Source organism: Sebastes fasciatus, chromosome 16 (assembly GCF_043250625.1).
Source record: "Sebastes fasciatus isolate fSebFas1 chromosome 16, fSebFas1.pri, whole genome shotgun sequence".
NCBI lineage: Eukaryota > Metazoa > Chordata > Actinopteri > Perciformes > Sebastidae > Sebastes > Sebastes fasciatus.
The window spans coordinates 22,676,942-22,899,138 of NC_133810.1; the positions used below are offsets into that span (position 1 = coordinate 22,676,942).

At 39.6% G+C, this 222,197-nt stretch overlaps 2 protein-coding genes across 4 annotated transcripts; both read left to right on the top strand.

The window, feature by feature from the left end:
- The first annotated feature begins 39,582 nt into the window (after positions 1-39,582).
- Positions 39,583-164,879, top strand: LOC141752883 (seizure protein 6 homolog). 2 transcript variants are annotated; one of them, XM_074611125.1, is made up of 17 exons: positions 39,587-40,000; positions 109,340-110,029; positions 110,497-110,618; positions 128,604-128,796; positions 140,849-141,034; positions 141,916-142,084; positions 142,603-142,769; positions 143,490-143,684; positions 145,353-145,491; positions 155,587-155,783; positions 156,561-156,755; positions 159,971-160,162; positions 161,795-161,989; positions 162,873-162,911; positions 163,014-163,122; positions 163,203-163,299; positions 164,806-164,879. In XM_074611125.1, exons 1-17 carry the CDS (start codon positions 39,916-39,918, stop codon positions 164,830-164,832), a joined length of 2,997 nt encoding a protein of 998 aa, XP_074467226.1. In that variant the 5' UTR covers positions 39,587-39,915; the 3' UTR covers positions 164,833-164,879. The 2 variants fall into 2 exon arrangements, with proteins under 2 accessions (XP_074467225.1, XP_074467226.1); XM_074611124.1 differs by lacking the exon at positions 164,806-164,879 and having other exon boundaries at positions 39,583-40,000; positions 163,203-163,967.
- A 44,718-nt stretch (positions 164,880-209,597) lies between these two features.
- LOC141752615 (LIM/homeobox protein Lhx1-like) lies at positions 209,598-214,228 on the top strand. Of its 2 annotated transcripts, none has more exons than XM_074610661.1 (5): positions 209,598-210,247; positions 210,965-211,185; positions 211,574-211,845; positions 212,672-212,828; positions 213,825-214,228. In XM_074610661.1, the coding sequence occupies exons 1-5, from the start codon at positions 210,078-210,080 to the stop codon at positions 214,199-214,201; spliced, it is 1,197 nt and encodes a 398-aa protein (XP_074466762.1). In that variant the 5' UTR covers positions 209,598-210,077; the 3' UTR covers positions 214,202-214,228. The 2 variants fall into 2 exon arrangements, with proteins under 2 accessions (XP_074466762.1, XP_074466763.1); XM_074610662.1 differs by having other exon boundaries at positions 211,607-211,845.
- The last annotated feature ends 7,969 nt before the right edge of the window (positions 214,229-222,197 follow it).

The following is a 222,197-nucleotide window of genomic DNA, read 5'->3' on the forward strand; positions in this document are numbered from 1 at the left end:
TTTACATGAACATGGAAGTAAATTAAGTTTTTTTTTTTTTAAAAGCTAGCGAGAGAAGTACTTTATTAAGATAAGGTTTATGTCATAGCCCTGATTTATTCTTATCTTCTAGTGCCGTAATACTTTCGGTCTGGCTCCTTTGAGGCTCAGTCAGGCTATTATCCACTTGTGTCATATTTCTTAAGGTTCAAAGGGAATGTATTTGTTTGCTATTATAAAAGGAGCTTTCTTTAGAGCTTTGGAGACCTTGCAGATGCAGAGATGTACGGTGTTTTTTAAAGATGCACTTACGTATAAGATGCATTTATACTGTGTTTCATTAATGAAAGCTCCTTTTAATGTTGAATCCTACAAAATGATATTCCGGTATAAGGAGGTTAATTTTGATGTTTAAAATTGTATATTTAGGTATACGGTGCAGATTGGTTTAAAGCAGTAAAATAATGACGTCCTGTTCAGCACAACACGGTCCTATCATTTGAAGGTGCCAAAGATTATGTTCATTAAACTGGTGATATTTTGCATGTAAGACAATTTGGGATTCTGACTTTTAAAGTTTATTCGTCCATGAGCAGCACTAATGTTATGGTATTGAGTTATTCCTGTGTTTTGGGAGGGTTTTCCATGTCTTCCAGACCTTTTGTGCTTCATTAGCCTTTTGTCTACTCAAGCCATTAAATGTGCGTTATCGCTTGCTATAAGCGTTATAGATTTGGGTCAGTAGGGGCCTACTACGCAGGGTTATTATAGTAAACTGAAACTGAAACTGAAACTAAAATGAAAATAAGCAGTAAAATATTTTTCGTAAAAGAAACTAAATAAAAACTATATCCTTTAAGAAAAACTAAAACTGAACTGAAACTATATTGCCTGGGTAAAAACTGAAAAAAAAAAAAAATTATGTGAATTCATTTCAGTTTTAGTTTTTTAGCTATCATAAAAAAAGGAGACCGCATGAATTTTCCGTCAACTCACCAATGAAATTGAACATGTCAATTCAACAATTGGCATTCTAGGAAATGGCGCTTTGTCGCAATTGCTTCACTAAAGTAGCATTGTGGCCATTCCTACACAGTTCTCCAACCATGTATTTTGTACATTTATGTAGCTGCATACATGTGACACATTATACCTGGCCCTAACAAAAACAAAATATAACAAAAGATATAAAAACCAAAACTTTGTGGAAAAACTGAAACTAAACTAAAACTAGCAAACTCACTCTGAAACCTAACTAAAACTAAACTAAAAAGAAATCGAAAAGTCAAAACTAAAATAAAAACTAACTGAATATTCTAAATTATTAAAAACTTGCTACTACATTGAGAAAGTGAAACTAAACTGTTCTAACATGTAAAACTGCATGAAGCGTTAAAAAAGTTTTGAATACACAAAACAGCATCTTTGGGTTTATGCAACAAAACTTAGTTCAGTTTTTTTTGGTGCTCGACCTTGTGAATAGATGACAAAACCTACTATTGGGTGTAGCAGGGCCCTACTGACTCACATCTATGAGGCCCAACGCCCCATTTAATGACCTGATAACAGTCTAATTGGCTAGTATTATCTCATGGAATACTGCTGAAAATACCCTTAAATGAAAGCCAGTCTGCTCTTATATTTCAATACCTTTATGTAATTTGTTGCTATCCAGAGTCACACATGAAACTCGCTGATTATTTTCTATATTTGGCCAGAATTTCAATGATATCCTTAGATGATTGTGACCTTGTGAATTTTATTTAAATTACATGCAGGTAGATTTGAATATAAAAAAGCATATACAGAATATGTGCATGTGGACTGTCTGCTCGTGTGCAGAAGAAACGCTTGCTATTTGCATATCTTCTCAGAAGAGGCTAATCTGCATTTCATGTCTTATTTTCTCTTTTTTTTTTCTTTGCTTCACATGAATATTAATGTGGAACACAGAAAACTTTGATGTCAGTGATTCAGAATAGACTTGTTAAATGAAAATAATATATTTTAAGTTTCATTGCCTCTGAGTTGGAGTTGCTGGCATTACACATAATGTTTCGAAAAGTTCATCATATCTTTTGAAAAGGCTCGTCTATTTTCATTATTGAACAGATCATTTGTGAGTGATTTTTAGTAAATAAATTGAGCTGTTTGTTTACAGAATCAATGTTGGCTTGCTGTAATTGCATAGGAGTATAATTTGGATGGTTTCAAATTCACCGCCGCCAGAAAACAGTGGGGAGAAAAGGAGGTTAGAAAGGAGGCAGGGTGTTTTTTTTTTAGCTAAACAAGCCATTGATGTGTTTGATTAATTTTAGCTCATCAACCCCAGAGTCACTTCTCATCATACCCTTCCACTTCTCCCAGGAGACTACAGAGGAAACAAACAATTCATTGAAATTACTAATTCTGGATTGCTCGCACTACATGGGTTGTTAAAAATGAGCGCCGCACAGCTACAAAGTTCAAAACCGAGCTTGGGGGAGAATTCAGGAAGATCAAAAACCCGAGAGCAAGAGCACTCTTCCTCCCCACATCAATCTCTATTCTACGTAGGTGAAGCTTACCTAGACTCAAAAGGGACTGATGGTTTTAGATTACCACCTTGGTTGACATTCACACTCAGCGTGTTCCGCTTTAAAGAATCCCCTTATTTATCCAACCAATCTGCAGCCCTCATTCCTACACACAACCTGCTTCACTCTGTGCCAGGGAGCTTTCGCTGTAATTTCCCATCGCTTGCGTGCACCCTCTGGGTGGCTGCATGTTTCTGCTTAAAGGCTTTCCATTGAGTGACAGATTAAATTCTGCTCCCGATTTTACTTATTTTGGCTCTAACACTGTTTCACAAGCCACTGGAGCAGGAAGTCATTAGCTCGACAAAGCCAAGCAAGTCTGTGTTTACCGTGCCACCCTCCCTGTTATTTAGACAGAACGGTTTGGCCACAGACGTTCGCTGCACTGGGAGTCTAAATGCTGCGCCTCCACGGACAGGGCTGCCCTATACAGTAATGTAGAATGCCAGTAGTCTTAAATGTGCTCTATATCCAGAGAATTAACGTAGCAGAAAACAACTATTCGGTATGTAAAGATATAGAGGAGTAATGTCTACCTGAGCAGAGAATGAAGTTGCTCTCCCTCTGCGAGTGTGCTGTAATCCGAGCTTTTCTGTGCTTTGGTGACATTGCCAGGCCGGCCGCGCGTGCTTTTAGTGCATGTTCGTGCATGTGAGCGTGCGCCGACAGGCTATCTCAAGGTCGCTGCTCTGCACTACTTTCATATGGCGGCAAAGTAATAGATCTGCCTTTCCACCAGAAGAAAGCGTGTCAGTGTCACGTTTTGCATCGCCGTGAATCTTGCTCGCCTGCATAAAGGTGCAATGTTTTGTAATGATGGTTGTCACGTTACATTTGTCACACATTGTGTAGTGATGTATGTCTAATTCAGAGCTAGTTACGTCGAATATAAATTGAGAAAGACCACTTATGGTGGATGGGTGGGTGCGGAGGTGGATGGGTCAAATAAACAAGACTTTCAAGTGGGAGACCCATGTTCGAGACCAGTGTTTTGTTTTGCAAGTTACATTTGTCACATGATTTTCTGTACTGATGTTACGTTGTTTCCTTATGTATTTTCTTTAGTTTACGTACTTATTGAAAGCCCAACCATGATGTTTTCCCCTAACCTAACTAAGTGTTTTTTTGCACAATCTTAAATCAGTGGAATTGTTGCCCCCTGCTTGTGCTACACTTTAATGAAGGTGTGTAATATTCACGTATCTGCGAGGTAAAACGTGACACTCAGTAGCTATCCTCTGGTGGACAGGCGGGTCTATTATCGGGTTGGGCGGTTATAGCTGATAAGGCTGGAAGCGTAGCACCCACCCCCATCCCCACCCCCACCCCCAGCCATGGTTAACACTAGTAGCTGAGTCAGTACTTTTTGCCATTGTTTTCACTGTTAGCGCTGTTCAGCACCATTATCTACGAGCCGCCGGCTCAGCCGTTGCCATGTTGAAACCCGTGCGGAGGCAATAATGCTCTTAATCTTGCATTTAGCACCTTTAACATAACTGCATACGCTTCATTTGCGTATTGAGTAGAACATCTGTCTATGTTATTTCCTCATATCTTTTACATTTCATCTGGTCTGAAATTGTGTACTTTTCTTGATTTATTCATAGAAACCACTTGTCTCCCCCAACAACATCCTGTGCCAGTATGTGGACAAAAATATGCACCTTTTAAAATTACAAAGCAGATGGAGAACAGCCAAACTGAGTCAGAACTGACTCTTACATAAAACTGTGCCATTTTTTTATTTTTTTGCTGCTGCTCTGCTCGCCAAGCATCTCCACATTTTGACCTTGCTTGGAGGCCACCCTGCCAGGCAGTAAAATATGTGGGGGGAAAAGCAGTTATAGGGGGAGAACATGTTTATCAGGCATCATCTTCTACTATTAGCACTCCCAGTTTTCTGCTGGATGCCTGCTGTCAATAAAGCACTGATTGGAAGCACTGGGACGCTGCCTGCAGGGACCAGGTGAAGGAGGCTGCATTCATTTGCAATTCGGAGATGTAAAGACACAGCAGCGCGCTGCTCGGGAGCCTCTCTTTGTTTGCACATATCATTTCCACACTAATGAACACCGCACAGTAGTTGGCCCTTGTAACGAGGATCAAAAGGTAGGCTCAGACATTGTTTACATTTTACATAGGTCTTCACCAGGACCTGGGGAGCAATACTTTCCTCTTCCCGCACCATAAAAGCGAATCAGTTTTAGCACCCACAGCGATGGGAACTCTTTGATTTATTTCATTTTATGCCACTCCTCATACATAAGCGCAGTTTAAACCTAGAAAACAAATTGCTGAAATCCTTGGAGTGGAAAAAAAAAAGGAAATGTTGGAGTGTCTATCACCAATTTCAGTGTTGGATTTGTCTCTCTATCTCCACTCCACAGTATGCAGGTGGCCAAAGTCTCCTGCTGTGCTGAGAGCTGTTCAGTGCTTAGTGTCCCTGCCAAAGGAGAGTTGCTGCCCCTGTCGCTGGGATGTGTGTGTGTGTGTGTGTGTGTGTGGCCGACGGGGAAATGAAGACTTAGGATGTACTCTACAGCAGTCCACTACATCTGAGGGATTTGAAAGGAGCGCAAATGGGCCTTCCTTCCAGCCTCTCTCAGTGAGAAAGTGTTGGGAAGATCATTTACCTGTTTCCCAAATGCCTCGAGCACTCGCTTCCGCGCTGTGGTGCAATTTCATTTCTGTTGTCTTTCACCTTCCATTGCTATTATGTTTTTGTTTTTTTTGCCCTGCAAACTCAGAAACCTGTTAAGATGTAGACGCGAGATGCAGGGGCATCCTGGAAGCCCAGTGTTTTAAAACCGTACCATATAACCACAATGTCCTTTTGTCTTATCTGACCAGGGTCCTTCTTTGCATGTGGTTTCCCTCTTTCTATCCTGGCAGTCTCTACTGTACACTATCCAGTAAATGGGAATTGGAAGATTTAATGGTGTAAGTGGTGACAAAAATTAAAACATTAATTCTAGGGCTGTCAATCGATTAAAATATTTTATGTCAATTAATCGCATGAATGACCGTAGTTAATCACAGATTAATCACACATTTTGTATCTGTTCAAAATGTACCTTAAAGGGACTATTTGTAACTTTGTACGCGCATAAATGTGTGGTCGTCACACATGCGCGCTCACATATGCGCGTTCGCGTGTGGCCGCTGCCTCTCCAACTCTGCCTGCCTGCCTTCGCTCAGAGAGCGCGCGCGTTCTCAGCTCGCTCCACCTCTAGACGTGAACGCGCGCTCACTCCTCACTGCAGAAGAGTTAGTTTAGCTTTGAGAATATCTAGTGAATGCACAGTGGATGTTTGTGGAGAAAAAAAATGCTGCAGCTCCTCCAGACCAACAGAGGTTTCCCGTGTCTTGTGAAGTGACGGAGCTCCTTAGCTAGTAACGTTACCCTCTCGTTACCGACCGGGTGCCGGTGTCTCCTCTGCTCTCTCCGGCTGCGGGAGGAGAGATCAGGGAGACACGCTGCAGAGCGCCGCTGCTTCAGCCTGTACTTAGGCAGGAAAAGCCAACACTAGGATCAGATCTAAATCATGTTCATGGAGAGACCTTCGTCTGGTCAGCTAACATTACTGCCAAGCAGCTGAAATATAGAGTGATATTGTGGTTTTAGCTGACTTGTGTCGCCTCACTGTTTTGAGTGATGCTCGTTCAGGTATATTGAGAGCGAGCAAGCGCGAGCCCGACGCTGACTTTCGTTGATTTCACGGCCACAGGTGTCGCTGTTAAGAAGCATTTCTGAAAGTTACAAATAGTCCCTTTAAAGGGTGAATTGTCAACTATTTATGCAAATGTCTGTATGTATTTATTATTGGAAATCAATTAACAACACAAAATAATGACACATATTGCCCAGAAACCCTCACAAGTACTGTCTTTAGCATTAAATCATAACATGGCAAACTCAAGCCCAACAGGCAACAACAGCTGTCAGTGTGTCAGTGTGCTGACTTGACTATGACTTGCCCAAAACTGCATGTGATTATCATAAAGTGGGCATGCCTGTAAAGGGGAGACTCGTGGGTACCCATATAACACATTTCCATTAACATATCTTGAGGTCAGAGGTCATGGGACCCCTTTGAAAATAGCCATGCCAGTTTTTCCTCGTCAAAATGTAGCATAAGTTTGGAGTGTTATGTAGCGTCCTTTGCGGCAAGCTAGTATGACATGGTTGGTAACAATGGATTCCTTAGGTTAACTAGTTTTATATGATACCATCATCTTTGCTCTAGCTTTAAAACTGAGCTCACTACAACCTATCGCAAGTTGCGTTAAAGAAATTAGTGGCGTTAAAATTAGTTTGCGTTGACGCGTTATTATCCCATTAACTTTGACAGCCCTAATTAATTCCCTATATTCACAAGGGACCTAGTGTGTGCTGTGTACAGTATATACTCTTTTTTCACTATTTCACATATTTTTCATTGCAAAAAATTTAAAAATGTATGCGCTTTGTGCATATGATTGGAAATGACGAGCAGCGATTACTTCACCATGTGCTGAGATTCATGGCTTTTAATCAAACTAATTACTCTCAGATTTGGAACGACACCTACCCCACCTGTTAGAATTTCAAAATCCTCCTACCGTTTGGCCTACTTTTGTCTTCAGCTGCCAAGCGATGGAAAATAGTGCTGAGAGAGAAGGAGAGAGAGAGAGAGAATTGTGTCACATTTCCGTTGCAAAACCTATAAAAAGCTTGATTTATTGCAACAGTATTTTGCATCTCTTGGATCTCTTTTCTCGTTAACTCATCTAGTTTATTGTCCATATTAATTCATGGCCAAACAGATGGGAGGATTGACATGGGTGGGGGTGCTGATACAGACTTGTGTAGGAGGCCGCTGCTGTAGTTGCACTTCCCTCTTGCGCTGATCAATGGAGTGATACATTGCTGAAGAGGTAGTCAATGGGAGGGAGCGAGAAAGTATTATGCCAGGAACCAAATTCCTATTTGCAGCAGATTTTTTTTAATAGACAGAGGTGCTAAATTATGGCACTGCTCCTTATTTTCTCTGCAGCCACATTCATGTATTAAGGTCTATTTCTAATGATCCTTGAATCTCCAGATCCCATTTCCAACCAGGAGGTCATGTCGCTTCCTGGGGGCTGCTGCCAAGCTGTCCAGTTCCACTTCACGGTCATCACATTCTGCACAGAAGCTCGTCTCTGTCCCAAACATACGTCAGGTGGCTGTTACTAATTATTTTAGATATTCTTTTGGCAATCTCATGCACTGCAAGAATATATTTTCTTGATGAAACTTCATCCTTAAGAATGCCGAGGTCTCTAATCACAAGGAAAAAAAGAGCGAAGTTTGAAAAATAAGTGTGGAAACATGCAGCATGGCAACTTCACCATGCACTTAATAAATTCTTCAGCTCTGTCACTGCACGAGTCATTGCGCCGGGAGATGAAATGTTCTCGACTTGGTGCCAGCACTTGACAGCTTGGTGGTCTTTGCCACCGAACTCACTAGCTATAAACGGATAGATAGCAAGAATTAACTATGCATCTAATTGCAGATTTTACAAGCATAACTCACAGAGCAGATGGAAGTCATTGGTGTGTTTTGGAGTCTCTTTATTCAAACCCCGGGATATTGCACTGCATCAAAGTCCAGAGGAACATATTCATTTCCAACAGTGGGATTTATTTAAATTAACACAAAAGCCCAGTGGCCATTTTGGCTCTTGACTGGTTTAGTGTCACTAGAGTCTTGGCATGTGCAGAGTGAAAATGACACGGCTCTGCTGTACTCTATACCAGATCTGGATGGCTGTTATGGACCATATGCATATCACAGACTGTATATAAAAAGTGGACTGCCATTTTGAAGCCCCGAGTTTGGCATTTTGGCCAACGCCATGTTGGTTTTTGGCCGTCGCCACTTGTTTTTTTGCAACCAGAAGTGACATGCGAGGACGGAGCTAAGTACAACGCTGAATAATTTTAGGCAACCAAAAAGGTTATAATTAACTTTATTGTACACTGTGAAAGGGTTCATTTATTCATTCATTCAACCTTTATTTTAATCTCGATGAATCATTGAGGGCATATCTTCATTTTCAATGAAGTCGAGAGTACAATAAAACCGAGTAAATACACACAAGAACATAATTAAAGAGTTAACAAGAAGCAAACAGCCAGACAACAATAGAACACTGTTAAAAACAATTACATTCAGTAGTTTGTAATCATGGATTTAAAATCCCCTATAGGTACAATGGTGTTAAGTTTTAATGTGTTTTGTAGACTGTTCCAAGTTTTTGCAGCACAAACACCAAATTTAGAACTTCTGGTCAAACAAATTTAGTGTCAGTGGTTAAAGTGTCAGTGGTTGTCAGACGAAAATGCAGACAACTCCCAGACCGGACAACGCCGCGATAGCGACATGTCAATCACAAGGTAGCCACGCCCTTAAGCATACCCTGCTTTATGGTCTATTTGATTCTAAATGGGACCATAATTTACTAAATGAACATCATGCTGTATTGAAGAAGACTTGAAACTAGAGATTGAGACCATAAACTCATGCTTACAATGTTTACTGAGGTAATAAATCAAGTGAGAAGTAGGATCATTTTCTCAAAGACTTCTAAACAATCAAACTTCTTTTTGCAACCACATGAGTCGCCCCCTGCTGGCTATTAGAAATAATGTAAGTTTAAGGCACTTCCGCATTGGCTTCACTTTTCAGACCCCATTGATACACATCAGTGTTGTCAGGTGGTGGAAACAACCCTTAGCAGACTGCACAGTATGATCCCGCATAATCGAAATTTAACATCTAAAACAACCTTCCGTGGTTAAAATGTTTAGATTGGGGAGAAAGCATCCGATAATTATCACCTTCTGCACACCAAATTTAAATGTGTGAGATATTTTTAATTCAGTGACTTCACCGGATCATCAAATTACTAATGTCAATGAAATGATTCATTCTGATAAATATTCACGGAAATGAAATGAAAGTCGCAGAAATTAAAGTGTGAAAGAGTAAAAAGGCTAGAGCCGCTTCTAGATCAGCCATATTGTGTTTCTAAGAACTTCTACTGCATATCTCAGGATGTTGGTTATTTGTAAGGATGTTTTTCAAAGGTTTCACTTTTCATTTCTGTAGTGATTGGAAGAAAGATTTTCTTTTCCATTTCAACTTAACCCCACTGAAATTGGGGGGAAAGCAATTTGAAGCCACAGCCAATTGTAAGACCTGAAACAGTTATTCAGTGGGGAGAACCAATCAACATCCAGCAGTGAGGTATTGAATGGGGGATAATCAGGCACTGCATAGAAATTTGGAAATGCATAAAGCGGTAAAGTAGTGCCTCAAACATATTCAGAGATTGACAGTCGGACACGGAGTGAGTCAGACAGGATACTAATGTGTGTCCCGTCATTCGGTCTCTCCTTTTAGCGGGCTCCATCTCACTGCCCATGTGGGACTGAGTCTGATTGACAGGCCACTGACATTTACAATCCCTCAGCCTCAAAGTGTGGGCATGCATGGCTGTATCAAATTTTTCGATGGCAGTGGATGGTCTGAGTCATCATTAGTGAATTTATTATGGACATACATCATTATATTACTGCTTCTTCAGTGTTGGTAGCGTGTGCGCTATATTTGGCCTGGTGTCTCATCTGCTTTCAGTATAGAGCGGAATATTCCTCCACGTGGCTGAAGGTCATCATTCCTGTCACATATTTTGAGTTATCTTGAGTGTTTGACCCATAGACTGTATATAGATAGATGGACGACGTGTCTCCACTTCCTCCCACTGCTAGCGTGAGCCACCTAGCTGCTACGTTAGCACCACGGTAGCTGTTCGGCTAGAGAGACACAACTATGATATCTCTATAACTACATTTATGATCAACTTGACGCATGTTCTATAACACAGACTCGTGATGGTCATGGAAAGTTAAAGTTACATCTCCTTTCTCGTAAAATTCCCGAGCCACCGGCTCTCTGACTACTTCACTAAAACCAACCGTAAATCACAGCTGTAAATCATGACGTCTCACCCCCTTTTTATAGCATCAAATAACTAATTAAAACCAAACTTATCAGATAAATGAACACTTGAACATACATCAGCGTGATAAGAACTACCGAAAATGACAGAAACCATCTTTAGGAAAAAATTATTTGACATGTACTTTCACTTTTTAGTTTGGCCCATCCGCTAACATGGAGGGGGCGGGATTTATGAGCTATTCTGCAGCCAGCCACCAGGGGGCGATCAAGGTGTTTTGGCTTCACTTTTGGGGAGCTGTCTTGTCGTCCATCTTTATATACAGTCTATGGATTAGCCATAGACTTATTACACTGATGTATGTTCAAGTATTGATTTTTCTGAAAGGTTTTGTTTTTTAGGGTTATTTGATGCTATAAAAAGTGGGTGAGACGTCATGATTGACAGCAGTGGCAGCTCCCGTATCCGGAATACTATGGCTTCACTTTTGTATAGTGGGAGGAAGTGGAGACACGTTGTCTCTTATAAACAGGCTATGCTGTTGACAAACCTTAAGGAGCTGGAATAAAATCAATCTATATGGGAGAAATAATGTTGTTATGGTGGAGATGAATGAATGAAATCCATCACCACTAAAGTTATTCTTAGAATATCCATCCATTAGGCCTACAGCATATAATGTGCTTAAATTATAGGCTTCAGTCTGGGAGTATACAGTAAATGGTAATGTTTATTGTGCGGCGCTACCTGCAGTCAGAAGTGCTTCTGTGACAAAACACCTACCTGAAGTCGAGCAATGTTGCTAGGAGACTTTATGTCCAGGCAAATGGCAGACTAATAGGCACTGAATTATTCAGTATCAGTACTTGCTGTTAAGAAAGGTTATATCAGCATGGAAGGCCTTTTTCTTCCCGAGACCTTTGCGAGCGTAAAAATGGGCTGCATCACTGGAAGTTCAGGTGAATCCATTTGTGTATAATATTTCCTCACATTAATCCTGTTGCGGTGCTCATTGAAGGGCACGCAGTCAGGAGGGCTCTTTCTCTTTTCCAGACCGCTGCTCGAGCTACGCGCCGTATGCACGCGGAGCCTTGCCATGCCAGTGGCACAAATTAATCTACACCGTCTGTCCACCTGCAGCAGACCCCATACAGTACAAGGGCACATGCATTTATTCCACTTCTTCCTACGGGGCCAAATACACAGAGACATATAATTTAGAGCTGTCATCTCTCGCTACAGTATCTGCTGTTTTTCTGGCTAAACGATACAGAATTTCAATGAGAGGTATAAGCTCTCGCCTGTACCATTTACGCCTTACCGGGAAGAAAAAGACATGAGAAATGTGGCTATAAATCTCCAGCGTTCCAAATAAATAATTGCAAACCTCCTATTGATGTCTGCAGCAGGTACCGTATATATGAGGTGGTTTAGTCTGTAATTCTTTGAACTAGTTGTTGTACAGTATTGGTTGTGAGGCAGCACTCGCTGCTGTTTCTATAGCGAGGAACTAAAAGAAAATTGCTTGTTACATTTTTCAGGAAAATAACAGATTGCAGACATGTGTAGAAATACAGCTTTAAGGGGCTACTTTGAGGTTCAAGCTCTCTTATGTCAGCTACAGTATGCACATACTGTATAAATAAGTGGTGAAGATGAAAGTAAGTGTATTTGTTGGAGAGGTGGAGCCATAGCCTGGCATCACTGCTAGCAATACAATAGTAACACTTGATTGCCCCTCTCCACTTTGCCTTTATTCTCCCACACCATTATCATTAAATCAGTGACAATCATGCGTTTCATCAACTGTATCCACAACACAACCAAAACAACAGCATCGTGTATTCACTCCAAAATTATCAGACACATCTCATAAAAAAAGAAAAGAATAAATGAAAAATTCTGAATATATTTTATTTGTGTTTTTTTATGTCATCCAAACCGAGTTTAAAGGTGCTTAATGGGAGCATTTCTATTGCGTCCGCATGGCTCTCAACATGGCGACGGCTGAGCTGGCGGCTCGTAGCTAACGGTGCTAACTGAGCTAACAGTGAAAACAATGACAAACACTGCTGACAGAGAAAACAGTGTTAACTCTTGGGGGGGTCCCGACGTTATCATTTTAACTGCATACATGCACAAACATGCATGCACTAAAAGCATGCGCAACTGGCCCGGCTACGTCAAAGCACGGAGAAGCTCGGATTACAACACACACAGAGGGAGAGCGACTTCATTCTCTGCTCAGGTAGACATCACTCCTCTATATCTTTATACATAGCAAATAGTTGTTTGCTGATATATTAATGCTCTGGATATTGTATAGAGAACCTTTAAATCAGTGACAAACATGTATTTCACCTATCCACAAAACATCCAAAACAACAGCATCATATATTTACCCCCAAATTATCAGACACATTTCTTAAAAAAAAAAAAATAAATGAGAAATTCCAAACATTTTTTATTTGTGTATTTTATGTCATCCAAAGCCAGTTTAAAAATTAGACCTTATAACAACATAGAAGTAGAAACTCATTAGAAATGTATACTGGGTAGTGGGGTGGGCGGCCATAATAGGCCTTTTAATAATTATTTTTTTTATTGCAGATTAGGGGCCCTGGATAATATGTCCTCCCTTTCCAATAACATTAGCGTTGGGTAACCATTACATTGATATTATCACCTGATTTTAACTGAGTTTGCAAATAGTAGCACTGTCAGCGAACATCTAAAACTGATTTAGTTCTGTCTGCACTGTAGCCAATATTACATCCTTTCCTGGAAAAGGGTGTGAAAATATTGTGTGCCGAGTAAATTGAATATGCATTTTGAGTTGCTCAAAATGGCTTCATACAGTGGGCTGCATGTTGAATAAATCATTACCAGGAACATTTTTGAGACATTTTACAAAATTACACTAAACAAATGACATTATCGCTCAGGCAGAGTATGACATTGTGTGGCATCTAGTGGATTTCGCAGGAAATCTGCTGCCTTGTTTTACAATAAAGCCAGAAAAATGTCTGCTGTTGAACCAACACATACATAAAGCATTCAGAGTGTCTGGCTTTGGCAAAGTTTTCTTTTTTTTGGCAGAGAAAGAAACAGTTGCACGTACTGACAATTTGATTGCAACAAAATAGAAGCTATAAATCAGTACAAAAGTAGCCTATCATTATGAATTAAACACTGATTTATTGATGTTTAGAATACACCAGCACCTCCGATGTTGGCATGTTGGAGAATTTCTTCTAGCTTTCAGCATAATGCATTTTTAGGAAACCACTTTCACTCATGGATTCATTTCCATTCATCCAAAAATCCCCCAGTTATTGCAGAACTAGACTACACGTCTGTAACCACTGCCAGATCCTCCCTGATTGCACCATAAAAGGATGATTTGCTATGCTGGACTCAGTCTGCAAACAGCACGAGTGTATCATTGCTGCAGACTCTATTTAGACATCAAACCACAAAATACCAACATCTTCCCATCTGCTAAAACACAATACATAACCTTTGTGTGTAAGTTAAAAGTTTAACGGAAAAGTTTCGACGAGAACCAAAATCATTTCAATTGAATGTGCGTGAAGACAGTTTACCTCCTGACACCTCCGACCTGCGTATATATTGTCCAGCTTACAGCATGAGACGTACTGTATAGAGTGTATTTGTAGCAGACTCTGTCACCGGCTCGTCCCTCAGGGCCGGTGGCTGCGGCAAATCTCAAAGTGGCTGCCTCAAATCGAGCGGTCTGGGTGACGGATTGCCTCTGGCATGATGTATGGCTGCTGCCTTCCTCCCACAGGCCTGCATGGGTTGTGTTTGGTCAAGTGACCTCCGTTTCCTGTGCAGCCCGTCTAGTCCCCGCAGATCCCGATCTGCTGTCTGGGTGTAAATATGATCCATGGTACTACATGGCAGATGCTCTGAGTGATGGGCCTCATTGTCCGTGGGACGGAAATCAGATTCTCCTAGGTTTGTTCCAGCAGACTTTGTACCGAGCCGAGGCACACTCACTCCTCGGTAGAGTTGGGATTCACTCTCTTTTTACGTTTGTGAAGTGGAAAACAGAATTCAGTGTCCAGGTGATGCAGAATGAGTCTTGTGCAGGGCTAGATGGGATGCAGAATTCATGCACTCTAATCTAATTTACATTGTTCCATTTGCATTGGCGTTGTGGCTTTTGCAATCATGTTGTGTCTTTTGCAATAGTGTTGTGGCTTTTGTAGTCATATTTTGGCTTTTGCATTGGCATTGTGGCTTTTGCATTCATGTTGTGGCTTTTGCAATAATTTTTTTTTATATTGTTACGTTTTCTAGATGCATGGCTGATCCAACTTGCAAGTTATTCAAGCGTTTATACAAATGCTGATAATCAAAGTTAGTAATAAGTGAAACCATAACATAACTCTATTTTGCACTATGAATTCACATATTTAAGTCTGGGTTTTAATATTTCTAGCTGAACAATTATATGCGCTTCTGCACAAGGAGTAATAAGAATGTTCAGGTCTGACATTTGCATTTACAGTCCACCTACAATCCTTGTGCAGCATGACCTTTTATTGTGTCCAAGCCTTTAATCAGCCAGCAGCCTTCGCAACGCCGCAGTCAAATATGTAATTTCTCAGTATACCATCAAGTCATTTTATGATTCTTACCTTCGCTGCCATGCACTGCAGTGCACACCGCACCACTAAATGATGGGTCACTGAACTTCCATAACAGAGAGAAGTGCCAGGCGCTGACACAATACATTTTCCCCTGCAATAGCTACTCTGGTAAATACACACACTGAGAAATTAGATTTGGCAGGTCATTCAACTCTCCCCCTGGGGATCTGCAACTTTGCGACTGCGATGTTTTTTCATTTATTTATTTATTTATTTCAGCTCAGAATAAACAGTTCACCTCAAATGCTCCAAGTGTTTTGCAGATATGACCGTTTCCTTTAACCTCTAGATGTTTCAAGGCAGGGAAGTGAATAAAAAAAACAAAAACTATCTCACCCACTAATCAAAGAGCATGTAAGGGTAGAATTACAATTTCATCCTTGACTTTTGACTGTTCTGAAACTCTACACTGTTACTGCGAGTAAACAGAGAGAATTAATTGGCGTGCCAAAAAAAACTCCTGAAGGATGAATTTTGAATCGTGATGATCATTTTTATTATTTTTTATTTTTTTTTATCACATCGCTCTCTGAGCTGAATGATGAAAAAAAAGAAAAAAGGAAAGAAAAGAATGAAGAAAATGGCAACTGGAAGTTTTTAAAGCTGAAGTTTGCTTCCACGGAGAAGCTGCTGCTTCTTTTGCTCCGCTTGCTCGAGTACAATTCAGCGGCATTAGCCTCACCTCTAACTTTGCCCAGAGCTGGTGGCACTGCTGGGGGATAAAGTCCTGCTCATAGATCTTCCAGAGTATTCATGTATGTCCGCTGCAGCTCCCTTGGCAACAGTGGAGGGAAGGACCCAGTCTGTAATGGCGAAGCTTTGCTCTCCGAACAACATGTACAATGAGAGCTATAGAGTGAGAAATCATTCTTATTTAAAAATCCAAAGATGTTACCGTTAACAATTTCAGTTGAGTCCATTCACCATTAATCAGTGCTCTGATTCATTAATGCTACTACTGTGAGCGTCAGACTGCTGTTGTCAAGACAAAGCTCAAAGGGAAGCTTTGCCTTCTGACATTTCCACAATTCCACCACCATGGTTTGCTTATCCTGTGTAGCAACAGGCATCAACACGGCTAACATGACAGCAGCTGGATGTCTGCCTGATTAATTGCGCTATTTTCATTTTTTTTGGTCTTTAATAGATATAAATTATACAAATGAGTTTCTCTATTAATTAACAGATTCAATTCCTCTATTATTAAGCTGACTTTATTTGTAGTTGACGTGAGCTGCATGACATTTTTGTTGCCGTTCTTTTAAACCCAGGGCAACTAAAACCTGAGAAAATCCCCTGAACCTGAAAGTGTGATTCTTGGATATACACATTGACATCATTACCTACAAATCACTGTACAACAGTTGTCATGATTAATAATGTCATGATTGAAAATCCTCATCAACCCAAAGAGTTGTTTGAAGGAGCACTCCACCGAATTTACCCATGATAGGTCAACTGCTGGACAAACATGAGATGTCAAAGAGATGAAATGTTATACAGACATGGTCCCCAGAGGATGGATCTTACTTTTCCTCTAGTGCCATCTGCAGGTTAACATGTTTAGCTTCTGTTGAAACATCTAATGTAAATGTAAATCACCTAGGGCTGTCAATCTATTAAACTATTTAATCACGATTAATCACATAATTGCCCATGATTAATCTCAAATTAATCACACATTTTTTTTAATCTTTTTAAAATGTAGCTTAAAGGGAGATTTTGTCAAGTATTTAATACTCTTATCAACATGGGAGTGGGCAAATATGCTTGCTTTATGCAAATACATGTATGTATTTATTATTGGAAATCAATTAACAACAAAAAACAATGACAAATATTGTCCAGAAACCCTCACAGGTACTGCATTTAGCATAAAATATACGCTCAATCATAACATGGCAAACTCAAGCACAACAACAGCTGTCAGTGTGCTGACTTGACTATGAATTGCCCCAAAACTGTATCTGATTATCATATGAAATATCTCAATATCTATTAGGGTGCTTTCAAAAGCCAATATTTAGTTTGCTTTTTGTTTGGGCAGTTGTGAATACAGCAATCCTACTCTGGTGCGGACCAAAACAATCGGTCCAAGACCGCTTGCGGGAGGTGGTCTCGGACTGTTTACAAGCGAACCAAAACGCAGGCTGCCTGTGCGGGCATTTGTTGAGATGGACACAGGTAAATGACAGGTTAACATGGGTTGGAGAGGACTGTCCTGGACTTCTGCAGATGTCCGATGTTTGCTTGACATCTGGGCCGAAGAGAACATACAGAATATGCTAAATAAAGTCTACAAAAACAGTGACGTTTATAAAGCCATTCGAGACAAACTGATAGAGAAGGATTTTGTGCGCACAGGTGATCAAAAGTGAAAACACCTAGACGTCAATATTTCAAAGTCCGCGATTCCTTGCTCCTTCGTACACGCCCCTCAGCTAATTATTATTTTTTTGGTCCGCTTTAATTTGTGCACTGTGAAACCGAACCAGACCAGATAGAAAATGGGCCAAAAGTATCAAGTTCACTCTGATTCGGACTACACAAATGGACTACGATTGTGAAAGCACCCTTAGATGTACTGCCACAGAATTGTGTACAGACATTCATGGCTCCCAGACGATGCATCCATAATGACTTAAGTGATCCCCTGTCATGTTCTGGCTGTGCCAGCTTATTATTATGAACTGTTGTGATTTTGGATTTGGTTTCTTATATATTATTCCGGTGTTTCCTGTTTTATTTTGGTGATTCACTCCTCCTGTGTCTTGTCTGGTTTGTACTTCCCTCCTTTGTGTGTTTTCCCGCCTTTTGTTGATTGTCTGCCCCGCCCTGATTTGTTTCACCTGTGTGTATCATGTCCTGTATTTAAGCCTGTGTGTTCCCCTCTGTCCTTGTCGGTTCGTCTTGTCTCTCCAGCCCCGTCTACCTTGTCCTCCGTGTTCCTTGTTTCCTCCTGCTCTAATCCTGGTGTTCCTCGTGTTTTCCCTGGTATGTGATTGTTGGTTTTGGTCCTCTGTCATGGTTTTTGTTGTTTGTTTCTATTTGTTGTTTAGTACTCGGTTCCCCTCCCTGCCTTTTGTGTTTTTGGATTTGTTCAGCTCTATTAAAGCTCGCTTTATGTTCAAAACTACCTGTCCTGCCTGTCACTCTGCGATTGGGTCAACCCTCTGAAAACTCACCATACGACATCCCCTGACTTTCCTCTAGCATGGAATATTGGTTGACGTGGATCATTTATATGTGATTGATAGCAGTCCTGGCAATCACTGTTAAAGTCTGCCAGCAGTAAAACCAAATATTATATAACATTTTTGCAATCCTGTTTTATCTGTGGTGATCCTGTCTGCCTCCACTCTCTCTGTCTCTAACGGTCTCCGTTTATGCAAATGAACCTGACTGAGAGATGACCTTCTGCTTCTTTTCTGGGTAATAAGAAAACGCAGATGTAAATAATATAAAGTAGTTGGTAATAATCTTTGTTTTATTAACTCTGCCAAGTGAAACCCTCGGTCTAAGTTCAGTGTCAGTGTTATACGCATGAGAATAGTGGAGAATAAGAAGTTGAGAATGGAGGGAAGTTATGAGCCTCACGGCCTTCCAACCTCTTCCTCTAATCTCCAAAATAGTGCAGATGTTGAAATAGTTTTTCTAGTTTTCGGAATAGTGTCTCTGGGGCAATTTTTACTTATTTGATCACTCTGATGATCAAACTTTCAAATAAATTAAAGGGATCATCTAAAATAACATATATCAAACTTTTATTGGATGATACACTACTCTTTTATATGTAAAAACTACTAAACTGGAATTTGTAGGATGTTTACTTTGTTGCTGGGAAAAAAGGTGAAAGGTCTCACACACACACCAGGAACATTACACTGACTTACATTAATTTCTTGGAGACTTACCCTAACCATAACTGCTACCTAGCCTAATCCCAACCCAGTGGGCAACCTCTGGGTCTGAAAAGTGAAGCCTATGCGAAAGTGCCTTTAACTGGCATTCTTTCTAATAGCCAGCAGGGGGCGACTCCTCTGGTTGCAAAAAGAAGACTGATTGTATAGAAGTCTATGAGAAAATGAGCCTACTTCTCACTTGATTTATTACCTCAGTAAACATTGTAAACATGAGTTTATGGTCTCAATCTCTAGTTTCAAGTCTTCTTCAATACAGCATGATGTTCATATAGTAAATTATGGTTCCATTTAGAGTCAAATAGACCATAAAGCAGGATATGCTTTAGGGCGTGTCTACCTTGTGATTGACAGGTCGCTACCACGGCATTGTCCGGTCTGGGAGTTGTCCGTTTTTTCGTCTTAGCACTTTAACACTTTTACTTTGTGTTTTCAGCTCATGGAAGTTAATTGTAACACTCTGGTCACCTAAAAATGTCTTATTCAGCGTTCGGTTGTACTTAGCTCCCCCCTCTCGTGTCACTTCTGGTTGCAAAAAACCAAGATGGCGACAACCAAAATGCCGAACTTGAGGCTTCACAACAGCAGTCCACAAACCAATGGCTGAAGTCACGGTGACTATGTCCACTTCTTATATACTGTCTATGATCCTAACCCCAACCCTCCTAACCCTAAATCAAGTCTTCACCCTAAAATGTAACAATTTACTTTCAGGGACGTGCATTTTGTCCCCAAAAAGAAGGCGAGTCCCCACAATGTGACTGTGTAAACACCTTCATGTCCCCACAACATGAGTAATACACACCAACACACACATACACCCCCCCCCCCCCCCCCCCCCCTACACACACACACAAAGCCAGTGTGATTTGTGTATAAAGTGGAAGGCATCCTGCTGCTCCTCCAAAATTACATTCTGGCAGGTGTAAAAATGTGCTCTGCGAGAGCACTCCACACAGGTTGATTGTACACCTGCTTGGCTATTTTACAGGTGCTATTCATGCTAGCAAAGACGGCGGCATCCTCTGAGGATCCCTCCCCAGTCTCAAACCAACCAGTTCTGTGCCTGCCAGCACGATTCAAAAGCTCACTGAATCAACCGTAGAATTGTATTTCTACCAGAAAGGTGAGCTTCATTAACTTTTTTTTTCCAGTTCTGTAGCTCTGGCATGGATTCTCACTATCATTTTGCTCTCCCTGAAATGCAGTGAATAATTAAACTGGCTTGGGTGTAATATTGGGTTTGGACTTTCCAGAGGCATATAAATATTTCTGTAACATCTATAAGAACACAAATGGCTGCTGCAGCAATATCGGCTCAAATTTATCTGCTGATTTATCATCTCACTAGTTTGGCTTCATGTGCATGTGTGACGGAGCCGACCACAGAAACGTATTATTACATGCTAAAAGGGGGCATTGGCCCAGACGTTTTAGACGGGAGATAATTAATTACAATCCCCGGATTGACTGGGAACACTCTCCCCATCTTTAATCCCTCAACAAATACCATCCAGGTGCCATCAAACAGCATTTAACCTCCTACTGCATCAACAGAAGATGACGGTAATCCAATTTAGGCTACAAAGCCTGGATTATTTTTTTTCTAATGCAATGAGCTTTCCTTTGTTATAAAGCCATATTTACTTTGCTCCTCCTTCCCTCTACTTCTTGCCTCTTTTGGTACATTTTTGCCAGCTTTCCATACATGATTTTTTGCACCTTTTAAACTGTACTTTACCCCACATGCATATCCTTTTTTTAGCAGAGTTTGCATTTAGCCTGTCTTGCTATTATTTGCTGCCCACGTTCTTTTTGGTTACCATCACTTCTGGTTATTGGCATTCCGGCAATTAGGTGTGGTTTCACTTTATTTTACGTGTTTACTTGGAACGCGGGATTTGAGACAAAGAGGGTGAGTTAGGCCCCCACATTTTCTGTTGACCGTAAGTTATTGCTTTTAATTCTTTTCATTTGATAAACAGCATAGATGCATCTGGACTTTATGGTTTTCTTGGAATGAGTCACAGTAAAGAGCCTACTTAGCCTTTTAGCGGCCTTCGATTGATAGTAGTCGCTACACTCAGCTCTAACTTATCATTTTGTCAATTTAACAAAGTATAAAGCTGCCAGGAACCCAAAATACAAGACAAATGACACAGGCGCCTGTAAAAATGTACAACTCTTTTAGTGATAATCACTCAACATATTATCATAGAAGTGTTCTAAAAAAAGTATTGTTTCACTATTTAGTAGAAAAATGTAAGAAATAAAACTAATACAGTATTTACATTTAAAGTGTAACATTTTCAAAAAGTCTTTTTTTTTAAAAAACTCTTGATCTACAGACATAAATGAGACTTTGAATTGACTTTTGAATTGAACTGATTTTCCAGCCTGATAGCACTAAATGACGCATGAATGACACGGTAATCGCAAGTCATTTCGGCACGCCGTTCACACTTTCAGCGTGTCAATTGTACACCATGTAGTATATTGACTGCAATATAAATGCATCCGCGTAAATATGCTACGCTCAGAGCTAGTGACGTAGGATAAAAAGTGAGAAAAACATGCTTATGACGAGAGAATGGATCCAACAAACAGGACTTTTTACCAGGAGACCTGTGTTCGTGTCCCACAGTTGTTGAGTTATATTGAAGTTACATCAGTCACATTTGTGATGTGTTTATTAGTGATGTTTATGATGCGTTTTCTGTTCTGTTCTGTTCTTTCTGTACTTATTTTACTTAGATTATGTACTTATTTGAAGCCCAACCATGATGTTTTTCCGAAACCTAAAAGAAAAACTGGGGCTGTTATTGTAGTTTTATTGTGGGGCGTAAAAATGACACATGAAAAGGCTAAAGTGCGTTCTCATGACAGAATGTCCTTGTAATATCGTGCTTCCCATGAGATTGGGTTGGACTTTCTCAGCTTGTCTCTACACAACATGTACAATATAATGTTATGTTACTATAACTGAAACATGCTCACATGTTCACCGATGAATACATGGACTCCAGAGGTAAAAATCTAGAACTGATTCCAATTAAAAGTGATATCGGTGACAAGTTTCAAACACAAATTCAGTGCAAGATTGTAGCACGCTGAATGACTCACTTGTGTGTGATCATATGTGTGGCTGCAGGGACCGCACGTCTTAATTACCGGTCACGCGCATGCAAAGTCACGGCGTTTATTTTTGGACCTGTTCAATCGCCTATCTGCTGAATATTAATGGTGCTCTCTGGGTTGCGCACAGGTTAATACGCGTCCTTTCTGATGAATAACTGAGGGATAATGTATAATGCATAAGACTGGCTGTTCCCTGCTCGGGGCTTTGCCGTTGTTTCAGTTCATGTTGGAAGTCACCATCAGGAGGAATTGTTTCTGAATGTCTAATATACTGTAACTAGAATAAGGAAATATTATGTTGAATAAGTCATAATAATCATGTTTTCACAGTATTTATAGAATTTTAATTTACATTTTTTTGTTTGCTGCTTTGAATTAAAGCAAAGCTTCTGGTCATGATACAGATTTCAGCTAGGGCCAGAATTCTGTGCTGCATATATATAGTTGTTACTGTCATTCCCATAAGCTCCATCCATGTCTATGTGCCGTATAATGCTGTAGGCATTTGATGTGAAGCCTACATATACAATAATACTCCCACTATTCTGAATATATTCAAAGTGCATTTCTCAACAGTTTTTGAGGCACTCTAAACCAGCGCATGCCTCCCAATCATATGACAGTGTCTTCTCCAGACGCTGTTTTGTAAAAGAGATGGTGGCTTGAGAGGCAGACGCTGGTGAAATAATGGAGGGGAATATATGAGAATGGCTGCAGGCGCTGGATTGTTAGCCGGCTGAGTGAAGCTGCTTTGCTGTACTAGTTTGCAGACCCCTGGGTGCCCGGTCCATGTAAACAGAATATTTATTTAATCGTCTTCTTGGCATGTGGGACTGTTCCAACTCAAGTAAAATGCTGCACATAGATTTATTTTACTCTCTCCGCTCGCTGGAGCTAGTCCTCCGATAGCGTGTAAACCTTCCCTCTGCTTATTGATTAGTTGGTGCATCGATTCGAGGGAGCATGTCAGTGGAAGATGCTGTTGTTAGTCTCTTGATGAAAACATTTTGCTATTCAGGTATTCAACATGAATGAGCAATTTGAAATGTGTTCTTTCTGAATGCTGCATTGTTTGTGTGTGCGTGTTTGTGCTCGGTCCTATCTTGTGATGGCACATGTCTTGCCCCATGTTGTGAGTGCTCCCACTGAGCTGTAATAACACACCTCAGTGCTGTCTGAAATATTCATGGCCAGGTAAGCCCATCACTCGGAGTCAGTCAAATGGATTCCTTATTATCACCCCCCACCCCCTCCCTCCTCGAGCCTCCAGGTCACTTTATTCCGCCTGCCTTCTGCTGCATCCCACTCACCTCTCAGCTTCCAGCTGCCACCCGGTGTTGAGCATTGAGCTCAAAATGCCACTGTCCCACTCGGCATTGATTTCTTTGTGTTGTTTTTCATATAGGGTTCAGTTTACACGTTTTTTATTTATTTCATTTATTATCAGAGCTTCAACTTTAAGTGGAAATCCGTGAGAACCTCATTGTATTAAATGCATGGTAACACTTCATTTTACAGGTCCGCAAATTTCATGGTGATAATTAGCAAGTAACCTATATGAAATTTCTTTGGAATTACTGCCAAATTACCCCAATATTTACCTCAAAATGTATCAAAAATTACTTTAATATAAACATTATTTATAAATATATTCCACTATTCTAGCATAAGGGCACTATTTTAATGATTATATGCTATTTTAGCATATAATTATTAAATAATGTTTATAATAAAGTATTTTTTTAATACATTTTGAGATAAATATTAGGGTAATTTGGCAGTAATTCCAAATACATTTCAAATAGGTTACTTGCTAATTATCACCTACTTGCCATGAAATTTGCTGACCTGTAAAATGAAGTGTTACCAAATGCATCTTTATTGCTGCACACTTTCAGTTTCTGAAAAGAATATACAGTTTATTAGAGACACAAGGTTTTCATCCAGCAATGACTACTGAATCAGTCAGAGTCTTGTTTAGATGAGTGAATGTTAAAGATCTCACTCACAAATCAAACACCATTTTTGATATTATATATGGTCAATGTATTCTCATACAACGGTATGATATCTTATGAAAAGTTGTTCCTCATTTTTCGTTTTTATTTTTTATTTTTGTCCTCAATGTCCAGCATCAATATCTGCTCCAGTCTTTTCAAAATAAACTTCAGTCTTCACAGGAAACAACTTGGTTAGGTTTAGACAACAAGGGTTAGGAAAAGTTTGTGGTTAAGTTACGCCAAACCAGAAGTGGTTACGCCGCAATGGAAGTGGCGTAACTTAAGTATGGAAGTTCCGTGACAAAAACTACCTTGTTAGATTTAGGGAAAAACTGTGCTTTGGATTAGAATAACACTGGAAGTGCCGGAAATTAATTATGGAAGTTGTGTGACAAATAAAAATATTGACTTCTAGTTTCACAAAACACTGGTCTCCTGGGTGAAAGTCAGTTTTTTTTTTCTGACCCAGCCATCCACCCCGACCTTCTCTCTACATGCCGTTTGCCACTTTCCATACTTCCTTGTTCACAGTTAAGTGGATTACATACTATTTGATTTCATGGGATATATATGAATGACAGTGCATTTACTTTTCGAAGTTATAGCTACAAACAGTTTATGAGAACAGTCTGATATGGTTGACATGGTTTCTGCAATAGCCATTCAATGTATATGCATTTTGTGAATACCATATATAGTGGTTTTCATTGTTAGTGGCGGAGTCCGCTGTTCCCGACCTTGATTCAAATTGCCTCCCTAGTTTGTTTAGTTGCACTTTAAACAGATAAACAAGTTGCTCTTTTGTTGTATTTCTGAAAATGTTGAATGGCCTCAGGCTAGTCTATGTATTTATTTTAGATATGTACTATAGTAAATGTGTGTATATGTGTACAAATGTGTGTGAATTAGGTTATTTAGAGGTCGTAACATGGCTACATGATGGTGGAATAGATACAGCGTTGTTAAGCACAAGCAGAGCTGTGCAGAATGTTCATCAGTGACAGCCGAGAGCTCAGCTGCAACTTACAACATAAAGTATTTCACTTAAAGGGGACATATTATGCTCATTTCCAGGTTCATGCTTGTATTTTGGGTTTCTGCTAGAACATGTTCACATGCTTTAATGTTAAAAAACACATTATTTTTCTTATACTGTCTGTCGGAATATGCCTGTATTCACCCGCTGTCTGAAATGCTCCGTTTGAGCGCCTGTCTCTTTAAGACTTCTTCTCGAAAAAGCCCAGTGTGCTCTGATTGGTATGCAAGAAAAATATGGCGCACCTTTGCAAGGGTAGTTCTCAAACCGTGGGTGGACTGGGTTGTCTTATTTCACAGTTTGTGTGTTTGTAGGCACTCCATGTACCCAAATGAAAAAGTGAGATTTTCATGATATGTCTTCTTTAATAATAGGAAATAATCCAGTTAGCATAAACTGCACATACAGAGTTGGGCTATACTCTAATGATTGAATACTCTCAGATAGCATACACAATGCCACTACAAAATCTAGTTTATTTGATCCCTTGTTTGAGAGCAGGTAAAGGCAAATACTGATCAATTCTTCATGAACAAATCTTGCCAAAGTCCAGTAAGGTCAGGGCTCCATCAGCACCAACCCTTCCAGCAGAAGTGAGGCCAGGCGAGAGCAGAGCAGTTGCTCGTGAGCGCCTTTTTCCTGGCCAAACCGCGCTGATCATCGCTCCACAGCTGAGGCCATTCAGCGAGGTCAAAGTTGACCTGCACCAGGTCACGGCCTCAGCCAAGCACCGCCAGTTAGATACAGGCACAACTCAGAATAGAATAGCAGCCTTTTTCTTTTCTTTGACAGTGTTTGTTTAAAAGTGTTATTTTTCCTAGATTTACAGAGTTTCAAGAATTCATAAACAATCACACCTGGGAGCTCTTTCTTACAACAATCACGCTTTTCCACTGCTTTTGCTGGAGGGGCTGGGTGTGAAGTGGTTTGCTCAAGGGCACAAAGCTATTGGCTGTTGAGGGACGAATGTGGGTTCAAACCTAGAACCAGTGTGCCTCCCATGAATATAGACAATAATCACTTACAAGAGATATGTGTAATGTCATATATCCAGCAACGAGACGCAGACCTCTGAGGAAATCAACAAGGCAGAACTAAAAATAAATCAATCACTGGAAATGTCATGCCTCCGGGTCAAAGTGGTGGGCTCATGTGCTGTATTTTATCGTCGAGGTTATTGTTTTTACAGTCGGTAGTTTATACAGGATGATAGCAGACACTAAAACATGTTTATTTTCTGTCTTTTAGGGTGAAGGGGAAGCAAAAAGTGTGTATGAGATACATCAAATAAAATGTGATGTTTTCATCCTTGTATGGTGCATATCAAATCTAATCTCCTGTGTTGACATGTGACACTCATTGTAGCTGGCTTTATAGGCTTTATACCAGTTAGTGAAAACTCTTTGTCTCCATATTTCATCAGCCAAAAACTTTTTTTTTGTCTCCGCTTTTAAAATCTGGTTGCTGCAATTGGAAGAAACGCGTTCTCTAATGATGTTTACTCCGTCGTGTTGTGAATCTTATCATTATGTCACTGTCATGTACAAGGAAGGAGCTCAATAGTGTCATAGACGCCAACTCAGCGGTACTTTGTGTTTTGAATAAGAAGAGGAGAAAAAAAGACAACACAACTACAGAAAAACAGGTCCAGATCTTGCTCCTGTTGACTGGTACATGGAGCCAAACATAAGGAGGCCATTAAGTATCCAAGTCCTCACACAGTGAAGGATCATTAAAGGAAATAGTGAAGCATGAAACAAATAAATGCAGCTGGCAATGCCAAGTGCACAGCAACACCATAGAAAATGAGATATTTTCTGCTGAGATGTCACGGAGTGAGCTTATCAGAGAGTTCATATTGGAGTATACAGTGTTAGCGGTGATAAAACTGGAAATATATACTGATGTTAAAGCTGGAAATAGGAAGAAAACACTGCAATGGTCAGCAACCTTACAGAGATACTGCTGTGGAGCTGTTGAGAGGTTTTGTAGACTTTGATTCAGCAGACAGTTCACATGCAGCACGACTGACAAAGGTGAGAGTTAAGCATCTACAGAGAGATATGATCTGGAATACTGATCAACCTTGTGAGAAAAGCTGTGGCAGGGCAGGACTGGAAAGCAGAGTGTGTGTGTATAAAGGAAATGCGATGTGGCAAATATTAACTCAACATACTGAAAGCTCAGCTTAGAGTTTGTGGACAGCAAAATGTACAGTTGCAGTTAGTAGCGGTGAAGATTTCTGCTTATGTGATTTATTTGTTTAATGTTTATGGGGCATTTATTATTATTTCTTATCCAAAGTGACCTAGAGCTCTTGCATCTTTTTATGGTACTGATGATCCAGTAGATGCAGTGGCGGACTCAGGTTTTCTGAAGGGCAGGAGCGACAAAAAATAAAAAGGGCATCAGCTGCATGTGGTGGGGCACCAGTGTGCAAGATTTCTAGCAAGTAGGGAAGCTTATTTGGCACTACATCATGTTTTCTCCCTTTTAAGGCCACCCCAGAGGGAACTTTATTACATTTTATCTATTTAAGGGCACCTATTAGTGCACTGCATCTCATTTTCTCCACCGGAAGGGCACCCTAAAGGGCATTTTATCTAGTTTTTTCCACTGGAAGAGCACCCTAGAAGGCACTTTATCTTGTTTTCTTTGCTAGAAGGGCCCATCAGAGGGCACTTTATCTTGTTTTCTCCACTGGAAGGGCACACTAGCAGGCACTTTATCATGTTTTCTCCACTGGAAGGGCACACTGGAGGGTACTTTATCTTGTTTTCTCCACTGGAAGGGCACACTAGCAAGCACTTTATCATGTTTTCTCCACTCGAAGGGCACACTAGAGGGCACTTTATCATGTTTTCTCCACTCGAAGGGCACACTAGAGGGCACTTTATCCTGTTTTCTCCACTGGAAGGGCACAGTGGAGGGTACTTTATCTTGTTTTCTCCACTGGAAGGGCACCGTAGAGGGCACTTTATCTAATTTTCTCCACTAGAAGGGAACCTTAGAAGGCACTTTATCTTGTTTTTTATTTTGTTTTTTCAGGGCTAGAGTGAAGAGATCGATGAGATTGAAAATCAATTCAATGTAGGTATGCAACTATCACACAAAAGACAATTATCTTTGATTATTTGAAGAGTCCTTTGTCCTTACTAAAGTCATTAAGACAAAAAAGGCTTCAGAAGTGTAAAGTGCCAATCGACAGTACAGGTGGATTCTCTGTTTTAAAATCGACAGTTGAGAAAAATAGCTGCAAATAATGTAGAAGATACAACCGTCACTCAAACAGCAGCTCTTTTTTAAAAATGGTTTGTTAACCTGGCCGCTCCAGGAGAGGATGAAAAATGTAATAGGATGACCATCCATCCTCCTTCTTGACATTTGGTATTTCAGAAACACTTCAAAGAGGTCCTCTATTACGTCTCTGAAGCCATCATCACACCCTTCAGCAGTGAGCACTACTGGACTTGTACAACCAGAAACTCCTATCTCAAGCAATTCATTTTTACAGCACCTACTGTGGATAGCTCTAATTATAGCATTTCATGATGGTTCTTCAGAGCAACACGTGTGCTCTTTCTTGCCAAACTTTCTTTAATTGTACTTGATATTAATTTGAAAAAAGAAACTACGGGGCGTCTGTTTATAATTCAAGAGAAAGGATTTCCTGCACTTACGACAGATTTTTTTTGCACATTATTTTACAAAAATGAATCTTAAATTGTATTTCAGTCTGTGACTTTCACCCTAAAACTATTCCATTGCAGCATGGCAGATGTAAAAAGTAAGATAATGCAAAAGCAAAAGACGCAACTCATGTCAATGTACAGTACAACAAAGTCACTCTGTCAGTTAAATGATGTGTGTGAGTGAGTGTGAGAGAGAGAGAGAGAGTGCACAAGAGAAAGGAAGGCAGAGCAAGAAGCACACTTTAGCTGGAAGGAACAAAAGAAATCCAACTCTGCGGCAATAAAGTAAAATTGCCTTTTGAGCCTTTTCATTAAAAATGACTCCCCATGAACAATATGCTTTTTAATTCTAATTGAACACGTGTTTTAATAGAAAAATGACATCCAAATGTAATTTAACGGTGACGAGAAAAAGAGTAGCGAGAAAAAAAAAGAACAAAAACTGTCAAATTCGCCCACTGCCTCCCATTAGAGCAACCGCTAATACCTTTTGAAGAGAATAACATAACTTCCCTGTCATCTCGGTTGTCAGTTTGAGCCCCCCTGCTCTCCCCAAAGGCAGGCAGCACCTTTGTGGCGAGAGAGAGTGGAAAACAGCCGTTGCATTGAGGAAAAGTGAGCTGAGCGGCGGGCGAAGATGAAAGCTGACGTTAAAAGTGGCAAGACTTGCATCGGTGTGACTCAGGGCCTGCGTGGTTTAACGGGATGTCCCTGAACTCCAGACACACGGCGGATGCAATGGACGTCTGTGTGTGCTGTGAGCTAAGGGAAAGTGTGTGTGTGTGTATACGTAGGCGGGTGGGGGGGGCAGATCTGTTGTCTTGTGCAGTCACCCGCCTTCATCCCGCACTTAACTCCTCATTAGGGGCTCGTGTGACATAAGGCAACAACCTGTGACCAACTAGGCATGGTATACGGCCATGAGGAGAGCGGGGAGGGAGGTGGAGCTGTTTTGTGTGACTTGTCACTTGTCAGGTACCGCGCGGCCGCTAGCCTTGAGATACTTGGCTGTTGTCTGAGAGTGCTTTATCATCGTGATAAATGCAGCCTTGGAGCAGTGCACTATCAGCATGCTCAGGGGCATGAGACACACTCTGACTAATGAAAAGAGAAGGTCAAGGAGAGGGAGGGGTGCACAGCGTGCAGGAAGAGGAGGAATTCGTGAACAGAGATGTGGGTGTAAAAGTGTGGGACAGCATGTCACACACTCCATGAAAGGTTTGTGAGAGAAAATGCAAATTTTTTTTTTGCGTGTTCCTGCCATAACATCTTGCAATGTTGACAGTGTGTGCGTGCTCGTTCATGCCTTTGCGTGTTGTAAATGAAGTGTTTGGTAGTGTACAAACCCCTTCTAGCCGAGCACTCTATTATACTTACGGACAGAAAACTCCATCTTAACATACGCCTCTGCAAAGGCACACAGAATACTGTTATCAGGGCAAAATAGAGCTTCCCACTGCAGCAATCATTTCATTCTTTCAAAACATCCATTGCGTCATATCTGTTGCCACTGCGGTTCTAATTACATTTGACAAGAGGGTTTACGTTAATTTTCTCCTACCTGTATTACACAAGACATATTCCTTCTATCTTGAATGTTATTACAGCAGGTGTTAGAGAATTCCTAGCGCACTGCTAATTTCGGAGTCATCAAAGTGACAGCGCCGAGCTTGGGAATCCTTTTCGGGCTCATTACCATAGTCTGCTGAATCTATTGGCGGGGGCCCCGCATGACTGGGCAGACGCCGCTCCAGCCTAGCCGTCAGATAGAAGCAATGATCAGGGGGTTAACAGATGCTGCTCGGTCTTCGGGGTCGCATCCACCCTATTCCCACTGTTGGGACTCGGAGCTTGCACAACAAACCGTCCGCACATGCTCTCACATACAGTTTGCAAGAGAAATGTTTCTCGCTATACAGACTGTCTCCGAACGCTCTTGTACACAACAGTTACAAAGCCGCGAAGCAGTTTGTGAAATTCATAATTTGAGGTCAAAGGTCAGGCGCAGCTTGTAATCCTCGCCTCCCCTCCCCATCCCCCCGCTCCCTTTTCTCCTGCGGAAAAAGGATGTGTACAGAAAGCTTTGAAAAACTGTCTACGGCGCAGTTGACTTGCTCAGAGGGAGCTCTTTTCCAATACATGGTAATGAGGAGTGTGCAATTAACTGGGCTCTACCAGGAGGAAGAAGTGCACAACAAAGGGAGGGAGGAGGGGGAAGACGAAGGAAGACAGTACAATGCTACAAACTGCACCCAACTATGTATGCCACACAGACGCGGGCAAGTTGAGAAGAAATGTGGTATTTATAGGGAAATTGGGTCATTGTTGTAGCAAGGAGCAGGACATAGATTATATAAGACGGCAAGAAAAACAATAAATTAAAGATAACGCATAAAAACAATATATGGCTGGCTCTTCACAGTGGCTGTTAGATTCACACTAGTACACATGGAATTGTCTATAGATCTATTACAGATAGTGTCCTGTAATAGATTATTTTTTCCAATTGAGGAGCTTTAAGGGTGTTGCCGACTCGCCAGCAGGGGTAACAATAAAAAGGTATAGGTAACACATATAATAATATAATAATAACAATAATATGCTATAATATGAAGCGTATCAGTTATGGCAAGAGCATAACCTGATCAAGGAAATATGTTTAAATTACTGATTTGGTCGATTATGGATAGCTCCCTTCAATATGGCATTGTTTTTCACATGCGATAATGCTGTGATTCTGTTTATTTGTATTGAAATCTTTACATATTTAAAGGTACTAAATGCGAGATTGGGAGCATTTCTATTGCCTCCGCACGGCTCTCAACATGGCAACAGCTGAGCTGGCAGCTCGTAGCTAACGGTGCTAACAGTGAAAACAAAGGCAATGATGCTGACAGAGCTAACAATGTTAACCTGGGGGGGACCCAGAGGGTGGGTGCTACGCTTCCGCAACGGCACCGTGGGTTGGGATGGCGTTATCGGCTGTAACCGTCATATGAGAGCGGTCATGAGTTAGCCAGTGGGGCATGCTCACATGCACTTTGAGGCACGGTCCGGCTATGTCAACAAAGCACGGGAGAAGCTCTGATTACAACACAGACGGAGAGTGACTTCATTCTCTGCTCAGGTAGACATTACTCCTCTATATCTTTACATAGCAAATAGTTGTTTGCTGCTATATTAATGCTCTGTATATCATATAGAGCACCTTTAAAAAATGCATTTCATTGAACCATTGATTCTATTGGTCATGCTAACTGTGTGACAAAACTGGACACGTATCATTTTTTGCAAGAGCAAATAATAATTCCTGTACCAGCAATACTCAATATGTAAGAAACAGTCTCTTCAGGCTCTGAGCAGAAGCCATTTGGTTAATTTCCACATTGGGCATCATCATCATTTTGCCAATGTTGCCTATTAAATATGTAAAAGCTGCGAATAAAAAATGTTTCAACCTTGAAATGTCAGTTCCAGTGGAGGTGAGAAGCACAAGAGTGAACAGAATGAGTCAACTCTGTTTTGGTCCTGTATTAGCTGCCTCTCATCTTCAGGGATATGGATTAAACACTCCAGCCGGTTTGTCCTGTTCTGAGGTGAAGTTTTACAGATCGTCATAAAAGAGCGTGTCATTAAAATCAAATAATTTTTTTCCCCCAAAGATAACACGTAAATCTTGTCAACAACTAAATTTAGTCAAACTACTAAAATCAGTCCAGCAAATGATTACATTAAATACAGGATATGCACATTAAATGTGAAAAAAGTGAAAGGAACAGAAGAGAGGTTTTCAGCTATTTCTTATCTATTTCACAGGTAATACAATTTACCAGCTGTCCCTGCATTATTCTGTAGAAAAAAGCCTTGTGCTTAAATGAAGACACACGTCTGGTGACAACGCTGAAATGAAACACTCAATAATATCAATCAATTTAAAAAAGAAAGAAAACACATTGTAACCTTGTATGTATGTCAATATATATGAAAACAATCATTTTACTACTGTGAAGAATGGGTAATCGGTTTCTTTGAATGGTGTTTTGGTGTAGACAATTGCTGGAAAGAAAAATAAAAAAATACACGTTCCAGCAATCATAAAAAGAAACTCTTGGAGGAAATCAATACTGTGTGAGGCAGCCTTTGCTGTTCAGTTTTCTATGATCAGACTTCTCTGACTGTTTGCTATAGTTATATAATTAAGACTGTTGGAAGCGCTTCACTGGTAATGATACATGTTTTTCTAAAACTCCTGAAAATGAAAGAAAAAAGAAAGAAAAAGCCAAGGACTTTGGCTGTATTGAGCTGCATCAGATGTAGGAAACAAGCTATCACTGACTGTACTGATTCAGGTATAAATTATTTGCTATAGTATATACTATCCCTCGGTTTCAAAACCCTAAATCTTTCACATCCCCTCCCTTCTAGCAGCGGAAGTCTGATTGGCACAGCCTAATGCAAGACAAATAGCAGTAAATCACAGCGAACAGATTTTTGGGCCAGTAGTCTAATTGCGACTGTTGGCTGAAAGGGGTCACGGTTCTGCACTGTGAAATGTAATGCACGATGATTAGCCCCGCATGCATTTGTGAGTCCTGTGACTGTGATATTGTTGCCGTCGCTGACTGTAATTTGTAGGTTGTAATGCTACGTGGGCAGAGACTCATTGATAGCATTTGGCACACAGCCTCGCTTTGATGAAGCACTTAGCCAAAGCCAGTCAATCTGAATATCACAGACAGTGCTCTGAGTCGGTGTGTTTGTTGCCGAACACGCCGTGCGATAATCAGTCAGTCCTTAGTCGTCTAATGAACAGTCATCATAAGATGTTTTCTACGTAATCCTGCCATCTAAGATTACCTTAATGCGTGTAAAGGCTCGCTGCCGATGTGTGCCTCATTACCTTGGTACATTGGTCATTTCATTTCAAGGGTCTGATTTTCATTAACTGCTCTGCCCCCCTTCCCCATTAGCAGAATGAAAGCTCGGCTGAAACCATCTGGCTGCCAACTAGACCTCTGGGCTGCTTTATGGCTCCACCGAGCTTCACTAAAGGGAAAGTTGCACTATTAGAGCCTTTTCTCAGTCGGGCCGGAGGGACATACGGGAGTGATGCAAGGAGTGTCCCATGCTTGGGGATGTAGGGGTGGGGCAGGTGGAACAGAGAGATACATTTAGAAGAAAAAGAGAGACGTTGGCGCAGTGACAGAGGGAGGCAAAGTCAAATAGTGCCTGAAAGAACATGAAAAACAATGAAAGGAGACAGAGAATAAAGGAGAGTACAAAATGAGTCAATGACGATATTTCTGAATAAAATGTCCAAAAAAGCAGCTGAGTCTTAAGTGGCGGAGGTGTGACAGAAAGGTGGTAGATTCACCCATCGACTGACGATAACACATCACACTTATAATGTCGACCTCAGAGAACAGGTGTGTAAGCACCCACCTCTCCACTGTACACCTTTTATTTTTTAGAAGGAGTGGTTTTGAAATAGCATCTGCTTACACATACTATTTTAGTTGCGTCAATGACGTCTGACTCAGTGCTTTTATTCCCTCATCCACCTCCCGTCCCCGTCTCTATTCTTGCATTCTAATTGCTTTTATTTTGATAGCGTTTTTGCCCTTGTCTCGCACAACGGGGCTGCCTGTGAGCGCACGTCAACCTGCTGTATCTTCTTCTGTTCGGGCGACAGGGTGCAATACAACAGCACAGAAAAACACCCTGAAAATTGATCTGTTTTGTTACTTTTTTTTTTCCTGGAGACTCTAAACCGTTGCCGTGTTTTACCCATTACTGTTCAAGCATCACTTATGTGGAAGTTGGTGACTGGATGAACAGAATGCGGGCACATAGTAATTATTTTACTGGCTATATTATAACTGCAGTGGGTAGAAATGGAACAAATATGTTATTTTTTTTATAAAACGGTCACTATATCCTGACAGTAGGAACGCTCTCTCTGAAATGACCTGTTATTGGCTAAAGTCTCCTGTCACGGGCTAGATTTTTTAAAGCCTAAAAATAGAGCCATGAGGAGTTGCAGAAGTCTACTTTTCTCTCAGAACGCTTGAATTATAATATGCTGAAAGGTTATCATGGAATTTATGCCCAATGATGCCAACATTTTTTTGCATACTGCAGGTTTAATATGACCTAGATACCAAAAGGGGGTGTAATGATGAGCTAGTAGATACTATCTACTTGTACTTTTTGATTACTTTAGTGTCATAAGGGCAGAGCATATTTCAATTCCGAATAATCACTTTTGTCATACTCAGACTGGATAATGAGATTATTAATGAATGAAAGCAGCAACTACTTTGCTGGCTAAAATAATCTATAATAGCTTACCTTACTCTGATTACCTAGAACAATGATGTAATACTGTATTGATCTGTTCACTTGACTCCACAAAGAGGTCAGAGGTCAACCACACAACAACCCCTTAGAGCTTGTAGGTGTTTGACGTCTTGCTCATGCCCTGCCTACACACATGAGACTAAACCTCCTGGAGGATTTATTTCACTGTACGTTACATCTTTGTCACAGTTTTGGTTTCTCTTGCTGCTACTGACCAAAATACTGTATTTACCGGTAATGCTTTACCCGCAGTAACCAATTTAGGCACCCCACTTTATTCATTAAAGTAGAATTCTCCTGCAAGCGCCGGGCAGACATACATCACTGGCAAATAGATACAGCCCTGAGACATAAACTGAACCTAGGAAAGGGACGAAAAAAGAAAAAGTGACCTAAGAGACTCAGAGCATGGCATGATTATTTCCAGCACCTGAGGACCGTCTCACCTCAGGGTTCGTCATGCACAGCAGGGTCTGAGCTGTACTGGGAATGGGTCTAAAAAAACTCCATTCAGCTGCTGTCCTGACTCATGTGGGCTAAAAACTAGGCAGAATGCTGTATGCTAAATGTAGGATCAGAAAAGCAATGCAATATAATGGTGGTATGGACAATGGCATACAGATATTACACATATTAAGGTATCTGACTCCATGTGGAACATCAAAATTCTGTTTAGCAACAAATCATGTTTTTCTTCTGCTAGTGGGAATCTATCATTCAGTCTTTTATGGTAATACTGTACACATGTATTTCTCTCCCGCCATCTTAACCCTCTAAAGCTTACATCGATAAAGAAACGCCAGGACATATAAAGTTTTATATTTTTGCCAAATCTGAGCTGAGTCAGTATCATGTGTTATACCTAGTATGATTCAGGGGAAACTACCCTTTCCTTTCTTCATGGATTATATTTGTGTGAGCATACCATATTTGACATTTTGTTGAATAACTCCATTTCTATTTAGGTGTTTTGGAGCTCCTTGTGAAGTTTGGTTAAATATACCTTTTCCTCAGTGAGTTACAGCCATTTGTTGGATATTTCTCTGTGCCAGCCACAAAGCCAAATCAGGCTAGGAGCATAAAGTAAGGGGGTCAATGGCCCCTTCCACACTTCTTCTAATAAAGTGTATAAAGTGTGAGTGTGTGTGCGGGTGGGGGATCCACAGAGAGACAGAAATATAAACACCTTGCAAAGTACTCAAAACCGCCTCTTTGGTAGTTCCCACTACAGTAGGTGTCTCCAGGGACACATTTTGCCATGATGACCCACAGGCTGGAATCTGACGGTTCAAACACAATTCAAAGCTTTTTTTCAATCACAAATGGTTCCAAAGTTATTTATTATTTAACGGAAACATGTCTAGCGTAGCATTGATGTTATGCCAGGCTTTTAAGGACTATCACAGTGTACTGAGCTTTATCATAAATGATAAATTACTCATTCACCATTGTGTTTTAAATGAAAAGGTTGGTTGGTCCTGCTGACAGAGGGGAGTTTCTCTGTAAACCATTTATCATGAAAGCTCTACTACAAAAAATGACAAATTATCTCTGATCAAACACATTTATTATAATGTTAGGTCATAGGTTATTTCAACTTTATTTTTATACCGCATGTTCAAACAGAAATTGAAAAAAAAAATGGTTTTATTATTTATAATATATAAAGACTTTTCTTTCAAGGATTTTAAAATATTGTTGTCAGGCACTTTGAGTGATGCTTGTAATTGATTTTCTTAATGTGTCACCACTGTTCTCTGTGTGTAAACTGTATTTGTTGTTGTGTTTCTGTCCATGTTCATACTGCATTAAGTTTGTAGCGCCGCCACCCCATATAAAGGGCAGATGAGGTGGTTAAAACATTAAACATTAAAAAGGGATTTTGAAGAACCAAGTTGTAAAGGAGGAGTAGTGAAAAAAAACAAAAACAGTAATTTATTAACAAAAGTTCATTGAAACAAAGGGCAAAAATTAAACCCGGGAAATTCAATGAAACTGCATTTAAACTGAATCAAAAGAACACCAAACAAAAGAAAGCTGCAACCTCACAGCAAGCTGTCACCTCCAGTGAATGGGATTTTATCTCCTCAGCCTCACCTAACTGGAACCTACCACCTGACCAGGTAAGTATAGGGGGAGCTAAACCGAGCAAGCATCCAAATTCACACAGAATAATGAACAGACTATTAATACAATATCTTTAAGTTACTGCTGAAATCTCAATCCATCTAGGGGCACTCACACATACCAATGAGCACACGAATCATTATAGAATGTAATTTACTGCAGCACTATCTTACCTATATCCTCCTACATCTTAACAGAGCCCAGCCCCTCCTCTCTAAGAGGACATAATGAGGCAAACCTGTTTGCACTTTCCTTGATTGAGCTGCTGAGCAGCTGATCTACCCTAACATCCCAGGCAGGACATAAAATCCTATTAACACATAAAAAACAAACTAAACAAGCTTGTTCCATTTATACACACTTGACATTGTATCAAATAAACTGAAACATTGGACTGAAAACAGTTAAGTAGACACAATTTACTTAATTTTGTGGAACAGGGCCCTGTGAAAAGGGAGAAAGGCCACCTTTTCACAATGTTCTCTTGTGCACGTCTGTCTTGAAAAGGAGATGATTCTCTTTGTATTATTATTAATTTTTTTTAAATTTAATTTTATTCTATTCTTTTTTAAAATTTTATTTCAATTTGAAATGCTGATATTTTCTCTAGTGTACTTATTGTGTTTGTTTCTAAGCTCAACTACTTAAAAATTGGTTTATAAACTATTGTAATTATGAACTGTAAATTGCATAAAGGGGAAAAAAAGGGGAAACAAAGAAAGTATAAAAAAAAGAAAAGGAGATGCTGATCTCAATGAGACTCTATGAATATAATATGAGCATACACAAACTGTGTGTGTTCATATTGGTGCTGGTGCTTATCATAAGTGAGCCACAACAGCAGGTAGGTAAACCTACAAAATGTATAATTTTCTGTGGATTTGAACCTGACTGTTATGTCTATTTCGCATGGAGAGGAGAGGAGGTCGTGTTGCTCTGGTTCTATCTATTTGGCATGGAGAGGACGTCGTGTTGCTCTGGCTCTATCTGTTTGGCGTGGAGAGGAGGTCATGTTGCTCAGGCTCTATCTGTTTGCCGTGGAGAGGAGGTCATGTTGCTCAGGCTCGCTCTATTTGACGCAGAGAGGAGGTTGTGTTGCTCTGGCTCGATCTATTTGGTGTGAAGAGGAGGTTGTGTTGCTCTGGCTCTATCTATTTGGCGTGGAGAGGAGGTCGTGTTGCTCTGACTCAATCTATTTGGCATGGAGAGGAGGTTGTGTTGCTCTGGCTCTATCCGTTTGGCGACGCTAGGAAGCTGCTTGACATGACGTCCTCCTGGATCCACCTTTTTGCATATATTTACATTATATGTATTCATTTTTGTCATATGGATTGTCTATGCTGTATTTTCATTATGTTGTTACTCTGTACACATGAGATCTATTGCACATCTGTCCATCCTGGAAGGGGGATCCCTCCTCTGTTGCTCTTCCTGAGGTTTCTTCCATTTATTTTTTTTTGGGGGGGGGGGGGTTTCCTTATCCGATGAGAGGGTCGCACTGTAAAGGACAGAGGGTGTTGTATCCTGTACAGATTTTAAAGCCCCCCTGAGGCAAATTTGTGATTTTGGGCTATTCAAATAAAAATAAATTGACTTGACTTAAAATAGGTGATAATATATTTATATATTACGTATATATATATATTTATATATATATATATTTATATATATAGACCTGTGTTGATTGTTTTTTTTTTGCATTCTTTTTTTCTATTGGTTTGTATTTTTTACACTTTTCTGAGGAAAAAATGTAAGGCAGATTAGATTTGTTTGATTGACTTTTAAAACTTCTGTCAAGATATAGTTATTTATTTTTTTACCCACTACCATGTTAAGAAAGGAATACTTAGTTGTGTATGGGTTTTCACGTATAATTCATATGCATTTCAAAAAATGTATATCTCAAAGATGATTGTGCTCTTAAAATAACTCAAAGAATGTAAAGGAAATTCAATTCGCAAAGAGCACTTTGAACTCCCTCAACTAACTAAGTCAGGAGCTGTTCCATGAGCTGTTCCAGGAGCTGACGCTAGGAGCTGTCCGTGGTGCTGAAGCCTCGGCTCTTGGCTCTCGGCTCGGCTGCCTCCTCTCTCCTCTCTCCTCTCCTCTCTCCTCTCCTCTCCTCTCTCCTCTCCATGTGCTGCCGACCGCTCACACAGACAGGAATCCGCTCACTGAGCGTCCAAATTGGAAAGGGACCTCCGCGTTTCACTTGATAATTCTCGACTGTCTTCACTCTGCAAGAGTGTAGAGGAAGTGCCACAGCTAAACCGCGCTCCTCTGTTGTGTGTTTTGCGACACGTTTGAGTCCTCGCTTTGCTTTGTTTTTGCTCTTTAAGCCCTGGAAGTATTCTTTCTTAACACAAGGACTGTGTTTCTGTAGCTGTGCGCGGAGATCCACCTCGACTTTAGGAGACATGTGGATGAGACGAGACTGTCAATTGAAGACCCTCTTCGCGGTTCTGGTCCTCGCTGCTGCCGTGGACAGAATACATGGACAAGGTAACAACTTGGGGTCTTTTTTTGGTCTTTGGTACTTTGTGGGGATGTTTCCCTTCTGTCTAAACTATAGGACGCTGAAGGATGGAGATGAGTAATGGGCTGTGTTTACTATACTGTCAGATCTACAAGTGCGTTATTTGGCAGTGGTTGCAGAATGATTCTATTTGATATTAAGTTTACAATTTGTTTGTTTAAAGCTTCACACTCGAGCTAAAGAAAGCACAATATTGCTGGTTTAAAAGTTGCAGAGCACAATTCATTATCTGCACACATTCTAAACTGCTGCTTTGTTTTCTTTAAAGTGGTAATCTGGAATATTTTTCCAATATTTATGTCTGTAAAGTCATAAAGCTGAAAGAGGTAACACAGTGGTGATTGATCCTATATTGCCCACAAAATTTGCACTATTATCAAAAATTAAAATTACAGTTTCTCTCCATTGTATATAGAAAAAAAATGATGCACACAATTCTGAAAAGTTGAAGCTATATACATTGAAATATAATTTTTTCTATTTTATTTTTATGCTTGTGTATGAACAGAAAGACTCCAGACTGCTAAACTCTGAACACAATATTACTCAAATAGAAATTCTAAATCAACCAGGACTGAAATCTTAAGGATTGCCACTTTAACTACTGAAATAACTTGAATATTAATAAAAAAAACATGCAACATATAAACAGAAAATCAGCTCGCAAGTGCCTCCATACTGCACAAAGAGTATATAGATAATTATAAATTATAGGTTCTCACATTTTGCTACTGGATGAAATGTGTTTAACAGTTACATAACGGTTTACCGTCAATCACAACTTACAGAGCCTCTTTAGATTGCTCCTACACACACACACACACACACACACACACACACACATGCACGCACACACACATAAACACACATTTGGCCACAAATATGGTGTGAAAACAACCCATGGGGAATAAAAAAAACTTTCACAACACTATTCTGAACCATATTCAACCAAATGTGGTCAGTTTTTCCAAGTGAGATGCCTATTTATTTGATGAAACCCGGAGTAAACAGCCAGGAAGTGACTTGTTTTGGGCACCGAGGTCTGTGTGACAGACGGTGCTCGGTAATAAGACTCTAATCCTCAGGAATTGCTGAAGATTATTGACCAAGCTGTTTGACACAGTTGAGTGCTTGTGGGAAAGCGGCGACGGATTCGTGCACACCAGTGGCCTTGTCCTAATTATTTCTCTATTGTGCGTCTGGTCCTCTCTTTATCATTCTAACTATACATGCTGTTGGTCTACCTGTTATTTCAGCTTGTCTGCACAGTTTTACTATCACCCACCCAACCCCCCTACTCTCCTTTCTGTGGTGATCTATATCTCCTCTTTGTCAAGCAGTTGGACATAGACATGAGCCACCTCCAAGGTAGTGCATGCACATGCAGTTTGGATGGATATCAGTAATGTAATGAATGAGGTGAACACAAAAAAAATCAAGCAGCCACTGTAGAGTCTTAGCAAAAGACTGGAATAAAAAAAGTATTTATTTATCTGAGCAGAATTACATGTTGAATATATAGCAAAAATTGGAATTTGCACCTTCTGACACTTTTTCTACATGCACATCACATCGTCAGTTAATACAAGTATCACATAATATTTGCAACAGCATTAGGTAGAATAAATGACAAATGCTTTTCTACATAATTTTTTGATGAGGGCTGTCTGTTTCACGTCGAAAATGAACACATTTATGGAGGGACAAGTGATAACTAAACAATGCAATAATTGTGAAAATGAATTCACATTGCCTGGGCTGGTTCACTCATTACATCTCAGCTCGTGCAAAACCAATTTTGGACCTGTGCCTGAAACAACATTTTACACAATCAATAAAACATCTGCTGATGGGTATCTAGCGGAGGAAAGATGCAGCGTCGCTTCAATACAGAATTACCTTGCATGAGAAAATTGCCAGTTATTTTGTGGTCAGGGATTGCACGATAAGAGATTTCATCGCGGATTGCGATAAAAAACAATGATCGTGGTGAATTCCATTATCGGGATAATCGTGAATATTGTCACATGAGTGACCTGATAAAGCTGTCTATAGGTTGCTATCATGGTAGAGAAATACAAATAGAGCCTGATTTGAAAATACAGGAATTAGCATGTAAGAAAGAACAGACTCATTTTTCTTATTTATTTATTCTTTATTTACAATTAATGATTACCTTATTTAAGATTGATTGATTTTCACTAAGAAGGATGTTCACTAAAGAAAGATTTGTGTCTTATCTGTGATGCAATAAAATAATTTGTTTCTTAAAATGTAAGGTAAAGTGATTCCAGTAGTGCCCTTTTAAGAGTTTTAAGCATATTTTGATGAGTATTGTGATAATATCTTGAATCGCAATTATCTTGTGCAGGATCATTTTGACCTGAAATTTTCATATTGTCCCATGCCTGCTTGTGGTGTAGCCCAAGAAGACGTTTTATATTTTTAGCAGTAAACACACTCTTTACAGTAGCGCTCATCAGGTGTATGTGAGTGTTTTCAGAGTCACAATTGCACATATCCCAAGAACACACCTGCACTGCTCGCTCACTGCTCAACACCCTAGGGAGAGGGAAAAATGCACTGTGCACTATTTTTAGAGCAAAATCAAATTTAACAGCTTCCATTAGTGAATTCTCTGCCGTTGCTTAGCCAGCAAATGTTCACGTGAGTAAAATTCACCGAGGCTGGCTGATTCTCGTGGTTTTGATGCGTTGCCATTGTCCAATGCTTTGAATGTGCACGAGAACCAGTGAGGTTTTGTTTAGAGGAGGAGGTCTTAATCTCTCATTAGTAGCACAGCCTTTTGTTGTGAACTTCAGTCTGTTACCTAGCAGGGAACACAAACACCCATCCATTTCACTGTCATGAGCTCAGGAACTAGAGATGTTGTGCTAAATTTTGGAACTGTGACGTTATTTTCCCATCTGCAGTGTGTACATTCACGTTATTTTGTAAAGAAAATGGCATTTTCAGTAATAATTTATAATAATTTTCAGCTTAGTAATTGCTGTTAGTGTCATCAAAATTACAAGCAACTGATGGTTTTCTTTTCCATCCAAGTTGCATTGCTCCTTACGCTTTCTATTTGCAGTGCAAATTCAGGCTGCTTTGTTATCCAAAAAACATCACACTGACTGCACACTGCTCAAATTGTCTTCATTTTTTCTTTCTTGTTTTGTATAATTAATATTAGATTTTATTGGCTTCTAACTTTTCTTATCTTTTCAAAGTCAGAAAAAAACATGTGCAAACAGATGGATTAAAGACTTTTTACATATTAGAAAAAACAAACAAACAAACAAACAAACATTTCTTGCAAAGTGCGTCCTGGCCTTCGACTACGTTTTGAGCAGCGGGATATTTCTTTCATATGGTAAGTATGAAATAGACAGCAAAACATTCAAATGACAAAAAAGCATGCAAGAAATAATTACCCACTGATTAAGTTAAAAATGGAATCAGGCGACTGTAGGTACAAAGTCCACGGTCGTAACAAATAATGTTGCTTTTCAAATGAAAGGCTTCTATTCCTTTAATTTGTTTTTTTCCCCCATTAATAAGAGGAGGTCATTTGGGGAGAGAATCAAGGATCATTAAAATTCTGATCAGAGCCTCTTTATTTACACCTTTAACTCCAAACAACAACAAGAAAAATGAAAGGGACAGCCTCTAAATCTGCTCCGTGCTTTTCATGAGGCATTTTCATTTAGTCTGTACTCCAGCATTTATTTATGTTGTGTGGAGATCAAATAGTGACTCAGCAGTTCTGTGTGGAATTTGCATGGTTTCCTTTACGTTTGCATTTAAGATGTTTTTTTTTATTTCCCTTCGACATGCCAAAGACTTACAAGTCAAGCTGTTTGTGACGCTGAAATTCAGTAATGTGTTCCATATGTATCCTGGGATATAATCTGTCTCACATCATAAATTAAATTGAATCAAACTACAAGAGAGAGAGAGAGAGAGAGAGAGAGAGAGAGAGAGAGAGAGATTAAAATATTGAATTGGGATTAATTGCAAATCAATCGCACATTTTTGTCTGTTCAAAATGTACCTTGAAGGAAGATTTGTCAAGTATTTAATACTCTTATCAACATGGGAGTGGGCAAATATGCTTGCTTTATGCATATATATGTATAAATTTATGAGTGGAAATAATTTAATAACAGAAATCAATGACAAATATTGTCCAAAAACCCTCACATGTACTGCATTTAGCATAAAAAAAATGCTCAAATCATAACATGGCAAACTCAAACCCAACAGGCAACAACAGCTGTCAGTGTGTCAGTGTGCTGACTTGACTATGACTAAGACCCAAACTGCATGTGATTATCATAAAGTGGCATGTCTGTAAAGGGGAGACTCGTGGGTACCCATAGAACCCATTTTCATTCACATATCTTGAGGTCAGAGGTCAAGAGACCCCTTTGAAAATGGCCATGCCAGTTTTTCCTCGCCAAATTTTAGTTTGGAGTGTTATTTAACCTCCTTCGCGACATGGTTGGTACCAATGGATTCCTTAGAAAAAATCTAACCATGGTGAATTTTTTTGTGTTGTATGTGTAGTTAGGCCATGCACAGCAACCAGCAGCAGTGGTTTGAGGATGTGATTACCAAATTGCAACAAGTAACACTTAACATGAGAACGCTACAGGCCTTTAATTATCACAATGCGAGTCTCCAAGCGACAAAGTGACACAACTTGTTATGAACAGTTACTCGGATAGACGACCTGAAGGCAACAGCTTGAACTTGTCATAAAAGGTATCAATCAAATTTACACTCTAATATAAAGCATGCAATCAGATGTAACTGCTATTACTTGTACAGCACTGGGTCAAGTCAGAAATCATATCAAAAATATTAAAAGATACGGACTGTATACATCTTATCCATCTTCCCAGAGAAATCCATGAGTATAGCTGCTGCCAACCACTGTGAAAAAGTCAGTGTACCAGTAAATCTACATTTACTTAAAAATCTTTCCCAGTGAATTTTATGCTTGTTTCCAATTCATTCATTACAAAGCAGCTCAATAATAATTGAATTTTACAAAAGTATTCAAATTAGTGCGTCTAATAAAGTCCTGACAGATAATTAATAGCTAATCACGCATCCATTCAGTGTGGAGAGTTTTTGTTGGCCTTGGCGCGGCACTTGGAAGTTTTACACAATGTAATGACATTCAGCTGAGCCTATTATCTTTATGCTTACACATTATTCCCGCCTGTTAACAATGATCTGTAGCCATCAGGGAGTTGGAGAAAGGGATGTTTTATGTATCCTAAAGCTCATTAAAATGAGTTATGATCTGCTCCTGGTTGACGGAGCGCTCCTTGACATGCCACTGTTGGTTTCAAGAATGTGCGTTTTGAGTTCTGTAAGTCTCAGATTTACAATATCTGAATGTTATTCATCATTATGACATATTGCAAGTTAGATTGTGTAAAACGACAATTTTGCATCCAGTTCACTTGGGAGACATTTTTTTTTCTTCTTTAAACAAAAAAACCTCTACTATAATTCTGTATTTATCTTGACTTGAGGTTATTATTGTAAGAGGTGCATATTAAAAACTGTACCCCTGCAGCGCTGTCTCCTAAAAATGACGTTCAAGCGTAACACAGAAGGAAACGAAGGTTACGATATTGTAAACCTAGTTCTATGAGCACATTGGAGGAGAGTATTGCCCATAGAGTCCAGTGGAGGGCGGAGCATGTGTGAGTTAGAACTGCATTGTGAATTACATTTCGAGGGAAACATATTTTTTGACGTGGACTACGTTTGTTTTTGACATATCACAAATACATTTCTAATAACAGTCCACAGAAGTCCACGTAGGAAGGAGGCCCGGGGTCCTAACTATGATGTTTTTTTTTTATTAAACTTAACAAAGTAGTTTTGTTGTGTGTTTGTTTTGTTTTTCAATTTCATAGTCATTTTAAAGCTAGGGTTGGTAATCTTGAGAAATTAGCAAGAGTACATTGTTTTTTTCTAAAAGTGATCCAACCGAAAAAGCCAGCACAATGTTGCCAACTCTTTTCCAATGAAAGTAGCTAGCAGCATTAGCTCCAAAAGTCCCTAAATGTAGCGAGAAAGTCGCCAAGTCGGCAACACTGACAGTCCGTCCCTTTAAGTCTCCCTCCAAAGTCACTCCCCCAAAAACATCATTATGAACATAAACATATCATTATGGAGTGCTACAGGAATGAGTGATAAAACCCGGAAATGACTTAACATTTTAGCACTTCCGGTTCCCTCGGCTGGAAGTCAATGGGTTTTTTGAATGCTTAAGAGATTTTACCGTTTTGTTCCACGACATAAAATACATCAGTTTATATCCCACTCATGAATTTTGAAGCCTTTATGTGTCTTAAAAAAGGCGGTTGCTAACAAGTGGCTAAATGAGGCTACTAAACGTACCTTTGGTGAAGTTCGTTTATAATCCAACGTTAGCTTTTTACTTCTGGCGATTGCATTTACACTTCAAAAATCATAAGAATGGTGTTCATTCGTCAAGATTATCTTGCTGAACAAAATGTGTAAGTATCATAAACGTGTGTTTGCCACAGAGCTCATTTTCTACAATCATCCAAAACCCAATGGAAAAATCCCATTGGCTTTTTGTCGTGGGAACCCAGGGCGATATTAACTTCCTGGTTGGCCTACAAAAATCCGTCATCCCTGCAGCACTCTATGAATGCAAACAACGAACATGGCTGTTGTTAGCACTCACAGCTGAGTTGCACACAGGTAGGTAGGTAGCCCGTTCAATCATTACATTCGGGCCAAATGAAATGATTGGATGGGTTTATTACAGACCTGCGTCAGCCACAGATACCAGAGGTTTTTCTTTTTTTTGTGAGAGCATTTGATCTGTCTGAATGTAACTAGAATGTCAACTAATAACAAAACATGTTTCTAAAATCTTTACCAACCCTACCTTTTAGCCAAACCATAATGTTTTTTAATAAACCTAACCAAGTGGTCTTGGTACCTAAACCTAACGAAGTTTAAGCACAAAGTAAGGTTTAGTTAGAAACATTAACCATGTATTTAAAACGGTTTAAAATTGTGACCGTAATCAGGATAAAAATACGCTTCCCTTGAAACGTAATTGAGAATGCAGATTAGTTGTATGGGAAGGTAATTTTGTAGGACACAGGGTAGAACACTGATCGTAATTGCGATACTGAACTCACAGAGGGGGTGAACATTTCTATGGGCCTGCTTTGTATTGCCACCTGTTACAACAGTAGAATGTTAATTTCATGTTTCAAATAAGCAGCATTCACCTCAATAGTAAATCTCCCTGTTTGTATCACTCACAAATGGTGATGAAATGTGCCAGGGTCATGGGAATAAGACGGCCATACTATAGGCTTAGATTGTTGCTTTGAGCGATGAGCTTGAAAAATCTGAGCATGCTATAGTTCCAGGGGTGGCAACAGAAATCATTCAACACCTGTTTGTTGGATTGCCAGTGATTAACTCCATCAAGGGCTATTCAGCATCTGTGTGCTGTCATAATTAGTTTAACTTTCCCAAGGCCTGTCAATGGTAAATGAGAGTCATTATGCCAGAATGCCCCTCTTCAAGGCTTGGCGCCCGCCTGCCTGCCTCAGCCCCTCTCTGTGCCTGTCTCGGTCTCTTTCACTGCCTCCTAGGTGGAGCTCACAGCTTGGCTGAATGCGACTCATTTTCAACTCTTCATGTGCAAATGCCTCTCTCGCGCCGTGAGAATGTTCTATGCATTCTAATTTGAGTCATTACCTCATATATTTTCTTCCTCAAAAGTGCGGGGCTTTTATTTGTCGAAAGGATAGGAGTGTTTTTGCAAGGATCTTTTTGGATTTCATCACTGTTTTTCTTGGATTGGTTCTCCAACAGCTGGTTTTAGCCTATAGAAAATAAAGCCTGGTGCTCTCACTAAATCAGGCTGTACTTCATCTAAATCCGCAGTTCAGTATTAGAATTCAGATGTGGAGAACATAAAGTGGTTGGATGAAAAACATGGTTTATTTTTTGCTCATATCCTTACTGTGCGGTCAAAATGCAGCATCAGCTTTAAAAACGAGGACAACCGGCTATGTTGTGTGAAATAGAGGAATAAGTATTTTCTTTGTCAGGTTCTCTTTCCTCCTCCCTGTTTTATTTAACATTTAACATTCCGTTCTATCTTAAGGGTGACTCAGAGATGAGTAGTTGGCATCCGTTTGCCCAGCCCAGAGTAATTGAACATTTTGTTGTCCTTTTGGGGTAAACTACGTAATTAACTAAACATATTCTGTTCTCCAGCATAGAGAAGATGTAATATGCTTTTTAATTTTTACCCTTATATAATAGGCTACCTGATTACCATACTGTTTATGCATAGGCTACTATTATTCATTTATATTTTTTTATGAAATCAATTACAGTATTGGCTGCTTGACCATTAACCAATGAAGCAATATACAGTATCTGGTTTTTAATTCATGTACAAAGAAATTACTGTTTACACAGAAAATACAGCAACAGGTTTTGATTTTAAGTAACATAATTTGCTTTTTGTACATTTTTATTTGTGTAGCTTTTTGCCTAAACTCTTATGCCAGGTTGATCTGAGTCTATTATGCATACAATGTTTAAAAAAAATACAGTAATACTTTATAATACAGTACACAAAATTGTGAGTGGTTACTAAAGAACAATTGAGTAGCGAATCAGGAACGACCTGAGACAGTAGGATTCTCTAATTTTTTAAAATTGTTTTAATTATCATATTACACCCTGGTCTTCTAAAAATTTGATCCCAGTTTTGAAACTACATTGTCAATCAGTTTCGAGGGAAATATATACTCTGCTGGATTACATTTGTTTTTTACTGGCATCATATGAAACTAGAAAACGTAAGGAAATCCATTGGTATCTACAGCTTGCAAAGGAGTAATAATAATAACGCTCCAAACTTACAGACTCAATTTTGTATGTGTGTATATGTGAATGAAAATGGGTTCTATGGGTACCCACGAGTCTCCCCTTTACAGACATGCCCACTGTATGATAATCACATGCAGTTTGGGGCAAGTCATAGTCAAGTCAGCACACTGACACACTGACAGCTGTTATTACCTGTTGGGCTTGAGTTTGCTATGTTATGATTTAAACCTATTTTTTATGCTAAATGCAGTACCTGTGAGGGTTTCTGGACAATATTTGTCAATGTTCTGTATTTTTAATTGATTTAAAATAATAAATAAATGCATACATTTGCATAAAGCAAGCATATTTGAACACTCTCATCTTGATAAGAGTATTAAATACTTGACAAATCTCTCTTTAAGGCACATTTTGAACAGATAAAATATGAGTGATTAATTACGATTAACTATGGACAATCATGCGATTAATCACGTTTGTTGCATAAACAAAAAGTAATCTTGTTATTTTTGTTTTGTTTCAATTTACAATGTTAACCATGTGTTTAAAACTGTGTCTGTTATCCAGGAGAAAATACGTTTCCCTTGAAACGTAATTGACAATGCAATTAAATTGTATGGGAGCGTAATTTTGTAGGAGACTGAGGGTTGAATATTCAAAGTTCAAAGACTCACAATTTCATGTAACATATCGTTAAGTGTTACCAAAAATACATGGTACAGTAAAGCCTTTAAAAAACACAACAATGCAGAGAGAAACAAAAGGCTTTTTTCTTCCTGAAAACATTTTCCCATCCGGTTTATTTAATCACTTTGACAGTTTGGATAGACCTGAAATGGGTTATTGTATTTAGATAATTATGTGAGAGGTTTCTCCAACAGCCTGTGTTTTGGCTCAACACAATCATCTCTTAAGAGATTTAAAGTAACACGTTTGCGATGAAATTGTCAACATGTATCCTCGGCAAAGGAGAGAGATTTCCTCTGGAATCGGAGGCAGAGCTGCTCCACTTATGAAATCTCCCTCCCGAAGCGGATGACTGGGGCAGGACTTCCAGCAGGGAGGGCAATGGACTCTGGGAAACTGGCGGGGCATACACATTTAATTTATTCCAAGTGAAGACCAAAAGACCTCTACCAAAAAAAAAACTAAATGAAGCGATGTATACCACTTTGTCAAAGCAGTACATCGCTGGCTTACTTCTACCTGCTTTGCCTTTGGCCTCGCGCCTTATCGATCCTACCAGTCGTCCACTGACAAAAAGAGTCCCCGCGGTTTGCCTCCCCCCGGGCCGAGCCTCCTTTCCGCACCTTTCACGCTCCGCCTGGCCATGTACACACCTCTCTAATCAGGACTGGCGTGTTTTGCGGCTGCAGTGGGGATGGCTCTCTGAAACGATTAGGCCCGGGGACAGCTCCGGCTCTCTTCCCCCTCTTCTCCACGCCACATCCCATCTAGAAAGCATTTCATCTGTGGCTGTGGGAAGGCTTACGCGGGGTCGAGGAGTGCTGGGTGAAAAGCAGCAGGTAATAGGCTGTGTAATGTGTTTGGGGGAGTAGTTTTAGTATTCACAGTTAGTGCTGACCTCTGGCAGGCTGAGCCACCCCCACAGTAATTTCCTCTGAAAAGATGTAATTGAATTCATCAGGATGAGTAAACATATTAAAAGTAGCGGCGAAAGATAACAATGTTGTGGGTAGATCAAGGAAGGGGATAGTGGCTCCGTGAGTAATTGAAAATAGGCAAAGACAAACATAAGAAAGTGTGCAGGACGCTGCAGGGAACGCGTTGCAGTTATAGTTGAAGCTTGTATGCATTTAACGCCACATCTGTCCTGATGTATGATTTAAACCTGCAGTAGGCAGAATGTTTTTGGCATCATTGGGCAAAACTTCTATAATAACCTTTCAGCATATTGTAATTCAAGCGTTCTGAGAGAAAACTAGACTTCTGCACCTCATCCTGGCTCTGTTTTCAGGCTTTAAAAAATCTAGCCTGTGACGGGAGACTTTGGCCAATAGCGTTCCTATTGGCTGTGCTCCGGCTGGTGGGCGGTGCTTGGTATTTCCTCAACTGATCTCAACATTGCTGCCGGGTCACAAACTTCCTAATTTTACAGCAAAGCAGTACATTACAAGATGTTTCTGAAAACATTTAATGCAATAAATAGGCATTACAGTAACAGAATACTAATTTATATTTGATCAGCGCTGCCTAGTTTGACCATTTGGTCGGAGTTTGTGAGTGATTGACAGGTGCTCAGAGATGGCAGGCTTCAGCTTGGCTCTGATTGGTTGTTTTCGTCCGGTCTGTGAAATCTTGCAGATGCCATTAGGGACACCGGAGGACACAAAGGCACATGTTTTTTTTCAGATATACTGTCAGGATATAGTGACCGTTTCATAAAAAAAAAAACTTATTAAAAAAAAAAGCATAATTCCTCCAATTCTACCCACTGCCGCTTTAAGTGCTGTCTAAGACAAGCTGATCATAAAATCACCAGAAACACTGAATTCTTGCAGTGGATGCAACCGCCCACTGAACTGAGTTTGAAAATGAAGCAAAGTATCACAGGCATACATCCATCTCCAAGCATTTTGTACGGCTGACGTCTTCAGTCCAGACAATACAGACACAGAGCAGAGGGACGTGATATAACTCTGAGCCTTGTGCTCTGTAGTGAGATGTATTGAAGTGACGTCCCAGAGGACCTTGTGTATAATTCAGAGGTTCTAACATCGACCGCCATCTTCAAAATATCGAACATTGTCAGTCCGAGCAACTGCTGGGTGGTCGGGCAATTGTCTGTCAGTTATAAGGCATTCAGTCCTCCAGCCTCCGCTTCTCTCCCGGTGATGGAGAGCCGGCTCATTGTGGCCGCGTTCTCATCTGTCAAAGCTGCGAGCAGCCTGTAGAAAGAATAGCCGTCTTTAAGAATGGATTACTTAGCGGGGAACAGCTGGAGCTCTGTTAGACCACATCATTGATTGCTGGACTATAGCCTTTAGTGATAAAAGGTCCATGCATAGGAAGCTATACTGACAATTCTTCTGAAATAGATGATGACGTGATGTTTAGTAGCTTCCGATTGATGGAGGAAAAGCTTCGAAGGCCAAACAATACCTTTGACAGGGACATAATGTAACTCATTGCTTAATATCTGTTTGTCTTCCTACTCTTTTTACATTCCAGCTTCGGAAATATCTCAGCTATTTGATAGATTGCCATAAAATTTAGTACGGCCATTCATAATAATAATACATTTTATTTATATAGCGCTTTTCTAAAAACTTAAAGACACTTTACATAGATAAAAAGATCATAAAACAAGGACATCATAAAAAATATAAAACACAATATTAATCACACATTAAAAGCAGTTCTAAAAAGGTGAGTTTTGATTTGTGATTTGAATGTGGACAGGTTGGTGCAGTCTCTGATGTGTTTGGGGAGTGAGTTCCAGAGGGAGGGGGCGGCTATGGCAAATGCTCTGTCACTCATGGTCCCCAGAGGTTGAAACCTGCTGACTTTTGTGGTCCCCTGAATTTCTCTCAAGCGCCACCACAAGGTTGACATTTGTTTTTTAGTGAAACGTCTTCACAACTATCGGATGAATTTATTTTGGCACAGATACCCTTGGTCCCCAGAGAATGAATCGTAATGACTTTGGCGGTCCCTTGACTTTTCCTCAATTGGCATTATCAGGTCAAAATTTTAATTTCTCAATTACTTTGGTTTATGAGCAAATATCAGTGGGCAACCTGCGGGTCTGAAAAGTGAAGCCAATGCGGAAGTGCCTTACACTTGCATTCTATCTAATAGCCAGCAGGGGGTGACTCCTCTGGTTGCAAAAAGAAGACTGATTGTATAGAAGTCTATGAGAAAATTATCCTACTTCTCACTTGATTTATTACCTCAGTAAACATGAGTTTATGGTCTCAATTTCTAGTTTCAAGTCGTCCTCAATACAGCATGATGTTCATTTAGTAAATGATGGACCCATTTAGAGTAAAATAGACCATTAAGCAGGGTATGCTTTAGGGTCTAGCTACCTTGTGATGGACAGGTCGCTACCACGGCATTTTCTGGTCTGGGAGTTGTCCGTGTTTCCATCTTACAACTTTAATCATAGTGGCATTATGGGAATATTATAAATCATTAGGCCCACTCATTCTCTTCCTGAATATTTCAGTTTACCGTGCATATATGGCCGTAAAAGGTCCGGTCATTGGCAAGGATCATCCTCTACTGTGAGAATTCCCTTTCTCTGTTTGCCTTCATAATTCAAACCTAATCCTTGGAAGCACACTCAGTCAGGCCTCATGGACTGAATACATTAGGCCTGACTGAGTGTGTTTTCAGTTCATGAAAGTTCATTGTAACATTTTGGTCACCTTAAAATATCTTGTTCAACGTTCGGTTGTACTTAGCTCCACCCTATTCTGGTTGCAAAAAAAAAAGATGGCGATGGCCAAAAAACAAGATGGCAATGGCCAAAATGCCGAAATACAGTCAAAGCTGCAAAATGTCAGTCCACAAACCCATGAGTGACGTCCCTTTGACTATGTCCACTTCATATATACAGTCTATAGCAAATACCTGCCAGTGTTAGCATGCTAACACGCTAAGGTGGTGATCTCGGTAAACATTATGTTGTGTCATTATGAAAAAAAACAAAAACTTTAATTACTTATTATCCATATAGCATTTGTGTAATGGGAGTAAAACCTTTCTAATTAACTGCTTATGGTTGTGGTTTAGATTTGTCATTTTAGTTTAGATGCGAGGCCAATATGATTGCATGGATATAGATGTCTGCAGTGTGTTGTATTAGAGGTGTGTGTGTGCTTATATTGTCTATTGTTAAGTACGTCCTGGTTGCCGATTTGCTAAGTCCCGTCGGCCCACACATTCATAGGACATAATATATTTAAATTATATAAATATATTATTATTCAAGCCGCTGAATCAAAAACGTATAGTGAAAATAAATCCTTATTTGACTTTGATTTTATTGGATTTAACCCAGGAATCAGTTTCTAAATGTTCCTCAGCAGCTTGGGGGAGGAGCATGTATTCAGTCCATGAGGCCTGACTGAGTGTGCTTCCAAGGATTAGGTTTGAATTATGAAGGCAAACAGAGAAAGGGAATCCTCACAGTAGATGATGATCCTTGCCAATGACCGGACCTTTTACGGCCATATGTGCACGGTAAACTGAAATATTCAGGAAGAGAATGAGTGGGCCTAATGATTTATAATATTCCCACAATGCCACTATGATTCTCTTGTGGATACAATGTTGAAGTTTAAACATCATTCCTTTGTTGTAAAATACATACTCTTATGTTAATGTGATTATGCTCAAAATAAATAATAAAGTTGTTGCAGTGAGACATATTAAGGGTATTTTAGCCATAAGTTTCACCCCAACAATATTGCCATAAACAGATTATTATGTCTATTTATATCATATAATGCTAACCAACCTTTTGGCTGCTGTTTGAGAGTTGAGTGGTTTATTTGAATAAGAGATGAAAACATGAACCTCTTGTAACTATGAATCTGCAGTGTATTTAAAGTCAGATGTTCACCGTGTAGCAGATCTGGATGCGCTTATAACGTATTGATCCAATTTTATATAGTGTTACTATATTTCTCTCCATAGATGATTCAGTACAAATGATGTAAGTATGTGTAGGATCAAGCCTAGAGGGCGAAATCCCTCGGTATCTTTGTGGAATCACAACTGCATCTTGCACCATCCACATTTATGACCAAGAAAAAGCAAAAAAAACAACATCTCACCAAAAGTGAAAATGAACTTTTGAACCCAATTTTGCAGACATCAAGCAGGAGGAGGTAGGCAGGCACTTGATATGACAGAAACTATACTGTAAACTTGCAAGCAGGGAGAAAAAACCCACAGTGAGTCAAAAGGTAACAACAGGAAACAAACACGTAGGCAGACAGGTAGACAAAACTGACAGGGGATCTTGGAAAAATAAGGCCATCTGACAAAAAAAAGGTTTGTAATGAGGTGCAGCTGCAACCAGCAGGTCATGAAGGGTGATGAGGAGATGAGCTAGAGGACAGAGGAACATAATAACAACACCTGGTGGACAGGTGACAGGTGTTTTTTTGGAAATGCCACAGTAGGAAAAGAACATGTAAATAATAAAATTAATGATGGCTAAATTCCATCTTAGCTGCTTCAGTTTTAGGGTCTTGGTCTTGTGCGTTCTGGCTCACTGTCACACACTGTCATGGCTGACTGGGATTTGAATATAACAGAGCCATCATTAATGATATCAGTAACACTTGCGCTGTGAAACAAGCCCACAATCACTTTCTTGCTGAGGGTTAAATTAGAAGATTGAGAACCCTCTCATGCCTGTATGCTAACTATAAATCTACAGCCTGGAGATAGTTAGCTTGTGTCAGCATAAAGACGATGGTTAACAGCTAGCCTGGCTCTGTCAAAAGTTCGAAATCCACCTAACCTTCCACTCCCTGCTGATTGGTTTGGGACGGCACTTAATATGGCGGACCCTCCACGCGAACGCGCAAACGGAGTGGAAGTAGGCAGGGAGAGGGTGTAGGGCAGGGGTCAGCAAACCTTTACTATCAAAAGAGCCATTTTAGGCAAAAAAAAAAAAAAAATCTGTCTGGAGCCGCAAAACATTTGAGCATTGTGATGAAGATGAGTTTATAGACTAAGTATATAGTATATAAGTCTAATGCAGTGAGGGCCAAAGAGCAAATGTACTACGGACTATTAGGGCCACGAAAAACATCTGAGATTTCCAGAATAAAGTCATAATATTACAAAAAGAAAGTCGTAATATTATGAGAATAAAGTCATAACTTTACGAGAAAAAAGTCGTAATATTACGAGAATAAAGTCATAACTTTACAAAAAAAACAACATGTAAAATTACTACTTTTTAATATTACGACTTTTTTCTCGAAATCTCTGATTATTTCATTTTTTCCTCAATGTGGCCCTAATACTCCGTCGTACCGTCATACCATAGACCTACAACAATGATAAATGAAAATGAAAATGTAAACAAAAAACAGTTATTCATTTCCATTTTTAAAAATCCACAGGGAGCCACTGGAGAGGGGCTAAAGAGCCGCAGGGTGCAGACCCCTAGTGTAGGGGGTGGTTTGGAATTGGGCCAGAGTGTGTGATACTCAGGGGAAGTAGTTGTAAAGTTTGATGGCCACAGGCAGGAATGACTTCCTGTGGCGCTCTGTAGTGCATTTCGGTGGAATGAGTCTCGTTTGTTTAATCTGTACACGAGCGTGAATGCAAAAAATGCAAATGACCATCCTGTTTTTTGCTGGCTTCATATTTAGCATTCAGTGGTCTAGATCTTCTCATGAAACTCTGGGCAAGAAAGCAAATAAGCGTAATTCCCCCAACTGTAGAATTTAACGGTTTGCCTTGTGGGGACCAGCTTTTTGCCGTCGAATGGAACATGAGTCCCCATAATGAAGCCCAACTGTGAACTGATTTTTGTCCCAATAACACGATTAATGCATATACAGAAAGAGACAGCAGCGGGAGGACGAAGGAGAGGCAACGGGCATAAACGTCACCATGACATCGGTTTAACCTCTGGTGGAAATGTCTGCTAACTGAACCGTCAATTATTCTATTAGCTGCTAATGAATCTAAACACGCATCAATGAACTTAACGGTGATGTTTGTGTCAAATTTAACGGATAATGGTTTTAATAATGATTTTTATTATGTGTTTTTTACTAAATCCCTTTAGGTATCATTCATATCTCTGAAGACAACAATAAACTGACCTATGGTTCAGCTGGAGTCATTTTTTGGGTCAATCATGGATCAGTCTCTTTTTACTCTGCAGTACAGTAAGTAACAGGCCGATTCTATAACAAGAGCTTATCTCGGTCCATCCCAGCATGTGTAGGGCAGAATCTACAAAGGGAAACAAAGTCAGATCCAACTAGCTGTGAGGCAATGTGCCATGCCGCGCTGCCTTGAAATGCACCAGTTTCAAAGGACTGATGATTTTCTCTCTAGCCTTATTTTTAGAACAAGAGACAACACTTAAATGGCACAATTCCCTTGCCCTTAGAAACGGCATACATCTGCCCTTAATAGAGTTTGTATTATAATAGTTACTGGTTTTAAGAGGCTGTCTGAATAGAACCAAAGAAGATATAGATATAGATGTATCTTTTTTAGCAGATGAGCTATAATCTGGCCTCTTCTTGTTTTTTTTTTTGTTTCCACTACAACATGGGTAGCATCGTAAACATATCTCTGGTTACTTTTAATGGAGCCTGTTCTGCAGAGACAACAAAAACAGATGTTTATCAGAAAGCAGCCTTGGGAAAAATATTCCATGGAAGATCATCTGGGGGAATGTTTTTTTAGCTAGTGTCCGTGCTACTACAAACCACTCTTTTTGAGTTTTCTCCACTATGACTGTATTGTGAATGAAATGTTCTGGTACATCCTGTGTTTTTCACGAGGAAAAAAATGAGTAAAGCTGATTTTGCGACGTGCGAGGACAGCTGTTTTGACTACACAGTGTCTCCTCACAGGAGGTGGTGCTGATTTTCTAGGCATCATTTCTTTAAAAAAAAAAAAATTTTCCACACTGAATTCAGAGTCAGACTGAGGAGCATTAAAAGTTGCAGATCTCACATCGAGAGGAGTAGAACATCTTCAATGAGATCACAGCGGTGAAGGGTATATCCCGTGTTTTCACAGCAAGAATTGTGCCTCGGCTCGACAAAGGTAGCAGGTTATAAACAATTTGACAAGGAAGGTGCGAAAGTGAGAGCGGAGTCGCGGAGACGGAGAGAAATGAAAGCAAAGTAGTGGGGAATCTTCGCCCCTTCTGTTTATATTAGGGACAACATTAGATACACCACTTGGTCGATGCTTTTATCTAGAGTGCCTTGACAAAACCATGAGAGCGTACGGGATCCAACAGGGCTCGAAATCCCTGATAATGTTAATATTCATCAGTCTTTTGGAGCATAACGGAGATAACCTGACCGGAAAAGTATCACATTATTAGCCGGCTTAAGGCATAGGCCATATAGGCGGTTGCCTAGGGTGCCACCTTCCGGGGGGGGGGGAGGGGGCACTGGTTGTTATTTATGAAAATAAAAATCCTTATTTTTGTCTAAAACCATTGTGATGTCTTATGTGTGTTGCGGTTTACTGGGTTTGGGTTAGGGTTCTGGGAGGTTGAACCTTAACCGTAGAGGGGGAGTGGGGGCTGGGCCTTTAAATCTGAATTTCACCTAGGACCCCAAAAGGGCTAGAGCCGGCCCTGTTGTTATTTCATGCCTAGGTGTACACAATAAGGAGCCTGTCAATGTCAGTGACCGCTCCTGCTCGAAGCTGAACTTATTACACGTCCCTGTCAAAGTAGCTTCATCTGGCGAGTAAACAAAGACAAGGTTCTAGCAAAACTTGGAGAAAAAAAATCTCATCACAAAAGTGCACCACTTGGCTCCAGTGCAATTACCTTCTGTAAATGAAGCTCAGTCTGTCCTGCGAGCCGCTCACACTGTGCAGGCGCTTTGCACATACACTGTGTCAACAAAGCAGCGCGGCCCTCTGTTTGGAAGGTGCAAGGAGGCTGTTTACCTTTGTTGCGGTGTGGATTGATGAGGTGGCTGAGGCAGAAGCACGGGGCATGATGTGAATAGTTGGAGTATTACTGTGGAAAGAGGTGTTTCCCCCTCGGAGGCGGCTAACCGAGTTTGACAAAGCTGTTTCTGCCGTGAGGCTGTGGGGACCGCTCCCTGGCCCCGCTCCAGGAGCCCCGGCTCTGCATGTGGATGCACATTTGAGGTGGTGATGAAAGGAAATGCAAAGACAGGAGGGAGGAGGCCGCTCCCAGTAACATGGTTTAAGTAGTGTAAGACAGCCTATAGTGTGTTTAATGTTTCAGCAGCGTGGGGAGAATACAGAAACAAGATAAAGCATGGTTTGACTTCCAGGGAGCTTAATCAGATTTTTAACCTTGTCTCCTAAAAATTTAAATTCAACGAAACTGTATTGTAAATTATGTTTCGAGGGAAACGTATTTTATCTCAGATTACGTTTGTTTTTGACGTATCACAAACGTTTCTAATGATAGTCCGTGGAAGACCTCGTAGGGACAGGAATTTCGCCCAGGAGACCGCTGTTCGTGTGAAACTAAAAGTGTCACAGTCTGGCACTGTGTCCAGATGCCCTCAGACTTTCTGTAGACAGGACTGAGTTGTTTTCTGTGTTTGGGTTTTCTGTGCTGTGTTTTTCCTCCTGTTCTCCTGTACTGGCTTTCTCTCCTTTGTCCATCTACACACCTCCTCCGAATCAGCCTCGTTAGTTCTTCTCAACCAATCAGATCTTTCCCGTTCCCGGTGTTTTTCCCCTAGCTACCTGCCCGTTTGCCAGCCTAATCACCTCATTCCCCTCACCTGAGCTTTCTCCATCCATCTATCCACCTGCACTTCATCCTCTCGTCAGATTAGTTTGTATTTACAGTTTTTCTCGATCGGTTTTTGGCTCATCTTTCAACTGTAAGTGCAATTGTCCCAACTGTTTGATGGAACATCAAAACTCTATTGCATGTCTGCAAAAGGTAGGAACTCCCCGAAAACATTTTATTCATGCTTAAAAACCTAGTTATTGTGTCACTAAATTGGGAAATGCCACCAAAATGAAAAGTTGTTTTGTCATCGTGTTAACCATACTGGTTAAAATGTTTAGATGTTTTTTCACCGAGGCACTGTCCGTTTTGTTCTACTTGTTTGTTGACACTGACTGCTTACTGTACTATACCAGAATGTCAGTTTTGTCTAACTGAATGCTGTTGTGTATGTGCAATGAGCTATTTAGAGTACCATTTCAACAGTAGGTCAAAGTTTACTGGGAAAAGTCAATACTGTAGTACACAGGAACAGGATCTCTACATGTGTGTTTATATAGTAAATGTATTTGTGTAGCAATGTGTTACATGTATTATAAATAAAAAATTCCCTTAAGACCTTTAATGTAAAGTCAGAAAATTTGCCACAAAATGACATCCATACCAACCCTGCAACAATGAAAAAAGCTGCAGTAGTTCAGTTAAAACAACTAATTGTACCTCCTCACAGTATGTAACACTGTGTCATAGATATTTATGGAATATACCTGTACAGTATTTCTGACAGGTTTGGAGAATTGAATGGATCATTTTGCTCAAACGACAAAGGATGTGAAGAGGACAACAGTTTCACTGAGAATCAACTCATCAGTTTTGATCAGCAAGACATGTGCAAGTGATTATTGTACAAATTACTTTTTTGCAGACGTGCAATTTGCTTGAATGAATGATAAATTCTAATTTGTTGTGAACAACGAACTAATTGTTCAGAGATTGTAACTCATTGTTTTCAAAAAAATGGAGCTAAAGTGAATAAGAAATACTGTAAGTCCTGGTTTTCAGTTGAGTCTTTGCTGGATCCTTGATTTTGTTGTTCCTGTTGCCTGTAATCTCCTACGTTTCGGTCCACCTGCTCCCTTCTCCATCACAAAAAGTCAACATTCACTTATTTTAATTTACGTCCGTACCTTATTAACGTAACCAACAGTCATTTTAAGCCAAGCCATGATGTTTTGTTTTTTTTAACTAAACTTAACCAAGTAGTAATGTTGCCTAAAACTAAAAAAGTTGTTTTGTTGCATATTTGTAATGTGTTCTGTTTCAATTTACAACGTTAACCACATATTTAAAACGGCGATCGGAGTCCAGGAGAAAATACGTTTCCCTCGAAACGTAGTTGAGAATGCAGTTTAGTTGTATAGGAACATCATTTTTTAAGAGACAAGGTTGGACATTTTGGATATATCATCGTGTCTCAAGCAGAATCATATATTTAGACAAGATATTGATTTCATTCCAAAATTCTTCACAAACATGATAAAAAAAAATCAGTATAAAAAAAAGTCTGATGATAACTTGACTGATATTCCACAAGATATTTAACCTGCATCTCAGGATAAAAATACAGAAGAAGATTGCTTCAGTCCTCACAGTCGACCCTGTTTTCACTCCGGCATTTTGATTCCTACTTCTGTCCTTTGGCTGCAATAGATTCTCTTTGAATCTGTCTCTTCTCTTGTTACATTGTTGAGCAGTTCTACTTTGGAATTGCCCATTTGGATGGCATATAGCTGTCCCTATGGCTTTTATAGGGGACAAACCACTATGTGATTTTTACACAGCTCCAACTGCCAAGCAAATTGGATTAAACGTCTGCTGTGATTTTGGACTCATTTTATTCCACAGCCTTTCCTTTCATTGTCTGTGTGTGCAATCCCTATCTCGGCATCCCCCTTGCCATTAGCGAGGGTGCGCTCCCCCATTTTTAACTCTGACAAACTTTAACTGTGGACTTTTTTCATATTTACTGCACTCGACTGTAAATGAAAGTAGAGATAAGAGAACGGTTTCAAGCCAACTGGATTTGTCACCATATAATCCAATGGGATTTGCGAGCTCACATTTCATTTCACAGCACAATCCAGTCTGTCCAAACTGATTATGAAAGCAAATACGAGGACACATTTGTAGGCACAAGTTCAGACAGATTCTAAAGGTTTTTTTTCCCCACTCATTTGCCTGCACATGCCATCGCTTGCAAAAGGGGTGGATCTAGGTATTAGATGGTCACAGTTTGTGAAACAACTAAATGATTGTTTCATGGTGCAGATCCATCCAGTCCGGACAAAAAAAATGGAAAGATGTGACGGAACTCAAAACGGTGCAGTACGCTCCGGTCAATAGGTGGTGCTTGGTGTTGGTTTGACTGTTTTCAACATGGCGGCTTCATTTTACAGCTAAACAGTACACTAAAATATGTTTCTGAAAACATTTTAGGCGAGAAATAGGCATTACAGTAACAGAATATTGGAATATTGATTCACATTTGATCAGCGTTGCCTAGTTTGACTGTTTGATCTAAGTTTTGCGAGACTGCTGCCTTGCGATGGACAGACCTCATTTTCATAAAGTTGAGGTCGAGTCATGATTATGCAAATTCAGATACAGTGACTGGTAAGTTAACTCGCCGTGCCTGTTCCATCATGCGACGCGTAGCCGGATCTCCTGCTCTCCATAGAGAATGAATTGGATCAGTCGACTGGATGTACGTCAACTGATATCTCCACCATTAATGTTTGTCTGGATAGAAAGAAAACCTCTAACAATGACCATGGCAATTAGCAAAATGCAAAATACTGTATTATATTTGAAACTGAAAGAAAAATATTTGCCACAGATTTGTTCAGATTTTGTTTTGTTTCCATACACATATTTTCATTTTCATTTTTAAGTATCGCATCAGAAAAGCTGTATGGAAACGGCAAAATTCGATAAAACATCCTCAACTGAGATTTTTTTTTTATACGCTCGCTTGAGGTGGTTTTTGCCTTTGTCAAAACAGAGTTGATGCGCTAAATGGATTATGGAAAGATTCTGCTGTCGGCGTCTACTCGGATATTCCCATAACGTATGAATGCTCATCTTCGTCGAAGGAACAGCATGAAACATGTCCAATACTAGCTGACATGAAAGAACAATTAAAACTTTTGAAACAAATTCCTGGAGACCTCTCCATCTCTCAGATGGTTACTGTAGATGACCAAAGCGACTTGTTTTTGTTCTGGTTTGCAACCTCTACTTCTTCTTCTACTCTGTTTACTGGTGGATTATAGCCATGTGTTGCCTATTGCGTCAACTTCGGACCGAACTATGATGTAGCCGAGTTTATTTGCTCCAAACAAGTTGATGGAAACACGCTTAATTCACATTTATTTTTTTGCGACATTTCAAACGTTTGCTTAAAATTCACTTGACTATTGAATGGAAACACAGCTATTGATTGTATCTCAAGAGTAATATTGCCCCTTTATTGTTCTCGCTTGCATGGCGAAAGATATGAACAGACTAATTTTATATTTTGTTGCTACTTCAGTCTTATTCAAGCACAAGTTAATTTATCAAATTGAATGATGTTTCAATATCTTAAAGGGCTGTAATTGGTTGGTCCGAGCGTCTTTGATGTTGGGTTGATGTTTGGCATTTTATCCTCATAGTCACTGAGTAAACAGAACACACAGAGAAACACTGTGCTTCCTTTATTACCATTTTTCTTTTTTTCCTATGTTATTTTTTTTCTGGTGGTTATAGCAGAGACAAACTTAGCCTTCTTAAGAAGTTGAACATGCATAATCTAGTTTATTGTTGATAAATGACTTCAGTATTTGATTAACATTTTCAGCTGTTATGTAAAACTAAAATTATAGTAGACATAGAAAATTAAACATAATGGCAGCTATATTAAAAAACTTGAGTCTTTCACTGTACAATTTATAAACTCGCTGTTGGTCGTGACAGCATTATCAGCTGTAACCGCCGTATGAGCGCAGTGTAGAGCGGCGGCCGTGAGCTAGTCAGTGGGGCATACTCCATGCATGAACATGCACTTAAAGCACATGCAACCGGCCTGGCAATGTCAACAAAGCACGGAGAAGATCTGATTACAACACACAGAGGGAGAGTGGCTTCATTCTCTGCTCAGGTAGACATTACTCCTCTATATCTTTACATAGCAAATAGTTGTTTGATGCTATATGCTCTGGATATCGTATAGAGCACCTTTAATTGCGTTTTCCCATTGTTTTTGTTTCTTTCAAGAATATATTCCAGTTCGTCTCTCCTTGGTTACTGCTTGGTTTAGAGCCTTTAAGACAAAAATTATTGACCGAGACACACACTGACAGAAGAAGCACAGAGGTGTCATATTCACCCTTTTCATTGACTCATGAATGGATCCTCAGAATAGAAGATTTTTAATAGATCCTCGGGGAAGAAAAATCTTGTTGTTTCCATGGTAATATGGGTGAGAGTAATTCCACTGAGAAACTTTACTTGAAATAAGGTGAATACAGAATACAATCGAGTAGCGGTAGGGAAGCCTCAGTCCTTCAATTTAGACATCTCATCAAGGCTGAAAAATAGAGTGGAATAATAATAATAATAATCTACCACAAAAAGAAGTCTGTAATGATTTTTGGAACGGAATGGCACAACAGAAAAGGGTCGATGCACGGACACACGCGCACTAACAGACAGCTCTGCCATTACGCAAATGGATCTGGAAAGGCACTTCAGCGTGTTTGCTCTTTGTCTCGGGCCGTCTGAGGATTTGGTGAGCTTGAAGACAAACCGCCCCTTGATCTGAAAGCCCAGAATCACGTAGGAGATAGATCAAAGCCCGTGCCTTCTCCCCGAGATGCTTCCGTTAGAGTCGGGGAGGGATGGGGGGGGCGATTGAGCGAAAGGAAGGGGGAAGATAAAGGAGGAGAAGAGAGAGGGCAAAGTTTGTGCGATGTGTGCCTGTGTACTCAGAGTGTGTAATTAGGCTGGTTTTCTGGTAAATGTGTAGGAGGGGAGATGGATTGGCTGAGAAGAGCCGCGGAAGAAAATCCTTCTGTCTGGGTCTCGCGTCGGCCTCGGACACACAAGCCTCAGATACTGTGAGACAAAACAGGGCCTGCTAAATGATGTGTGGAGGCGAGGACTGGAAAATGCGGTGTTATCAGAAGTAAGCGGAGTAGGCAGTTTTGTTCCTCGCTTGTGTTCTTGTGGATTAAAATGCAGACATTAAAGTACAGTTTTTTTTCTTGCATAATAAGTTATTGGAAGTAACATCAGGTGTACAGAAACATACAAATAGAGCACAAATGGAAATGATTGTCATCATTTTTTGGTATTCTTCCCCCAAAGCCCCCTCCGACCCAACCCTCACCCATTGCCGATGCAAAAAGGATAGAGAACAAAAAAAACAAAGTTAAATAAAAAAAACGGGGAAAAAAATAAAAAAATAAAAAAATAAAGTACATATTATATATATACAGTAATAATAACTATAGGATAAATCCCAGACAACAGATAAAAAAAATAGGCTGACAAACTTTACCATGTACATATGGAGAAATTAACTGTTAGTGGTCATTTCTGTTTATGTAATTCAAACTTTATGATCATATTAGGGATGTCAATCGATTAAAATATTTAACCGCGATTAATCGCATGATTGTCCATAGTTAATCACGATTAATCGCAAATTAATCACATATTTTTTATCTGTTCAAAAAAAGTGGACAAATAATAAAAAAATAAAAATAATTGCAAATGTGTGTATATATTTATTATTGGAAATCAATTACCAAAACAAAACAATGACAAATATGGTCCAGAAACCTTCACAGGTACTGCATTTAGCATAAAAAATATGCTCAAATCAAAACACGGCAAACTCAAGCCCAACAGGCAACAACAACTGTCAGTGTGTCAGTGTGCTGACTTGACTATGACTTGCCCCAAACTGCATTCAATTAGCATAAAGTGGGCATATCTGTAAAGGGGAGACTTGTGGGTACCCATAGAACCCATTTTCATTTACATATCTTGAGGTCAGAAGTCAAAGGGGCCTCTTTGAAAATGGCCATGAGTTTTTCCTCGCCAACATTTAGTTTAAGTTTGGAGCGTTATTTAGCCTTTCTTGGTCCTCCCAACAAGCTAGTATGACATGGTTGGAATAATGGATTTTTCTAGATTCATATGACAACAGTATCTTTACTCTAGCTTTCAAACGGAGCCAGCTCCAGGCTCAAAATCTCAAGTTGCGTTAATGCAATAATGAAATTAGTGGCGTTAAAATGAATTAACGTTAATGCGTAATTGTTGTGTTAACTTTGACAGCCCTAGATCATACATATCATCTTATGGTCATACATAATGTATAAGCTGTAGGAGAGACATATATCTCATATGCCATTATGTCCATTAGTCTGCCCAAATACACTACGTCCAAATAAAAAAAACATATACTACAAAAAATACAAGTGGTCATAATCATACTTGTACTGTAAATCGGTGAAAATAAAATCAGAGGGGCTGCCAGGTATAGTAAAATCTCTGGGCAGATCCGCACATGGCAAATTAATTTTTTTACAGTTTAAGGAACAACATCATATCCTCCATTAGGGATGATGACGAAGGGGGTGCTGCGGATTTCCAAACAAGTAATATCCTTCTGCGAGCAATAAGAGAGGAAAATACGGTTTAGAGATCTTAAATTTGAAGGTATTTCTCGAACATCAGCAATAAAAAGTGTATTTTTTACACAAGGCCTCAACTTTTTGGTAAAAAAACAAAACAAAACTGTTGGCACAGATTGCGACTATATTCAATAAAGCATTCAGGTTTCTTGGCTGTGTTCTGTGTTCAGCTAATGATTACGCAGAAAGCTGTCCTTCTGGCCTTTATATGAAACACTTCCTGTGAGAGAAGCTTCTTAAATTAATTATGTTTGCCTAATGAATAATTAAGTCGGGGGAAAGATAATTTGGTGTTACGCAGCGAGCCAGACCATTGTGCATGTTAGAGGAACCGGTGCTCTGCGTGCCTGGCTGGTTTCGCATTGGGAGTGTGAAATGAGAATTAGCAAACAATTTGCCTCCTGTTCCATCCGTCACCATGACTAAAACATCACTGCTTATTACGTCTTGACAAGTGTCAATACTGCACGCCTGTTTGTTAAGCGCACCAGAGACAGGTTGCTCACTGTATGAGTTTCCCATTGTTGTGGTTTTAAATCGTGGAGTGTTATTGATTCGCGGTTTGAATGAAAGCAGATAACAAATGCTATTGTGTCTGTGTGTATTGTCACAGAAGTTGAAAAAGAAGTTGAAGTAATGTCAGGAGGCATAAACAGACGTTAATAGCTTCTTTTCTGTGGAGGTGAGACACAGAGGATAGAGATTAAGCCAGGAGAGAAGACATTCAATTATCAAAGTCATGCTAGTAGTTTTCGCTTAAGACTTAGATGGTGTTACCCATCAAACAATCCTATTTATTTATTTGTATAATACCTTTATTGGAAACAACACATTTTCCCTCCTTAATCCACTTATGCATACAATCGTAGCAAAATGTAATCCAAATTGCTATAGGTATTATTTCCCAAAGGTTTTATATGCTTTTTTTTTTTTTAATGCATTTGACTTCTAAGTTACATTGCATTTTTTAAAGTCGAGATGAAATGCAAATTGTCTTTTTAACCCTTTTGGATCACATCTCTGGTCATGTTCTGCACCTATTTAACACAGCCCTGTCTTCTAAAAATTACATTCTCATACAACAAAACCGCATTGTGAATCACTTTTTATTGTTTTTTGACATAACACAAATCTGTTTGTAATAATAGTCCACGGGAGTCTGCGCAGGGAGGTGGTTGGTGTGGATGGATAGAGACCGCTGTTTGTGTCCCGTGTTAAACTAAAAGTCAACTTAGTTTTATTTAAGTCTGTAGCTTGATAAGGCATGATATTCTCATACAACGTTCATTGCTATACCTACGAAAAGTAATGCAGTGTAATTCGTACTGTATATATCTCACAAAATCAATTCATGTGGAATCCACGTAATCGTGAGCAAGGGCTGAAGTATAAACGGAGACAAGCGCTGTGTAGGGAGGAGGTCGGGGTGGATGGGCGGTTAAAAAAAAACCTACTGGAAACTGGTGCATCCCATGTGAATTCAACATTTATTTGTGACATAACTTCCCTACTGAAGTTATGTCACTTCCGGAGTTATTTTAACCCAAACCACGATCTTTTATCAGTAATAGAAGTAATTTTGTTGCCTAAACCTAAGTGGTTTCCTTTGAAGACGGAAGTTTATTTTGAAAAGACGCATGTATCGAGTGGAAATTGACACGTGCATCATGTGTTACTGGACATTCATAGGAAAACGAACAAAAAATGAGGAATCATTTTTCGGAAGATATTATACAAACCGATGTATTAAGTTGCGTTGAATAACGTAAAAAACATAGCCATTTCAAGCCAAACCATGATGTCTGTCCTAACAAAGTAGTTTTGTTTTGTTTCAATTCACAACAATAACCACGTGTTTAAAACGGTTTAAAACTGCAGCCATAATCTGGGAGAAAATGTTTCCCTTGAAACAAAAGCAAATTGAGAATGCAGTTTAGTTGTAATGTCATTTTTTGGAAGAAAGGGTTGATTTTTTTTTCTATTTTTTAAAATTCATAAAATATACACAAAAAATTAATTAAAATAAAATAAATAAAGTAAGTAAAAAATTAGAGATTAAAAATAACAAGTCCAATCCAACAAAACAATTAAAGAGGCTCAGACATTACAACCAGGCAAGAAGGTCAAAGATTCAATATAGACAAGGTTGATTCAACAATATGCAAAAAAAAAAAAAAATTACAAAAAAAGCATTTCTTTGTATTGTTATATAAAAATTCATTAATCTTTTCTTCCTGTAAAACCAAATATGACGCAGGTTTACGTAAGCTAGTACCAACCAATTTCAACCAATAATATCATGACATCCATCAATCAATCTGCAACTTTCGGAGCCACAGTCCTCTGTCGCTCCGTATTGCGCTACATTCTAAGCCCACCCACTTTATAACGGTCCAATCAAATGTGAACGACTTGATTTAAACCCCTCTCACTGTACACAGCTCAAATATTGCATTGAATACTCCCAGTACAGAAGCTAAAGACTCTCTAACTTCTGTTTCACTGGGACCTTAAGGTGTTGTGGCAAAACACAAAACAGGTGTTACTTGAGGAGGGTTATTCTTTTTATTGAATTCAGCTGTGTTTGTGTGTTTCCTCACTAATACACACACCTCGCTCAGATACATTGTAACAGGACAAACACCACTGACAGTTTCAGTTTGTGATTTATAGGCTCTGAGTCACTCAGAGAGAGTGAGACACACACACACACACACACACACACACACACACACACACACACACACACACACACACACACACACACACACACACACACACACACACACACACACACACACACACACACACACACACATACACTCACACACACACGGCCCCCCTTTCTATCTCCTTGTCTCTTCCTCTCCTCCTCTTTGTCCCTCCCTGGTTATAAAGACTTGCCAAGAAATCATTGGCTCAACAGGGAAAGGGCAAATCCTCTTCAGCCAATTTAAATTCTCCTGAGCACATGGTGCCGACTATTCCAAACTAATTAATAGACATGTCATGAATAAAAACACTTTGATTATGAAAAGAGGTTGCCCTGTGCCTCCTTTTAGGCTTGCCATTAGTATGAGGACACATGTGGTGAATAGCTGGAGTGTTGGTACCAGCAGCACCGAGACAGCCGCAGATGCCCCCTCTTGATTAAATTTTTCGCTCCATGTTTTATTCAGGGCCGGCTGCATGCACCCAATGCCACAGTCTCTGATTAGCTATACCTGTAGCGACAGGAGAGCCAGGGCCAGCGGGTCCAGGAGGGCAAGGCTTATTCAAAGGGCAGGACACAAAGACATGTGACCCTTGAGCCCTCGCTCACACTCCAAGTTGCACTCCATCACTCCACTATACCCTCCTGCGCTCTTTGTCAAAGTGACATACAGCACAGATCTTCCTATTCTATTGCTCCACTATAACCTGCACTTGCTCGGTTTTATTTATGTGGCTGTGCTGCACTGTGAGGATGTGGCAGCACATTCAGTAGTACTCCTAAGGTTGGCCGCATAGTACATCAGTTCTCCTTAAAGCTGAAGTAGGCGAGATTGGAGCAAATATGATTAAAAAAAGTTACTTTTATAAAACGGTCGCTATATCGGGACAGTGGTACATGAAACAGGTAACCTGAAAAAGATCATGTGCCAAGATTTCACTTACCAGAGGAAAACAAGCAGTACTAATCTGAGGTCCGCTGTCTAGCTGCCGTCTATGAGAGCCGGCTGTCAATCACTCACAAACTCCGACCAAACGGTCAAACTAGGCCACGCTGATCAAATATGAATCAATATTATGTTATGTTAATGCCTATTTCTCTCCTCAAACGTTTTTCAGAATCATCTTGTAGTGCACGGTTTAGCTGTAAAATGAGAAAGTTTGTGACGCCGCCACCATTGTTAAATCTGTTGAAGGAACGCCAAGTTCCGGTCACATGACTGGAGCACAGCCAATAGGAATGCTCTCACAATAAAATGACCTGTGATTGGTCAAAGTCTCCCGTCACGGGCTAGATTTTTTAAAGCCTGAAAACAGAGCCATGAGGAGGTGCAGAAGTCTAGTTATCTCTCAGAACACTTGAATTACAATATGCTGAAAGGTTATTTTGGAATTTTTGCCCAATGATACCAAAAATATACTGCCTACTGCCACTTTAAGAGGCAGTAATTTGTCTATCATGACCAAAATATATATTATTGTTTTGATTTTGTTTATATTATTTGTAATTGCTTGACCTGATGCATCCAATAATAATCCTCCAAAAGAATGCTTTTGTTTAGAATAAGCCTTTGAAATTATTTGTTAGCACAGACATACTGAATACGGCCATGGTCCTAAGGTTTTGTTATAGTTTGTTTCCTGTTTTAGTTTGAAAGTCCTTCCTCTTGTGTCTTGTCTTTTTATTTCCTGCATTTGTGTGTTTCCCACCACACCTGTGTTCCATTAGTGAATTTCTTCCTTGTGTATTTAGCATAGACTGTGTATAAGAAGTAGACGTAGTCGTCTTGACATCACCCATTGGTTTGTGGACTGCCGTTTTGAAGCCTCGAGTTCAACATTTGGGCCGTTGCCATCTTGGTTTCTGGCCGTCACCATCTTGTTTTCTGGCAAGTGACACAAAAAGGTGGAGCTTAGTACAATCAAACCCAGCAATTGGGTCCAGTTCCTGTTTCTCTGGGTTACCGACTACGACATATACAATGTGTGTATAACTTATAACCTATTACTTCTAATGGTTTATAAATCAATAGACCAGCGAGTTCTTATCATCTAAAAATGCATATAACGGAAATTATACATTCATGATATGTATAATGATATGATATGTTAATTACTAACACATTAATTTAATGGCTTATAAATGACTGATACATCAAATTATTTGTAAATGAGTTAATAATTTACAAATGCATATAAATGATTTGTTAATAATTTGTTCTTAAAACTGATGACAGTGTGGTGAAATTGGATTTTTTAATAGTTTTATAAAATTTCCTAATGCTAAAATGCTTTAATTTTTTTTTTTTTTACTAAAACCTATATTATAGTTATGGTTTAATTATGGCACAGTAGATACAGTTTGGTTGAGATAATCATTTCCAGAGGGGACATCAGACATGACTATGCACAGTTAAGAATAGATAACACTATATGTTGGAGCTGTTACAGTAGTGTTCCACTCGGCTGCTTTATTGATCCTGTGGCACAGTACTAGTGCAGCATCTCAGAGACGTACACGGTCTCCAAGCAGTTATAGATGGCTCCGTGGTGCCTTATGTTACACTGCAAAGAGGTTCTGGCTGTCAACATGTGGTCCTCAGCCCAGCTGATTCATCCCAAAGGGATGCCGGACCCCCTGCAGGAGCCATCTGTATCCCCGACAACGCTATCCATCATCCTCACTGCGGCGCTCAATTGAGGGTTCTTCTGCAGACAGCTTCAGGCGGCAGTGAACAACTTTACATGTACGTGTCTGTAATGAGAGCCCTTGACACCTGGCTAGTGGCTCTCAAAGCCGGCCTAAGGGCTGGAGAGAATCAATGAGTCAATCCCTGAAGCTAAACCTACGCCCATCCTCAAGGGTTGTTCCAAATGTTGGTTTCTTCTCTGAATGTCTCATTGCAGAGACAGCAATACTAAATTAAGTGAAGAAAAAGTGATTGGTGTGTCTGTTAAGCTACGGCGGCAGCTTCTAGGTCAGTGATTCTTAAACAGGGAGTCCTAGTATAGGGTCCTTTAAAGGGTTCAAAGGAAGATTAATTCCATTCAGTAGATTTCTTTCTTTTTTTTTATTTTCACACACTTTCTAACAAAAGAAAGCTCTTGTGTAGAGATCCTGCAATCTTTTTCTTTTATGAAATAGAAATTTTATCTGCATAGGCATATGGAGCAGTACAAGGAAACTGGAAAAGTGATGGAAATTCCGACTTTAATCAACCCTGAAACTATTTGTATTTTCAACGTATCCTCATACAACGTATCCTATGATATCTTATAAGTTATTCCTCATTTTTCTTGACTTTTTCTAAGAATGCCCAGCAACACGTGTCAATTTCCACTCGTTACATGCGTACAGTCTTTTCAAAATAAACGTCCTGTGAAACAAGAAAACAACTTGGTTAGGTTTAGGAAAATATTGTGGTTTCATTAAAAATATCTCTGCTTGAAATACTTATGTTAGATTTAGGCAACAAAACTACTTAGTTGGTTTAGGAAAAGATCAACTTGGTAAGTTTTGGCAACAAAACTATTTAGGATTAGGAAACGATTGACTTGGTTAGGTTTAGGCAACACAACTAGTTAGGTTTAGGAAAAGATCGACTTGGTTAGGTTTAGGCAGCAAAACTATTTAGGATTAGGAAAAGATCAACTTGGTTAGGTTTAGGCAACAAAGCTAATTAGTTGGTTTAGGAAAATATCAACTTGGTTAGGTTTAGGCAACACAACTACTTAGTTGTTTTAGGAAAAGATCGACTTGATTAGGTTTAGGCAACAAAACTACTTAGTTAGGTTAAGGAAAAGATCGTGGAAGTGGCATTACTGAAGTATGGATGTTATGTGACTCAGACAGGGTACAAACACCGGTCTCCTGGGTGAAAGTCCAGAGTTTTTTTACCCATCCACCCGACCTCCTCCCTAGGCTGCATTTGTTGCTCTTTATACTTCGTGGTCCACGGTTACATGGATTACATACAAATAGATTTTGTGGGATATATACAAATTACAGTGCATTACTTTTGAAGGTATAGCCACGAACGGTGTACAGCTTGGTATTTTTTGCCCTGTGGCCTCGAGTGCAACAAATGGAACAACAACACTGGTCTAAACATCCATTAGTGCTCTTGAGTATTTTTGATCACAGTGTACTTCTCCTCGAAGGGAACTGCAGCCTCATATTCATCCCACTGATGGTTGATGCTGTTGTAGATTCTACAGGAAGTCTAAACATCCATTAGCACTCTTGAGTATTTTTGATCACAACATACTTCTCCTCCAGCATCATATTTATTATTATTACACTGATGGTTGATGTTGTTTTTAGATTTTTATTTTACCAGGTGTCTTTGACTTAAAGCTCACGTTCATTTACATCCTTGGGGCAAAAGTTGTAGGGAAGGATCAGCTTATATGCAATTCATGAAATTGCGTTTGCTCACGCTTGAGGGCTTGCCTGCTGCAACTACAGGAAAGCGCTTTTAATTAATTTCCACAGCTCAGACTTTCCAAGCAACCTCCAGTCACAAGCCTGCTTCTTTAACCCTAGGCTACTGCCGCTGCCCCATTGCTAGGAAACAAATATGTCAAACAACCAACCCCTGCCTTTAATGCAGCGCAGGAACAAGGAACCTTCCGCAGAGCCTCGGAAAACTTGCCAGGGCTCAGGGTCGTTATTTTTTACAGTCGTCCCGGTTGTATTTGATGTCGTGCTGAGAATGTGTTTATCCTAATGGCTGTCTGAGCCACTGCATCCCTACATCCTAGTGGATCAGACACACTCTCGCATTGCCTGGATTCAAAGTCTGTCAGCAATGCGTTCATCTGTTCAGCAGGTCGAGTAAGCGGAATCCATTTTGTTTCAGTTAATTCAATCAGGCTCAACTGACTGCCACGTGCTGACGGTGCTGTCAGAGGCCATGGGGGGCTTTGGCGAGAGGAGATAGAAGAAGGATCCTTTTGGTAGGGGGGGGGGCTGATGTGTCACATAGCTCACCACCATGGCCAGATGAGGCTGTGTTACACACCAACTTGGTGGCTCAAGACACGGTAGTTGCGGCTTATCGTATGTAAGCTCGGTGGGGAAGGAGGCCAGTGGACATTCCCAAATTTTGTGTTGTCGTGTTGAGTCTCTACATTACAAATCTCATTCTTCATGCTGGTGTGCTGAGCTCTCGCACACTTTCTCAATAATCGCATGGGCTGGTCGGCGACACGTCTAAATCCTTCTCCTAAAGGTTCCCCACACGAGACTCGAACGATGAAAAGTGTAAGCTGTAAACAACCTCAAAAGTACTCTGAAGGCATAGCCAGACAAGTGTAATACCTAATCATCTTTCCATGCCCAAGATCAGTCTGTCCATTTTGCACATTACTGCTGCAACAACCGGTGAGCTTCCACCAAGGAAACTTACATTCTAAGATGTAAGATTAGGGGGAATGAGTCAAACCTGGTACCTTGGAATTCCTTAGAGCTAAATAGCATCAGCTTGCTTTGCACAAATTCTTCAATTTTATCCCGCTTGATAACTTGGCGAGGCGAAGTAAACATAAACTTCTTGTGCCTGCAGTCATTGCATAAACACGGACAAACCTGGATCACTTCGGGTAATGCATTGGAAGAGTAATCTGAACTTTGAGTGTGAAAATAAATCATATAAATTCAGGATTAATTCCATTTCTAGTTGCTAGTGCTATAACTCAAGCAGTGAGTTTTTCTCCCTTTACCACAGTTCCTGCATCATTCCATTTCATTTTAAGAAAGGTGCTTAGACAGATGCAAAGCGGTACAATGCAACAACCTGGTTTGCATACTTGCCAACTTTGAGACCTTAAAAATAGAGAGGATTTCAAAACCAAAGCGAGGAGTTTGGGGTTCCTCCCCCAGAAGAATTAGAATTTTGTTTCCTGCATTTTGGTGACTTTTAAAGAATGAAAATAACAAAACAATAAGTACACTGCAACAGCATTTTATGTCAAATTTTTTATTTTACCTTTAATTCTCAGGGAAGAAAACTGAATATTTCGCCCTTCTGGCATAAACTAATATTTGTCAGTTTTTACTCATTTTTTGCCCCTGCTTGAGTATTTCTTTCAGTTAACTGATTGGTTGATTTATTTGCCACCTAACTTAAGTTACGGCACTTTTATTTTAACCAAAACCACGATCTTTCCTAAACCTAGCTAAATAGTTTTGTTGCCTAAGCCTAATCGAGTCAATCTATTCCTAAACCTAACTACATAGTTATATTTTGAAAAGACTGGAGCGGAAATTGACATATCCATCACGTGTTGTTGAAAGTCGTGCTCAGCGTCACGAAAAAAAAGGGAAATTCGCATCTGTACAAGAATCAAATAGATTCAATTTCGGGACTATTTCACAAACTGCCGTGAGACTGTGTTGCTCAGATATAACGCGACAAAGGCACCACTGCGCTCTGAAATCCGTTATTTCCAATGGCTTGCGCCACACCACGACGATTTTTTCACTACGTCGAGCAAAACCCAACTTTGGGCGCTGCACGCTGTGATGTGAGCTGAACCCAGCGGCAAGGGCAGCTCAAATATGAACTCAAACTGCGCTGTGGCATGAGCATAGACTGCTCTCTTCCACCAGGAAACGACATTTGATGTAGCTCTGTTGTCGTCTGGGTGGAAACAGTAGGAATTATATACGCAGTAGAGTGTCAGAAACAGGTTAAGATAATAAAAAAAAGTGTGAAAATTTGCCATTAATAGGGAGAGATACGGGGGAAATGTGACCCCGGGAGGAAACCGGGAGAGGGAAATGAAAAAGGTGAATCTCCTGGGAAAATCGGGAGGGTTGGCAAGTATGCTGTTGTGACATGATAGAAATTCAATCGATTTTAGAGGAAATAATGAAGGGCTTTTGTGTGTGCAAAACATGACTTAAGTGTCAGGTTTGCTGCAGGTAACACAGTGGTAGATACAGTATGATGGTTAACTGTGGAGTGCTTTGAAACCAGTTCCATTGGATTTCTATCGCCGCGTTTAGTTCATAAGATTTGCGTGTTGATGTTTTTGGTTCTATTCTTAGACAGACGAACCTCCAGAGGGGCCCTCGCTTTTTTTTATTTTGATCACACATGAATGTATCCTGATTTTCCCAGTAATGATCCCCATCCTACCCCGTCTGCGAGATTGGCAGACGAGACTCCCTGCGGACGAACAGCTAGTCGAAAGTGTTGGGAATTAAAAGGGAACAATGTAGATATATGGAGAGCTTTACTTATAGCGTTAATCACACCTTGAGAGTTCTGCTTCAACCCATCAGCTCTGCTTTAAAAGGAAAACAGTAGAAGTTATGTGCTCAGTTACAGTTCTGCAGTACACCCTCCCACGTAATTGCTCAACACAAAGTCACAATATCCCTTTGCCGCTCGTATAGAACCGTTTTGAAACTCAATGTCGAGCCAAAGTCATCAGCGCCCTCTTTTTTGAAATCTTCTCTCAGTCTGCTCTTTTTAATATCAGCCAGCAATTTCCTCCACCAGCTGAATGAATGCGTTCTGAATTCTTGCAATATGTCTGCTCTCACACTTAAACCTTGTGGGTGTATGTCAGCGTCTGGGAATGTGTGTCGTGTGTGTGAGCAGTTGAGCATGTGGCCGAAGGACTGTCACTAATAACCAAAATTAAATTCCTGTAGATTAACATATGGAGATTGCAGGCTGTGAAATTGACTCGAGGCTGTGAAATTAAAGGCAATACCCACCGAGGTGATAGCGCCGGTTGTTCGGGGGGGGCGGGGCATTCCGCACTGTACGTGTGTACACTGCAATTCAATTAGTGCCCTTGATCATCTTCTTTAGCAAGTCTGATGTGGTGTGACTTTGCGAATCCAGGCGGTGAGACACCGGGCTCGATCTCGGAGAGATGTTTGATTTATTTGTTCATTAGGAACTCTCTCTGCAGACTCAGACCTCTCATCAATCCCTGTTCGCCCTCAACAAGCACAATCAACTTGACGTTCCGTTTCATGGCCAAAGGGAAATAAGAGATTGCCATGCATCATAACCATTGATAAGGCCGTCCCCTGCCAAAGTTTTTCATCTAACCCGTAGCGTGGTAATCCCATCTAAAGTGGATTAAATATTAAATAGTTTGGCGTGTGTGAGGAAGGAGAACGGGCTAGCGAAATGCCAGGAGGATTAAGTCGGAGCGGATGTAGTGCGGCAGTGGTAGCGTGCTATCCTAGAGTTGCTGTTTCTCAATAATAGAAATGTCAGGAGGGGGAAAGAGGAATGGAAAGGAGGAGTGAGGGGGGATGTCCTAACTGCAAGGGGTTAGAAATCACAGCTAGTGTAGAATTCATCATTACTACTTCCCACTCACGTCGGCTTTAAGATGGCATTAACCTTTGCTGTTGAGGGAAGTCACACTCTGCTTAACTTCCACTGAAAGACTTTTAGTCAAGTTTCTTTAAAAGAAAAGTGTTTGATAATTAGAGGTCAGTGTAATACAATTTTTTTTTTAAATTTAAAGGAGCTATTGATAACATTGATAACACTCAGCTACTAGATGTCAAACCTTGTTAGAAGCCTTGTTAGAGGTGGGAACCAAACATCAGATATCTTCCACAGAGATAAGCAAAACATTAATTTTGGACCCGCCAAAAATAAAATGATTAATTCACAATCAGAATAATTTTTTTTAAGAAAAGCAATACTTTTATTCGGCAACTTTCTAAAAGCTTTGTGGATGTATTATTTCTTAACAAAATATTCGTCTACATAAAAATGTTATCAATAACACCTTTAATTAAATTGTGTCATTAATCCCTTTGTGCCCAAAGACTATATATAGTATGATAAGAAAAAAATGACACAACATTTTGTTTTGACTAGTCAAAAGTCTTGAAATTTGGTAAGGAAATACTTTAGGAAAGTATCTAACAGTACAACTTGTGGAATATTACACTTTAATTAATAATCAAAGTTGAGATTTTAGAAAAATGAGAAAAAACGCTAACATTGTTTTTATTAAATGTTTTCCAAATGAAATATTTTTTTTACACTATATATGTGTGCACATCTTTGATTTTCAACTTGTTTTGAGTTCATAGATACCAAATACTTGATTTTGCACCTTGTAGTATCTGAGATACAGACATTTTCTCATAATATCATACTATAGCTAGTATTTGGGCACCAAAATTAGGGTTGCCAAAGTTATCGCTATAATAATGTGTTAACACAAATTTGCATCATATGGCATCATATGAAACTAGAAAACCTAAGGAATCCATTGGTACCAACCTTGTCATTCTAGCTTGTTGTGGAGGAGGCTAAATAGGCTCAAGTTACGCAAAATTTTGGCGAGGAAAAACTGTAATGACCATTTTTCAAAGGAGTCCCTTGACCTCTGACCTCAAGATATGTGAATGAAAATGGGTTCTATGGGTACCCATGTGTCTCCCCTTTACAGATACGCCCACTTTGTGATAATCACATGCAGTTTTGAGATTCATATACGATTAATTGCAAATAACTATGGACAATAGTGATTAATTGCGATTAAATATTTGAATCGATTGACAGCTCTACCTAAGATATATTGCAAAAACAGTTGTCCCATGTACCCAACTACTAAGGAAAAAGCACTTTTTAGCCAAATGGTTTGACCGATTTTGAAAATGTCTTCACATTAGTGCTTAGGCAAACCCAGAGAACACTTACACCAAAGGAAATTAAACATTTCAGTTGCGAGCACAAAATGGGTTAAGCCTTTACAACCACAAACACACACTCATTCTTAGCAAATGTAATAATCCATAGCGATCTGCTAATAAGCAATTGAGTTTAGCGAAACAAACATTAAAACAGCCTTGCCTCGAGGAAGGAAGTGTTATTCATATCCATCTTCACGCTTTATTCTGTAATGTTTTATCTCTCCCTGAGCGATCACTTTGTCAGCATCAGTAATGCCTATAAATCCTACTGTGGAGGAGATTAGTCTGCGAGAAGTGCTGCTGCCTGCAGTAATTAAAATTCTGCTGGATGGCCAGGGTTTCTCCTCCTGCCATCATCTCCTCCAAACATCGCTCACAGACTGTCTGTCTTACTAACTCTCCTTGTCCTTTTGTCCCTTTCAATAGTTTTAATCAATTACAATACATTTCAGGACTGATAACAGCACTCCTCCGCGCTTAAGTGGGTGATAAGCGGGAAGAACAAAGGGCCCTTTTGAGAAAATAAAACTACAGATTGCACAATGACAACCATCTACTTCTGTGGTTTTAAATCATATCTCAGAGATCATGGTTACGCCGGTGTACAATACAATCTAAAAATTAAAAAAAATATCAGACTAATTGTTCTTTTAAACAAAAAAAAGTGAAAAAATAACTGATGCGTGATAAACGTCTATTTAAATTCGCAACATTACAAGTTCAGAAAGTCCACTGACTCATTATATTTCAGCTTTTATACCAATTCTACCACCGTTTACAAATTATAATTGCAAGATGTGGTTCATTTGTTTATTTAGTGAATAATTTTTCAATCTAATCCAGATTTGTTGACACTTGCTCCCTTTTGATTGAGTCCCGCGGCCATCTGCTGTCGCCGTCTAGAACTTATCCCACAAACTACACGCCTGTCTGCGACTGGCTGTCTTGCTCTATAAACATGTATTTTATGACACTCCGGCTCATAGCCTGACAATTGCACTCAATCACAAATGGAATGAAATGCCATTGTGCATCTCTTTGCGGCATCAGCAGTATGCAAAGTCGATACAAATTATTCTGTTCTCGATGTCTGACAAACAGCTTTATAATTCATCATTTTCACAACCAAACTTGTGACTCCTTCCATTTGGACTTCAGTGCTCTGGAGTGAGAAAGAGAGACTTGCATGATCTATGGATGGTCTCCGTCTATCTATCATCATTATGGTCATCTCAGGGAAAAGTGTGTCTTTGTCTGATAGAGACACTTGAACTAAATGTTCAACACTCACTCTGGACATATAACAAAGAATTGTAGCAGGATTTTGACTTTTATTGCCACTGTAAATTATATTCTTACCAACCCGGTCTCATGGGAAGGCGTATAAATAGCATTACAATGACATTTTGCGTGTCATGAGGACGCATTTTAGGCTTTTCACGTGTAATTTGTACGCCGCTTTTCACGCGTCATTTGTACGCCAAGAAACAAAACTACAACGACGTCCGCGGTCAGGTTTAGGCAATAAGACCACTTAGTTAGGTTTAGGAAAAACGTCATGGTTGGGCTTAAAATTAGTACGTAAACCAGTGGCGTGAATATCGATGGTGCCCAGAAGCTGTCACGGGCCCAAATGTCACATTCCTACACCGTGTCTTCACTGAATCCATTATATGCACTTCTGCTACATCATGTAAACAAACCACGTAGGCTACCTATCAGCTGTGCGCTCGAGATCAGACTGGAGACGTAACCACATATCTTCCTTCATTTGTTCTTTTTAAACAGAAAATGCGCGTTTAATATTGTGATATTTACTGGAAATGACAAATATATATATATATATATATATATATATATGACAATACAATATAGCCAACAGCAGTAGGAAACTTTCAGCTCCCTGGTGATCTCCCTTCTGCCGGCTGCCACCTTATTTAGGTTTTTGTAGCAAAATGAGGAGGTATCGTATAGATAACTCCTCATTTCAACTTCACCAATCGGCTGCTCCTGGTCCATTGAGGCGATTTCAAGGTGAGAGACAGGAATAAATAAAAACAGCTGGTCGTCTGACAAAAGTTCAGCTCAAAACGGCGAGCCTACGTAGCTCTGCATTGCTCACAGCCAGGACATTCCAATAAAAAAGGAGCAGTTGTTATTGACTTTGCGGAGCAGGAGTTCTGGTTTCTTGAGTGGGATCAGGGATTTAAATTTATAGCCCTGTAATTGTTAAGTCTCATATGCTCGAAAATGTGTACCTATACTGAAATCTGCGTCTGTGATAACATTTGGCTGCCGAGTCCAGGGCAGACTGTTAAGTTAGCGTTGATAAATTTGGCACTCCGGCTGCTCTCCGTGGTGTTGATCTAAGGCTGGTGTGCAGTCTGGGAGTTGCATGGTGAGCCTCTCCATGGTGGCATAGCAGTTGTCTGGAGTGGTTGTGTGTGTGCGCTTGTGTTTGGGGCGAGGGCTCAAGAAAAAAGAAAATTGCACCGGGGCCAATCACAATTATGTTACCCTGCTGACGTAAACTAAGTAAAATACATATGTAACAAGTACCATAATTACGGAAAACAAGTCACAAACATCACCAATAAACATCAAACGTCATTTGCAACCTGGTTGAAAGTCGTGTGTTTGTTGGACACATCTACCTCCTCACCCGCCGCCATAAGTGGCCTTTCTCGCTTTTTATTCTACATCACTTGCTCTGACCTTAGCATATTTACCCAGATGTGTTTGCATTGCAGTCAGTACAGACTACATGGCGTACAAATGACACGCAAAAAGCAAGAAAGGCATTCTTATTGCAGGCTAAAAGCCTTGCGCATTCATATGCCTATTCTTGCGAACGGGCTGATTCTTACAGAGACAGACACACACACACACACACACACACACACACACACACACACACACACACACACACACACACACACACACACACACACACACACACACACACACATTACAGTACAACACTGTAAACTAAATTATAATCATGGGGGGAGTTAGATTTCCTCTGCTGTTTCCCAAAATTAAATCCATATGCTGCCCTACACATCTGAATGTGGAACATGAGCTCTCTGGACATGCATTTTTGTGTCCTTCCCATTAGTTACACATTCATAACTAAAGTGGAGATGTTTGTTCCAGATGTGACCCTGACTGTGTCGTCAGAATGACAACATTCAAGGAAAGAGCAGACATAAAAATACTGTAAAGCAATCAGTTTCTTATCTAAATCTGTCAGACGGCAACGCTGCCAAATCAGTGGAGCTCAGCAGTCTGCACTTTGAAAGATCTTTGATGACGGTAATCTGCCCCGTTTGTTTCGCAAGCTGTGCAACCGACCGCATTTCAGACGGTATAAAATGGCGCCATTGCTCCTGTCTGTTTTATTTTTCCTCGCTCTATTCTTTTTTGCCACTTGTTGCCCGAAATGCCAGCTGTTTATCTGCTTTATCGCCTTATTGAGCTACCCTTTGTGTCTGACTTATGCTGATGGCGCGATTGGTCGATGAGCCCGTGTCTCATTTGGAAGTTCTCCACGGAGTTATGAGCAAAAATCTGGAGTTTTAATCAACAACCTTGCCCGCTCGGTCCACACCTGATTTTGTTTTATGGCTTCACTGACCTTTTCTGGGCCATAAAACTCTGCCGGTGCCAATCTCTGTGTGACGTCGTAGGGTCATCGCTTCACCAGTTATCTCTCTACTATAACGGCAACATGACCTAAACACTCTGTCCTCAGCCATCAGCCAGAGAGAGATAGATGGTTTTATCTGTAAATGTAGCTATTGCGCTACACGTCCTGACATAAATTCCCAGCGGATAAGAGGAGCACTTTACAGGCCAGTGTGGCAGGTCATGGCTGCTGCAGCTGTATCTCAATGCAGCATGTAAAAGAGCAGTTATGAGATTTATTGGCTGCCCAGTTTTTATAAATAACAATTACAATAATATAGTATTTGGTAGTAAATCATTTTTTTGCAATTCAGAATTTTTATTTTATCAAGAGTTTTTATTTTATTTGGTCGTTGGGAGCCCACTGACTCCCAACTAATTTATTTAAAGGTACAGTGTGTAGGATTTGGCAGCATCTGAAGGTGTGGTTGCACATTGCAACCAACTGAGTATCCCTTTGCTCACTCCTCCCTTTCCAAGACTGCGGTTACCACAGATTCACAAGCGTGTAAGAGAACTACGGTGGCCTTCAGGTGCGAAAGGTTCTTGCTAGAGCCCATGTTCGTCCCTTCTGGGCTACTGTAGAAACTTGGCGGAGCAACATGGCGGACTCCATGAAGCGGACCCGCTCCCTATGTAGATATGATGGGCTCATTCTAAGCTAACGTAAACACAACGATTCTTAGTTTCAGGTGATTATACACTAATGAAAACATGGTGAATATTATATTCTATTTCTGCTAATGGATCCCCTGAAACACTGTTCCTTTAAAGTAATTTTATATATGTAATACATTCGTTTATGGTGCAGAGCAAAAAAAAATAAATAAATAATGCCAATCTTAAATTTTAAATAACATAAAGCAACAGCAGGCATTTGTAGTATTTATTGTATGTTAAATGTCCTAATCAGAGCTTCTGCTCCCTGGCTGAACCTTCTCACAAGTAGTTGATTGCCAGTCTGGCACTTTGCGACACGTCCCTCATCCAAAGACCTCGATCCAGGGAGTCGGCCATCAGCACTATTGACGCTAAGCTTGATGGATACGGCGTGGCAGAGCATCGACTGAAGAAACTACAGTGTAGTGCAGTGTGGCTGTCTGGCTTAGGGAAAGTGCCACAGAGAATTTTAAAATCGTCAAGCAAATACTCCAAGACCAGCTCCACAGGAGGTTTAATTAATCCCAATGGGAAAAACAAATATTTTTAATGAGAACGATTTTCACAAGAGAAAATATCTCAGATTTATAGGTAACAATCTTTATTCTTCATGTTGAGACCTAAAGATTGAATTCTGTTGATTAATAAATATGGAAACCCAGTAGACTTTAGGTTTATTTAATTTTACTTTTCTCTCTTCAAACACTTACAGACATCTGCTTATTAATATTTAATTTAGATTCATTGTTCCCTCAGTCAACATGGCACCTTTGCATGCTCATTTGTTATTTTTATTTTTTTTAAACATCTACCTCAAAACATCGCCTTAGGGGCAGAGGAATTTGTGTTTGTGTTTTGAGTCCAGTATACTGAAATAAGGGTGATGAGGTGTCAGGCTATAAATCAGCCAAAATCTATGATTACGTTTTTTTCCCCAGGAGAAGCGGTGAAACTATGATGATATGTTGCTACAAAATGAAACAAAAAAACAACTCTTTCAGACTCAGTTAAGATCAGAATTAGCATAGCCTCTCTGTGAACAGCCGTACATAAAGGTTGGCGTCCTTTTTAACCTTGTGGGTGGCGCCGCTCGCGGCACTGACACAATGATGTGTCGGACCGCTTGCTTATTCACCTCCCTCGGGGACGGAGCAGACAGGTAGCTGGAGCTGTGCGAGGGTGCTGGCTGACTTTGTAGAAACGACAAGTGATGCTGTAACAAGCTCTAAACAGTGACTCTCTCTCATTTAAGTATTTAAGTCACAGGCTACTGGTGCCACTAAGACCTCAGGCTTTTTGGCTTTATATGTGACTGCAAAGTCACTCGTCAAAAAACTATTAAACACCGGGCACTCAATTTTGCAATCACACTGAAATTAATTAATTGGAAGATTCCATAATATGCACTTGAAATGTTTCCTTATCTCCAGAACAGTTAAATATCGGGGCAATAGGAGGATTTAAACGGCGGCTGCAATTATGTGTCCATTTAATTTATTCCTGCCAAAGATGGGACAAATATCAGGTGACCAATGGGAAAGCTCTTTTCACAGGAGGCTGAGCTAATCAAACATTTAACAATGGGACAATGTGTATCACATAGTATCTGTTTCCAGTAATGCTGGCTGGGATGTTTTTTCCCCTGCGCTGGTACATCTGCCAAGATTTAAGGGATTAGACCGGGGTTGTATTTTCCACGGTGCTACAGACCGCTTAACCTTGCACCACTGTGACGACCGTTTTCCACCCAGATTAAGCAGCAAATGTACACATTCACCAGATTTGCTTTGGGACAGTAAGCGTTTACTGCCCCACTCCTTGGTAAATGTACGTACAGTGCTCATACTGGAAAATACATCATATGTTGTGCCACATTTTGGGATCATGGATTTCAAGGCCCATAAATTACCATATCACACACATACACTCAGTGATACAGATCCCTAATTCAACATCTATTATATTCCACAGAAATATGGTATGGTAGAAAAATACGGAAGAGTATGGGGGCCAGGAATATGGAAAAAAATGAGGGGGATAAAGAATAAATTCAAGAATAAAGTCGGAATGCCGTCAAACTTTCAGTATTAGTGCCAGGCATAAAACAAAATAGATCAGAGGAGGGAGTTTTTTAGTTTTTTTTGCATTTTAAGAATAAAATTGAAATGTTGAGAATAAAGTCACATTGTAGAGAATAAAGTAACATTGTTGAGAATAAAGTCAAAATACCATTTTGAGATAAAAGTTGAAATGTTGAGAATAAAGTTGAAATACCATTTTGAGAATAAAGTTGTTATGTTGAGAATGAAGTTGAAATGTTGAGAATAAATTGAAATACCATTTTGAGAATAAAGTCAAAATACCATTTTGAGAATAAAGTTGACATAAAGTCAAAATGTTGATAATAAAGCTGAAATTCCAATTCAAGAATAAAGTCGAAATGTTGAGAATAAACATCAAACTTTTGACAATAAATAAAACTACTAGTGTTAGCGCATATACTGAAATTTCAACATTTTTTACACATTTTTCTCGACATTTCGGCTTTATTCACGAAATGCAAAATAAAAAATCGTCTTCTTCATTTTTCCCCTTATGCCTGGCCCTAATACTCTTGAAATGCTTGGAGTGCCCGAGAGACCTTAAGCACATATGATCAAGTTAAAAGCAGCAGTTAAATTAAGTGCAGGAGTAAATTTCAGACTTTGTCTCACACTCCAAAAATGATAAAACAAAGCACTGAGTGGTATCACTGCTAATTGAAGGGGTTTGTTCCAAAATGTTATGTAGCCATTATAAAAAGTGCTGCCACCATGGAACCCAATCAGGAATTCAAAGACAGATAATGTCTCTTTCATAATCCAGGCTCTTGAGATGACTCTTTGCACTTAATTAGTATCCAGTGTACTAATGTGCTTCATATCATGCCAGAGATCATTTTGATTTGAATAATATGTACTGTAGTGTTGCCCACTGGACTCGAGTGCACTCTATAAGAAAGTCAGTGGATATTAGACATAGAATATTTAATATTCTAATATTCAACTTAATCTGTTTATGGATTAACAAAACCTCCAAATCCAATATCTACGGATTTTTTTTTTTTTGTCCTTGTAAATCCTAAGGTCAGTGAGTAAGATTTGACTGGAGACGTAGAGTCAGTGAATATGCATGCAGTTAAAGAAAAAGTTATGATGATTGTCCATGATTAATCTCAATTAATCGCAAATAAATTGCACATTTTGTATCTGTTCAAAATGTACCTTAAAGGAAGAATTGTCAAGTATTTAATACTCTTATCGACATGGGAGCGGGCAAATATGCTTTCTTTATGCAAACGTATGTATATATTTATTGGTGGAAATCAATTAACAATACAAAACAATGACAAATATTGTCCAGAAACCCTCAGAGGTACTGCATTGACTTGACTATGACTTGCCCCAAACTGCATGTGATTATTATAAAGTGGGCATGTCTGTAAAGGGGAGACTCGTGGGTACCCATTCACATATCTTGAGGTCAGAGGTCAAGGTACCCCATGAAAAGGGCCATGCCAGTTTTTCCTCGCCAAAATGTTGCGTTAGTTTGGAGCGTTATTTCGCCTCCTTCGCGACAAGCTAATATGACACGGTTGGTACCAATGGATTCCTTAGGTTTTTCTAGTTTCATATGATATACATATGAGCCCGCTACAACCTTCAAAAAATGTATTGCCTTAATGCGTTAAAGAAATTAGTGGTATTAAAATGAATTTGTGTTCATTATTATCACGTTAACTTTGACAGCCCTAGTTTATGGATTAACAAAACATCAAAGTTCAATATGGAAAATCGTGATTTTTTTGTCCTTTTAAGTCAGTGTATATGCATACAGTTAAAGAGAAATTAAGCTGCGCCTGAAGTTAAACTGACTGGAGGATAACAATAGTGTTAATTGTTTGAAATATTCTTCCTACACTAAGAAAAACAGCTCATATTATAATAGTATTCCTGTAGATGGTATAATATATTTCCCTGGTTTTCATCACTGGCAATTACATACAGTGCAGTTGAACTGCATTTTGCTTACAACAAAACATTATCAACTCCATATCCATCTCTTTCCATTTCACTGATGCCTTTATCCAGACCTTTCCTATATATTTCACAATGCGGGCTATGTGGTGCAACTCAGCGGTGATGAAGGATGACATTTGTGATAAATGCACTGACCATAAACTGTCAAATCAGAGCAGAACCTGCCTCCTGGCCGCTCCCTTAGTTACGCTCTGCACCCTTTCCCTCCTGTCTTGTCCGCGTAGCTCCCCTTCGGCCCGGCGCACGGCTGCCGCGTTGGACACACTTGGTCAGAGTTCACTTTGACGGGAGCTAAAGTGAGTCACATAGTGGCCGAAGGCATTAGCAGCCAATGTTAGTCATCATTAAACATCTCTTCACCTCTCTCCTCGCGACCCCCTTTTGAACTAAAAATCCCCGCCTCGGCTTCTATTCGCTCTGACATACAGCAACTGAAAAATGTATACAGGAAGAAGAAGGGTAAAGGGATATGAAAGGGCACTGCAGAAAAAGTGGATGGGTTACCTTCGTCTGCTGGCACACTTATTTTATTCATCCGTTATTCATTCGCCCAGTTTATCTACCGCTGACAAGTTGTCACTCTCCGCTACTCTTTTGTCCTTTTAAAAAATACATTGAATTATTCACCCTGCTTCATGCATGATACTGCCACTGTCAGTCCGCATCACTTTGAAAGCAGATAAGAGGGAAGTTTTTGGGTCATGTTTGCGAAACCTGCCAGAGGATACTGATCAGCGCCGATAAGGTTTTTCATTGTTATATATGGACATTATTTCTCGCTACTGTCTAAAGTTTTCCGTTAAACTTCAAATGTGAACAGAAAGGCTTTGAGACGCATTCCATTTTCTTGTCATATGGCAAAGAACTTCCAGGGGATGCTGCTGTTGATGAACCCTGTCACCATGGTGACACTGCAGTGTACAGTAGTGTTACACGGTAGAAGCAAGCAAACAGTAGCAAAACAGGTCAAACATAAGAACATTTTGAGCAGCTAATTTCACAAGGTCATCACAGAGAGATGTTATCCGTGTGACTTGCTGCTCCTGGTGGATGGATTCACCATCTCGAAAGGAACCATAGCATGCATCAACTTTGCATGCTGGAGCATACACTTTAATAGGCTACTCTATCAAAAAGTAAGCACAACTTCAAGCCAAGAATACCTTTTTTTTAGGCCTATAAGGCAATAATACTTAATTATACTTTTCTGAAGTATATATCGATCAAAAAATTAAGTACGTGTAGACCAATAAGCCAAGTGTACTTAGACTTTTTATGTATACTTGTCAGTATGAGCCAAGCATACTCAGACTTTTCTGTATACTTGTCAGTATGAGCCAAGTATACTTAGACTTTTCTGTATACTTGTCAGTATGAGCCAAGTATACTTAGACTTGTCTGTATACTCGTCAATATATGCCAGGTTTAGACTTTTCTGTATACTTGTCAGTATGAGCCAAGTATACTTAGACTTGTCTGTATACTTGTCAGTATATACCAAGTTTAGACTTGTCTGCATACTTGTCAGTATGAGCCAAGTATGCTTAGACTTCTCTGTATGTCGTCAGTATGAGCCAAGTATACTTATCTATACTTTTGTTAACTATATCTCTGATAAGTACGTAAAAAGTAAACTGAAGAGACGTCTACTAATAGCACACTTGAATAAACTTCATTTTGGTAAGCGATATGAAATCCCTAAAAAAAAGGCTCCAAAGCTGACAAAAAGAGATTATTATGGCACCAAACAAAAACCTTTTTTTCCCTCCTTTCTTGGCAAATCAGACCCTCTTGTTACACACTACAGTGCCCTTTTGTGGCTGACAAGTTTGATTTCGCAGCATAACAATAACACAACGCGAATGATCGCGGTGCCGGAGTTGAAAGCAGGATTTTTGTGTGTTTATAGCAGGAGAGAACTAATGTTTCCAGCATGCTAAAATCAAGGTCTGCTCATATCCCATCTTGCTGCGTAGCTACGGAGTAAACAAACACCTGCAGATGCGAGTTTCGGCTTTGATGTATGTCTCTAACATGTGCGCGGCGGCATATGTGGTTAGTGCTGGCGTGGGCGTTGTGACCACCTGCTGTCTTTAAAAGACCTTGAGGAGCCACGCTGGAATCTCTTGGCGCATACAAAAGAGACATGAGAGGCAAAATGACAGAAGCGTTCCCCTCGTACTCAACTATGCATGTGCCACTGCTCGCTTATCAATCAGTGCTCATCCTAACGGTCTTTCAGTTTAGTTTACTTCAGATGGCATCTGGTCAATAATAAAGCCTCATATGGTAGTAAGATGCAGCAGGTTCACATCAAAAGACATACAACTTTAAGTATGGGCATGCCTGTTTTGTAACAAGAAGCTCTGAGACTTGCACATTCTGCACAAATCTATATGACCCGTTTGAGACTCTGCAGGCAGCCCTCCTGTAGGTAGACTGCATGAGGAATTTAGACAAAATTGCTAAAACTTATTCAGTGGGATGGGCTTTGATCATTTCTTATTTTTCAGTGGATGTAAAATTACATTTTGTTAGATGTAGGGTATTTGTTTTGAAATTGGGTATATAGTCCTGCAGAGCTGCAGCTGCTGTTTTAAGCTTCCACAGGAATATAGAAGAGACATCAGTGGGACAAATATGATGAAGTGACAAATATGACAAATATGCTATATTTTGTTTGGAAAGCACTTATTTTCTGTGGAGCTCACTGAAGTGATGATTATGTCAGTGATTTATGCTGCTCATGAGTCATGACTTGGACGTGTTTTTCAGTAACAGCCATTCAATTGAAATGTTGTCACTGCTTTCTGTAGGCCTATAGTCGTTTTCCATGTTTCTGATGTTTTTTGTTTTTTTTGTGCATGTACTGGGTATTATGCGGAAGACAAAAGCTTGTATGCTGCTTTAGAATAATGTTACGCGATGGATTCTCTAAGCCTTAAATTTGTTTGGGTATTGTAAATGGATCATAGACTGTATATAAGAAGTGGACGTGTTCACTGTGACATCACTCCTTTGTTTGTGGACTGTCATTTTGAAGCCTTGAGTTTGTCATTTTGTCTGTAGCCATCTTGGTTTTTTGCAACCAGAAGTGACACCAAGCTCTCCAGGAAGAGCGCCTCATATGAATGAATGGGAGCCTGCCTCCAACGCTGTATCCAGTTCTCTTCATAAATCCATGAGTGACACGAGAGGGTGGAGCTAAGTACAACCGAATGCTGAATAAGCCATTTTTAACTTTCATCAACTGAAAACACACTGTGACAGGGTTCAAGTTGTAAGACAAAAACACAGACAACTCCCAGACCGGACAACGTCGTGGTAGCAACCTGTAAATCACAAGGTAGCCCCGCTTTATGGTCTATTTCATTCTAAATGGGACCATTATTTACTAAATGAACATCATGCTGTTTTGAAAAAGACTTGAAATTAGCGATTGATATAAACATAAACTCATGTTTACAATGTTTACTGAGGTAATAAATCAAGTGCGAAATAGGCTCATTTTCTCATAGACTTCTATACAATCGGACTTCTTTTTGCAACCAGAGGAGTCGCCCCCTGCTGGCTATTAGAACAAATGGAAGTTTAAGGCACTTCCACATTGGCTCCACTTTACACAAGTCCCTCTTCTTCTGTGGCATTTCTGACAAAGTAGCACCACAAGATGTGCTTGCTGCCCCCAGTGGTCAATACAGTTTTTTTTTCAAACGGGACTACGGGACCTAAACACACATGATCAGGGCTGAAATCTTAAAGACCCTGAAAACGTATTTTCTCCATCAGCTTCTTACCATAAGCGATGTGGTCTTACATGAACACACACAATTAGAACAGTATAGTTTTAAATTGGGAAGTCATTGCTTGCAGGGATGTATAATTAATAGAAGTGGATGAATGATGCAACAATTTAATGCCACCCAACAGTTTAGCTGCATGAAACAGGGTGAGAGTGAAACACCTGCTGATGAACGCCTCAAGATTTCTGCTGAGCTGGAACAGACAAACCATTAAAAATGTATATTAACAGCGATGTGAGGAGGATGAATGACTGGGCACTAAAATGTATTTTCCAGCCCCTTAAATCCATTCAGGCTAAACCACTTTAATTTTCACCACTTTTATTTATTTTTTTCACTCGGTGCTCTTCCACACAGATTTGCTCTTGCACCACATGTGTTTGTAGATCCTCTTAGGGTAGCCAGGCTTGAAATCCAATTTTGGTGAAGCTATAAAAGCGCAGAGAGAAATAAATAAAATAAAAAAGTTTATAAACTGTGATGATTCTTTTCATTACACAGGCGCCAATGAAAAACAACTTTGCAACTTTAGTGCAGAGGTAGGCGTTTTTGGGGGAATTTTTTACATGTGGACCCAGGGATGGTAATGTAAAAGTTTCTTTCCCGAAGAATAACAGCTGCTTACAGAGAGACTTGTTCATCATCTGGGTTTTGTTTTTACCATCTGCCGGTGCTTCGACTTTATTGGCTCTACTGATGTTCTCCAATTACCTGGTGTGGTAATTTACAGCACCTCATAATAACCCGCTCTTGCACCACGAGGCAGGGCCCATCCTTTTCCGTGAGAAGTTTAAACAAGATCAGAGCGGAGTATTTGCAGTCTCTCAATCATGCCTGAGTACACTGCTCTCAGTCACAGTTTATTAAAGCAATAAGCTACAAGAGGCTGTGATTTGCAGTTATTTAAAGCAGCTAGTGGAAGAACCATTCCGAGGTAAAAAAAAAAAAAAGAAACCTCTCCCACTGTAAAGTGTATGATTGCTTTAATAAAACCAGAATAACTAGAGTATTAAAAGTCAATATGACCAGTAAATCATTTTCTTTCTCTAACCAAACATGTACCACAGTGACATGCAAGTCTTGACATTGCTTCACATATGAACATTCCAAGTATATATGTGTTCGTATTTCACCTGTCCTTGAATTATGTGTGCATGCACAGAATGAATACTGTGTTGCATACAGAATTACTAAGCTACAGTACAGTGTCGGCAACCTCCATGGGGTCAGCTCAGCATGGAAATATGGATTTCACATCTTACAAATAAAGTAAAGAATACTACAATTTCTATAGAAATGTGTGTAAAATGACATAATCCAAAGCTGAAAGGCGGAGCTAAAATGTCAAAGTACAGTATGACCTCTGTTTCTGTGTTGTTGTTTTTTTAATCCGTCTCACAGCTTAACAAAGTCATCATACCTCCTCTTATTATCAATGACAGTTCCACGTGTTATTTTATCCTCCAGCACCTTATCTCCCTTTAACCTTTTCCCATGCTGTAAACACACACTTAAGCTATACAGTATGTTTGGGAAATTTGAAGGGAATTGTTCTAAACCTAACATACCTTAAGTGGCTCTCTGATATATTGAATAGAACTGCTGTGGTGAAGAGTACAGGGCTGTTGATCTGCATGTAAAATGGCTGTTTATTCACTTTTGGTAAATTTGTGAAAAACACTGGTGCCATTCGCGATATGTTTTCTGACTGTGAGCTAAGTATTACTGTTTCTAGCAAAAGACATTACAGATGCTGTAAATATAATTTTTTTAGAAAATAATGAATCAATTAAAGTAAATGTTTAAAGTGCGTAAGGGCTTAGAACACTATGATAGCAATATATGATGGCCATTCCCATGCTCACTCATAAGTTGCTGCAGCAATTTTTGGGTTGACACCATTTGTTACACAGATTTGGTTCTGAATTTAACTATTTTTTACCACTCGAGAATTGATAAAAAACACCAAGACTTTGAGGAACACCATAGAAAAAGCCATGCTGTGATTTGATATAAAACACTTTTGACATTTGCAGATTTCTGCAAGAATTGCATTTTTCGGCAATTGGACGGCGACCACTTCTGTTCTGGAAACTGCTGAGAAACCCCCTTATTGTCAATCTACCTAGGAAAGCTATCCATCCTCTGAATGCCATAGGTCTCTAGGCTATGGTTGTAAAGTTTCATGAGGCCGTGATTATCCTAGAGGTCACAACAGGTCATTTTATACAGTAACGTCAAGTTGAAAAAAAAGGTCTCACTACAATAAAATGGCTACTATGGGAACTAACATCATCACACATGAATACAGTTGGTCTCATTGGATCCACACAAGTCTCAGCTTTACAGCGATACCCAATTAATGCAATTCCAAGTCTGTTTAGGGACCCCAGTATGCAGAAATATTCAAATATGCCCTTTTAGAATAGGTGAAAAAAATACATTTATACTGCATTCAAAAAACTGCATGGTTTTTGCCCCAAACTGCATGGGATATTATAAAGTGGGCATGTCTGTAAAAGGGAGAATTGTGGGTACCCATAGAACTCAATTTCATTTAGATAGCTTGAGGTCAAAGGTCAAGAGAACCCTTTGAAAAAGGCCATCCCAGTTTTTCCTTGGCAAAATTTAGCGTAACTTCGTAGCATTATTTAGCGTTCTTCTCAACATGCATGACATTGTTTGTACCAATATATTCCTTAGGTTTTCTGGTTTCATATACTAGTACCTTCACTCTAGCTCTAAAAGAGAAGCTGCAACAGCCTCTGAAAAAATAAAGTCGGCCGAGGACCCCGGCGCCCTCAAGGAGTGGAAGAGGTTAATAGTCTAGCTGGCAAAAAAATAAATGAAAACAGCCCATCTATCTTTATGCAAATTGGTATTGTACACTTCTTCCTTACAAATGCAGGTTTTACCTGTGTGGAATACACCTTTTAGCAGAACGCGGTGCTTCTCGGCTCTGAAGGCCCCTGTATCTATCAGACCTCTACAGGAGGCAGCATCATCCATCACTGTCAGTGTTAATATTGTTTCCCCTCACCTCCCAATAGGCAGCTTGTGTTTTGGTTTACAGCATTTATGTTTTCAGACTGGTGTACTCACAGGCCCTCACCTGGCTTTGCTCTCTGGCATCCCCCTGCCGAAACGCATAAAACTAATTTCAACATTACATGCAGTCGGCATATTAAAATACCTCTGCTGCTGCAAGACATCTTTCTCTCTCTCTCTCTCTCTCAATCTCTCTCTCTTTCTCGCTCTCTCCCTCCAGGATTTAGCTGATTATTGTTTGTGTTTTATATTCAGTTTCTTGTTTAAAGATTGCTTTGAAAAATGCTCTGGTGAAATTGCTGAGATTGAATGCAGTTTGAAGGTGACAAGAGTCGTGCTGTAATCGATTACATTTTCAAATGCTTAGAATGGGTTTTGATTGTTAAAAAAAGGACCAATACGTGCGATACTACTACAACTACTAATACTACAGTGTGAATATAATACCCCTCCAAAAAAGGCGGGAAAAGTTAATGACAGCTGTCCTCTGTATGGATGAGATGTCAGAAACCGATAAAAACATAAAATAGAGAGCTCTATTGTAAGAAATAGGCCAGTGTTCCTGATCAAAGCAAGAATATCGTCACTCCACTTAGATGCAATTTTCCAGCATTGTGTCTGTCATGTTTAGAGGGAAGAAAATAACATCTTCCTTGAAGAATGACAACCTAATGCTGGGTCTTTTTATCTAGCGGCGTGGCTGTCTTTCCTTACAAGAGATTCAACCATCACGTGTCATAAACTTACAACCATTTTCAAACACCAGGTCTCTCTGCTCCTCCTGACTTCTAGTCCCTTTGACCTCTTTATTTCGCTTGCTTGCTCCATCAGAGTGCACAGAAAATACTTGTGCTCGGAATCTTGGAGATGTAAGTGCCAAAGTGATTTTTGAGTCTGCTCGTCCACCTCCTTCGAACCAATTCTGTAAAGGTCAAGGCTTACACTCGAAGGCGATCGCTTCTGCTCTGCTTTTCAGCGCTATTACAGTAATCACCTTTTCCCTTCCATCCGTGGACATTTCACATCCACGTTGAAAAAGTGAAGGTTTGTAGATGAAATTTACAGGAAATTTCCTACAAACTGTATATTTTCTCTGCTATTTATATTCCATTAGTGACAGTATGTGATGAACCGAGCTTTCAACTAACTCCAATGTAAACCCACCCGCGTTATTTGACGGTCGGTCGGAGCAAGTAACATAGTATTAATAGTGTGAGTCAACAAACTAAATCGCTGACTTCTTCGTTTGTCACGTGACTCGTCAGTGAAGCTAACGTCAACCATGACTGTTTCCTAACCACACTCAGTAGTTGTGTTGCCTAAACCTAACTTCCTGTGAAAACGGAAGTTTATTTTGAAAGGACACTATACATGTAACAAGCGTATATTGATACGCCGTCCCTAGTCCATCCAAAAGTAACGCAAGAGGGGTACCCTGTGCGTCGGTCTCCGATGCCGAGGGGCACTGACCAAGCAGTAGTATTTGACGAGTTGCGAGTGAGAATGTGCTGAGGAAAAACGTCATGGTTGGCTGTAAATTAAGTGCGTAAACTAAGTAAACTTTGTACGCTAACAATGTAACGTAACGGCGGAAAACACGTCACAAATATCACTAAAAAACAAATGACAAATGTCAGTAATGTAAAAAAAACACCGCTCTCCTGGTTGAAAGTCCTGTGTTTGTTGGACCCATCGACCTATCCCCCCTCGCCCAACATGAACCGTCTTTCTCACTTTTTATTCTACGTCACTAGCTCTGAGCGTAGCATATTCACACAGATGCATTTACATTGCAGTCAGTACAGACTACATGGCGTACAAATGACACGCCAAAAGCAAGAACAGTGTTCTTAATGCACGCTAAACGCCTTGTGAATTATTGTGTCATTCATACGCCTTTTTGGTGCGACCGGACTGCAGAAATCATTAATGAAATACAATATTCATCTTATGAATATCTACAAGCCCCTCATAGCAGCAAGTGGAAATTAGCTGGCCCAAAGGAAGAGATTCACACAATGTGAGATATCACAACAAATGTTCAGCCTGTTTTTTAGAGAAAAGTAGCATAAAGCACCGCTGAAATATGGCACAGCATGACTATTTCAGTATCTTGCTTTGTCCGCTTTCGGGTTGTCACTGACAAAAGACTATGCAGTTGAGCACTGAGACTCAGTATATCGTCTTACATGAGTGTGGCTGTGGTTTTGGTATACGAGGGAACTACAGAGTTGTGTTAAAACAGGGTTTATAGCTGTGCATCTGTGGTGCTATCCAGCTGTGTGTGTGTGTGTGGGTGCACCAGGCAGCACATATCACAGGAGTGGTACTGTACTGTATGTCACACTATAAAAGGGGAGACAAATGGAACAGCTGGTCAGGTGAGAACTAAGGCACAAGGTAGACTGGACTTAAATAGACACAGAGAGTGTTTCACTGTGAATGCCAGGAGGCCTGTTTCAAAGGAAGGTGACTCTGCAGGAGGAGACTCCCACAGAGTGGAAGACTGAGGGAACGCATTTCTAGTTTGCATTTAGCGTTCGAGTGAGGGAAACTATTTGGATAATTGTGCCAGAGTGAAGCGAGTTTTGCTGGATTTATTCTTCAAAACATAGTATAGATACCTTGAAGCAATTTTTTTTTTAAACTGTTAAAAATAAGGGTCTCTCTGTATTCTTATTCAATGAGCTTTTCTTCTCTCTTACATTGTCTCTTTTTCTTCCATTCTGCTGCAATAACAACTGAAACAGCAGTGAAAATAGCAGGGCGCCAAGCGAACTCACTTTTAACCTCATCTTTATGGCCTCGCCAAATGCTACCATTGCACAAACCTTCAACTTAACTTTATTAACCTGAACACAATAGCACTGTACTGGTTGTTAAAAGCAAAACATGGAGAAAACAAAGACAACGGCCCTCGATGCATCTTGCTGGCACTTCAATTTTCCCAGGTTCAGATGGTCTTTTTTTCTGTCCGATAAAGAAAACGAGGGAGTTCTTGAGGCTGAAATGAGTCTTTCTTGCCTGTGCGTATGGTCTGTGACTGATTCAGTGTTATAACAGGAGCCTCCCCCCCATGAGATATAGAGTATTGACAAGTGTAATGGCGTACATAGGCATGTCAATCTATGACAAGTACACAGATAAGGTTGGAAATGGCCAGCGCTGGTCCTTTAGTGGTATTTTCCTTGGGCTGATGGGATTGTTATGGAGCTGGGGAATGATTCGAAGAGGGATGGAGAGCGTGGCATCAATCAAGTAGCTTTTAAATTCACCACTAATGCCTGTGTTGTGAGGAGGAGAGCCAGATGTATGGCCTGCACCCTCAGAGAATATACTCTTTAAAGCAGTGGCTCTAAACCTATTATCCTTACTTGCATCTGACAAAAGCTGAGCACCCCCCCTCCATATTTTCTGACGTTATCACCCTTAAAAAAAATTACAAATCCTCGAACAAAATCCTCAATTTCAATAAGGTGATATACTAAATGAGCCAGGCCATTAAAAAGCCGTTATCAGTCGCTATAAGCACCATAGCTGCTGGTTATTAGGGACCTACTATGCCTACTATGTTGTACAAGTGAAAGTGAAACACGTTCTAACATATTGTACAATTGAAAAACCCTGTGTTTCTGTTCCTGTCATGTTATTTTGTATTTTTGGTGATCTACCATGTGAATAGATGATAAAACCTACTAGTGGGTGTAGTAGGCCCCTATTGACTCACATCTATGGGGCTTGTAGCAAATGATAACACCTAATTAGTAGCCTGACAACAGTCCAATCTGCTGGATTCGCCAAGCGAATGCACATACATAATGTGATCTTTTTTTGTTTGTTTACCATAATAGCGTTAGAGTCAAAATAGATTGTGTTATTGTGGTTGGATAAATGTAATGTCATATTTGTTAGATTGCTGCTAGGCCACCCTGTTAATACAGGTACAGGCCCCTTTTGTGTGTGGCAAGCAGGAGAGCAAATAGTTTTGTTAGCACAGTGAAAATGTTGTTTTTGAAAGGCTGAACACCAACAAATATGGATTGACTATTTTGTTAGTTAAAAAAATGTTGGGACTTTTTGAAAAGATTACATCTATCTTTTTTTCAACAAATTTGACTTTTCAAAGCCCTGGAATCATTGGAAATGTTTGGATAACACGAGTCACAAATAAACCCACTGAGTCACCACTGGAATCTAATTCTATGAATTGTATAATACTAATAATATTAGTGTAGCCTGATCTGTATCTGCAACTGTGCAAAATACTGGGTTCAAACAGAATGTGGCCTACTAAGTAGCAAAAATATATATCTTTTTAAATAGTTTTCTATACAGACTTTTGTATAAATTATCCAGTAATTGTGTTATTATGATTTTAGTTGTACATGTGCAAATTTAATTTTGACAACCTCAAAGCAGACCTGGCGCACCTCCTTTGATCATTGGGACCCCATGTTGGGAACCACTGCTTTAAAGTCTGATTGTACTTGTATTCATTACAGATTTCCCCCTCTATGTACTGATGTGTTATACAGTATAATTGCAATGCAAAAAGTATGCATGGGATCTGATAATAATTAGTAATACAGCCCGCTTTTGAGAGCTAAGTTGTAGTTATGTTTTACTTCTACTACCTCACAACTACTGTTAAAAACACATTTTGCTCACGACATAGCAATCCAGTACAGATGTGAAAGTTGTATGTCTTGTTTCACCCACAGCTCCATTCTTAATTGACTCCACCATGGAGTAAATGAGAAGAAAATGAAAAGATGAATGACTCTAATGGGAGGAAATGAAGTGTGAAAAGAGACATTCCTCTCAGTATTTTTTTCTAAGACAGCACACATTGGTAAATTGAAATGCATCCGGCTTCTATATAAGACAGATTCTGCCATGATTACAGAAAATGATGCGATTTTAATACCAGGAGTTTGTACGACAAGCCACGCATTCATTCATTCCTTAGTTCTCTGGTATAAAAAAAAAAGTGAAAAGCAAAGAATGCACAGAAATAGGGAGAATGTGAGGCATGGGAAATGCAAATTGATTCAGCTAGATCATAAAAGAAATTATTGCCAATTAAACCACATTCAACCCTTCGCCATAGAGTTCAGATTTGTTTAAGGCTGGCCCATTTACCCCCTGCAGCTTTAGTGCTTTGCAGTAGACTTCATGTAAATAGAGCAGGGCCGGGTAGCTCCATGTTTTTGTTCTGCTCCAGCTTAAAGGTCAGGTCTTACGAGCTTCCTAGCACCATTAAGACACAGTTTGTTTAAAGCCCGTCTGAAGGACAATGCTCAATGAACCGGAACACAGACAGGCCGTAATAAATGAAAGGGAAAAGTTATGGTTCCGCTCAATGAAGTCAAAGGGCAGATGGAGGATAAGAATGCATCTCATTTCAATACGCGGTTCGCCTCACGACTCGAAAACCAGACAGACAGTAAAAGCTAAATTTGATGCTCTGAAATTGGATGCACTATTCTGGGTTTAAACTGGAAATCACACAGTGATTTGTGACCTTTTGTTTTTCTTTTGAAAGGCTTGTTCTTCCAGCCAGTGCTCACTTTAATTTAGTTCTCTTCCCTGCTACCTTTCTTTTTTAAATTCCTTATTTCCACATCCATGCACTTGTCACACCCACAAAACAAATTAAATTATCAATTCATTAAGTTAACTAATGGAATCATTTATCAGTTTCACCCCATTATTTCCTGTAGTCCGTCCTTATGGCTTCATGCAAACAAGCTGCACACGATGCAGGATTCTGCAGCAAATGCCACCACTGGGAAATGTTCACCTTATGTTAGAATGAATTCATGAGCTCAAAGCTCCACCGAGGACTCTAAAAGGAGTCGTGTGGAGTGATCTGAGGGCCTCGTATCTGAGCCCAGCGGAAGCTGCTTATTGATTTGCTTGTCTAGTGGCTCTCTGTAATAATAAGGAAATAAAGCCCCTGGATATAAGGAGATTGATGTCAATCAGCAGCCCGCCTCAAGTGTGGCTTGTCCCATCTTATTAGTGCTCTCTCCATGCACCGAGTGCTCACTGATGACTCCATTGATATGCAACTGAAGAGAGGAGGCGATGTGTTGCCACCTTGAGGAGGACTCCCCTATGATTGCTCACTCTGTCATCTTAGTCAGTGTCGACTGAGAGGTCACCGTGGAATCTCAGGGCAAAGCGTGAGCTCGTACCTCCACTCCCAATTATTTAGAACGGCCGGACACTCTTTATTATAATCTAGTCAGTAGAGGTGAGACACAGGAGGACTGCAAACATGCTTAATCATTTTAGAAGTCTTCTGCAACCCACATTTGCCTTCTCGAATGCTTTCATTATGTCGAGAAAAACAAATGAGCAGCCCAGTTGAGACGCTCAGCTCAGTTCAGTTCAGGACATTCTTTTTGTAGCAGAAAAACACAAGTACATGAAACATAAACACAATGAAAACAATTACTATGCACACAATTCAGAATAAAATAAAGGGTGTATGATAAAAGAAAGGAAAATAACAACATGAAGAATAAAGATTAGAAAAATAAAATGCTAAACTGTGTGAGGATCCAAGAGGCAGTGTATCATGCATTGATGATGGGCAAAACATCCTAGTTAATTTCATACTTTATCCACTAAGATATCTTTTAAAGATTTACGCCTGGGCAACACTGCCTGCGTGAGCAGCGTGTGATGCTACCATTGAATTGCTGCAGCTCGTACGTGTGTGGTCCACACAGACAGAACTGCTGCTACTGCCTGTCCTTTCTTTCTAAATAAAGTTTGTCTTTCATATTGGTCATAAATATAATTTATATTTATTTTAAACAGAAAAGTTTAGGAAGCGTGTGCTCATTTTGTAAAAAATAATAATAATCCACAATGAAAAGCCGGTAGTCTATTAATTTATAGAGCCGTGCAAGTCACTTCATTTTCATTTTTCATTTCCAAATGAAGGGATTCTGTCCACAGAAAAACACTAGAGAACTTTTATTTTGAAACAGAAATAGGAAGTGTTGAGTTGAAAATAAATATATACTTTTTTTTCCTACAGATATAGACATTGATACTGTAGTATGTTGGTGGTACAGTATAATGTCAATATATGGTCAAAATATCATTTTCACTGTCTATCGCTGTGAACCGTGCGCAGCACCTAAAAAAATAGCCGAGACCTTGAATCTCCAGACGAGACGCAGCCGGCACGCAGGCGAGCCAAGCCTGAGGCGCTCTGCTCACATGGGCTGTGTGGCTGCTCTAACTAGCGACGGACACGCGCTGCTCACGCAGGCAGTCTGGTCCGGGCGATAGAGTTGGATTGCACCTTTTCAAACATTGATGTGGAAGATAAATGACAAGAATATGCCTCGCCAAAAGAAAAATAAGTATTCATTTTCACTATACGACTCTACTCGCTTGACCTCGGGACCCACAGACTAGTTTTACTGAACCATTTATACAGGTTTGTTTTGATCAGTTCATCCTGTCGGGTCAGATTTTTCTACATCACTAACTAGATCCTATCTGGTAATAACGGCTGCATATTTAGCTTCAGTTTTAAAAAAACAAGGCTGGTGTGACATCACTGGATATGATGGAGCTACAGTAAGTACACAATTAGTTAGGGACAGGTGAACGTTTTCCACACTCTGAAGCCCTCCAGCTTCCTCCGAGACCCTGCCGTCTCCTAAATGTGCACACAGAAAAGACATTTCACTAAGTAAATCACCCCCAAGACAATATTAATGGTATTTTATTGTATTTGTGACACCGCTCAGAATAAGATAACAGTAATCTCATTCTGTCACGGTAATTACCACCTTTAATTTATAAATTAGCCCTGCAGTAATATAACCAGCTTCAGTGCGGTGTGATGTAATGCACTTACACGCAGAACCTCTCGAGTGTGCAGCATGGCGTCTACTGCAGTAAATTAAGTTTAACTGAGGCTGTATTACATTTCACATCAGCTCCTATGTCTTACTATGGCTTCTGTCACTTGCACTCAGCCCATAGCAACACATGTTTGACCACTAGTCATACAGTAAAATACATGACAGCATATACCATCTCTTTGTGGTTGTATTTCATTGACTTGATGCAGCTTGCTGGTGTGTGAAGGGTTAAATACGACACCCATTCTGCGGGCCTGACAGAGCACATCAAGATCACTTTGGTCTGACAGTGGCCTGGTTATGCCAGCGTATTACGGTACATCCATACCTGATTGGAGTCCTTCAAGCACAATAAATTTAAATTGGCTGGCAGTACAGGGTGTGATTCTGGAAACAGGTGAGAACAGAACTTGCTTGTGTTTCAAATTACAACCTCTACCGGACACAGAGAATCAGGGTTTGGCAAAGGGTGTAATTTTAGTCAATCTGACAGTAACACAAGGTTGGATAACAAATCAAACGAACATAATTTCAGTGTTTGCATTTCATTATAGCTTTTTGCTAAACAAAGGTTTGATAACAAGCTGTACGAAAGCCTCTTCTCTCTTGCTACTGTACAGAGGCATGTGGTATGCTTGTATGTCGCAAGTGAAATGGATGAGAATTGTTGACAGTCTAGCATTTAGCATGTTAGAATCAGCATAATACAGAATCAATGTACTGTGAGGCCATATTTAATCGAAGTAATATTTTTTTTGAATGACAGCAAATGAATGAATGGGTGGCTGCGTTTATAAGGTACACATTTACTACACTGTAAAACAATCAATAAAAGTGAAGCTGACCTACTGGGTGTTTTTCAGCCAGTATTGCTAATGGAGGCAGAGCATTCTTGGTGAATGTACTCCATCAATAAACAGTTATTTTACTTGTTTGGTTTGTCATTGTCAATTGTCTAAGCAATGACAAGTTAATTGCCTTCCTGTTTTAAAATGTTGTACTCCCCGTTATCTATTTTTTTTTGTTTGTGGTCTTTTATCTATAGGCTATTATTGTTTTTTTTTTTATTTGAAACACCCTAGGCAAAAACAGTTTTTCGCATATGTAAAATGCAAAATATAAAATACTAATAAAAATAAACCTGTTTTGTCAAAATTAGGTTTTACTCATACTCTGAGCCAGAAATCACCACTTCAGTAGCACTTACATACACCAAACTTTAGAGTTTCATTCCTATCTATATTCTGAAGGTTTTTATAGAGAGGTTTGTTCATACAGTATATCATTCATGGTCTGATTTATAGAATAATTTATTCCAAAAAAAAATGGTGAAAATTGATCTTTTTTATGGCTGCTGACAGTGTTTTCTGATTTATGGAGTGATAAAAAGACATTCCCTCTGTAAAAACCTTTAACTCAATATGTCAACAAAATGAAACAAGAATTTTGAACCTGAAATGTATGCAAATAAGCACATATTTAATAACAGAATGCCTCATTTGCATATTTAAACATACATTTTAAGAAAACTTGTAATACAAAAAATAATTGTCTTAATTTAAGTAATCAACTGGGGAAGTATTTATCCTATTCACCTTAGGTGTCTCCCCTTAATCTTTTTATTGGTTTTATTACTAAATTATCATTTTTATTTCTGGTGTGCATTAGTCTCAAATTGTTTCAATCGTTTACATTTATACTGTTATTATCACCTTGTCAGTCATCTGTAAAACACTTTGAATTGCACCAACCTGTAGAAAAGGTGCTATACTGTAAAAATGAAGTTTGATTGATTGATTGAGTGCCATGTTCAGAATCCGGTAGGGAGAGAATGTGTTGGCCAATCAGGTTCCACCAGAGGCTGAAGCGCCCGGCAAGAAGCCATGTTTGATGAATGATTTTCAAATATTTGCTATTAGCCTGCACATGCTCTGCAAATTTACATTTTGAAATGATCAAATTTGACATGCTCTACAGTTGTATAGTTTGTCTAATGAGTACTGGATGCTTTTTCCAGCCCTGTTGAATTTTTAAGATTTTCACTATTTAGTCTTTATTTCATCCTTCATCCGTCAGTCTTTTCAACAGATCAGATGTGAGGCATTTCACTGGTAATAAGTGACTGACATATGCGTGTAAATATGACAAATGTCCTTCATATTTGCAACTAATGAATGCGACTTGCATGAGAAAAGACTGTAACTGGTTATTTCCTGTTGTATTTATTGATTCCCATACTCGACAAATTACATTTAGAATTCAGTTTTCAGCTCTATTCTGTGGAACCTCAACTGTAAACACCCAATTAAAGCTCGGCAATGAGAGCAGTTTGGTAGCAGCACTCGCTCCGCTGTAATCACCACAGCGAGGTCTCCAACCTGTACACATTGATCCCGTATTGATTTGTGTATGAGAAACTCTGGTTTAACCCAGTTCTCCATTCTCACTCTCCACTTCCACTCGATATTCTGACTGAAGGGCTGCAACAAGATGGTCAACAGCCGACCAGCGCAGATAGAGACACAGAGAGAGACAGAGATAAGAAAATAAGAGGCAGGCCGCATGCAGTTCGGTGCAGCAATAACAATCTTGTCAAAAGCATAATTCCCCGCTTTAGCATACAGTATGTTTGAGATTCCTCTATACTTTGCAATTATGAGGAGGGAGGGGGTGGGCAGCCTTATAAACTTCAATCATTCATGAAGACCTCCCTTTACACTCTTTATTCTCGCTGGTTGTGAGACATGTCAAATATGCTTAGTTTGCCTTTATAGTGCAGCTTTCGCTGCTTTTGTTGTGACAGAATAAGGCTACAAGGAAATGTTCCTCCTCGATCTCAGAACATCAAAAGGTCTTTGAATTGCTTCTGTCGCTAAGAAAGATAAATGTGGTGTTGTCGCGTCTGCCAGTATAATGTAAAACCATGTGTCAATTCTGTCAGCCGGGGAGAGGCTTTGTAACAAAATTGTTTACTCTTCCTCTTGAATAGCCCGATCAAACTTTTATTAACATGCTGCACGGTGGTAAAACTGCTCTGCATCAGCAAAATGTTACAGCGGCTTACAACTACTTTCCAAGTTTTACGAGCGAAGCAGGGCTTCTCCTGTGGTGCAGTTAATTTTTTTTTTAAATTTTTTTTTTACATTAATTCAGACACCATTTCTCATTTAAAACCTTTATGTATGTTTCCCGTCATGGGAATCCTTATAGAATCAATAAAGACAAAGTCAGTTTTCCAGGTAGCCTCCTGGCGCTTGTAATCAATACACCCAAAATGAGCCAGTCACTTGTAGAATATGCAAGCTTTAAATATTAATCAGATGTTAAAGAGGACTTATTATGTTTTTGTGCATTTTCTCTTTCCTTTTGTGTGTCATATAGCTGTTGTTTTTTTGCATGTAAAAGGTCTGCAAAGTTACAAAGCCCAAAGTCCACAGCGAAGGGAGTTACTCTCCTCCACAGAAATGCTGTTCTGAAATGCCTTGCTTGCTGCCTTTTCTTACGTAACTTTGTGATGTCACCAAGTAATACATTTACATAATACGTTTCATAGCGTTTCAGACAGAGGATGAAAAGAGGTTCTGCAGCACAGCCGGTATGAGAAAAATAAAATGTTTTTTGAGCACCAAGGCATGTAAACGTGTTCTAGTAGAAACTCACAATACAAGTACCATAAAACTGCAATTAATAGCCCGGGTTATTAATAATCATTTTAATGTCAACTTTATGGATGAAGCTTTTTTAAACCGCGTCTTCATTTAAATTATTCCGAGTTATGTAGAATGTAGGTTATTATATGGCTATTTAAAATATATGTCTGGTAGCTGTTCTATATGGCCGGAATCTGGAATATTAATCAAAAAAAGAGTCTATAGTGTAAACCCTGAAAGGGAGGCACACACATAACGGGGTGGACAGCAGTCAACAGCACCATAAATCTGAATGAAATATAATTAAGCGCTCATGGTTTCCGTAATTTGAACGGGACGATTGAATTGTAAAGAATCTAACTGATCTAATGATGTGTATATTTTACGTTTAATTGAAACCTGCGTTTATTTGTCAAAACGTGTAGCCACACCCGGCGAGTAAAAGGGACTCGACGTCTAATTGGGGCTCGACTTTTAATAGAAGTTTTATGGTATGCACCTGAAAATGAGCATAATAGGTCCTCTATAAGATCTGATCACATGGGGATTAAACAAGCATAAACTGGATGTGAAACTTAACATGAAAAGCAATTGAGAATATATTTTTATATTGTTTCACCGATCACATACTACTGTATTTGACTTGACATTTAACATGCTCAACTGACCTCTAAAGGTCATTTTGAAATGAATCTTACATCTGTTTTGACCTCAAGCCTTCATCCTCTCGGAGCGCTGTAGCTGACAGAAACACTCACCATGAAGATATCTCACTCTCTTCTGCTGCCTGTGTCAACAGCGTCCTTTCATCTATAAGCATGAAAAGTGTGCTGGCAGCTTTTCTGCCTCATTAAGACAAACGGATGCAACCTAATTAATGTGTCAAAGCAGATGGCATTGTTCCACGTACACATGAGAGGATTATATGAACCCCCTCAGTGTTATTTATCTCATGTCATACAAAAAACACAGCATTGTTTTATGTTTAGACGGAATTAGATGGAAAAAAGAGTAAGACGGAGATTGCATTGATGCCAAAGCAGGAATTCACAGTCAGCTGTAGTATGTTTAGTCAGCTCATCTCACCGTCCTATAAAAGATGGTTATCGCCATAGACGTTTTATTTTTGTGTCCAGCACTCTATCTTAACAAGATAGAAACAAATCCTGCCAACACACACCTTTAAAAAAAAGGCAGTCAGCACTAGAATTTCAAAACCCGAAGAAAACTCTTTCCACATAAAAGGTTAAAAAATCCTTGCTGTCAACCGAGTATGTATAACTAGCAGCCAGCCGGAGAACATTTGATCATTTCAGGATAGCTGTCCTGTCAAAGCCACTAAGGACATACAAAGACATTCGTCTTTGCTAATGTTTACACTGTCTGGAGGATTTGCAGCGGTTGGAACCGTCCATTTATTAGATTTTCCCCAAGGTATTAAAATGTAGCAGATAATGGGTAAATATGGCACTTTTGGATGCAGTGTGCAATCATTTTGGCTACAAAAACCATTTATACTGCATGAACTGATTGCATGTTCTTCTTGAGTTGTTCAAATATATGCTGACGTTTAAACTGGCATAGAGGTGAGTAGATAATGAGTTTTATAATGGGCTGTGCTGTTCCATTGAATTTAGGTAGTCACTTTTTCTATAGGTGAAGACCTGAAACAAGAATTAGATTTGCAAATTTTCACTGTATCATTTAAGAGCATTAACCATGTATCATTTAAATATGGGTCTCATATTTTAGAAAGTGAGATTTCCATGTATTTTTTGATTATAAAGCAGGACTAAGTGCTATATAAATACTGTGAAAGTATCAAAATACTCTATCCACGGAAAAATGCGCACAGCCTGTTTTCAGAAATTGTGCCTTTAAATGAGCCTTCAGGACTTCCGTATGGTTGTGATGTCACAACTAAACAGTCACCACTAGAAGTGCCGCTAAATTCGGTGGGCAACTTTGGGGTCTGAAAAGTGAAGCCAATGCGGAAGTGCCTTAAACTTGCATTCTTTCTAATAGCCAGCAGGGGACAACTCCTCTGGTTGCAAAAAGAAGTCTGATTGTATAGAAGTCTGAGAAAATGAGCCTACTTCTCACTTGATTTATTACCCCATAAACATTGTAAACATGAGTTTATGGTCTCAATCACTACTTTCAAGTCTCCTTCAATACAGCATGATTTTTATTTAGTAAATTATGGCCCCATTTAGAGTCAATTAGACCATAAAGCAGGATATGCTTCAGGGCGTGGCTGTGATTGACAGGTTGCTGCCACAGCGTTGTGATGTCTGGGAGTTGTCTGTGTTTTTGTCTTCGAACCTTAATTCTTTCACAGTGTGTTTTCAGTTCATCAAAGTTAATTATAACCTTTATGGTCGCCTAAAAATGTCTTATGTCGTGTCACTTCTGGTTGCAAATGACCAAGATGGCGATGGCCAAAATGCCAAACTCGATGGGTGACGTCACGGTGACTACATCCACTTCTTAGTCTATGGCTGTGTAGTTGACACACACAATAAGTCCCCTGTTGCAGTGACGCTGTGAAGACTGCATCAGTGCAGATGCGGAAGACCAGAAACGCTGACCAATCAGAGCAGACTGGCAGGGGGGCTTAAAGAAACAGTCGCTAAAACAGAATGTTTCAGACAGAGGGTGTAAACAGGTATAGAGACAGTATGATAAAAATAATGTGTTTTTTGAATATTAAAGCATGTAAACATGTTCTAGTAGGAATCCAAAATACAATTATGAAAAATTAAAATGAGCATGATATGTCTCCTTTAAAGCCAATAAGACAGGTGTCATAAAAAAAGGTGTAGCTAACTTGTGCAACTTTAATTTAATAATCAGTTTTGTGTTGCTTACTTCCCACCGGTGGTTTCACTTTATTAGTTTTGAAAGTTGTTTAATCAATTATTAATTGCGTGCATCTGTCTGTTGTCGGGGATTATTTTGTTACTCAACTCTATGGCTGTTTTGTTAAAACTGAAGCTCAGACATTGTCAAAATGGAAACTTGTGTGGGCAAATGTCTTCTGTGACTTGCAATAATATGTGACATGTATTTTTTTGTGGTTTACTGACTATTCCCTGGTTGAGTGCTTTTCCTATGGAACTTTTAATAATGCCTGCTCTGTTTGAGTGGTGTGTGACGCTGATGGTGTGTGTGTGGTCGAAAAAAAAAATAAGAATACTAGCACACAGTAGAATGCCTTAGAAAAATATGTGCTTTTAAATCTTTTTATCTTACAAGTAACTAGTCTCTTTCTGCTTAGTGTCTCCACTAGAGATTCCACTGCCTGCGGGGTGTGATTGTGGAATTTGTCTTTGATAATAAACTGGCTCTCTGCGAGACGCTGTCAGTATTCATCGGCCACTTCTTCAAATCTGAATTAAAGAAATGCCCTTTGGTGAAATGTATAGTATGGCGTGTCAAGCACTGGAAGAAAAATATCTGATTTTAACACTGAAGATGCACTTGAAAATAAGTGTTCTCTCCTATGATACTATACTATCATATCATGCGTGCTGTACTCTACGTTACATGTGGTGACCTACATATGTCAACCCATTAGACTATTTTTCTATTATTTAAGCTTCTATAATGGATAGTATAAGGGATTATACTCACTATGCCTTCGCCCCCTTCTCCCAAAGCCGCACACACACACACACACGCACACACACACACACACACACACACACACACACACACACACACACACACACACACACACACACACACACACACACACGCTGGATAATGAAGTGATTTAAATAGCAACAAAATATGTGAGGAAGAATTATACAAGATGACAGCCTCTCACCTCATTAGGCATAATTTGGGTAGATTATTAGTCTGGCAGTCTTGATGATTCTATAATGAAACTGTCAAAAAGACGTACTGCTCTTGTGTACTGTGTGCTAGCTTACTGGCCTGTAATATTTTGCTTAATACAACCACATTTGTCTTTTTTCTTTTACTCTTAGCTCCAAAGGAAAGCATCAGGGACAGGGACTTGTCAACACAGGACACAGAGAGCGAGGTCCACTCTGCCACCACTGCCTCGCCGATGAACGTCCCCAACCACCGGGCCGACCTCAAGGGCCTGCTGCTGCATGAGCACCTACTTACGAGGGATTTCCAGGGGGACCAGCACTTTTTCAGGAGGGACGCCTCCTTGGATGGATATTCCACCATGCCGGGAGACCTCGTCACTCAGGTGGTGCCCCACGAGGACGCCCCGGCCTTCTCAGACATTGCCACTACTGCCACCGCGGCCGCCACCTCCCCGCTGACCACATTTTCTCCGACAACTCCGAGGCCGCTCATGTCTCTCCCTCAAAAGAAGTCCGCTAAGAAAAGTGCGGACAAGGTAGAGCCAACGACGGACTCCCTCACCACTCAAGTGACGCCAAATAATAGAGGTTCGGTCAATGAAAACCCAGTGGCTTCCTCATCATCGCAGAAAAATCGGCCTCAAAGTTGGAATGATTCTCCGGTAGAAGGGACTCTTGTACCTTCCTCAATGAAAACGGAGGAAGGGGAAGCTATGGAAACAGCATTGAAAAACAAACCCAGCCCCGATCATCCACTCCATAACCTAGCTTCCAGAGAAGAAGGTCACACCACAACGTCCACAACCGTCATCACCACCATTACCACCATGCAAACAGCAGGTATGTTCATGTTTTTTCTGACTTTCAAAGATGCACTGAGCAGAACATTCAAACGACTTTGTGAAATGGATTGCATCCAAATAACTTTTGCCCATGATCGAAATTCAAAATTGATGCTACCTCTCCCGTAAGATTTAACACATCCACCCCAGAGGACGAGAAAATTAAGCACCAGGTCATCAACATCGCTGCTGTTCATTTCGCATTCTGCACACAGCCGTTCATCTCTCCACCAGGGATAACAGAGTCGCTCATGTGTCAGAAACAATCTGATTTTCCCTGATGTGTCCTGCCCGTCCTTTCTCACTGGCCACAGAGGGCTGTACGGCCAAGACGGGCAGCGTCGAAGAGGAAATCTGCAGAGATAGTTAGAGGGTTACGGGGGCCACGGTGACACAGGTGGGCTGTCAGAGAGATCAGTGGTCCGGGAAAAAGGGAATCACTTGTCTTTCTACTTTCTCCCACAGAGCCATGCAGCCTGAATTTCACTGACCCTGAGGGCAACATCGAAATCCTGCAGCAGCTTGATTCCGGAGGGGAGTGTAACTACCTGGTTACGGTCTACCTGGGATATGGCATTGAGGTTCAGGTCAGTGCTGAAGGCTCACTGTGATGTTATCCCTTATTAGCAATATATATGCAACTTCTGATAAAGTGGTTTGCATATTTACACCAACATTAATATAATTTTTGAGCACTGTAAATACAACATTGACATTTTATCATTTTTTTTAAGTTGACTTGGCAAGTTACCTATTTACACATCCAGCAGACATTAGCATACATTTGGAGTTGTGTTTCTGGCCACCCAGAGCCAGCCCTAGGCATAGGCGGTATAGGCGAATGCTAGGGGCGGCAACCATCCATAGGAATGCCCCAAATAAGGGAAGAAAAAAAAATTCTAAATGTATAACTTTTACAATTCTTTACTAATACTTTTTTTTAACGCTCTTATTTTGAAATATTACAAAAAAAGCCCAGAACAACATAACTACGTAGGCCCTATTTTCTAGGTTGCCGGCAGCATCAATTTCTTTCATCTGCATAGCTTAATCTCAAAGACATAAAGCTACAGTTTGCAGTTTCTGTGTGAGTGTATGAACACAATGATTGGTGGTGGAATTGGCTGCGATGAAAGGGGCACAAGCCAGAATTTTGCCAAGGGCATATTACCTGGCTCTTGCTCCAATATGTGCACTAGCTAGACGCTAATTTTGTTTGCTGTTTGATGCAGGGCAGGCATTGGGTTTATCAGAGCTTTTACACTGAAAGCAGCTGCCTGCATCTAGAAATGATGAGAGCCGAGAGACTGAACCAAAACAGTAAAGTTATGGGCCATAAAACCAAAACGATGAGCAGGCAAGATGCCATAAAGCTCAGTAGAGCTGAGAGGGAACTGCAGAATCGGGTGTCTGAAAGTAAAATAATGTTCCGTTCAACTAGTGAGGAGCATCGACATATTCCGGTTTAGTCTCAGCCGTTACAGTATTCGCTGGTCTTGTGTGGGTTGATGGAGATAGACAGGCAACAAATTGCTGGGGTGAGTGGGTGGACGGGGGCACAAGTGATGGGGCCCGTCTCAGGTTGAAATGTTTGCTTGGTGAGTCTTCGCACAAAAAGGTTATAAAAATTAACTGTCAGTGTGTGTGTTCTCTGGCATTTGCAATTTCTCAGACGCCTCATTTACCACCGGGGACTTTAAAATGTGTGAGCTTTGTCTTGCTGCCTCTGGAGGGCTAAGATAAGTCGTGACAGAGTATATGTTTGAGAGTGTGTTTTCCCTTCGAAAGGCTTCCTCTGGGTAACCTAAGTAAAGCTTGAAACCACGTAAGCACAGGCACACCTACCTGCACACGTGCACACACATAACTTCCACTGCTTCTCCAGTGCATTTGGCAGAGAATTTCTTTGGAGGCTCAAAACAGCAAGGCTAGGGAAGGGAACTTCTAGACATTTTATCCTCACACATCGACCAGGCCTGATAAAGAAACAGGAGGGAAGTCATGTGTTTCAGCACCCACAGATGGGGCCACAGTCGCCCTCCCTCCTACAGTTAAACTGATAGCGATCTGACGGCAAACTACACAGACAACCGCTTGGAACGGCTGAAGAGAACGAGGAGCCGCGGTCTCTCTGTTCCTGGCGACTGAAGATGGAAAGATAGAAATTGAAGTCAAGTATGTGTCACACCTTCTCATCAGCGATGTGTGAAGCTCCTCTGCCTGGAGGCGATCCAGGTCCCAAGGTTTTAAAGGAATGAGAAAGATCAGATAGAAAGTAGATTTGCGGAGGAGCAGTGCGCACGGAGAATGTTATGCAAGCAGGGCAATTTTTACCTTGCAGTTTTTTCACACGGATGGTTCTTAGTTCTCGACAATTCACAACCTCGTCACTCCCCTGATGTTGGGTTCTGGAAGCAAACAGGGAGAGATGGGCATACATGTAGCTGTTGTCTTAATTTTATTGAATATTGCACCAGCAAGAAAAACCAACACATTTTCCAACACGTTCTCATCCAAACTCTTCACATAGCCTTCCTTGGCGCCACGCCCCTTGGCGTCACTTTATTTTTGGGATCAAAACCATTATAGTTATAAGAAAAGAGAGATGAAACGAACCGTTGTTGTATAGCAACTAAACTGATTCTTCTGCTTCTCTGATGAGCTTATTTGTCATCGTCACACAGCGATCTCTGGAGGGATCACAGACCCTCCCCTGCCAATTCTCTGGTCCAATCTTGGACAGTTTGTTGATTTGTGGCCATAGATTTTTTTTTTTTTTTGGTTAGAAACACAGAAATATATGTCTTCACTTTGATCAGCTGGGTTTTGATACCATTTACTGTGATGCACATTAACACGGAGAACATGCTCATGCTCCACACGTCAGAGCAGAGGAGCCGTATAGGGACATCATGGTTGAAGTGCCTGTTCTTGTTTTGGCAGCCGGTCTCCGTTATGGAAGGGAGACATCATTATAGCAGACAGACCAGCAGGCTGGGCAAAGTTTGCAAGGGCAAAGCGAGGAAATTAGGTGAAAGAAAAACTCTGAAGGACAGATGAGGTGACTGTATGATAAATATTTCTGTTGATGTATACCTATGTGGTTCAGTGAAATGTAATTAGGTGTATATATATTTCTATCTGCATCCAGAAACATCACATAGATTGGTGGAGGAATAAATAAGCGAGATCAGACCTTTTCTGTGCTTAGTCAATACTCCTTTCAGCAGTCTGGCAGCTTGCAGGAGAGGGAGGATGAAAAATGTATCAGGAGAATTTACTGCCCTCAGCCTGACTGTTCAACCCCTCTGCCACAGCTAACAGCACATAATGCATCGCCCCATCTGGTGATTCTGGCCACATTACAATTTATTTGCAGAATAATGGCACAAATATTAGGAGGCTGATGTAACACCAACCAGGGATAAACTAATAGTGTAATAAACACTGGAAATATATACTTTTAAAAAGGTGTTGCACTCAAGTGTAAACTGCACATAAGTATTTGATAGTTGCGTGCAAAATATGTGCCGGACATTCGAGCAGACAGAGTACAAACTATATTATGTTATAAGTTAAGATGTAAATTGATTTTTGCATGACATTTCCTAGCTATTATATTAAGTTTAGCACTGATGAATAACTTTAAAGCCAGAGTGGGTTATTTTTAATATGAGGAAGGCTTTCTTTCAGTGCTCAGTTTATTCAGTTTTAATTTCCTTTAAGTATACTGTAGCAGGGAAAAATACTCATTTGTCACCTCAATGCAGAGGCTTTTTTTATAGAGGGCGACCAGCGCCCCTCAGAAGGTGGCGCCCTAGGCGACCGCCTATATGGCCTATGCCTTATGTCGGCCCTGTACTCTAGACAAGTTTAAAAATAAAATATCAATCTTACCATCCACTTGAGTTGGTTTGCATTTCATTAATTATTATTAATATACATTTTTTATATACATTTTCAGTATATATATTTAACATTTTTATTTCATGACCATGTCAAAACAACCGAGTCACATGTGAAATTATTTTTTTGGCGTTATCTTATAAGCACATCTTATTTCTGTCCTCTATCTGTCTCCTCCTCCTCTCCGCAGTCACTTTTGCAATAAGGTTTTAGTAGAGGACAGATGGAGGTTTTCCAGAACTGGGCTGTGGCATTAAAGTACTTAAAATCTGTTTTGGAGCTTTTTTTTTATTTGATCAAATAAATCCGGCGGGTTAGCTAGCTATCAGCTCCTTCCAGGCCATCTGTCCCGCTCTGATTTCTCCGTCTCCTCCGCTCACTGATCTACCTGCCCGGGTCTCAAGGAGGTACAGTACCATCTGAGGCTCTGCACAGGTTGTTCCAGCTCCGTTTCATGGTGGCCGCATCCCTCTGCACTCTCACTAAAAGAGAATGTATTGTGTGTAGGGGAGGAGGACTGAGAGTGGTTGATACATTTCAGGGGTTATGAGCGCAGACATGGCCAATTTCTCCCACTGCCACAAAAGGCTGATTGGGGGAGTGTTTCCATTTTCTGACAGGTTTAAAGGAGCATCATTCAAAAAGATGGCGGGGGAGGATTTTGAGGTCAATACTGTATATCTCATTTTTGCTCTCTTCTTCATCCCTCTCCCAATTCTTTCGACATTTATTTCTATTTCCACCCTGCTCTCATTTATCAGTTTTTCTATTTGTCTATTTCCTCTACCCCGTCTCAATAAGATTCAGTTCTTGTGGTGAATCTGGGGATACATTTGCATGACAACACTCTACCTTGAGTTGCTATATAATTATTTTCTCATTAATGGGTGTTAATGCATTTACGGTCACTTTTGACTCTCTGAAATAAAAAAAAAATCAACCATTATAAATTTTAATTTGAACCATCATAGTATGTTATACATATAAACAGGTATGCAAAATTGCATATAGTGATTAAGATTTTAATTTGTATGTTTATTTTTTATATATTTTTCATCATGTTCTTACTAAATGTCCTTACTGCAACATTACAATAATGTTAATTTTATACATTTTTTTTTTTTTATTTCTATAATATTTTGAAGACTTTTAAATTCATTTTCATCAAGCTTTGTGCATCATTGTAACTATTGATATAATTTTTTTTTTTTAATACAGGATTTCATGATTTTTTCTACATCCTGAACAGTTTAGACAGTAACCATAGATGTCAGTCTTCATACACAAAAAAATTAAAATATGTTGTGTTTTATGACAGATATTGCTATTCTAATCTCTAATGACCTCACCTAAAGCTGTTGCGGTAAGGACATTTTTGCTAATATTGCAGATAAATGGCAGCGAGCAAAGTCTACCTTAGCTTTGACGTTTAACATCTAATACATGAATTCAACAGTAATATTAAGTTATTTTTTAAATGTTACTAAGCTGTATGGTAAGGATACACAATAAATACTTCAGAAGAACAGGTGATCTTAACCTTGTTTTTCAGCAGAAAAACAGCCCAACCTATCATCCATGTGCTCACTTCATAACTTCTGTTTTCATAGAAACTAGATTTATTTGGCATTGAATACAACTTTTAGTATAGCATTTGTTCAGTGTCACGGTAAGGACTCAGAAGTGAAGATGAAAAAAAAAATATATAAATGATTTGTAAACAACAACAAAATGAACGTAGTGTAATATGTATATGAAGCAGTTATATCTGAAATAATGTCTTATAATTTACTTATAATTTAATTAACTTATAATTAGCTCATTTTACGTATCTCATCATTGAGACCACAGTTGTGGGACATGAAGAAAAGTGGGGTTTGGACCCATAAAATGCTCTATAAATTTTATAAATCACATTATTTAGTAATTATTTTTCATATCAAGATGGATAGGCACACTGTGTATATATTTATATTATATTTATGACATTTAATTGCTGGGACTTAAAAGTGCCCGTAGTTGCAGAAACACCCGAATACCTTATATTATATACTTTTTATTAAAACAGTAAGTGACCATCAAGTGAAAGAGAACACAACTTTTTCTTTGTTTGTTTCTTTAATTAAAGCTTATGAATATCAAACTAATGCCTCAAGTCTCAGTGGGGAAAATTAGGCTATAGCTCCCAAGTTTTTCATCCTCAAATGAGTGAATATATTGTTTCAGAAGTTTCCAAAGAAAAACAAAATACAACTTCTAATGAGCTCAAGGCTGCATGTGCTAATGAGACATATCTATGGGATAAAGCACGGTCGAGGCGGATCACTGGTGACATGCCCCTTTAAGGATTGAGATGTTACAGAGCATGCCAAGTGTTTATGGCTAACCCCGACTTGAGGGTTAACGATTGGTATTTGATGCCGCCTCTGCGACCACGCTCCTCTGACTCCAATCAATAGTCATGTTAATAAGCAGCAGAAATACTTGACACACAGCCTCCTCTCTTGTGCTGGCTGAATTACCGTATTGATCCTCGCGCTCTCATTTTAATTCCTGTATTTCTTACAAAAGGAGCGAAATGCACATGGCATTGACCCTGGCTCGAGTGTGTCTGATGGGGGAGGGAATTAAATGTGTTTTGTTGCTGATCAGTGACCGCAAGTGCTCTCATCAAACGAAAGGGCCACAAAAAAGTGTTATGAAATATCCACCGAAAGCAAGTCATGACACTTTTGTAAAACCAACATTTCCCTTTTTAAAATGCAATGTAATCCTCCCTCTTTGCCTCTGGCTAAAAGTGGAGTTTTAACCCCTTACCATTCTGCCCTCTTTGTTTTAGAGTGGTAGGAGTGGGGGGATAGGGGATGTTCATGTTCAGATAAAAAGTCAACAGTAGATGTCACATAGAAGTGGTGTACGTCACCTGAAAGCTGGGAAACTGCAAATTAATTTGAGATGCAGCTCAGCACTCTGTGTCATTAATAAGAAATAAAAATATATTGTGAAAGTGTATAACAGCGTAGAGCATGACGATATATATATATATGATGGCCATTCCCATGCTCTATTAGGTCTCTGAATTGTTGCAGCAATTTTTGGGTTGATACCATTTGGATTGGTGCTAAATTTAACAATTTTTTATCACTGGACATTGACAAAAATGATCAATAATCCCTCCAAAATACCACACTAAGACACCAAGACCTTGAGGAACACCATAGAAAAAGCAATGCTGTGATTTGGTTTTGAAAACTTTGGACATTTGTAGATTTCTGCAAGAATTGCATTTTTTTGTCGATTGGATGGTGAGCGCTTCTGTTGTGAAAACTGCTCAGACACCCCCTAATTGTCAATCTAACTAGGAAAGCCATACATCCTCTGAATGCCCTTTAGGTCTCTAGTTTGTGGCTGTAAAGTTTCATGAGGCTGTGGTTATATTATTAGAGGTCACCACAGGTCAAGTTTTAAAAAAATGGTCTCACTACAATGAAATGGCTACTATAGGGACAAACATCATCACACATGATTGGGCTCATTGGATCCACAAGAGTCTCAGCACTCCAGTCAGATCCAAATTTTTAAATTCCAAGACTGTTTAGGGACCCCAATATGCAGAAATATTCAAATTCACCATTATAGGTGAAAATAACACATTTATACTGGATACAAAAAACTGTATAATTTTTGCCCCAAACTGCATGTGATTATCATAAAGTGGGCATGCTTGTGGAGGGGAGACTCGTGGGTACTCATAGAACCCATTTTCATTCAGATATCTTGAGGTGAGAAGTCAAGGGACCCCTTTGAAAATTGCCATCTCAGCTTTTCCTCGCCAAAATTTAGCGCAACTTCGCATTATTTATCATTCATCCCGGCGACAAGCTAGCATGGCATGGTTGGTACCAATGGATTCCTTAGGCTTTCTAGTTTCAAATGATACCAGTATCTTCTTATCTTATCTATCCATCTAGCTTAAAAACTCAGCCAGCAACAACCTGTTAAGAGGTGGTAACGCAGATGTTTCAGCCATTCTGTGACTCCCCAGCAGCACAAGCGGCGCAACACGTGGCAGATAATGTCACAAAGAAACTGAGCCCGCAACGGAGGCCAAGACGGGCTTGCTGCCTTTAATCAACCTGAGATGAGGCAGAGGGAAGCCTTCATCATGTTGTGCCTTGAAGGAGTAAGGCAGGACATAAAGAAGGCCAGTTTGATCTTGATGAGCTTTTTAGGGTGCCAGGGTTTCTCCGAGATGAGTTTTCACGGGGCCTAGTCATCCCGAGAGGAATGCTTTCAGGTGACACTAATTGCTCCTCCACCCAGCTAGCTGTCAAAAGGAGAAAAACTCTGTCTGCCAGAAAGCTATGTTCTCTCCAACTCTCTCAGCGCCGTGATGAGGCTGGAAGAGTAAAGATGCATGCCTGGAAAATACGAAGAGTAATTAGCAATGCATGAATTTAAATCTATGCAAAAAATGCACACTGCAGCAAATAAACAGAGATGTCAATGCCCAGCAGGCACCCCAGAGGGTGAGGCTGCCTTATCAGAAAGCAAGAGTCTCATCTATTGAACGTGTTTCAAATGCTGAGGGCTGTAATGTCTGCTTTACTGTAAGCTTCTGGAGGGGAGTGAAAAAAAGATCATAATTGAGACGATGGTCATAAAAATGCATACCTTGCACTCGGAGGCTGGATTCTCGTGATCACGCGAAAATCACTGGGATCACGTATCACACGAAAAACCTGTCGTCAGGCTTCAAGCCAGACCACGAGCCAATCAGCGTCCTAAGAGGAGCTACTGGCAGCTACGGGCGTGGTTTAGGTGTGTGTGAGGCGACACGGAGAGGCGACTGTTCGCTGAAAACAACAATGGCGGCTCCTGAAGAGGTAAGCGTAGATGCTGCAATAGCATCAGTTATATCAGAAGAGTATTTCTTCATTGAAAGAAGAGCAAAGAACGACACTGAAGGCTTTTCTCGATGGTAACGATGTTTTCGCTTTTCTCCCGACTGGCTTTGGCAATAGTTTGATTGACAGATAGTTCATTGGATCACCTGCCAAGTATTTTCTTGAAAGTTCCTACCCTTTATCAAACTATTTCCAATGACGGCTTCTTAGAATGTTCAGAGTCAGGTTATAAAAATGCCCCATATTACGAAACAGCATTGTCAATTATGTTTCGAGGGAACATATTTTCTCCTGGATTACATTTGTTGTTGACCTTATCACAAATACGTTTCTAATCAAAGTCTGCGTAAAGTCAAAGTTTCCACGTCAGCGAGTATGTGAGGGTCCGCTAGGGTCTGCATGACGTCAATTTCGTCATCAGAGGGTGTACGTTTAGGCTCTGTTTGGATGTCCATTTACCGTCAATTTGTTTTGGCCACACCGCTACAAGCGGTAGCGTAGCAACATATTGCGCATGTGTGGAATGCGTCCTCTAAGCGGACAGTATGAACAGAACTACTACACATCGGTGGTGTCTGCATAGAGGGGGTCCACCGCTGATCAGAAGATTGTCTTTTCGATCCCCGAGTCCTCCAGTCTGCATGTCGAAGTGTCCTTGGGCAAGATACTGAACCCCAAATTGCTCCCGAAGGCTGTGCCATAACTGTGAATGAACATTTAGATTAGATCCTGGTTAGCACCAGTCTATGAATGTGTGTGTGAATGGGTGAATGTTGACATGTAGTATAAAGCGCTTTGAGTGGTCAGAAGACTAGAAAAGCGCAAGTCCATTTACCAAGTCCAACTGTCCATGTGTGCTTCTGTTTGAGAGTATAACCAAGGCTTGAGTCTGTGTAGTGAGGTGGATGGGTGGGTCAAACATGGGACTTTCATCCAGGACCCACAATCGGTTAAAACACTAACGTTGATACATGTATCTAGAAATTTTAATAAGAAATGTATTTTTGGTTCAGAAATTTTGCGATTCAACGTATCTCTGATTTGCAGAAACGTATGCCAACGTTTTATTCTGGCGACTAGGTTTGCAAAATGTGACATAAGTAATGAGCAAGTTAGTGCGCCTATTGTCTTCAGCCACCAGCTCCGGCACATTCTCATTAACATACAGCTTACGCTGATTGGTAAGGGTCCATTGTTTTAGACAGCAGGGCAAACAGGAAACGGCCTTGGCTGTTTCATATAGAGGTGAATGTTCAATTAAGATAACGCTTGCCATATAATGAGCACCGGAGGGATTGTGTTTTTTATATGAATTTATCAGGAGATACACAAAAACACCAACTGGATGTGGTGTACCAAGATAATATAAAATATGCGCCTTAGATATGGGGCGACGAGGTAGGTATACTACCAGCGTGCTCCGCTGCATCAGCCGTAGTAATGATGACACTGCAGCTGGTGAGTCCAATGGCTGTTGATTTATTGCCCCCAGCAGCAGGGTCATTTAATTTCCATGTATAGTGAGATCATTTTGATTACATACTGCTCATTTCTGCATCAGCAATGGCTCCTGTGCGTCGCTGTAAATGTTCATTGCAGAGCACCACCAGATGTTTTGCACAGTAAATTATCAGTGAGAGCCAGCCTCTGAGGACAGTTAACTCATGTGTGTGCTTACGGATAAATTAATAAATGAGTGAATAAAGATTACATGCCATGTGTGAAGAAGGCTAATTTGTTTGACAGATTGTTTATTTCTGAGCACCAGGAGAAATATTTTTCTTTCTCTTTTTCCTTTTTTTTTTTTTCAAGCAGACAGTAACTCCCTAATTACATTTCACGGAGTCCCTGAGTAATGGAGTTACGCCATTGGCCGGTAGAGTGTTGGTGTTTCCCCCATTGGACATTGACTTTTCAAAGTGAATATGGCGTGACAGTGTTTCCGCCGGTAACTTCTCTTAATCATCTGATCACTTCAGTACATATGCGGTTGTTGTTGCTGTGTAATCCTATATTTGCAGGGTGTTGACACAGTTTGATATGTTATACAGTCTGGAAGCTGAAGCAGGAAAGTTTTCTTGCTATGTTTTCTGTAAGACCAACATTTGAGGATGTGGGCATGTTCATAATTTTCATGGGATGCAACCTAGGACTGGTCTGTTTAAAATATTCTCTATATGATATTCAGAGCATTAATATAGCAGCAAACAACTATTTGCTATTTAAAGATATAGAGAAGTAATGTCTATCTGAGCTGAGAATTAATTTTCATTTTATTTTTATTAATGAAAATAAATCACAAACCAACTACACAACGAAGCTTGTTAGGATATTTATTGCAGCTGTTAAGGTAACATTTATAGAATAATTGTGACCTTTAATAAAAGAATTTCAGAACTTGACATTTGCAGGAATATTTTAATCCATTTCTAAAAATTGAATTCATCAAGTAGCACCATGTTTTTACCCTCTTGCCGTGTCCTTTTCCTCATGTGGACAAATAAGGGACGTGATCACACACAGCTCAACAAAAGGTTAAATACTAATTTAACAAGCCAGAAATAAATCCTCATTTCAGTACCACGGACAGCGCCACTCGGCCAATATTGAAGTTCAAACTTCAATATTTAGAAAATACTCACAAAATGCAATAGTACAACATGCTGTCAACATAAAAATAAATAGGTTACAGTATATGCCTACTTGTCAGACTAAGAAAACAGTCTGCTTTGAGGACGGACTGGCCACATTTCTGCAAATCTTCGGGCAGAGAAGGAGGCTTCTTTAATTGAGATGCCTGTCCACTGTGCGTTGGCGACTGAAATAGAACAATAACACTTGAGATGAACAACAAATTGTTGAAATTAGCATGATTATATTATTGAATTTATTAACTTAAAGCAGACCTCAATTATTTTATTCAAATGTAGCTTAACTATGTCATGTGATATGCTACTTCAGTACACTTCAAGAGCAAATATTACTCAGACCACTACAGAAAAATGACAGATGGACATTTTTAATATCCAGGAATTCAAATTATAGACACAACCGCTGACTATCTCTGTAATAATCTGGCAACAATTTAGCACATTGACCAAACATACGCCTAGGTTTCCACCTATAGTCTTGTTAGTTCATCTCTTACGTGGACGGTCAGATACCAGCGGTGACTCTGTAGTAACAGATTAAAAGCCATGCCAGCCTGCTTTCTGTTTCGATGCGATAAGATGAATCTTCACCTCTGCTCACCGTTCACTCACATAGTTTAACACTGCAGCACCCTGGAAGCTCCCTGTTCTACAGAGATCACGGTTAAAACAGCAAGATCAAGGTATTCACTCCTGCAAATACTGTTATCCTTTTGAAAACCTTTATTTTTGGGAGATTTCGTCCCCCATCTTTTGTATTCCGAGTGTGGCAGTTGTGGCCTGTCAATTGTATTGTGGCCTTGCAGGGAGGTCTGTTCATTATAGTGGTTTGATTGAAAAGACAGTGGCTGGAGGAGAGAGATGACCCTCTCTCCTCTAGTCCTCTCGTTTTGATTGGGGCTCAGGAAATATTTTACTGGAACAGTTGGAGGGAAAAAAGAAGCGCTCGAGGGTTAACGATTGGTATTAGAAAGAGGACAGTCTTCCATTCCTTGCATTGTTTAGAGCTTCCTGTTAGTAACCTGGATAAAGAAACACTCTCTCTCAACACAATTCTCAAAATGGAGCAGCACAATGTTTAGATGGAATCCTCTGATAATGTTGGGGTTGGTGCAGAAGTGTGCTTGGTCAGCCAAATCCCCGGTCCCACAAATGTGTCTGCTGAGGCAGAGATTCCAACTAGGAGTTACAATAAGCCTGCTCTCATTACAGTCCAGAGGAACATGTATGTGTGCACGAGCACACACACACACAGCTACACACATGTATGTGTATGTGAGAGAGAGAGAGACAGCGAGAAAGGAGCCCCTCTGGGCATTTGGCTCCAGCTCTGGTGAAGATAAGGTAGTGTGATGTCTCCTGACATGGCCAATGATTCATAATTGAGGCAGGACAGCTGTTGCTGGCTGCACTGACAGGTCCCAGGGTGGATGCCAGATGATAGGGTCCTCTGGGACTATCAGTCCAACTGCTCACTGTCCAGCTTTCTGCTCACCTGTCCTTCACGAGTCTCCCTGGTACATTATATGCAAACCAAGTGGTCACAGACCTGCAATCTGTTTGGCCTTGCTGGATATGATTATAATAAGTTGTTGCAATATCAGCGTGCGTACCATATGGACACAATGCCATAAACACCTGCACAATGGGATGTTTACCAAACAAACAATAAATACCATGTTGTAAAACTGAACTGAATTACAGATGACTCAGTATAAATATATAATAATAATGCTACTACTAAAAATAATAAACAAAATAATAATAATCCTTATAATCATCATTAGTGTTATCATTATAATTATTAATATTATTATAATCATTATTATTAATGTTGTTGTTATCATTAGCATTATTATTATTATTGATATTATTTTTATTTTTATTATAATAAATACATAATAATAACAATCAAAGCCAAAGACTGAAAATGATCAAATATTTCCGTCAAAAAAAATAGGAAAACTGTCTGATCTCAATTTATAAAATACACAAATAATAAACTTTATTTTTATGACACTCTTTTGAAAAAAAATGTACAATGTGCTCTTCATGGAAAACAAAGAAAGGACCAAAATGCTTTACAGAGAAAAACTTAAAAATAAAATTGGATTATTTAAACGAAAATAAATAGACAGACAAAATAAAAGCAATCAAATACTGTAGTCATATTAATAATTAAGGGGAATCAAACACAACCAGATGAAACATATTAAATATTCACAATCTTTGCTATGATAGAACGTCGTAAGAAGTGATTTAGTTAAAGATGTAGCCTGTCTGATCTCAATGGGTGTTCCAATATCCGGTGACTTTATCTGCAAAGGCAATCAAAATCCCATCCATCGCTCTAAGGTGGCACCAAGGAATTTATGGAGTCAGCTAGTCAGTGACTATACTGTATATATGTGGAGCAACGTGATTTAGTACTTTGAAAATCAGCAGTACGATTTATAGCCAATGCAGAGAGCCAAAATAAGTTGGCTACAGGTGTAATATATCCATATAAATCTTTTGGTGCCAGTTAATCAAGCAGCAATGTTCTGCACCTATTTGAGTCAGTGGAAGAAGCTCTGACAGATACAAACATAAAGTGCATTACAACAACAATGATTTTCTTGAGTTGAAAAAAACAAAAAAACATTTAGTGGACAAAAATAACACCAATATTTCTATCAGTCTGCCTAATACTTTTTGACATGCAGCCTTACTTGATGTTGAAATGGCTGGTAGAAATTATTTCTCCAATTAGTTTGAGCTCAGATTCATTGTCATTAAATTTGTATCACAATTACATTTTATGAAATGTTGGAATATCCAGCATCTGATATCATTAAGGCGGTGATACTAGACTTGGATTGGGGGTAGGGGAGAGTGAGCGAGGATAAGAGGCTTTCCACCAGTTCCACGGAGGGCTTTAGCAGGAAGGACATTTCTAGCCTGATTTTTTTTTTTTTTTGGAGAGATGCTTGACTGAAATATTTATGAACCTTGGTGGAATATCAGCCATTTCTTATTTACTTGCCAGCTTTACATAATGTTGGAGGCAACAGAAACACTACAGACTCATAATTTCAGAATGAATTTCAGAGATGAAGGAAATTATTATTAGGCTCTGGTACTTATTTATCTATTTTTTTACTTTATCTGAATCCAAAAACCAATAAGCTGACTTGGAAAAAAAAAAAAAAAGAATTGGGCTGTCATAGTTAACGCAATAATAACATGTTAACGAGAAATTGTTTTAACGCCACTAATTTCTTTAATGCATTAACGCAACTTGTGATTTTTAGGTTGTATAGGGCTCCTAAAGGGTGATAGAAAACCTAAGGAATCCATTGGCACCAACCATGCTATACTAGCTTGTGGTGAAGGAGGCTAAATAACACAAAATTTTGGCGAGGAAAAACTGGCATGACGATTTTGAAAGGGGTCCCTTGACCTCTGACCTCAATATATGTGAATGAAAATGGGTCCTATTGGTACCCATGAGTCTCCCCTTTACAGACATGCCCACTTTATGATAATCACATGCAGTTTGTGGTAAATCAATACAGCACACTGACACACTGACAGCTGTTGTTGCCTGTTGGGCTGCAGTTTATTTGAGGATGTATTTTTTATGTTAAATGCCGTACCTGTGAGGGTTTCTGGACAATATTTGTCATTGTTTTGTGTTGTTAATTGATTTCCAATAATAAATAAATGCATACATTTGCAGAAAAGCAAGCATATTTACCCACTCCCATGTTGATAAAAGTATTAAATACTTGACAAATCTCCCTTTAAGGTACATTTTGAACTGATATAAAATGTGCGGTTAATCGTGATAAGCTATGGACAATCATGCATATTCAACCTTGCTTCACTGTAGCCTTAAGATTAGAGTGAATAACAAAGTACATACTTTTCCTTGAAGTTCCTTAACAATGTTTCAAGTTTAATCTATATTATACAAGACAGCAATGCCAACAATCAATCACAATCAAATATAGATGTAATTTTAGAGTTGAGCCTCCATGGTTGTCTAAATTTGTCAATCAAGTTAAACCCATGGTTGGTAAAATTGCAATTCCACATTGTCATCTCATCCGTTGAGTGTGGATGTTAAATTGAAGGAGAATTACTGTGCTGTACTGTGGGGTGAATTATGGAGTTATAAGATGAGCAAGTAGCCGAGGTAACCTGATTTGCAAAACATCCAAGCCCTCCATATTAACTCAGAGACAGAAAGGCAGAAGTGGGAGTAAAAAAAAAAAAAGAACTGTGCCAAAGGCTTTGTCATTGCCGTTGCCCTTGAGAAACAGAGATTCTAAAATCATGTCCTTTATTACTCACTGTGACACTGTTGTTTAAAGCTCCAGCAAAAACTAAATGTCAAGATGCACAGTTTTTATATTAAAAATACACAGAGGTGATGTTGTAACACAAACAAAGGATATCTGCTGTTTGCTCTCTGTGTTTTCAGTAAGTCCGAATCCCTCCAGAGGTGTCTCGTGTTTAATTCTGGTTGCGATAAAAATCAAATCAATCAAAGTGTCTGACCTCATGGATCATTCAGGGGAGAAGTCACCTCTAAGCTCCGTCTCAGAGTGTCCATTAGCCTCTCTGCGTTCATTGTCAGCTCCCCTTCCATTGAGTGACAGCTAGCCAAGCTGGCCAAATTCATTTTGCCGCCGCTGTCGTGCAATGTGCTCATCCTGCCCACTGTCTCAGCTTTTCCAGGCTGCTGCACTAACTCTCCTGCACACATATTATTACCTCAGGGACACCGGCCTATGGAGGGCGACCCTTTTTCTGCCTCATGGCGTACCTGAGACCTGAGCCCACTGCCTATTACAGCATTAGCTTTCAGAACATGTTATGAATTTCACCGAGAGGTTGCGCTAGATGCGCTTGAATTAGCTTTGACGGTGCACTTGTCATTTTGGATCTAGCTGCAAGATGGTTTAAAATAATCAGATTCATTGAGCTCTGAGCAGTGATATTTGTTTTTATTAGCACAGGCCAATACACAAAACATTTAGCTATTAATTTAGCAAATATTTAATCCATCTGGTTAATCTTAAATTTTAGTTATTTAAATGTAATTAGAGGTTTAGTTATCTTTAATATGCAACTAGCATCTTTTTAGAGCAAAACAAAACAAAACAAAAACTACCTAAATAATTGAATAAAGAATGCTAAATTATTTGAACTCCATATACATTCAAACCTGGATTAGCTTGAATAAAAGTATGTTAAACTCCAATGCTATTTAAAGGGACAGTATGTAGGATTTGGCGGCATCTAGTGGTGTGGTTGCAGATTGCAACCATTTGAGTACCCCTCTGCTCACTCCTTCCTTCCCAAGGCTGTGGTAACGTAAGACGCCGAGTGCAAAACCGTGGTAACGCCGTTCGCCTCGGTCAGATGCCATCCTTACCATAATAACCAACCCGGTTTCACGCGAAGGAGTATAAATACCACAACATTACACAGACATTCCACTTGTCATTTGTATGCATTTTAGCATTTTGGCGTGTCATTTGAACTCCTCTTTTCGCGTGTCATTTGTTCGCCACACAAATGTCCGCAGTCTCTGGATTAAAAGTCCAGTGTTTTTTGGGCCCATCTTCTTCCCCTCCCGCCCACCATAGTAGTCTTTATTGCTTTTTACACTACATCACTAATTCTTACCGTACCAATTATACGCGGATGCGTTTACATTGTAGTCAGTACAGGATATATGGCGTACAAAAGACACGCAGAAATCAAGAAAGGCATAATTATTGCACGGCAAATGCCTTGCGCATTAGCATGGCATTTATACGCCTTTTCGTGCAAACGGGCTATAATAACGCTACTTTAGGAACTGAGGTTTTGCACTCTGCGGCTCACATTACCGCAGTCTCACAAGCGCGTCAGAGTATTACGATGGCCTTCAGGTAACGTAAAAAAGCAAAAGGCCCCTCTCTCGAGCCAGTGCTTGGTTTGTCCGCTCTGGGCTACTGTAGAAACATGGCGGAGCAACAATGGCGGACACCGTGAAGTGGACCTGCTCCCTATGTAGGTATGAAGGTCTCATTCTAAGCTAACAAAAACACACAACAATTCTTAGTTTCAGGTGATTATACACTAATGAAAACATAGTTTTGAATATTATATTACATATCCGCTGATAGATCCCCCGAAATATTACACACTGTTCCTTTAAAACAACCATGCAAACACAAGTGAAGACTTTTTGCCTTCCCCATACACCTTGGAAGAAGTAGGTGAAGTCAGAAATCTCTATTGTGCAAACACAAGCATTTTATTTTTATCATACAGAATAATGACCGTGACCCGCCGCTGCTGGATTAACATGTCTATCTCCCAAAGTTCTGTGGGGGAATGAATCAGATGTTGCTCCAAAATGTGTCAGTGCTCTATTATCCAGACAGTTTAACTACATGCAATCCTCCCGAGGTTCCTCCACCAGATTTAGCTGCAGATGCTGTTCAAACCTGTTGAAGACATAAAGCACTGCTGTCGGAGTGGTTTACAGGCACAAAGCGAAACACAGAAAGAGGATGAGTCAATCATGCAACAAACCATGAGTGGAATGACCCAGACAGATTCTAGCAATCACTCAAGAACGTGTCTACCATCCGGGAGCAGGTTAACGAAGGAAACCAAACATATCCCTGTAGAACTGTGTTGGTAGACAACTGAGCAAAGCAATACAGCAGGTGACCCATTTTTCAGTGCAACATCGTTAGACTAAACTTGGCTTTAAATGGAAACACGACAGTGGGGGGTGCTGAATTAAGATCCCATCTGGTGTGAACTGAGACCTCATAAGTCAACAGTTAGTGTGCAATATGATTTTTTTTATGTTCCGTATTGGGGTTAAAAGTCTATGAATTTTGCCGATTGATTTTTTTCAGAGCAGATAGAATTCTCTCATTCTAACAGTGCTAAAAAGATATTGTACTGACTGTCACCTTTGTGCAAGGGATAACTCAAAGACCCTTTGCAAAGGGTTAGTCAGTGAACCGTTTCCTCGCATGACATCATACGTGATGCACAGAGGTGCAGCAATAAAGGCATTCAATCATATGGTTTCTCTTTTTTTATTTTTTAGGTGCTAAATGTGAGCGTGTTGGAGGGGGAGCAGGTGACAGTGGAAGACACGGGTGGCCGAGAACCCTCCATCCTCGCCAACGAGTCGGTCTTGATGAGGGGCCTCGTGCTGCGCAGCTGGAGCAACCAGATCTCCATCCGATTCCGTAGTGAGCAACGGCACAACTCCGGGTTTCTCCTGCTGCATTACCAAGGTGAGCCAGTAGTACCATGTTGTCGTGCTTAGGCCTGATCACAATGGATTCAGATCACATGCACATTAAATGTCATATTGGGAAACAGTTCTCATAAGTCAGTATTATTTCTCAGCACTTGTTGAATTTTCCACAATACAAATTCAGGGTTCTATATTTGTTGACACAAAACATTTGAATTTCAGATCGGTGAGAGGGCAGAAAGCAATATAAACAAAACACTTTATATTCAAAAAAGGCGTGACAAATCCATCACTGTTGCACAGATAAGACAGAGAGGGAAAGTAAAAGAAAGAAAGCAGGACAGAATGTGTTCCTCTTGAAAAAAACAAACATTTAGCCCATGTTCAGATGTCTGGTAATTATTGGTTCTGACAATCTACAAACAAAAAAAACGACTTCAAACTGTGCCATTTAAATCCCAAAGGCTTTTATCTATTTTTTCCTCATCCTTATTCTTTTATTTATGGACACTTATTATAAAACAAATATTAAATGAAGTACCAATACATGTCAGTTATAAAAGGATGTTTGTGAGACATAGCATTTATGTTTATGTCTCCTTATTTTGACCTATGATGCCCTCCTTCGTCTAAACAGTGGGATTTTAATAGAAACATGGGAACACAGTGGAGTGATGCATCATTTCCACAACCAAGTTTTTCCACTAGGATACCTTATAATCTCTACTTGACAGTAAATGTTACTGTCATCATTGATATGTTGGCTCAACGTAAGATGGAGGGAAGATAGCTTTCCATTGGAATTAACCAGGAGGCAACAGCCGGGTCTGAAAAGTGAAGCAAATGCGGAAGTACCTTTTCATTCTTTCTAATAGCCAACGGGGGGCGACTCCTCTGGAGTCATATGTAATAAGTCTGATTGTATAGAAGTCTATGAGAGACTTCTCACTTGATTTATTACCTCAGTAAACATGAGTTTATGCTCTCAATCACTAGTTACTAGTCTTGATGTTTATTTAGTAAATGATGGTCCGAATGAGAGTCAAATAGACCATAAAGCAGGGGATGCTTTAGGGCGTGGCTACCTTGTGATTGACAGGTCGCTACCACGGTGTTGTCCAGTGTGGGTCAGCATTTGTACTTAGATCCACCCTCTCATGTTACTTCTGGTTGCAAAAAAAACAAGATTTAGTCCATGTGTTTTAGACATAGTCCACAAACATCACAGTGACTACGTCCACTTCTATGGAATTAACACATTCAGTATTTTTGTGAGTGCTGAATTCCATTGGCCTTTGCAAAGATTAAAACTATACAGAATTAATTATTAAATGTGATCAATATAACTACAAGAGAAGAGTGCGCAGCCAGCAGCAAAATCTGTCAGCAGAGATAGTTACTCTATGTTGTCGGTGAATATGATGGCCCATAAATTCCTTCCTCTCTCTCGCTTGTTTTGTGCTTGACATTGATCTTCCATGTCCGCAACAATGTCTGTTTATCTTAGCAATCACACAAAGTGGCCAGCAATTACATGCCCCATCGATTTGAGTTGATGGTGGAAGCTGGTGGACAAAACATTCATTCCACCACATTACCGTGGCACTTTCATCAGCCCGAAAATGAAAGCGACCATCAAAACAGTGGCGCTGACATGAGATAAATCAGCCTTTCACCGATGTGTGAATATTGCTGTGTGTGGTCAGGCTGAATGATGACAGCGAGGGGTCAGTATAGATCACACAGGGTGATGCATCGATGGGGACAGACGGTGACAAATAGTTGGAATATATGACACTGTCAGTAGGTGCACTTTTCTCCTTCACTTCCCCTCTTTGCATTTCAGCACGTCTTATTCAGCATAATTTGATGTGCAATATTTTACAGGATATTGTGCATGTGTGCAGGTGCACCATCCACACCTGTCACATACATATTAATCAGAAAATATATAATGATAAAAGCTGTAATGATCTACGACCTGGATTAGAATTGAAGAGAAACTCAGGGTGTCCTGAGCTGAGACTAATTCAGGCATTTATGATAAATATAGCCAAAGTATTGGATATAATGCCAGATGTTTGCTCCTGGAATGTCAGATGTCAAAAATGCCCACTCCATTAAAGGTGCAGTGTGTAGGATTTAGTGGTATGGTTGCAGATTGCAACCAGCTGAATACCCCCCAGCCTCCCTTTCAAAGACTGCAGTAACATGAGCCGTTGAGTGCAAAACCGTGTTAATTCACCTTGCTCAGAGGCCATTCTTACCATAATAACACTACTTTAACAGCAACAGAACTCAGACGGCGGCTGGCGGTACCATGGTTTTGCAATCTGCGGCTCACATTACAGCAGTTCCACAAGTGTGTCGGAGAAATACGGTGGCCTTCAGGTAACGTAAAAACTCGAAAGGCTCACGCTAGAGCCCGTGTTTGGTTTGTCTGTTCTGGGCTACTGTAGAAACATGGCGGACTCTGTGAAGAGGACCCGCTCCCTATGTGGATATGAAGGGCTCTTAGATTCTTAGTTTCCGCTGATTATACACTAATGAAAACGTAGTTCCAAATATTATATTCCATTTCTGCTAGTAAATCTTCCGAAATCTACTGGCCCTTTAAAGGTGTTATTGATAACATTAATAACATTCAGCCACAATCTCCCTCCCCCGTCCCATTGCATTTACTCCACAACAAGTCATTGCCAGGCACTTACCGTCAATCTCAGCCATTTATCAGTTTTTTTCCCCACTAACTGATATCACAGAGATACCATATGAGGATAAGACTAGCAGGGACAATAGTGTGCATGTAAACCTAGCCATTGACAGTTGACCATGTGTTTGTGACAGCACAGACTAATGGTGAGCAAAGCGGAAAAAAGAGAAATCAAATTTGAATATCAATAAATTATTTGACGACAGGATCAATCCTCTAAGGGGATGTCTGGCTTTTATGGCACCTATGAAACCCTCACTTATAAATAGACAACTTTCTATATTATAGTGGTCTATAAAAACCCTGCAGTCAGCTGTGTAGTATTAGCTGTCCACCAATCAACCCATTTGCTTTGATTTTGATGGCAAATTTAGTTACACTAATGAGAAAAAATGCAGGGATCAGATTTCTAGAAGCAGATTAGACATATTGGAGACACAGAAGATATTTCAATTTGTGGTCCTCCCCTTGGTAAGCAGAGTATCACCTTGTCCTTTATAATGGGCTGTGAGAAATGTGATTGGACAAGCGTGGAGAAGGAGACAGAACTGTGGAGGGATGGAGCTCAGCTCAGGGTAATTAATATCTGCTACAGCGTTGGCTCTGCCTGCGATGGCAGACTGATGGATGCCTCTATAACATCAGCAGTGGGCCTGACACTCGGAACATGATTATAGGTGTGTTTTACTGTTTAGATAGTATAGAATGTGCAGTAGGAGCATACTTTTTTCCATGTACATCCTTCTCCTCATCTTCTCCTCAATACACATACATAATGCACATATCCTCATCTACATAGAACATCCATTGTCCATTAAACAATAATGCAGCTACGATATATGAAAAAATACATGCATGCAACTAACAAAATAACCATACATAAAACACATATGACATGTAATGCATCCTGAGTGTAAACAACTCTACAGTATATGCACACAATCAGTATTCTTTGCTGATGAAATAGCACATATATCTGTTTAGGGTATATATAAAAACAATTGCATCTATTTATTAACTCCTAATTTTATAATTGTTGGTTTATCATTGTTCACAGTATGATTGCGCCACCATTGCAATGGTGGAATCCATATATATAGACAAAAGAGGCAGGTTTATTAATGACATAAATAATTAGCTGTCTGAATCCAAGTTATTGCCTATAGGAAGTGGTATCAATACAAATGTATTGGGACAGACTCAGGCCTGGCTATGCAATCTGCGCTATAATGACAACATCTTCATTACTGACAGTATGTTGTGATATGCCAGTGTTGATGATAACTGTGATATTAAATATAAGATAAGATAAGATAAGATAAGATGAACCTTTATTAATCCCTGGAGGTAAATTGAGGTGTCAAAGCAGCAGCAAAAGCAGCAACAGAGTGAAACGCAGGAGAGGTACAGGTATACAAAAATTATTAAAACAATAAATAGAGATATAAAAGATACAGAATGAATGGGTGAACATAGTGTGTACAGTCCGTCAATACAAAAGAATTTAGTATGTACAATAAATAAATGTAATATGTACATATGTGCAGTCTATAAAGTGGTATATAGGATGTAAAGTAAGTGTAAAGTGCTCCAGTGGTTAGAAGTCAAAGGTGGCCTTGGTTGTGGAGCCTGATGGCTCCCAGCAGGAAGGACTGACCCAGGCTTTTTTTATGTTGTGCCGAGGGGGGATGTGTTATTGAGTTATGAGTTATGAGATATTGATATTGTGTTAATAATACATATATGATAATATTGTGTAAATAATCCAGTCCCTCTTAAATCACTCTTTTGTGGTTCAGTTATGGTTACAGACTCTCTCCACCTCCCTACACTCGTATTTTGAGTGTAATTCACTTGCCAAAAAGGAAACAAAAAAAGGCACAATGAACAAAGTTCAAGTAAACATGGATTTAACTGATAGCATATTTTATTTATTTATATTTTTAAAATGTTCTATAGATATTGTGATCATATTATTACCATGAATTCTTTTGGCCACAATAATCATGTAGTCAAAATCGGATATTGTGACAGCCCTAAGGCCTCAATCCACCAAAACAATTTTTTTTCCCAGCTGAAAACATCAGGTTCGCTTTTGTAACCGCCCAGCTGGGAGCACTTGAGAGGCTCAACATTTTTTTCAGCTGAGACGCTTTGGTTGCTATGATACGGAATACCTGCAGAAGTAAAAATGTCAGCACAATTGAGCCTACTTGCTCTGGGTGAAGGGAAGGCTGTGTAGGGAGAGATGATGGTATTATTATTATATTATCAGTATTATTATTCAGCACTTGTAGCCTCCATATATGACACTTGGTCTTTGCGGTACTGTCCCGCCCCTCCTCCACTGTGATTGGAGGGCTAGGTAAAAAGTGACGCCAACGTGCAGCACTCCGCAAAGTGATGCCAAACGTGCAGAATAGATGCTCATCCCCTCTTCACGCTGCTGCCGTTTGTAGCATAGCGTCATTACACTACACTTCCATTGCAAAGTATTTAAAAAATACACTGGCATCAGGAAAAAAATAAAACGCTTTGGTGGACAAATATTCCTGTATCAATGCAGGAATGTATATTCTTGCAATGCATATGAAAAATGATATACCTACTACTTTTGTAATAAGAATTGACTGCAATTTTACTTGCAAGCATGTTGAGCTGAGTGTTTGATGAGCAAACTAAATACACACCAGGGGAATGAAAACCATATCATTCTTCCAAAAGCATAACGATGGTTTAATTACAGTTCTGGCATGCAACAGAGTGCTTTGGCAAAAAGTAGAATTCTACTAGCTATATTCTGACTTTTTTAACAGAGGGGTCAAGGAATGCTGTCATTTATTTAAAAAGGAAAACTGGTTTATATGCATGAGCATTGTGGTTCCTGATAATTAAATGTAACACTGTACATGCAAATGTGTACAACCAGTTTAACTCCCAATTAAAAAGATTCTTCATTTTAAATTTAATTAAAATTTACGATGGAATTTAACCACAAACTTTATTATTTAGTTGATGAAATTATTGCCATCATATCTGACCTCTTAACATATGTGAGAGCTTGAATTGTCATCTCAAGATGTTGTGAAGTATATAAACATAATCAATGGCGGTGATGCTTTACAGGACGTATTGATTGGCTGTAACTAATAAGCTGGGTTGACAAGTGAGTTGGCCGGAGGACCTCTGCCACTGGCAGCGATCCCCCAATCTGCCACGACTTTTCAGCAGCATCGATGAGACGCTGCCTCTAGTCCAAAGTTATTTCTCTTTAATAGCCTTTATTGAGTAAACGACCATTAAAATCGAGTTTTTAACCCAACCGCATAAATATCAATAGGCCATATCATGGCAGAACTATGGTCTGGCTTTCTACAACTGAATCACTCTCCCAGAGACAACACTATTGATCTTTCTGTAAAAAGGTAATGCTTTGGTACACAGCCAGGACATGAGGCTTGGATACAGTGAGACACACTCTCCCGCCAGTCACCTGCTAACTGCAGGATGCTATCATCTCCAACAAAACAACAACTGACCAGAGATGACTACTCATCAGCACAGGATTTTCTCTCTTTGGAAACACATTCTACCCCTCAAAATGTTGATTTAACACGTGGTGGATAATATTCTCCAAATACACCGTCATTAAATATAACAATCGACGCTCCATTCATTGTTTGTGTTCCATTTTCTGTCACCCCGTTTCATTATCTCCTGCCCTCCCCTTGCCAAGTTTGATCTCTCCCAGCTGTCTACCTGAAGGGATTCACGCATCATGTGAAATACAACAGCACAGCAGTTTATTAGGCCTAAATTGAAATGCATTTTATTTGTTTGTCCCAATGCGGTGGATTACTTAGTTTTACTGGCTTCCTCACCTCATCTATTGTGCCCTAGTCAACAATATTTGTCCATTATTAGTTGAGGAGCAGCGTTCTCGATTTGGCAAATAAAAAACTTATATTCAAAAAAGCCAGGACAAATCCATCACTGTTGCACAGATAAGGGAGATAGAGAGAAGGAAAGAAAGCACGACAGGATGTGTTCCTCTTGAACTTGTGAACAAGCACTGAAAAATGACAAAAATATAGTGAAAAAAAACATTTAGCCCATGTTCAGATGCCTTGTGATTATGTATTGGTTATGACAAGTGACAAACTTCAAACTGTGCCATTTAAATCCCACAGGCTTTGATCTATTTTTTCCTCACTTATTCTTTTGTGCAAACCTATTTTAAAACAATATTAAACTAGAAAAAATCTTGCGATGGGATCACACCATGCAGGCTGCGATGCCAAATCAGGCCAGGGGTGTAAAGTGAGGGTCCAATGGCCTGCTTCCGGCACCCTTACTCGGACCACACCCATCTTCGAACTCGGCCTTTATTTTGATCTCAACTACACACCTGTAAAGCTTTGTGACTGCATCTTTCAAGGTTGTGACGCTATCACGGTTATTAAGCTTGTTCGAGATGAACCTCGCCCCGCCTGGAAAGTGGACGAGATCAGGCGGCAGCAGCTGGGGGCAGTGATACAAAGCTGCGGTCAAGTCGGACAGTTTCCAGCAGCCTTCAAATCATTTACAGGAAGTCGCATAAGTAGTTACATCCTGTTAGATTCGATCTACAGGCCACTTGTCGTTTCCAGACCACGTTTGGATAGCTTGTGTGGATTTGGCATTGTATTCTATTCTTTGTTCTCTTTATGTCTGCCTTGTAAAGCGCTTTATAATTGCTACTTTTGATAAGTGCTATATTTTAGCGAAATTTTTATAATTCTTATTTTTATAATTTGTATTTTTTAGAAGTCTTATTTTTATGATTCTTATTTTTTATAATTTTCACTATCATAATTTTTTATTATTTTCATTATTTTATTTTATTATCATCATTATCATCAACCACCACACAAGATGTATTTGTTAACAGATTAAATCTTCCTTGCACAACATGAGACTAATAGCCTACAATCTAGCATTGAATATAACAATTACACAGAAAAGTAATATTTTCTACAAAACGTGGTGTTTATTGTCAAAACTAAGAATCAATCAGCTCTTTGATCAGGCGACAGTCAGGCGTTTCCCATCATGCCCTGGGTCTTGTAGTCGGTGAAGAGCAACTGCGGCACATGGCTCTAAAAACTGCAGCCGCCTCGATCTCCTGAGGTTATCGTTGCCCACGTGTGCATGACGTCAGAGCAAGTCGGGATCAAGTCGGACACAGATCGACCCGGCATGAATTGTGCGGCGATTGCCGGCAATCGATTCTGCGCAGGCTTGGCTCATCTCGAACGAGCCTATTGTCCATTTTGACATTAATATTTACTGGTGTACATTGCAACTTCCTGTCTCTAGTGGACACTTTTTTACAACTGAGATTTGATCTGTGCTCGTCCATACTAGTCATGCTGTGAAATAGAGTATTACCAATGTGAGCATTTCTTCTTCTCTACAAGGAAATAACTAAAGACAGACACATGTGTTTCCTGTGGTCCTACAGTACCGTCAGCTAATCTTCCTGGCTGTCTGCACTGTGGATCTATTATTTGTAATGGCAAAACAATCAGACTTTATGGCCCAGCACCACATCTACTGGAATGGGGGCCCGCTCGTAATTTAATACTTCAGGAATTGGCTCCACAATTTTGCCTCCAGCTCTCCCGCTGCATGCTCAATGGGGATGTAAATGCTGCTATGATAATGGCAATAACTAGGTCCATTGGAGCTAGTGATAAACTATGAATTGAATGGATGACCCAGGGGCGGTGTACCTCGTCCCTGTGGCTCACTGATTTAGTGCAAAAGAAAGGCCTGTTTCATTATGGTGGAAACCAGTGGCTTGTGTAAAAGAAAAGCCAAAGTCTGCAGATGAAAACATAGTAGATGGAGGCAGCTTTACGCCTTTATGGCCATTATGCATTTAGGGCTGTTTTCCCTCGGGTTCAAGTTCAAAGATTGATAGAACAACATTTTTGAATATCGAATTTAGCTTCAAGGTAATGCTAAGAAATATCACTAAATGGTTGTTTTTTTCCATCTATAATAACTGGCTTGAATGAAAGCACTTCAAATCCAACCTGCTGCAGAGTGTCAAATCTTTCGTTCTAATCGTTTAACCTCCACTAGCTCTGCATCTGTGCCGACAAAGACCTCAGAACCCAAATACATTCAAAGGAATTCATGGGTGTTACTATAGGGCATCAGTTTTCTCTTTCTCCGTGTGCTCAAGCTCTTAATATATGATGTTGTTTATCAGTTTTATCATGGAACCTGTGTCCAAATATTTTATGAGTTGGTGTTTATACTTTATCGGGATAATTTATGGGTCAGGTATGATTTAAACCACCAAAACAAACCAAACTATGTTTGTTGTGACCTTGGAGTTCCTTAGTAAACATTAACTTACTAGGATCAATGACGGATGGATTTTCAAAAAATAAAAAGAGCAGTAGCTGCATGTGGTGGGGCACCAGCGTGCATACATTTTTTATAGCATGTAGGGTTACCAATATTGCACTGCATCATGTTTTCTCAATTTTAAGGGCACCTTAGAAGGCACTGCATCCCATTTTCTCCACTGGAAGGGAACCCTAGAGAGCACGTCATCCCGTTTTCTCTACAGAAAGGACACCCCAGAGGGCACTTTATCATGTATTATCTATCATAGGGGCATCCAAGAGTGCACTTTTGCTGCTGTTTGTTTGAACATGTGAACAATGTTGCCATTTCTACCGCTTTGATTTATGCCAACAGAACCTATTATACTGCAGTGATAGAGTTCTGTGAAGTTCAATGTGATAAGAATCGAGCAAAAAAAGTTAATTTCTATAGACTAGCTTAACACCAAACAACCCTTCAACTATGCAGCTGAAAATTGCTGTAGTCCACATCTTAATTTAGCAAACAACAAATAACTTTAATCATGAATAGATTAAGGTGTTTACACTACATAGCCCATGCCCGATTATCATCATAATTGCTTTCAAGACTGCAAGTACAACTTCGGCGCAGACAGGTCTTTCAGTATGCCCTTTTCCCTTGTTGTTTTAGCTCCTATTAAGGCTTTGCATACACTCCATTAAGCCGAAACTTGACGTGCAACTTGCAAAGTTTGAGTCATAGTTGCAGTTTTTAAAAAAGCTTTCTGTAATTTTCCTGGCACACAATTACACTGTGATCGTAGCACCAGCCATAGTGGGTCCAATTATGTTGCTTGTTTTGTTGTTCACACATTGCCAGAAGTTTAAAAGTTTTAGTCTGGTCATTAAAGTACCTACGCTAATGAGCTAGAACAGTGCGGCTGTTAAGACAGGAAGGGAAGGCTGTTTAATAGCTTCCATTACAGACTTGGTTAGCTCACTCCATTATCCATGTGAACTCCATCCCATCTTACACCATTTATTCAAAAACAAGGGGACAGGACAACAACATTGATCTTACCCTACTGGAATCACGACTCTTTGACAGCCACTACGGAGGCAATCCCTCTTCCAGCTATCACATTACAGGCCCATGATGTTTAACTGATCAGGAACATTTCCATTTGTCTAAGTATTTGCAGTGGCTCTACAGCGCGCCACACAGTGATGTTAATTACTGTAGTGCTGCAAACATGTCTCTGTACAAATTTGCATACCGCATGAACGGCTAAACTGCAATGAATTAAGAGCCGGGGGTGTTTATAAGCAAAGTTGATGGTTGGGTGTGTGCGAAACGGGAAGGCATATTAGAATGGAAAAACAATTTGTTTTTTCCCTCCATATCTAAATGTGTATGGGCGCTCAGTGGTGTTTTGGAGGAGAGACAACATGGTCAACAATACAACACAACAGCGGGGGTTATACACAATGCAGGACACAGAGGATTATGTTGTGGAGCCAGTTAACATTGTTGGCTGGTTTGTTTTGGCCAGAACTGGTTGAATTGTTCAGAATGAAACTGAATGTCATTTTTCCACATTGAAAATCTCCCTCAGGCCTCAGGGAAGCTGGCAGAATATTTCAAATTTGCGATATAAGTTGGAGCAAGCGGGTCTCTTGATGAAGTGTTTCGTCATCAGAACATGCATTAAGTTATTTCCACTTTCATTACAGAGCTGGAAATTAGCCAATTAATTTACTTTATAATTAAACTGCATTTAGCAATAATGTGCTAGTCTTTATACACTCCCTACTTTGTGACATCTTGGGCATAACAAGTTACGCATTGGACAGACCACAGCGACAATCACATCCTCTGAGGCCCGCGGGATAGCTGACGATCCCGGCCAACATTCACATCTTTAAGAGGCTGTTGCGGGCTGAGACTGAAAGCTAGAGTGAAGATACTGGTATCATATGAAACTAGAAAACCTAGGAGTGAGGCCAAATTTTGGCAAGGGAATACAAGCATGGCAATTTTCAAAGTGGTTCCTTGACCTCTCACCTCAATAGACCATTATTTGAAACTTGACCTCACTGTATAAAATGACCTAATGTGACCTCTAGGATAATCACAGTCTCATGAAACTTCACAATCACAAACTAGAGACCTAGGGCATTCAGAGGACAGATGGCTTTCCTAGGTATATTGAAAACAAGGGCGTTTCTGAGCAGTTTCCAGAAAAGAAGTACTCGCCATCCAATCGCCAAAAAATGCAATTCTTGCAGAAATCAAAAGATTTTTGATACCAAATCACAACATGGCTTTTTCTATGGTATTCTTCAAGGTCTTGGTGTCTTAATGTGGTATTTTGGAGGAATTATTGATCATATTTATCAATTCTTGAGTGGTATAATATGGTTAAATATAGCATCAAATCTGTGTAGCAAATGGTATCAACCCAAAAATGGCTACAACAACTTATGAGACATAATAGAGCATGGGAATGGCCATTATATACTTCAATCATGAAATTCTAAGCCCTTATACATTCTCACAATTAATTTTAATTAATTAATTCATGATTATTTATGATTTATGACTAGAACAACTTGACACACAGTGCTGACCTGCATCTCAAATTAATATTCAGTTTCCCAGCTTTCAGACGATGTACACCACTTCTATGTGACCTGCTATCTCCCACTAAAGACCCCCTGCCGCCCACCTAAAAAAGACCAAAACAGGTCTATGTGGGTCTCTCAGGGTTAATACATTGTCCTGATATTACATTGGCAGAACCAAATTAGTATGTTTATCCTAATCCGATGCAAGTCACTGAATATTCATTCATATTATGCTTATCAAATAATGCATTTCAGTTTTAGAGGTCCTGTTTTAGGTCCAATACAGGCCACTGAGAGGCCAAAAAAATCATGTGAAAAAAAACAAAAACATTTTTACTCAATGTATTACACTCCTTTGTCCCTTTTTCACTTTCTTTACTCTGCAGCCTTTGTGCTGAGCTGTGCGTTCCCCAAAGAGCCTGCTGGTGGAGAGGTTTCTGTGACGCACCTCCACGCCGGCGGAGAAGCCTACTTCCGCTGTTCCACCGGCTACAAGCTGCAAGGCCCCAAAATGCTCACTTGTCGCAATGCCACCACACCATACTGGAGTGGGAAGGAGCCCCGATGTGTGGGTAAGAAAGTCTGGACACATGTCATTAACACCAGAAGCAGTTTAGGTGCAGTGAGGTAGTCGCCACTTACTGAACTGCAACAAGAAAATACGCTCAAAATGTAATTATACAAAATCTCTAGAACTGTATACCTTCAGGTTAATTGGGATGCTGGCCAACCTTGTGTTTGAGATTTAATATTTTTTTGGCACTCAATTACCTTCTAGTTAGTTGTTAACAATGACTGGGGGCAGAAAGCATTTGTAATTCAATTTGTCCAAATGTTTTCCAAGAAACTAAAACATTTAAATCTATTCTTTATAATCTGACAGTTTTTTACAATTAATATAAATGAAACTTTAAGGTATATTGTAAGCTCTTCTCTCCAGCTTTCCTTTAGAATACAGGTGATTTTGATTAACGGAAGCTTTCACTGGGTTGTCTTCACACAGAGTTGATTAGTTACACACTCCGAGGCCAAATGAGTGTGTTTGCATGTGATTAGCAGCGTAGGGAGCTATTCTTTGGAGACGGGGCGAAACAAGGCCATTGGACCTGGCTGCCTTAATTAGAACTGGGCTGCATGACTATCCTTCTCCCGCTGCTAAAAGGCTCATCTGCCAGTCGCAGCCGTTCTCCGACGCCTGCCTGCAGCTGCTCTGAACTGATAGTGTTGCTGCCGCTGTTCTCTTTACAAGTCCATCACACACAGTCGCACACTCTTAGACCCAGGTGAGCCGCCTATAGTGTAGTCCAGCCACAATCCGCTGGATATTGATGCAATCTGTGCTCAGACAGGGACTTTTCTCCAAAACACCCCCTACCATAGTTGGTGTCATTACCCCTTCTCATCTAGTCCTACCCTGCAACTCTTTGTCTCCTTTCTCTTTCGTCTCATATAGCATCCTGTGGGGGAATGATAAAAAACGCCACCTATGGTCGCATCGTCTCTCCCGGTTTCCCTGGCAACTACAGCAACAATCTGACGTGCCATTGGGTCCTGGAGGCCCCCGAAGGCCAACGGCTTCACGTTCACTTTGAGAAGGTTGCCCTGGCAGAGGATGATGACAGGTGGTGTATGCACACTGCTGAAAATCAATCACACATTGAGAGTGAATGTGTTCAGTGTGTCTTCAGCTAAATAGATGGCACCGAGCTTTAAACTAATTTTCTGAACAACAGTATGCCCGTGGATAGACCATTAAAAGCCCTCGAAGGCTATAAATAACCACAATCTTTAGGGAGCGACAGATGAATTTGAAAGGACCTTTTTATCATTACAATCCTTTAACAGTGTTCTATCAAGCGAATGAATTGAAGGGGACTACAGAGGGTAGTGAGAGGTAGGAGGAAACAGCAATTGCATTACATTTTTCTTCAGCGACTACTGATCCACGTGGCTGTCGTCACACATGGCCATTCACCTCATTACCGAGTGGTGGGGAATGTTATCACAAAGTTATTACAGCCACAACTGGAACAGCGAGCAGCTCTCGGATAGCTTGTAACTTATTTTTCATGCTTCTCTTACCTTTCAATGCTCACTTACATCTGTTTTAAACTGTCTTCCTTCTGTGTGTGTTTTTTAGGCTGCTGATTAAGAATGGCAACAACATAGACTCTCCTCCCGTGTACGACTCCTATGAGGTGGAGTATTTGCCCAATGAGGGTGTGCTCAGCACTGGACGATACCTGTTTGTAGAGTTCACCACAGACGGGACATTGACCTCCACTGGTGCAGCCATCAGATACGAAGGCAGGTTTGATTGTGCAGCTTTGCTAGTAGTAATCGGTACCTTGTTACTTACAGTCTCACGGCAGTTCGTGAAATAGTCCCGACATTTAATCTATTTGATTTGTGTGCATAGACATAAATTTCCCTTTTTGTTTCCTGACGACTTTCAACAACATATTTTCCGTGCGTTTTTGTACGAATGTCCAGCAACACGTGACGCACGTGTCAATTTCCGCTACTGTCTTTTCAAAATAAAATGACTTGGTAAGGCTTAGGCAACAAAGATCAACTTGGTAAGGATTAGGTAACAAAATTACTCAATTAGGATTAGGCTACAAAATTACTTAGTTAGGATTAGGCTACAAAATTACTTAGTTAGGATTAGGCAACAAAATTACTTAGTTAGGATTAGGAAAAGATCGTGGTTTGGGTTGAAATAACTCCAGAAGTGCTGTAACTTATGTACAAAAGTTACGTGACAAATATATCAACTTTGATTTCACACGGGACACGAACAGCAGTCTCCTGGGCAAAAGTCCTGTGTTTTTTTACCCACTCATCCACCCTGACCTCCTCCCTATGCAGCATTTGCCGCTCTCTTTACTTCCTGGTTGACAATTACGTGGATTACATACAAATTGATTTCGTGCTCACTATCATGATTAATACATTCAATTTCACAAACTGCTGTGCGACTGGGCTTTCACTTATGTTTGATGCTATGTTTTTTTGAATCCACAGCTTTTGCGAAAGGCATGTGCTACGAGCCCTTTGTGAAGTACGGCAACTTCAGCGGCAGCGACTCCACCTACGGTTTGGGCTCCGTGGTCGAGTTTTCGTGCGACCCCGGCTACACGCTGGAGCAGGGCTCCGTGGTCATCGAGTGCGTCGACGCACAAAACCCGCAGTGGAACGAGACCGAGCCGGCCTGCAGGGGTGAGTCAACAGATCTCATCCGCTCCGAGTCATTGTGCGATGTGAAATCTTTTCAGAGATGTGCCTTCCGCTGGAGCAGAACTTAAGAGGCAGATATGACTGACCTGAAGACCCACGGCTTTCATTGTCTGCTTGATCACTGCGGGAGTTTGTGAAGGCTTTTTTTATTCAAATATTAAAGACCACTGGCAGTTAACCATATCTTCCTAAGCTGCTTTCCTCTGATCCACGATACATTTCCTCTTAAAACTGTAACATTGATTTACTTTGATATGTGTGCTCGCAGGGCAGACTTTAGAAGTGCTTGAGATTAAAAAGGCATACAATAGTTGGCCTAAGATGAACACTACCACACTGCACAGACTACACATCATACTAAATAGCTACCCCATGAGCCCTTCCGCTCCTCGCTTTTTCTCACACACACACACACGACACGCTGACCTTACTCGCGCTCTTTGTTGCCTGCATGGTCGTTCTGCCACACACAGGGAAATTGAAAAGCTTTCCTGTAAAGCTAGATATGAGGAAATTTAATTTCTGCTCCATGTGGGTCATGGTCATCAAGCGGTTCAGTGGTAGTGTGCAGTTTTACAAGGTTCATGTCAAGGAGCCTGCACACTCGATTTCAGATGTGTTTTATTAAGCATTAAAAGGACCGGTGGGTAGCATTTAGGGGGATCTATTGGTAGAAATGGAAGATAATATTAACAAGTATGTTTTCATTAGTGTATAATCACCTGAAAATAAGAACCATTGTGTTTTCATTACCTTAGAATGAGCCGTTTATATCTACATACAGAGCTTTAGGGCTCTAGGGTTAGAGTCACCCTAGCCCCGTAAACCACAATACACAGACATCACAATGGTTTTAAGACAAATTATTTCTTTATTTCTTTATTTATTATTTACCTGCACATTACAAATAATGTGATTTGATATTTAGTTTGCTTTCTAATTTACATGTTAAATTAATTCTAATCAATTTTCCTTTATAACAGATTTATCAAACTTGAGCTTGTTTTGTCAAAACAGAACATTAAAAAGATTTAATAAATATAGAATTTTTGGTTTAATGGATGACCCAATATAAAGATGAAAAAATAGGACCACTGGGGGAAAAAAATAACTTAAATTTAAATTAAATGAATTATTAAATTAAAAATAACATTGCACTGGGAATAAGATAACCACCCTTTTTGGTTTGATTTATGACCCAATATACAAATTAAAAATAACATTACACTGGGTCAAATTATCCACTCTTTTTGGTTTGATCAACGATGCAAATACAAAGTTTAAAATAACATTATACTGGGTAAAAGTAACCACCCCTTTTGGTCAAATTTTTGACCCAACAAAAATGTAAATATGACATTGTTACTGGGTTAAAATAACCACATTGGTATGGCTGATTAACCCAATGTTAATAATAACACATAACACTAAAAATAACCAGTGTTTTGGGATTATTGTTGACCCAGTGGTTTTTATACCCTTTGGTACTGGGTAAACTTTACCCAGTACCAAAGGGTATAAAAACCCACTGCTAATTTCACCCAGTACTGGGTACCACGATTGACTCAAATTGGGTTAAAATTGACACAGTAATTTTTAGTGTGTACAATGCATATATTTGTTTCTTAGTTTCAACCTTGTGTGTTGCAGCTGTGTGCAGCGGGGAGATCACGGACTCTGCCGGTGTGGTGCTGTCTCCTAATTGGCCCGAGGCCTATGACAAGGGGCAGGACTGCATCTGGGGTATCCATGTGGAAGAGGACAAGAGGATCATGCTTGACATCCAAGTGTAAGAGACTGCACTCAGGTGTAAGGCTAGAAATCACACAGAGGGGAGGTCAGAGAGGAGGTCAGATTGACCTAGAGATGTTAACAGTCCATCTTTGGACACAAACGCACGCAGTTTCTTTCTCATCTATTCTCTCACACAGACACGCACATGGGGAAGTGTTTCTGTGGTTGCAGTCACTAATTAGATTTTTTTTTTTTCATCCTCTACATTAAGAATTCTGTGTAGCTTCCAGCTCGCTCTCTGACCAGATTAGCCAGTAAGCCTCCCTGCTCCCACTTCCCTGGTGTGTGTCTCAGAGTTGGCTTTGAAATGAATATGCTCTGGCAGTGAACTACTCTGAGCCATTTATATAGTACAGACTTCCCAACTGTAATTCAGCACACATGCACACAGATGTCAAAATAGACACTGGCACGCTCGCTTCTCCTTCACCTATCACACGCTCATCCAAGTTATTGCTCTTGAATGAAGTGTAAACGATCGCATTCCTCTCTTTTCTTAATTTGACACAAAATGTTTCTTTAAATACAAGACAATCCAAGTGTGTGCATGAGAATCTGCATCTCTGTTCGCTCATCTTATATGGATTCATACGCTTCGTTTGAGTGATTCCAACAATATTTCCACGGACATGCATCCTGTAGGAAGTGCAGAAACCTCAACATAAGTGATTTGTGTGTCATTGCCTGAAGCAACTTGCACACAAGAGGGCGCAGAGAGGTTAAAATTAAACCAGCGGGAATACCGCCTGAGGTCAGAGAAAAACAGAGTCACTGACAAATCTCAAACAGAGGCTATTGTTAGCTATTTGTCATGGTGGGTCATCTATGCATGCAGGCATTTGGAGACTTCAATTTTTAGGTTTGGTTTTCCATATTCAGAATTCATTAATTCTTGCTGTGCATATATTTCTGAAGAGTTGATGAAATTGCACGGTTTAATTATGACATGGGGTCTGGATGCTGTGCGGATAGATTGAGATCTACAGTGGTAGACAACCAAGAAAAAGCAAAAAATATATAATTGTTTTTATTTATAAATTGATTATTTTTTTCTTTATTATGTTTTATTTATTTATTCATTTATTTATTCATATTCTTAATATATATTTGTTTGCATTTATTAGTTATTTTTGGCAGTAAAAAAAAAACATTGAATACATTTTTCCCATTGAGGTGAAATAAACAATTTTGTATTACACTTATCTGTTTGTGGACAAGAGCAGTGTGTAAAAAGATGAATAAATAAATTAAAACTAATGGGCATATAACAGTGCTATTCAATCGGTAGAACTGGATCAGACGGACAGTCTCATATGTGGTGGTGCAACAATGTTTTATGGGGGTGCAATGGATCGTCTTATTTTGTAGTATTCTACAAAAAAAAAAATGCTCACTTGTTAAAAAACACAAGGAAAGAGAGTATTTCCTGTTCACTTCAATCGGGACACATTTGGGCAGAAGCTGCACTAACCCCACTGTCCGTTCCAATACCCATACTACCATACTATTTAGTATGCCAGAAAAAAAGATTTAATATATCTTAATACTTAGTATGTCAAATGCAGTATGCCATAAATACCAGGATGTCCTACTACATCCTGTCGCATTTTGCAGTATGCAAGCCAGCATGCTTTTCTGGCTATTCTGACCCACAATCCTCTGCGTAGCGGATAAATGAGCAAGAGGGTCTATTACATATATATATATAATATTATGACAAAGTAGTATGTCCCAACTGTATGCATACTACATGCATACAGGGCAAGGGCAACTGCAGTACGTACTAAAAGTAAAAAGAAAGTATAAAATTTGATTGTAGCAACAGTGATCAGAGTGAAGTTGTCACAGTCCAACATTATTGTTCTTAAATGTGGCTTTCTTCACTCATTACCAGTTATCAGACTGGATGTACTTGACTGTATTTTCACTCAAAACATAAGAAATCATACTGATATGATCATTTCAACAAATATACATAGGGGCATTATTAGATGTATCATATTGACAACAGATTATAATCAGAGAACGTTGTATTGCATGACAATAATCAGTCTTTTTTTTATGTTGCCGAGTTAAGTCTAAAATATACTGATAAAAATAGCTCCACAGCTGTGGCATAGAGTCGACAGAGGGTTTACAGGAAGTGTGGATGGTTTCTTTACGGGCTCGCTGCATGCACATAATGCCCCAAACATTATCTCTCAGGCTTACGAGGAACCGAGATATGAGCCATCACTCAAATATGATCCGCAGATCAAAAGGGAATAATAGCATCAGAGGATACCAATAATACACACAAGATCTAAATAGCACACAGGGGTTTGTGTGACCCTGCTTGCCTCCCTGTTCTTTAGTTGGAGATTAAGACTCCGTGATTAATGTCTGATGTTGAAAGTCAGCCAGTGCACCTAGAGTAGAAAAAAGATCAGAGGGGATTTTTTTTCTTTTCCCCCCATGCAGAGAAGTAAACAAGTTTGATTTGAGGTAAACTGATTTTCATTCAGAGATCTCTCTTTAAATTGCACCGGCCCAATATTTGTTTTAATCCGAGCCACATGAGGCCGCCCGCTGCAAATTAATGGTGCTGTGGCCAGCTCTAGTTTATCTCAAGGTTGGTCATGCGTGGCCTCCGTGGCAGTAGAAACCCACAGCTTGTCTGATCCCCGCAGACCATCCCATTACCCTCACGTCTGGTCCGCTCATCTCGACAACAGCATTCCTAAAGGCTGGGTCAACGTGGACTTTGTGTTGTTTGTGTGCACGCGTGTTGGAGTGACAAAAGGCTCTTGTGGATGAGAGCCGTCTCATTATGAGGGTGGGCACACACTTTTCCACATTAATGAGAATGTTTGCTGTATTATCATTCATCGCTGTGCCTGGGCTGGCAATTACAGTGGAGCAGTGTGCATAACGAGGGCTGATTAATTAATTTAGGCCAAACAGGAGGGCTGGCTCTTTGCTAATTAGCATGGAGCACGGCTCGAGCAAGAGCTGGAGACAAGAGGTTACAGCTGATATCCCCACCTGTGGAACTTAACAAGGTAAATTAGTCACATGTGGATTTTAGCATTCAGAGTGTATTGTATATAGAAATGTGTTCAACACAAGGAACAAAGTCTGTTTTACAGAGGTAATGTTTTTGTCAGAGATTGTTTTAGATAGGACACACTGGGTTTATAGAGTCCTCTTGTGGAGACTATGGGCATTACGTGCCATTTTGCAAGTCTATTTTGTGCCTGGGAAATAAATGGTTGTTTTCATTTGAAAAGAGAACCTTTTTTCGCTGAGCAGAACAATTCAAATGTCAAATACGTGGAGGAATAGATGTTGCCTTTTGAAAGCTTGACATTGAAAGCAATTTCCATTCTGTTAGAGTTACTGGATATTTGTCGGACCTGACAGGTCAGTGAAGGTGACAAAATGCCTAGAGGCTTGTACAAAACACAGCTGTCATCCCCCTCATCTGCCAAATTGAGCTGGTGCCATTGGCATGCAGAGGAGGAGTTTGCAGAAATTCTTTTCAAAAAGTCCTTTTACAAAAAACAGACCTCTGGAACATTGCAAAACACCCAAGTCACGTCGATGAAGGAGACATTTAATCGAATGGGACAACTCTAAAGTATTGCCTTTAAATTGTTTTGAAATAGGCTTTGTGCATCCTTTCCTGGGAACACTGACGATGTTAAAAGCCAGTCTTGCGCTCTCACACATCACCATTTTGACAACACCTTGGCTAATAGTAGTTTGAGGCTCATATTAGTCTTAGTCATTTAGGCTCTGTCCAATCACAGACCAGGAAGACTCAAAGTAGTTTGGCTAGTGTTTTTTATGCCTCTGTGCTGTGACCGGAAGCATTGTGTTTTCGGCAGCCCGTTCGCAGGAGAAAGACATATGAATGACATGATAATGTGCAAGGCATTTAGCGTGCACTAACAATGTCTTTCTTGCTTTTTGCATGTCATTTGTACATAGTCTGTACTGACCGCGTAAATGTGCTATAATCAGGGCTAGTGATGTAGAATAAGAAGTGAGAAAGACCACTTATGGTGGGTGGTAAGGGAGTAGGATCGGTCTATCAAACACAGGACTTTCAAGCAGGGGACCGCTGTATTATTTTTTTAAGTTACGTTGAGGACATTTGTCACGTGTTCGTCACGTTTTTTAGTGATGTGCTTTCTATACTTCCGTTACATTGTTTGTGTACGTATTATACTCAGTTTACTTACTTATTAAGCCCAACCATTATGTTTTTTCCTAAACCTAACTAAGTGGCTTTGTTGCCTAAACATAAGTGGTTTTATTGCCTAACCCTAACTGCAGACATTAGCCTACCGTAGTTTTGTTATGTGGCGTACAAATGACACGCAAAAAGCCTAAAATACAGCCTCATGACACGCGGAATGTCCGTGTAATGTTGTGATATTTATACACCTTCCCATGAGACCGGGTTGGTTTTCGGGTTGTCAGTCTATACGTACGTCCATCTCGTTCTCGTGAATGTAATCTCTCAGGAACGTCTGGAGGGAATTTCGTCACATTTGGCACAAACGTCGCTTGGACTCAAGAATTAACTGACTAGAATTTGGTGGTCAAAGGTCAAGGTCATTGTGACCTCATCAAACATGTTTTTAGCCAATTCATATGCAAATTTTGACAATTTCACACAGATGCCTAAAAAGGATAAAATGATGAAGTGATGACATTTTGGACAGACGTGGATTTTAGCGTCAACTTGACTGGTTGGTAGAGGCCTACAACCGCAAGGTGGTAATTCTAGTTTTAAAAGGGGCAGTGTGTAGGATTTGGCAGCAACTAGCAACTACCAACTTAAACTTATCCCGTGTGCCAAGTGTGTAGGAGAACAGTGGCCAACACAAAAATGTGAATGGCCTCATCTAGGGCCAGTGTTTGGTTTGTCCATTCTGAGCTAACATGGAGGCTGGCTCCTCAAAAAGAACCCACTCCATATGTAGATATGATTCTTAGTTTCAGGTGATTATACACTAAAGAAAACATACTTATTATTCAATTTATACCAATAGCTCTCCCTAAATACAGATCCTTCCTTTAAGCTGATTAATTAGTTGTTAGTAGTCTGTTTCAATTGCCTGACAGGTTGCCTATTTTATGCACTTATTTATAGAAACACAAAGCAATAGAGTTAGGGTCATCAAAGCTGAATTTCAAAGTCTATGTCTTCAAGAATAAAACAATAAAGTATACAAAAAAAGCATTGCAGCAGTCCAGACTGTAGACAGTAGTCTGATAAATATTAATGTTATTTTGAAATGGAAGGGGAAGATGAACTAAGGGAAATACAGGAGACGGAGTACAAATATTTCTTTAGAAGATTAGTTATCAGTTTGCAACACAGCACAGGGAGTGACTGCTTTCCTGTCTGGAGGGGAAAGCATTAAAAGGAGCCAGGTGGGATGACATTTGGGTGGAGTGATTGCCAGGTTACTGCAGAGAAGGCAGCCGAGCGACCTGTAGTGACTCACCACAGAGAGCTGTGTAAGTCTGAACTGAAGGCACTTTGGCATTCTTTTGTGTTGATACCAAGATTTCAAAAGCACTTCAAGCAGACAGTGGAGCGAAAAGATGGGGGTCAGTGGGAAAATTTAAAACCAAGGTTGACTGCAGCATTGTTGATGAGTTAGAGCGACGACTGGGGAGAGTATATTTAGGAACCCAGGCAGACAGGAGGGAAGGTTACAAGTGGGCAAGCGTATGATTTGCCAATGCTGTCCACTATAAATCGGAATCCAACTATGTTTTCGGATATGGCTGCAATGTTGGCCTTGCATCTTGTCCAACATCAGATCAAAGTTGTCGTCAGTAGTGAAATAACTACTGCAGATGTTCGTTTTTGCCGAAGATCTGTCTGGTAATCAGATTTCATCAAGTGCAAAAACATGTTTGTGGTATAAGGTTTTAAGGAAAGGAGGAAGATCAGTTGCAATGCTTGAGCTATTTCCATAGACTGAATATAATAAGTGGACATAGCCACTGTGACGTCAGCCGTTGGTTTGTGGACTGCCATTATGAAGCCTCAAATTCAGCATTTTGTCCGTCGCCATCTTGTTGTTTTGCAACGAGAAGTGACACGAGAGGGTGGAGCTGAGTACAACCGAACACTGAATAAGATATTTTTCAGGTAACCAAAAAGGTTTTAATTAAATTTCATGAACTGAAAACACTGAAAGGGTTCAAGTTCTACGACAAAAAACAGGAACAACTCCAGTCCGGACAATGCCGTGGTAGCAACCTGTCAATCACAAGGTAGTCACGCCCTAAAGCATACCCTGCTTTATGGTCGATTTGACTCTAAATGGGACCATAATTTATTAAATGAACATCATGCTGTATTGAAGAAGACTTGAAACTAGCGATTGAGACCATAAACTCATGTTTACAATGTTTACTGAGATAATAAATCAAGTGAGAAGTAGGCTCATTTTCTCATAGACTTCTATACAATCTGACTTTTTGCAACCAGAGGAGTCGCCCCCTGCTGGTTATTAGAGAGAAAGACAGTTTAAGGCACTTCTGCATAAGCTTCACTTTTCAGACCTGGAGGTAGCCCACTGGCAACCAGATTAGTGAAACAAGCTAAAGATTACGGTTTGGGGCGTTGATAAGATACACCAATGTGAAGGAGAGTAGAATGCATTACAGTAAAAGCAGTGAAGGAATAGATCCATGTGAAAACCCTCTGGCTAAAGCTGTACAGTATGTAGCAAAATGGAGCAGCAGGTGTTGTATTTTTTGTGTAGAGTTCGATGAAATGCAGAGACTGGAAGCAGGTAATCACACGTTTAAGATTGCCAACTGACAGCGCCACATCCCTCCTTCTAGTCTAAATGCAGGGAGACCTTTGGGGAGGAGATAAGGTGAAATACAGTGCAATGATAAGGTGGATAGCCTTGTTGACATGAGCAGCAGGTGGAGGATACAGCTTGAATACAAGTGAAGGGTGAGATGTGGAGATAGAAAAAGATGCAAACAATTTGGCTGTGGTGTTCCTCTGTGGACTTCAACCATGTTTTGTGACAACTATTGTGGCACCACTACTAAATCCCCATTATCTGTCATTCCACGCACATGTGTGCAGGCTGCATCTTATCCATGCCTCAAAAAAGAGGTTATAAAAAAAAACAAAGAAAGTAGGTGTGAAAACTTCATTAGTTTAGTCTGTTGATTTCCATCCCTTCTTTCACACTTGTCATTTTAAGATGCACCATTTTAATAAATGCATGAAGTGTTCTCATGGTTTGGAAATGGAAAACTGGCATTGTCATTCCTGTCACTTTTACCACAGCCACTGATTGTTTGGAGAACTGGAGGTGTAAATTGTCCCTATAGCTGTCCAACTAACCAGAGGGAGTATCTTGTCACTCAGCACCTCATTTCACTGCCATTCACGCAGCTGGCATCTATTATGTGTGTCTGTCAGGAGAAGCTGAATTTTGGTTTTGGCTTTGCCTTTTTATTTCAGTATAAGTACACAGTGGAATCCAGTGATTCATGGTGATGTTTTTGTCTTGAATATTTGTCTGCAGGGACTTGCTAGCCTCGACTAGTGGTCCATGAATATACACCTTGTGGGTCTAATTCTATAAATTGTTGGTTAATGCCAATAGCCAACATGAATAGGTTCAGTGGTTTAGTCTCTGGGTTCTAATGGTCAATCTGAGAATGCCAGAAAAAGAAGGAGAAAAGAGCCATGAGCTCAACTAGGCATGTTTTTCTTTTTTTTTCTACTTTCTTTCAACTTTGTTTTTTACTGATTTTTACTCTATGATTTTCTATTTTGAGTGTGTTTGTTGTTAGAATGAGGACATGGCAATGTCTGCGATTATGTCTGCAATCTGAGATTAACAAAGTGTCTCAGAGCCCACAGTTATTTATGTGGTAAAAAGTTTGACTTGGTTTTAAATTTGACCTAAACTATCTGCAAGTGCATATAAACATTTAAATGATCACAACTGAATACTTGTAACATTTTTGGTGATTTTGAGGTAAATTAAATCTATGTAAAAGAGAGATAAACACAGGGGAAAAGACAATGACACATTATTTGAGAACAAGGTGTGATCACAGCAGAGAGAGGAGCTGGGAATATGATTTTCAGGCATGGCAACATATAATTTGCATGAATGCAAATTGTGCAAATGACTAGAGAAAAGCTGGGGGGATGGTTATCTGTTACCATTTTGGGAAAACACTGCTTGCTCTTGCAGGGGAAGGGTGTTTTTACTCCCAACTCATCAAACTGGCAGGCAACACGCCACGCCCACTCTACTGCACGACACGCCCCCTGAGATAACTTCCCAGATTAATTTACTTAATTAAACCCAAACCAAGTAGTTTTCACAACGTTAACCATGTGTCGACGGACTTGCGGACTACCGTGCACATTGAAAAATGACGCTAAAGGGGTACCCAGTGCGTTAAAAGTATGCGCCGAGTTGGGAGTGAGAACATGTTAACAGGGGGGCAGGTGATTCATAGCTACAAAAGCAGTGGTCCTACCTATGACGTGTATGGCATTGTGCCATTATTACTGTCAAGTTCTCTTCAACACAGCTTGTGAATATAACACAAAACAATCATACAGCCAATCTGCATTGCTAGTTGGACTCCCGCCCTAAGGCAAATTAAGAGCAGCTAGTTCCCCCTGCTTATTATATCAGCAGGGAACTAAAATGTCCGTGGCTTATCATGTTTTTCACCATTCTCCATCCCCTGTGTGTGAATAAATGTCAAGCTTTACTGATGTTTTGTAAAAGGCGCTAGGACATATGAATATCCAGATGGAAAAGGTTAATGCATTCTTAAGTTAATGACAGCAGAGATTCTGTCTAACTGTGTCTTGTTTGCCTCATATTCAATTTTATATGAGCATTATAGCTAACATTTAGATGTTTAGATTGTTTTATTGGATATGTATTTACTTATCTGAGGCCTTTAGTCCTCCATTATTTTTCTATAATCCTGGTTGTCATGCATTGCAGCTTTTTTGTATAGGTCTAGTGAGCTAAAGGATAATATTATATTATGCTTCTATATTTGCAGTTTAGTACATATTCATGAGACCAATGTGGGGGGGCGAAGAGATCATGAATTATTTAGTGTTTACTTCACATCAGATCCATCCAATATAAACAGAATTAATATTTCCCAAGTACTGCTGACATCGCCTTATGCCATCAGTTTTTGCTTTCATGAGCCGAGAAAGATACCATCCACTTAACTGTTAAAGCTCTGAGCAAAATACACAGCAAGCATACCATATAACCTAAGACATGGGGCATTCTGTATAGCTGTGTTTAATACAAAAATTAGGGCTGTCAATCAAGTAAAATATTTAATTGCGATAATTGTCCATAGTTAATCGCGATTAATCACACATCAAAATGTACCTTAAAGAGAGATTTGCCAATTTAATACTCGTATCAACATGGGAGTGGGCAAATATGCTTGCTTTATGCAAATGTATGTATATATTTATTACAGGAAGTTAATTAAAAAAACAAAACAATGACAAATATTTTCCAGAAACCCTCACAGGTACTGCATTTAGCATCAAAAGATATGCTCAAATCATAACATGGCAAACTCAAGCCCAACAGGCAACAACAGCTGTCAGTGTGTCAGTGGGCTGACTTGACTATGACTTGGCCCAAACTGCATGTGATTATACTAAAGTGGGCATGTCTGTAAAGGGGAGACTCGTGGGTACCCATAGAACCCATTTTCATTCACATATCTTGAGGTCAGAGGTCAAGGGACCTCTTTGAAAATGGCCATGCCAGTTTTTCCTGGCCAAAATTTTGTGTAAGTTTGGAGCGTCATTTAGCATCCTTCGCGACAAGCTAGTATGGAATGGTTGGTACCAATGGATTCCTTAGGTTTTTCTAGTTTCATATGATACCAGTATCTTCACTCTACCTAAAAATCACAAGTTGCATTAATGAGTTTAAGAAATTCGTGGCGTTAAAACAAATGTTCGTTAACATGTTCATCACGTTCGCTTTGGCAGCCCTAATGAAAATATATATTAACCACTTTTATATGTCTGTTCTAGTCTCCATGTTGGTAAGAATGACCTGCTGACCTTCTATGATGGCGATGACCTGACCGCCAACATCCTGGGCCAATACAGCGGCACACGGCCACACTTCAAGCTCTACACCTCCATGGCTGATGTCACTATTCAATTTCAGTCCGATCCTGCCACCAACATCTACGGCTACAACAACGGCTTTGTGGTCCACTTCTTTGGTAGGACTTTGTTTAGCTATGATTAAATTGGGATTTTGTTTCCATAAAATATCTTAATTTTCTTCTCTGTTTAGCTGCAGTCCATAGCTTTCTCTTAGAATTAAACGTATGATACATTTAGTGTAAAATTCCCATTGCAAGTAAGACAAGAAACCCCACAAAAAATGGTACCAAACGTAGAATGTAAAATGTTAAGCAGAACCCAGCAGGTTACCAATTACAAAAAAAAGTCTATTTGTTCCTCTGTCTCTTTTCCTCTTTCTCTTGATGTGCCTCTGTCTGTCGTCTGGCTTATCCCAGGTGCACAGAATGAGATAACAACGAACACAGAAACAAAATAATAGAGTACACTTCAACATCAGCTGGTTTTGCCCAATGCTTTGTGTTCTTGGCCCTGTATGCTGCAGTTAGGGAGGCGCAGATTGACTGCTGCCAAACCACATGCTGTGTTCCTCCCAGCAAACATCACAAGCAGCCTCTATTTACATTGTCCTCCCAAACTGCTGCTGTTTAGTGCACACAGAACTGACAATTTTGCAGGCGTATTCATTCCCTGCAGAGGAGGTTGTTATATATCAATGCCAGGAGTTCCTTGAGGAACCTCATCATGTGTCCTTTTACAATGCCATATAAAGAATGAACATTACACCAGAAAATGGTACATTATTTAAGTATTTCTTTATTCATAGTCTTTCCTCAATGTGTTGACTTAAATACTGTAATTTTCCACATCCCATTCTGTCTCTCCTACCAACACAACTGCTCCAACGCCAACAGAGGTGCCGAGGAACGACACCTGCTCCGAGCTGCCGGAGATCACAAACGGCTGGAAGAGCACGTCCCACCCTGACCTCATCCATGGCACTGTCATCACCTACCAGTGCTACCCTGGATTTGAGCTGGTTGGCTCTGAGATCCTCATGTGCCAGTGGGATCTCTCTTGGAGCGGTGACGTGCCGAGATGTCAGGAAGGTGAGAAGAAGCATACATAGTATTTCTCTATTTGTACAATGGGAGAGTGAGTGAGAGAAAGACCTCGGCAGTCATATACTCTCAGAATCCTACATATCATAGTCAAAGAGTATAAAAGCAAAGAGACGAAACTCCGGCAAAGAACAAATTTTTTTGTCCAACGCGCCTGTCACTAGGCGTAGTTAGGGACCTTCGTAAAATTGCAATACGACCCATTTCAATCTAACTAACTTTGCTTTTGCTTTTCAACGTAACCATCTCACACCACTGCCATTATAGAGTGACAGCCCTTAAACATTCACACCTGTGAGTCTGTAAAAAAACTATTTAAAAAAAATGAAAACTGAGCAAATCATGGTTGTCAATGTAATTATGCATAATTCAAGGTTGTAATTTAAATAGCTTTACTACCTTCCTTATCTCATCAATGTGCATTAATTTTTAATTCCAATGAGCTAATATGTGTTGGGGAAAATAGAGAATGCATGATACCGTGGGATGCAGTGTTTTCTCACCAGAGCAAGTTTCCACTTGATGGTGGAAGTTAAGCACCAAAGTCCACCAAATTGAGCAAACGGAAACTCCACCTATAACCTGTTCTATGATATAAGCAACTTAACCATGAAACCTTTGTTTCAAGTTTAGTATGCTTTTGATTTATTCTGTGTTCCTGTTTGACTGACTGACATCCTCTTTATTGACAGCAGCTTCTCTCCTGGCAGCCTCCTCATTAACAGATCGGTCTCAGCTGGGTTGGACATGGTTTTAAAAGCCTGCCACACCCAGCTGCTCTTTTTCTTCTCTCACTGTGTGTTTGGTTTTCAGAGGGTGAACACCTTCAGTTCATCCTCTTTCTTACCAATATCGCTTCCTCCCTGTTGTTTTAGTTGCCTCAACTTTGTGGTAACTTTTAGCACCACTTTATTTTGGACTCTTACCTTTAATATGCTCACATTTTGAGGCAGTTTTAGTGGACATCCATGGTGGATGTCTTTTACAGTCCCTTTAACTGTTATACTGCTAAGCAGTGTGGGCAGAACACCTTAGTTTAGCCCTTTTGTTTTGAGGTTTGGCTTCCCAGTGGCATTAGTTTCCCTCCTTTAAGCAATCCTAGTTTTAGAGGAATGTAAGACCTTCATATTGCTATGTTCAGTAACATTTCATGTAAGTGTGCCCATTGTACTGTATAGTACAGGTAGCCTACACACTTCACAAAATAGTGGAAACACCTCAAAAGTTGAGAGGGCAGGAATTTTAAGACCCAAGCTCTAGTTGCAGCAGGGTTCTGGTGGCTCTGCTCTTTATAATAATGACATGTGATGCATTTCCTTCCAATATGGTCATTTAATGTCTGTTGGAGAATGGAAATGTCCTCATCCACACAACATGAGTGATCACTTATGAAAACCATGTGGGAGATTTTTGAATAGCACCTGAAAAAGCACCATCAACAAACACTTCTTGAAGAAATTATGTGTCTTTTTCACCTATGGATAACTGTACCCCAGACTAGTCTTCTTGAGCAAGCATGTCTCCTACAAAACGACGTTCCCATACAACTAAACTGCATTCTCAATCACATTTCGAGGGAAACCTATTTCTTCCGATAATGGTCGCACTTTTAAACAATTTAAACACTTGGTTAACTTTGTAAATTGAAACAAAACAAAAAAAATGCAACAAAACTACTTTGTAAAGTAAGTGAATGTTAACTTTTAGTTTCACATCGGACACGAACACCATCCTCTGAGTAAAAGTCCATTGTTTATTGACCCATCCACCACCCCAACCTCCTCCGTATGTGGACTTCCACGAACTATGATTACAAAAATATTTGTGATACATCCAAAGCAAATGTAATCCGCGACAAAATGTTTCCCTCAAAACATAATTCACAATGAAGTTTCATTATATTTAATTTTTAGGAGACAGTGATGCCTCGAGTGCTCTGTTGAGTTGAGATCTGGTGACTGACAGAAACTGCTCGTAATTTATGTATTTTTACACTGAAACGCTATAAGTGACCAAATCCTGTGTCAGATGGATAAGGCTCGATAACTTAAAAAGAATTGGTCTACCTTGATGGTCAAATTATCATTTCCTGCTGTGATGTGTGTCATGATATTTAAAAACCAAAGTACAACTAGAGGTGTGTCTCACAACAAATACCAAATGTGCGTAGAAAATCATTGGAAATGTGATTTTTGATTGCAAGTCCATTCAATAAAATATGACCCACAATCAAAAAGTTTTGTAACAATAGCCCTGTAAAATAACAACACAAGAAATAATCAGGGCTAGATTATGAATCTGAGGGCCCCATGGGCACAAACACCTCCATCCTTAGAACTACCTTTGCAAACGTGCACCATATTTTCCTCACAAGCCAATCAGAGCAGACTGGGATTTTTCTAGAGGGGGGCTTAAAGATACAGGTGCTAAAACGGAGCGATTCAGACAGACATGTTCTAGTAGAAACCCAAAATACAAGTATGAGCCTAAAAATGAGCATTATATGTCCCCTTTAACAGGTCCCTTTAACACAACGACCACTAGGTATAAGGTGGTAGATGCAATCAGGGAGCTTTCATTGAGCTCCAGCTGTGAGCTCTTAAAGACGTGTGAAAAAATAATAGAATATGAACAGCAAATTTTTTTGTGTTAAACCAGTTTTTTTGTTTTTTTCAATAAAAAAAGGGTAAATAACTGGTTGCTTATTTGGGTAAATTACCAAGCAGGGCTGTTTGGCTCTGGCCCAGGGGCACAAAGAGACCCCTCAAATTCAGAGCCAATGAGTTCTCAAGCTGTGGGCGGAGATACTCAGATGAGGGGGCTTTATATGCTCACCAAAGATGTCATAAACAAATCCTGGAACTGGGAGAAATCGAGGCTTTGACTCTGAGCTGTTGAAAGTAACAGCCGCAAACCAACGAATGTCAAAAATTAAACCGTCAATCTTGAGTCCAACAAAATTATAGGACTGCAAAGAAATCAGCTTACTTTTTTCATATCCTTTTCCATACTGTCAAAAGTGTCAATGGATCTTGTGTGGCATTAAAACAGGTCCTTGAAGTACCTGTTAGGAATTTTCCTGTTAATTTGTAATTTTTCCAAGAAAAACTCATATTTTGCTTTATTTAAAGACCTTTTTTTATTATTCTACTACTACCATCACCGGCGATAACGAATAATCATTTATTTTTGTGATGCACCAGTTCTGACATGTCAGGACCCAGGAAATGTGGAGCACAGTCATAAGGTGATCGCTGGCAACCGTTTCATCGTTGGATCAACGGTGCAGTTCGTCTGTAATAAAGGCTACATCCTGTCTGGCAGCAGCCTCCTCACCTGCTACAACCGAGACTCAGCCACGCCCAAGTGGAACGAGAGGCTGCCCAAGTGTGCCCGTAAGAAACAAACACATGCATGGACACAAACATACTTAACACACACACACACTCTTTGAGTGTCAAGTCAATTTTATTTGTATAGCCTAAAATCACAAATGTGCATCAGGGGGCTTTACAATCCGTACAGGATACGACACCCTCTGTCCTTTACAGTGCGACCCTCTCATCATAAGGAAAAACTCCCCCCAAAATAAACGTTTTAACAGGGAAAAAATAGAAAATGAAAGAAACCTCAGGAAGAGCAACAGAGGAGGGATCCCCCTTCCAGGATGGACAGACGTGCAATAAATGTTGTGTGTACAGAGTAACAACGTAATGAAAATACAACATGGACAATCCATATGACAAAAATTTATATAATTTAATATAATTTGAACATATGTGAGAAAGTGGATCCAGGAGGATGTCAAGCAGCTTCCCGGCGTCACCGGCAACATGACCTCCTCTCCACGCCAAACAGATAGAGCCAGAGCAACACAACCTCCCTTCCAAGCCAAAAAGATAGAGCCAGAGCAACACAACCTCCTCTCCACCATGGAACCTAGAGAGAGGACCAGATTTTTGTTTTTAATTCAGTTGCTTGGTAATGTAAACGTGTGCTTTGAATATATGATTTAAACAGGTTAGGGAAGGGTGAGTTGAGCCAGTTTTTACTTGAGGCGTCTTTTAAAGTGAGGAAATGACAGTGTCTCCAACTAAAACATGTACATATATTTCAGGATGTGGTGCATGCTTGGGAATAATCACTTTGGATTTAAAATGAACAGTTTTCAAAACATGACTTTCCAGAGATTTGGTCTCTTGGTTCAGCTTGCCCCCGATGAGGGGTAAAGTTTAGCCTAGGGAGAGGATAAGTTGAGCCAAATCGGTATGCCTAGTCTATCAATCATACCTGTCCATACCTGCCCTAGAGGCAAAGGCTGTCTTCCGAGAGAGGTGGCCTCAGAAGTGCTTCATGACAGATGGTGACGCACTCTAAAACGTGAACCAATCACGTCCTAGAAAAGGTTAAAAGTTGATTCGCCTATATGATCTTTTTATTTATCGTTTATTGAACCATTGCAGTTTACATTGAGATTTGCATTACAAGTTGAAGCTTTAATCTAATTATATATAACTATAAATGGCTCAAAGAACCCCACCCCGGCCATTTTAAAAAACTTGTATCATAGATACTAATAGTATAGCCTCATATTGTAACTTCCTAAAGCACTAACACGTGTGAGATTTTTCAAACTGGTCTGTAACACAAGAATCATGACTCCTTGAACATAAAAAAAATCGCTTTGAATGGCAAAAAGATGGTTTTGGAAGCTAAATGTGTTTACCATGTGTCATACGGGCCTCTGTCCACCACAGGGTCAGTAAAATGGATGAATCTTCAAAAATGTGTGGTCACATGACCAATTTTGTCTATGATTGTGTATAAACAAGGGGTGGCTCAAATCACCCCACTCTCCACACACTGTTGTGCTATTTTTGTTTCTTTAGTGACAAACCACAATCCATGTACTGAATTATGTATTCTTTGTCAATGGCTTTTCAAAAGTTCAACAAAATGTGTTTCTACTGTTGAAAAAAGATACGCAAAACTGTTTTTGTGACCTGAGATATTGTCCCGTCTCTCAGCTGAAAAGTACGAGCCGTGCAGGAACCCCGGCGCCGCCTCTACCAGCGTGCAGAGCTCTGAAAAGGCCTTTTACCAAGCAGGAGAGATGCTGACCTTCTCCTGCCGCTCGGGCCACGAGCTTCAGGGCGACGCCACCGTCTACTGTATCCCTGGACACCCGTCACAGTGGAACAGCACTCCCCCTGCCTGCAGAGGTAATCATCCAACGCGCTCTCATCCCAACTCGTCATATACTGACTTTGTCAGACTCCTCGGCGTCACTCTTTTACGGTTGCAGTAAACACATGCTTAACAAGCTTTCTGTGTCACTTTTTGATCATAGTAAACACATGCTTAATGTTTTGAAGTAGTCAAAACCATGTGCTTAGGTTCAGGCAATAAAACCACTACAGTTAGGTTTAAGAAAAAACTTCATGGTTGGGCTTAAAACTAAAATTACGTCAACCGTTTCGAAACGGGACAAAAACGAACAGCTGATTGTAACGCGGCACAAGGGACACAAACAGCGGTCTCCCGGATGAATGCCTTGTTTGTTGGACCCCGCTCGCCCACTCGCCCGCCCGGACGTTGGCTATAGTTGCACACTGTTAGCCCTGTAAGCGGAGCTGAAATTAAAGGCATTCGCGAGCGTGCATGGTGTTACACCTGTTGAATTTTCCAGAAAAAAAAGTCCCCCATTCGTCACATTAAAAGCAGTCTACAGGCTGATGGAGGAAACCCAGAAAGTCGCAGAAGGTCTCATTTTTACAACCTTTTCACACATGTAATGGATTAAAAAATATAAAAAGGATTAAAACACGTTTATACATGTTAAAACTTACATACAGTCCCTTTAATGGCAAGCCCGGTGCGTCTAATGCCGATGCTAAATGGTGCCTTGTGTAGCGTGACAAAGCATCGGTATTTGACCACCTGGGAATGAGAAAGGCTGAATCGTCATATTTGGAAATACAGTGTAACGTAGACCACGTTACATGCTACAGATTTTGTTGCTGTTTGTGAATGCAAGGACTTATTTTGTAAGTGTAATATGTGCACTGTGCTTTGTTACACAACTCTGCAATTGTGTCTTTGTAGCATCCTCAACCCAATATGAGAACGAACGCAGGCTAGATGGTGAGCCATGTTTCGAAACAATGCAATATCATTATATTGATATTTCTTTTTTTGTGTAATTTCACACAAATACCTGTTTTTTGTTTTGTTTTCCGCTTCTAGTTGTTAATATGGATTATAGCATGACGGGAACCAATATCACCCTTGCTGTTTTTATTCCGACTGCAATCATCTTAGTGGTTGTCCTCGGGATTTGCGTCTACTTTACAAAGTAAGTAGTAACTTTGAAAAAAACTATATATTTCATATGCAATCAAATGAGCCTTTACAGGATGTTCCCTCTTTACTCAGACTCCAAGGGAAGACTGTCAGAATGCCGACGTCCTCGCCACCATATGACAACATGACAGAAGAGTCGGCTTTCGACAACCCCTTGTACGAGAGCGGAGTAAGTACAGATGTCATGAACATGCAAGACGTGGATTCCCAGAACACCAGTGTTCTGTCCTGATCCTCTCCCATCTGGCTGTCATCCTGTCGTCATCTCACGGTTCACCAGCAGAGGGCACCCTCCTCCACCTCATCTCTCATCACTGTGTCAGTCATCTAGTGGTCTTAGCTGATGTTGTCCCTAATAATAGAAAAAACAGGCACTCTTCCTCACCTCACTCTGTCATTTTCATCTCGGATTCCCATACTTCATCCACATGGAGGAGTGAGAGTGATGTGTTAGACTTTCAGTATCATCATTCACATTGTGGTATGTCATCTCTCACCCCTGTCATAAGTGTATCATGTTGTATGCTGCAATAACAGGTGTGCACTTACCAAAATGAAGTTTATTCAAGTGTGCTATTAGTATACTTCTTTTGAACTTAAAATAAGAGAGTATACTTTCAGTTTACTTTGTATGTACTTATCAGAGATATACTTAACAAAAGTATACTTGGCTCATACTGACAAGTTTACTTAAAAGTCTACGTATACTTGGCTTACACTGACAAGTATACAGAAGAGCCAAAGTATACTTAGCTCATAGTGACAAGTATACAGAAAAGTCAAAGTATACTTGACTCATAGTGACAAGTATACAGAAAAGTCGAAGTATAGTTGGCTAATAGTGACAAGTATACAGAAAAGTCGAATTATACTTGGCTTACACTGACGAGTGTACAGAAAAGTCAAAGTATACTTGACTCATAGTGACAAGTATACAGAAGAGTCGAAATATACTTGGCTCATAGTGACAAGTATACAGAAAAGTTGAAGTATACTTGGCTGATAGTGACAAGTATACAGAAAAGTCTAAGCATACTTGGCTCATAGTGACAAGTATACAGAAAAGTCTAAGCATACTTGGCTCATAGTGACAAGTATACAGAAAAGTCTAAGTATACTTGCCTTATAGGCCTAAAGAAAAGATTACTTGGCTCGTAGTTGTGCTTACTTTTTGAAAGAGTAGCCTATTAAAGTGTGTGAGAGTTTGTAAAAGGATGTTTTGATATGAATTTACTTCAATTAATCAAGTTTTTGGATTATCCATTCATGGTAGAGGCATGCAAGAACAACACATTTTATAATTTTTTTTGAATCTTATTACAAATCAAGTCTCTTTATGTAATACATAAATCATTGGCTAAGTACTATAAGTTAAAGTATACAAAGTATACTTTCATGAACTAAAAAGCAGAGATGCTCACAAGGCATTTTATGCAAGTCCAAGTCAAGTTTCAAGTCAAATGCACATTTGCTAGTCTGCACATTTTTTAAACAGTATTATTAATTCATAGATGTTGTTCATTTGGAATTAGTAGCTTCTACACATCTTGCAAAGGTGCGATTAGGGTTACAATGGCTTTTATCCTATGTGAATATATGGATGCAAATCTATTGTTATTCTTTTCATGCACTGGTCTCAATTGCATCCTCTCGTCTCCCCCCCCTGCTCCTTCAGCACTGGCAGGCTCATGCTATATACTAAACCCTGTCAGTCTGTCCACACTGGCTGTACTGCTCAACAACTATGAGGTGAGATCTCCGTCTGATGCTGAGAGCACATCTCACTCACTGTCACCTTACCCTTTTGTTTTGACCATACCTCTTCCAACTTGCCACGCAATTCTGATCTGGTTGATCGTTCTGCTCTTTCTTCTATTCACACTGGCTGTCTAAAACTAAAAAAATCAATAATGGGCCTCATGCAACAACATTCTCTTAAAAGTATTAATTTCTCTTTAAGAGAAACAATGAGAAGTCAACTCCAGATGCACCAAACTTTCTTAACCATCCATCCAAATCTGCTCTAATCCAAATGTGCTGAAAGATGAATCCCACTTGATAATAAATTGGAGGCGTGTGGCCGATTGTTTATTATTAGCACAGATGAACACTAGAAGGGCAGCTATTGTGCCATGTGTTAATACGTTGGCACATGCCCCAAAACTTTTGAGAGATGTCACCAAAAAAAGGCTGTAAGAAGAAGAAGAACTTCTGTTAAATCAACTTAAAGTAATTATGTGATTTTCCAGATCGTCAGTATTGGCATTACAGGAGAATCGTTCACAATATCATAATATCAATATCATTGTTTTTCTAGTCTTAATTGGGCTCAAGGGACCAATAGTATTTATTTAGCCCATGGATTTAATGATGCAATCAGTATAAGTACTCTAAACCATTTGATTATATGATATTCATACGTTTGTTTTTTTTAATGTTCCTCATATTTAAAACTTGTTTCCTTGCGTTGGACAAACAATTTGTGAACCGTGGAAACAAGATGTTATTTTCTTATCTTGGTCAGAGTGCTCTCTACCACTTTTCTCTAACACCTCAAAGAAGAGCAAGAAATAAAACATTGGTGAATCGCAGAAATCAATGGGTACTAACAAAATAAGGACAAATCGTGGATACTAAACAAAAATTTGTTCGTATATTGCTTCCTGCATGAGGCCCATTGTTGGTGCAATCATGAGACGTGGTCTCTTGACCTATAGATCATGTTTGTTTACACCTAAAACAATGGATAAAAGATTTGAAAGAGTTAAAGAATTCTTACCACCCCTCTTCTCCTTGCATCTCTGTCATTCTAACATTTCAGTAAAGATAATGTTGTCCTGTCATGGTACACTAACACTTGATATTATGTGATTGTGACATCTACGTCACATGCACACCGGTCATATTTTGTTATTAGTGTCTTTAAAGTATAGTAGCAACAATTTACTTTCAGGTATTTTGTTATTTATTTATTTATTAAAATATTGACGTGGTTGCCAACAGATAAATTGAGAGAAAGAAAGAGGAATATTTGGGAAAGATAATTGGCAGAATAGGATTGGATAAATCCTAATGTGCATTTTGTTAGCCTTTCGATTGGTATGTATTGATAGTGAATGGTAATGGCATTTAATTGTCCAACATATCCAAAAATATCTCTTTTCATGATGTCATTATTTCTGTTGTTGTCATACCAAATTGTTTATGTATGTTTTCATTCTCATTTTAGGTTTATTAAAATGTGCAATACTGAAACAGTATTTATTTTATGCTAGCAGTGGATAAATGATTCGATCTTAACTCACACAGGTCACTTTGCATGTATATGTCAAATCAGAGACACAATTAAAGATGGAGAACATGTATTTTGTGTTAATATTTAAATGTTTATTTGTGCATCTATCCTCTGATTATGATTCCTTGTTAACTGATGTATTTGTCTGGTCTTTACAGGACAAATGAAAAAGCTTAAGAGGTGTCCATTTAGAGACCTTAAAGCAAGAATTGCTCAAGCTTTTGCCTTTTGGGACCCTCTCTGCACTGCTCATCTTTTTTTCCTCCAACCTTTTTGTTCCCAAATGATTTCTTTCTCCATTTTCCCTTTTGTGTGGATTTACTGTAAATATGTCTTTTCTGTCCACGGTCAAAATCTGTGAATCTGTGGATCACCATGGTGATATTTTTATAAAGTTAAAATGGTGATGACCGTTGGTGATTGTATGTTTTTAAGTACCTTTTTTTGATGCCCCGATCCAGTAGCAATTAGAGACTGAGGGAAACAGTGCTTTGATTGTTGAGATCTGTTCTGAAATTCCCCATCATCGCCCGACGTTCTTTGGACCATCATTACTTTCTTTTCTTTGTGTATGGGTCTGCTCTTTGTAAATAAACTGCCTGTCCAATATGAGTGCCTCACGACTGACTATAATCTGAGAAATCACATGTGAAAATGTTTGTAAAACTGAATCTTTGGTTTCACTTTGATTTTGTATTCGTAGGCCCGACATTCTTAACACTCCACACTGTGTTCAGTCATACGGTTTCTCTTCTAGAAACAAAAACAAATGATGACGGATATTTTCCTACGAGCTGATATTGTAGTTCCAACTGCATACAGCCTCAGAGGATACATACATATATGGGACCCATCAGCTATGCATAACTTTGTTCTTATGTCACACTGTAAAGTCTGCCTCAAAGGATAAAGAGCAATTTGTTCATTTGTGTATGTTCCAAAATGTGGTTGCACCTCAGCATCATCAGACCCTGAGATGAAACCCAGTGCTATAACATAAAGTAACCACACGATTTAGCTAACTTACCGATGCAGGCTGTGAGTCAAATATCCGATTGATTCCTACAACACAATTCAAATTGTACAGTGTGTAAGATCAATCCTCGTGTAAAAGATGAGTTTTTAACTTTGGGTCACTTCTGCGTGTGTTAAATCTGTAGATATAACCTCATGTCCTTTGTGCATATCCTTTATACTCTAACAAATCTTTCTTTCAGCGTCACAGCTGGTGCAACCATATACCCAGGAAACCAAATCACCTTCAAATATCTATAATCCTCTGGTTAATAATAAAATAAATTGTTGTTTTAAAGTATTGTCATTGACTCATTAATGAGTAATTAATTGATAACATATTTGTTCATGAGTGTTACATAAAAAAACTAATTAAATCAAGCCTTATCTCAGACAATAATATATACTCAAATAGTGGTTCATATTGCATGAATTACCTTGCAACACCTGTGCTTGACAAGAGAAAAGTGTCTGTTGTGAAAAAGGCCTATACCAGAAATCCTGTATTATCTGTAAAATTATCCTAAAATACACTTGACTTGATCAAGCACTATAGAAGCACAAACAACAGCACCATGATGAATTTCTCAGTCATCTCTGTGTAATTGAAGCATGTTAATATGGGAGGGCACCACGTTAAAACTGTCCTACAGCTCTTTACCTCTAGATGGCAGCATGATAACAAGTATGACATATTGTATAGTTCTCATTTGGCTTATTTTCCTATTATATCATACAGTGTATACAATTAATATCTGTTCATCAACTGTGTGTAATTTCATACTCAACACACACAAAATAAAACATTGAATGTTGAATAATGGCGAAAAAAGGAAGGTATGGTGGGCCTATGTTTAGACTGTACTGAAGGTATCTTATTTGACCGTATTGTGGACCGTAGACACTGACAAATGAGCGGGGTCCTGTACAAGAAAAGTTTACCTCAAACTATTTTCTTTTAAATATGGTAGAATTACAAAGAATTTGTATAATTTGAGTGAGTTTATTGAATGTATAGCACACCTCAGAGCTCAAAGTTTACTGAGATCCATATTAGCAGGCAACAAGAAGCTGCGAGGAGAATCCAGCCAGTGGTGGACGAAGTACTCAGAGATATTTTATTTAAGTAAAAGTACTAATACCACAGTGTAGAAATGCTCCTTTACAATATATACTATATTTACTAATATATATATTATATTATTAGAATATGATTATTGTGTAAACATCACTAATGTTGCTACTGGTAAAGGAACAGCTAATTTCAACTATAGTTTACGTACCGCCAAGTAGATAATATATAATACATCAGAATTTCTTAGTTGATTTATATTTTTGTATTATTAACCTAAATCTGTAAAGTAGCTAGTAACTGATGTTGTGAAATAAATGTAGTGGAGTAAAAAAAGTACAGTATTGGCTTCCAAAATGTAGTGTAGCAGAAGTATAAAGGAGCATTAAATGGAAATAAAGTACCTAAAAATTGGATTTAAGCACAGCACTTGAGTAAATGTACTTAGTTACATTCCACCACTGAAATCAGCTCCTTAAAGTTCAAGTCTCTGAGAATTGCTTTCTATACATGGCAGGTCATGAAGACTTCTTCACACTGTCTTGGCTGCAGATGTCAAACTAAACCGGCAGCCATCTCTGCATCACATAACTGTATGGGAAGTCTCTTGGCTTTTAAACAAATAAAGACTGATTGCTTTTGGCATGTTCACTAGTTTTATGGAAGAAAGAAGGTTCTGTAGTCGCAGCAGAAGAGTGAGTCTCACATGGTTTGATGTACATGCGGTTTCTGGGTATCTAAATTAAGAGATGAAGATTTTTTTGATATCATAATTAAACAATTTAAGTTTCAGGGAAATGAAAAGTCACTTGACATAGTGAAAATGTCAAGTATTCACAAGTTACAATCCACATTCTACCTTATTTCTGGCCGTAGATACATGGCACAATGACCTGGAGAGGCTTAGTCTGTCCTGCCAGATTATTCTTTACCAGAGACTCTGGCCTCAGTACAATATGGTGGATTATATCTGATTAAACGATTGATTATATGAAGTGCAGCCAAAAGATTTTTTACGACCATGTCAAGGTTTTTGTTTTTATGTTTATGTGGGAGCTGGTTTGTCTCAGCGGGTCGTTCGGGAGGCAGTCACCCGCGCTTTCAGCTGAGCTTTCACTCTGATGCAGTTCGAGCCATTAAAATGTAAATGTCTTGTGCAGTCAGTCAAGGTTGAGGAAAAGGACCACAACTGAGGAGTCTGCTTATGTGTCAGCTCTCTTTGTTCACGTGTTACTTAATGTCTGCCGTCACAGAAATGAAGAATGCCACTGAGGGGTAATGAAAAATATATATAATAAAGCACAAATAGAAAAAAACAAAACATTGATTATCGAGAAGTGTTCAAATTATAAACCTCTTTAATGAACTGTAAGGCTGCGTGCAATTTAATTACTTTAAGTGCAAACAATTGGAACTTTTTATATTAAAGAGGACCTATTATGCTTATTTTGAGGTGCATACTTGTATTTGGGGTTTCTGCTAGGACACGTTTACATGCGCTTTAATGTTTAAAAAAACATTTTTTTTATCATACTGGCTGTGCTGCAGCACCTCTTTTCAAAATCTGTCTGAAACACTTGTATTATGCAAATGTGTTACTTGGTGACATCATCACATTATGGAAGAAAAGGCAGCACTTCAAACAAGGCGTTTCAGCAGAGTTGCCAAGTTCGCTTCTTATAAGCAACTTTGGGCTTGTTTTCCTGAAAAGTCACTTACAAATATTGGTAGTCACGGGTTGCGTTTTTTTGGGCTTGTTTCTAAAGTGTAGTTGCTTATTTGGGCTTGCTCCTTTCTCTCTCCTCTATACCGGTCTAGTACACACACACACACACGCACACAGATGACTGATAGTCACTCACCGCCACCACTGCCACTCAGTGAGTGTTGCTGTGAGAGAAATCTTCGCGGGGTTGATGGAGTTTAGCTAATAATGTCAGGTACTGTAGAAATATAGCAAAAAATACAACAATGACTGGGAAAAGGAGTGTGGACTTAAAGATTGGAATCACCCTCAAGTGGGGGACGATTCAAAGTCAGTTTGCCTTTTTTGCATACAAGCACAATTTGCCGTTGTGGTGAAATGCATGCAATCAAAAATAAATTCATAAATATATGAAGTGAGTGTAGATAAGGTTGCTTGTTTTGGGCTTTTTTGGGAGGGAGTTGCTTCTTTTGGGCTTGTTTCTATAGACCTGGTTGCTTGTTGAGATCTGGCAACACGGCGTTGTAGGCAGTTCAGGAACAGTGTTTCTATGCTGTAGAGTAACTCCCTTTGGCGTGGACTTCAGGCTTTTTAACTTCCAATTGTTTGCACTTTTTTACTGCACAAAAAACGATACAACACAGTAAAGGTAAAGGGGAAAAACACAAAAGCATAATAGGTCCTATTTATGCAATAGCCAATCAAACAACAGATATCGCATCACTCTATTTTCAGTTGGGTACTATAGGACCAGTTGATAATTATGAAAATCATCTGATAGCATAAATAACTAGAGTGAACAACAAACAGATTATAATGTAGACCTAAGAAAAAGAAAACACCATGACTGGGTAGATTCAATGTTTTTTGGATTAACATCATAAGACTTGTTGTATTCTGAATAGATTTGATATTTCTTTATGTGGCAGGAGACATAGTGGAAAGTCACATATCTAAATGCAAAAATAAACAGACAAAGGTATAGAATAACTTTCACTTTGTTATGTAGCCAGGGTTTTAAAAATCCATTGCCCCATTGTTATCATGGGTTAGTTTTATTATGGTGCCAGTAGGTGGCAGTCTACTACCAGGGTCAGCCCCCCCAAGGGTATCATGAAGACCATCTCCAACACTTAATAATCCCACCATGCACTAGTGCCAGGCTGCTTGGTGTGGGGGGGTTTACGGGACAGGATGGTTCACAATTAAACTAAAACGCCCTGCTCACAATCCAATGGAGACTAGGACATGGCAATTAACCCACTAATACTGCAGACCATTAGACCTCCCTCTCTGTGTCGGCAGCCCCAGGGCGTACAGTACATGGGGCTGTGGGATGCATATTAGGAGAGATAGTTTAATGTAATGACCCATTCAAAGAGCTCTAGTGTACAGTATGCACGGAGTTATAGCAGTTTTGTAGGCCCAGTGAAACACGTGGGTGAACATATTTGGTTTGTCATTAAATATTAGCAATGAGTTTCACCATATAACAGATAGTGACATTCTTTTATCCCTTTTTAGGTTTTGAAAAAAGAAAACAGTAAATATTTCCTTTCCTGTCTGCTTTGAATGTATCATTATTGGCTTTTGTATTTTAAATTTAATCAGATTTATCAGGGCTTTGATGGTTCACCCCGAGGCTTCGTTCATTTTTAAACTTCTGTGTTTTTAGCTAAGATTGACAAGATGCTCTCCCCTCCCCTAAAGCATATTAATCTGATTAATGTGCCATTAAAAAAGTAAAACAGGAGAGAAATATCAACTCAGTAATGGAACCTGGACGGGTTAAAGCTGCCTCTTGTTCAAGGTAGCACCAGGTGCAAGAGAAATGAAGGTCGGCTGCTCCACTGAGGTTGTGACCCTCACTAGCCTGACCTTTGTTCACATAGACCTACAGTATATGGTCCATCACACTGCTTCTTTTTATAGCAGGCTTGTCTGTGCACCATCACTATTAGAAAAAATAAAGCACTTGTACTTCCTGTTTAACACTATTGTCTTGTTTTTATACATACAAACCTTGAGTTGACAGCTTATGTAACAATTTTCATGCGATTAGGTTTTTTTTGCTGACTTTTACTGATTTGTAATAATCATAAATATAAACATATTTAGGAAACAGACATTTGAAATTTCAATTAAGAGGTACTGTATATAATCGCCAATGTCTTATATAGGGTTGGGTGATGATTCAATATGATGATTTATCATCTTTCAGTGGAATCGCATCGTGATGAAACCATATATCGAGATATCGTGATACACAATTGGGTTGTCTAAATTGATAATAACAAGCACATGCTAACTCAAATTTCTCAGAAAATCTAATTATTTTGCATTAAAGTTTTTAATTACATGAGAAAATACTTCATTTGTCAAGCATTTAATTCACACAAATAGGCCAGAAATTAACAGAAAACTTGCTATATCATGATATTTATTGTTATCGAGATATGAAGTGAACTAAATTGGGATAGAAGATTTTGGTCATATCGCCCAGCGTTAGTCTTATTGTAGCATAACAATGACTGAGGGATAATGTAGAGGTAAAAAAATACAACATAACATAACTTGAATAATAATGTAAGTGTTTGCTGGAACCCAGTGGGTAATTTCACTGTTTCAACATCGAAATGAAGTGTAATATTGTGCCTGGAGACTGAAAGAAATTTCTCTCCATTATTTCAATATGAAATAATGTATTTCTTCTTCTTCTTCTTCTTTTTCCTCTTTTTTATCCCTTCATTGCTCACGAAAGAAAATTCTCCAGTAACGCTAACTGTATTTGTAACAGTCCCCGGGGGGAGCGATGGCCGATGATGAGGCAGGCAGCCATGTCATATCGCACAGACAGGGCTTCACTGTCTTTGTTATTACAAACTGCAGCCTCAGGAAGCCATTTTGCACAAAACAAAGGGTAAACCCTCCGCACGCCTCTGGTGTCGCTTGATGTGGCAACATGCCAAATCTCACTCTTCAGCATATGTAGGGGGTCAGGGCTTCCCCAATGCCCTCAGATCACTGAGACTCATGTAAACAAAGAAGTGCTCGAATTATCCATACTCTGGACCCACCGCTGGCATAGCAGATCCCAGAGGGAAATACATGTTCGTCTTTCTACAGTCTATTTTTATATTTCTTGCCATAGGGCAAGACGATTATCACTATCTTTAACAACCTGTGTGTGCATATTGTGTATGATTTAAGATGTTTTCACCCTTTCTTACCAAATGACATTCACTCATGAGGAAAGGATGTTGATGAGGCTCGGATGTTTCCGCACAGGTTAATGAGCATGTGAAACATCTGCGCGCACCTCTGCTTTTACAGATCTCTTCCATAGATTTTGCTTTACATGGCTCCTATCATGGTTCATCTTGACCTCTTCCTGCACAACACGTCCAGTTAGACACAGCCAGAGAGATGTTCTGACCACTGCGATGCAGCACAATTCTTGCACTTTTACATGTGAAGTGATTTGTTTACTGGCAAAGACATCATGCCACCTGATGATTAAAGGTTAAACAGTGTGAAGGTAGCATCTAGGTGTAAAAGATGAATGGATGTAGAGGGAGGATAAATGGTTGTAAAGATGAATAAAGCAGGAGGTTTGTTGGACTGAGCTGGTCATGCAAGGAAAATGACTCAATAGTGGGAATCTGTCTCTCGGGCGTCTCAGCCCCTATACCTGAAGCATGGAGGAGAGGTGTGCACAAGATTGAGTGTAGGAGGGAATGAGAGGATGAATGGATGCGTAGAAGGCTGGGTAAAGGGATGAATGATGACGATAGAGAGGTGGAAGGGAGGTGGGTTGAGAAGCTGCGACAAACAACATAGCCTGGGTTAACCAGGTATAAGAGCGGCTGTGGCTCTGGAGGTAGAGCAGGTTGTCCTCTAACCGCAGGTGGTTCGATTCCCGGCTCATCCTGTCCACATGTCGAGGTGTCCTTTGGCAAGTCACTGAGTCGGTAGTTAGGCTACCACCTTGTATGACAGATAAAGGCAGAATATTGACAGTATTATGTTATATATATTATTTCCGCCAAGAAGGTCTTGGAAATTGTAGTCGTGGGACTACTTTTCAAGGAACCAAAAGGTTCCTTCAGCCCATTGTTGTCTGCATTACCATAGTGGTTTAAAGACCTGCGAGGATTAGGCAAATTAGTCCGTGACTTATGAAAAAGCAACATGAAATGGGGACGAGTACTTTCAGGAAGTACTACCCCCCATACTCCCTACCAGGGCCTTTTCTGGGGGGTAAAAAAGCCCCGGAACTTGATTTAGACCCTGGTCCTTGCGGTCGAAAAAGCAACTCAAAAGGTTGGTAGTTCCGGCGAAAGTTCCTGCAGTCGAAATTGGGTTTATGAATGCAGTGGGTGCTGGTGAGAGTTGAAGTAAATATTACGGCTGTCAATCGATTAAAATATTTAATCGTGATTAATCATAAATTAATTGCACATTTTTTATCTATTCAAAATGTGCCTTAAAGGGAGATTTGTCCAAGTATCCAATACTCTAATCAACATGGGAGTGGGCAAATATGCTTGCTTTATGCAAATGTATGTATATATTTGTTATTGCAATCAATCAACAACACAAAACAATGACAGATATTGTCCAGAAACCCTCACAGGTACTGCATTTAGCATAAAAATAATATTCTCAAATCGTAAAATGGCAAACTGCAGCCAAACGGGCAACAACAGCTGACAGTGTGCTGACTTGACTATGACTTGCTCCAAACTGCATGTGATTATCATAAAGTTGGCATGTCTGTAAAGGGGAGACTCGTGGGTACCCATATAACCCATTTCCAAACACATATCTTGAGGTCAGAGGTCAAGGGACCCCTTTTGAAAATGGCCATTATATTCTCGCCAAAATTTAGCGCAAGGTTGGACCGTTTTTTAACCTCCTTTGCGACAAGCTAGTATGATATGGTTGTACCAATGGATTCTTGAGGTTTTTCTAGTTTCGAAAAATCGATTGCATTAATGCGTTAAAGAAATTAGTGGAGTTAAAACAAATTTGCGTTAATGCATTAACTTTGACAGCCCTAGTAAATATGCTTAGCAAATTTCAGAATTACAAATAATGCAGAGGTTCAACAAAAAGTGTGACATTTGCTTCCTCCACAGACAGGACTTTAACACTGTCCAGAAGCACCTTTCAGACATATACTCCAATGTATGTTTGAATAGGCGCTGCGATGGTGTGTGATGGAGTGTCTACTGTCTACTCTGTATGCATGTGCGCCTGCAAGTGTCTGTGTGTGTCTCAGTGTGTGTGTGTGTGTGTGTAAGGCAGAGAGATCCCACTGGTGTATTATCTGAGCGAGAGCAAGATAGGAGATGTTTTCCTTCCAGGATGCTGGGCAGGTTTGAGATTGAAGGGTCTGAACAGAGAAGGGGGAGAAGGGGGGACAAAAGCGAGCGAGCCAGAGGGCGGAGGGGGGAGTGGATGAGCCGGTGAGATGATAATGCAGCATGACACCTCTGAAATGAATCCCTGGTTACCATGGCGAGGAAGCGGGATGGGACAGTCTCTCAGGAGCCTCAAATAAAGCCAGCTGTAAATGATGTTTGATTAGTATTTAGATCGTGTTCCTGCTCGGCAGAGACATTCTGTCAGCTGTTTGTGCACCACTACCTCTGCTATTGTTCTGTTTTACACCAGCCTACATGGAAATTACATCTCCAATCTTTACAGTATATTAACTCTAATTACTAACTATAATCCAAGAAGATTAATTGTTTAGCTTTATCCTAAAACTGTAGCTAGGTACATCAATAAAAAACTAGTGTAAGAAAAGAACAATTCTTATTATTTTCTCTATTAATTGAAAGGTAATAGCCAATTCACCTATGGACTTACATTTTCAACACAGGTGCATTTGGATATAGATTATCCTATATGTAAATTTTCCGCAGACAATCCTGTTTGCTAGAAGCTTAAGCGCAGGGAGGTATCTGTGTACCACATGGCAAACATGGAGACCGGGGCTCTCTTATTTACTCATGCACCTCAGCATGTTAACTAGATTTTATTTCAGCTATTTGCCAATCAACCGGGAATTTTTATATGTAAATTCATAGCTGTGAAAATGAAATGTGGTTATCTAAATAGAGAAAATCAGACTATTTGCATATTTCAGAGGGTGTTATAGGAGGTCAAACTAGCAAAGTCAATATAAAGCATATAGCTGGTATTTACCGATGGCAGCTGCAAACTAATGTAAAGTAAAGCACGGTTGATGTTAGGTCACAATGAGCTCCTACTGCTATATGGATAGTCTTACTGGTGCCTTTTAGGTGACCTACTGTGGAAGAAATGTAGCATTCCATTTAAAAGGAGAAGAAATTAAGACCTTTTAATTGCGTGATTAAAGGCCACTATAAAAATAAGTTAAAAAAAACAATGAATACAAGGTGTTTTAGCTTGAAATAAGCAAAAAATATCTGCCAATGGAACAAGTGACATATACATTTGCATTCAGTTTTCAACAAAATTACAAATTTACATTACTGTTTTATATTTTCTTGTGTTTTATATTTTAACTGCACTATTTTATACCGTAGATTATCATTTAGCTTTTACTTTACTTGTGTGATTTCTCCTTTTATATATACATATTTTTATGAGCATATTTGAAAAAACCTGCTTTGCTGGAACTGAAATAAAGAACCTTGAACCTTGAAAATTCGCTTAGTAAGATTTCTTGAAATGAGATGTAACATTTAGGCCTTTCAAGATAAAAAGAGATCTTGAAATTAGCTAGGAAAACTAATTTTGATATATATTTTACTAGTATTAGGAAGTGCTGTATCATAAGCCTGTAATGTTCAAGAGTAGTATTTTTTCATCGATGTTCAAGACACATTATTTAAGTCCCTATATTTTGACCAATATACTTGGTAAGATTAAGCATTTTTGCCGTTATCTTGAGGGAGATAGACTATGCTGTACAGTATGTGATATCTAGAGTGTTTGTCCTGCAGTCCAAACAGCTAGGTGCCAGTTTGCACTTGTCTATTTTCTGTCAGCCAGGCCACCGATGGACTGCTTGCCTTGCCGGAACTAATCACATCTGACTGCTATCTGTCTCCGTCAATTACACACTCTAGGTGCCTCTTGCCCTCCTGTTACCACGCAGTGAAAAAGATCCTATCGCACATCCACAATGGACACCTGCTGAATGCGTGCAAAGCAGTTATTTTTGGCGAAGCACAAGCAGTGTAATGCTTTAATTCATTCATCTATTCATTCATTGACTTTACCTGCGTATTCCTATATACTGACTGTCATTGGTAAGGAGGGGTAGGGAGACACTGGCTGGTCGATCACAGGGCTAACACAGATAGACACTCACTCACATTTACAGTCAGTCCTCCAGTTATCGGCTTACCTGAGCTGCTTTGGACTTCAGGAGGAACAAGAATGAGCATGCAAACACAGGTCAGGGTGGCCATGGTTATCACCGAGCATCGCATTCAATACATATCAAACAGCTCTCATAAAAGCAAATCATTCCAGTGTAACACCACTGTTACTGATACTATTTGTTGCTAAACGCATTAATGACCAATTCAGTGTGCACTTCTGTCATGAATGAAGCTGTCATTTGTATCAGATTTTATTGATGTAGAACTCAATACTAATTAAACTCAAATGAAATCATTACCAACTCCAGAAAGTGTCAAACCCACAGCGCACTAATTACACTAAAACGTGTGCATTGTAGTGTATTGTAGAAATACAATTGAAATGAAAACATTCCTGTTAATTTTATTTTATTCTTATAATACAACTAGGGCTGTCAATCAATTAAAATATTTAATCACGATTAATCGCATGATTGTCCATGGTTAATCATGATTAATCGCAAATTAATCACACATTTTTTACCTTAAAGGGAGATTTGTGAAGTATTTAATACTCTTATCAACATGGGAGTGGACAAACATGCTTGCTTTATGCAAACATATGTATATATTCATTATTGGACAACACAAAACAATGACAAATATTGTCCAGAAACCCTCACAGGTACTGCATTTAGCATAAAAATATATGCTCAAATCATAACATGGCAAACTGAAGCCAAACAGGCAACAACATCTGTCAGTGTGCTGACTTGACGAGGACTTGCATGTGATTATAATAAAGTGGGCATGTCTGTAAAGGGGAGACTCGTGGGTACCCATAGAACCCATTTTCATTCACATATCTTGAGGTCAGAGGTCAAGGAACCCCTTTGAAAATGGCCATGCCAGTTTTTCTCAAATTTTGCATAAGTTTAGAGCGTTATTTAGCCTCTTTCGCGACAATCTAGCATGACATGGTTGGCATCAATGGATTCTTTAAGTTTTCTAGTTTCATATGATGCATGTGTATCTTCACTCCAGCTTTAAAACCGCTACAACCTAAAAATCGTAAATTGTGCTAATGCATTAAAGGAATTAGTGGCGTCAAAATGCGTTACGTATTATCACGTTAACTTTGACAGCCCAAAATTCAACATACATACAAGCACATTGCTACTGTCTTTTGGATAAATCAAAAGGTGATGTTATTTGAACGAGGTGGAACCAGATGAACGGATTGTTTTTCTTTCTTTTTTTCCATCTCCATCTGGTATATTTGATCTTCTCCTTACACCATCTTGGCCATTTCTCTTCTTCTTCCCCTCCTCTTCCTCTAGTTCACTGTCTGGCCCATGTTGCATGTATGGGGGGGGACGGGGACATCTGACAGTGACAGATTGCTCAGCCACAGCTTAAAGGTGACTGCCTCGCTCCTTGTTCCCTAAAGCGCTGGATCATTGGGATCCATCATGAGCAGTAGCACTGGTCTCCATATAGACAGATTACATGGAATAGACAACAACACATGGGCAGCACAACAGAGAAGAAGAGGGGACTATATCTGTATAACAAGAGACCGTGGAACCACAAGACTGGGTGAGGTGTGGTGGTGCAAATACTGAAGAGAGCCAGCTCAGTGGAGAGACGGAAAGAAGGCGAACGCTGGAGAGCTTCACCTCTGGTCACAGAGGAGTGTACTGGGGGGGCTGGGTGGACACATGGATGGAGGGCATTTATCATTATTGGCTCGTACCTCCATCCCTTGCTCAACCTGACATCCCTCCTACCATTGACATAAATCATGATTTCTCCATAATAGATCCCCTTTCCGCCGTGGATGGGAAGAATGTGCCGTTCATATCGATTCCAGTCTCTCTTCACTCCTCCCTCCCGCATTTCGGCTCAGCACGGTGATGCATAATCATTATCAAACATTACTGATTTGGAATTTGCGGGATGCCGGGTGAAGTTTGTTTTTACACGGCTTAATTTAGATGCATGAGATACAAAGAGGGGTAAACAATACCGAGTTTGCAGAGCTTTTGCATGGCTATTTTCCTTGTAATTTGTAATTTTGATTTCCACTGAGAGACTCATAACCATCAAGCAATTCTCTTGAGCACTACTTTAATTTTTTTTGTCTGTCTGCTTCAAAAACCAAAGAAATGTTTGTGCTAAGCATGCATACAGAATGGAAAACCAGAATAAAGGGGCTATATATTAAAAAATACAACAGGAAATGTAGGTTTCCAATAAACATCTTGAATTTCAACAAATCTCATAAACGCAGTTGTTTAGAGCAAAGAGGACGGATCAATTTAACTCTGACTGAGCTGAGAAGGTATTTAAACATTAATAACTCCATTGTTGGTTTGAAGTTCAAGTTCATTTGTCAAGTGCTCTACATTTAAACCATTAGCATACAGTATACACTGCTGTGCACCTGGACTGTGGCCAATTCAAGGCGAGGATCATTTAACAGCAAAAAAGAAAAAAATGCATTTGTAGGATAGTTGGAAAGGATTATTAAAGGACCAAAAAGAAGTTTATTAAAAGCTGGAATAGTCAACTCAATTTTTTGTTTTTCAAAGGCAGCTGTTGACACCACAAATAAAGAATCAAAATCACTACCTAAATCATTAAAAGTCATAAATATTTAATTAGAGATCTTTTTATAATTAAACATTAAAATTTAATACGTTCTTTAATATGTTAACCAGGAGGCACTACGGGACTATATTTTACAAGTGGCTTGATTAATCACCGACCAGCAAATGCATTTTCAAATTATACCATAATTAGTCATTTTATGTTTCAATTGTGGCTGGAGATGTATGAGGAAAAGCTGGAGGAAATTTCCACTGAAAGAATGTGATTCTTTATTTAACAAAAATGTTTCATTAGAGATACATTAATATCTCGCAAATCTACAATGTACTGTCGAAAGAAGTGTTGATATTTCCTTTGCTGTTTTTTTTTTTTTAAATAAGACTGACTGAACTCGTTTAGAATCAACACTCATATCTGCCAACTGCTGGACATTTCATGATTTAATACTAGACATCATGTTAATGGAACATTCATAATGCCTGAAGAGGGGCCTAACAATGGCCTGATTTGTGAATACCCATTCATTACACTGTGTACATGCAATTCCAAAGTCATTTGTAAAACAGTAATGTAATTTAAGTGTGTCAGCCTATTAGACAAAAAGTCTAGGAGCGTCCATTTGGAAAGCAATGTCTAAATACTGACTCCTCTTTAATGACAGTGTCAATCTTTAGTTAGCTGGCTAGCTAATCTAGATATATTGACATGAATTACTTCCTGTTCTTGTACTTAATTTGGCTTCTCATAGTTTGATTGTCTGCATTAACATTAAACAGGACCTATTATGCTAATTTTCAGGTGCATACTTATATTTTGGGTTTCTACTAGAACATGTTTACATGCTTTAATATTCAAAAAACGCTTTATTTTTCTGATACCGGCTGTGCTGCAGCACCTCTTTCACCCTCTGTCTGAAATGCTCTGTTTGAGCTCCTGCACTCCGCTCTGATTGGTCAGCTGGTCCACTCTGTGGTAATTGATTAACCCAACCAAAATCTTTGGGCTCCGCTCTAACTAGCTTTGTATTAGGGTGTGCCAAACAAGCCGCTTGGCATGTATTATGCAAATGTGTTACTTGGTGACATCACCACGTTACGGAAGAAAAGGCGGGCGTTCAATCAAGGCGTTTCAGTGAGTTCAGGAGAAGTGTTTCATCGTCTTTGGGCTTTGGAACTTTGTAACTTTTACATGCACAAAAAAACATAACACACTAAAGGAAAGGGAAAAATCCCAAAAGCATAATAGGTCCTCTTTAAAGGTTGCATGAAATATTTGAGATTGCTAAATGTCAGCTAGTTTTTGACCATTTAATTCTATGAGAACAACAATGTGAGGCGAAGGATGCTACAGACGCACTAACAGCATTTCAAATATTGTTTTACATAAAACCTCCATTTTAAATTGAAATTAATGTTCTATTTCTACAATTATTGGGTGAATGTGTCTTGCTTAATGAGCTGGGCTAAGCTCCAGCCCCCCAATGACACTGCACTGGATAAACTGGTATAGACAACGGATGGATGGTTTCATGGAGACTTTCGCACTGGTGCAACTATTTGAGTCAAAGTTTATTAATTTAACTTGTGATGATAAAAAGGACTGTGAATAAGAAGATGAGCCAGATTAGGTTCCTGACAAGCCTATAGTTAATGATGCCCAGGCTTAACTACATATATGGGGGTTAAGAGGCCCATACAGATAGAGCCAAAATAAATGATTGTAGGGTTAATTGCAGTGTTCTACGCGTTTGATAATGGACTGTATATCCCTAATGATAAAACATGAGCATCTCCAAAGATCCTTCACTCAAAGTGCCTTTTTGGCCTTTGGTTTCACTCCACACTCCTCTTCCCAAGATAACCTAATTAGGCTCTCCTTTGCTTGATAATTAGCAGAGTTGATACGTTGCTATAAATATTGTCATAATGGGAGAGTGGATTATTTTGGGCAACCAGATCCGTGTTATGGGACTATGTCGGTGTTGCAGGAAGAGGCTTATGATGAGAGCAGTGTCAGGGAAGATATGTTTTCTTAAACAAGCACACAAGCCTAGGGATATTTGCATCACAAGCTGAATTGTCTTCAAGTAAAACAACCCTTTAAAGGTTACTAAGACACCATATAGCATCATGAAGGCTCATGGAGACACTTTTTTCACAGCAACTTTTATGACATATTTGTTATAACACGTGAGGTAGCTAATATTAAACACAAGCCCTTTAAACCAGCTGTCACACTCTCTCGCTAAGCTGCTAAACTGCTCAGAAGCACGCTGCTTTAGGTGCATGAGCACGGAATTTTGTCAGCTGCCTTTTGTCTCGTATTGAAATGATAATGAATGGAAGTCACTGAGTGGAGTAGTGGGAAGGAAGGGTCATAAATGAAATCAGTGCTTTCATCTCGCTGACTGAGATTTTCTATGCATGTGGTTGGCAGATATTGTAGCATATTTTTTAAAAATTCATTGATTAATGAAACATCAGGGTATATACTCTGATTACTATTAAGGGAAGTTCTTGTGACATGTGTAAAAAACGACTGTATTGTGAAATTCGGTGTCCAGCATAAGGACAAAAAGATAGTGGGCATAAGGGATTTTTTTTGCTTTGCTCTCATAACAACTCATTTGTCATGTTTTATGTGGGAAACACACACACAATCATGTTTCCATCACTTTAGTTGACATTACGTTGACTTACATTCATTTTCTGGAGACTTACCTTAACCATAATCACTAAACTACTTGACAAATCCTAACCCTAACCTTAACTTAACCATAAACCAAGTCTTTACCCTAAAATGTAAGGATTTAAGTTATTGGGATGTGCATTTTGTCCCCAAAAGGAAGGCGAGTCCCCACAATGTGACTGTGTACACAGATGTATGTCCCCACAACATGAGTAATACAAGAACACACACACACACACACTGTCTCTGTTGCAAAATGAGTAAAGAGATGTTACAAACCAGGCAAGTGCTGCTTGTGAATCACAAAGTCTGTGTGTAAGACACTGGAAGCAAAAGATTTGAGGTCAGGGTTGAAAATTACTGATGTTGGGATACTAAAACTGGAATGCTGAAACTTCTTGCATAAGATGGTTTCTTATGCCACACATAGTGACCATGATGCATATGATGCATTAAATGCTTTGCAAATTAGACACCACATATGTCAGGTGTGTTGGCACACGTCATTAAAATTGCTTATCGACACAAATAAAAGCACAACATACATTATCATATCATCAACCTGCAATATTACAAATATAGTTTTATGTGGCAAAAGATGACCTACTTTATTATAGTTCTCCTTATAATATCATCATTAAAATTCTGCCCGTGAAAGCAGAGGGAGCAATGCTTTGAAAATGTACCTTACTATTTACAGGTCCATACATTTTGTGTGATGATTAAGAAGCGGGTTGTCGGTGTCAGACATAAGTGGATCATTATCGCATCAGAGAACATCCACAGAGTAATGAATACCAGCGCATCAGAAGTCCGGCGAGAGTTCATAACCTCAGCAAGCCGTGCACTCCACTCTCATTATAGTGTGAAGTGGAGATGGTAATCAGGCAGAGGGTCACATGACACACTTTTTCTCACTGAGGACAGAGTGCCACTTTGCTTGTGTAATTGTCCTAATTGTAGCATATCTGAGAGGAGTGACCATGAAAATGGAAGACTCTTTAAATCAAGAGCTCTTACTGTTAATCAAGGAGAAATTCAACAGCATGAGATTCACCCAGAACATGTCCACTTATTGGGTGGTTTAAAGGAAAAAATTGACATTTTGGGAAATACGCTTATTTGCTTTCTTGCCTAGAGTTAGACGAGAGGATCGATATCACTCTCATGTTTGTATGTTGAATATTAAGCTACAGCTGGCAACTGGCTAAGTTAGCTTAGCACAAAGACTGAACAGCTAGCAGTAACCTTTGTTAATATATTATGTAAAATACACTCCTTAACAAAACTGTGCTGTTCACGTTTGGGTTGGGATCGAAAAAAAAACTTCCTAAATTGTTAGCACACATCTGTATCTGTTCAGGGATCAAATTATTTTCATTAGTGTTCAAGTAGTCTGTAAATAATGGAAGGTTATTAGGTGTCGATACAAAAGGTCTCAACTGACACAGGTGAATTGTATCACTTTTTTCGAAAGAGACAGGCTAGTTGTTTCCCCCTGTTGCCAGTCTTTGTGCTAAGCTAAGTTAGCCGGCTGCTGGCTGGCCGTAGTTTCATATTTAACATAACGTTACAGACATGAGCGTTGCCATCAACCTTCTCGTGTACTCTCAGGAAAAAAGCAAACAACCGTATTTCCCAAAATGTCTGACAAAATATACAAAATGCAGTGCAAATTAGTTATAAACAGCTTGACACATTTTATGTTAAACACTCACAAGTCTCCCTTCAAGGGGTACAACAATGTATCGGACTATTGGTTATTTCAGAATTGAAATAAACAGGTGATTAAAAGAGCACTTATAACGGTGTGCAACAAAGCTTAGATACAAATACTGTGCCTGAAATAGAAAAGTGGAGCATCTAAGTGCTGAAACTGTCAAAGTACTTCAATCACACAGGAGAATGGTAGCTGGGAGGTGTTAGTAAATGGGGGGGGGGGTTATTATGGCAGATTGTGGTGGCTAAAGCCTGTTGCCTCTCCACCTGCTCTCTGTGCTGTTTTTACAGTGCGCAGAAAGCCTCCTAACCTCTAATGGCAGTTTACCGAACGTTTACCCACAAGTGTCATAATTTGCTCTAACAACTACGATTATGTCATTTATTTATTTTTAAAACATACAGTATATTAAATGGGAGCGACAACATCTCTCATTATAACTTGAATTAGTTGTTGGAAAGAAAGGATGTGGCTGCTCGACGAGCATTAAATTTCACCCTTAAAGCATAACGTGTCTCCAATTTTGGGAGAGTAAACCGAAAAGTAGGGCGAGTGTTTCACTCCTGACAAAAGCAGGTGAACAAAAGCCAGCGTTGGGAAAATGGTTTGTCGCAAGAGTGATGACAACAAGGTCGTTTTTAAAGTGACTTCAGGGTTAAAGTCTCAGCCGCTTGTTTGGAAAGGGTCAGTTTGTTGTTTCCTTGTATTTTAATATGGGGAAACATTCTTTCATGCAATGAAGTTAAGCAAAGGAGCTGCTGTTTCATTTTAACGGAAGTGGGTTAATACTTTTTGTAAAGTTCCTTTCCAAATCACTTCAATTCTGTCTAATTTGTCACTGCTGGCAGGCTTAAGGTACACCAATACACTACCTGCTCTGTGCACTTATTTTTTGCGCATTTCCATCCACACCAGTTTATAAAACAATTTAAATTAATTTGTCTGCCCTTGTCTGTGTGGCTCGTACAGCACTCGCGTCAGCCCTGTTTCTTATTCACAGGATGGAGGCTCTCTGCCTCTAATAATAATGGATAAACAAACAAGCGTGACGAGCCCGATGTGTATCAGTTCATAATTTAATTACGTTTTGATGGCGAGCACTGCGGGCGTAAGAATAACCGAGAGGGTACGTTGCTGTCAATGTCACGCACTGTTTGGCATATTAGGAGAGTGCAGATATTGAACTGGATTCAATTTCATAAATAATCTAGTGTTGATTTGTTTTTCCAAATCTATTTGGTTTCCTATCTAATATGAACTGTATGATCTTCCAACACCAGTGGCATTTTTTAGTGGTTGAGAAATGTCAAATGTGAACACAAGGACATGAGAAGGGCGTTCCTAAATTGTTCTTTAAAACGCAACAAACATATGCAGGATTTGATATGCAAATTATGTCCTCTTGTCGTTGTCAATAATAAAAAAATAGACCTTTTAAGCATGACAACAACAATAGGTAGCGACAGCCTGAAATGCTTTTTATGTATGAAGCTCTGCTTGCATCAGTATTGATGTTGACCTTTGGGCTGTGACTATGACACCAACACACCAACACGCTCTCTGTGCACTGGCGTGAATGGATAACGCTGCTCTGGCAGGCATGTTTCTGATAAACCGCTGATCTCCCAAAGGCACTTAAAAATGAGCCCGACTTCATTTACATGATAGTGTTGCCACGGTGTCTCTGTGAGCGTACCGGGGTCAGACTGGTGCACTGTGGCATTAGATAGAAGCACGTTGGTGTTTGGGAGAGTAGGGGTGAGGGGAAGGTGCACACCCTGCATGATGAATACAAATAGCACATAACATTCCTTATCTGAGAAGAGAACACACGATGCACAGTGCTGTACAGAGACAGGGCTCTAGTCTCGGATAACGGTATATCACATTGACACACAGGGGGCAGGAAAATGTCCTGACATCTTTCTGTGGATGTAACTGCACATTATGCTATTTCACGTCATGCATTATACAAAATATTCATAGAACGTTCACATAGATAATGTTGATATTGTACACACCTGTCATTTACCTGAGAGTATGACCGACTTTAGACCATCTTGTGATGGGATCGCACCAGCCGCGACACCAAATCGGGCCAGGAGCGTAAAAGGAGGTGGGGGGCAAAACAGTCGTGGAGTTATTTACCAGCTACACGCTGCTGTGGCTGGTAAATATCGGCCCATGGAATTCCCATTCAGTGATGAGACAGTAAAGGTTTCAGAACCATGGACAGAGGCCCGTAAATAGAGTCCTTCTTTTCAGCACCTGGAGAATTGAGTCTGGTTAATTGCTGGAAATTGATCCTAGAAAGTTTCATTCTGGAGGATCCTACATAAACACAAAATGTTCATCCAAAGTATGACCAGTTATAGCTTTCTTTTCAACGATTTTGCATTGAAGTGGATGTGACTCAGTTGGAAAGGTTATGTCACGTACTTGTATGCGCAATTAGGATTTAGCAATATTTGAATAAAAATCTAGTGACGGTTGCGGCGTTGTCTGCTTATGTTTGCAGGAAACTGTCAATTAAATCTTTCAAACCACATTCACATAGTCCTGATGACTCTTAATAGAATACTTAATAAAAAAAAAAACAGTTCCCAAACTTTAACTTTGATTGTTACTTATTTAGTTGGGAATGTTTAATGTTAAAGAGAAATACTTAAGATTTGAAAATCAGTTCATAAGGGGGATTTTTTTATAGGCCTATAGCTAATGATAAGACACATAAAAGTCAACTTGCAGGTGAGTAATGAAAAAAAGAGCATATTATTTCAATATCTATAAGTTACTGAAGTGTCTGTGGAAAGGCATTAAAACCAATTAAATAAACATTGCCCCAGTAACTCAAAATATTAAAATATTAAGGCAATTTTTTTAAGTCAATTTGATTTGCAGGGTAAATAGTTCCCTGAAAGATTTAAAACAATCTTTGGGCTCCCAGGGTAAATGTTAATGCAAACCTGCTACTTTTTTCTAAAGCTATTTTTGGAATGCATTGCACAGATGAGAATTGCAAGTGGATCAGTGTCACTGGATCTTGGGAAGGTAATCAATGCATTATTTCTAGCCTTGTGTTGAATCAATTCAAATTGCAGACACAGTCACAGATGAGGTAGCAGAATCTCCCATTAGGTCCGACACTATGAATTTACAAAAGGCACATTATAGTACCCCACTAACACACATCCAAAAACTTACCTTCTGAAGCTCAATCTATTCCCTTTTTTAAAATGCATGCATTGGGTCATTCTTGGTGAAACATGTATTCCCTCTTTCACCTACTAATCTAAATTATTACAAAAGCCAACACAGTGTCATCAAGCTGTGAGTCTTTCCCACTTCCCACTCAGGGTTAATTGACTGGAGCAGGAAAATCTGAAAAGAATCGTCTCTCTCATCTATGTTTTGCTCCAAGATTAATGGTGTGTGTAAGTGAAATAAAGCTCACTTTCATCAGAGATGCTGATGGACCGACGGAGGCCCCCGGGGCTGGGCAGAGGGCACAGCAGCGTTCAGTAATTCGGTCAAAACACTCCACGACACACTGATTCATACCATATGAGCTGTGCTGGTGGTTTGGCACGGAGTTATTTTTCTGTGAACAGCAAAGAAACAATACCAACAATGTCATAAAACTAGGGCTGTCAAAGATAACATGATAATAACTCGTTAACATGAACTCATTTTAACGCCACTAATTTCTTTAACGCATTAACGCAACTTGCGATTTTTAGGTTGTAGCGGGTTCAGTTTTAAGGCTAGAGTGAAGATACTGTCATCATATGAAACTAGAAAACATAAAGAATGCATGAAAGGTACCAACCATCTCATAGTAACTTGTTGGGAATAATGCTCCAAACTTACGTTAAATGTTGGCGAGGAAAAACTGGCATGTCCATTTTCAAAGGGTTCCCTTGACCTCTGACCTCAAGTAATGTGAATGAAAATGGGTTCTACGGGTACCCATGAGTCTCCCCTTGACATGCCCACTTTATGATAATCACATGCAGTTTGGGGCAAGTCATAGTCAAGTCAGCACACTGACAGCTGTTGTTGCCTGTTGGGCTTGAGTTTGCCTTGTTATGATTTGAGCATATATTTTATAGTAAATGCAGTACCTGTGAGGCTTTCTGGACAATATTTGTCATTGTTTTGTGTTGTTAATTGATTTCCAGTATAAATATACAGTATACATACATTTGCATAAAGCAAGCATATTTGCCCACTCCCATGTTGATTAGTGTATTGGGGACAGGGACGCAGGGTCTAAATTAAGTTCCTGGGCTTTTTACTGCTACATTTTGGTACATTTTGAACAGATAAAAGATGTGCGATTAATTTGAGATTAATCATTATTAAATATTTTCATCGAGTGACAGAGCTACATTAAACATATGATACGATATAAATCACTAGTAGTCTGGACATTTAAATGAAGTGGACTGCCACACTGGGTTTCCATGGTGTTGATCCCTGCTGAGAGGCCAAAGAAACAGGTCAGAGGAATCAGCGGGGGAGCGGGAGGCTTTTCTTGACACACACACACAAATACAATTGTTAAAAAACTTGATCCTGATCTGTTGAGACAAGGCCTGAAATCAAAGGGTTGAAATGTTTTTTTGATGAGTGAAATCAGTGTTTTATGTATGATGCCACTTTTGCTAATGTTCCAATAACACTTTTTCCTCAATAGACCTGCATGTAATTTGCAGGTTTGCGTGTGTGAATGCAAGTGTGATATACCTCATGTGCACATGCTGGGAGCCTGCGCTCTGCACTTCACACTTAACGCCATAGACGAGGATCAGAGCTGCAGCCAGAATGGGTAACACCCATAAAAAGCAGGGGGCCTTTATGCACTTTCTTGATCCCTCATTCTCTTCCCATTCGCTTTCCCCCTCCCCCTGCCATGACAGCATGATTAACCATCAGACGCACAATGGGGGCACATGTCCCCGTAGCCACGACCGGCTCCCTCGGACCTGTACATCCTAATAAGGATTAGGCGAGAAGTTAACAATGAATGAAGAAGTCCTCCAGGAGCCGTTAATTCTATTCTGCTCCGTGTCACTTTTCATCCGGGGCTATTCACAACCCTGTGTTTGAACATAAGGTATAATCCTCTTAAATATCAAAGGTGGACAAATCATATTAATTTAGACATTGCTTCCCCCGGCCCAAGGGCACATTATGCACTCGACACAGAGCCCCAACCTCGCCATCTGCTCTGCTCTCTCACCTGCCTCTGACTGACACAGCAATGCTCTCAACTCTTTATTCTCAATGTGTGTTTCTCCCTCTATATTTGATGTTTTTAGTATTTCTCATAGAAAATGGGAAGTTGATACATTTCAAAGAATATGGTTTCTGATATGGTATTGATCACTGGCACTTGACATGAGTATATCTCCATCATACAATCAATTATTTTGACAAGTTAATGAATTGTTTGTCTTTTTTCGGTCATATTATCTATAAAATGAGGTTTAGACGACTTTGTCAGAGGTGAATCTTATATTCTCAGGTATTTCTGTTTGATTCTGAACTTGTTTATTATTCTTTTTCTGAATAGACCTGAATGGGTTACTTGGAGAAAAGGTTAGACACAAACTTAAGTAGAATGTATAAGAGGTCTCTTCCAAACAGATATAGGAAGTTAGAGAGGTGGCAATATAAATTTGGTCCAAGAGCAGCGGAATATCACTGAAAGAGAACTCGTCAGCATCATTGTCCTGATCTCATCACCGGTGTTATATCTGTCCACTTGTGTGGCCAACTTCATTTCCACTTGAATCCTATCAACCTTCTGCTGGCCTCTCAAGGAGCTGTAGCATACACACTCTGACATGAATTAGCCCCAGATTGACTGATACTGCTTCACCCCGGGGAATTCACCAGTCCCTGGCTTTTCTCATCCTTCACTCTTTTCTTCTCTTCCTCTTTCCTTTCACACCACTTTGTCTGGTTGGGTTTCTCCCTCATGCCCGTCCTTGTCACTCACCTGTCTGTCAGATATCAGGCTTTCCCCTTTTGTGTGACAGACAGGTGCTAGCAGCGTCTGATGGAGCAATTTGCCACGAATGTGCAAAACATGACTGATCAGAGAAATGTCATCCAAGGTGGTGGAGAATGCTGGAGCGCCAAGGATGGAGAGGAGAGGTCCGTTTCCATTCATCACAAGTACTGACAGATGGTCCCAGTTCTCATTTTCCATCTTTCTATACTGCGTCCCTCAGCTCATTAATGCTCTACATCCTTTACAGGTTGATTTATTCTCCACTCCAAGTCGGTGCTTGCCACCACTTGAGAAAACAACCTGAAAGTGTTGGACAACTCAGAAAATGAGCAATTAGAGAAGCAGCACTATATCTTGTAAACAATAAATGTGTGTAAAAAGCCCGTTTTCACTGCACATGTGCTGAGTTTCATTATGACAGAGTGAGTATTCTGTATGTCATTTCTATAGCTGGTTTAACACTAAAGCTGGATTTCCACCAAAAGTCCCCGGGACTTTAAGTACCAGGAACTACTTTTTTACCATTGTTGTCTGGGTCTCCACCGCAGCCTAGAGACCTGCAAATAGGCAAATTACTCCGCTGACATGTGAAAAAACAGCGGTTGTTTTACACGTCGTTTTTGCTCCCTTCTAAAAACGATGACGCAATAAAAAGAGATGACCAGGCACTGTTTCCTGTTTCCATCAAAAGCACCTGGGACTTTTAGTACCAGGAACTACTTTTCAAGGAACTAAAAGGTTCCTTCAGCCCACTGTTGCCTGCGTCTCCACCGCAGCCTAAAACCCTGCGAATATTAGGCAAATTAGTCGGCTGACATAATAAAAGCGACAACTGTTTAACACGTGCCCGACTAACAACGATGATGCCATAAAAAGTGATGAACAGGCACCGTTTCCCGGTGTGAATAATGTTAAGCTCTTGCGTACACTTTATCATTGCGGGTCGCACTCTGGATTTCGTCTTCAGCATAAATGCTCAATAAGGCCTGTACTTCGTCGTTGGTTCATCTGTCCTAGGGTTTCTTCTGTAACTCCATGTTCGTATGTCGAAGCAGTGCACAATGAACAAACTAAAAACAAACTGCACATTTTTTAAAATGTCGGTAATGACGTCCTGTGAATTGTGAGTAGCCATAAAGTACTACCCCATGACCAGGGCCTTTTGGGGGGTAAAAAGGCCCTGGAAAATGTCCCTGGAACTTAATTTAGACCCTGGTTCCAGTGGTCGGAAAGCAATGAGTTCCTCAAAAGGTTCCTAGTTCCAGGGTAAAGTTCCTGCGGTCGAAACGGGGCTCATGATACTGACCAAATAAAATGCACAGTAATGGATGATGTTGAAAAGTGTGCTGCAATGTCATCCTTATAAAAAATTTTTTTTTAATTTAGAGTACATGTAAGATCTACTTGCCTTGGCCACTATTGAAGAGGTAATGTGTCTGCCACAGGTAAAAAATAGATTTTTCCCTTCAACTGACTTTTCAACTGTGGTGCACACATGTAGTCGTATCTGATTCTGAATCAGTAGTAGTCCCGTGTCTCTGAGTGGCCGACGGTGGTCTCTGATGTGGAGGCAGAGGTCACGAGACAGCAACCCGTCTGATGCAAAGCCCCGTGTGATACGATACATCGCCTGCCAATGTATTTGCATCACCCAGGGAAATGTGACCAACATCAAAAGGAATAAACCAATTGTATTAGTGAATGCACCGCAACAAAGATGCGATTTACATGAAGAATACGACTAATCTATACAAAGACAATCATTTTGAAGCTGTGTTCACATGATGTAACACTTCGGAGGATCGTACCGTGCCAATCACGGATTATCTGGGCTTCAAAAAGAAAAGGAATTGAATGATGGGTAAGAGTTTTTGGTTGCAGGCTGGCAGAGGTGTATCAAATCACAGGAGGTACACAACAGATGTGCAGCGGAATAAAGCAGCCTAATCCCCCGGGTGGGAATAGATTTAAAATTATTTTAGGGGATTAATAGAAATCAAAACGATAATCTTATATCATACAAACTCTACTCAGGTGAAAGTTTTTTTTTCCCTCTCTCTCTCCCCCATTTCTCTGTCTCTATACTGTCAAATAAAGACAACAATGCACATAAATAATAATCTTAAAAAATATGTAACATCAAACTGTCTGTGGACTGATCCTGTCCTGATGTTGTGTATATTATTATTACTTTTTTCTGGAACTTTAACATGCTTTTTCATATTGCACACTCTTGATATCCTCTTAAAGGTACTCTGGTCTAGTCTTAAAGGAATAGGAGAATACTATAAGATACAATTAATTATTATAAAATACCCATTAATGTACCACACCACTATTATAAGCATAAACATATTTATTTATACATTTATTATTATGTTTTGCATTATTTTAATGTCTTGAAAGAAGTTGAAGAAAATTGTAATATTTCTAAATTGTAATAACGATGTGAAATTAGTCAATTTAATCATTTATTTGTATTCATTTATTTGTTTATTTGATAGGGACAGAGCATGTTGAGGAACATCAGTATAAAAATGCAAGATGTAAAACATGTCGGAGTTAGCAAGAATGCTAATTAACATATAGTCCCTAGACAAGTAACAAAAACAAACATTACAAGTGACAATATTCAGAAACAAATATACAATACACAAGTAGAAAAGACTAAATACATTACATGTCAAGTTAAAAGTGTCAAAGTGATGTGGTGAGCCATTGTTTCAGATGGGTCTTAAAAGTGGAATATGTAAGGCACTTCCTTATTGCACGTGGTATAGGCCATTTTGCTTCCCTTTATTGACAGCACAGTTTGTGGTGCCAAAGTTAGGTTCCTAAAATGATGAAGAGCACTGACTTCAGATTTATGAGCTCTTCGAATTGAGAAAGCCTCAGAAAATGTGTTAAATATATATGTTTTTTGGAACGTGATTAGGCACTGGTTAGGAAGAAAAGGGAGAATACAGCAGGCTGGGAGTCCCATCACAGTGCCTCCGAGACAGAAAACGGGCTGATTTGCCTCCTCCTCTGTGAGAGGGGGCCCAGGTTCTTGCAGACGCCGAAGGATGAAAGCAATCAATACACAACACAACGCTCAGGATCCAACACAAACACCTCAACAGAAGACCATCTCCCCAAGTCTGCTGTGACCCTGAAATGACCATATTCTGTTATTGTTCCCTCATCTCCATTGAGAGGATAAGACCCACACGGAATTGATTGTGTCTCCACAAAGTGGAGATGGAGCCATTGATTTTCCCTCTTCTTTTAAAAAAAAAAACAGAAACGCTTTGTTCAACTGACATATATGTCTTCTTTCTGGTAGGGATGCCCAAAAAACGTTCTGGGTAAGCAGGAATGCAGTGATCGGCCTATTCCTCGCTTGAGCAGGAGCAGAACAAGAATAGTCCTACTGTGAATGCCAAAGAGTGGATCAGCCCTGTAATATTCAGAGATTCAGAGGCCCTTACTCCTTCCCCAGGGGTTTGATGCCGATCTCTGACAACTCCTGATGGGAGAGTACAGTGTCATGGCTTCTTTTATCTCTCGCTATCTCCAGAGAGAGGAGCCAATAGGTGTGCTGCTGCAGCAAGGCCACTGACGAGAGCTCACCGCAGGTTCTGCGATATTATCTGGGGTCAGATGTGACGAATCAGTCAATCACTCCTTCCACTGGGCTCTCCCTCTTTAATTCTCACTCGCCCCTCGTGGGAACCGCAACGTCGCAACTGATCAATTGCTCGCAAATAGCTTTATTGACATGACAAACGAAACATCTGCATTGATGAGGCTGTTTGGACAAATAGTTGGCATGGCAATGTAACAGTGGTGGTAGTGTGTAGTCAGATACAGCATATGATCGATAGGGATTGGAAATCAGTATGAGATCATGTATTTCTTCTATTGTTGCTGGACAAAGAAAACCATTTATCTCTAAATTTGGAGATTTGGAATTTTGCAGATAAACTGAAGGATGAAATGTTGCTTTGTGGGCTTCTAAAGCTGAGTGCACAATCTAAAAAACAATTGAAAACAGATGTTTTTATTAACTCAAAAAAGTTGATGCTTTGGAGATACATGATTTTCACAGGACAGCAATGCTATTAACTTTGTGTCAATTTACATGGTTGTCAGTTGTTTTTGCAATTAAGCAGACAAGTTCTGTCCTTATATTGTATTTCTAATTGTCAAATTTCACTGGTTAAAATAACCCAAAGTTAAAGGAACAGTTCGAGGAGTGGATTTCCACTTCATTCACTCCATTTACATTTCAGCAAATCATAATATAAAGTGTTTTATGCATGGGACCAAGCCAACCAGCTATGAGATGAATCATGGCCTTAAAACATTTGATTTGGAGTAAAAAAAAATATTGGAAAATAAAATAAAAGGCAAAGGTACAACACTGTGAACATAATTATTCTAAGAGTGAAGGAACTACTCATCCCATAAACCATTGTGAATGGTTACTCGCCGCCTCTGGAAACTCACAAAAATGTTAAAACTAACCTAAACTGAAGACAGATTCAGCAAATACATGCCTTATTACTTGCTTCAAATGTTTTCAGAAACATATTTTATACTTATAATGTTTTATTGCACATTGTACTTATGTTCTATGTTTTAATATCTTGTATCGACTTGCCTTCTGTCGCCGCCTCTTGGCCAGGTCGTCATTGTAAATGAGAATTTGTTCTCAATTGACTTATCTGGTTAAATAAAGGTAACATTAAATTAATAAAAATTTCGGTGAACTATTTTCATAATATAAGATTTTCCAAATGAGCCGCCATGTTGGCTTGGTTTGAAATCCAGGAGCAGACACCATGGAACAGTGCGTACGAGTCACCTCACTAGCCATTGCGGGTACGGTACATATTTCCATGGTAACAGTGCTCCACCAATCAGAGATGTCGCTGTTATACTTATGATTGTGGGTAGTGGGTAGTACTTCTCTGTGACATGCGAATACAATTTTTTTTTCTTAAAATAAGGTTGATATGATCAGACGGACTTGTGACTTCTACAGGACCATATACCATCGTTTCACAATCTCGTAGCTCGTGATAAGTCTACCTTGGATGGTTACGACATTATGGCTCATAATCAAATCTGCGAGATCAGATCAGAATACGAATAGGATTTTCACTTCCGGAACCTCAATATTGGGCTTCATATATGGCTGGAGACAGCAGCTGGTTAGCATTAGCTTAGTCACTACAGCTCACCAACTAACCCGTTGTCTTGTTTGTTTAATCCACACAGAAACCTATGTGTAAAACCATAATTTTCCCTGTGGATTTAAAAAAAAAAATGAATGGAAATGAATAACGGTTATTTTTTATTTTTGTTATTTTTTTTCATTCTTGTAGGTCTACGGTGATTCCTACTTTCTCCAGTTGCAAAAATCTGTAGCCTATACATTGAATAATGTTTTAAAAAATCTTTTCAGTCAACCAAAATGTGCGTCATCTACAGCCTGGTGCCTTATCCTCTAATTTTGCCCAACCTCAGTAGCTCAATAGGCTAGCTATGGATTATAATCCCAAAAAAGAAAAAGTCTCGGAGGAAAATAGAGAATTTAATAGTGCGTGGACAGATTCAACAACAAAAAAAGTAATTGAAAGACATTTCCAGAACAAGCACACTGGATGTGCTGAAAAGCCAGCAGCAGCTTCCAGCCAAATGTCCTGAGATGTTTCTTCAATGTCCTGCCACTCCCCACTGCATTAGACTTAATAGACTGTGTCACCTTCATGACAATGCTCAAATGTTTTGCAGCCTCAGACAGATTTTTTTTTTTTTTATTTGGCCTAAAATTGCTTTTTGGATAGTAAAGGTTGCTGACCCCTGTCTTATAGGCCGGGCAAGCTGTGTGGTGGCTGTGGGGCTGAGCCTGCCAGAAGACCGTAGGAGGTTTGAATAAAGAGCAGTGAGGGTGCCACAGCTATGTTGGAGACGTGTTTTGTTACGAGCATATGTCTTAGTCAAGAGCCATTGGGCTTGGCAGACACTCTACTGTGTCAATCCATTAGCACTTTTCTCAGTGCACTTCCCCCTCCGACTCTCACCACCCACTGCCCCGCTGACTCTGGCACTCTGGCAGCTCAGAGGGTGACCAAATGTGATATGAATAATATATTGTGATGCATATCAGTTCAGATTTACAAGGTTTATCTGGCAGATATAAGAAAGAAAAACAAAAAACGCTACATGTTGCTCAATTGATTACTGGTTTTATGTTGGCTTGTTGCCCTCAAATAACAGCGGTTGACTTTGTCATACGAGATACTGTTTCACAGCAGATGGGCACAGTTACAAGGTAGTATAAAAGTACACTATGTCTTTAATATTTTAGTACGAAAAATTATATTCTACCGTTCCTGCCCCTCCCTACTGTGAGACCAATTAACCAATTTGAGAAAATGACTATTTTGTGGCCGTAATGCTGTGTAAAGCCCTCGGGCGTGCTGGAAGAAAACAGATTAGCACATTAGCATTGAAGGGGCTGAATGAAGACTTCTGGCTCTGCCTTAGGCCCTGCTGGCTATTAAAGCCACCGCTGCTCACTGACATCAGATGATCCAGCTCTTTTTTGCCTGTAATAGAAAGGTTTAAACATCAAACTCTCTCACTCTGGCATTTATGCATGTCAATATGAAACTATACATTTAATGGACAAGATCTAAATACGTTATGGCTTTACTGTTTTTGCAGAAAGTGCTCAAAATGTAAGAGGTAACCATCCACCTTATACCTGACCAATTGTCTCATTCCAGGGTTGTAAGAATTAACAGAGAGCTCTATTCGTTGTCCTCCTCTCTGCCCTCAGGGCCTTTATATGCAGCCACAAATGAGAACCCACAAACACGCTATTTCTTCAAACTACCCCTCTCTCTCCGGGGATATTGACCCTGCCAGTTAAGTTCTGCTTGGCTGCGCTCCGCAGAGATGTTGGGACTGTCAGAGGAAATATACGGTCCTTGTCTGGAACCCAGGTGTGCTGAGGCAAAGTGTTAAATTTGGTCATTACTCTTGTAATAGTGCTTTTATGTTTCGTTCGCAAAGGGGGTCATGTGTGCAACCCGCCACAGAGGGTCTTTGCGGAAAGGTCTGCAGACAGAGACGTAGTCATCAGTTGTCAGGAGGATCATGTTAAAAACAAGCTTTCAATGTCCGTGACGAAGGCTAATGGTGAATGTCAGGCAGACGTCTGAAAGGACCCCGTTGTAGAGCTGAAAGATTTGAAGGAACACTGATGAAAATAGAAATTAATCCTGGATGTGAAAATATGGAGATAAGATACGTCAAAGCTTTTTGAGGCATGTCAGACAAATCATTTGTATGTGTGTGTGTGCTCGCTTGCAGCAACATATGCATGCATGTGTTGATTTGTATGTGCCGACTGGGCTGGAGGCAGGGCCAGGGGGAGGAGACGGCCATTCTAACGGCTTTTTGATGTAGATAAATGGCTTACAGATGGCTCACTCAATATATTCAAATGAGGTATAAAAATAGGGGAGGGGCTATCAATAGAGGGACGGTCTGCAGGTGTAGCATCATGTGACGAGAATGCATTGATCAGTCTACCAACCAGACACATTTTGAGTGCCACATTTTCAAAATAATGTGTATAAGTGAGTTGGAAAACAGATTTCCCATTTGTGCCCAAAGGCAATTTTTTATTATGATAATGAAAAATGCCACAACATTTGTTCTGGTACAGACATACTTTGGGCAAGTATCTTGACATTTTGTACAAACATACTTTGGGCAAGTATCTTAAAGTACAAATCACACTTGTATTAATATTCAAAGTCATGATTGAGTCAAGATGAGGAAAAATGCTAACATTGTGTTCATGTTTTCCATATAAAATATTTTTTTACATTACATATGACTGTATATATTTGATATTCAACTTGTTATGAGTTCATAGATACCAAATACATGATTATGCTCCTTGTAGTTTCTGAAATACAGCTATTTTCTTCTCATATATCTAGTATTTGGGCGCATGGGAATACCGTTTTTTCCTGAAATACATTGCAAAAACAGTCGTTTTTCGTAGTTTATTTTGAAAATTTCTTCACATTGACAATGATCTGAACAAGTTTATTCTGAAACTGATTTCTGAATGGCTGTGATAACATGGAAAGTGGTATAATACTGAATTCTGGTCTTGTGATAGCTCATTCTGTACGTTGAATGAAATCTGTCATTTCATACAAATTGTAGCCTCTTGGAATGATATATTAACAAAGATTAAATGAACTGATTATTTATTATTAGGCTGCATGTTGTTGGTTGTGTGACACCTCTACCTTGTGAAGCTTTTGTGAAAATGAAAAAAAACAAACAATCAAGACAATTCAAATACATCAGCTTGTAAATGTGTACTGCTTAATTAGTCCCATAAAAAAAAAAATTCATGCTGTAATTAGGTATTTTGGTGGTGACAGTTACACTGTAAGAGATCAATACAAAACATGAATATACAATGAATATAAAACCATCAAATAACAAAGGATAATGCCAGGATATCCACCATTGAAATCAGCCCCCGGCGGTGGTATTACAACTCTCTAAGATCCAGCAGTCTGGACAGTTTTATGTTTGAAGAGATAATCCTCTTCATTCAGCCATCTCAGTCTGCAGACAATATCCCGGAGGTAACACATTCCATACTATAATGTACCACCGGTAGAAATTGTATTTACCCACGTTTCACCTTTAACACTGGGCTGGAAAAGAAGCCCAAAAATGCGATTATGCACATGAAGAATTAATCCGGAGATGAGCACAGGGTAATGTATGGTAATTATCCAACAGGATATTCTTACATAGCGATTAGCATATCTGGGAGGCCAGACAGGGATGGGAGGGCAGTCTGAGAGGAAGGAAAGGACACAGCTGCTGATAAGAAGCCCAGTTTGTTGGTTTGGTGTTTTTTATGTTGATTAGAAATGTGGATAGTCTGGCTACAGGCATGTACGCGCTCCCTTCTCTCTGTTCCTCTCTATCTCATGTGCACATACACAGATGAGAATGGACATGTGGAGGTACTTGCACACATGCACACACACTCACACACACACACACACACACTCAATCACAACACTCTATTAGTGAGAAGAGGAGCTCAAATTGAGAAGGGAAACACTGGATTTGAGAAATGAACACTGCTCATGGCCCACTAGGAAGAGGCACTTGTGTTGTATGTTTGTGTGCTATGTACATAATGCATGACTTAATTATAGACCAACAGGTGCATTCAAAATAAACTGTTTAATAATTAGTAAGAAGTCAATTCACAATGTATGGATTCTTCTACAACAATCCATGCGATAATGTGGCAGGTATAATAGTTATAGGTGCTATTGATAACATTGATAACATTCAGCCAATAGATGTCACGTTCTCCCTCCAGTGTTCCATTGCATTTACTTCACAACGAGTCATTGCCAGACACTCAATCTCAGCCATGTATCTGTTTTTTTCCACACTGACGACCCAGAGATACCACGTGATACCAATGTCGTTTTACTGTTGACTCACAAGCCTTGTTAGAAGTGAGAACCAAACGTCATATATCTTCACATATATAAACAAAAAAATGATTTTGGACCCGCCAAAATGTCTAAAATGTTTAACTCAAATTCATAATAAATTTTTTTCAGGAAAAGCCATACTTTTATTCGGCACATTTCTAAAAGCTCTGTGGATGTATTAATATTTTTTTTAAATATCTGTCTACATAAAAATGTTATCAATAACAATGGAAATACTCAAGTACAAATTTTGAGGTACTAGTACTTTACTTAAGTACAGTACTTGAGTAAATGTACTTTGCTGTGATTTATGATTTCTGCTCTCTGAATTCAAAGAAACAGCCCTGTCACTTAGATTGTTGTTGGATAGTTGGATTTATCATCGGTAGGAAATTGTTTCCTACATTTTTCCCCTTTTTTTGTCATTTGAAGAGCACCTAAAACATAATTTTACCTGTATTCAACCAATACATGCTCTGTTACCAGCACTGTGGTATAACACAATTTTTTTAAGCAAATGAAATATCAATATTGCTGGTTTCTACTGTTGATTTCTATGCATGCTGTGTTCTCCTTTGGAAATTATATGTGATATATTGTCAGTCTTCCCGCAGCTCCAAAATCCCTCATCTCTCTAAGAGGTAGCAGTAGCTGCAGTATTAATGAATATTTGCCAACAACACAGACAGGTTTCCACCTACATTACCTTTTGTTTTCGTTCTGTCTTGCCCTGTAACCCCATTACACAACGTGACCACGAGCCACTGTATCAATCCTGGCTTTGGTATTTAGGTGTAATCAGCCATGTAGGACACCAGCTTGCCAAGAAGCGCGGCCCTTTGTGAGACGCCCATCTGTTTAGTGCATTGGGACGAGCCCGGTCCCAAAGAGCTACTGGAATGAAAGGGTGAGCATGAGAAGGCCCAGCTGAAAAGACAAGGGTGGGCGGCAGCATCGGGACACAGTCTGTCTGCGGCACTCCTGCAGTCTTATTCTAATGCAGCGGCTCTGACTCCCCTGCTTGCATACAACTCGGAGATCAGAGAATGACAGATGCACCAAGGGGAAGCAGACTGCGATGTCTGACACATCCATGCTTTCATGCATGCGGTGTCTGTGTGTCCCCCCCTCTCATCCCTCTCTGTTAAGCCGTTTGGCTAATATTTTCCTATTGACTCGGCAGTGTACATATTACGCAGCCTTGGTGACCTCTTAGCGGGACATATCTGTGTGAGCGCAGATCGATTCATACAGTGGGCTCCCCCCTCCTTGTTGTCAGTATTCAGTGGATGGGCTGGGCAGAGCAAAGGGATGAGCTGCTATAGGCCAGTCAAACCATTCCAGCAAGAGTCGTGACCCTACTGCAGTGGGGCTGATTACACCTCACCCGGGGGGTGCTGGGTCTGAGAATCAAGCCTCTACACTCCAGCCTGAAACACATCGCCCCTGACTGAGATCACAGTAGCAACATAGGAGATGATAATTACCAGATAGCAAACAGTGAGCAGGCCGTTCTCATACATCGTTCATAGCTATACCTACAAAAAGTAATGCACTGTAATTCATATATATCCAACAAAATCAATAATCTACGTAATCGTGAACCAGGAAGTATAAAGAGCGACAAACCGCATGTAAGGAGGAGGTCGAGGTTGATAGGTGGGTGAAAAAAACACTGGACTTTCACCCAGGAGACCGGTGTTCATACCACGTGTGAAACCAGAAGTCAACATTGATTTATTGGTGATGTAAGTTCTGTTCTTAAGTTACACCACTTCCTGAGTTATTTTAACCCAAACCACGATGTTTTCTTAAACATAACTCAGTAGTTTTGTTGCCTAAACCTAACCAAGTTGTGAAAATGGAAGTTTATTTTGAAAAGACATTGACACGTGTTGTTGGACATTCGTAGGGAAACGCACGAAAAATTAGAAATAACGTTTTGTAAGATATCATACGAACCGTTGTATGAGGATACGTTGCCGAAACCTAACCAAGTTGTTTTCTGTGAAGACGGAGGTTTATTTTGAAAAGACTGCATGCATATAAAGAGCGGAAATTGACGTTTTGTTTCTGGACATTCATAGGGAAATGCACGAAAAATTACGAATAACTTTTCGTGAGAGATCATACATACCAATGTATAAGGAAACGTTGAATATTAATGGTATTGTGTTATTATTATTATTATTATTATTATTATTATTATTATTATTATTATTATTATTATTAAGCGTTATTATTATAAACCAAATATTAAACTCATGCACAGTGGCTGTTGACTGTCATGTACATTGAAAACTTTCATTCTGAATTATAGAAAAAAGGGGATCAAAATATTTGTCTATTGTTTTGAGATTATTGAGTATTATTTCAATCAATCTTGTTTTCTTTTTGTCATTATTTTTTTCTTTCACCTTCAGAAATGCACAGTAGTTGTTGACTATCCTGTATAATTAGAACTTTTATTTTGAATTAATAAAAAAAATAAAAAATAAAACCATTTCAAATGTTTCCTCTGAGATGTGAGGCAGGTGACCTGCTTGTGAGAGACTTGGCATGTGTTGCGTGCAAAAGAGCTCTTTTCCTCGTGGTAGTATAGGACCATATGCCCCCAAAAGCTCCAACAATTCCCCCCCCCCACTAGCTGCCCCTCCACTCTCCCCCCCCGCCCCCAAACTTCCACACAAGCACGCTCCTTTCTATCAACGCAGCCTGCACGCTCCCCACCCCCGGCCCCACTGTGCCTCCTTCTTGCAAACACATCCTGATAACTGACAGCAGCTGCGGTGATGAGCACAATGCGTGGGCCAGGGCAGCTCAGCTGGCCTCACTCCCCACTTGACACCGGTTTGACCTCTGGCATGTGAGCCGTCCTCCCCGAAGGCTGCTCTCTCTGCCTCCAGCCTGACACGGCCTGTCTCTCTATCTCCTCTCCCCACACACACCCGGCGACGTACGGGTGCATCCTCAGGTCAGCCGGGTCAATTAAATTCAAATTGAGGATAAATGATTTGTAAATGATGTACAGATAAGGAGGAGGGAGGAAGCGCTGCTGCTGCTTTCACTCCTGGATGAGAAGTTTTAAAAAAAATATTCATACCAAGATCCCCATTGGATGCTTCATCAATATTTGCTCGTTGACTTTCATCTACAGTCTCTCTTGTGTATGGATCCATATTTACCCTCCCTCCCGCACACTCATACTCACTCCCATATGTGCACAAGCAGCATCAGCGGTGCGGTATGAGTGAGCGTGAAAGGCTTGTAATAGCTCTCCTCCCTAAGGGACTGATGACACCAAGGAAGCCAAACAGAAGCTGATGGTGTGACAGAGCAGAGGAGGTGAGCGGGGTATAGGAGAGGGGGGCGGCTCATCGCTCCCCTTTGCCATTCTGCTCCTTTACAACTTTACAAAATAGCCTTTTAATTTGCTGCAGCGTCTGGGGTGTCTGAATTGTGCCTGCATCAATCACCATCATCGCCGCGGGGCCGTGGGCACTCGGGTCCCCAGGGCCCTCTCGCTGAACGGCCCCCTCAGGCAGATCACTCTCTGTCCCCTCATGTGGGGTAGGTTTCCCCCCCTATTTTTGCTCGCCTGTACTCTTCCTCACACCCACTCGTGCACACAACGTGATACTGCTTGAAACCCCACCGGTCGCTGCACTCGGCGCTGCTATCATTTTACTAGCTCCTCCTGTGCATGCAAGTCACAAACGCAGCTTTGACCAATTGAGAATTATTCTTAATGGTGTATTCTAACAGAAAATAACTGTATTTGATTTCCACAATAGCTGTTTGATTATACACAAGGGAGTGTTTTTTTTTTACATAACCTTAATATGGCCTGCTTTCTCTAGGAGGATATACTAGAATGAGTACTAAAACACGGAAATGAGTTAGCATTTTAGCACTTCCGGTTCCCTCATCTGGAAGTCAATGGGTTTTTTGAATGGGTTTTTAGTTAGATGCCTGAAATAAGGTCTGTGGTTGATACAATGTTTTGTTCTACGACATGAAATACATCAATAAAAGGCGGTTGCTCACAAGTGGCTAAATGAAACTACTAAACGTCGTCACACTGATTTGTCCGCCTTACACCCTCGTTGTGTATACTCGCACTCGTGCGACCGTGGTGTAGTTCGTCTATAGCCTAACGTTAGAGCTTTTTACTTCTGGTGATTGCATTTACACTTCAAAAGTGGTGTTCATTTGTGAAGATTATCTTGCTGAAAAAAACGTTTAAGTATCATAAAAGTGTGTTTGCCACAGAGCTTATTTTCTGCAATAATCCAAAACTAAATGGAAAAATCCCATTGGCTTTTTGTCCAGGGAACCCAGGGCGATGCTAACTTCCTGGTCGGACTACAAAAGTACGTCATCCCTGGAGCACTCTTTGTGAAAATGATCCCTCTGTGCCACTACTGCTTTAATGATGCCAGCGAAAACCATCAGTAATATCTATTTATAGGTGTTAAACTGATGAGGATGTGTGTGTGTGTGTGTGTGTGTGTGTGTGTGTGTGTGTGTGTGTGTGTGTGTGTATGTGTGTGTGTGTGTGTGTGTGTGTGAATGAGACAAATCCCTGATATGATTTGGCAGGTCAGTGTAGAGGTGGTCAATATGGATTACCCTTCACTCTGTGTGGCTGTCAGCGCTGCATTGATGGTTTTTTCTGCTTTAGTAATGTGTGTTTTTGTGTGGAGGAGCTGCCTTTCTGGCAGAGTGCACATTTTGTTACCTCTATATATTGATATCTCTTCAACCCATACTGTATGGCAGTTGCATGTCTCTGTGCTACCTGTATTATGCTAATTCAGTCCAGCACAGTACCTCTATGTTGTATGCTGAACGCTGCAAATGTCACGCCAAGCTGTTCCACTTCTCAGCCCTAAAAAACTCTGAAGGCAGGGGGTCAGTTGACTCAGAGCAGAAAGGGTGCAGATGGTATTTTCTTTAGCCAGAAATGGATATTAAACTGTGCTTAACGCCAGCTACAGACACCACCACACATACGCTGTCACCAGTTTATTTAGTACACCTGGTTAAAAACGAATGTATGAGTGTTTTTAATATATCAATGAGAGTAAACTAATATTAGAAACAGTTCTCAGTATTACACAATATAAGTAGGTAAGTAATTATTGGATTAACCCTTTAATAGCCCCACCTCGAAAGAAAATAACGATGGACATGTAATTATTTTGCATTTCTCAGTTTCTTTAGATCTAACAACTTTTTTTATCATCTGACCACACATTTTTCAATTATGAGCCTCAATACCAAACGGCTGACATGTCTGTTTACAGGAAAAGTACACTTTCAAAAACAAGTTTTCTTCATTAAAGTGAAATAAAACACGTTTTTGTTACACAATACAAATATTTTGCATATCACATAAACAAGAAACATTTATTAAGGAATAGTGTGGGGGATTTGGGTGTTACAGTTGCTCTTGAATAAACATAAAGAAATGTAAGAAAATAGAAATAAAGAAGTATGTAACATGTAGATTATGTACATAATGCTACAATGTGTAAATAATGCTACGATATAAACACATTATATGTAAAGAAATATAAGTAAGTAATAATTAGTGAGTAATTAATAGTAAAAGTTAATAATAAAATGAGAATAGAAAAATGAAATATGTACAAATATTTGCACTAAGACGTGCAATAAATAGCATATAACCACAGTGCAAATAAGTAAATACAAAATGCTGAGAAGTGGATTTAGTGGGGATCTATTGGCAGAAATGGAATATCATATTAATATGTTTTCTTTAAATCAACTGCAAATAAGAATCGTTGTGTTTTTGTTACCTTAGAATGAGCCATTTATATCTACATACAGAGCCTGTCCTCTCCCCGGAGTCCACCATGTTGCACCGCCATGTTTCTACAGTAGCCCAGAACGGACAAACCAAACACTGGCTCTAGATAGGGCCATTCGCGTTTTAACATTTTCATGTCGGCCACCGTAGTTCTCCTACACGCTTGGCAGATGAGAGAAGTTTCAGTTGGTTGCAATCTGCAACCTCGCCGCTAGATGTCGCCAGATCTTACACACTGCACCTTTAAAGATGAATCTTAAAACTTACATAATATGCTGTGCAATCTTTGTAGAACTAGATCAGAATAACTTGCATAATTCTGTTCAGAGAACCAAACTAAAAATATAATTACCTATGAAAAGTCTAAACATGCCATATGCTGAGACCGATTTTTCTGCCAGTAACTTCCTGGGGAAAAAAGCCATTTGAGAACGAATTCGTAGTGCTCCCCTGATTTTTTATATTTTTTGTCATGGGGTTGTTTTTTTATCTATACCGAGCACTAGAGATGCTCAATCAAGCTGAGTTAAATACCACTTTTTTTCCAACCAAATATCACAACTCAAACTATGCTATACCAAACGGTACAGAAGACCATTAAAGGAGGTAAAACTCAATTGCACCTTTAATGTTAAACTGATAGAATAGAAGGAGCGAGTAAATGAGGCTGACAATGAGTCTGAGTCTTCTTGATTGAACTTTTGCCAAGTGCAATCCTCATCCTATTACCATGTTATCACTTTCCTTATAGGTGAGATTGTGATTGAACAAAGGAGGTGTTCAGCACATATAGGGACTGAATGGGTAAAGGCCATCCTGTTTCACAGTAGGGAGCTCCGTGCCAGATGGATTTGTCATGTCATAGTGTGTGTTGCCAGGTATTTTCCTCCCATCTCTAACTTTCCCATTCCACCACTACCTAATCAGCTTTAATTGACTTTAATTAGCATCTAGTAATTAATTTTGTTTTCTCCAAATTATTTGTATGAACGGTCCCAGCGGGTGGCCTGTTCATCTCGTTAGGGCCAATTAGCTGCAATTAACAAACACTAATGACATGCTCTTTTTTTCCATTCCAAAACAAACAGCGTGCACCCTGCCAGAATTCCAGTGCTGCACAGAGCCCTCTTGTGTGTTGGAGTGATGCAGGGGGCCAGCTCACTGGGCTAGGCTTCTAATCAACACCTCTAATGGAGAAACACAAACCCAGAAGGAGACACTTATCCACACAACTCACACTTAGGATACCACAGAGATAATTACTTTCCCCTCTGGTCTTTCCCATGTCACCCCACTGTTACATTTAGGCAACTGAGATCAGGTTGGCGGAACAGAATAGATGTATAGGAGAAGTTTTCAGCATTTATTCTGATTAGTATTAGTAGTCTATAGGTCTATGCTCAGAGCATAATTTATCCATTTATTAGAAAGGGTACCAATTAGAGGCATGTCAAGATTTCTTAACAGCCATTTAAAAAAATATAATAATGATAAAACTGACTGTGAGCAAACTGTGAGGAAACAAGAGGATATTCCTGTGTCAGGGTTTTGTTTTACTTGACAGAGCTGTTGATATTCTTGATTATTCTTTATCAAAGGATGTCTGAACTTTATACAAGTTTCAGCCACTAGATTACTACTCACATTGCAAACATCAGGGCAGAAATTGTGACATCATCCTGGCAGGGATTTGTGCACCACCATGGTTTATAGTTTTCATAAAGCAATGCATTCAACACAGTTGGGTTTGAATGAATAAAAGCATGTTTGACTGACATTAGAAAATGTTCATTTTAATTTTTAATAATTCATCAAAATAGGCAAGGTCACACAGATTTTTCTCTTCATGCTATAGTAATTTCTGTAGCCTACTTTTAGCATCCAAGAGTGCATTGATGTATTGGTTTAAGGGCATGCTCAAATCACCCACTGTTGGTATAAACTGGTGCATTTTCAAAAAATATATTTTTATGATAATATATGAGCCCATTTTTTATTATGAGTTTACACAGAAATTTATATCAAATAAAAGAAAAATCTGTATGAATTTAAGTCATAAAAAGGTCTTTTGCTGTATACAGTAGGCTCAGTTTGGCAACTTTCTCTAATTGACAAATACATTGCTGATGTGGAATAAAAACCTTGTATTGTCAAACAATTTTGGAAGATAAGAAAATTATTATTTTTCATGGTCACATTCAAAAGGAACATTTAAGCAAATGTTAAAATAAGACATAGGAGGTTCAATGAATAATAAAAAAAACTTCCATATATAGATTGATTGTTTCTAACTAAGTGCTGGAGCTAGATCTATTCAAAGCAAAATAATATAATAATAAAAAATAGACAGAAACTGGCAGAGGCATGGGCACACATGCAACCACCAACACTCTTTTTTTCATCTTAGAAATGAGCTGTCAAACAAAACAACTAATTACAGTGAGAAAGAAAGAAATTGCTGATGTAGGCCTATATTGGTTTTTTTTATGTGTGAGCTGTTGATGTGGCCTGCCAAAAACAAAACAAAGAAATGGGAGGAAAATAAATCTGACGCATTTTTTAGCTTCAAGAAAAATGTTGCAACTCTTTTTCTCACGTTTAATGTTTATAGTGTTGGGAGCTGAGATATCAGGCACTAGCAGAGCTGGGAGCCTGTATGGAGAAATGCGCTATCTCCTTCCACAGCGCACCAACACGGTGAGATAACATCTAGCAGAGACAGCCTATCGCCACAGATTAGAACCATTAGTGATCCGTGTCCTTTCAAACCAAATGAAGTATAATGCTGGGGCACAACATTAATCCATGTGAAAAGCTTGTGTTCATCTGTCCTCTCTCTCTCCCTATACTGCAGGGGTAGTAGGCCTATATACTGATAATATGTCATCTGCTGCTCCTGATGCAGTCTTATTCTCCCACACAACCCGGGGAATAATTTATTCATATGATATCATCATTGACCCTCGGCAGGCTATCCTTGAGAGAGAAAATGTATGAGAAAAAAATAAATAGAAAATGGTTATTATTGTAATGAGAAACGATGTTGGAGGGTGGAGATATTTTTGCATTTCTTATTATTTCTTCTTATTTTTTTTACAGTTCAGGTCCTCGGGCTGCCAGTATTATCAGTCACACTCAAAAACAAATTGTTTTATTTTTTATTTATTTATTGTATTTAAAAGGTTTAAAACTAAAGTGAGTCCTATACTCAGTTTTGCATCTTGGCACTAATTTGACTTATTCAAATTCATTTTATTGTATTTATCTATTTATTTATTGTATTTATTTATTTATTGTATTTATTTATTTATTAATTTACTTATCTATTTATCTATTTATTTATTTATTTATCTTTTTATTTATCTTTTTATTTATTTATTTATTTATGTATCCATTCATCCATTCATCCATTTCATTTTCTAATTTATTTTGTTTTATTTTATAACCGTATAGTATTGTACTTTCTTTACATAATAGTGAGGTACATGTGGTGGAGTGAAATGAGAAGGCTGCTGATTGGCTCCTCCTGGAGCTGACGTCACAGCTCCGTTAATAGGCAATAGGCTGCGCTTTAAGAGGTGCGCGCTCATTACGGCGTCTCTCTCACACCGAGACTTCATCAGAGGAAAATGGGACACAATTGACCAGACTGAGACGCATCGACAGCATTTTAACATGATTTTTTAGACACCTCTCAGGATATACACCTACACAGTGGGCAGGCTATTGTTTTTCTGTGCTTACCCGTAAATCCTCCTCACACTCCGGATGATCTTTGACGGGCCCTGCGATGATCTCCAGTCTCTAATTCTGTTTCAGAAATGCTGTTTTTTCACCAGTTCACCTGTCGTTTGGAGCCGTCGGCCACATGTGGATTGTTGCCCTGTGGAACACAAGAAGAGCTGCATTTAACCTCACGGATGGTGATGTAATTATTCCCATTCATTTGGATACATTTGGATACATTGGATATTACCCAAGCACGTTGGAGAAAGACAACAAGCCAGAGTATATTTGTCCCACACAGTGTGCACATAGTGGGCTGCTGGGAAGAAGAAGTCCAGACGATGCTTCAGTGCTCCAGCTGTGAGAAGCCTATCCTCGATAGGTTCCTGCTCAAAGTTTTGGACAGACCGTGGCACATCAAATGTGTCCAGTGCTGCGAATGCAAATGCACTTTGACCGAGAAGTGTTTCTCACGAGAAGGGAAACTGTATTGTAAGAACGACTTCTTTAGGTAAGCATCCAAAAAGTGGTTGTGGTTTAGTATTTATTTAGAAAAGAAAACTGTTGTCAAATGTAATCTTTTTGAGCCAATAAAAATAAATACATGTAATTTGATAGTCAAAGGTAAAAAAAAAAAAAAGAAATACTATATTAAATCTGATATTATTAAAACTACTGGACCATGTTCTGCCAGGGGTCTTTGTTTACACTGAAGGAGCTGCTACTTCCTACAAATGTTGCAATTGTCAGTTTTTTATTTATTTGATTTGTTTTTTGGTTGTGATTTTTTTTCGAGAATAAAATATGAAACTAAAAATTGTGAAAAATATATATTTTGGAAAAAAACAGTATGATATAATTTTGTTCCCCCTCTACAGTAGGCATATTAGCCTATAATATAGCAGCTAAACAGGGCTAACCCATTGTGTTTGCTATGATGAACTTGCACTCATAATGATATTATATTGCAAATGTAGGCCTACTTACTGTATATTAGGTATTATGATATTTTTTTCATATTTTCCTTTATAAGCCATTAGACATTATTTCTGAATATTGAAGTACATTACAGAGCTTATTTCTTTGTGGACTATTATCCTGTTTTAAACCCATCATTCATTTACTTATCTAAACATAAGTCTAGACAGGCACTCATCTCAGACATTATGATACTGAAACTTCCCCCTGTCTGTCTGTCTGACTGACTGTTGCTGTCCCTCTTCAACAGGACATTTGGGACCAAGTGTGACGGTTGCGCCCAGGGGATTTTACCCAGTGATCTGGTCCGCAGGGCCAAGAGCAAAGTGTTTCACCTGAACTGTTTCACCTGTGTGATGTGTAACAAGCAGCTGTCCACCGGAGAGGAACTGTACATCCTGGACGAATTCAAGTTCGTCTGTAAGGAGGACTATCAAAACAACAATGGGAAAGACACCATCCTCCTTGCAGGTGATTACAGCCTGATAATCAAGCCAATCACACACTTATTATTGTTTATTGTTTTAAAACAATAATGCCATAAATCATAAATAATAATAATTATTGTTATTATTATTATTATTATTATTATTATTATTTTTTTATTATTATTTTTTTATTATTTTTTTATTATTATTATTATTATTATTATTATCATCATCATTATTATTATTAATAGTATTATTATCATTATTAGTATTATTAATATTATTATTATTATGTTAGCAGCATATTTTAATTTATTATTTATTTTCTTTCAAAAATATATTTTTCCATTCTAAATTGGCTGGTGTATTTGATTTATAGTGATACATAATAATAATATAATACCACATATATCTTATTCTCATGATGACAGTCACGACGTGCAGTGACCCGAGTCTGTCTCCAGACTCTCAGGACCCGCAGGACGACGGCAAGGACTCTGAAACAGGACATTTATCCGATAAAGACAACAACAACGAGAACGAGGAGACGACCGCCGTCGGGAAGCGACGCGGGCCTCGGACCACCATCAAAGCCAAACAGCTGGAGGTCCTGAAGGCGGCTTTCGCGGCCACGCCGAAACCCACCAGACACATCCGGGAGCAGCTGTCGAGGGAGACCGGCCTCACCATGAGAGTCATCCAGGTAAATGGAGGAGAAAGTAAAAAAATAACCAAATATAAAAATCAAGTTAGTGTATCCATTATCGGACACCTGAGTGCTATCCACATCTGGACAGTCCTCGGTGTTCAACAGTGTAGATTAAGGGCTATATACTATACCTAAAAAAAGCTTTTATGGACACAAAAATGCAATTGTGATTGGGGACTTTTTGGGCAGTTTTGGACACACACCCTTTGGGGAATTGTCCTTAATGCTCTCCTGATTTTATTTTTTTTTTTCAGATAGGCTATAGGGTTTCCAAACCAATTTTGTCCATAATCTTTACTCCCAGTGCGCTCCTAAAACCCTTAAAAGCAGGATTCACTTAGCACTCATGGCCATGGACATATTTTAAAAAGCTCCCTTGATGAAATTTCCAGGTGGATTGACGCGTCGAAAATGCATTAATTGTGTGTTCAGTGGGCTGATTAGTCATGATTATGACATGCCCAACTTTTACGCATTTTACGCATTTAAAAAAAAAATCCTTATTTCAACTTCCAAACAGCATATTCATATTTTTTTATCAAGACAGCATTTTCATTTTGGTGGCAAGAAGTGCAAGGTAATTTTAAATAAAATTTTAAGGAGTCGTTCTTATAATTTCGATCTTTAAGTTATCGAAATATTCAATTTCCACGGACCTGGCAACCCAGAAATGTTGCTACTTTAAGGCCCTGCTGCGTCATAAGCAGGTTTAGGATGACGTATTTTTTCTTGTGGTATATGTCTGCTCTGCTGCTTTCCTGTTTGCGTCATTTTCACGCTGCTCATCTAATCAAATGTTTTGTCGTAAAAAAAAAAAAAGGTTTGGTTCCAAAACCGGAGGTCCAAAGAGAGACGCATGAAGCAGCTGAGCTCTCTGGGCGGCCGGAGACACGTGTTCTTCCGCGGCCAGAGGAGGATGAGGGCGCTGGGAGAGAGGCTGGAAGCAGAGGAGCTGGGACACTTCTCTTATTATGGAGGTGAGCTGTGGATGTATACACTGTTCAGAATATCCCAGTAAAATAACAGTAAAGAACTGGCAGCAGGGTTGCCTTTACGTTACTGTAAAATTAACATTATTATACTGTCGCTGAAATTTACAGCTTTGTACTGTTAATGAAAAATACAGTTTGAACTGTTTTTTTTTTTATTAATCTCACAGTATTTTACAGGTAATTTACTGTTTAAAGATACATTATATAGCTGTTTTTCCACCTTTCTTTTACATTATCTCACTGATTTGTTTTAATGCACTATTTAGGTTGTATTTTTTACATACATTTTAATAAACAGTATTTTTGCCTAGATGAATAGACTTAGCAGGTTACAGAGTAGTCACACTAAATACAATTAAAGGCACTTGTTAGGAAAAAGGCTATAATATATAAGACTCGTTGACACTTTTCCCAAAATGTATGTCTATAGCTGGCTACAAGCACAAAATGCAAACCATAACAACATGTGAGTGAAGAACAATAAAGCTAATTCACTGATTTTCCAATCATGTACAATGTACAAGCCTCACATGAGCAGATCAGGTCCCAGAATTAAAACAAATACTGCATGAAACTGTTACCTATGATACTTTAGACAGTTGATCAGCAGTAAAGTGCTGTTTTTTAAGAATGCATTATAGTTCAGTTAAAAAACGGCCTATGAGCGTAATTTAACAGGTTTTCTTTTGTATTAACAGTAAAGCACTGTTTTTAGCAATAACAGGTTAATACTGTTGAAATCCTGCTGTAAATTAACAGCAATTGTTTACAGTGTAGGATTGATCTTTATCCTCTTTTGATGAACTGAAGGAGCTTCTCAAGTCATTATAATGTCTTCAGTCTATCTTGTATTGAGTTTTGGGTCTGGTTATTTGACTAAAAGCTCAAAAAGAAAAACATTTAAAAAAAAAAATCTAATATTTTTTCTTTAAATTCTGATATATTCTGTGCATTAATCCATCTATATTTCTTTGAACACAGATTATCCCAGTGAATACTATAGCTCAGGAGGGAACTATGAGTACTACCAAGGCCCACCCTCATCCCATGGCCAGACTCCAGCAGACCTGGGTTTCGTGCCCTCCTCCATCCCTGCTGGCACCCCATTGGGAGCACTAGACCACCACCATCCAGGGCACCACTGTCCAGGAGAGGTGCACTGTTTCTCTGACACAGTATCTCACCATCCCGCGGACTCACCCAGTCCGGAGCCCAACATGCCGGGCTCAATGCACAGCATCTCCAGTGAGATGTGTGGCCCCAGCACACCCTACACGACTGTGTCCCTCAGTGACAACGGATACACCAACCAGCTGTCACAACCATCCTCAGAAATGAGCGAAGGCACTGTGTGGTAATCCAGCCCACACACCCAACCACAAGGCACACTTGGATTTTGAAGGCAAAATCAATGCTTTTTTGTTTATTTAAATGTATATTTATTTATTTATTTATCTATTTGTGTATTTATTTATTTATTTGCTTGCATTTCTGTTAAGCTCTATTTATAAATCTCTATATTTGTATGTCGGTATAATTGTTTATTGACTAGTCAATCAATAGATTGTTTTGGACTCATTACTACATTCACAATGCTGGGCCTCATTGATCAAGCAATAAACCAACACATTTATATGCTGCAGAAAGTGTTTTTTTTAATGTTTACAAAACCATTTTCTGCCACATATTGTCCTTAAAATGGTAATGTGAAAGTGCATGACAGCATTTTCTTATCACCTTTCATCCATGGAGTTCACGTGTAATACAATATTTTATCATTTAATAACAGAATATGATTGTGATGTTCAATACATTTGACCAAATACCTCTCTCAGGACCGTGGGAACATTGTTTTTGTTTGTCTTTATTTGTCAGGCATTTCCTTTTTTTAATTTATTTCATTGCCGACACATATTTGCCTTCAAAAGGATATCTTTATAAATTTTATATGTAACAAAAAATGATTTGACTTTAGTCCAATGTTATATATAGAATGATGGACAACTGTACAGAGCAGTCAACTGTTTACCTAAAGCTCCAGTGTTCAGGGGTTTGAATATCAGCATTGTATAAAACCGATGGACGGACCGTTTATTGCAAACAAACCAAACTTTTGTAGCCCTTCTATTAATGTGGTCACTCACTGTGCTATAGTTTGTACTATGTCCTCATTTAAAAAAACAAAAAACAACAGAAAACACTAACAAACCGTTGCCAAAATGAATGCACAGCAAAATCCTGCAGCTTTTAGTTGTGAGACGTAGCGTTTTTTCACTTCCTCTTTTAATTATTTGAGTCATTTTGCAGCTCAGTTATAGCCGGACAGCCGAGATTCAAACTGGTTTTGTCTTAATGGATCAAAATGTCAAATTATTCCCATTAATGGTCTCATACACTGCCAGCAGCAGAAGCAATGTTGTTTTTATGAGACATACTTGATTGTTCCAATTAAGTTTATGAGGCCGATGTTTATGACCATTCACTGTATAATAAAACACATATTGATCATTTTTTATTTGTTAATTATTTTTGGGGGAAAATATAGTACTTGTTCTTTCAAGTAGCCTAGGAGTGATTCTTTATTTTGTGATGAACAGGGATTTTAAGTTAAGTTATCTTTTGACAGGATATTTTAAACAAACCAAAATGATTGTTAGAGGGGGTCCATTAAGGAAACAAACAGACAGTGTTGTAACTTTCATATAGTACATACATTCTCTATACACAGCACATTTGACAACATGCCCAGCATTTGTGGTTTTGAATGGGAAAGGCGCTGTCTGAGAGACACACTCTGCAACTGCATGGTGGAGCTTTGACTACACATCATTATTCCCACAGCCTGATGTTGTTAGATTCAGTTGACTGTGATTGTGACTGTAAAAGTTAACAGAATAATAACGCGTTAACGCAAATTTGTTTTAACGCCACTAATTAATTTAACGCATTAATGCAACTTGCGATTTTTAGATTGTAGCAGGCTCAGTTTTAAGATACTGGCATCATATGAAACTAGAAAACCATGTCGTACTTGCTAGTCGTGAAGGAGGCTAAATGACGCTCCAAACTTAAGCTGAATTTTGTCAAGGAAAAACTGACATGGCCATTTTCAAAGGGTCCCTTGACCTCTGACCTCAAGACATGTGAATGGAAATGGGTTCTATGGGTACCCACGAGTCTCCCCTTTTATGATGATAATCACATGCAGTTTGAGGCAAGTCTAAGTCAGCACACTGACAGCTGAGTTTGCCATGTTATGAATTGAGCATATTTTTTATGCTAAATGCAGTACCTGTGAGGGTTTCCGGACAATATTTGTCATTGTTTTGTGAAATATATACATACATTTGCATTAAGCAAGCATATTTGCCCACTCCCATGTTGATAAGAGTATTAAATAGTTGTTGACAAATCTTCTTTTAAGGTACATTTTGAACAGATAAAAAAAATGTGCAATTAATTTGCAATTAACAATGGACAATCATGCGTTTAATGGCGATTAAATATTTTAATCGATTGACAGCCACAGTTTTCTCATAGAGAATTTCTCCATCATTTCAAAAACATATTGTTGACGCAATTTCTGGATTAAAATTAGGTCATATGAGCTACTAAACACAGCTGACATACAAAATTAACACTTTTTTGACCTATGTGTAATTGCTGTAACATTGAGTATTGCTAAATGATGGCTCTTTATCCAGAATTCTGATTGTGCAAAATCTTGAAAAGGAGATTTTGGACTTTTAAATGAAATTTTCATTGAGAAGTTCTCTTTAAAAAAAAAAAGAGTTGCAGCACTATCAACATAGCTGGAGCTGCTCATTGTGGTGTTACTGACAGTGTTGGCGAATCCAGTCGAAACATCTCGCCAGCAATCAATAAACTTTCAAATCCAGGAGCAATCGGTCAGCGTTCTCTTTCAGATCACTTTACAAAGGTTAGTGAGCTGTCGAGTTTATAAAGTGGCTCATGTCTGCTGAGTATTGTGAGGGAAGAACACACAACACCACAGTGACGTTTAAATACTATTTGTACCTGGTTTATTTGCCTGTTTTCTTCTTGATTTATCCCAATTTAGTTCACGATAATGTTAAAACACTAAGAGCAAACCAAAACAAAGTGATTCTAAGAGACATCTCAGAGACAAGTTGTTTCACTGGAAAGTTATCAATGCATAAAATATACTACGTGGATGTGTGTGTCTGTGTGCATGTGTGTGTTTACGTTATGCAAAGAGGCTTCTTAATCTATTTGGGAATTGTACATAAGCTTGTCTGAACTGTTAAGTCATACTTTGAGGCATCCTTGTTGGTAGTGAAGAAGAGGCTGATGACAGAGTGAATATTTTAGAGTCAGGGAAAGGTGAGAGCAGCACAAAGGAGGACGGGACAAGCGCTGAATATCGAACCGCTGGGCAGTGAAGCAGGAGGCTGAAGGAGCAGATCAGTGGAGCTGTTTGGGGGGAGGGGCAGGAAAATCTGTTATTCCTCCCATAGGTTTTTATAGGGATGTTTTAAAGACTCACTTTGGGTTTGATATCAGCAGTTGGTCACAACATCTAAACTTGATCGAAGGAGGGCAAGTATGATGTTGGACGAGCAAGCTGATACCTATCATTGAAGCCAAAGCACTCTTCCCTGTAAGCCTTAACACACCCTTAATGAACACATACATAAGAGGTGAAATTAAAGGATAAAGCTGGTGATACTTTATATTTTTGTTATTATCATCAAATCACATGAAAAGACCAAAACCAATATGTCTCATACTTTCCATCTTCCTTAATTTGTCTGTGTCTCTCGGCCCCAAGCCCATTTGTCATATTGAAGACTTTAAAAAGCTCAAGTACACTTGGGTACTCTAGTTTTTAGTAAACATTACTCAAACTGGAGTAAATAATGCATTTGTTGGGGTCTATTTTCAGTCATGGATTAGGTGTGCTACTGAGTATGAGTACAAATAGATAGAGCCAGAGCAACACAACCTCCTCTCCACGCCAAATAGATAGAACCAGAGCAACACAACCTCCTCTCCATGCCAAATAGATACAGCCAGAGCAACACAACCTCCCCTCCATGCCAAATAGATAGAGCCAGAGCAACACAACCTCCCCTCCATGCCAAATAGATAGAGCCAGAGCAACATGACCTCCTCTCCACACCAAATAAATAGAGCCAGAGCGACACAACCCCCCCTCCTCGCCAAATAGATAGAGCCAGAGCAACACGACCTTCTCTCCATGCCAAATAGATAGAGCCAGAGCAACACGACCTCCCCTCCATGCCTAAAAGATAGAGGCAGAGCAACATGACCTCCTCTCCACACCAAATAGATAGAGCCAGAGCAACACGACCTCCTCTCCATCATGGAACCTAGAGAGAGTACCAGATTTTTTTTTTTTTAATTCACAGTTGCTTGTTAATGTAAACGTATGTTTCCCATGCAAATAAGCCCCTTTGGACTGAATTAAATAATGATAGAGAGGTTAAATCTCCTGGAAGAGTGGTGGAGTGTGGCTCATTGATGGGTTTTAACAATGGAGCTCTATGGCACAGAATAATAAAGATATCAGGCTTTGGATACACAGTCAATATTTGCTAGAAGAATTGATTCATTGTTTTTTTTCATGGGATTTGTTGACAAGAAAAATATAAATGTCATTAGACTCATCTAACCTCCTCTGGAAATAAGATCATTTTGTTGTTGAGAGATAAATTCGGAGCAGAGTCCAGTCTGGGGCCAGCTGCTAATGGGGGGGAAGCTTCAGGCACCATTTCCTTCATCAGCTGGTGGTTGTTACTCTAGACAGTCCCATCCCACTCCTGAATTAGTATCTGTTCCACATGGCTTCCTTTCACACTGCATTTCTGCGTTACATCGACATTTCTCAAAAGTGGATTGTTTGTTCAACAATGGTTATTTGTATTCGGTTTACTTCCTAAGCTGTATCTCCTACCTGCTCCTTGCTATTTTAATTTGAAATATATAAGCAATTTCATTAAACAACTACAATTCCCATGGGGTTTTGAAAGCATGTCAAAGATCGGAGCTGTAGTAGGGACTTTGGGAATCAGTGGAAATGAGTTTTTTTTTAGATAATATAGATAATATACAGTAACAAGTGAAAGGGACAAAGTGAAACTAACAAAAGAGGATGTGAAAATGTTGCCTTTCTCCCTTTTCACTGGGCCCTGTTCTCCAAAATTATTAATGTTTTGTGTCTGCTTAATTGTTGATTTTGGTCCAGTGTTTTAAGTTTATTTGCTACAGTGTCAAGTGTTGGTGGATCACACTGGCTTGTTTGGTTTGTTTTATGGCTTCATAGGATTTTGTTGTCCTGCCTGGGATGTTAGGGTAGATCAGCTGCTCAGCAGCTCAATCAAGGAAAGTGCAAACAGGTTTGCCTCATTATGTCCTCTTAGAGAGGAGGGGCTGGGCTCTGTTAAGATGTAGGAGGATATAGGTAAGATAGTTCTGCAGTAAATGACATTATATAATGATTGGTGTGCTCATTGGTATGTGTGAGTGGCCCTAGATAGATTGAGATTTCAGCAGTAACTCAGAGATCTTGTATTAATGGTCTGTTCATTATTCTGTGTGAATTTGGATGCTTGCTCGGTTTAGCTCCCCCTATACTTACCTGGTCAGGTGGTAGGTTCCAGTTAGGTGAGGCTGAGGAGATAAAAGCCCATCACTGGAGGTGACAGCTTGCTGTGAGGCTGCTGCTTTCTTTTGTTTGGTGTTCTTTTGGTCCAATTTAAATGTAGTTTTGTTGAATTTCCTGGGTTTCATTTAATAAATGCCTTTTTTTTTGGTACTACTCCTGCTTATCAACCTGGTTCTTCAACATCCCTTTTTAAGTTTAAAATGTTCCAGTGCCAAACCACCTCATCTGCCCTTTATATGGGGTGGCGGTGCTACAGACTGTTGGAGGCATTTCTAAGAGCGCTTTGGCAGGACAATAAAATGTGGATTTTAACATAAACTGGTCTGTTTAGCATTCTGAGTTCTTAACAATGAAATCAAACTTGAGATGTCTATTCCACATATCTCAGAGAAATGTAGTCACCCTAAACTAACATAAAATTCTTAGTTACTTGTCTACATCATAAACTTAAAGGTGCATGGCAAAGAGAAAATTATATAAAATTTAACATGCAATGACATCAAATCTGTTATTTAAATAATGTTGATGGATACCAAAGATCACAAGTATATCTATACTATTTCAAATTCAATTTTAAAAAGAAGAATTTGAAATAAAATATTCATACAAATGCAAAAATACATCTAATATTTTAAACGGTGTCATATTATGTTAATTAAAGCCTACCATGTTTAAATGTTTGGCGGTAATGCTATGCTGTTAGTCAAACTAATCCCTGTTTATCTGAGCAAAATGCTGCGATTAAGGGAGAGATTTGCATGTCAAACAGGAGGCCAGTGAATCAATTTAAATCTAGCTGACAGTGGTGACTGTTGGATAAACCATGCACAATAATCTGTCCTCTGAGGTGTGATGGCATTGTTTTACTGCAAAACTAATTTAACTGTGTCCAAATGTATGTACATATTTTGTACATATTATACACCCAAAGCTGAGAACAGTTGTCAAACAAATGACTGATCATTCAGAAGTGAAAAGACTAAATTCAGCCAGCTGAGTGCTAATCACTACCACGTTTGGCCAGATGGACACTTTGACTTGGCTGACAGCTACTTGGTTAGTTGCCTGCAGTTAGTTTCTTTATTGTTCTTCACAAAACATGACAGTAAGCTCAGTTTGTTGGATCATTTACCCCCCCAAAAAAGTCTGTTTACAGTCTGTTGTCGGGTTTCAAAGGGGACATATCATGTTCATTTCCAAGTTCATACTTGTATTTTGTGTTTCTACTAGAACATGTTTACATGCAAGAAAAATGTGGTGCACCTTTGCCAAGGTTGTTCTCAAGCTGTGGTCGATTATATTCTAATGAGCCTGCATGTGACATAGGAAGGGGAGCCAAATCTGAATGGCTTGTTGAATCACATGTTTTCTGATCTAGGCAGCCCACAACAACTGACAAGGTTGTCTTATTTTACTCAGTTTGTGGGTTGGTAGGCACTCCAGATACCCAAATGTATGTGCACAATCACTTAGAAAAAAAGTGAGTTTTTCATGATACGTCCCCTTTAAATGTCATTTTGTTCAATTGTTTTTTAGAAAAATGAGCGTATAATGCATAAAAGCTCTTTCTATGACGACTTGTCATAATCTTTTTGCCACTCTTCATCATGATGTAGAGTGGAAAAATGTCAACTATCTTACAGAGGAGAGTCCATTAGGGCGCCACTATAATGGACTTGACTTCAATGGAATTGAATAAAAAAATTACATCCTGTGCCCCATTCTCCTCTAGGTTGCCTTATGAGCTTAAACACCAGTGAGAAAGGGAAGATCTAAAACCTGAGAATAGTATAGCCTAAATCTTGAATGTAAGTTAAATGCAGTTAAACATTACAATTGGACAACTATTATGATTGGATAATACGTTATTGTGATTTGAGATAGAAATCCTTTTCATTTTCTAATCTAAATCTTATTTGAACTCAGATTTGCCCTTTTTGTTTCCTTTGAGCCACTTGCAAAATGTGGCCCCTATTTGCTAATTTGACTCTTTCTCCACTTTTTGCTCCAGGCTTGGCAGTCCACTTTCTGCATGAAAATCATTCACACATACAATTTTATAATCAATGCCCACAGTAATAGGATTCCTCTGGCCATGGGCAATTAATACAGTTTTTCCCTTTTTTTTTTTTTCTTCCTCCCCGCGCTGATCTCAAAGCTACGAGACATTGGCTTCTCCTCATTTACATATTTATTGCATTGGACTCAAATCTGGCGAGTGATTGATGTGGAGCCTGCCTCCTGAATTTTTAGCGGCCCATTATTATGAAAGAGAGGGAGGGGGCTGCAGCACGTCAGTGTACTTTTGATTAAAGTTGAAGAGGACAGAATCATGAGTGTTCCCCACCTACTTTCTTTTTTCCTGCAGTGCTTAATCTGCGAGGCCAAGTGCCGAGAAGATTTCAGCATGTTGGAGATATTGACAAGTCATTCACTCACAAAAGCCGAGGCAGATATGCCCGTTACGATTTGAATCAGTGTTTCACTTGCTGTCCATTTTTAGAGAGTATAATGACAATATAATGCATTTAAATTCAACATCAGTTATTCTATGATCTACCCTGGCAAAGCTAGGTATTATTATTGTTTCCCATGCATAAAAAATGTTAATTTCAAATTGATGAGACACTAGAACTCCCCTTCCAACTCATCATGATCTCGCTTTTGTCAAAAGACGTCACAAA

What these genes read in the sequence shown, in the direction of transcription:
- LOC141752883 (XM_074611124.1), top strand. Translation starts at nt 39,916, where the DNA reads ATGTGGATGAGACGAGACTGTCAATTGAAGACCCTCTTCGCGGTTCTG. An exon ending in GATATGGCATTGAGGTTCAG is followed by an intron (nt 110,619 to 128,603) that starts GTCAGTGCTGAA and finishes TTTATTTTTTAG; the next exon opens with GTGCTAAATGTGAGCGTGTT. An exon ending in GACCGAGCCGGCCTGCAGGG is followed by an intron (nt 143,685 to 145,352) that starts GTGAGTCAACAG and finishes TGTGTGTTGCAG; the next exon opens with CTGTGTGCAGCGGGGAGATC.
- LOC141752615 (XM_074610661.1), top strand. Translation starts at nt 210,078, where the DNA reads ATGCTTCAGTGCTCCAGCTGTGAGAAGCCTATCCTCGATAGGTTCCTG. An exon ending in TGTAAGAACGACTTCTTTAG is followed by an intron (nt 210,248 to 210,964) that starts GTAAGCATCCAA and finishes CCTCTTCAACAG; the next exon opens with GACATTTGGGACCAAGTGTG. An exon ending in ACACTTCTCTTATTATGGAG is followed by an intron (nt 212,829 to 213,824) that starts GTGAGCTGTGGA and finishes CTTTGAACACAG; the next exon opens with ATTATCCCAGTGAATACTAT.